The sequence below is a fragment of the Sceloporus occidentalis genome, unplaced genomic scaffold (genome assembly GCF_023333645.1).
Source record: "Sceloporus occidentalis isolate IW3139 unplaced genomic scaffold, rSceOcc1.0.p SCAF_10, whole genome shotgun sequence".
NCBI classification, from domain to species: domain Eukaryota; kingdom Metazoa; phylum Chordata; class Lepidosauria; order Squamata; family Phrynosomatidae; genus Sceloporus; species Sceloporus occidentalis.
Genome location: NW_028316990.1, coordinates 27,434,544 through 27,722,901, shown reverse-complemented (window position 1 = coordinate 27,722,901; position 288,358 = coordinate 27,434,544). Strand labels below are relative to the sequence as shown.

The window sequence follows — 288,358 nt, the reverse complement described above, 5'->3', positions numbered from 1 at the left end:
TCACTTACAAGGAGAAGACAAATTATCGCCTCCTATCCTCGTCCTCATATTCAAGGATATTTGAAGTCCTGAAAAATGGTGAAGGGTCTGGAAACCATAAAGCCCTATGAGGAATGACTTAGGGAACTGGGGATGTTTAGCCTGGAGAAGAGAAAGTTAAGAGGTGATATGATAGCCCTTTTTAATACTTGAGAGAATAGGACCTGGAGCAGTGGATGCAAACTGTAGGAAAAGAGATTCCACCTTAACATTAGGAGGAACTTCCTGACAGTAAGGGCTGTTTGACAGTGGAACACATTCCCTTAGAGAGTGGCAGAGTCTCCTTCTGTGAAGGTCTTTAAGCAGAGGCAGGATGGCCATCTGTTAGGGATGCTTTCATTGGGAGTTCCTGCATGGCAGAATGGGGTTGGACTGGATGGCTCTTGTGGTCTCTTCCAACTCTACGATTCTATGATTCCAAAACCTGGAGTCCTCCTCAGCTATTACTGGCATATACAATCCTAAAGGTTACCCAGCCTCTTGCAAAGCTAATTTCCCCAACATTTAAGGTAACACTGACATACTTTGTGGGGACCACCCCAACCCCCAACCTTTCTTTGAGTGGACAAGTGATACTCTCTCAGCCTCAGCCTGCATGGCAAGGGGTTGGACTGGATGGCCCTGGTGGTCTCTTCCAATTCTACGATTCTCTGATTCTCTGATTATCAACAGCCCTGCTCAGGCCTTGCAGTTTCAGAGTCAGGGCTTTCTTGATAGAGTCTATCCATCTGGAATGTGATCTTTTCCTACTACCTTCTATTTTACCAAGCATTATTGTCTTATGTAGAGCATCATGTCTTCTCATGACATGTCCAAGTAAAACAGTCTCAGTTTAGTTTTTTGCCTGAAGAAGAAAAGCCCTCCCTTCAGCCACCATCTTGGGGGGAGAGAGGCAGGCACGCTCCAACTGCCTGCCTGAAAGACTAAGAGCCCTCTTCCGACCACCATCTTGAGGGGGAGAGAGGCCTGTTATGTTTGTTTGTTTGTTTGTTTTACTTTGTATTGTACTTCCTGTTGTACACCACTTTGATCTAATTTGGAAAAGCGGTATATAAATAAACATTATTATTATTATTATTATTATTATTATTATTATTATTATTAGTCATCTTGGCTTCTAGGGAGAGTTCAGGCTTGATTTGCTCCAGGATCCATTTGCCTTTTTAGCAATCCATGGTATCCATAGAATTCTTCTTAAGCACCACATTTTAAATGTGTTTATTTTCTTCTTATCAGCTTTCTTGACTGCCCAGCTTTCACAACCACACATAGAAACTGGAAACTTCTGGATTCAAAGATATATCTTTACCCTTGCAGATCTTGTCTAGCTCCTTTATAGGACCTACTAGGACCTTCCATGTCCCAGTCTTTTTCTGCATCCCTTCCCTTTGAGCATTTCTGATCTCACCTAAGTTTGCTGCAAGTTCAAAGTCTGACTATAAGAGTCTTCCCATTTTCCTTTGGAATACCCTTTTTCATGATATCAACTGATCTCTTTTCTGCTTTTCATTTTACCACACCAGCCACAATTTAGACTATTCCTAAATCCGTAAGTAATGCAATGCAGGTAAGCAAGAGCCTTTCTGACTGTCTGCTTCCAGAGCTTTCAATTCTGCTGTTCTGAAATAGCTCATTCCAGACCTTCTCTTAATCTTGGACATTTAATATACCTGGATCAGACACATCAGTCTAACAATGACTTAAAGGGGAATCTCAATACATACTTGTATGCCATTTCCACTTTCTTAATTTCTTATTACTTACTTTATTACGGCCAATTGGCCATTAATTTCTTTAAGATATTGTTTGCAATGGCCTGGAATACGTCAACTTTATGTCCTTCATTCTGCAGAGCTCCTACATGATACAGTGCTCAGTTAGTTGTTGATTTCTTTGTGTAATGAGCATCACGATAATAATCTCTTTGATGGCCTTTAAGTAGGTTCCTAGGGCCCATGATTCAACAATCCAGAGAGAGATTTGGGGTCCTTTTTACCATTTGGTCTATTAGATCTCCTTTCCCCTTGGACTCGTTAACACCTTAAATTAATATTAAAATAGCTGTCATGGCTTTGCTGCTCCTCTGTTTTATCTCTAAACTCCTTTATTTCTTTCTGCATTTCATAATATTTATCCCCCGCTAATGTTGAACCACATCAAAGCTTCACTTGAATTTTTTTCCCCTGCTTCTTTAATGCGTGAGATATTCTGCCAGTGTTTCTTTCACTGGTGTCAAAACTATATTCAGATCTGCCTTTAAGTCCTTTCTTAATTGTTTTACAAGCTTTTTCTTGTCCTCATTAAGTTCGCTCCTCTCTATTCTTTCATTTTATCCAATGCCACACTCCTCTTATCAGAGGAACTTTGATCTTCTTTTTCTAAGGGGGGTGTCTGAGCCTCTTTCTTCCCCCATTCTAATTTATTTTCCCATATTCAAATTTTAAGTGTCTTAAACCTTTCAAATGTTATTTCATTTACTGACTTGACTTCTGTTTAAATACGATTTCATGCCACTTGGGTATGAAGCATGTCCGTTCTGCTACCATCTCCCAGCAGAAGGCCACAAACATACACTCTGCATTACCATTTTCTTGGTGGGTGTTAAAATGTTCACAAAAGAGGTTAAACAAAATATTAAATTGGAAAAAAAGAATTAAATTTAAATCATGACACAGTGGACCCTTGTTATCCGCTGGGGTTTGGTTCCAAGATCCCCCATGGATAGCAAAATCCGTGGATGCTCAAGTCTCATTAAATATAATGACAGAGCAAAATGGTGTCCCTTATAAAAATGGAAAATCTAGGTTTGATATTTGAAATTTATATGTTTTTTGAACATTTTCAAACCCTGAATGCTTGAATCCATGTATAAGAAGGACTGAATGTACTAGAGAAAATGTTTACAAAAACCTACACAGATAGTATCTGACCCCATATAGATAAAAATAAGAATAAAAATACCAATTGCTGGAAATGTGACAAAGAAGTAAGATTCTATTATCGTTGCTGATGGGAGTATATTGAAGTACTATTCATGGTGTGATAAAAATAATGTTAAAAATTGAAGTTGGGGCAGACCCCAAATTAATAATAATAATAATAATAATAATAATAATAATAATAATAATAATATAGTTTATTTATATTTTCCCACCTCGTCCAATGGATTGAGGCAGGATTACAGCTCTTTTAGCATGTATTAATAAATTTTAATTTAAAAAAATAAAGCCCTCTGAGCTATAAATATATAGAAAATGAAGAGTTGGGAAGCTTATGTTTTATTTTATTGTAGCAACAAGAACACTGTTTGCAAAAAAGTGGAAAAGTGTGGAGGTACCGGACCTAGAAGAATGGAAATTGAAGATATATGATTATTAGGCGATAGATAAATGAACGTGTTTGTTAAACCAAAAATCCCTGGTGAAATTTAATTTGGATTGGGAACCATGGATAGAATATATAAAGGAGGAAGATGATAATAGAAACAAGGTATTAGATTATTAATATAGGCATAGACTCCAGAAAGTATGACTAAAATGTTAATTTAGCTATTTAGTTATCTATTGACCTATGGGAGAATTGTATTGGATAGATTAATTTTGAATACAAGAGGATTGGAAAATGAACAGAAATACAATGGGTTGAGTATTAACAGTTGGAACAAGCTGTAACTTCAGAAAATATAATAATAGCTTATTTATAAAGATTATAAAGATATTAGATATGGGATAAAGTTATAAAGTGTGTGTGTGTGTGTGTGTGTATGTATATATGTATATATATATATATGTATAGTACTAAGAAACAAACAAAAGGATCTCAAGAAATCAGGTTGTATGTTATGTCTTAGTAGTTGGTGCTTTCGTTATGATGTTGTTAGTGATGTTTGTGTTTGTGTTGATTTATATGTATTTTTAATAGAATACAATTTAATTTTAAAGAATGTCCCACTTTCTAGCTTGCTTTGGTTGCTGTTGTTTGCCATAAAGCTGGGTTTGATTAGAGGCTGCAAACTGACTTGAAAGTGCAAAGCTTTGAAGTGAATTAACTCAGCAGGAAGGATAGGAAGACGCAGAGCCTTGCCCTTCCCTGTAGCTTCAGTACAAGTGCAAGTACAAAAAGCAAAACCGGAAGCCTCAACTTGTCTAAATCTGAAACAAAACAGTGTATAATGTGCATTGGACAGACGGGGGGATGTAAAAAAAATGAACTAAGATTTAAAAGGATGCATGTACTAGGAATGGAAAAAGGGAGCAATCACCAAAGAGGAATTCAAACAAATAGCACATATAGAGAGAAAGTCAGAAAAGCTAAAGCATTAAATGAGCTCAGGGTTGCGAGAGGTTAAAAACAAGAGAAAGGGCCCTTTTACTGCTATGTGTGTAGCAAAAAGAAGACGGAGGAGGAAATTACAGGGCCGCTGTGTGGAGAAGATGACGAAATGCTAACAGGGTGCAGAGAAAAGGGAAAATTATTCAACACCATCTCTGCGTTGGTCTTCTCCCATAAGAAGAGCAGTGCTTAACGTGGGAAATATGGAGCAGATCATGCAGTAGGGAAAATGCATTACAGAATAAGTGAAGAGATAGTACAGGAATACCTGGTGAATCTAAATGAATTTAGGTAGCCAGGGCCAGATGAACTTCATCCAAAGGTATTAAAAGAACTGGCTAGAGTACTCTCAGAATCACTGGAAATAACATTTGTGAATTCCTGGAGAACAGAAGTCCCAGAAAATGGAAGAGGGCAAGTGCGGTCCCCAACTTGTAAAAGGCAGGAGGGGGAAGAGGACCCAAACAATTACCTTCAGTTAGCCTGACATCGGCCCGGTACAGACTGGCATTTTGCAGTGTCTTCCCAGCAAACTAGGGCTAGATGAGGCTGGGCATTTACATGCCCAGCAGCCCTAGTTTGCAAGGACACCACCATTGTGGCTCGCCGTCATCTACACAGGCAGCGCCATGATTGCGCAAGCATCAAACAATGCCCAAACGGCGCTGGCACAAAGTGGCATCATGGCGGCGTCATTTAGTGCTTACGGCACTGCAAAAAAGAAGCCATTCTAGGCAGCTTCTTTCTGGTAGCGCATCATTGCCACGCCCTTTGGTGGCTACGGCAACTACGCGGGGCAAAGACGGGCAGCATGGAGCTGCCCGCCGGTCGAGCCCCATCAACACCAAAAAAGATTTTAGAGCAGACCATGAAACAGAATGAAATGCCCAGATAGATGATTCTATCTGTTCTGCTTAACGGCAGAACATGCAAAAGGGACCTTACTGGACCCCAGCTTGAACATGAGTCAGCAATGTGATGCGGCAGCTAAAAAAGCCAATGCAATTTTATTCTGGATCAATAAGAGTATAGTGTCTAAATCAAGGGATGTAATAGTGGTGCTTTATTCTGCCTTGGTCAAACCTCACCTGGAATATTCTGTACAGTTCTGTTCACCACAATTCAAAAAGGATGTGGACAAAAAGGAGGACAACCTATGATTACCTTATTTATAGTGAAGCTTGCTACATGTACTTTCTATTGTATTTTTGATACCAGCAGATTAACGATTGTCTTCTCTGTTTCACCAATCCCTACGCCTTACTCTCCTCTTATCTACTCTATCCGTCCATCTATTCTTTACATTCTACTATTATTTTCAGAATTTATTCAAATTATACCTGCTGACTTGGGGGGGAGGAGAGATATAGCTTCGGACCTTTTTGGGAATTTATGAAAGTATAAATAGACAGTGGAAGTGGACTTAGAGTTTTTCTTCTGATCCTATAAGAACATTCAATTCTTTTTTTAATCCAGTATGGTCTATTAAAATAACATTGTGGTAAAAAGGGGGGGGGGGGTGAATAGAGGGAGATTAAACCTTGAATAGCAATTCTTTAGCAAACAAAATAAGCTCTAAAATATGTTGGCACAAACGGAATTATCCCAAGCAACTACTCAAGAGGAACAAGCAAAAGAGACACTTGAAATTAAAAACATTAGTACCGTTTTTTTGGAAGAAATTCAAAAGTTACGAGCAGATATAAGGGTGGAAATACGAGCTGAAATCAAATCTGAACTAAAGAAATGGAGGGAAGAAATTAAGAAGGAAATGCAAAAAGAGCTTCAGGAATTTAAGGAAAGTATAAGTAATATAACAGGTGAAATTCAAGAGATGAAAGGGAAAATGCGAGAACTGTCTGGAGACACAGATTTGAAAGGAAAAACAGAAGATTTAGAAAAATCATTACAACTTGAAGAAAACCACCGAATTTCTCTAGAACTACGTTTAAAAGGAAAAGCTTTAAGAATTAGAGGCTTAAAGGAAAACCATGGCGAAGATCTTACTGAAAGAATTATCCCCCCTTTAGCTCAGTTTATTAATTGGTTACCAGAACAACTTGATTTAGAAATTGATCAGATTTACAGAGTTAACTCCTGGGTTGCCACAAATAAGAAACTTCCGAGGTATATATTAATTCATTTTGTGAGAGAAAGAGTTTGAGACCTCCTCATTGAAACAAATTACAAAAAAAACTTCTATATAGAAGATCAAGAATTACAGATTTTTAAGGACCTTCCAATTCAATTATTGAGGAAAAGGAAAGTGTACTCAGATTTAACCTTCTTTTTAAGACATAGTAATATAAAATATAAATGGCCAAAAACGGAAGGTGTTATCTTTTCTATAGGCTCAAGAAATTATGTTATTAACTCTCCCCAAAAAGCAAAGGATTTTTTGGAAATTTTTTTGAAAAAGAACGAAAAAAAAAGATCTGATGATAAAAATTCGAACTTGGAGGGGAGCAGCAAAGGAGATATTGGAAAAAATCAAAGGAGACATACAAGATCAGCTGGAGACCATACTGGTAAAAGGACAAAGAAGAAAAACATTAATCAACAAAGCGGATCTGACGAATCCGAAGAAGGAGAGCTAGAGGAGAATACTGAAGAAACAGGATCAGAATCAGAAGAACATTCCTTACGAAATACAAAAGAACGTGATAAAAATGAAAGAAACAGAATAACGGGAAAAAAGCAAGAAGAAAGAAGGGAAAGAGATAAAATCCATCTATAATTCAAAAAGAAAAGGGGAAAAATTTGCAAAGTGAAATTAATTAATTCTGTATAGTGTAAAATGTCTTGTAAACAAATATCATGGAATGTGAATGGACTAAATTCAAAATTCAAAAGAAGTAAAATCTTTCATTTTTTTGTATAAACTCAAAGAAGATTTTGTCTGCTTACAAGAAACCCATATTAAGAAAAAAGATATAAGGCTCTTAGAAAATCCAAAACTGGGAAAATTATTCATAGCTGCTAGTGAAAAATACAAGAAAAAGGGGGTAGCGACTTTTGTTAAAAATCCTAATAACTCTAAAGAGATTTTTGTAGACAAAGATGGTCATTACCTAGCTGTAGAAGTCAAAATCCAAAAGGAAAAAGTAATGTTGTTAAATGTATATGCACCCCAAGATCATAAGTCCAAATTTTATAAAAAATTACATCAAAAAATTCTCGAATATGGATATGAGAAGTTAATTATAGCAGGTGATTGGAATGGGGTTATTAATTCAGCTATAGATAGATCCTCCCAGAAGAAGAAAAAATATCAAGGGAAACTCCCACAAAGTGCATTTGAATTGATACAGGACTTAAATATGGAGGATATTTGGCAAACAACTCACTGGAATGATATTGACTTTACCTTTTTCTCGGATAGATACAAATCTTGGTCAAGGATTGACCTGATATTAATATCCAAATAAATGTGTAAAGAAGTTCAAAAAATAGAAATTATGCCTAGGCTGTTATCTGACCACTGCCCAATGGAATTAACATTTACACAAATTAGAAGAGAATATTCATGGAAATTAAAAGAGTATTTATTATCAGACGAAGAGGTAGTGCTTAAAGTAAAACAACAATTAAAATTTTATTTCCAGGAAAACATGTCAGACAATCTGGAAATGCGTACCATTTGGGATGCAAGGAAAGCAGTGGCAATGGGATTGGTCATTCAACAGGAAATTTGGAAAAAAAGGAAAGGGGAAAAATAGAGATAGATCTGACAGAAAAGCTCAGACAAAAAGAAAAAGAGATGAAGAGATTCCCTCAAAATGAAAAATTAAATCAGGAGTGGCAAAAGTTAAGATATAAATTAAACCAAAACTCCTTAAAAGAACTGCTAAATAAAATTAAATACATAAAACATTATCACTTTGAAAATGCGAATAAAACCGGGAAATGGCTAGCTAGGAAACTTAATGAAGATAAAGAAAGAAATCTGATAGTCAAATTAAAAGTTAATGGGAAAGAATTTGTACAGCAAAAAGAACTAAAGGACATTGTTGCAGATTATTTCGAGAACCAATTTCAGGCGGAAATAGAAAATGAAAAACGTCAATACACAATTTGGGAATACCTGAAAAAAGACAGGATCCCCTCAATCTTGGCCAAATCTTTAGAAAAATTAAATGCTAAAATTACTATAGAAGAAACTGATAAAGCAATAAATAACTTAAAGGATAATAAAGCTCCAGGACCAGACGGCCTGTCAGCAAAATATTACAAAACATTTAAAGAAATCTTATTAATCCCACTATACAAAACATTTCAAGAAATAGAATTAGGCAGATACCCTGCATCCTGGGAAAATTCATTAGCTACATTAATATTAAAAGAAGGTAAGGATCCCTCGTTATTGAATAATTACCGTCCCATTGCTCTGCTCAACCAGGACTATAAAATCTTTGCTTCAATCCTGGCTGACCATCTGAAAAAAATATTAACTACATGGATAGATGAAGACCAAGCAGGATTTCTACCAGGCAGATATCTGAAAAATAATATTAGAACAGTTTTGGGGATATTGGATTTTTGTGACAAAAAAACTGATAGAAAAGTAGGTATGGTTTTTCTCGACCTCGAAAAGGCCTTTGATAAGGTAAAATGGGACTTCATGAAAGAGGTATTAAAAGAAAGTGGGATCCAGGGGACTTATATGAACTGGATCAATATGATTTATAATAACCAAAACTCCCAAATAATTGTAAATGGGGAGAGAACAAGGCCATGTAACATTAACAGAGGATGCCCGCTCTCCCCGTTATTATTTCTAATGGTCATGGAAATGTTGAATAGGAGAATTAGGAGTGATATAACAACTCAGGGAATTAAGATTAATAACCAAGTATATAAACTTCGTGCCTTTGCAGATGATTTGGTAGTTTTCTTAGCAAAGCCAAATCTTTCCATAAACAAGTTACAAGAAACATTGGATGAATTTGGACAAATAGCAGGTTGTAAGATAAACAAAAATAAGAGTGGAATTTTGATTAAAAATCTGTCATCTCAAGAGATAAAATAACTAAATAGTAAAACGGAAATCCAAATTATAAAAAAAATCAAATACCTGGGCATAATGATAACAGAGAATAATTCGGAGCTATATGAAAATAATTATAACAGTACATGGAAAAAAATTAAAGATGATTTGAAGAAATGGAATACCCAACAACTTTCATTATTGGGTAGAATTGCATGTATTCAGATGTGTGTACTTCCCAAAATGCTTCTTTTATTCCAATCACTGCCCATATTGTGTAATAAGAAGCCATTCAATACCTGGAACAAAGATATTTCGAATTTTCTATGGCAAGGGAAAAGAGCTAGAATTAATTTTAAAGTAATGTGTGACTGCAAAGAAAAAGGGGGTTTAGGTTTACCCAATTTAGAACTTTATTTTAAAGCATGTGCATTAACATGGATCAAAGATTGGATTCTTTTAGAGATTGAAAAAATAATTGATTTGGAAAGTTATAATTTAACACTGGGATGGCATGCATATCTGAATTGTGAAGAATGCAAAGAAAGGAAAGAATTTAACGAACACTTTATCAGAAAACCACTCTTCAAAGTATGGAATACTTATAAAAAATATTTTTATGCAAAACTCCCTAGGTGGCATTCAACACAAGAAGCCTTTCATAAACAACAAAATTTAAAAAGACAGCAATGGCTGTGTTATGAAGATATAGTGTCTAAAACTTCTGAGGGTGTAAAAATTAAATCAAGAGAGGATTTGCAGAAGGAGGGGTTTGAAATTAATTGGTTTAGCTATAAGCAAATTTCAGAAGAGTTTTAAAAAAGATTTAGAGAAATATGGACTAGAACGTGAATCGACTACTATAGATAAAATAAAAGGAGGGGAAAAACATATGATTTCTAAATTTTACAAGACCCTACTGGGAATTGAGATGGAAAATGAAGTGGTGAAAAATAATATGCTTAAGTGGATGCAAAACATTGGGAGTAATATTTCTATGGATTGCTGGGAAAGATCATGGTTAACCACCCATAAGTTTTCAAAATGTAACAATTTAAAGGAAAATTACCTTAAAATGTTCTTTAGATGCTATATAACACCCATTCAATTAGCAAAAATTAAGAAATCTAATAAAACTAAGTGTTGGAAATGCAAGAAAGCCCCCGGTTCGCTGTTTCATATGTGGTGGCAATGTAAAGCTGTAAAAAAAATTGGAAAAGTGTATACAAGAATATTGTAAAATTTATGCAAAAGTGTGTACCATTTTCTCCCGAACTGTTTCTTTTGAATATAATCGATACTGATAAACTGAAGTTAAATCAGGATGATTCTAGCAAACTAATTTATATGATAATGGCTGCCCGCTTAGTTTCTGTGAAGTACTGGAAGAAACCCCAAGGTCCTTCAGTAAAAGAATGGGAAACAAAAGTACATGAACTTGCATTAATGGATAATTTATCTATGATAGCAAATGATAGAACATCGCAGCAATGTAAACAAAAATGGAAATCTTTTTTGGAAGCATGAAGAGCAGAGACTCTAATTGACTTAATAAATGTACTTCTCAAGGTACATTTTTACATAGGTTATTGGGGGGGAAATTTATTCTGTTTAGTTTATTTGACGAACTGTAATATTGTATTGTATTACTATGTTGCTAGATGGATTTGTTTTCTTTATAGAAAAAAATGTATATAAACTTTAATAAAGATTATATTTTAAAAAATGGTGAAAGATCTGGAAACCATGCCCTTTGAGGAGCGGCTTGGGAAACTGGCTATGTTTAGCCTGAAGAAGAGAAGGTAAAGGGGTGACATGATAGCCATGTTTAAATATTTGAAGGAATGTCATACTGAGGATGGAGCAAGCTTCTTTTCTGCAACTCCAGAGACTAGGATATGGTGCAATGGATTCAAGCTACAAGAAAAGAGAGTCCACCTAAACGTTAGGAAGAACTTCCTGATGGTATAAGCTGTTGGACAGTCGAACACACTGCCTCAGACTGTGGTGGCATCTCCTTTTTAGGAATTTTTTAAATGGAGGGTGGATAGCTATCTGTCAGGAGTGCTTTAACTGTGTAGTCCTGCATGGAGGGGATCGCTCTAAGTGGCACTTGTGGTCTCTTCCAGTTTCATAAATCTTCCTAGCCAGGACTGAGGTGAGGTGCTCAGTGACGTTCTTCACAGTGCCATTGGTATCCACGTGAACAAGAAAAGGGTAGTGATCTGCATTCTTGCTCAGCTTTGATATGTTTTCAGTGACATCCCGGTTATGTGCACCATGGAAACAACACATTCGCTGATTCGTCTTGTCAGGTTTTCCTTCCTTCGGGCGCCGAACGGAACGGAAGAGCAGCGAGTCCGTGAGATCAAAAAGGTTCTCCGCGTGTCTCCTCTGTACCCCTTGAGCTACCACTAGCACCTTTCTTTTCTTCTTGGTAAGTTGGTGGTTTTGTTGGCTTCTTCCTTGGCATGCAACATTTCTTTTTGCTGGTCTCCTGTTTGCACATTTTTACTGCCATTATCCTGCTTAGTTTAGTTGAAGCAGATTCTGAATCTTTCCTTGCATATGGGTATGGTCTGTTCCTGATAGTGTCTGTCCTGTAGGCCTTTGTTATCAAGAAGAAATAATATAGTGAGATCTCCTCAGATTTCCTCTTCAACTGAAAAGAAGGAAATTGGGAGTACACTGGGGGAAGAGACATGAGGAGGTGTTGAAGTACTGCAATGGCTGTTGGGCATTTCCGCAAATACTCTCTTGTATTTATTTTTATTCATGGAAGATTTCAAAGTATTACTGAATTGTGGGTGGGTGGGCATTTCAGGCTATGTGGCCATGTTCTAGAAGAGTTTATTCCTGACGTTTCACCAGCATCTGTGGCTGACATCTTCAGGAATGGCTGGCATATCTTCACATCACCGGGAACTAACGCTTCTAGAACCATATAGCCCAAAAAACCCACAAAAAACTATGGATGCCAGCCATGAAAGTCTTCAACTTCACATATTACTGAATTTATCTGATATGAACTTAGGATAACTCACCTGTTTCTGTGATTCTGGCACCATTTGTTGTAGGAAAAGGTGTAATGGGCATGCATAAAGCAACAAATAAAGCATCATTCATAAAGCAATCAAATTGTGGGGGGGGGGAGATAAGTGACAATATACAAATGTGTGTAGTGACTGTGAATGTTCTTACACTTATGCATTATCATCATCATGGCCAAGATCCATTACCCCTCACTTCTACCTACTGTAAATGCTGGCAAACTATAGATTCCACAGCCAGCTTGTGCCATCTTATGCCAAGAAAGAAATCAATGTGTGACATGTTTGCTGTTGTTTGAAGGATAAATATAGTCAGAGTCAGATTAATATTTCCAAGATTACTCATGTCTCCTTCACAGAGAGGCAAAGATCATGTGCAAGATGACAGAAATCCATCTGGAATTGTAAAAGTCACCATATGGATGTCTTTAGCTAATTACAGTTAAAATCTTAAATGGAGGGATTGAAAAAAGCGTCCGTCACACGTTTATTTTTTAAAAAAAACAATAACATACAAACCTATCCCTTCGCCCAATCTTTTTTGCCCAGTTTCTCTTGATACTAACAGATGGATTGAATAAAACATCCTGTTGTATACATATGCTTATTTCCCCTACGTAGTTTTTAACTTCACAGAAAGCAGGATTTACTCATGTCATCCTTTTAGAGGAGTCCTGACAATCTTGTTTGTGAAGACGGGAATGTTGATCACTTTATTCCAAACATGGGGAGCAGGAAGAGAAATCAGTTGGAGGAGATTGCGATTTGGTGCATGTAATGTTAAAAAAAAAAAAAAAAAACAAGGAAATTCAGATTCAAATGTGGAAGCTGTCATGTGTTCTGACCTCAAGCAGAAGCACATCGAGAAAAATGGGATAAGACAACCTGGAGCTGCAAAACCTTCGAGAGTTCCTATGGTGTCAGGACCCAAGAGTTCCAAATAAGACACTTTGCCAACAGAAAGGAGCCCACAGGAAACTTTCATGCTTCTCATATCAGTCAACCTCTCTCACTTCCCATCTCTTTCCTAGAAAATAAAGTTAAAGCATTAGTTCCCACTGGTTTCACTGGGCTCGCCTAAGACCATCGGAAAACATGTTTCTGATGGTCTTAGAAACCAAGACACTGCAATTTTATGGTTGAGGGTCACCACAACATGAGGAACTGTATTAAAGGGTCGTGGCATTAGGAAGGTTAGGAAACACCGGCTTAAAGTATTGCTTTGTGTCTCTGAAGCCTTTCCAAACTTGGAATTTTATATTTTCTATATTACTATTTTCTTTGCTCGTTGGTGATGTTCTGTCTTGCAATTATTGATTTGTCAGTGATGATCGACCATGATCAATGGTTATCTATCAATGGGTGTGGAATACTTGGAGAAATGCAGTACTCCAAAACCTTCCCATGCCTCTCCCCACAAATGCACTCCCAATTATCCTCCTTTCAGTTAGAGAGAATGGCATACAAGGGCCAAGGATATGAAGAAATCTCCCTATCTTACTTGTTCTTCATAACACAGGCCTTTTGATTATAACACCCTACAGGACAGACACTATCAGGAACAAACCATACCCATACACAAGGGATTCAGAGCCTGCATACGTGCAGAGATTGTTGCTTTTTGTTTCAGAGTTGAAGCTCTGCTTTCGAACTCTGTGTGTCCTTTTTGCTGTCCTTTATTGCTGGTTCCTCTGATCTAAGTGGGTTTGTGGACTGAGGCTGGAATTGAGGCTTTTGTCCAGGTTAGAGCCCACATTACTTAGCTGTGATGATAGCCAGTAAAAAGAATCCATCAAATTGTCAGTAGAACAGGTATGCAAGATTCAGGCCTGGAATAAAGACACTGTACTATATACTCTTCTAAGCTGGGCTGACATATTTGAGCAACAACTGCAAGAACCTCCATGACCTCCTGCATTAGATGCTTTTGCCTGCTCCTCTTCACAATGAATCCTCTTAATGAGAACTAATGAAGACACCTGCTAATGAGGTCTTAGGAAGTCTTAAGAGCACATTATTAGCACTTGAGAGGTTCTTTTAATGCGGAGATACAACATCTGAAGATTTCTTTATTCATCAGGAATTATTTTTCCCCTGCAGCATGAAACTTCATCTAAATATAATCATGCTGGCCTTGCAGTGTGGACATACTTGAAGGTTCATTCTGCTTCTGTCTCTGACATAGAAATACAGTGCACCCATGCCATATGCAGGCGCACTATATGCAGCTTTCAGCTTATGTTGAAGCCGTGCAGCAATACAGTGAATGGTGTGTGCAACCTGTGGTGCACCCATGGTGCCACGGTGCCACATCTGAGCCCCATTATATTGAATAGGGCTCGAGCAAACGCGCTTTCCGGCTTACATGGAGGGGGGGTCCGGAACGGATCACCCACATAAGATAAGGCTCAACTGTACCTCCTTCCTGAATAGAAGGTGCTCCTCTTGAATTATTGACTATACAGCCCTACCTTACAAATCACTAACAGGGCAGCCTTGTACTACTCTCAGACAGGCCATACAGCCAAGAAGCTCATTCTAATATATAGTCAAAATCACTTTTTTTGTTCATTTGGAAGTGACAACACTTCCAGGTCTGAAGAGCAGGCCTTCAGATATGTAACAGCGCTCCAAATATTTGAAGGATGCTATGGAATCACCATGCACCAGTGTGGTGGTTTGAGTGTTGGACTATGTTTCTGGAGACCAGGGTTTGAATCCCAGGTTGGCCAAGAAACCCCCATGATAGGGTCACCTTAGAGTCATCATAAGTTGCAGTCCAACACTCAAACCATTATACCATACTAGCTCTCTATAGATTGCCTTACTGTAATACAAATGGGCTGCAATCATATTTCACTGTAGCCAGATCTGACTTCTCAAGGAATGGGTAATGCTGGAATGCTAGTTTTAACTATGTAAGCACATTCTTGCCCACTAGACATCTTGCTGTCCAGACTCAGATCAGGAATTCACTAAAACTGTGAACTTGACATTTCAGGTGGATTTGTAACCCCTTGAAAACTGGATGTTGTAGTCCACACACACACAAATCTAACCTTCATCTCTGGTAACATGATAACCTTCTATTAAAAGCCTCTTCTATACAAATTGATCTGAGATTCCTTCTGGGAAAATCAAGTGGAAGAAACAAAGGAAATGGCATTAACAACTTATGTGACAAATTATGAAGTGAACAGTGAGGAGCAAATCATGATACGTTCAGAAGTGAGTAACAGCATATGTTTATGCTTCCTCAAAAATGAGCCTGAAGCCACTTAAAAATAATCATGAGCATAGAACTAATACACAAACACACACACACACACTCCTTTTGTGTACCTTCTTTTGTTAACTGCATGGCCAGCTATAAATTTACTGCTTTGAACAAGGGGTCTGTCATTTAAAATGACATTTTATACTCACTCTTTTCTCAACACAACAACAATGGGAAGATCCATTGGAGTCTGGAATTTATTTCATTTCATTTTTGGTGAACTAACAAGCTGCAAAATTTCCTAGCCACTGGGCTAGGAGTTATCATCTGAAAGATAATATCACCTTTTCCTTTGCTGTATTTTGGAAAGAGTATCTGTCAGCTCTATTGTGTTACTATTGTGTTATTCAATACTTCTCTGTATTTGATACCCCTTCAAGATTAACTTGAAGCCTTTTAAATTTTAGGCCAGAACTGACGCATGCAACAGAACTCAGTTTTCAACATATTACCTTCTTAACAATAACAAGATGTACATACATGCTGACAAAAACAAAAGGAGTATTTTCTTGCTGTCTTGACATGCCTCAAGATCCTCTCTGTTTAGTCTTTAACTGACATGCACAACCATGGAGTTGGAAGAGACCCCAAGGGCCATCCAGTCCAACCACCTGCCATGCAGGAACTCTCAATCAAAGCATCCCCAACAGATGGCCATCCAGCCTCTGTTTAAAGACCTCCAAAGAAGGAGACTCCACCACTCTCTGAGGGAGTGCATTCCACTGTCAAACAGCCCTTAATGTCAGGACGTTCTTCCTAATGTTGCTGGAATCTCTTTTCTTGTAGCTTGCATCCATTGTTCCGTGTCCTGTTCTCTGGAGCAGCAGAAAATAAGCTTGCTCCATCCTCAATATGACACCCCTTCAAATACTATCATATCACCTCTAAACCTTCTCTTCTCCAGGCTAAACACAGCCAACTCCCTAAGTTGTTCCTCATAGGGCATGGTTTCCAGACCGTTCACCATTTTAGTCGCCCTATTGTGATGCACTTATATGGAAAATCAGTTTAAATTTCATTCCTGTGAAGTCTCTTGTTTTCATATAGAATCAGACATCCAAATACAAGTCTCTCTATGTTTAATATTCTGAAAATGAAACACCACTAAGACTGAATGTGGGAAAACATTATGTGCATGGCTACAAAGTCAGGATAATGGTGAAAAGCAAGCAAATGCAACACCGTGTATAGAACAACTATCTCTCTGTGGGCAAAGAGGAAAGGTTGTTGAAACTTTTAGTTCACCCTTGTTGTTGTTTTGTTTTTATTCCGTAACAGTATATGAAATGTTAGAGAAATGTGGGGATTTCAGAAAACTACACAAATACTGTCGAAGAGCCAGTGTGAGGTAGTGGTTACAGCATTGAACCATGACTCTGAAGACCAGGGTTTGAAACCCTGGTTGGCTATGGAAACCCACTGGGTGATCTTGCTCAAGTCATACTCTCTCAGCCTCAGAGGAAGGTAATGGCAAAAATTTCCTCTGTACGAATCTTGCCAAGAAAACCGTGTGACAGAATCACCTTTGGGTCACCGTAATTTGGAAATGTCTTGAAGGAACACAACAAGAACAACAACAAGCACAAATACCTGACTCGGTTGCATAATTTACAACCATTATGATGCAATAATGAGTGTCGTTTTAAAATTTCCCACAATTCTGTGACATGGCACAAATGGAAGATTTACTTGGTGCCTCCCATTAGGGGCTGCCACGTTGTATAGATAATGCTACAGCAGAGGTAATTTGGGGAAATTTTCAAATGGTAGCTCACAAATACAGCAACCAAGTCTGCGATGGGTTGGCATAGTAGGCTAGTTGTTGCTGCTAGTGCTGCCTGAGGATGTTGGGTGCAAATGCAATGGATCAGCGAGTGCTAATGTTTTGCACTTCTGCAGGTTGTAAATTCCTGTCCATTTGGTGTTACATGTAGACAGATTTCTCAAGAGTACAAAAAAAGCTTCTTGAAAAACTTCCTAATGACAAATAAACATTAGAAAGTTTTTCAAAAAGCTTTTTTTATACGAAGATGAAACAAAATTGCTATCCCTGTCCATCCCGCCTGTTTGAAGCAGACCAATAAGGAGAAGATTTTAAGAGCGGAGATGTGCATGTTCTATTTGTTGGGCAAAGTGGAAGTGTAATTACATTATCACTGTGCAGAATAACAAGAAGGTATGCCAGATGTGGATGGTGCACCACACATTTGGGCCTTGGGCTAAAACTGTATAATGCCAGATGGCAACCCATGCTGAATTACATTTCAGAGGGCGGAGAAGGAAGGAAGGACAGTGTGTGGTCCATGTGTAATTGTGCATAAACCAGACCAACATCTCATTAACAGCGATCCAACCTTCTAAGTTATCTGCCTTGCTTGACAATTAACTGAACACTTTTAACAAGAAACATTTTCCACAAATGGGATGAGACGAAGTGACAAGCGGTCTAATATCTGACTCCAGAGGCAAGACCATCCAACCACCATCCCTGTTAGTCCAGCTTGCTGTGAAAGTGGGGCTACATAGCCAACTTAGAGCTTGGAAGGACTACTGTTTGGCACACAACTTCACAGTAGTATGGCCACTAGTCAACACAACAGCACTGTTTGAATGGGTATAGGGAGTTGCAATGTCCCCCCCCCCCCAAAAAAAAACCTTCTGCAATTTAAGGTACTAGGATAGTCCTATAGGGCCCATACAGACAGGCCAAAATAAAGCTGCTTTGGGTCACTTTGGAGGTATGCTGTTCAAATGACACATGCGTCTTAAGCGGCCAGAAGCTATGCCAAAGCTGCACTCCAATCCTTAGGACTGGAGCGTGGCATTGGCACAGCTTCCGGCCTCTTAGGACGCAGGCATCATTTAAACAGCATACCTCCAAAGTGACCCAAAGCAGCTTTATTTTGGTCTGTCTGTACGGGCTCATCATCTTCAAATATTTGAGGGGCTATCATATTTAAATTACATGGTTTCTCCCTAAATATTAGAAGAAGAATCTTTATAATGTAGCCAAAGAATATGCAAAGTCAGGAATCTTTCTGGTATTTAGGACTTCTAGTTCTGGCTTTGGAACAAGCTGCAACATCTCTTTCAAGCTCCTGAGTTTGTTACAACCCCTTCCAAAGGATATAATTTATTAGGGAAAGACTAGACAGACATATGAAGTGGAAAACTACCAGGAACTTACAGTGCCTCCTTGTCTCTGGCCACTGAGAAATTGCTGGGGAGAGTTTCCCAGCAGATAAAGTGACATGCTTGCAATATTAGAAGAACCCCTTTACGAATTAACAGTTGAGACTGTGAATGATCTATTGACTCTTATAGTGTTTCCGAAGTGTGCTTTATCTTCTGAACTTTTTAATAATAATAATAATACTAATAATAATAATAAAAATTTATTTCTATACCGCTATTCCTCAATGATCACAGCGGTGTACAAGATATATAAAAACAATATAAAATGACAAAAACCCCTCCAACCCCCCACATATACAATATAAAAACAGTTAAAACATCATAAAAACCCCAATACACATAGCTGACAAGAGAAAATGCATATGTACATTGCTAGAAGGGGAGAAGGATCACAAAAGAGCTCATGGGGGAAAAGCCTGGCGAAAAAGGAAGGTCTTCAGAGTCCTTTTAAAAGCATCAAGGGAGGGGGCTGTACGGAGCTCGTCGGGCAAGGTGTTCCAGAGTTGAGGGGCTGAAATGGAGAATGCCCTCCAAGTTACACTATAGCGTATGTCTGGAATTCTTAGAAGATGTTTCCCGCCCGACCTTTTAATTTAAGAAGTAACATTTAAACTGATGTAGTGACACTCCCATTTCTTGGAGAGCATTCCATAGCTTTCCGTGGTCCATGAAGTCAAATGTTTTGCTGTAGTCAATAAAGCACATGTCAATTTTCTCCTGGAATCCTCTGGTGCTCTCCATTATCCATCATATGTTTGCTATATGACCCCTAGTGCTTCTACCTAGAGAGGCTGACAAGACTGGTCAGAGAGGCTGACAAGACTGGTCAAGCCTACTGACCAATACCCCTTCCTTTTGGTCCACGTGGGAACTAATGATACTGCAAGACACAGCATTCAGAACATCAAAAGGGATTACGAGGCGCTTGGTAGGAAGCTGAAAGGAATGGATGTACAGGTTGTCATCTCGTTTCTTCTGCCAGTTGAAGGGCATGGTCCAGGAAGGGAGAGGAAAATAGCAGATGTGAACAACTGGCTTTGCAGATGGTGCCGCCGAGAAGGATTTGGATTCTTCAATCATGGGCTGCGGTTCCATGAGGAGGGACTTCTTGCAACAGACGGGTTGCATCTCACGCCAGTTGGAAGAAATGTTTTTGCCAACAGTCTCAAGAACTTGATCAGGAGAGCTTTAAACTGAGTTCCGAGGGGAAGGGAGACAATATTAAGGAAGGCGAAAGGGATGGCGAAAATAGTCAAACTGACATAGAGGAAACAAGGCAAACAGTGCAAGGACCCAGCAGTGGGAGGCAAAAAAACTTGCACAGGCAGCAAGTAAAAGGGAACCATGGTCTGCGATGTCTCTACACTAATGCACAGAGCATGGGAAATAAGCAAGATGAACTCGAACTCCTAGTACAACAAAGCAAATATGATATAATAGGCATCACTGAAACCTGGTGGGATGAGTCTCATGATTGGAATGTGGAAATAGAGGGGTATAACCTTATTAAGAGAAATAGGCCAAACAGGAAAGGAGGAGGAATAGCACTATATGTCAGAGATATTTACACCAGTGAAGAGATCCTGGACATCAATCATGGAAGCCAGGTGGAGAGCATCTGGATAAGAATCAAAGGGGAGGGAAACAACAAGGGTGTTACGGTGGGAGTCTACTACAGACCCCCAAGTCAGACTGAGCAATTGGATGATATCTTTCTAGAACAGATGACCACACAGTCAGAAAAGAGAGATGTAGTAGTGATGGGCGACTTCAACTATCCTGATATTTGCTGGAAGTCAAACTCAGCAAAATCCTCAAGGTCTAGCAAATTCCTCACTTGCCTGGAAGACAATTTCATGGTCCAAAAGGTGGAAGAGGCAACAAGGGGGTCAGCTATTTTAGATCTGATCCTAACCAACAAGGATGACTTGGTTAATGGGGTGCAAGTGGTGGGATCATTAGGTGGAAGTGACCATGTTCTCCTGGAGTTTGTAATACAGTGGAAAGGAGAAGCCAGGCATAGTCAAACACACATTCTAGACTTTAGGAGAGCGGATTTCAGTAAACTTAGAGAAGTATTGAGGGCGATTCCATGGTCAGAAATACTAAAAGATAAAGGAGTTCAGGACGGATGGGACTTTCTCAAAAGGGAGATACTGAAGGCACAATTTCAAACAGTTCCAGTGAGAAAGAAAAACGGGAGGTGTCTCAAGAAACCAGGATGGATGACTAAGGAACTTTCAACCGAGCTAAGTTTGAAACGGAACATGTATAAGAAATGGAAAAAGGGGGAAATCACGAAAAAGGAATTCAAAGAAATAGCAGGCATGTGTAGGGGTAAGGTCAGAAAAGCTAAAGCACAGAATGAACTCAGGCTTGCTAGAGAGGTTAAGAACAATAAAAAGGGCTTTTTTGGATATGTCCGCAGCAAAAGGAAGAAGAAGGAAACGGCAGGGCCACTGCGTGGAGAAGAAGACAGAGAAAAGGCAGAATTACTCAACATCTTCTTTGGCTCAGTCTTCTCGGAAAAGGCAAAGGGTGTTCAACCTGAGGATAATGGAGCAGAGGACAGAATAGGGGAATTTCAGCACAGAATAAGTAAAGAGATAGTAGAAGAATACCTTGTTAATCTAAATGAATATAAGTCTCCAGGACCAGATGAACTCCATTCAAGGGTATTAAAAGAACTGGCAAAAGTAATATCGGAGCCATTGGCAATCATATTTGAAAACTCCTGGAGAACAGGAGAGATCCCAGCCGACTGGAGGAGGGCAAACGTTGTCCCCATCTTCAAAAAGGGGAAAAAAGAGGATCCCAACAATTATCGTCCAGTTAGTCTGACATCAGTTCTAGGAAAGATTCTGGAGCAGATCATTAAACAGAGAGTTTGTGAACATCTAGAAGGCAATGCCATAATCACAAAAAGTCAACATGGGTTTCAGAGAAACAAGTCGAGAGGGCGGTTGCACTCCAGCTTCAGGCGGTCTTGGATGAAACGGATTATCTGGACCCATTTCAAACTGGCTTTCGGGCGGGTTACGGGGTTGAGACGGCCATGGTCGCCTTGGTCGATGATCTCCGTCTGGGCATCGACAGGGGAAGCGTGTCCCTGCTGGTGCTCTTGGACATCTCAGCGGCTTTCGATACCATAGACCATGGTATCCTTCTGGGGCGCCTGGCAGAGGTGGGTATTGGGGGCACTGCGCTCCAGTGGTTCCGGTCCTACCTCTCCGGGAGGCCCCAGATGGTGCAGCTGGGAGACGTGTGCTCCAACGAGAGGGCCCTTAAAACTGGGGTCCCTCAAGGAGCCATTCTGTCTCCCATGCTATTTAACATTTACATGAAACCACTGGGAGAGATCATCCGGAGACATGGGGCGCTGGGTTATCAGTACGCTGATGACACCCAAATAATCTTCTCTATGTCTCCGTCTGATGCAGTGACTGAGGATGGCGTCTCTCCTCTCGTGGCCTGTCTGGAGTCAGTAATGGGCTGGATGAGGGAAAACCAACTCAAGCTGAATCCAGAGAAAATGGAGGTACTCGTGATAGGTTCCCCTGGTCCAGGAATGGCGGTGGTTCCACCTGTCCTGAACGGGGTCACGCTCCCTGTGAAGGACTCCGTGCGCAGTCTGGGCGTGCTTCTTGACTCGTCCCTTCACCTGACTGCTCAGGTGAATGCGACGGTCAAGAGCACCTGTCATCAGCTTCGGCTTATTCGCCAGCTGCGCCCATACCTGGCCCAGAGGGACCTTGAAACTGTGGTACATGCTCTGGTAACGTCGAGACTGGATTTCTGCAATGCACTCTACATGGGGCAACCCTTATACCAAACCCGGAAGCTACAAATGGTACAAAATATGGCAGCCAGGCTGGTCACTGGTACTTCCAGGGCCAGCCACATTACACCGGTGCTAAAAGAACTGCATTGGCTGCCGATCCGCTTCCGGGCGCAATATAAGGTGTTGGTGATGACCTATAAAGCCCTAAATGGCTTGGGCCCAGGATACCTGAAGGACCGCCTCTCCCCATATATTCCGTCCCGCACCCTCAGAACATCTGGGCAGCAACTACTTAGGGTTCCCGGGGCCAGGCTTGTCTCCACGACCAGGAAGACATTTTCCATCGCCGCCCCGGCCCTTTGGAACACGCTGCCCATAGAGCTCCGCTCGGCCACCTCCCTGTCCCAATTCAAAAAGGACCTGAAGACCTTCCTTTTTGGCAATGCATTCCCCGACTAAGTTGTCCTACGGACCTCCTTCCTCCTCACTGGCAAGAGGACCGGCTAACTCGGGGCTTTTCTGTTTTTATTGTAATGTTAATGTTTTTAACGGTGTATAATGTTTTTAGAATGTTGTAAACCGCCCTGATCTGAGGAAGGGCGGTATATAAATAAATTTTTTATTATTATTATTAAGTCATGCCAGACAAATCTAATCTCTTTCTTTGACAAAATTACCAGCTTGGTAGATGAAGGGAATGCTGTGGATATAGTATATCTTGATTTCAGTAAGGCCTTTGACAAGGTTTCCCATGACAAGCTTGTAAAATGTGGGCTAGACAAAGGAACTGTTAAATGGATCTGTAATTGGTTGACCGGCCGAACCCAAAGGGTGCTCAACAATGGCTCCTTTTCATCCTGGAGAGAAGTGACCAGTGGGGTCCCACAGGGCTCTGTCCTGGGCCCAGTGCTATTCAACATCTTTATCAATGACCTGGATGACAGAATTGGGAGCATACTTATCAAATTTGCAGATGACACCAAATTAGGGGGAATAGCTAATACCCCAAAGGACAGGATCAAGATTCAAAATGACCTGAATAGACTAGAAAGCTGGGCCAAAGCTAACAAAATGAAATTCAACACAGAGAAATGTAAGGTATTGCACTTAGGGCGGAAAAATAAAATGCACAGATATAGGATGGGTGACACCTGGCTGCATGAAACTACGTGTGAAAGGGATCTAGGAGTCCAAGTAGACCACAAGTTGAACATGAGTGAACAGTGTGATGCGGCAGCTAAAAAGGCCAATGCTATTTTAGGCTGCATCAATAGAAGTATAGTGTCTAGCTCAAGAGAAGTAATAGTGCCACTGTATTCTGCTTTGGTCAGGCCCCACCTAGAATATTGTGTCCAGTTCTGGGCGCCACAATTCAAAAAGGACATTGAGAAACTGGAGCGTGTCCAAAGGAGGGCAACTAAAATGGTGAAGGGTCTGGAAACCATGCCCTATGAGGAACGACTTAGGGAGCTGGGGATGTTTAGCCTGGAGAAAAGAAGGTTAAGAGGTGATATGATAGCCCTGTTTAAATATTTGAAAGGATGTCATATTGAGGAGGGAGCAAGCTTGTTTTCTGCTGCTCCAGAGAACAGGACCCGGAACAATGGATGCAAGCTACAGGAAAAGAGATTCCACATGAACATTAGGAGGAACTTCCTGACAGTAAGGGCTGTTCGGCAGTGGAATGCACTTCCTCGGAAGGTGATAGAGTCTCCTTCCTTGGAGGTCTTTAAAAAGAGGCTGGATGCTTTGATTTGGATCCCCGTCAGGGATGCTTTGATTTGGATTTCCTGCATGGCAGGGGGTTGGACTGGATGGCCCTAGTGGTCTCTTCCAACTCTACAATTCTATGATTCTATGATTCCTTTCCTGAACCCCAATTTACACTTCTGGGATTTCTCATTCCATGTATGGTAGGAGGCTTTGCTGCAGAATTTTGTGCATGACTTTGCTTGTGTGGGAAATTAGTGCAATGATCCTGTGGTTACTGCAATCTTTTGTGTCTCCTTTTTTGTGTATAGGAATGTTTATTTATCACTTCCAATCTGTGGCCCACTGTTTTGTTTTCCATATTTGTTGGCAGATTTAGTTAGAACTGGACTTGATTCTACCTATGGATTGTATTAATTTCTATTGGTATGTCAGCTGTTCCTGGTGATATATTATTCCCAAGTGCTTTGAGTGCATCTTTAACCTCACTTTTAAAAATCTGGAATTTGTCTTCATAGGATTTTTCTATCCATCTGCTGTTCATCCTTTTGCATTTTTCCATCTTTTTTTTTATTCCATCATGGTCACGTATTAAATTCTTCTTATGTCATAGAGCATCTCCACCCTTGGTTTAAATTTCTCTTTGGATTGTTTCTTTGAATTTGTGAATCACAGACAAAAGAGCAAAGACCTCTATGACCGTCATGTTTCAGTTCATGTTTTAATAATAACGTATTTGCCCCATTTATGAATGAATGAATGAATGAATCTTTATTTGTATACCACTATTCCAATGATCACAGCGGTTTACAATTAGATTAGACGTGGACTCTTAATCCATTAACAGCTTCCATAGTACTGTCTTGAAATCTACATAAATGCATACAGCAATGTCCAGGTCAGGGGGCCTTGACTTTCATCTGACCTTGTTTCCAGTCATGATACAAGTATAAGTTGTTCAAATGCTGTGTTATAAATTAATGGAAAAGAAGTGCTGACATTTCCATCATTAAAAGGAAACACCAAGATGTCTAAAGGCAAAACCACTTGCATAGCAAAACCCCATTACAAATGCAGAAATGTGTTTCCTCCATGTCTGTATGCAGAACTTTGTATTTCTTATTTTAATTTTTGTTTTGGATGCTTCAAAGAAGGCACCTGACATAACTAGGATGCACACTGTGACTTGCATTCATTTTGACATGCCTGGGAGTTCCCTTTGCTTCTGGCTACATGTACACTTCTTTCCTTTCAAGAACACACAGGGAGGAAAGTTCTCCTTGATGTTTCAGCCTCGGGAGATGGATGAGAAGGCCAAAATCTACATTGCTATACTTTCCAACATACACATAGATGACAACAGAATAAAAAATTTTAACTGCTCTGCAGAATGAAATCAGCCTTTCTGGGTCCAGCCAACAACAGTATATTCCTACCAGCAGATCAGTGCCTGGATTACAGTGTTTGATAGTCAAGCTATCCCTTACAATTTTGGAAAGACCGCATTAGCTTTAGGCCAGGAGTGGGCAACTTCAGAGCGTCTAGGGTCAATTTTCCCTTCCTCCAGGACCATTGTGGGCTACACTACCCCATCAAAACTAGAAGTATCCTGATGTGCATTTCTGTTTTCCTTACATCTTTTTTACACTTAACAAAGATGTGGAAACTTGCAATGTGATGTTAAGATAAACATTGCTTCCTGGAAGGGTCAGAGAGTGTCACTCTTTCTTCTCCAAGTAAGTAAGTGATCATAATGCAGCATAGAAGTTATGTAAGCACTTTATAGCACTGCAATACATTATTGTGGCAAAAAGGCAAAAAAAAATTTGCATAAACAAAACTATAAGCAGATATTCAACACTTGGGACAGAACTGCCTATAACAATAGAAGTCAAGAGTTGGAAGGACATTTCTTCATTAATGATGATGATAATAATAATAATAATAATAAAATTTATTTATATCCCACCTCTCTACAAAATGCAGTCGGGACGGCTTACATTTCTGTTAAATGTTGACAAAGTCTGTTCATTTAGTTATTCTCGTTGTGTTGAAGATCTGCAATGAAATCAATCAGGTAATATTTCCATGACTTTTTCTTATATCTTGCTCAGTCCATCATTCAAGTGCAATATAACAGTCATCCAAAAGGAATAGGCTGAAATGCTAAGAGTAATTAATATCTTCTTGTCCATTAGTCTTCTGACTATGAAAGTGTGCTGGAGAAGAGTTCTGCGGTTGCTGTGGACTACTAAAAAGACAAATCAATGAGTCCTAGAGTAAATCAAGTCTGAACTCTCCCTAGAAGCCAAAAACTACAGTAAACTGAGATTGTACTTTAGCCATATCATGGGGAGTAAAGACAATAACGGTAAGTGGAGGGCAGTAGGAAGAGAGGAAGACCACATTTTGGGTGGATCAACTCCATCGGAGAAAACACAAGGGTTATTCACACTGTAAAAATAATCCAGGTTGAATTTCCATTGTTCACATGCATCTCAAATGCATTCAATGAAGTTTGGGGAGGGGGTCTGCCCAAAAAAACCCCAGTTAATCCAGGATAATCGATATCAGGGTTCCCCCGATTTTATTTTTTAACAAGTCCACATTGTCAATAGTGTGAATAACCAATGTGAATAGACCCAGGTAAACCTGGGATAAAATGCTGCATGCTTTGAACATGTTCTGAATGCATTCGCAATGTGGACTCCGTATTTATTTGAATACTTGAATCCAGAGATGGGCATTGATGCAGCTGCATAATGTAAATAACAAACCCAAAAGGCGTGAGCGAGATGATTCACAACTTCACACTAAAAAAACAACGTCTGAAAACCCTATAGGCCAGGGCTGCTGATGATAAGGTACCTTTAAAGCCTATCATTCATGAAGTTGCCATAGTTCAAAGAGAATTAACAACAACAAACCTCTGATATAAAATTATTAATATTATATATATATATATATATATTATATTATATTATATTATATTAAAGTTATATATAACTTTATATAATTTAATATATACACACACACACACACACACACACACACACACACAGTAGGCCCTCGCCTTCCGGATCCCTCCGCGTAAGGTGAATTCCACCTATGCTCAAGCCCCATTGTAAACAATGGGGCTCGTGCACGGCGGCGGGCGGTGCGGTGGCGCGCGGGGCACAACGGGCGCACGTGCCCATGCAATTGAATGGGACGCGCCGCCCCTTCCGCCCCACGCACACCCCGCGGCTTGAGTGCGTATGCTCAAGCCACGTAAAGCGCGCCCACGTACGGCTCGGGCGCACTGTATATATAATGATATAAAATTGTATCCTTAAAAATATAAAAAGTAGAGGAGGAGCACTATCTGGTGGTGCAGGGGTTAAAAATGCCTGTACTGCAGCCATTCACTCAAAACCACAAGGTTGCGAGTTCAAGACCAGCAAAAGGGCCCAAGCTCGACTCAGGCTTGCATCCTTCCGAGGTCGCTAAAATGAGTACCCAGACTGTTGGGGGCAAATTAGCTTACTTGCTAATTAGCTTACTTGCTGTTCACCGCTATGATCTTTGGAATAGCGGTATATAAATAAAACAAATTATTATTATTATTATTATTATTATTATTATCAAATCAGACCTAATAATGATTTTAGCTTTAATGCAATAATCATCTAACTCCCTAATTGCTAATTAGCAAGCTTTGGGCCCAAGCAGCTAATACTTAACTGTTATGCCATATTATGATCTTTAAAGGAAATCACCATTTGCATTTAAAGCCTGCTTCCCTTAACTAATCTGTGTAAAGATTCCACCTGCTCCTCTCTTTTCGACCGTTTCAGCTGAGTGATGTTGAATGATTTCTACTGGTTTGCCTTTCTATTTTAGATAATCTCTGGAACTCAGTGTGTGGGAAACGTCTAACTTTCTTGTGAATCTTGCAAAATTTTAAACTGTTTCACTGGTGTTTTTTAGCCAGTGGTTTACAATGTAGCCAACTATGAATACATGTTGTCTCATCTGGCTTGAGAATAAATTTGGGCACATTTCATTAATCCACTGGGCATTGAGTAAATCAACTGGGCATTCAGTTTCATCAAATCTGAATAAATGTAAGTTTTTCCTCCTACCATGGCTCACCACTTCTTCAGTTTTGTCTTTTAGATCATGTATTTCTTTCTGAAGAGACTCTTTGGATAGGTTCAGTTTAATGCTTAATTCTAAAGCTTCATTAATTGTTTCTTCTATTTCTCTTCTCTTAGATGTTAGCACAGTGAGCTTTTCATTAATTGGTTTCAATGCTTTTCCTTCATCTCTGCTTAAAAAGAAAATCTTTCTTTAGTTGTATCATAAATTCTTTCATAACTTCCTATTTTTCCCTGATCTGAAGTTTTAACATGTTACCTTTTTGAGTCTTTGAAGTTCAGGGTACCGTTTTCCTCTCTGTCTGAGTTCTTGCTTTGATTGGAAGTCACTCCAGCTTCATCTGATTCATCAGAGGGAGAGTCTGATGTTCCTTTCAATCCTTAGTTTGGCAGCTAATTTCAATGCCATTAGGAATTTGCAATAATTGGGCTCAAAGGAGGATTTGGGACAGGAGATACTCCATTATGCTGCTATTGCTATGACAACTAACCATCTCCCTCCATATGAAATACTGTATATTGCATAATTAGAACATTATGAGAACGAGCATGAAATGTTAAGATGTCATTTAGGCAATGACTGGTGACAAACAATAGCAGCGATGGAACATTTAGCTGCTTTGGAATTCTGATCAAACTAAAGCCGCTTCGGGTCACTTTGTGTGAGATTTGCGTACTCTAACCAAACACCGACAACAACTATTGTAAACCAAAAATTTATTGTGGGGAAAGTAGAAATACACGGGATCACGTTTTTGCTGAATCTGAGGAACTCCCAAGAGAAGCCGCACTTTAAAGAACCCCGACCCCCACCCTTTTTTCCTGTTCAGCCCAAATAGTTACTCCCAGTCCCCCTCCTTCACCGCAGAGGAGGGAATTCTACATCAAAGCTGTCCTAGCGAAAGCGCCATTTGGTTCCTAGTCTCTGCTGCCTTGAGAGATCTATAGATACCGGAATAGAGGGTATCTGTTAAACATCACTCCGTCATAAAACTGTCTTCCTGGCGCGAATTGTTTGCTGCTCTCAGCTGACAGTTCCGGATACATGATCATCCTGAGCATAGCCCATGGTGGCAGCCACTCCTTCCCAGAATGCCTTTCCCTGAGAGATTCAAATACAGGTGTTGTTGACCTAAACTCCATCATGCCTGCCTATCTATCTATCTATCTATCTATCTATCTATCTATCTATCTATCTATCTATGTGTGAGAGCTTACCCACTGGCTTTCCCTTCTGCAACCTCCCTCGTGTCTAGAAACTATCCCTAATTATCTCACTAACTTATACAATCCCCATGGCAGAATACACACTGAATCACTGCATGACTGTGGATTCTGACACTTTGGAGGTATGCTGTTTAAATGCTGCATGCGTCCTAAGAGGCCAGAAGCCGTGCCAAAGCCATGTTCCAGACCTAAGGACTGGATCGCAGCTTTGGCACAGCTTCTGGCCTCTTAAAATGCACGTGTCATTTAAACAGCATACCTCCAAAGTGACCAGAAGGAGCTTTATTTTGGCCTGTCTGTATAGCCCTAAGGTTGCCAGGTATTCAATATTTCAAGGGATGTCCCTTATTGGAAGGTCAGAAAGCTTATCCTGTAAGAGCATTTAGAACACATCATAGTTTGTTTATTTATTTATTTTGGTGAAAAGCAAAGCCACAGATTACATATAAAGTGGTGTAGAGTGTATGTTGTGACTGCGGCTGGTGTTTGCTCTCATCAGACTACTAGTAGTAAAATTCCTCCCTTGCAATACTTGGTGGCCTGCCATTGTAACATTTCCAGGGATTTTGGAGATCCTGGTTGGGACGTCTTGCCAAAAGCCCTATACAGATGGGACAAAATAAAGCTGCTTCAGGTCACTTTGGAGGGATGGTGTTTCAATGATGCATGCGTCCTAAGAGTCTGGAAGCTGCACCAAAGCTGCACTCCAGTCCTTGGGACTGGAGCATGGCTTTGGTGCGGCTTCTGGACTCTTAGGACGCATGTATCATTTAAACAGCATACCTCCAAAGTGACCTGAAGCAGCTTTATTTTGGCCTGTCTGTATCAGACAAAGGTTAGAAACTTTTTGCAAGAGGCCCTAACCTCACAAGACGTGAAGCAAGCCTGACTCAGGTGTCTTGTCCAGCCATGATGGTTACTTTTTGATGTTTTGAAAAATCTGGCAACCTTAGATCAGACTAGAAATCCTGAGATTTCCCAGGAATTTTTTGTATGATTGATATAATAAAAATTAATTGAACTTTGCGATAAAAGGGTCGGTGCAGTAAAACATCTGGCTGTTTCGATCTCTCCTGCTTTACAAGGAAATAAACACTCATCCTACAAGGTCCTCCTGAATTTCCCTGCCAGGAAACCAACAGTAAAACATTAAATCTAGTGAATGTAAAAGCGATTCTGAATTTTGGAACAGTTAGTGCTGCTAAGTAATTGGCAGGTAAAAATGCCCTCCATTGTTCCCAAAACTAAGGTATAAACTGGCCAAATGTAAATGGTTTTGTAATTCTGTATCTAATATTTGCTGTTGAATGGAAGAACTAATTGAGTACTGGGACTAAATGAGGGGTTTTGTATTTTCTTATGTACCCTTTCCCATTGGTTTGTGTGTGCCTTTTAAGGTCAGTGGGTCCAGTGCGATAGGGAAAAACATAATCTTCAGCCAACTATTTATTGTATAAATCCATGCATGAAATTTGTATTCACTCTATGAGTAGGATTATATTGGGCATGCAGACCTCAAAGAGGCATAAATGTCATGGGCACATACTGGGGAGCTATAACATCTGAGCTATAACCTATGCTGCAAAATAGCTGCAGTGCTGAAGGAATATGCAGCCCCATTGCAATGTTCTTGCACATCTTTGTGCATTCCCTGTGACATTATATTTTATTTGAGCTTTCCAGTATTGTGATTTCCTGCATGGCTGTGGGTTACATTAGATGGCCCTTGTGATCTCTTCCAACTCTATGCTTCTATGATGGTAGATTTTGACAGAACATTAGAAGGAACCTCTTGACAGTAAGAACTTAGTAATTGCTTAGAAAGATGGGGCCTTCTTATATGAACTTATTCAAAAAGAGGTTGGAGAGCTACCTGCTGGGGAAGCTCTAGCTGGGGACCCTGCACTGACCAGGGTTTGGTGGCCTATGGGCCCCTTCCAAATCTATGATTTTAGTCGTCCTCCTTTGGACATGCTCCAGTTTCTCCAAATCCTTTTTAAATTGTGGTGCCCAGAACTGGACACAGTATTCCAGGTGGGGCCTAACCAAAGCAGAATAGAGTGGCACTATTACTTCTCTTGATCTAGACACTATACTTTTATTGATGCAACTGTTGTAGAAAACTGCTTTTGTGACTTAAAACACTGCAAGTTCTCTCGCTAAACTCACAGCAGACCTCGGTCTGCGCACCGGCCCAGGGAGACCGCCCATGGACTGTTTGGAGGACTCCTGCCTGTTTGCTGCAGCCGTTTGGAGGACTCCTGCTTGTTTGCTGCAGCTCTAAGGCGGTCTTGGCGGCCGAATTCGGGACATCTGGGGGGAAGGCGGAGCGAGGGGCATGTCGGGGCAGCGGCACGCTATAAGCCCAGCTTGCTGGCCTTCTCCTTCGCCACGCCTCCTTGCCACCGGACCCTTTGCTGAGCTGCGTTTGCTGCCGGGCGGTTCTCTCTGGGTTGTCGGAGGTGCGCATCTGTGCACCGGCCCAGGGAGACCGCCCACGGACTGTTTGAAGGACTCCTGCCTGTTTGCTGCAGCCGTTTGGAGGACTCCTGCTTGTTTGCTGCAGCTCTAAGGCGGTCTTGGCGGCCGAATTCGGGACATCTGGGGGGAAGGCGGAGCGAGGGGCGTGTCGGGGCAGCGGCACGCTATAAGCCCAGCTTGCTGGCCTCCTCCTTCGCCACGCCTCCTTGCCACCGGACCCTTTGCTGAGCTGCGTTTGCTGCCGGGCGGTTCTCTCTGGGTTGTCGGAGGTGCGCATGTGCGCACCGGCCCAGGGAGACCGCCCACGGACTGTTTGGAGGACTCCTGCCTGTTTGCTGCAGCCGTTTGGAGGACTCCTGCTTGTTTGCTGCAGCTCTAAGGCGGTCTTGGCGGCCGAATTCGGGACATCTGGGGGGAAGGCGGAGCGAGGGGCGTGTCGGGGCAGCGGCACGCTATAAGCCCAGCTTGCTGGCCTCCTCCTTCGCCACGCCTCCTTGCCACCGGACCCTTTGCTGAGCTGCGTTTGCTGCCGGGCGGTTCTCTCTGGGTTGTCGGAGGTGCGCATCTGCGCACCGGCCCAGGGAGACCGCCCACGGACTGTTTGGAGGACTCCTGCCTGTTTGCTGCAGCCGTTTGGAGGACTCCTGCTTGTTTGCTGCAGCTCTAAGGTGGTCTTGGCGGCCGAATTTGGGACATCTGGGGGAAGGCGGAGCGAGGGGCGTGTCGGGGCAGCGGTACGCTATAAGCCCAGCTTGCTGGCCTCCTCCTTCACCACGCCTCCTTGCCACCGGACCCTTTGCTGAGCTGCGTTTGCTGCCGGGCGGTTCTCTCTGGGTTGTCGGAGGTGCGCATCTGCGCACCGGCCCAGGGAAACCGCCCACGGACTGTTTAGAGGACTCCGCAGCTCCGCAACTGCACAGCTGCGCACTTTTTGGCTGCGCAAGGGCTAAGAGAGGAGGTGTCCATGCCAGCTTAGAGCAGAGGATGTCTGTAGTGACTGACCTCTGCTCTTTTAGTTGTTGGGGAAGGGGAGGGGGAGGATATGGACGCGGGGAATGCTTTGGCTGGGGAGGAGGAGGGTAACATCTATACGAGCGGAGCTCCTATTGAGGTAGTGTGGGGCAAGGGGAAATATGGCGGTGGGAGAAGGGACTTGCGTTACAGAGGAAGGCGAGATCGATGCGTCATATCTATCTCTCCTTCCTGGCCCCCTCCCAACCAAAGGGACCTGAGGGGCATTCCAACCGTGCCACAAACCCTGTCGCTGCTCCTATGCAATGCCAGGTCGATCAACAACAAGTCCCACATCCTCCATGATCTGTTGGAGGATAGTAATTGCGACCTGGCTTGCATTACCGAGACTTGGCTTGGGCCTGAGGGAGATGCTGTGTGGGCACAGGCCCTTCCTGCCGGGTTCTCGGTGAAGGACCAGCCCAGGTTAGGTGGGCGGGGGGTGTGTGGCCTTGGTACATAAGAACACCTTGTCTCTCACCAGGAACCACATCCGTCAAACTTCCTTTATCGAGTGTATTTACCTGACCCTAAAGGCTAGGGACAGTCTGGGGATTCTGTTGGTGTACCGGCCACCCCGTGCGCTAACAGACTCCCTTAACGAGCTGACACAGCTGGTTGCGGAGCTGATGCTGGAGACACCCAGGCTATTAGTCCTGGGTGACTTCAACATCCCCTTCGCGGCCAACTATGTTCCATCCGGTGCGGCTCGGGAATTCATGGATACCATGGTGGCCATGGGCCTGTCCCAGCTGATTTCGGGTCCAACGCATTTTGCGGGTAATACACTGGATTTGGTTTTTTGTACGGATGCGGAAAATCCGTGGGCGGAAATAACCAATATTTCCCCCCTGTCATGGACAGATCATTTCCTCGTGGAGGCAAAAATCAAGTCCTCTACCCAGATCCCCCCCGGGGGTGGTGGACCTATTAGGATGGTCCACCCTCAAAGGCTGATGAAACCCAAAAGGTTCCAGGAAGCCTTAGAGGGACACATGGTTGGAAGTGACGGCGACTCTGTTGATGCCCTGACTGGTATTTGGAATACCGGTCTCTCTAGGGCTATACACAGCATCGCTCCCAAGCGCCCTCTCAGGCCTGCTTCCAAACGTAAGCCTTGGTATACGGAAGATCTCCGGGCAAGGAAGCAGGACCTGCGACGGCTAGAGCACCGCTGGCGAAAACACCAACGCTTAGCCGACAAGGCTCTCCTAGACCGCCTTTTGGAGGACTACGGAGAGGCGATACAAGCAGCTAAGAACTCGTTCTATGGTGCTCGTGTCGCGTCCGCGGAGTCGCGTCCAGCAGAGTTATTCAGGGTGGTTAGGGAGCTAACTCAGCTCCCTCCCACCTTGAACCAGATCCTTGAACCTTCTAAGGCCTGCTGTGACCAATTTAACAACTTCTTCGCGGATAAAACCTCTCGGATAAGCGAGGATCTTAACGCCGGCATTAGGGCAGAACCTAAGGTAGAGGTATCCAGAGCCTCCGAGGACTCCATTAAACTGGATCAGTTTGAGTTGGTTAGTACCGATGATGTGGACAAGATCCTTGGAAGCGTTCAGAAGACAACCTGCTCCCTCGATCCCTGTCCCTCATGGCTAGCGGCTCAGGGGGGACCGGTAGTAACTTCACTGTTACACCGGATCATAAATACATCCTTGAGGGATGGGCAATTTTCATCCAGCTTGAAATTGGCCACTGTAAAACCGCTGCTAAAAAAGCCCTCCCTCGACCCCCTGATGCATAATAATTATCGGCCAGTATCGCTATTGCCATTTTTGGGGAAGGTGATCGAGAAGGCGGTTGCAATCCAGCTTCAATCGATCTTGGATGAAACGGATTATCTGGACCCATTTCAAACCGGCTTTCGGGCGGGTTACGGGGTTGAGACGGCCATGGTCGCCTTGGTCGATGATCTCCGTCTGGGCATCGACAGGGGAAGCGTGTCCCTGTTGGTGCTCTTGGACATCTCAGCGGCTTTCGATACCATAGACCATGGTATCCTTCTGGAGCGCCTAGCAGAGGTGGGAATTGGGGACACTGCGCTCCAGTGGTTCCGGTCCTACCTCTCTGGGAGGTTCCAGATGGTGCAGCTGGGAGATGTGTGCTCCGATAAGAGGGCCCTTGTATCTGGGGTCCCTCAAGGAGCCATTCTGTCTCCCATGCTTTTTAACATTTATATGAAACCGCTGGAAGAGATCATCCAGAGACATGGGGCGCGGGGTTATCAGTACGCTGATGACACCCAAATAGTCTTCTCTATGTCTCCGACTGATGCAGTGACTGAGGATGGCGTCTCTCCTCTCGTGGCCTGTCTGGAGTCGGTAATGGGCTGGATGAGGGAAAACCGACTCAGTCTGAATCCAGAGAAAACGGAGGTACTTGTGATAGGTTCCCCTGGTCCAGGAATGGCGGTGGTTCCACCTGTCCTGAACGGGATCACGCTTCCTGTGAAGGACTCCGTGCGCAGCCTGGGGGTGCTTCTTGATTCGTCGCTTCACCTTACAGCTCAGGTGGATGCGACGGTCGAGAGCACCTGTTATCAGCTTCAGCTTATTCGCCAGCTGCACCCATATCTGGCCCAGAGAGACCTTGAAACAATAGTACACGCTCTGGTAACCTCTCGATTGGATTTCTGCAACGCGCTCTACATGGGGCAACCCTTGTACCACACCTGGAAGCTACAGATGGTACAGAACATGGCAGCCAGACTGGTCACTGGTACCCCCAGGACCAGTCATATTATACCTGTACTTAAAGATCTACATTGGCTGCCCATTCGCTTCCGGGCACAATACAAGGTGTTGGTGATAACCTATAAAGCCCTACATGGCTTGGACCCAGGATACCTGGAGGACCGCCTCTCCCCATACATTCCGCCCCGCACCCTCAGAACATCTGGGCAGCAACTACTGAGGGTTCCAGGGGCTAGACTTGCCTCCACAGCAAGGAGGTCATATACTATCGTTGCCCCGGCCCTCTGGAATACGCTGCCCATAGAGCTCCGCTCAGCCACCTCCCTGGCTCAGTTCAGGAAGGAGTTAAAAACCTTCCTGTTCCGGCAAGCGTTCCCTGAATCAAGCTCCAGTTAGTCTTCCCCCCAACCTTCGACAGCGATGGTAGCTGGTTGATGGGGGTTTTAATATTGGTTTTAATATTGTTGTTGTTATATGTATATGTATTATATTGTAATGTGATATTGTAATTTGTTGTTCACCGCCCTGATCATTGGAAGGGCGGTATATAAATAAATTTTTTATTTATTTTATTTATTTAGAACCAGAAAGGAGGGGACCAAAGATGAATTTAAAAACACAGATAGTTTATTTTTAGCAGCTGCCACTCCAGGAGGAATTCACATTCCAAAATGAATCCCAGAGCTAAGGAATAAAGAAAAAATGGCTGCTTTTTATAGGGTTTAGACAAAGAACCCCAACTTGCATATTTCATTGGACATAGCAAAAGTTAAACATATAGGATTTTCGTACAATCAGAGTACAGATTCATGAATACATTAAAGGTACATTTTAGCCACATTCCTTTAGCCCTTTCTGTTTCACCCCCCTTACAGGCCTTGCAGAGATATCTCTTTTCCAGGATTTATGTCTCCCTTCTAATGTCAACTAACAACAAAATCCAGATCCTCGAGGTCAAACGCCTGGGTCATCTTGAGCTCTTATGCCTCAGGTTTTAATCTTTTGCCCTTATTTCTACAGACTACATTTATATATGCATACTAAATATTAAACTTTAAAAATCTTCTACCTCACAACCTAAAATTGCATTGGCCTTATTAGCTGCCGCATCACATTGTTTACTCATGTTCAACTTGCGGTTACTTCGACTCCTAGATCCCTTTCACATGTATACTCGTTCAGCCATCCTATATCTGTGCATTTCATTTTTCCGCCCTAAGTGCAGTACCTTACATTTCTCCGCATTGAATTTCATTTTGTTAGCTTTGCCCCAGCTTTCTAGTCTGTTCAGATCATTTTGAATTTTGATCCTGTCCTCTGGAGTATTAGCTATTCCTCCTAATTTGGTGTCATCTGCAAATTTGATAAGTATGCTCCCAATTCTGTCATCCAGGTCATTGATAAAGATGTTGAATAACACTGGGCCCAGGACAGAGCCCTGTGGGACCCCACTGGTCACTTCTCTCCAGGATGAAAAGGAGCCATTGTTGAGCACCCTTTGGGTTCAGCCAGTCAACCAATTACAAATCCATGTAACAGAGAAACTGGGTAACCAGGAGAAGATTTTTTGTGAGAGAGCTATTAATTTCTGGTACTGAAGAAAGACATTTCTGGTCTCAGGGTTATTCATAAATAGAATACGTATGTCTGGACCAGGATCAAGTTGCAGATTCTTGTAGTCCAAAAACAAAGATCCCCTAAACCAGAACTCTGCCAAGCCACACTATAAAGCAAGAAGTTTTTAGGAGCCTGGCCTTCTTCATTATAAAAACATGGAGGTGGAAGTCCCACAAGCAATGAAAAATGAAAAATGGAAGACAAGCCAGTGTTGTCATTACAATGACAACCGGTTCAGAATCAAAAGCTAAAATCCACACACTGAAATTAGTAGGATCTTCTGGGTATTCAGCGCTTAAAATGAAAATGACTAATCTGGTTTAGAAACCAATAGTGTGCGGCAAGGAGAACAAATCTTTGTAATTTTCCTCTGTGTTATAACTCAGCTATACAAATGTTATTTTCTGCAATTGCTCTGCAATTACCATTTAAAATTAGGATGGTTTTGTGAAAGCACTTGCCAAAGTATTGCTCATTACTAAATGTTTTAGAATCTGCATGAAAACCTGCATGTCTATTTTATTTTATTTTATGTTATTGAGAAGAAGAAAATTCTTAGAAACACTTTCACTAGTGACAGTAAATTCCTTGGGTTTTACGGACAAACTGTCCGCTGACAACAGGAAAAAGAGCATCTGGCCTACAAAATTGGTACATTTCTTTCAATACATTTTAGGTACATCTCTTTCAGCACATCCCTGGTTATCAGCTGAGTATTGGTTCCAGGATCCCCTGTGGATAACAAAATCTTTGGATGCTCAAGTCCTATTAAATACAATTGGGTAGTAAAATTGTGTCCCTTATATATTGGGAAAATCAAGATTTGTTATTTGGAATTTATACTTTTTTTGAATATTTTCAAGTTGTGGGTGTTTGAATTCATGGATAATAAATCTGTGGCTAAGGAGGGGGGCCGGCCACATCTGAAAAATATGAACAAACATGATTTAGTCAATAGGGTAAATGCATTAAATGTGTACCATAAGAAAAATGCATATAAAATACAGGAATTTCCACGTGTGAGAAGAAAAATGGTTTCACAGTTCCATGCGATTATGCAACTTGATCCTAAGTGAAGAGTTCAGAACTCAGAGTTCCGGTTTATGGGATCCTAATCCATATAAATTTGAATTATGTATCGGTATATTCTTCTTTATTCCTCAAACCAGAACTTTGCCCTCCAAGTACTAGAAATGAATGGCTGTTCCAGAAATGGAAGAGCATGAGAATTCTAGGGAAATTTCGAGAAATGCAATGAAAATGGAATGGATTTTTAGAATTCTTATTGTCAGGAGCATTGTCCAGATATGGTCTTGCCATGCTTAATTGCTGGGCTTGAACATATGTGTGTAAATGTGGGGTGATGGGTTATGCTATCCTATCGGTGAGGCTGGGAGAATTAAAGATTGTGTCTCAGGTGCAACCTGGGATAATGATCAGACGCGTGGGGATGAAGAATGAACTGTCAGTTACCAAGGTGTCTCTCTGTAGCTTGGTATGGAGGGGAAAGGAGGAGGGAGAAGACCTAGGAAAAGGATATGTTTTGAATTGCTGACACATGGGGTGAAGGCTTTTGTAATGGGTGCATTTTTGAACTCTGAGACGTGGCATTTACCTGTGTCCCGTTAAAATGTTGAAGAGATGGGGTGAATGGGGTGAGGTTCAGTGGGAGGAGAAAGGAGAGGTCCCAGGGTTTGTTCATTTTTTTAAAAAACAAAAATGTGGATACTGTAGTCCCTGGTTATCAGCTGGTTATCAGAGAACAAGACCTGGAAGAATGGATGCAAGCTCCAGGAAAAGAGACACCACCTCAGCATTAGGAGGAACTTCCTGACAGTAAGGGCTGTTCGACAGTGGAACATGTTTCCTCGGAGTGCAGTGGAGTCTCCCTCCTTGGAGGTCTTTAAACAGAGGCTGGATGGCCATCTGTTAGGGATACTTCGATTGGGAGTTCCTGCATGGCAGAATGGGGCTGGACTGGATGGCCCTTGCGGTCTCTTCCAACTCTAGGATTCTATGATATAGTCAGAAATAATTCCCTACAGGTTCCTGAAGAGTCACCAGTAGTTTCCAACGTCCTCTTTGGAATAAAGGCAGTAGCAGAAAATCAGCTTCCTGAAGAAAAGGATGCTCCATCCATCCTAGTGACTCTGTAAACTGAGCCAACAGGCAAAGTTGTGTTCCACATTCATTTATTCCAGATATGCTCTTCTGTCAGTGCCTTCAAGAGCCTTCAGGAGCATCATTCTGTGAATGTTGAGCAAGCAGCTCTTCTTGATCAAGTACAACATTTCTATCTAATAATTTCCTTTTTGGGCTCCCATGTCTGGTGTTTTTATATGAAGGGGGAAATGGTATGCAAAACAAGCCCAGACTATATTGAAATGAGGGCTTGAAATGTTCAGTAGCATGACAGGCTGGGTGGTGTTTGTTCCTTTGCCATGAAAACATTCCCCTCATCTTTGCTTATTGGGCGCAAACATGGAGAGCCTGAAATGAAGTATAGCAGATTGCCAAGAAACCCTTCATGCTTTCTCTGTCAAAATAGAGTTCATGTTCAAGTACTTGCAGAGGACTTGGATTTGGAATGAAATTAAGGCCTGCTGGTTGGTTTGATTATCCATGAAAAGCCAAGTATGCCACTTTAATTCTTCTATTGATGTTCTTAATGTTGGGGAAGGATTGAAGCTTTGCCCCCATTTACCCAAGGCATCTCACATCGAGCAAATTTCCTCTTGGAAGAAATTTGGTAATATAATAATCTGTGGAATAACCCCAATATCTTTTCAACAGCACATTTGGGCAGATTTAAGAACATTTGTTCTAAGTTTAGTTTTGTTTTAGAGCTAGGTACAATCTGAAAAAATAAAGAAAAATGTACATTGTGTGAGACAACACATCTCACACAAAACAACACCCCTGACCTGTTCCAAATGAATTCAGTAAAATATTTTAATGTTTTAATTTATAGCTGAATATTGCTATACTGCATACCAACAGTATTTAGGTAAATAAAAGAAGGATTTTTCCCCTCTTGCTTTGGAAACCAGGCTGCAGAACAGGAATAAGGAACAAAGAAAATGGAGAGTGCTGCTCTACGTAAATGAGAACAGCTAATTTTGACGCACTGGTTCCAATGATCCATTATATTTATTTTGTCAGTGGAAAGATTCCCAACAAATGCTAAAAGCAGTTTTGCATCATTCAGCAGGGCATTTTGGAACATGGAGCGCACCACTTGAATGCTGTCTTAAAACATGTGTCAGTGTGTCTTATCAACTAAAGGAACCATGCACTGGTGAAAGGCAAAGTATAATCTCTCCTAGAAGCACTGACCCTCCTCTATTCTCTCATCTATCCAGCTTTTAGGATGAGTACAAACAGTTATGCCTTCTGGAATTTTGTAAGTTCTTTGGCATTTGCTTTCTTTTGCTTCACCCTTTCCTTTCTTATGTGGCCCTAAGTTTTACCCTTGACTTCTCCGTGGGGCATATCAAAATCCATAATTCTGCCCCCAAAACCTGCCCTCGACTTATACATGAGGTCGACTTATAGTCGAGTAAATCAAAAATGAATGATAAAACACCACACTACGAAATGCTATAATATTAAAACAATATACTAACATGCCAAAAACAAAAACAGAATCCTCATCAGTTGCTATCCATCTTGGCCAACTTAGACTTAACCTAGCAAATTGAAGAGGAAGGTCTTCAACCCTTTACGAAAGCGGATCAGACCCTCCTCCAGACGGTCATTTTTGATGGCCTAAAAAAAATCTTACATGCTAAATTTTAAATATATCTCTGACAACTGACAGTGCTATAATCCAAAACATTCAGGGTGTTCCAGGTTGAGAAGGCATATTTTATATACTGTATATACTCATGTATAAGTCTAGAAATTTTGGTCAAAAAATTGACCCAGAAAACATGGGTCAACTTATCCATGGGTCAATGTAAGTCCTGTACTTTAACTCAGATAGATAGATAGATAGATAGATAGATAGATAGATAGATAGATAGATAGATAGTCACCTCCTTTGTCTGAGTAGAGAACCAAAAGGCAAGCACTTTGTCCATCCTGGGAGCACCTAAAAGAAGCACCTACCATCTCTACTTTCTCATCCATCCAGCCTTTAGTGTGAGCGCAACCTGTTATGCCTGCCACAATTTTGTAAATTCTTTGCCATCATTTTCCTTTGCTTCATCTTTTACATTTCCCTAAGTTTTACCCTCAACTTATCCACGGGTCATATCAAAATCCATAACTTTTGACCCAAAACCTGCCCTTGGCTTATACATGAGTTCCTGCTACAGAGAGGAGGAGGAGAGAGGTAGCTGGGAAGCCATTGAAGAATGTGCTTGTAGTCACATCTTCAGTGAGTCACATCTGTGAGTCACTAGGGGTGGAGCTAGCAGACTAGCTCTTTATTACTCCTCCCAGAGCCGCACGCCGAAATTTTATTTCCATTTTTATTTCATCTTTTTTCATCTGAGGAATTCTACAGCAGAGGCAGAATTGATTGAGCTCACTGCCACAAATTGTTGAAACATCAGGGGCTTAACGCTGGTGTTTTCTGGAGGACTTTTTTTTCAGGAGGAAGCCCACAGTCCTGTTCCAGTAATTTCCTAAGACTTTTCAGTATGGACACTGACGGAACCACGGCAGTCACCTGCAACACTTGTGGGATGTTTGTCTTCTTGCCTACAGAAGTGGAGAACTTCACATGCCCCAAGTGCAAGTTGGTACCCCTCTTGGAGGAGAAAGTGCAGCAGTTGGAGTCCAGAGTAGCTACACTTCAGCATATTAGGGAGCAGGAGGATTTCCTGGACACAACAGAACTAACAATCCTGAACGAATACCACGCAGAGGAAGATGCTGGAGCCGAGGAGGTCACTTCACGTACACAGGAGGCAGACAGCTGGAGGAATGTCACACAGAGAAGTAGGCCAAGAAGGGATTGTTCGGGGAGCTTGCAGCTAGAGAATCGATTCGAAGCTCTTTCCCTTATCAAGGAGGATGAAGAAGAGCAGCATAGACAGACTTCAGGGACAGAGCAGGCAAGCCTGAGAGTCCCACCCAAGGGAACAGCCGCTGCTAAACCTCGTAGGAGGCGTGTGGTCGTAGTGGGGGACTCCTTGCTGAGGGGTACAGAAGCAGTGATTTGTAGGCCTGACAAGATGTCTCGAGAGGCGTGTTGTCTTCCAGGGGCAAAGATCCGTGATGTGACAGAGAGGCTGACAAGACTGGTCAAGCCTACTGACCAATACCCCTTCCTTTTGGTCCATGTGGGAACCAACGATGCTGCAAGACACAGCCTGCAGAACATCAAAAGGGATTACGAGGCGCTTGGTAGGAAGCTGAAAGGAATGGATGTACAGGTTGTCATCTCGTCTCTTCTGCCAGTCGAAGGGCACGGTACAGGAAGGGAGAGGAAAATAGCGGATGTGAACAACCGGGTTCGCAGATGGTGCCGCCGAGAACGATTTGGATTCTTTGATCATGGGCTGCGGTTCCATGAGGAGGGACTTCTTGCAATGGACGGGTTGCATCTCACGCCAGTTGGAAGAAATGTTTTTGCCAACAGTCTCAAGAACTTGATCAGGAGGGCTTTAAACTGAGTTCCGTGGGGAAGGGAGACAATATTAAGGAAGGTGAAAGGGCTGGAGAAAATAGTTAAACAGACATAGAGGAAACAAGAAAAAAAGTGCAAGGACACAACAGTGGGAGGCAAATAAACTTGCACAAGCAACAAGTAAATGGGACCCATGGTCTGCGATGCCTCTACACTAATGCACAGAGCATGGGAAATAAGATGAACTTGAACTCCTAGTACAGCAAAGCAAATATGATATAATAGGCATCACTGAAACCTGGTGGGATGAGTCTCATGATTGGAATGTGGAAATAGAGGGGTATAACCTTTTTAAGAGAAATAGGCCAAACAGGAAAGGAGGAGGAATAGCACTATATGTCAGAAATATTTACACTAGTGAAGAGATCCAGGACATCAATCATGGAAGCGAGGTGGAGAGCATCTGGATAAGAATCAAAGGGGAGGGAAACAACAAGGATGTTACAGTGGGAGTCTACTACAGACCCCCAAGTCAGACTGAGGAATTGGATGATATCTTTCTAGAACAGATGACCACACAGTCAGAAAAGAGAGATGTAGTAGTGATGGGCGACTTCAACTACCCTGATATTTGTTGGAAGTCAAACTCAGCCAAATCCACAAGGTCTAGCAAATTCCTCACTTGCCTAGAAGACTATTTCATGGTCCAAAAGGTGGAAGAGGCAACAAGGGGGTCAGCTATTTTGGATCTGATCCTAACCAACAAGGATAACTTGGTTAATGGGGTGCAAGTGGTGGGATCATTAGGTGGAAGTGACCATGTTCTCCTGGAGTTTGTTATACAATGGAAAGGAGAAGCCAGGCATAGGAGAGCGGATTTCAGTAAACTTAGAGAAGTATTGAGGGTGATCCCGTGGTCAGAAATACTAAAAGGGAAGGGAGTTCAGGCCGGATGGGAGTTTCTCAAAAAATAGATACTGAAGGCACAATTTCAAACAGTTCCAGTGAGAAAGAAAAATGGGAGGTGTCTCAAGAAACCAGGATGGATGACTAAGGAACTTTCAACGGAACTAAGTTTGAAACGGAAAATGTATAAGAAATAGAAAAAGGGGGAAATCACAAAAAAGGAATTCAAAGAAATAGCAGGCATGTGTAGGGGTAAAGTCAGAAAAGCTAAAGCGCAGAATGAACTCAGGCTTGCTAGAGAGGTTAAGAACAACAAAAAGGGCTTTTTTGGATATGTCCGCAGCAAAAGGAAGAAGAAGGAAACGGTAGGGCCACTGCGTGGAGAAGATGGCAAAATGCTAACAGAAGACAGAGAAAAGGCAGAATTACTCAACATCTTCTTTGCCTCAGTCTTCTCAGAAAAGGCAAAGGGTGTTCAACCTGAGGATAATGGAGCAGAGGACAGAATAGGGGAATTTCAGCACAGAATAAGTAAAGAGATAGTAGAAGAATACCTTGTTAATCTAAATGAATATAAGTCTCCAGGACCAGATGAACTACATCCAAGGGTATTAAAAGAACTGGCAAATGTAATATCGGAGCCATTGGCAATCATATTTGAAAACTCCTGGAAAACAGGAGAAATCCCAGCAGACTGGAGGAGGGCAAACGTTGTTCCCATCTTCAAAAAGGGGAAAAAAGAGGATCTCAACAATTATCGTTCAGTTAGTTTGACATCAATACCAGGAAAGATTCTGGAGCAGATCATTAAACAAGGAGTCTGTGAACATCTAGAAGGCAATGCCATAATCACAAAAAGTCAACACGGGTTTCAGAGAAACAAGTCATGCCAGACAAATCTGATCTCTTTCTTTGATAAAATTACCAGCTTGGTAGATGAAGGGAATGCTGTGGATATAGTATATCTTGATTTCAGTAAGGCCTTTGACAAGGTTTCCCATGACATTCTTGCAAACAAGCTTGTAAAATGTGGGCTAGACAAAGTAACTGTTACATGGATCTGTAATTGGTTGACTGGCCGAACCCAAAGGGTGCTCAACAATGGCTCTTTTTCAGCCTGGAGAGAAGTGACCAGTGGGGTCCCACAGGGCTCTGTCCTGGGCCCAGTGTTATTCAACATCTTTATCAATGACCTGGATGACAGAATTGGGAGCATACTTATCAAATTTGCAGATGACACCAAATTAGGAGGAATAGCTAATACTCCAGAGGACAGGATCAACATTCAAAATGATCTGAATAGACTAGAAAGCTGGGCCAAAGCTAACAAAATGAAATTCAACACAGAGAAATGTAAAGTACTGCACTGGGCAGAAAAATGAAATGCACAGATATAGGATGGGAGACACATGGCTGAATGAAAGTACATGTGAAAGGGATCTAGGAGTCCAAGTAGACGATAAGTTGAACATGAGTCAACAGTGCGATGTGGCAGCTAAAAAGGCCAATGCAATTTTAGGCTGCATCAATAAAAGTATATTGTCTAGATCAAGAGCAGTAATAGTGCCACTGTATTCTGCTCTGGTCAGGCCCCACCTGGAATATTGTGTCCAGTTCTGGGCACCACAATTCAAAAAGGACATTGAGAAACTGGAGCATGTCCAGAGGAGGGCGACTAAAATGGTGAAAGGTCTGGAAACCGTGCCCTATGAGGAACGACTCAGGGAGCTGGGGATGTTTAGCCTGGAGAAGAGAAGGTTAAGGGTTGATATGATAACCCTGTTTAAATATTTGAAAGGATGTCATATTGAGGAGGAGCAAGCTCTGCTGCTCCAGAGAACAGGACCTGGAACAATGGATGCAAGCTATAGGAAAAGAGATTCCACCTCAACATTAGGAAGAACTTCCTGACAGTAAGGGCTGTTTGACAGTGGAACACACTCCCTCAGAGTCTGGTGGAGTCTCCTTCCTTGGAGGTCTTTAAGCAGAGCCTGGATGGCCATCTGTTGGGGATGCTTTGATTTGGATTTCCTGCATGGCAGGGGGTTGGACTGGATGGCCCGCGCGGTCTCTTCCAACTCTATGATTCTATGAGGTCGAGTATATACAGTATTTCTCCTGCTGCTTTCAATGCGATGAAGAGAAATGAATGCCTTCTTTAAGTATTAAACAAGTTAGAGAGCTAGATGAAGAATATTAAAAGATGCCTGGAATTGCTTAATGATGAACTCGGCAAGGGCCATGTTCCACATGGTAATCAATGTTTGAAGTTGTTTTGCCAAAAGACTCCATCCATCACATTCGCTTTCCACAAGAATGATAAAGCAGCCTGATCTGCAACAATTTCTGTTCACATTTATCACTCACAAGCTAGGTATTTGTATCAAGAAGCAAACGTCTCAAAGTCTGTGCTGACCAGTCCATGTTGACCTCTCCTCCTACAGGCATCTTACATGGTATGGATGTGTCAAGAAGTGGATGCTAGTGCCAGCCATTGCAAAGCCAGGCTGGGTTTAATGAAGATCTCTCCCATCATGGCATTTTCAGTGCAGGCATAAGTAGAAAACACCATTGCCTACAGCAAGAAAGCATAATAACCTGCTTCCCCTTCAGATGTTTTGGACTAAATTGTCTGTACTTCTGCCAGTGTGGTATAGTGGTTTGAGTGTTGGGCTAAAATTCTGGAGACCAGCATTTAATAATAACAGTAATAATAATAATACCAGTAATAGTATGTGGTTAATAATAAACCCTTTGAAAATTTTATTGAATGAAGATGAGGGAAGGGTCTGGAAACCATGAAGCTCTGTGAGGAACAACTTAGGGAGCTGGGGATGTTTAGCCTGGAGAAGAGAAAGTTGACTCAGAAAGTGGTGAAGTTTCCTTCTTTAAACAGACGCTGGATGGCCATCTGCCAATGGGGATGCTTTGACAGAGAGTTCCTACATGGCAGAGTGGGGTTGCACTGGATCAGGGCTCTTGGGGTCTCTTCCAACTCTATGATCCTAACTTGATAAACACTTTTTATAATGTTTAAAAAAAACTGTTCAGTTTAAATGAGGTTCTAATATGGTCAATCAACTCAGAGGAGGAGATCTGCTGTTTAATGTTCTCCCAGAAGGAAGCCTTTAATCACTTCCAAGAAGGATTAACTAAAGTCCAAAGCTAATAAAAAGTAGTAGCTCCACAATGTAAGGAGGGAATTTTTTAAATTAATAGCTTACAATGTTTATTAAAAACATTAAGTCGTGTCAAAGAGCAGTTAACAGATTTAAAACAGCTGTTTCAATTATTAATTAAACACGAAGCCATTTAAAATAGCTTCCTTTAATGTTAATTGTATAGATTTTCCCATTTAAAACATTTGTAAAAATACAAATAATAATAAAAGAAGACCATGACATTTTAATGATGCGGGAAAACCCTACAAAGAACAATCTCAGGTCTTAATCAGAAACACAAACTTGGGTATGTGTGAGTAGCACCAGTTAACTTTAAATAATTCAAAAACAGTGGTGACGTAATCTCAATCCCCTAACCCTCCCTCCTTCTGTTAAAATACAAATAAAACATCACATTATAATAACAATAACAGTATCACATATTACACCTGGTTGTGTAGGAAATTCAACTAAAATTAGGAACACAGGAAAAAGTCAGATGACCTTTAAATAACTATTCACAGAACTGAGGGCATGTGACAAGCACCACTGTAACTTTATGGCTGTGAATATTGCTGCTTCCGACCCCCAGCCATGTGCATTTCCTCTTGAAGGTCACGTTATGATAAAGTTCATAGAATCATAGAGTTGGAAGAGACCACAAGGGACATCCAGTCCACCCCCATTCTGCCATGTAGCAACTCACAATCAAAGCATCCTCACAATCAAAGCATCATTAGCCAATCAATGTTAGATTACTTTATAGAGTTTGTAAAAGAAAAAGGATTATTATGTGTGCTAAGCCACTATGACAGTCAACCGAGGGCAGGGTGAAACCCTGGGAAAGGGGGATGATTTGCGAGACAGCCAGGCGAGGTGATATCGCAGTGAGAAGAGAGACATAATTATAGTTCTGGCCATCTTGGATGCTATCCTGTCTTGAAAGGTTGAAAAAAGGGAAACCAGTCTATGATGTTTGGGAATTAGAGTAGAATCATAGAATCATAGAGTTGGAAGAGATCGCAAGGACCATCCAGTCCAACCCCATTCTGCCATGCAGGCACTCATAATCAAAGCATCCCCGACAGATGGCCATCCAGCCTCTGTTTAAAGACCTCCAAAGAAGGAGACTCCACTACACTCTGAGGAAGGAGTGTGTTCCACTGTCGAACAGCCCTTACTGTAGATGTTCCTCTTAATGTTGAGGTGGAATGTCTTTTTCTGGAGCTTGCATCCATTGCTCTGAGTCCTATTCTAGTACAAAAACATGGTGGTGGGAATGTGGCGGAAAAGTTGTCTGAGTGGGACCTTCTGAATTAAACTGACCAATGACAGCTGTTGTGTGACTGCGGGGGTGGGACCCCCAAAAGAACTGTATAAAGATGTGTGCCATTCAGTGTACTTCAGAGCTGACAATATTCCCAAGTCATTCGTGTCTGTTATTCTATGCCTCCTTTTCTTCAATAAATCCAGAGAAATACTCCAGAGCTTGTTTATTGGTGAGGGGAGAACTTGCTTAGCAGAGGCATGATACTGAGAATACTGTGGATGGACAAAAAAAAGGAAACAAATGGGTCCTTGATCAGATTATGCCTGAACTCTCTCTGAAGCCAAGATTATGAAGCTGAGCCTGTCGTACTTTGGCCATGACTCACTAGAAAAGACCATAATGCTGGGAAAAGGAGAAGGTAGTAGAAAGAGAAGATGATGACATGCAAGACAGATAGACTTAATCAGGGAGGCCATGGGCCTGAAACTACAGGTTCTAAGCAGAGTAGTGGAAGATGGCAGGTCCTGGAGATGTCTTATCCATGGGGTCACCATGAGTCCTGGTCGACTTGAGGGCAGTAAACAACAACAACAGATGTTTATGTCACAACTACTGCCATGACATTCAGTGATATAGAGAAATTACAATTTGTGGGTAACATTAGTACAAAAAGCATTATTAGGGATTCTGTATGGTGTGCTATGGTAAGGATTCTGTGTGGTGAAGGGGTCAGTGGAGGGGAGGTTGAAACCAACTCTAGTGATGCCACTGGAAGCAAATTATACCTCTAACATCACCTGCAGTCTGTTTTATGAGGAGTTGTAGCAGCCATGTTTGCCAGAGCTGAACCTCTTGTAGTTCTGCCATTTTGATGTATTACTGTGAGCATAGAGGGGAAAGGTAATGTTGGATCTGTGGCTTTAATAATGATGCAGTCATTGCAAATTCATAAAAAAGAGAGTGGGGGAGTTCTGTTTTTTAAATATAATTTTAGAGCATATGAAATCATTCTTGCTTCCTTATTATACACCAGCTGAATTGTGAGTCTCACAGCGAAGAAGATGGCCTCTGAGCCATAAGCTGGTTATGGGAGGTTGAGGGAAGATGATAACGTCTGTACCTGCTGCAAAGTTATGCTTGTTCAATTTACATATTTTGTTGGGTTATGTCAGAAACGATATATGATCAGGCTTAACTCTGACAAAGAAAGGATGTATAATGTCTGCCACCTTGTGGCTCTCAAACACATTGCTTCTAGTTTTATAAGCAAACATCTTTAATGTAGGGATGCGGTGGCTTAGTGGTTAAGAGCCAATTCTGATGATCGGATTATCAGAAGGTTGGCAGTTTGAGGCCCAAGAGTAAAACTTAGAGACATATAACAGGATATAAAGCACTAAGCAAAAGAAAACAATGTTAAGGAACTTACATAATTCTGCCAGGCATAACTGTTATTGCTCACCCTAAAGGCTGGCTGGACAAACAGGGAAGCATGATAAACTGTGTGGCTGTGCAATGCATGGGGAGGCAACCAGGTACAGGAAGAGCTAAGACAATGTGCACAGGTCAAATAAGATGAAAAGACAAAGCAAAGAAAACGGTAACTCCGTTAGCAATTATTGTAGCCTTTAATCCAGAAAAACTGGCAAACCTTAAGAAATGTCTTATTCAAATCCTTCTAAACCCGATTCCTTTTGGAGCTTCTTTGAAGGGAAGCGCCAAAGAGCTGCCACTAACCTCATTTCACTGCACAGGTATTCAAGTACGTAGGTAAGAAACTGCATCACAGCAGAGAGAGGGTTGGTGTTTCTTTCAGGTGCTCCTAGGACCAACTAAGTTCTCTCCTTTCGGGATGATTCCTTTTCGATAAGAGTTCAAGTACAGTACTTACGCTAACTGGTGGATAAGTTGACCCAAGTTTTTTGGTCCATTTTTAATTAAACTTTTTAGACTTATACATATACTTATACAGATCCTCTTCACCTTCATTCCTGTGCAACATAAAAGTTCTTGTTCCTACAGATGTTTGTTAACTTCCAAAAACCTTGGGGTTCCCCAGTGTACTATACAGTGGACCCTTGTTATACGCAGGGGTTTGGTTCCAAGATCCTTCGTGGATAACAAAATCCGTGGATGCTCAAGTCCCATTAAATATAATGAAAGAGCAAAATGGTATCCCTTATAAAAATGGAAAATCAAGGGTGGATATTTGAAATTTATACTTTTTTAAACATTTTTAAACCGTGGATGCTTGAATCTGTCTATTAAAAATCCATGTATAAGAAGGGCCAACTGTAGTTCCTTCCTGAGAAGACAATATCAGTTTGGATATATAAGCAACACACTGCATAGGCTGAACAATGAAAACAGTAGTTTCCAAAGTTCCACAGTTTAAGAAACTAGGATTGGTTTATCCAAACTAGTTGAAAGTGCTAGAAAAACAGAGACAGTCAATAAAATCTCTCTGAAGACCAGATGCTTTTGCTCAACATTCTCAAAAATAGAATAAAATAAATACAAGAAACAGTTGCCAATAATGGGCACAAAAGTAATTCTCTTGGCAGATATATTTGAAGATGAAACTTTAAAAAACACATTAAATGCAGACCAAACTGATTTGCAACCAACTGCTGATCATTACACTAAACAAACCTAAGGACCTTGAAATGTCATTATTGCTGATGTCTAGTGGCAAGCCCTGGTCATAGATTGAAGCAAAAATGCTTAGGTGCCACAGGTACAGATCTAGACAAGTGAGGATCTTTAAAATATTTATTAACATCTTTCTGAACTCACGTTTATCATAATATATTCTCTGTGAAACATACTGAACTACCTTCCAAGGGTCGCTTTTTTGAACAAAGAAAACAAGCACACAGTCTTAAGATCTTCAAACTGGTGTCCCTTCAGTTTGCTGCTTAGTATTTTTGAAGTGATCCTTTAGGAAGGAACGCCGTCGCATTAGATCAATCATGGGCTCTTCTGTACTCAATTTACCTTCTTTCTGCTTCTGTGCCAGTATCATGGCCCGTAGCAATGGTGGATAAAGGACATAACGAATGGTTTCCACCACCACTGGTGTAAATTTCTTAAAGGCCTCCTCCTCGTGTTTTGGTACCATGCGCCAATCGTGATACATAACCTTGCTGATTTCTTTTACTTCTTTTTCTGTCTTGCCTAAAGAAGAAATTGACAAGAGTAAAGGGGCTATATATGAATTACACATTCTACAGTGCGCCTGCATCATATGCTTACGCTAAAAGCCGCGCAACAGAAAGAAAATGGTGCATGCGCCTCGTGCACAAGCCCCATTATCATCAATGGGGCTCGAGCGTACGCACTATTTGCTTTACGCGGGGGGGGGGGAGTCCGGAACGGATCCCCGCATAAAGCAAGGGCGCACTGTGACTGCATTTGCACAATACAAGCTATGGCACAGTTTGCTGAAATCTGTCCTGTTGTGATCTATGACTCTACCTCTCCAAACAAGCTACAACCCACAATCTGAATCCATGAATCCACTCATAGATGACCATGTTGCTTCAACCCACAATCATGGTTGGCCCACTCTAAAATGCGAGCTCACAAAAAGGGCACAACAGAAAAGCTGCTGCTTGCTTTCTTGTATATGTTCAATTTGTGGCTTAAGTAACAAAGACCGATGAACATAAACCATGGGTTATTATGATGTGTGGAAATAGCTTATGTGTGTCTTGCATGGTATGAAGAGGAGCAGGAGAGTTAAGACTGAACTGCTTACCAAATATCTATCTCTACAGCTGTCAGGTAGCACAAGAATACCTAAACACAACCCTAGGCTCAACCCTTCCCTTTCTTCTTCTTGAGTGCCTTCAAGTTGTTTCTGACTTCTGGCAACTCTAAGGGGTTTTCTTGGCACTTTTCTTCACAGAGGGTATGCCACTGCCATCCTCTGAGGCTGAGAGAAGGGGACTTGCCCAAGGCTACTCAGTGGATTTCATGGGGAGTTTATCAGACAAGGTAAATTGGAAGTATAATCCGATGGCAATCTGAATGCAATCATGGGGTTTAACGTTATTGCGTGATAACCCACTACACACAAATTTGGGCAATGGGAAGTCAACCCGAACGCAATCATGTGGTTTCACGTTATTGCGTGATAGACTGCCACACGCAAATTCAGGCAATGGCATGCTATTCTTGGGCAATGGGAAGCCAGTTCGAACGCAATGCGCATTCACATAATTGCGCTAAACTAGCAACTTTAAGTTAATGTGTTCTGGCCCCACTTTCTTTTCATTTGAATTTAAGAGAAATTCCTCCCGTTTGATAAACTCTATGGACTCAAACCATGGTCTCCAGATTTGTATACCAACACTCAAACTACACCATGTTGGCTCTCCAGATATATCTACACATTAATAAATTCTATCATGTTCTACCATGTCCCTTATGGTTCATTTCCAACTTGATCTGCATAGGCTTCTGCCCCTTCTGTTTAATGTCGTTCCACAGGAGCACAAGATTAATGCAGTATGAACTATTGGCAACAAAATCTTAGGTTTCTTATTTCTGAAGCAAATTTCTAGCTCTCACAGGTGAAAAAATACAGACAACACCATTTAAATCTCAGAAACTAGAGGGATTGCTGAATAAGATTCCAATAACCATTCATATCTTGTGATCAGTGAAATGGATGAAAAATAAGCTATATATGGAGCACAAATGGGATGCATTAACCAGTAATAATAACTGAGAAGTGGATGTCATTTATTATACACTAGCAGCAATATTTTTTTCTTTAAAAAGAGAATATGATTATTCTTTTTTTGTAATTTCATTTCTTCTTCACTTCAACTCTAGAGTGAAATAATACATATTTTTTAAAAAGAACAAGAAAAAGAGTTGAGTCAAACCATAGAATCATAGAGTTGGAAGAGACCACAAGGGCCATCCAGTCCAACCCCCTGCCATGCAGGAAATCACAACCAAAGCATCCCCAAAAGATGGCCACCCAGCCTCTGTTTGAAGACCTCTAAGGAAGGAGACTCCACTACACTCCAAGGGAGTTTGTTCCACTGTCGAACAACCCTCACTGCCAGAAAGTTCCTCCTAATGTTGAGGTGGAATCTCTTTTCCTGGAGCTTGCATCCATTGCTCCGGGTCCTAGTCTCTGGAGCAGCAGAAAACAAGCTTGCTCCCTCATCAATGTGATATCCCTTCAAATATTAAAATAGGGCTATCATATCACCTCTTAACCTTCTCTTCTCCAGGCTAAACACCCCCAACTCCCTAAGTTGTTCCTCATAGGACATGGTTTCCAGACCTTTCATCATTTTAGTCGCCCTCCTTTGGACACACTCCAAATTTAGATAGCCAGATTTTGCTTAAAGGATATTTTGAGCATAATGATAGGTAAGTATACTGAGGTTTATGGCACAGTTTATGGCTACGGATAGGCAAACTAGAAACTTTTAGATGGGATTACAGATCCCATAATACACAGTCCAGCCATGTGGGCTGGGACTGGTGGGGACTATAGTCCTAAAAATCTGAAAGGCACCATAATTCTAACCCAATAGCAAGCCCATATTGAGCTGAAAATACAGTAAGCAACCTCTAGCCCACACTAAATCTTTGCATTAACTCTTCTCTTACTGCAAGCCTTTCCTTACCTCTGAATGTCAAGTATCCCCAGGCTTTTCCATGATCCATATTCTGTAACAGAATACATAAGAACTCAGTTCAAGAGGGAAGGGGGAGAAAACAAACATTTCCCTGATTCCTAGCAAGGTCAAAGTCATTGTGGACAACCTTGTGTCACAGTCCAGCAACATCTGAAGTGACAAATCTGGTGCAGCAGCCTCTTGACACATTTTTGGAGGGAAGGCAGTAACGTGTGAGAATGAGCAGGGAACATGCAATCTTGTGTAACTATGTTGTAGATTCGCAGGCTGTGACCTTTTGCATGCTTATGTGGGAACATGAAAACTGTGAGACAACTTCTAGGTAAGCATACAAAGGAATGCACTGTAAGATGGCAAAATCATCAATTTTATTATAATTTCAGACTGCAGTTAAGGAAAGTATGAGAAATACTTCTGTTCTCTCACACACTATAAAAGTAGTTATTTTCTTGAGCATCTGTAATTTCCACATGACAGTTTCATCCCTCTCAAAAAATGAACTGCATGAATTCAAAAATGAATTGAATTTTACATAGCTGAAATTATTTATTCTTAATTTAGTATAGGCTGCAGTTTGCCAGAACAGGCAGATCTTAATGCTTGACCATCAGTTATTAAATCCTCCACAAAGAAGGAATTCAGTTTGCATATGACTACTATATATTACTGCCACTATCAGTCAAATCCTGTCAAATTGTTTCTCCTTGATTCATTAATATAGATAGATATTAACACCTATCATCAAAGGAGCATCCTAGAAAGGGGTATAGGTAGTTTGAATTCCTCAAGAAATGCCACTACTTTCCATTACTGTGATTCTACATCTACTGTTTTGTACTCTGCTTAACTATAAGTGGAAGTAAAATGTGTCCATAAACCACAAAGAGCACGATTACAACAAGCCACATTTATCATCGCTTCTAATTCATACTCCACTAGGCCAACAAAAAGGTTCCTCATGTGGCAGGGGAATTCACATCCAAACAAATCAGAAGACGAAGATGGAAGCAGTGGAAAACCCAATCCCCATTTCTTCCCATTACCTGCCAAAGAAACCACTCACCTCGGCTGTATAATCTACCTTCACTTTGGTAATGGTCCAGTAACAAGGCTCATCATACTTCCACAGCCAGGATTTACGTGTGACCATGCGCCCGACGCCAAAGTGGTGCAATTGGCTCAAGAGGCTAAAGAGCCGTTCCTCATTTCTCACATCCTCCCAGGCCAAAACAGGCAACCGTTTGCCTGTGAAGGGACGGGTCATCGTCTCGTAGTCCAGGGCATAGCGCTGGGAGTCCCGAGGACGATTCTTCAAGGCCCGATACTCACGGATCTTCTTAGCCATAGCAGCAATTGGCCGGTAAACTTTATAGCGGCGACCCATGGCTGTCTGAGGAATGACAACAGAGCAGTGTAGTGGTCAGTGTTGGCAACAGGATCAGGGAGACCCAGATTCAAACATCCACTTGACTACAAACCCAGCCTCATCCACCTCCGAGGGTAATCTAATTCAGAGTTGTTGCAACAACAACATCTACCTGAGCTTCACGGAGAAAGGTTGAATATAAAAATGTCATTAACCAACAAACTCCCTTGGAGCGCAGTGGAGTCTCTTTCCTCGGAGGTCTTTAAGCAGAGGCTGGATGGCCCTCTGTCAATGGGGATGCTTCGATTGAGAGTTCCTGCATGGCAGAATGGGCTTGGACTGGATCAGGGCCCTTCTTGGGATCTCTTCCAACTCTAGGATTCTATGATATAGTCAGAAATAACTCCCAGGGCAGTCAAAGCAGTCCCAAACTGGATTATTTCTGCAGTGTGTTTGGATCTAGATTAAATTAAAATGGGAGGGAGTCAGTCATGGATAATAATAATAATGTTCCCAGAATTCCCTAGCATTGAGCCAGGGTCCCAAGTGGTCCCAAACTGGACAATTCCTATTGTTCTGGACCCATGAAGGAACCACAGAAGACCCTCAAGTGCAGAGACAGCTCCAAGGCAGCATCACTCAGCCTTCTTTCTCAGAGAGCGCTGCTGCTGCTGCTGCTGCCACAATAGACTACAACTCCCAGGATCCCTAGCGTTGAGTGGACTCTCTGCCCGCAGTGGGCTTTGGAGCTCTAAATCGCCTCACCTCTTTTAGGAAGCAGCAGCAGGGGCTCCTTCCAGAACGCTGAGCGCGGTCATTCCCATTTAAAAACGTCCGACCAGCACCACTTCCTGTCCGGAGGGGGACTTCCGCTCCACTCATAAATCGCCCGGGAGGAAACACTTCCGCTCTAGATTGTTGTTGTTGTTGTTGTTGTTGTTATTATAAATTATTATTAATATAATTTATATTAAATTAAATTATTAATATAAATTAATAATATAATAATCATTATATTATTAATTATTATATTATTATTAATCCCGCCTTCCTTCAAATACACAGCGGCTAACAAATTTAAAACAGTCTAAGCTGAAACAGTATAAAACATTAAAAATACAACATTTAAAACTGTAAAATATATTATTTATTATTGTTATTATTATTATTTATTGTCCCATCTTCCTTCCAATACAGGGACTCAAGGCAGCTAACAAATTTAAAGCGGTTCGAGCTGAAACAGTATAAAACATTAAAAATACAAAGTTTAAAAGCTTAAAATATTATTATTATTATTATTATTATTATTATTATTATTATTATATCCCGCCTTCCTTCCGGACTCCCACTGACCAAAAGAAGCCAACCAGACTTTGCTATTATTATTATTGTTGTTATTATTATTTTCATATATCCCACCTTTCTCCCAAACGTAAGGCGGCTCTTTCCCCTTGGTTCATAGTGAGTTAGAAGAGACCCCAAGAAGGGCCCTGATCCAGTCCAACCCCATTCTGCCATGCAGGAACTCTCAATCAAAGCCTCCCAACAGATGGCCATCCAGCTCCATAAGTGTCTCCTCATTATAAGGCATGGTTTCCAGACCCTGTTTTTATCTGTGGCTGTTTGATAGTTATGAACCACGTATCGAACCCAGCTTGATTTTTATCTAGTCCTCTTTGTCTTCCTTATACATCTGGTTGGATGTTCAAGATGCTACTTTCTGCTTGGCTGACAATATGCCTCCAATAAAGCTATACTGTGACCTTCTTAGTAACATGCTGTTTTGATCAGCACCCTTCCCATTTAGAAATGGTTAACCAGAAACCAAACAGCTTAACCTTGAAGTTTATCAAATGGGAGGAATTTCTCTTAAATTCGAATGAAAAGAAAGTGAGGCCAGAACACATTCTCTTAAAGTCGCTAGTTTAGCGCAATTACATGAATGCGCATTGCGTTCGAACTGGCTCCCCATTGCCCAAAAATAGCTTGCCATTGCCCGAATTTGTGTGTGGTAGTCTATCACACAATAACGTGAAACCACACAATTGCGTTCGGACTGACTTCCCATTGCCCGAATTTGCGTGTGGCAGTCTATCACGCAATAACATTAAACCCATGATTGCGTTCAGATTGCCATTGGATTATACTTCCAATTTCCCTTGTCTAATAAAGTCCCTCAATAGAAAATCTTTCCTTTCCCAATAGAGATGCCACAACATCCTTAAGAATCAGGGCTTTGGATGCTGCTTTTGGCCTGGTAGTTGCTTCACTCTCCTTTAAACTGAGAAGAGAGACGTTCCCTGCAAACAGTAAAGGGGGCTGTGTTACATGGCTGTTCACACTGAATATATAGAACTAACTGGGTTTTTTTGCTCTTGTTTTGTGTTCTTGGAGGAGTGGGTCTGTTATCCCTGGCAGTGTCTGGAGTGCTGAGTGTTTGCTACTTGTCTCTTACAACTCTGCTGAACTATTGGCCCTCTCCAAAGTTAATTGATATTGTGACAATAAAGAAGAAGAAATGTTTATTGATTAGCCCTTAGGCCATTTCAAAATAACACAAAATAACACTAAAACAAGTAAAACACACTATAAAATCCTATAGAAGTTCTAAAGCAAATAGAAAAGAACTAAAATGTAATAACATGGACTCTGAAAGTGACAATAAATGCAGTTTCTGATCTGCTTCTGTAGTAGCTGCAATTTTATTAGGACTGGGCTGCATGTTTTAAGAACATTATCCAGATAGAGGCTGTTGCCTGGGGCATTTAGAAACAGAGATTATGTGCACATGTCCAGATGGATAGACTCTCACTGAAGGAAACGGTGGCCCTGAGTTTGCAAGCTCTTTAAAGCAGTGTCAAACTGGATTATTTCTGTAGTGTGGATGCAACCATTATGCTCTAATATCAGAAAGGACACTGGAAGAAAAGCAGGTCCGTTTAATTATATGGTGTGCCAGCATTATACCCGGGCATGCCTTATGCGGCTTCCAGCATACACTGGATGCCGCGCTGGGAAAAGCCATCATCAACACGCTTGTAGAAAGCGTGGGGTGATTCCTTTCTGAATCTCTGTTGGCAAAGAAAAGCCTTTGCTGTTCCTCCATGATTCCTGGTTTCTTCAGCCTTCTTCTTCTTCTTGCCTCTTGTTTTCTCTTCAGGCTTCCTTTCCCCTTTTCTCTTTCTCCCTGTTTCACTCTTGAATCCTATGTTGGGAAAAAAGAGCAAAATGTCAATTAAAAATGGAGGGAAGCCCCTCTCCTGAGGTAAAAAGTCTGCTTTATTGCCTCAGAAAGAGACACTTCCCCACCTTCCTTGTGCTTTTTTCTCCCCTCAGCTTCTGTTTTACTTGCCTCCTCTCTCTTTTCCAACCTATTATTCTTTTTCTCAGGCACCCCCTCCTCAACTATCATCATTATTCATATCTTATTATTTTTAGGCTTCCCTGCCTTGGGGGAAAAAGTCTTTTCTTTTACCTCACAGAGGTCCAAACCACAGAAATATAACCCAGTTTAAGACCGCATTAACTGCCCTGGCTCAATGCTAGGGAATCCTGGGACCTGTAGTCTTTGTGAGAAGACATTGAGCCATAATAAACTACAAATCCCAGGCAGGGTAGTTAAAGTCGTCTCAAACTGGGTTATTTCTGCAGCTACCCTTGAATGTTTTCAGAATAATAATAATAATAAAGCATACACCTTTTAAATAATAGAGAGAGAGAATTGGGAGGGGGGGTCTTAAACTTTGGAAATGCCAAACATTGCTGGTCTCGAGCGTTTGGTCTGGAGAAAGGAGGCTGGGAAAAGAATAGAGGAAGAACGCATCCAGGTGCATTTAGTGCAATCATCATCATCACCACCACCAACACACGAGTCTCTGGTTTGATCAAGTTCTGGCTCATAAAGACCATTCCTAATAGAAGGGCGCCATCTCGTGGCGACTCTAGAGCACTGCAGCCTCTTTGAGTTTCCTTCCAACTTCTGTGGATCGACCCAAAGATCGACCTAAAGAGAGAGAGAGACGAAGAGATCGAGCAACAGAGAGAGAGAGAGAGACCCAGAGATCGACCCAGAGAGGGAGAGAGAGACCCAGAGATCGACCCAGAGAGGGAGAGAGAGACCCAGAGATCAACTCAGAGAGAGAGAGAGACCCAGAGATCGACCCAGAGAGAGAGAGAGAGAGACGCAGAGGTCGATCCCTGCCTCCCTCCCTCCCCTGCTAGGGCTTACCTGAAAGACCCATTCTGCAGCAAAACCTATTAAAATTACAATTAATATTAATATATGTGTATATATTAATTAAAGGCGCCCCCCAAGTCCCTTCCCTCTGGCTTTTCATGGCGGTGCTTCTTAATTGCAACTTTGCAAATGGAGGGAGCGGAAAGGCTCAGAGGCTCCTTCCCTTCCTCCTCCTCCTCCGTCCAGCTGTAAGGCTTTCCAGCAGCATTGGCACCAATGCTTAATTCTTCATTGCAACTTTGCACATGGAGGGAGGTGAAAGGCTCCAAGGCTCCTTCCCTTCCTCCTCGTCCTCCTCCTCCATCCACCTGTAAGGCTTTCCAGCAGCATTGGCATCAGGAGGATGGAGGAACATAGGGCTTGGTGCCAAGTGGGAGGAGAACCTGGTAAAGAGTCCATGGGTTGTGGGAATCCATGAAGAACTTATTATAAATGTTTGGACTGCAATTCCCAGCAGCCTGAGCCTGCAAACCCTGATCTCGAGAGTCATCATCCAACTTCCAAACCACTGCTCCATGCTGTCTCTCTAAGGTGAATTGTTATCAATTGGAAACAAGGTACTCAAGCTGGTCCAGTTTCCTGGACCGTAGACCGGGGCTGTCACCAAACTATACATCCCAGCTGTCCGCAGAAGGGAGCCATGGCAGTCAAAGTGGGAACGATGGGGTGAGATATAATAATAATAATAATAATAATAATAATAATAATAATTTATTTCCCTCCTCTCCCAACGGATCAATTATTTCTTCAGTGCACTTTGGACCTAAGCTGTGGAACCTTTGGCCAAACCTTCTTTGAGGTCCCATTGAGTTCTCTATTTTGGAGCAGTGTTGCCAAATTGAATGGAGGACCTGGGTTGGGAAAGGAGGGTCTCTGGTCACCCTGAGCTTTGCCATCCTTTTGAGGCTGAGACAGAGTGACCAGATGTCAGAATGGAGGACATTTTGGAATCCCTGCTCCATGGAATAAGGTTTAAATGGAAGACTGCCATGGCTCCCTTCTGTGGACAGCTGGGATGTGTAGTTTGGTGACAGCCCCAGTCTATGGTCCAGGGAACTGGACCAGCTTGAGTACCTTTTTTCCAATGGATAGCAATGACAAATGCACTTTCTACCTGGGAATGGGCAAAAGGCACAGTCCCACTAGGTTGCCATAAGCCAGGACCTCCAAACCGGGACAAATGTACGACAAATGTAAGGCAACATTTCCAAATGTAGGACACATTTTTGATAAATGGAGGACACGCGAAAAAAATTGATGATTTTTTTAAAATGTTAATATAAATGCATGTTTCTTAGGCATGATCAAAATGGAGGACATTTTGAAATTTGACAGAAGAGGACATATCCTGGAAAAGGAGGAGGATGTCTGGTCACTTTGTCTCTGGTCCAAAATACACTGCAGAAATAAAACATAGCTGGACTGAAATGCCCAGAGTTCCTCACCAAAGCTGCATCCACACTGAGGAAATAATCCATTTCAAGAGTGACTTAACTGTCCTGGGTTAGTGCTGGGGAATGCTGGGAATTGTAGTACACTGTGGCCCCAGAGCTATCTCTGACAGGGAGTCACAACGTAGTGTGAACTGCAGTGCCCAGAATGCCTCACCAGGTGCATCCACACTGAGGAAATGGTCCAGTTTGAGACTGCTCAGTGCTGGGGAATCCTGGGAATTGTAGTCTATTGTGGCCTCAGAGCCTCTGAAAGAGAAGTCTCAATGTCTCCAAAACACTAGCATTCCCAGGATTCCCTACCACTGAGTTAAATATAGAGATAGAAAGGCTAGGGACTGGATTCAGTCATTAACTCACAAAAGGAGGATATCTGTGTCCAAAACACACTGCTTTGACTGCCAGGGCTCAGTGCTATGGAATCCTGGGAATTGTAGTTTATTGTTGCACCAGAGCTCTCTGAGAGAGAAGGCCAAATGCCTCACAGACACCAGAATTCCAGAGCATTGAGCCCTGGCAGTCAAAGTTAGAAAAAATACACAGGGGCAAAATAAATATTGAAAATGGCCAGGCACCTCCTCCTCCTCTTCCTCATCATCCTCGCCTCGGTGCCAAAGGAAATGGCTCTCTCCCCCCCTACTGCCTTGGGGACCAAACAGAGGAGGAGCTGCTCTTCCTGAATCTGGCAACCTCCTGTTGCCAACAAGCCTCGAGATAATTCCCCAAACGTTTGGCCAAAACTCACCAAATCCCCCCCATATCTCACCAAATATTCAGTCAAAATCCCTGAAAAGTCTCTGTAATGTTAGGGTTGCCATAGTGCCGGACCTCGAAACCGGGAAAAATGTAGGACAAAATTTTCAAATGTAGGACACACAAAAAGTGTGTCCTACATTTGAAAATTCTGTCCTACATTTTACCGTGATCGCAGCGGGGAGCGGAGGCCAAGCGGCAAGGGAAAGCCTCCACTTAAGGAGGCTTTCCCTCCCCGCCTGGGCCCCGCCACGATCGGAGGCCAGGATCGGGGCCTCGCCTCGTTCCTGGGACCCTCAGGGACCAGGAAGGAGGGGAGGAGGCCGGCGGCGATCGCCCCGGCCTCGCCTCCTTCTTGGCCCCCGCAGGGACCAGGAAGGAGGGGAGGAGGCCGGCGGCGATCGCCCCGGCCTCGCCTCCTTCTTGGCCCCCGCAGGGACCAGGAAGGAGGGGAGGAGGCCGGCGGCGATCGCCCCGGCCTCGCCTCCTTCTTGGCCCCTCAGGGACCAGGAAGGAGGGGAGGAGGCCGGCGGCGATCGCCCCGGCCTCGCCTCCTTCTTGGCCCCTCAGGGACCAGGAAGGAGGGGAGGAGGCCGGCGGCGATCGCCCCGGCGCCCCGGCCTCGCCTCCTTCTTGGCCCCCGCAGAGACCAGGAAGGAGGGGAGGAGGCCGGCGGCGATCGCCCCGGCGGCCCGGCCTCGCCTCCTTCTTGGCCCCCGCAGGGACCAGGAAGGAGGGGGGAGGCCGGCGGCAATGGCCGGGGCTTCGCCTCCTTCTTGGCCCCCGCGGAGGCCAGGAAGGAGTGAGGAGGCTGCAGGGAGGCGGGGAGGTTGGCGCGGCTGCGCCCAAGAGGCGCCACCTCCCTGCAGCCTCCTCCGCCTCAGGCCTCGCTGCCCTCCTTTTCCGTCCCAGGCCTCAGAAAGGCCTTGGAGCCGCCGCCGCGGCGGAGGTGGCCGCAGTGGGCGGGGCCGTCCTGGTTTGGGCGCCAAACCGGACCGGGACCGGGATGGCACCGCCCAAACCGGGATTGTCCCGCCGGGGGGCGGGATATGGCAACCCTATGTAATGTTCATATGGCAATAAAATGTAGCCCTAATTGAATAAAAATAATTGGAACTTATTTCAACTCTCAAAATTACCATTAAAACCAACCACCAAAATCACACCAAAGGCTCTGAAAAGTACCCATTTTGGTGTGAAAGTCACCAGATTGGCAAAACCCAGGACAAACCTGAGTCAAGGAGGAAACCATGCAGGGACACCCCCTAGTGCTGAAAAACCGGGAATGTCCCACCGGCAGGAGGGTTATGGCAACCCTAAGTGTGTCCTCTGTAACCTCCATCCACAACCCAGGTACCATTCAGTGCCAAAGGCCTCACTTGGCTGTGGATCCTTTTGGGTGATCTTGGGCAAGTCACATTTTCTTAACCTCAGAGGATGGCAAAGGCAAACCCCCTCTGAAGAAACTTGCCAAGAAAACCCCATAATAGGTCTCCATAAGTTGGAAATAACTTGAAAGCACACAACAACAACAACAACAACAACAACAACAACTAAAGAAGGGAGCATGGACTCTTTACAAAACGTCAAGATTATTCTGTGGGGACCTAAATTGATTCTTCTGAATTTGCTTCTGATAATCCTATCATTTTATTGAAGAGAGGGGTAGAAAATGTGGCCCTTTCCTGCCACCAGTTTTGCATTTGTACCTCACAGAATTGGTACAGGATGACATTGCTTGCTTTAGGATACATTGCTTATTTAATCTTTGTGGCAGAGTGCTTTGGGATCCAGCAGAGAGTTAGCTGAACTTTGCAAAATCCCTGCTTGGTCTGTGTGTGTGTGTGTGGCTTTCATCCTTTTATATTCTGTAGTGAAGTAATTTAAACGGGGCATTATTTATCGTACAGTTTGAAACTACTACATTACAGTCTGATCTCATGCTTTTTCTCCCCCCCTGCTACCATATGACTGCAGAAATCTGAATCCTTCAGCATGGGACTTCTATAGTGGTTACAGAAAACGTAACATAACATTCCGAATCTGTTGTTAATCTTAATCTTTGTTAATCTTAATCTTTGTTGATTGTTAATCTTAATACACTCGTCCTTCCACATTTGCTGGGGTTCGGGGCACAGGACCCCCATGAATGTGGAAAAACCCCAAATAACAAAAACACTATGTTTTTACCATCTCTAGGTCCTCCAGGGCAACTCTGTGGTCAACATCTGTCAGACACTGACCATAGAACTGCACTTTAAGAGCTACAAATGCTAGTGGAGTGTCCTCTCTAGGAATCTCTCAGTCCTTCAGTGTGACCTTTGGTTAAAGCTGACCATAGAGTTTTGCTGGAGGTCCTAGATATTCCTAGAGAGAACATCTTAACAAAATCCGTGAATAATCAAATCCGTAAAAGTATATATATATCAGTGTGCTTTACATGTATTGTGATTAATTTGTATTTATTTGGGGGCAAAATAAAGTGAGGGTAGCTGATAATGACAATGAAAAAACCCATTCTTTCTTAAAGTCACTTGTAAATTTTTGGACAGAAAGCATTAACAAAATTAGCAGTATCAATGAATAGCAGGAAAGGATCTGTATGACAAAGGAGACCATGGATTTCAGAGCTTTTGTACATCTGAAAATGGATAGAGATGGCTGGCCCTATCACCAAACAGCATTTACTGGGAGGTGGCAGGCAAGGAATTGGAGGGGAATACACACACACACACACACACACACACAAGTAACTAGATGTAATTTTATTGGTGACTTGAATGTCAGTGTTAGGAGTCTTGGAGGACAGTTCCCATCATCCTCATAAGGCACATGTGGGGGGGGGGTTCCAAGCCCTTCAACAGTAGGGATGGAGCACACTTCCCATCATCCTCAGGCAATGCAGAGGTTGGGGAGGTCTCCCTCCAGTTCCCATCATCTTCATCAGGCATAGCATGGGGGGGGGGTTCAAGCCCTTGAAGAGTACGGTTGGGGAACACTTCCCATCATCCCCAGGCAATTCAGAGGTTGGGGGAGGTCTCCCTCCATTATGTCTGCGCCCTTGGACCCTCCCTCCTCAAGCTCCTTTCTGGAAACCCCCAGCATCCTTGAGCCCTCCAGGGGTGATGGGAATTGTAGTCCAAAGATGGGAATTGTAGTCCAAAGGGCGCCAGCAGCAGCGAACCCATCATTCTTCTTCCCTCTGGTCCTGGAGACAGCCCTGATTCTGCAGCAGAAACAGAGGGAATATATATACATACATATATATATATATACAGTATATATATATATACATACATACATACACACAGACATATATGTGTATTTGTGTTTGCAATAGGTTTTGCTCTCTCAGGTGAGCCCTGGGAAGGGAGCGATGTATGGAGCTGGATAATATATAATATTATACACACAGTTTATATATATATATATATATACAGTTTTGTATATTTACATATATAAACAAACTACATGCATATATATAATATACTCACAGTCATATATATATATATATATATATATATATACACACACATATATACACACATATATATACACACACACACATATTATATCCACAGTTATATATAATGTACATAATTGTATTGACGTGAATGTCAGTGTTAGGGGCCTTGGAGGACAGTTTCCATCATCCCCAGACGATGCAGAAGGCGGGGAGACGCCTCAAAGCCAGCCTTTCTGCGCCCTGGAGCCCCTCCAAACGCTTTGGAATGAAATTCCCATCATCCTCTGGCCCTCAGGGGCGGTGCCGGCCATGTTTTCCCAGGGGATGATGGGAATTGTAGTGCAAAAGGGGGCTCTGCTGCTGCTGCCTTGCTCTCCGCCGTCCTCTGGTGGCGCCCTTTGCGCACTGCAGGCTTCCTAACTCAGGGCTGCTAGGCTTCTCTCGGGCGCCCTCCTGTGGAAACCATCGGCCTGCGAGGATCGCATCCTCGCAAAGGTCTTCTAGCAATTCTGCGTTTGCACTCCAGCGTGTCTCTGGCGCTTTTGCGCTCTCCTTCCTGGCGCGCTCTCTCTCTCTAAGGCGCCCTCCTGTGACTCAAGTGGTGCACTTCGGCCCATTGACGCTTATGATCATGATGACGATTCTTCCCTGTCCTGGGGCGCCCTCTGGTGGCGGAAAGGGAGCGTTGCAGCCATTCTAAGGCTCCAAGGGGTTCAGGATTCCTGGCTCCTGGGTTTGGGAGACTCAGGGCTGCTGGCATCTTTGGGTCCACATTTACAACAACAATAACAATAATAATGAGGCAGGGGAGCCAAAGGCTTTGGTCCTGGGCATCCTGAAGGGTTCCCTGCTGCCCTGGAAAACAGACTGCAAAGCATGGCCCTTGGGGACTACAGCTCCCAAAAGAACCTCAGGATGGGAAGCGGGTTCCAGTCCTTGTGGCCCCAAGCTCTGCTTTTGTTTCCCTGAGGCCAAGTCACAGAGGGACCCCTGGATCCCCAAATGCATGGATGCTATGGGATATTATTAGGATTAGGATCGGGATTATTAGGGGCCTTGGTATCCACTGTGGTTTGGTTCCAGGACCTTCCATGGATCCCCAAATCCATGGATGCCCAAGTCCCATTATAGGCAATGGGATGTTGTTGTTGTTGTTGTTGTTGTTGTTGTTGTTGTTATTATTATTATTATTATTATTATTATTATGGGCCCGTGGTGACAGAAGCGGGTTTGGGTCCAGGACCTTCCTTAGATCCAAAACCTATAGAAGTTCCAGTCCCATTCCATGCAATGGGGAATTCCTATTGCAATCATTGTCATTCTTCTTAGGACAGTGGGCCTTTGGGATCTTCTGAAACTTGAGCCCAGGACCCTCCTGGATCCCAAAATCAGGGGAGGCTCAAGTCCCATTATATGCAATGGGTAATCACCATCACCACCACCACCACCATCATCATCATCCTGGGCCCTTCCAGGGCTTTCTTTGGAGGCTCTTTTGACAGAGAGGCTGGATGGCCATCTGTTTTTGGGGTACTTTGATGGCAATCCAATGGCAATCCAAATGCAATCATGGGGTTTCACATTATTGCGTGATAGACTACCACACGCAATTTCAGGCACTGGCATGCTATTTTCGGGCAATGGGAAACCAGTTCCAATGCAATTTGTATTCAGGTAAATTCGCTGAACTAGCAAATTCGTGTAAATGCGTTCTGGCCCCACTTTCTTTTCATTCGAAATTAAGAGGAATCCCTCACATGTGATAAAGTCCATTTTGGTTTTCTTTTTGTTCAGCAGTAGACCTGCCTTAGCTGTCATTCCTCTATCCCTTTCTCTTCTCTCTCCATGAGGCTCTTTCCCATTGTTTGCCTGCCTGCCTCTCCCTCCCTTTCCTTTCCTTCCCTTCCCTTTCCTTTATTCCCCATCCCTCCAGGCGCTCTGCTGACTGAGCATGCGCTCTGCATCCTCCTTTACCTTCCTCCTCTTTGGGTACCAGAACGGCAGAGGGATGCTCTGAGCTCAGCTGCTCTGGCCAAAGGAAAGCCTGGCCTTGAAACCCTCTCTGCCTTTCCCTTTCCAGCTGAGATGGACTAAAAAAAAACCCAGAGGGGGCAGGAGAAGAGCCCCATAGAAAGCACCCCTCACTCACTCACTCACTCACACCTTACTGGGCCCAAGGATCTGCAAAAGCATGGAGTTAAAGAGATCCATCTCTGCCAGCGTGGGAGCAGAGAAGCCCCCAAGACGGTATGGGGCAGTGGAAGAAACGGAGTGGAAGGCCGAAGGGCTGGGGAAAAGTAAGGACTGCCTTTCCTTCTCTTCAGGGGTTCCTCTGGGGTTCTGGTGGGGAAAAGGCTGCCCTGCTCTCCAGACTCCAACAAGATCCCAAATCCACCCAACAAGGATCCCTTTCCAAAGTGGAGCTTCTTGCGACATGTATCATGTGCAGTTTGGCTGACCCAGCGAAAGGATCACTCATGGGTGGATTTGGGATCTTGTTGGACTTTGCTGTAGAGCCAAGCCTGCTACCCCTGGATATGTGTTCTGCTCCCCAGATGTTTGCCTCAGCACTTGAAAAGGAGATGGAGCTTGACAACTCTTGCCCATCCCTTCACATCCCCTCCTGCTTCTCCTCCATCCCTTCTTCCAATATTGACATGGAAGGAGGTGCATCTTGGCAACCTAGGGCAGCTGGGTCCCAGTTCCAGTGTTGCTAATTTGTGCTTTTTTGTTTTGTTTTGGAAAATGTAACGTTACCCTCCAGGTTGAACAAAGCCTGGACCATGCTGGCAAAGTATCTGGGCAAAGAGGCAGTCGAGAGGGTTCAGGAGAGGAGCTGCCTCAAAATTGGTCCTTTGTTATCTCTAGGGTGGCACTGCAAAAACATGGCCCTGTTTGCAGGAAATAATGTCATGTCATATTTGGGAAACGAGAAGGAGACGGGAAAGGTTTATAGTAGACTTTCTCATTGTGACGAATCAGGCGTCGTTGGGGAAAACAATTTCAAAAATAGCATTTTGGATAACCTGATGCAACTGGCTTAACAAAGGCTCCCAAGTGTCAAATCTGTTGTCAGCTGAACACTTCTTGCTCCTCCCAAGAATGTAACCCTTGATGCTGAGGAGGTCTCCAAGACCATTGGATGAAAGACACTCACCCCCACCCCCAGGAACAATTGCTATAAAGAAAACAAGTCTTGGATTTTCACTGGCTGGAAGAATTGTTTTCAGCTGATGTTTATATGCAAAGAGCTCAGATGTGGCGGAGAGTGTGGTGGAGTCACTTTCTTCAGGAGTGATTTGGTTCTGTGGTTCCTGCATGGCAGAATAGGGCAGGATTGGATGGCCCTTGAGTTCTCTTCCAGCTCTACAATTCTGATTCAGGGTTAGGCAAAATATGGCCCTGGGGCTACATGCAGCTTCCGAAAACTATTTTTGTAGCTTTGAACCCCTCCAGACTCCTATTGGCTCTCCAAATTCTCTGCAAGTGGCAAGTCACTTTTTAAATAGTCTGCAGGGCAATCTTCACTGTTTGAGAAAAATATGCTTTAAAAAAAGAAGTGGGTTTTTAATTTGGGTTCTCCCCCATTTTTGGCCTGTACTCAGGTCTCAAGGCCCCTGGACCCAGGGTAACTTGCCCAGCTCCGAAGAGGATTCTCTGCTCCTTTCCCAGACACCTTGATAGAAGAGGTCTTACTGAAAATGCTTGGAAGGCAGGACAAAGCATTTATGCTTCCCTTGTTACAGATCCTAGTCCAAATATAACTGAGAGGATGCCTTGCATGGTACACCTTCCAGCTTTCACAAGTGTTGTTTGGGTCTTGAGTTGAGGTTTCGCGGTTGGACTTTGCCTTCATTTGTAGGCTCTTGCATCCCATGAGCATGCTTTGCTATGGTACCATTGGCCAATGACACTTGGTTCTAACTCTTCCCACACCTGATTGCAGCATTGGTTTGTTGCAGTGCTTGGCATGGGTTCAAAGCTTGGTTAGCTCATTTCTTCCCCCAAACAGAGCTGAACACGATGAACAGTACAGCTTTATACAGCTCTTCTCAGAAGTAAGTCCCATTTAGTTAAGTAGGGCTTACATTTTGGTAAAGTGATACAGGATTCTAGTTTGAGACTGTAAACCTATACAGATAGATCTGCAAGTGAGTTCCACTGAATTCAGTGGAATGTGCTTCTGAATAGACATGTAAAACATTGTATGATGAAAGAATAGGTTGGTGTATGCCACGCTAGTCAACTGATTAGCTGTTAATACTTGGAGTATGATTTAAAAACAAATTTGTTTCCTTGACATTTTTCTAAACTTTTTATTTTTGTTGGTAACTTTCTGTGTCCAAAATGTGCCACTGAGCCAGATTTTTGCTGGATGAAGTTAGCATGGACACCACTTAATTACAGTTTAAGAATATCAATGCGTGAGCATGAATGGAGAGAGTGTTTTCTTGTTCTACTACAGGTGTTAACCAGGGTGATCGTGTCATTACCAGTGCATACTTTGGTGAACCACTTCTGTTGCGATCCAAACAGTAACTTAACCTTGAATGGGCAATTTAATGTCCATAAGCTTTCCAAAGGAGACCGAGTGTGATGTAGTGGTTTGAGTGGTGGACTAGGACAACACTTGAAGGCACACAACGCTGCAGATTTTACAAAAGGCCTGCTTCTACTAAAGATGAAAACTGCTCCTACTGATTTGTTGCTATGGATCAACACAGTCCTCTCCATATTGTTGAAAAATATATGACTCATGAGAAAAGACAATAATGTTTGGCAGGGAAACAATTTGGAAAAGATAATAAAGGCCCCATACAGACAGGGAAAAATGTAGGACCTTTTTTTAAAAAAAATTCCTGGCCAGGAAATTAAAAAAAAAAGGTCCTACATTTTTAAACCTTGTCCAAGGCCTCGCTGGGGCCTGGGTGACAGCATCCTCCAAGCCCATGCCAGGCCTTGGAGGACTCCGCGATCACGGAGCCCCATCCAGGGCCTGGCTAGGGCTTGGGAGGCAGTGTCCCCCAAGCCCATGCCAGGCCTCGGAGGACTCCGCGATCGCGGAGCCCCATCCAGGGCCTTGCTGGGGGGGAATCCCCTGCCTCCCCGCGTGCCTGCGCCACCTTCCCCCACCTCCTCTCCCCCTCCCCGCGCGGAGGTGCTGCCTCTGTCCACCTCCAGCTTCGCCTCCTGTGCCCCAGGCAGGTCTCGCTGCCCTCCTCTTCCTTCCTGCCCGCCTCACCGAGGAAGAGGAGGAGGGCAGCGAGGCCTGCCTGGGGCGCAGCAACCTAGGCTGCAACCGGGGGGCTCCCGGTTTTGGGGCTGCACCCGTGCCGGGAGGGGCTCGGGGCCCCCAAAATCGGGAAATTCCCGGTTGCAGCCAGGTTATGGCAAGCCTACTTAAGACGCATGTGTCATTTAAACAGCATACCTCCAAAGTGACCCAAAGCAACTTTATTTTGGCCTGTCTGTATGGGTCCATAGTTTGGTAAGGGAGACAACATGTGGAGAGGTTGCAAAGGGAGAGGAGGGGGCGGCAGAAGGAGAAGTAGCAGCAGGCAGGGAAGGGATGTTCACTGTATGCCCTCCCACTCCTGACTGCCTTGCTGCCCTCCCCATCCCAGCCAAGCTGCCTGGCACACCAACCCCAGCCACCCCTCTCTGCCACCCAGTGCACCTCTGCCATCTGCCCACTGCAGCCAGTGGTGGGGTAGGTTGCTGTTGCTGTTGCTGCTGCCTAACAGCCTCTTCTGGGTCTGGGGAGGGGGGTTGCTGGTGGGCCAGGAATGGGAGGAAGAAGGAAGGGAGTCCATGGCTGCCCCTGCCACCACTGCCATTGCCTCCTTTTTCTGCCTGGCCAACAGTTCTGCAAGACCTGGAAAGGTTTGCCAGGCAGCAGCAGCACCTTTCCCAGATGCCTGGCACACTGCTGCCCATCTTGACCTCCTTTTCCTCCTGCTGCCTTACCTTGCTTTGCACATCATTCTAGAAAGGAGTCTATGGTCATCTCTGCACCAGTGGACTTAGAAAGGGCTGTTGAGTAGCAGTAGTACCCCACTCACCACCAACAGCCGTAGTGGACTGCCTTGTCCTCCATTTGGAGAACAGGACCCAGAACAATGGGTGCAAGCTACAGGAACAGATATTCCACCTCAACATTAGGAGGAACTTACTGACAGTAAAGGATGTAAAGGACAGTGGAACACACTCCCTTGTAGGTGTTTAAACAGAGGCTAGATGGCCATCTGTTGAGTATGCTTTGATTGAGAGTTCCTGCATGGCAGGGGGGTTGGACTGGATGGCCCTTGTGGTCTCTTCCAACTCTATGATTCTATAATTCATTCCCTTCTCCTCCCTTTCCTGCCTGAATAACCCCTTTTGGGTAGAAAAAGTAGGAAAAGAGGAAGACTGCATTATATGTGGATAGATTCAATCAAGAAATCTACAGCTGCCCTGAGTTTGGAAGATCTGAGCACAGCTGTTGATTACAGGGTGATCTGAAGTTCTTTCATTGATAGGATTGTCTTAGGTTGATGTTGACCTGATGGCACACTGTCATTATGACCACCTGTTGGTTGAAGAGCCAACATGGCATAATGGTTTGAGGATTGGACTATGACACCGGGTTACAATCCTTGCATGATCAAAGAAACCCACCGAGTGACTTGGGCAAGTGACATACTCTCAGCCCCAGAAATACCTGTGATAAGTTTGCCTTAGGTTCACCGTACATCAGAAGTGACTTAAATGCACACAAGAACAACCTATGGGTTAACTACTGTGCTCAGCTCAGAAATTGATACGTTGACTCCTGAAAGTAAAATACATTAAAGAATTTTATTTTATTTGTTCACATTACAACAGATGGATGGTACCAAAACTGTTTGAACAAATTGAATTTGGGGTTGCTAATCAAGAACTGAGTACACTGTGTTGCCATTCAATATGGTTTCCCACAGACCAGTCTCAACTTTTATTTAGTGGATGTACAAGAGAGAACAAATGGATGTACAGGGGAGAACCTAGCACACACCACAGGTCTCCCTCCCACATAGCACAGGGAACAGTCTGTACATACCTTATTCTTTAGAAGCACATGCAGTGATGACTCCATGGAGGACAGAGGGATGAAATAGACATCTGAAAAAGAGGGGAGCAGGAACCAGCAGTACTTTTCAAATAGATTTTAAGAATGGAAGGAGAACATAATGGTCGATCACACCAAAAGTGTTTCGTTCTCATCATAGCTGACATGCAGGACATGGACACATTACACTCACCATCACTTATGTCATCTAACAACTTGGTGGCATACTGCCACCAATACTAGAGTAGGGGCAGGAATCATGTGCCCCCTGGACACTGTTGGGCTGCAACTCGTGGTATTTCTCATTGGTGATACTAGCCTGGGCTTTTCGGACTTGTAAGTAGTATTAAGGGACCAGCTTTCATTAAACTCAAAAGTGACAGGTGCCTCACCCTCTTTTGGGTCTTAGTCCCACCCCCTTGGACTCTTAGTCCCGCCTCCTGGATATGAGGGTTCTAGGTCTTGGGCTTCTCCCTTTGGGGGTTCTAGGTTTTGGGTGTAAACTTTCAGATGGGTTCTAGATTTAGGGGTGCTAACATTTTGTGTTCCGGAAGCACCCTAAAAGGTCGGCCTTTTTGTTTTTTGCCAAAGATGTTTTTGGGGTGCATGTGTGATCCCTCTATGAACTCGTCTCAGGACCGCCGACCACGAGGAGTGGGTCCCATCCTTGTCAGACCAACGTCCCACCACGAGTAGGCAGTCCCGCCGTCAGTCTTGGGTGCACATCGAACTCATCTATTTCTGCATCTGTTGTATCTGCATCCCATAGTCTTCCCCCTCTGGGGGAGGGGGGGAGTTCAAGTCCAAAGGTCCCGCTATGGCAATGTCCCAAGCTAACATTCTCACGGCCCAGCCTGCTCCCTGGCTCTGGCAGGGGCCGTGGTACAAAACCACACATCTTCTTCTTCGCGGGTTAGCATCTCCTCCCAGGCCTTCCTCCTCAGCCCTTCGCTAAGCCCCGCGCATTCCTTGGTGCCTTGGTCTCCCCTAGGTCACTCTCCCAGGCCATGAACCATCTATAAAGATGAACATCCTCCCAAAGATTCCCTTTCTCTTTCAAACAACCCTTACAATTATAAATGAAATTCCATTTTAAAAAAAAGCCACAACGACATGCCTTCTTTTATCTGGGCAAGGGAAAAAAAAATCTAGGATTGAAAATATTACAGGATGCAAGGGAGAGAGGAGGATTAGCCTTATCAAATTTAAAAATATCTTATGATGCCAGCTGTTTAATGTGAATCAAAGAATGGATCAATTTGGAGGACAAGAGACTTCTTCAGTTAGAAGGCTCAAATATAATATTCAGCTGGCATGCATATCTTTATTATTAAAAAGAGAAAGTTTTATGCGATGTACAATGGCGGTTCAATGTTAATGTGTAATCGCTGGTATGTTATGTATGTATAATGTGTAATGGTCTATGTGTTATTCATTTGATGCATAATTGTTGAATAAAAAAAACTATCTAATGAAGAACCAGACAGAGCAGAATAACAAACACTGATCTATACTAAGGCCCCATACAGACTGCCAAAATAAAGCTGCTTCGGATCACTTTGGAGGTATGCTGGTTAAATGATGCATGTGTCCTAAGAGTCCGGAAGCTGCGCTCCAGTTTTTAGGACTGGATCAAGGCTTTGGCGCAGCTTCCGGACACTTAGAATGCATGCATCATTTAAACAGCATACCTCCAAAGTGACCCGAAACAGCTTTATTTTGGCCTGTCTGTATGGGGCCAAAGATTCTGCCATATAGCTCTCAAAAGCTAGTGGACTTTGTAGCAAAAAGCATTATTTAAAACAATTCAATGAGACTTACCAATAAATTATTACCATATTGAGTGCACCAGTGGGGGAGAGGGATATGTATGTCACCACAGATGCTGGCGAAACGTCAGAAACAAACTCTTCTAGAACATGGCCACATAGCACACACACACACACACACACACACACACACACAAAACCCAACCCCCCAAAAATATATGGATGCTGTCCATGAAAGCCTTCAACTTCATATATGACTTGTATTATGGGTAGGAAACTGTAACCCTCTAGAAGTTGCTGAACTACATTTCCAGTCACTACTATCATCGGCTAGAATGCCTAAAAAGATAATGAGACTTGGAGTGCAACAACATCTGAAGGGTCACAAGTTTCCCAGACTTTCATGGAGTAAGTCAGTTTTCCACATTTAACAACATTTTGTATGATGATAATTGAAAGTGTGAAACTGATGGAAGTTTCTATTTGGTAAATCTCCAACAAAGAAAATGTTTTATCCGAAATGAGTACCACCTTCTTCTTCTTCTTCTTCTTCTTCTTCTTCTTCTTCTTCTTCTTCTTCTTCTTCTTCTTCACTAGTGTAGCCCTACATTTTGTTACTCTTGCTACTACAGTATTCATTTAAGTGGTCAGTGGAACACTCAGTGGTCTATGGATGTTACAACTCCAATAATCCTAGACAGTGGGTCCTGCTGGGGTGATGTGAGTTATATTTCACCTGATTCCCAGATCAAAGGAAACAACAGTAGCACCCTTTTCTACTTGGACCTAACTTCACTTGGATGGAATATTGTGTCCAGTTCTGGGCACCACAATTTAAAAAGGACATGGGCAAGCTACAACATATGTAGACAGTAACCCAGATAGTAAAGGATTAGAAAACCCAAACCTATGAGAAATGGTTGAGGAATCAGCATGCTTAGCCCAGAGAAGAGAGATGTCTGACAGTTGACAGATGTCTTTAAATATCGGAAGGATTGTTATATGGAAAATGAGAGTGAGCACAAGGATCACCAGGGGGTTGCGGTGGGTGCTGACCACACTGCGTGACACCCAAAAGTGGAATTACACACAGCTGAGTGCACTTCCACCTCCCTGCCATGCACTGTTCTACTCAGGAGTAGAGTGATATGTGGCAGCAAGGTGGGGTGGGGTGTGTGCCCTATTGCCCTGCTCCACAGGCTCCACTCCCTGCACCGGGTAACATCCCAGGCAGCAACACACTGGGAATGAACTTTTTTGCTCCTCATTAGAATAGGACCTGAAACAATGGATTCAAATTTCAAGAAAGGAAATTCTTCCTAAACAGAAGACTGTTGTGAGGGTCAGAGCTGTCTGACAGTGGAATGAGACTTGGGTATTCTGAAGAATTTAACATCTATATGAAGCCGCTGGGTGAGATAATACGGAGTCATGGTGCTGGGTGTTATCAGTACGCTGATGACACCCAAATCTATTTCTCCGTGTCTCGTTCGTCGGCCTCGAATTTTGATGGCATCTCTTCTCTCAATTAATGTCTTCAGGCGGTAATGGGCTGGATGAGGAAAAACAGATTGAAACTGAATCCAGACAAGACGGAGGTGCTCATGGTAGCGGCCCCGAAACCAAGAATTGGGTTGCAACCTCCAGCCCTGGATGGGGTCACACTCTCCTCCAGTGATTGTGTTCGCAGTCTGGGGGTGCTCCTTGACTCATTGCTTCTGATGACAAATCAGGTAAATGCAACAGTCAGGAGTGCCTGTTATCAGCTTCGGCTGATACGCCAGCTGCGCCCTTTTCTGGAAGTAAGGGATCTCGAGACGGTTGTGCACGCTCTGGTAACCTCACGCCTTGACTTCTGTAATGCGCTCTACATGGGGCTACCCCTGTGCTTGACTCGGAAATTACAGCTGGTTCAAAACATGGCAGCCAGGCTTGTCTCAGGAACATCTAGGAGGGACCACATTACTCCGGTTTTGAGGTCCCTCCACTGGCTGCCTATCAGCTTCCGGGCCCAGTACAAGGTGTTGGTTATCACCTTTAAAGCCCTAAATGGCTTGGGTCCAAGCTATCTCAGGGACCGCCTCCTCCCGTACAATCCTCCCCGCGCTCTCCGGTCCTCTGGGAAGAACTTACTGCAGCCTCTAAAATCTAGGCTTGCGGCGACCTCCCAGAGGGCATTCTCTGCTGTCGCCCCCAAACTCTGGAACGACCTGCCAGATGAGATCCGTCAGTTGACATCATTAGACAGCTTTAAAAAAGCTGTCAAGACGGATCTCTTCCGGCAGGCCTTTCCAGATTAACCATCCCGGCCCAGGTTCCCTGATTCCCTCATTCCTCCCGTGGCCCCATCTTAGTGATGGTTGAGGATCAACAGAGGGATATCAGGGGTTTTAGTTTTTAATTGTTGTTTTTATGCTTGATATTGTGTTTTTAATATATTATACTGTTTAATACTGTCTTAAGGGGGGGAGGGATAAAGTGTTTTTAATTGTTGTATTTTATATTTTACTGTTGTCAACCGCCCGGATTGGTTTCCCATAGGGCGGTATACAAATAAATATTATTATTATTATATTATTATTAACCAATCATCCACAACAGCTATTGTAAAACAAAAATTTATTGTAGAGAAGGTACTCCAAAGAGAAACCCCACTTTAAAACCCCAGCCCCCACTCTTTTTTCCTGTTCAACCCAGATCGTTCCCCCCAACTCACCCCCCTTCGCCACAGAGGAGGGAATTTTATATCAAAGCAGTCCTAACGAAAGCACCATTTGGTTCCTAGTCTCTTCTGCCTTGAGAGATCTATAGATACCGGAATAGAGGGTATCTGTTAAACATCACTCTGTCATAAAACTGCCTGACTAGCACGAATTGATTGCTGCTCTCAGCTGAAAGTTCCGGATATGTGATCATCCTGAGCATAGCCCATGGTGGCAGCAACTCTTTCCCAGAATGCCTTTCCCTGAGAGTTTTAGATACAGGTGTTGTTGACATAAGATCCATCATGTCTATCTATCTATATATCTATCTATTTATCTGTCTTCCCATGTATCTATATAACTATATATATGTGAGAGCTTAACCCACTGGACTTCCCTTCTGCAACCTCCCTCCAATCCTTGTCCACCCCAGCATATCACCCATTCATGACAGTCCATTAAAGCATATGAATAGTCAACTAATATCCCATTGCATAATCCCCAAAGCAGACGATTATATGTCTAGAAGCTATCCCTACTTATCTCACTAACTTATACAATCCTCATGGCAGAATCCTCACTGAATCACTGAATGAAAGAGGATTCTGACACCTCAGAGGGTGGTGGGCTCTTTGGAGGTCTTTAGAGAGTGGATGCCCATCTCACAGGTGTGAATTTTTGTAGTGGCAGCAGGCTGGACTAGATGGCCCTTAGTGTGCCTTTCATATAGTTGGGATGTGTGTTTTAACATTAGAGCAGTTCTGGGCACCCTAATTTAAAAGGTTGTGGAGAAACTGGAGCGTGTCTAAAGGAGGGTGACTAAAATGGTGAAGGATCTGGAAACCATGTCCTAAGAGGAACAACTAAGGGAGCTGGGGATGTTTAGCCTGGAGAAGAGAAGGTTGATATGATAGCCCTGTTTAAGTATTTGAAGGGGTGTCACACTGAGGAGGGAGCAAGCTTGTTTTCTGCTGCTCCAGAGACTAGGACTTGGAGCAATTAATGCAAGCTACAGGAAAAGAGATTCCAGCTCAACATTAGGAGGAACTTCCTGACAATAAGGGCTGTTCGACAGTGGAACAAACTCCTTCCTCGGAGTGTAGTGGACTCTCCTTCCTTGGAGATCTTTAAACAAAGGCTGGATGGCCATCTGTCAATGGAGTGCTTTGACAGAGTTCCTGCATGGCAGAATGGGGTTGGACTGGATGGCACTTGTGGCCTCTTCCAACTCTATGATTCTATGAATATCCGCACACAGCTGGAGAGAGTTTTTTCTTCTGTTTCCCATTCTTTAATGCTGGCTATTCTGCCTACCCTTTATAAATGTAAACATTGTTTTATTGTTTCAGCGAGTTGATCTGAAAGGACATTTTTTAAATACATGTATCTGGATCTCAGAATTGGTATGTTCTTCTTTTCATTGCTGGCACATTCTGTGATGGAAATGCAGTCACTTTACTGTAGTATGCAAGTTTGGTTTTAGATTACCCCAAGACTTGATATAAATTGCCTTGGCCTTCCTTACCTTGCAGTCCCTCTTATGGGGAATAATAACTTTAACTAATTGTTGGGAGGGGTTTGGGGGTGTAGTAATTATTTCTACATTAGTGCTGATTGCTTCAAATGAAATTAACTTTCCCCCGTTGTCCTGCACTCCTCGTCTTTAGATAGCTTCCCTACTTGCAGGCTAAGCAAAACCACCTGAGACATGTTTGCCTAGAGTAATTATATTTTTCCATGGAGAAGCTGGAGCAAGGTGGCTGGGAGCACATGCTTTGCATGCAAAAGGCCTTGAATTCTCAGACTCTAGCATCTTCAGTTCAAAGGGATCACAAAGAACAGCTTAGACATGGTTGGTGTCCAGCACTTACTTTGGCCCTTGAGGGTTTTTTTAAACTTTGTTCAACAAATATACAAAGCATATATTGCATTAAAAACACCACATAAACATCTACATCATATCATTTACAATAACCTGAAACATCCTTCTGTGGCAAGGCAGTATCCTTCTTCTTCTCTCTTCTCCACTTGTCAATTTGCCATTTGGATGCTTCAGAGTCCATTTTGCTCCAAGAGGAAGGAAGGTCCTCTTTTTGTATTTCGTCTTCTATTTTTCTTGGGAGAAGGATGTATAGAGAATAGGGGATATCTAGTAGATGCATTTGTGTGATTGTTGTCATGGTCTTTCATTTTGATAAACTTGAAGGGGAAGCTCCAGAGATATCCGACCCCTTCCATTTGCAGTAAGGCAGTTAGCAGTTTAAAAGAACTCTTTATTAGTATTTCTGCTCACAGGTCTTGAAATATTTGGATATTTCAGAGTTGGAATGGTTCTAAGTGTAGATAAGACTGACTTTTTTTTAGAGTAATGAGCAAAACAGAGCAGGATGTTCAGAAGTGGTTCGATTGCTGAGCGGTGGTGGTAGCATAGCTTAGTGAGCAGGTTCAATTGCAAAAGCTTTTAATTCCAGTTTGGGGCATTGGTTGTGGATCCATGTAATCATAAATGTTATGTCCCCTTGTGCAGCCTATTCTGGGACCCCTCTGAAGCAAATTTTTAAATTTCTCCCTCTGTTTTTGAGATCCTCCATCAGTTTACGAAGAAGTTCATTTTCTTCCTCTAGCCGTTGAATATAATAGTCATTTGAATTGTTTTTCTGTAGTGCTTCATTAGCAGTGTCTTCAGTTTCACATATGCATCTGGTGAGAACTGGCAGTTTGGCATCCATTGGTTTTAAGGCTGTTAACCAGTCTTTGTAGAGGTCTTTAACTAGAATTATCCTAGGTTTCCCCAGCAAATCAGGGAATGACATGTCTGCCATCAACTGGGAGCCCTTTCAACGGCTTGAGCATGAGTTTTTGTGCTCACCTGTTAACTGTGATTTAAGTTCCTTTGTTGCTGGATAGTAGTCCACTATGGACTGTTCTGATCTCTTGGTCATATATACACTGGATGGCATATTTTACAAATGAGATCTTGAGGTTGATATCCTCCAGTTTATTAAATTATCATTGAGGCTTTAGCCAGCTCACTCACTCTGTGTAAGTCATGTTTGGTGTTTGATAACCCTTATGGGCTCCTTCTAGGAAACCAAACCTAATGCTAATACCATGGCAAATGTAATACAGTCGGCCCTTCTTATACACGGATTTCTTATACATGGATTCAAGCATCTACAGTTTGAAAATGTTAAAAAAGTATAAATTTCAAATATCAAACCTTGATTTTCTATTTCTTATAAGGGAGACCATTTTGCTATGTCATTATATTTAATGGGACTTGAGCATCCACGGATTTTGTTATCCACGGGGGATCTTGGAACCAAACCCCAGCGTATAACAAGGGTCCACTGTAATAGCTGGTCTGTAGTTCAGCTTGCAGGTACTAGTGAGATATTATCATTTAAATACTAGGGAGAGCCACTGCCAGCCAAGTGAGACAATATAGGACAATAAGCCATACTGTTCTAGATGGGTGCCTACTACACAAAACAAGAATTCTGTCTGCCTTTGAATTATTTTGCCTTCTTTAAAGGACCTTTGAGTTAGTCTCATTCTCTCCTTGTCTTTCCTTAGATCAACTTGACATCATTTCAATGGCTGAAACAACCATGATGCCTGAGGAGATAGAACTGGAGATGACCAAGATCCAGAGGCTTCGGGAAGTCTTAGTCAGAAGAGAATCAGAGCTGAGGTTTATGTAAGTACTAGAGGCCTTCTGGGTTACAAACTAGAGGTCTGTACCATAAAGCAGAGAGGGGTCTCTGCTTGGGTGACAGAACCTGGAGTATGAAAGAGTATGGTGGAAAAGGACTGGAAGAAAGAAACCTGTATGTCACAAAGCCTGCTCTGCACTCCCAAACAAACCAGTTTGCTTCTTTCTACTGCATTGCCTAGACTGAACCTGCCAGTCTGTTTGGCTCAATCAGGAAAAGGCCCATATACACAGTTGAAAAATGAAAGGTATAGATAGAAAAATGAAAGGTATAGATGGGGGACAACTGGCTTAACGAGACTATTAAGCTTACTGCACAGCCCCCAGGGATGGGATCAGGATGTGATGAAAGGGAGCAGGATGGGAACAAAATGGGTGATATCACCCATTTTATCACACGCTGGAACACCGCCAAAGTTCCCATTTGGTTCCTGATCCGTCACAGAGGAGGCATTTTTCAGGAACACTTCTGAACATAATAATAATAAATAATAATAACTTTATTACGGCCATTTGGCCAGCACAATTACAAAATTCCAGTTTAAAACACAACAGATTAGAGAATATAAACAAATTACAGTCTATAAAAAGTAAGGATAAAAAGCAATGATAGGACAGCATGATCAGGCAAACACACAACAATGAGTAGGCTGCCATCACCTCGCAAACAACTCTATCATATTATGTAAAAGAGGACCACATTCATGACATATTGGTTCAAAATTCACAAACATATCCCCTATCCAAGCAAGAGTTAAACTACAAAGTGCCATTAATCAGATGCAATTGTTTACTAATTTACAAATTTTACCGTTAAATCAAGCCCTCTGTACAGATTTTGAGATTATATTATAACATATTACATCTGTTTAACAAACTGTTTACGATTTGCAATGGCAGCTGCAAAGAATTGTGCAACTGCTTGCGTTATATCTTCCTTCTGATCTGCAAGTAGAAGAACACTTCTGAACAATTCCTGAAAATCATCTCCTCTGGGATGGATCAGGAACGGAATGGGAACTTTTGGCAGCATTCCAGCGTGCGATAAAATGGAAGTAAAACTCTTCCAGTTTTGAACGATGGTGAAGAATTACATCTGAAATCCAAAACCGTATGGAGAGCCACTATTGCCCACCACTGGGCCAAGATGGGAAGAATCAGGTCTAGTGCAAGATAGATTCCCAATGAGTCGCAAGGAACTGATACCACAAACAATTCTAATGAACACATATTATGCTCTTTTTTCTCCTTCCTGTTTCTATAGGATGGACGATATCCAGTTGTGTAAGGACATCATGAACCTTAAGCAAGAGTTGCAGAGTTTAGTTGCAATCCCAGGTAATGTTTGTATGTATGTATGTATGTGTGTGTGTGTGTGTGTTGTAGATATTACAACGAACAAATTGTACAGTACAGTGCGCCCTTTGTTTATGCGGGGGATCCATTTCGGACTCCCCCGCGTAAAACAAATAAAGAAGAAGATGCCAGCCACAGATGCTGGCGAAACGTGAGGAAGAAACTCTTCTAGAACATGGCCACATAGCCCGAAATAATAATAAATAATAATAAATAAAAAATAAAACTTTTATTTGTATCCTGCTTTTCTGTGACGAGACAATCAAACCGGCTCACAACACATTAAAATCCACATTTACAACATTGTGTCCCAAAAACCCACAAAAAACTATAGTACATCAATTACCTCTATACCCTACCTTCCAGTGAGCTCAAGGCAGGCTGAGAGCACAGTTGTGCTTGGCCCAATGTTTTTATTTGTACTTATTTTTAAATCATCTTATCAGTTCTATATTGGTTTTACTTCATGGAGAAAGGCAGGATATGGACAAGTTGCTTACCTGTAACGGTATTTCTACGAGTGGTCATCTGCGAATACATACAAATGGGTTTACTGCGCCTGCGCAGTGCTGTTCAGAAACTTCTAGAATCACTGGGCAAAGTACACTTTGCAACTTTTAGTAACTTTTTGGCGGTAACTCCGCCCACCCGTTATAAGGCCCCTGTGTTCCCGCTCTTTCCCCAGTTCCGCAATTTTTCCGCCAAGTAGGCGATAAGAAAGAGCCAATGAGAGCAGGACACTGAGGGGAGGACGGGTGGGATTTATATGTATTCACAGATGACCACTCGAAGAAATACTGTTACAGGTAAGCAACCTGTCCTTCTTCTTCGTGGTCTCTGCGAATCATACAAATGGGTTTAGACTGACAAGCTTAGGTAAGCGGCGGAGGGAGTGTCCTGAGACCAAAGCTAGGTTCAAATAAGGTGTATTTATTCTGCACAATAAACTTTGAACCCAAGACCGATGTGTCAGTCTTTTGTATCAGAAACATCACACAGAAGTGCAGCACAAGCCAACATGGCCAATGGAAATTCAAACATCACATCAGTAATGCAGACCTGAGGCACAAGTATCAAGTCGTGCAAATCTACAAAACACTGGGTTGCCACAGTAATTGATCAGGCAATTACCTAGGCATGTAAACAATACAGAGCAATAGCAGAAACTGATACAATTCAGAACATTGGAAAGCAGTGCAATCAATGTATCCCTGAAACCAACACTGCCCTCCCAAAGGCTGCATCCCGTTTAGCCCTGGTGTCCAGCCTATAATGTTTTATGAAAGTCAGGGGCTGGGACCAAACAGCAGCTTTACAGACCTCCTCCAAGGGAATCCCCGACAGAAATGCGGAGGATGCCGCTATGGCCTTTGTCGTGTGGGACCGAACCCTGGTTGGGAGGGGCCTGCCCAATAGTTCATAGAAGAGGTGGATGGTACCAGCCACCCATTTTGAAAACCTCTGCGCCAAGACAGGTAATCCTCTTTACGGTTCCGAGTAGCATTGGAACAGTCTCATGTAACAGCTGGAACCTGCAGTTCTGTCCAGTTAGAAGGCTAGTGCCCTCCTTACGTCAAGAGTGTGTAAGTTACGCTCAAAGTCCGAAGTCGGGTTAGCAGCCAAGGTAGGCCAAACAATGTCCTGGCACGTATGGAAGGCAGACACCACCTTCGGCACCTTGTCCCTATGGAACCTAAGGAAAGGCTGATCCCTCCGTAAGGCACAAAGTTCGCCCATACGGCGAGCCGATGTGATGGCCACAAGGAAAGCAGTTTTCCAAGTTAATAGTCTCAAGTCCGTTGTGGCCATCGGCTCAAAGGGCTTGGATTGCAATGCAGATAATACATCATCCAAGCTCCAAGCCAGCGCCAGTACCGACGCCAGAGGGTGGAGGTTGGCGCATCCCTTTAGGAAACTCCTAATAAATGGGTCCCTAAAAATGGAACGTTTTCCCTCAAACTGGAAGTAGAAGCAAATAGCTGAAAGACAGCACTTAATGGACGTGAGGCATAACCCCATGTCCAACAGTACCATGCGGAACTCCAGCACCACTGATGTAGACACCTGGGCTGGAGAGAGGTCTCTCTGTGCAAGAAATTGGCAAAACCTTCTTCATTTAGAGGCATAGGACCTTCGGGTAGAAGGTTTCTGGGCGGCCAAAATCACCATACTCACTGACTCCGGTAGCGAGGCTAGGGTTGGAGCCTCCATGCCACCAGCGGCAGGTTCTCGATGTCCGGGTGCAGGATCCAGCCACCCTGGATCGACAGTAGGTCCGGACAGAAGTCGAGCCGGAGAAAGCTCCTCCTGGAGAGGTGGAGGAGAAACAGGAACCAAGGCTGTCTCAGCCACCAAGGCGTGACAAGTATCGCGTCCGACTGGTCCGTTGTCATCTTGGACACCACTCTTGATGATCAAGGGGAAGGGAGGAAAGGCATAGAGCATCTCCCCCGACCAGACGAAAGTGAATGCGTCTCTGAGGGATCCCTCTAGGCGCATCCTGGAGCAGAACTGGGGACAGTGGCTGTTCACATCGGTCGTGAAGAGGTCGATCCGAGGGGTTTCCCACTGGTCGAAGAGGTCGCTGACCGTATCCGGATGAAGATTCCACTCGTGGCATACCAAGGAAGACCTGCTGAGGTGGTCTGCCAACTCGTTTTCCTCCCCGGGTAGATGGATCGCCTGGAGGATGACCTGTCTTGGGATGCACCACTCCCAAATCCGTAGGGTGATGTCAAGCAGGATCCTGGACTTGGTGCCTCCCTGCTTGTTGATGTAGTACATCACAGTTGTGTTGTCCATCCTGAGGAGAATCACCTTGCCACAAACACTTGGTTCGAACGCTCTCAATGCCTTTTCGACTGCAAGCATCTCGAGGGCATTGATGTGGAGGTCCCGCTCCTCCGGGGACCACTTTTCCTTTATGCAGAGATCAAGGAGATGCGCGCCCCAGCCTTCCAGGGAAGCGTCCGTTGTTAGAGTCATTTGGGGCTGCGGATGTCTGAAAGGCATGCCGACGCAAACGTTGTGGGAGTCTAGCCACCATCACAGGGAAGCAGCTACCAGCTTCGGGACCATGAGCCACCTGGAGGGAGGGTCCTCCATGAGGTTGAAGACTGAGAGGAACCACGATTGGAGGGGACGGAAATGGAGTCTCGACCACAGCGTCACAAACGTTGTCGAGGCCATGTGACCCAAAGCCACCTGGACGTCCCTGGCCCTCACTCTCCTGTGTGCTAGGCAGAGTCTTGTGGCTGCTGCCAAAGCCTGGAAGCGGTCCCGAGGGAGAAAGGCGATGCATTATTCGGAGTCGAGGATGGCTCCGATGAATTTCACCTGCTTGGTCGGAGCGAGGTGGGATTTTTCCTTGTTGACAACCAGCCCTAGGGATGCGAAAAGCTCCAATGAAAACGTGACTGCTTCTTGGAGCTCCTCGTCAGAGTCGGCGGTGAAGAGCCTGTCGTCTAGGTACGGGAAGACTCTGTAGCCCCCTTGATGGAGATAGGCCACGACCGGTGCCATGCATTTCGTGAAGACCCTTGGAGCTGTGGCCAGACCGAAGGGAAGGACGTTGTAATGATAGGCGGTGGAGCCGATGGTGAAGGTGAGGAATCTCCTGTGGGATTCTCGAATCCCTATGTGGAAGTAAGCATCCTTCAGGTCTACCGTCGCGAACCACAATCCCTGATGAAGCAGAGGTAGGATAGAAGCCAACGTTACCATCCGGAATCGACGGTACTCAAGGAAGTCGTTCAGTTCCCTTAAGTCTAGGATGGGTCTGATACCACCGTCTGGCTTTGGAACCATAAAGTATCTAGAGAAGAAGGCCTTAGAGAGCTGGTTGGGCTGAACAGGTGAGATCGCCCCCTTTTCCAGTAAAGCGCGCACTTCGTCGAGAAGGGTGTCCGAGGGTGGGGTGGACAGGAAAGTTCCGGTGGACGGCAGCTCTTCGAACTCGAGGGCGTAACCCCTACAGACAATGTTCAGAACCCACGAGTCGGTTGTAATAGAGGCCCAGGTGTTAGCGAACGGCCTCAACCTGTCCAAAAATGTGGGAGGAGATGGGACGGAGTGCGCAAGAACACCTCAGGACCGCTTCTTCCCCTAGTCGGGCTCTTGCTGGCGAGGCTTTCGGTATTGGGACGGAAAGTTGCGCCAGCCAGAGGAGGAGGATGACTGAGATGGATACCTCTGTCTAAGGGTCCCTTGCTGCTGGGGTTGACGGTCTTGGTGGAAACCCCTCTGTGACTGACCTTGGGAATGCCACGGACGTTGCCTCCTCCGGGGTGGAGAGCTGAAGGACGACGACATGCCGTGCTTCTTTGCTGCCGCCTTAATTCTGAACTTTCGGTTCAGTCTCTCGTCAGTCTCGGAGTGGAAAAGGCCCGAACCGTCTAGCGGCATGTCCTCGATGGTGGACCTCACGCTCATATTAAGGTCCAATCCCCGAAGCCAGGCGTGTTGACGGAGAGCCATCGAAGCAGCCATAGCCCTTCCAGCACAGTCAGCTACATTCTTAGAGGCAGTGATCACCCAACTGCCAATGGAATGGGCTTCATCCCTGACTTCGACCAGCCGCCGTTGAGCCTCATCCGGGATGTCTGGAATGATTGGCAAAATACACTCCATGAGGGTTTGGATGTAGCCCCCCATGCATTGTAGTTTATGGCCTTCATGGCCAGGGCTGCGGTGGAGTAGGCCTTCTTAGCGAGCCCGTCAATCTTCCTAGCCTCTCGGTCCATGGGAGAAGTTTCCTGCTTCGAGATGAAAGACTGCTGGGCCCCTTCCACAATGGCCAAATTTTGCTTGGGGTGGTCAACCAACCAGGAGCAACATGCGGGGGAGACCTTATACAGGGACTCAATCTTGCGAGAGGAGCCCGTCAGAGAAGCAGGGGCATCCCAGGATCTCTTGACGATGGTCTCAAGAGATGGCAGCAACGGAATGGAGGGCGGTGTCGGGACTCGACCGTGAACCCGACGCTCGACGAGATCCTTAGCCTCCTCTTTGGGGTATGCCAATTTAATGTCAAGTGCCCTTGACATCTTGATGATGTGCTCGTTGAACGAGTGCACATCATTGGTGGGGGAGGCAGGCTCAGGGTGATGCATCCGCTGGGGAGATCCCTGTGCAGACAACTCATCCTCTGAGGGCTCGTCCGAGGAGTGTATGATGACTTCGGGTTCAGAGTCGGAGTCTGGCTGTACGACCTGGTCAAGCTGTCGCAAAGGTGCAGCAGGTTGTGTCCCCGACGGCTCCAACGGCTCCAGGGGAGCTATGGTGGATAAAGGAGGCTTAGGGACCGAAACTGAAGTTGAAGGCCTGCCTCTGTCGGGAGTCGCCAGACGAAGGTTGAGTCTGGCCGCAAACTTCCGGAACGCAAGCTCCCTCGGTACCGACATGTAATAGCGGTCCGTCTCGGAATCATAGAACATGTCGGCATGGTCGTCCTCGGGAATTTCCTCCCTCTCATCATCGGAATGGATGAAGGGGAGAGTCGCGGGCTCCGTGGGGTCAAGAACGACTTGTTGGTGTCGAGAAGGGCACTCCTTGGTGTGTGATGTCCCTGGGGCCGGGATCCCTTTGGACAAGCTCTTGACCGGGGAGTGGGATTTTCCCGAAGCATGGTCCTTCTTAGAGGAATGCACCGCCTCGGTCGGGTCTCGGGTCGGCCTCGACTTCTTGGCACTGTGTTCCGTTGGGGGCTTGGTGGAATGCCTCTTCTTGGAGGAGCGCGGAGCCGCCCCATGGTCCTCCGGTGGGAAGAATGGATTCTCTGTCATATCGGAGAGGAACATGCCTCCAGCAGGTTGGGACTTGGACGCTCTGGACTTATCGGGAGAGTGTCTCGGTCCCAAGGCCTTCGCCTCCCTCGATCCCGAGGAGGTAGAACCGGCCGACTTAGGAGCGTCTCGGGATGGCTTAGAGGTCGTTCTAGCAGTTTCGGCCGTCTTGTCGGTGGGGGTCGATATCGAGCCCTCTCGCAGATCTGGAGTCGGAGCCCTCGGGGGGCAGTTTCTTCTTCAAAGCCAACTTGGGCTCAGAACCCTCGGTCCCCGACGTTTTGTGGGGGCACTTGGAGGGCTTGTTGGTGGCACTGGATCTGAGGGAATCACTGGCCACATCAGGGGCGGCGGTTGGTTCACCAGAATCCCGGGACGTGGAGGCTGCAGGGGCCGAAATGACACTGGAAGCACTGGCCCGGGAAGAAGATGCGGGGGCCAAGGCCGATGTCACGGTGGCTGATGTCAGGTAGAGACCCCCCTCCTGGATCTTGCCCTGAGCAATGGCAGAAGTAAGCTGGGACTCATGGGTCTTTCTAGCCTGCAACGACAACGACTTACACAGGGAGCAGGCCTTGGGGTCGTGATCCTTTCCCAGGCATAGAAGACATGAAGAATGGGGGTCCTGCACAGGAATCTTGCCTCCGCAGCTATCGCATCTCTTGAACGGAGCCGGAGACATTTTACCAAAGTCGACAAAACCGAATGGGAGTAGAGATATCGAGGTCAACGAGCCGAGAGTCCAGTGTACTGAAGGTCAGAAGAAAGTGAATGGTCAAAAAACGGTCCGAGGTCAAAAACACAGTGATTCCGAAAGAGCTAATGAAAGCAGCGAAGTTCCCTAAAGCAGCTAACGCGGCGGGAAAAGGGAACTGGGGAAAGAGCGGGAGTGCAGGGGCCTTATAACTGGTGGGCGGAATTACCACCAAAAAGTTACTAAAAGTTGCAAAGTGTACTTTGCCCAGTGATTCCAGAAGTTTCCGAACAGCACTGCGCAGGCGCAGTAAATCCATTTGTATGATTCACAGAGACCACGAAGAAGAAAAATAAAATACTAGCAAGTTACAAGTAAGTAGATTGCTCAGTTTTGTGGATCGGTGTGTCTCACAAATCCAAACTCTACATTCTAATCCAGAGTTTTAGGAAAGTACTTTTGGGAAGTAAATAGTTCTAGCCCCCCAGCAGTTACAGTTTATAACCTTAAACTAAGTTATGTCTTAAATTGGAATTTTGTAATTGTGCTGGCCAAATGGCTGTAATAAAGTTTGTTGTTTGTTGTTGTTGTTGTTTATAACCTTTATAGTTACATTTAAAAATAGTTCTTTGTTTTCTTAATCATTCGAAATGAATGAAAATAATTATTGTTGTTATTTTCAATGGAATCATGAGAAGACTAAGAATGGGGAGGGCAGCTATGAAAGAACTAGAAAATATGCTAAAATGTAAAGATATACAACTGAGCATGAAAATTAGAATCGTACAATTTGTATGTATGGATACGAAAGCTGGACAGTTAAGAAAGTGGGTAGGAAGAAAATCAATTGATTTGAAATGTGGTGCTGGAGAAGATTGCTGAGGATAACATGGACAGAGGAGAAATCAAACAAATGGGTACTAGTACAGATCAAACTAGAAATCTCTATGGAAGCCAAGATGACTAGACTAAGGCTGTTGTACTATGGCCACATCACGAGAAGGCACAAAAAACAGTAATGCTAGGAACATTGGAGGGAAACAGAAAGAGAGGAAGGACGAATGCTAGATGAATGGACTCTATAAAAGAGGTCGCAGGTATGAATTTTCAGGAACTGAGGAGAGAAGTAGAGGAGAGGTAATCTTGGAGATATCTCATCTACAGAGTCACTAAGGGTCGAGATCCAATCGAGAGTGGATAACAAAACCAATAAAGGCAATAGCAATAGAATTTACATTTCTATACCACTTTGCAGTGAACTCAGCACATTCTAAGCGGTTTATAATCTGTAAACCAATCGCCCCCAACAAGTTTGGTACTAATTTTACTGACCTACAAAAGGAGGGAAGGCTGAGTCAACCTGGAGGCCTCTGAGATCAAACTCACAACATTGTGGCTGCATTACTGGCATTTAACCACTGTACACCAGGGCTATTACAGTCAACTCACTTTGGGAGGTGCCATCCTGTCCATCTCAGACAGCAAAAGGTCTTGGGCCAGTCCTGAAAGATGCGTGACAAGATGCATTATCTGCCTTCCAGCAAAATTGGAAACATAAGCCTTGCTAGAGAGGCCATTCTATTCTGTTTTGGTCAGGCCCCACCTGTGTCCAGTTCTGAACCCCACAATTTAAAAAGGATGTGGAGAAACTGGAGCGTGTCCAAAGGAGAGTGACCAAAATGGTGACGGGTCTGGAAACCATGTCCTATGAGGAATGACTTAGGGATCTGGGGATGTTTAGCCTGGAGAAGAGAAGGTTAAGAGGTGATATGATAGCCCTGTTTAAATACTTGAAGGGATGTCATATTGAGGAGGGAGCAAGCTTGTTTTCTGCTGCTCCAGAGACTAGGACTTGGAGCAATGGATGCAAGCTACAGGAAAAGAGATTCCAACTCAACATTAGGAGGAACTTCCTGACAGTAAGGGCTGTTCGACAGTGGAACACATTCCTTCCTCGGAGTGTAGTGGACTCTCCTTCCTTGGAGCTCTTTAAACAGAGGCTGGATGGCCATCTGTCAGGGATGCTTTGATTGAGAGTTCCTGCATGGCAGAATGGAGTTGGAGGGGATGGCCCTTGTGGTCTCTTCAAACTCTATGATTCTACGATTCTAGGAAGTAAATTGTGTTATTTTCTTCTAATCAACTTTTCTGCTCCCAGAAAAAGACAAGACAAAGCTCCAGAAGCAAAGAGAAGACGAACTGATCCAGAAGATCCACAAACTAGTGCAGAAAAGAGACTTTCTTGTTGATGATGCAGAAGTGGAAAGATTAAGGTAAGCATATTGCCCATCGCAAAGACAGAGAATCATGGCCATGCTTGTTGTGTTTTGGTGGCCGTTGAGGTCTAACAACATCTGGGGTGTGGGGTGGGGACTACAGCTTCCCTAAGCTATGGGAGAAAGAGTATGTTTCTGTGACATGAAAGAAGGCAAAAGCAAACCCTGTGATAGGTTCACCTTAGGATCACCAGAAGTCATAAATGACTGAAGGCACACAACAGCATACATTAAAATAAAAGATATTGTGGTAAGTCTTAGTTTATTTCTGTGCTCCCCCTCCCAGCCACGTTCTCAGATTTCAGATTACAGTTAGAGTAAGGGACTATAATCTTAGTTTGTACTCAAAACATATTGTTAATATTACTTCTCTGTAATGTTTAGATATATTTCTTCTTTCTCATATAGTCAATTAATGTTGCCCGTCCTTTAGCTCTTTGCCTTTTATTCTGTGCATATTTCATAAGCCCTGTTGAAATCACCTTGTTCCTTCCCATACTTTGAGTGCACTTTGGATTCTACATGCTCACTGAATGTATTAAGTACTGTTTGCTTTTATTAGTCCTGTATTTTCTGCGTCCATTCAATATCTTGCAGTTGCACTATTTAAAACACTCTCTCACACGCCGTACTGATGTCCTTCCCTACTATTTAATTGTCATTTTACTCAAAATCAGGGAGAAGGAGGAAGACAAGGAGATGGCCGAGTTCCTTCGGATCAAATTGAAACCCCTAGATCTCCTTGTAAGATCTCCTATAGGTGAGTTTTCAGACATGCATGAAATCATTATAAAATTTTAACAGACTAAAGAATATTATGAACTTTTAAGAAACCATCTTACGCCAACAGGTCATTGCCGCTGCACAAAAGCTGGCCACCCTTGTTGTTATTGCTGGGCTCTGGTCTGCCAGCAAATAAGATACATAAAATTCATCAGTTCTTCCAGAAAAATGACTAAGAATTGGGTAGATAAAAATATGACAATAGTCACAATAAAAAGGACAATACAACAATACATGACCTATAGTCTCCACTGTACCAGTTCTACATGGGCATGTGCGTGCATGGTAGGGAATATTTTTGTATCTCCCTTCCAATAAGGCCGAAGGTAAAGCATTAAATTTTGCTAAAGTAAATGCTATCCTCTATTCTGGAAGGGTTAGAAGACTCAAATGGTTAGCTAACAAAAAAGCATAGGCCGCAAATAGTTCAAGCTAGTTGTTCACATGCTTTAAATGTTAAATGCAGTTTTAAGTTCTAAGCTGGATACAGTGGACCCTTGTTATCCGCTGGGGTTTGGTTCCAAGATCCCCCGTGGATAGGGTTGCCATAATTGCCCACTATTACCAGGGACAAAATGTAGGACAAATTCAAGACCAAACTGTAGGACAACTGCAGGACAAAACTCAGCCCAAAATGTAGGACATTTAAGGTCCTCCCTTTTTCTTTCTTTATAAAAAATGGAAAAATCAAGGTTTGATATTTGAAATTTATCCTTTTTTTGAACATTTTCAAACCATGGATGCTTGAATCCGTGTATAAAAAAATCCGTGTATAAGAAGGGCTGACTGTACTAATAATGTTCTTTGTTCTGGACATCACAGGTACGCCCACAGAGAAGAAGGCAAAACCTCCACCTCTTCCTCCAAACAAGCCCACCATTGCTAAAACAGGAATTGCTATTATTAAAGATTGCTGTGGGACCACCCAATGCACCATCATGTAGCTCTACCCATTCTCTTGGGCATGCCTTCTTTTTAACACATCTACCTGATGGATGAAAAACTGTAGCAGGGGAAAGGAAGTAAAGCATCTCAAAATTTTGATAGTTGCATTTCCTGTACTGTTTCCTACAGTAACTGTTGTAGTGCTGAATGTATCACTTGGTGACTCCTTCACTGTTGCATGGATCACTCAGAGAGCATGCCTAGGTAAGACAAGAAATATATCTCAATATAACTATATCCAGAGTACAGAAAGGACTTGTCAAATTATACATATCCAAGAGAAATGGATGTCAGGTAACACATAGGTGTGGATTTTTTATCCTCCTATAAAATATGTTTATGGAGAGGAGAAATCCTCTACCCCAAGTCAGCTGAGAACTAGAAAAATCATACCGAGTAACATGTAGAATAGTGGTTTAATTGTCTGTGTGTACAGGATGCATTTTACACTTTTCCCCTTGGCAGGCAGCATCCCATCCATAGGCAGAAAAATGTGGCATGGCAGCTATTTTTTCCAATGACAGATACATTGATAAATATTGTAAATAGAACAGTGCAGCTAAGAGTTTACTGGAAGCTGCCAATCAATCATCTGTATGATTTTTGTGATTTTCGGTGATTCGCTGCGATCCAGAGGATATCTCTGCACAGGGAACAAACAACAAGCTCCAGACAGTTTGCATCCCTTAAAATCATGTAAGTGACTTTTGGTGGTCAGTTAATTGTTTTCTGTTAATGACCCTCATTTTCAGAGAGGCTTTCCTTCTGTGTGAAAATGGTCTCTTCATACATTCTTAGTAAATGTTGATTACTGCAAGGGTTATAAACCTTGGTGGAAATCTGCTCAACCTCCGTTGCACCATGGAAACATCCTACAAAAGAATAGACTAGATGCACCCTGATTTAATCCATTAGAGCATTTATGCTCCCTGGTAGATTCAGCGTCACTGAACACAGATTCGTTGCATCTTGCACTCTGAGAGATTCAAAGCTTGGAAGTGAAAGTGTAGCTTGGATAAGTTACTTTTTTGGACTGCACCTCCTAGAAACCTCCAATGAGCATGGCTACTTTTTCAAGCTCTGCTATTGCTCAATAAGTCAATGGAAAATAATTGGTAGACCATTGAGCTTTTTGTTTTTGCCCACTGCTTGTATCCAGATGCAAATATTTACTGTTTAGCCAATGCCATCATTGATCATGCCATACTGCAATAAAAAAGACACAATTTTTTCAAAATACAGCCTCGCATAATATATTAGTATGTCCTATATATACTGGGTATCTTATGAAATGCTAAGCTTTATAATAGTTTATGGACTTGTTCAATGGGGAGTGGATAAAAAGCAACAGCTATCCCATAACTAAAGGAAACCAAATATTTCCAACAAGGCATATAAGTAAACAGTTCTATGGTAAGAAATGCTAGCAAAAATAGCTCTGCCGATTTATGATGGACAATCTCCTGCATCCATTAAACGCTGTTCAGCAAGGACTGTCTGCCAAGGAGAGATGGTGGAGATCAAATGTGGACTCACCTATGTATTTAGTACTGGGTAAATAGCAAAGCTTGGAATATTACTTCCCAGCATGACTAGTGTCCTAGGGGAGTCTGGGCAGAGATGTCCCAAAATATATCTTGCTCTGTTTAGCATGGTCTCTGGCATTTCCACAAATAAGGTAACAGAGAACAGGATCTATTTAGAGTAGCTAATATCCCCAGAGGACAGGATCAAAATTCAAAATGATCGTAATAGACTAGAAAGCTGGGCCAAAGCTAACAAAATGAATTTCAACACAGAGAAATGTAAGGTACTGCACTTAGGGTGGAAAAGACACTTGGCTGAATGAAACTACGTGTGAAAGGGATCTGGGAGTCCAAGTAGACCACAAGTTGAACATAAGTCAACAGTGCGATGCGGCAGCTAACAAGGCCAATGCGATTCTAGGCTGCATCAATAGAAGTATAGTGTCTAGATCAAGGGACGTAATAGTGCCACTCTATTCTGTTTTGGTCAGGCTCCACCTGGAATAATTCTAGGCAACACAATTCAAAAAGGATGTGGAGAAACTGAAATGTGTCCAAAGGAGGGCGACTAAAATGGTGAAGGGTCTGGAAACTATGTCCTATGAGGAAGGACTTAGGGAGCTGGGGATGTTTAACCTGGAGAAGAGGTTGAGAGGTGATACGATAGCCCTGTTTAAATATTTGAAAGGATGTCATATTGAGGAGGGAGCAAGCTTGTTTTCTGCTGCTCCAGAGACTAGGACCCAATGGAGCAATGGATGCAAAGTGCAGGAAAAGATTCCACTTCAACATTAGGAGGAACTTCCTGACAGTAAAGGCTGTTTGACTGTGGAGCACATTCCCTCGCAGTGTAGTGGAGTCTCCCTCCTTGGAGGTCTTTAAACAGGGGCTGGATGGCCATCTGTCGGGGATGCTTTGATTGAGATTTCCTGCATGGCATGGGGTTGGACTGGATGGTCCTTGTGGTCTCTTCCAACTCTATGATTCTAAGTTAGGCTCTTGAAACATTATCCTTACCGTTATGGAGCCCTGAAAATAATGGTCTCATGCATGAGGTGAGTTGAACGTCTCAGTAGTGACAGCCCCCCAAACTTACCTGAACTGGCAAAAATCACTTAACATTTTTCATAAAGGGTAAGTATAAAAGGAATGGGGTTCAAGTCATTTTGAGTTGCATCTGAGCAGTCTACTGAGGAGTGGAGTGCAGAAAAAGGGGAGGGTGTGAGCTTAACCCATGTTAACAGGTTTCCATTTCTGTCTTGTTTTAATATTGGTAGATTAAAGAGGGCTTCATATGCTGATCCACCCCCTCCCCAATAATTTGGCAATACTTTTCATATTGTACATGCAAAATGAGTGAAGGTTTACTTGCAGAAAACAACACCATGGAAAATACCATCACATTCCAAGATGGATTAAGGTGGGTGAGGCCTACGAAAAAGGATACTCCTTTTGTGCATATGTGAGAAATATCCCAGCACTTGTAGCAAATAAAGTAAATGAAACAATGCATTACAAATAGCCACAAATCATGCTCAAATGTTAACTGATTTCCAACCTCGCAATTTAGTGAAGCAGCCCAATTCATTCACTTATTTAACAGACAAAATATTGAGAACAAGAAGAAAAAAAACCAACAAAACATTGCAACCAATTACAAAAAGGGAGAGAATATTTTGGGGAGAATAAAAGCAACTGAGAATGAATGTGTGTTTGCATGTGGTGCAGCACCGAAGAAGATGCATTGCAATAAGGACTCCAGCTTGGTTAAACCAATAAGAATTGCTAAATCAAAAAACAGAATTAATTTCAACCCAGAAGGACAAGCTTTATCCTTACTGTGAGATGTAACCCTAAATGAATTTCAACATTTAAAGTAGGCAAGAAAAATGAAATGTGGGATACATGACACCTGTCTTCAAAGCAGTACATGTGAAAGGGATATAGGGAACAGACCACAAGCTAAATTTGAGTTGAAAGTGTGATGCAGCTGCCAAAAAAGCAAGGCTAGGCTGCATCAATGGGAGTAGAATGTCCAGACCAAAGGAGCAGTGTCATTCTCTTTTGTTGGTCAGACCTCACCTGGAATATTGTTTCCCGTTCTGGGCACCACAGTTTAAGCATACTGACAAGCTGGAACATATCCAGAGGAGGGTGACCAAGATTATCAAAGTTCTGGAAACCAAGCTTTGTTTGATTTAGGGAGATGGGCATGTTTAGCTTGAAGAGAAAGAAGTCTGCAATGTGACATGACAGCCATCTTTAAATATCTCAAGGAATGTCATGTAGAAGATGGAGCCAGTTTGTTTTCTACTGTTGCAGAAACTAGAACAAAAAAACCCAATGAATTTAAATTACCAGAAAAATTTCTTTAGGATATTAACTGTTTCACAGTTACTGCCTTAAGGTGGTGGCTGACTACCTTTCATTAGAGGTCTTGCTAAAATTATAATTAGACAACTTGTCATTTAAAACAACAGGTACAAGGAAGACTATAGGTTTTATGGAGGGTATGAAATTTGCCACTATTGATCCTAGGGATATATTTTCCTACTGACAACTTCAAAATTGCTCTTTTTGTCATTTTAGTGACCTTCTACCAACCTGGGACCCCCCGCCCACACACAACATACAATAGGCTACAAAGCCTGTAACACAATTGTGGCATGGTAACAGTGGGAGATCCACAGGTCTGTGAGCCAGCGTGACCAACCTCTGTGACTGAAGTTCTACCTAATGTTATACCTTGAAACATTAGAGACAGTGAAAAGGCCACCTCATTGGGAAAAAAATGTAACAGCCTACCTTCCATGTTTGTAAAAAACTCTATGTAAACCGATTAACTCAGACTGATATATTTCTTGAATCTTATTAAAAATGGAAAAAAGTGGTGTTTACATGCTTGCTTGAAAATTTTATTGACAACTGTTTGGTCCCAACACACAAAACAGCACTTGAGCCACAAAAGTGTCCAAAAGAAGAAGACAGTTGAGAAAGATACATGTTGTCTCCCATCCCATCTGGAGAGTGCACAAGTTGAGGGTTTCAGTGATACGGTCTTTTTGTTTTGTTTTGTTTTAAATAGTCACAAAATCAAAATTAAATATAACGTGTAAAGTAAAGAATTTCAATGTCTTAATTTACTCTTCAAAGTCAGTCAAGTCACATTATTTTGTCAAGCCTTTGTAAAAAGAAAACTGAATGAAGATGGTCTTACACTATGAAAAAAACAAATGGCATTCTACAACTTTTAAACAGCAATCTAGGTCAGAATTACACACAAATCCAGACAGATTTCTCTTCCTCTACAGATGGTTTAACAGCATCTGTATTTTAAGTACGTTAACGGTATGATACTTCTTTAGTTGTCACCAAAACATGGTCTAACAGGTTATTTTAGATGACTTGCAATTGCAGTTCAACATGATGACTGTTTCTGCACAAACACAAGGTTTGAATAGGTCTTCATTTTATGCAGTTGATACATAAGGCAATGGAAAGATGGTCTCACAAATAAGTTCAGGAAATGGTTAAAAATTCTAAAAACCCATTCCTATAAACCCCATGTCTGTAGAAGAAACGTAAAAATGTGAAACACTCTGTGCTTTATCATGATCTCAGAAAGACTTCCAGTGTTTCTCTGCATTCATAATGGCTATATAATTTAGTAATGTTTTAATGCCTGGTTTTGTTTAAAAGTATTTTTTAAACAAAATTCATTTTATTTTTTAAAAGTCGACATAGCCATCAAGTGGCATTTTTCAGTTGCTGGCTGTGAAATCCACGCCTGCTTTTCAATCCCTTATTCCAAAATATAATTGTTGCAAAAAACAACAACCCAACATATCTGTTCAGACTTGAAACCTTTGGTATAGGTTCTTTCCTTTTGACAAGCAATAAGAATCCTTGCCTGGCAAATACAACCCATTGTAAATGCCAAGTTTACCCATCAGGGGTAATAAAGCTTCAGAAGATGTTGTAGCTCTCCATAAGAAGTACAATGGACTCCACTGACTTGCCTCCTTCAACAAAGGCTGACCATTATAAAAGCCAACAAAAATACCACTATAGGAACTGGAAGAAAATCACACAAACACAGAAGAGCAGCAATGAACACTAGAAGTAAACATCAGAATAAAAACTAGACACAGTTAAAATGTAGCAACTCAAAAATAAGCTTCCCATTTATTATGTGTTTAAAAAGTTAGAAAACAAGGTTAAACATCATAACCTTGGTATTTCCATATCCTGCTCACAACTCTGTGCAAGTGGAAGTAGCATCATTACCTTCCATCTTAAAAAGATCCTCTGCTGTGATTCATAATTTATGCATTTAAATGCATATTTTTGCAATATCAAATACTCCCAGTAATCTAATCAGCAGATGCAAGAAGCATTTCAAAGTTCACCTCAAAATGCATGACAGGAAGGCATTTTCTTCATTCAGATCAACATCAGCTTGGAGCACTAAAAAAGGGAAGCTTAAAATGTCCTCAACTTCCTACAAGACTCCTTAGTGGAACTGAATTAGTACCAAAGGCATTTAAAAGGGGTTTTGTAACAAACCAACAATTTTCTACAGTCATCTTTTGACAAGTGTCAGTTACAAGTCATCCAAAACATCCTAAGTTTTGCCCATATCAATTTAACACTGAAGATTCCAAATACAGGTTTTATTCCAATCTAGTAACAGATTTTTAAAAATATTCCCAACACACTGTTTTGCAAGACAGATTGCACACTGGATTATTGTCTGAAAATGAATGTCAGAAATAGCCTATACACTTATATGCTAAATGGAGGATTACATGACTTATGAGGTTTTAGAAACAAAAATTCCATCATGCTCTAAACCAAAGTTTATCATTTGCTTTTTACTGACATTTGACAGAATGGAAAAAAAGGAAAAATGTTAACTCATCCTTAACACTTGAAGTTCAAATAAAAATACCTGCCCAGCTGAATTCAGTGTAAATTGAACCAAACCTTCACAGATGGTGACAAAGAGAACACAAGTGCCTCTCCCTTGTTCTGATCTATGATTAAGAATATAAAGGGTAGCCAACTGCTGTGCAATCTAACAGTGTGTTGCCTTTCACACCACAATCGGAGTTAAAGCTTGGTTACAGGTGCAAGTGAAAAATTTGCTGCCAACTTTACTCGGTTTTTATGTTGCCTTTTGGCTGGACTGTCCATAAGTTCTTTGCTTAGTTGGGATTCGGACGATGAGTGGGGAGATGCTGAAGTATTTTGCGCAGCATCAGATGCTATGAGGAAGTGGCTCAATTCTTCTTTAGAATGTGAAGCACCAGCAGTCTCCTCTTTTTCTTCAGTTAAAATCCTTGTTTCTACAATGAAAACAGAATGCTTTAGTTTAAAGAAGTAAATTAATTTTCATAATTCTCTTAGTGCCAATATAAGTAGTAGAAGAGTATCTGAGGAAACTAAAGCTGACTGGATTATAGAGCTGCATCTGACTAATATCTATGCCCCTGGGCATAGATTGTAAACGTTTCTTTTATGCCAATCTCTGAACATCCAAACCAGCATTGGCCAATCTCTGAATTCCCAAACCAGTATTGGCAATTGTGCAGGCTACTGGATTCCAGGGGCTGTAATCCAAAATCACCCCTTATCTGAGCAATGCTATTAAGGCTTTTGAAGTATAAACAAATATTCATGACTGTATTCAGCAGCATGTGTGCCTGGCTAGCTTAGAGGAACTACTGGAGTTGGCACACGTAGTTCATTAGGTTAGCTTTATCTCTGTAGGTAAAAAAAGAAGCTGGTACAGGGTTGTGAATTTTTTTTAAAAAAGGGTGACCTGGGCTAAAAAAGGACAGGTTGCTTACCTGTAACAGTATTTCTTCGAGTGGTCATCTGCGAATACATACAAATGGGTTTTACTGCGCCTGCGCAGTGCTGTTCAGAAACTTCTGGAATCACTGGGCAAAGTTTACTTTGCAACATATAGAAACTTTTTGGCGGTAACTCCGCCCACCCGTTATAAGGCCCCTGCCTTCCCGCTCTTTCCCCAGTTCCGCAATTTTTTCCGCCAAGCAGGCGATGGAAAGAGCCAATAAGAGCAGGACACTGAGGGGATGGACGGGTGGGATTTGTATGTATTCGCAGATGACCACTCGAAGAAATACTGTTACAGGTAAGCAACCTGTCCTTCTTCTTCGTGGTCTCTGCGAATCATACAAATGGGTTTAGACTGACAAGCTTAGGTATGCGGCAGAGGGAGTGTCCTGAAACCACAGCTATGGTAAACCAAAGGTGTATTTATTGGAACAATAAACACTTTGAACCATAAAAAGAGTCAGTCTTTTGTTGATGCACAGACCAAACATAGCAATAACATTGCTAGACCTGAGAAGGGAACAAAAGGTCGTGCAAGACCAGTCCCATAGAAATTGTGCAAACCAACATTTAACAAATTGGAAACAGTGGCATATGTACATAAGCGCTGAAACACAAACCATCAGTAGTGCAGTTAATGCAACCCTGAAACCAACACAGCCCTCCCGAAAGCTGCGTCTCGAATGGCTCTGGTGTCCAACCTATAATGCTTAATAAAAGTCAGAGGTTGGGACCAGACAGCAGCCTTGCAGACATCCTCCAAGGAAATCCCCGACAGGAATGCAGAGGATGCTGACATTGCCCTTGTGGAATGAGACCGAACCCTGCCCGGGAGAGGTTTGCCCAAAAGTTCATAGCAGAGGTGGATGGTACCGGCCACCCATTTGGAAAACCTCTGCGCAGACACAGGCAACCCTTTCTTCGGCTCCGAGTAGCACTGGAAGAGTCTTTCGGAGCGACTGGAGGCAGCAGTTCTGTCCAAGTAAAAAGCCAGTGCTCTCCTGACATCAAGAAAGTGCAGGCTTCGCTCCGCATCCGAAGTCGGGTTGGATGCGAGAGTAGGCAACACAATGTCCCGGCACATGTGGAAAGCAGACACAACCTTAGGCAAGAAAGTAATGTCTGTCCGAAGGACCACCTTGTCCCTGTGAAACCTCAGGAAGGGTTGGTCCCTCCACAAGGCACAGAGTTCGCCCGCACGGCGGGCAGAGGTGATGGCCACAAGAAAGGCGGTTTTCCAAGTCAGTAGTCTCAAGTCCGCTGTGGCCATCGGCTCGAAGGGCTTGGACTGGAGCGCGGACAGTACCGCCTCCAAGCTCCAAGCCGGCGCCGGTACCGACACAGGAGGATGCAAGTTGGCACATCCCTTAAGGAACCCTTTCACCAAGGGATCCCTGAAAAAGGAAGCCCTCCCCCCGAATTGGTACTTGGCACAAATGGCAGATAGATAGCACTTGATGGATGCGAGGCACAGCCCCTCATCCAAAAGCGCCATCAAAAACTCCAGCACCACTGGAGTGGACACTTGAGCAGGAGACAAGCCCTTTCGGTCAAGGAAGAGGCTAAACCTCTTCCATTTCAGGGCATAGGACCGCTGGGTGGAAGGTTTCCTTGCAGCCAGGATCACCGTCCTCACCGCCTCCGGCAGGTCGGTTAGGGCTGTATCCTCCAGGCCACCAGCGGCAGGCTCTCGATGTCCGGGTGCAGGATCTGGCCGTCCTGGATCGACAACAGGTCGGGACGGAAGTCGAGGCGGAGGAAGCATCTCCTGGAGAGGTGGAGAAGGGATGCGAACCAAGGCTGTCTCAGCCACCACGGGGTGATCAGGATCGCATGCGAACGGTCCGTTGTCATCTTGGACACCACCCTGATGATGAGAGGGAAGGGAGGAAAGGCGTAAAGCAGCTCTCCCGTCCAAAGGAAGGCAAACACGTCTCTGAGGGATCCGTCCATTTGCCTTCTGGAGCAGAACTGGGGACAGTGGCTGTTCCACTCGGTCGCGAAGAGGTCGATCCGGGGGGTTCCCCACCGCTCGAACAGGTCGCTGACCGTCTCCAGATGGAGCCTCCACTCGTGGCACACCGAAGAGGACCTGCTTAGGCGATCTGCCAACTCGTTGTCCTCTCCTGGGAGGTGCATCGCCTGGAGGAGCACCTGTCTCTGGATGCACCAGTCCCAGATACGAAGAGTGATCTCGTGCAGAGTCCTGGACTTGGTGCCTCCTTGCTTGTTGATGTAATACATCACGGTAGTGTTGTCCGTCCTGAGGAGGACCACCTTGCCTGTGACAGTGAGCTCGAATGCCCTCAGGGCCTTCTCGACTGCAAGCATCTCCAAAGCATTGATATGGAGAAGCTTGTCCTGGGCCGACCACTTGTCCTTGACAACCAGGTCGAGCAGGTGGGCGCCCCAACCCTCCAGGGAAGCATCGGTCGTCAAAGTCAATTGCGGCTGAGGTTGATGGAAGGGCATCCCGATGCAGACATTGTGGCCGTCCAGCCACCATCTCAGCGAGGCGGCCACCGGTCTCGGTACCGTGAGCCACTTGGAAGGAGGTTCCTCCATCGGAGAGAAGACTGAGAGGAACCAGGACTGCAGTGGTCGGAGGCGAAGCCTTGCCCACGGCGTCACGAACGTCATCGACGCCATGTGGCCCAGCGCCACCTGGACGTCTCTGGCCCTCACTCTTCTGTGAGAGGTGCAAGGCCTCAACGATGCCACCAACGCCTGGAAACGGTCCGGAGGGAGAAAGGCGGAGCATCTGTCGGAGTCGAGGATGGCTCCGATGAACTTGGCCTGTCTGGTCGGAGTGAAGTGGGACTTCTCTTCGTTGACGACCAGTCCGAGAGAGTCCAAAAGGTGCAAGGCGAATGAGACTGCCTCTCGGAGCTCGTGCTGTGAATCGGCGGCAAACAACCAGTCGTCCAGGTACGGGAAGACTCTGTAGCCCCTCTGATGAAGGTATGCCACCACCAGGGCCATACACTTCGTGAAGACCCTCGGGGCCGTGGCAAGACCAAAGGGGAGCACGTTGTAGTGGTACGCGGTGGAGCCGACAGCGAAGGCGAGGAATCTCCGGTGGGACTCCTGAATTCCGATGTGGAAGTAGGCATCCTTCAAGTCGACCGTCGCGAACCACAGGCCCTGGTGGAGAAGCGGCAGAATAGAAGCCAAGGTGACCATCCGGAACCGATGGTATTCAAGAAAAAGGTTGAGTTCCCTCAGATCCAAGATTGGTCTGATGCCCCCATCCGCCTTCGGTACCGTGAAGTACCTGGAGAAAAAGGCCCTGGAGGACTGGTCAGGTGATAAAGGGGAGATTGCTCCCTTGTCCAGCAAAGTGCGCACTTCGTCGAAAAGGGTGTCCGAGGGGGGAGTGGACATGAAGGCTCCAGTTGGGGGGAGCTCTTGGAACTCGAGGGCATAACCCCTACGGACGATGTTGAGGACCCACAAGTCCGATGTTATAGAGGCCCAGGTGTTAACAAAGGGCCTCAAAATGTCCAAAAAGAAAAAGGAAGGAGAGACGAAGCGCGCTGCAACCCTTCAGGCTCTCTTCTTCCCCTGGTCGGTATCCTGCCGGCGGGACTTTCGGTACCGGGAAGGAAAGTTGCGACAGCCAGAGGAGGAGGAGGACTGAGGGGGGTACCGGCGTCTCTGGGAGCCCTGCTGCTGAGGTTGACGGTCTTGTTGAAAGGTCCCCTGTGACTGACCTTGCGGCTGCCACGGGCGCTGCCTCTTTCTGAAAGGCGAGATGGGAGCCGATGACATCCCGTGCTTCTTCGCCGCCGCCTTCATTCTGAACTTGCGGTTCAGGCGCTCGTCGGTCTCGGCGTGGAAGAGGCCGCTACCATCCAGGGGCATGTCCTCTATGGCTGACTTGACGTTGGCATTGAGGTCCGAACCCCTCAGCCACGCATGCCGGCGCAGAGCCAACGAAGCCGACATCGCCCGTCCTGCACAGTCAGCTACATTCCTGGAGGCAGTGATGAGCCAGCTGCCGATCGAATGGGCCTCATCACGGATCTCTACCAGGCGTCGCTGGGTCTCGTCTGGGACGTCCGGGACGAGTGGCGATCCCTTCCATGAGTGTCTGGATGTACGCCCCCATGCAGGCGTTATAGTTGATGGCCTTGACTGCGAGGGCTGCCGCCGAGTAGGCCTTCTTGGCCAGACCATCTACCTTCTTCGCTTCCCGGTCGACTGGGGAAGTTGCCTGCTTGGGGACGAAGCCCTGCTGCGCCCCTTCTACAATTGCCGAGTTCTGCTTGGGGTGATCGGCCAACCAAGAGCAGCTCGAAGGGGAGATCCGGTAGAGGGACTCGATCTTCCTTGAGGATCCGACGAGTGAAGCTGGCGCATCCCACGACCTCCGGACAATGGACTCAATGGAGGGCAGCAACGGGATGGAGGGGGGTGTGGGCACCCGGCCATGTACCCGACGTTCCACAGGATCCCGAGCCTCCTCCTCGGGGTAGGAGAGCTCAATGTCCAGGGCCCTTGCCATCTTAATGATGTGCTCATTAAAAGAGCGCACATCATCCGTGGGGGAGGAAGGCTCCGGGTGGTGCATCCGCTATGGAGACGCCTGGATGGAGGTGTCATCGTCGTCGGAAGGCTCTCCCGACGGCAGCAAGGGTTCCCCCTCAGAGTCGGTGTCAGAGGTGAGCGGGATGTCCGGGACCCTGACTCGAGTCGCCGAGCGCGCCAGGATCTGCAAGGGCGGTAGCTCTGTGGGGGAGCGACGCGGTGCAGAGGCTGAGGCCGTCGCATGGGAAGGGGCAGGCTCGTCATCTTGGGGGGCCACCGGGCGTAGGTTGAGCCGGGTGAACTCCCTGAAGGCAGTCTCCCTCGGCACTGACATGTAGTATCTCCCGGAATCGGGGTCAAAAAACATGTCAGTGTCCCTCTCCGTCGGTTAGTCGACCTCCGAGTGGATGGAAGGCAAAGGTGACAATCTCCGAGGGAGCTCAGTTGACAACTCATCGGCGCGGGCAAAGTCGACCGTCGACGGTAGCGGGGTGTCCAGGACAGTGGTTGCATGCGAGGTGGACGAACCATCAGGGCGCAAAGAGGTTGGTGTTGGAGCCGTCTTCGCAGGAGAGCGCTGCTTGTGGGAAGCGCGCTCCTTTCCCTTGGAGGAAACCTCCGACCCGGTGTGGTCCTTGGAAGACTTAGGCCTCTTTGGTGCAGAGCCCTCCGTTGTGTCCTTGTGGTGACTCTTCTTGGACGACCGTGGTGTCTCGACCCGATCCTCGGGGGGGAAGAACGGGTTGTTCGGCAGGTCCAGCAGGACGGCAGCTCTTGTGGATTGAGGCTTAGATGTCTTAGCCTTTTCCACCGGTGCAGTCTTTCCTGACGAGGATGCACCCGTCTCGGGCCGCTCGGAGGCGTGTCAAGATGGCTTCGAAGAGGCCTTGGAGGACGGAGTCGGGACCGACGAGGCCTCCGCACACTCCTTCACGCGCGAGCCCTCCGGGGACAGCTTTCTCCCGGGCTTTTCCTTGGGCTCGGTACCCTCAGACCCCGACTGTTTGTGGGGGTGTTTGGAGGGCTTGTCGGTGGCACTGGGTTTTCGTGAACCACGGGCCACATCGGTGGTGGTGGACGAACCTGCCATCGGTGGGGCAGACACCACGCTGGAGACACTCGCCCGGGAAGATGAGGCAGCCGACGGAGCTGAAGGAGCCGATGATGGATGGGGGCCTCCCTCCTGAACCTTGCCCAGAGCAATGGCCGAAGTCAGCCGGGACTCACGGTTCTTGCGAGCCTGGGATGAGAGGGACTTGCAGAGTGGGCAAGCCTTTGTGTCATGTTCTTTGCCCAAGCAGAGAAGGCAGGAGGAGTGAGGATCCTGGATGGGCACCTTGCCCCCGCAAACATCACACTTCTTAAATGGAGCAGGCATTTTCCGAAGTCGACAAGTTGAAAGGGAAAGTCCAGAAACGAGGTCAGCAGTCCGAGAGTTCGAAGTTACCAGGGGCGGGAGACAAAGAATGGTCAAGAGACGGTCCGAGGTCAAAAGCGAAAGTGATTCCAAATGCAAGCTAAAGCAAGCGAAGTTCCCTGAAGCAGCTAGCGCGGCAGAAAAAAGGAACTGGGGAAAGAGCAGGAAGGCAGGGGCCTTATAACGGGTGGGCGGAGTTACCGCCAAAAAGTTTCTATATGTTGCAAAGTAAACTTTGCCCAGTGATTCCAGAAGTTTCCGAACAGCACTGCGCAGGCGCAGTAAAACCCATTTGTATGATTCGCAGAGACCACGAAGAAGAATTGTAAATATCTGAATATTCTAGTTTGGTTATTGTTTTCAAATGCTACAAATAAATTACGCTACATATGAAGTAACCAGACATGAACTGAAAGTCGTTCTACCTTTAGGTCTGTATTTTGGGGGATAAGGGGATGGATTTTCTGCTGAAACAAGGTGTGGAGGCATGGATCATTTCAGAGGAAAACCTTGACTCAGGGCAATGCAATTTCCCTCATCTGAGGGGCAGGGGGCAGCTCTCCATGGGGCTAGATGGAAACAGGCTAGAACCTGCATTTACAGGGAGACATTTACAAGAAAGCCAGCATTGTGTAGTGGTTTAAGTGTTGGACTACAACTCTGGAGACCAGGGTTCGCATCCCTGCCTGGCCCTGAAAACCTACTGGGTGACCTGAAGTAAGTCACATTCTGTCATCCTGAGAGGACGGCAAGGCAAAGATCTTGCCAAGAAAATCCTGTGATAGGTTCATCTTAGGGTCACCATAAGTCAAAACAACTTGAAGGCACACAACTACAACTGTTTACATAAGTGAGCATTTGGAAAGAGGCTATGCGTAGCTTCAAATGGCACAACTTATTTGATCTCATTTTGCCCTGTGCAGAGACTAAACTTCTGTTGTCTGTACTGTCCTCTCATATGAGGATAGTACAGAAAACTTAATTTACAGATGATCGCATAATGAAGAGTGGCTTCTGATGGAAGTAGTTATTGGTTGGAAACCCTGTTAATCTTCCTTGAAGCAAGCATATGCAGGACTGCACCTCTTTTTACCAGAAAGGGTTGGTGGATGTTCTTCAAACTGAATGAGGTCCACTGATTCAAGGATGACTGGGTCTGGTCTCAGCTGTGGGGAAGGTAAGCAGGAAGGGAGTGGCTCACACAGAAGATCAACAGGTGATGTATTTGTGAGGCAAAGCAGTTCTCGCTCAGTCTGATTAGAAACTGCAAAGAAAAGAAAAAAATGAAGGAAGAGGACAAATAAAGCAATTATTTCTAGAACGTTGGACAGGGACCCCAATAACCAGAAAAGGGGTCAGGCTGACTGTTTTTGGAACTATGAAGTATACAAGATCAGAGTCTTCAGGTGATCTGGAGAATGAAGATACAGGCATGCAAAGTGGCATGTTAGGCTTTAGGATCTACATCTTATCCCTAGGATTGCAAGAACAAAGAGAAAAACAAATACAATACGTGGTTGCCTGTTTTTTAAGATACAAAATTCAGCTTTTTATTCAGAAAGTTTTCAATTTTTGCTCAAACACACATGTTCCCAGTAGGATTCCTGTATGACCCCAGAACAAGTCTGGATTTTGAAATATAGAGATTGTGACAGAGAGATATGACATAGGTATTATTTGAAAGCACATAAGTCCAAAAGTCTTAGCAGCTTGTATTAAAATACTCCTGTTTTACAGCCATCATTTCAACAGTCAACAGTTGAAACAGGTCAGTAATAGTCTTATTACATGGCGAAAAGGACAAATCAGTCAAACGATACTAAATTTTCCTCTGGAAAGAAGCAGTGACATGATAGCTGTGTTTAAATATTTGAAGGGATGCAAACTTGTTTTCTGCTGCTCCAGAGACTAGGACATGGGACAATGGATTCAAACTACAAGAAAAGAGATCCACTTCAACATTAGGAAGAACGTCTTGATAGGAAGAGCTGTTCAACAGTGAAATACGCTGCCTCCATCCAGAGGCTGGATGGTCATCTTTTAGGAGTGCTTTGATCGTGTGTTCCTGCATGGCAGGGGCTGGTCCTTGTGGTCTCTTCTAAATCTATAATTCTCTGAACCATGATGGGTTGAATGACATTGCCATTGGTCCCCCAACTTTTCTCCTGGACTAGATAGACACCTTCAACTTGCATCATGAGTTTTGAAATAAACATTGATTTGCTGCTGCTGTGACAAGTAATGTTTTCCCTAAGTCAAACATGGATGGAAGTGGTTGGGGATGGAAAAGATGGCAACATGAAACACTGCTCTAATCAGGCACAGAACTAGGGGCAGTCCATTCTGTTTTGTTTTTAGCATATCTATTCATGGCAAAAGGATTAGACAATTACATGATGCACAACAAATCGACCAACTATTCATTACCAGGAGCATTTGGTGTTTCCACGTTCAGTTCCAAGGATTTGCTTGCTCTAGCTGGCTCTATAGCTTGTCCACTGCCATCAGCAAACTGATTTTCAGTATTCTCATCAGCAACAGGAAGACTAGGTGAGTTAAAACGAGCTGGGGGGAAAAGGCAGATGTATTGTCAATATTTCTACAACAAATAAGTGCAAAAAAACTAGGCCAGTTCTAAACTGAGATTACTTACTTTTCATATCATTCTTTAGGACAACAATTCTCTTATGACCATGGCCTTTTATCCATACTACCTAATGCAATGACGACAAAACATTTGCATAAGAAGAGTGAATCAATTAAAATATTCTCAGTTATAGGGACATGTTCTCACTTACCCTTACAATTCCTTCTTAAACCTGAACAATGGCAATAATAATAATAGGCTGAAATCCAATGGTATGTGCATATATTTCACAACGTTTCTCACAAAATATCACCATAGATCCCATTCCTCCTTTAAATATTTTTTCAATATGTTCCATTCTAACTTGAATTTTTCCCATGGTTGATCTTTCAGCAAATATGTTATTTTACCTATTTCCAAATATTCAAAAAAATTCAACAACCATTCCAACATTCACAGCTGTCATTACATAAAATAGGGAGCTTGCCATATTTCTTTTCTAAATTTTTGCTTGTAATCATGTCTAGCAAATACATTTTTGGGTCCATATTCTGTTTAGATTTTAATTTTTTTGCAATTTTATTATGACTCCATTTCCAATATTTCTTATCCCATTTGCAGGACCACCAAAGGAATATCACTCTAGATTTAAATGCACAAGCACTTTAAACATATTGGGAGTAGGGGAGAGGAAACAATGGTGGGTTACATACCGCCGAGAAGCAGCGCTCTCCCACCGCCGCCGCTTGCAGCATCCGGGAGCTGCAGCTGCCACACCGTGCGTCTCCCGAACGCTCCGAGTAAGGAGCGCGGAAATTGCGCTCCTTCCGGGGCCGGATAAAAGGTGCACTATGCGCCGTGGCATGGCCTCAATACGTCACAACTGCGCCTTGTGTGGAGGCGGTGCAGTCGTGACGTAATCATGGCAGTGGCCATGTGGAACGGCCATCGCCATTTTGTGTGCGTGGAGCGCATACTAGGGTTAGGGGGGGTGCGGAAGCACCGCCCCTTCCTAACCCTAGTACGCGCTCGTCACGTACTTTCTGGCGGTCTGTAACCCGCCAATGATTCACACACATTAACTGGAAGACGTTTTCATACATTCATCTAACCTACTTTCATATTAAAGTGAAGCAAAATTTTAAATGCATACATAACCCTATGCATTACCTTACAGTAACCCTAAATAAAATCTTAGGGGTTGTCCATACAGGCTAAAAGAAACGACCCTAGCCTGTTCAAATGATGCATGTGGCTGATACAGGAGGAAAATGGACCCAAGCCACATTCTGGGGCTTAACACTGGAGCTAAAAATATCCCTGTTTGTTCTGGTTCAAACCAAAAATAGTGAACTACTGCAGAGCTGTGTGGGCTGTGCATCAGTGAGAAAGCAATTGGGAGCAGGCACCCTAGGCTGGACATGATCATGCTGTGCCAATGTGTCATTGGGTTCATCAATGCACCAGACAGGCAGTCAATTGATTGTGCGATCAAATGGTTGGTCACACAGGGCATCCGATGAACTAGCAGCGGGACAGGGGTGATTGATAGTTGCTGGCAGAGTGTTAGTATGCATGCATGCATTTGTAACAGAGTGGAACAAAATAATGGTGTGGTGCAGCTTGTAGGCAGGAATCCTCTGTTATATTGAGTCCTTCCTTGCAGCAGGACAGGGTAGTTCCAGACACAGATTTTCCTTTTTGCAGGGGGAGGGAGTAATGTTAAAGAACCAATAAACCCAATGAAAATAGATGAAAGAAGAGTGATTGGTTGGAAAAAAGGAGCCTACATGAAGATGATCTAGTTGAAGCCAATGGAGGAATTAGACTGATTTACTAAGATTGCTTTCCTGAGCTGGGGGAACCTCAATCAAACTTTATTATCCATTGAATTGCCTGCTTGTTGGAGCAAGTAGAAAGAACTTGCCTTGTAAGATACCCTTCACCACTACAGAAGAATAATAAAACAGGACCTGCAAGAAAGTTAAGCACTTCAGTCTATTAAAGTTCAATGGCACTTAAATGAGTCAATCCAGACTGGTGCAGAAAAAAGATGAAATGTTATTTCCCCAGAAATAAGAAGACATTTGCTCCTTAAGGTTCATAAGCAACAGGGGAACTGTGCCGATGAGCTTTAGTCTCAAAGGAAAAACCTAATATAAAATAATTGAATCATACAGGTAACTGTTATATTCAGAGAGGTCCTAATAATATTTTTTTCTTACACATTAAGGGGAGTGTAAGCCTGCAATCCTTATCTCTATTTTATCTATCCAACACTACTACACATAGAATTATACAGCATATTTATATTAAATGCACCTCTGAAACTGCGTAGGGAAAATTGTAGGATTTAGCTTAATTATAATGGGAAAAAAAACCTTCTACAAACCGGTGGAATTGCTCCGAGGAGTTCTTCAAGATTACTGTAACCATAAGCTTTAGGATGCAACACTTCACCTGTGTATTTGGTATAGGCTGTAGAAAACTCATGAAGGAAGATCTGTTGGTAGTGATAGGTATGAAGCAAAGACCTCACTTTCTTGGCAAACACATACAGGGTTGTAAGCTTGACATATTCTACCTCTCCATCAATAAAAACCTGTAGGAAAAGACATACAACTGAACAGTCTTCCACCTTTTGTGTACTAATGAATATTTAGGAATCTTAAAGCACGTCTTGTACTAATACAGTGAACCCTTGTTATACGCTGGAGCAGCAGAAAACAAGTGTGTTCCCTCCTCAATGTGACATCCCTTCAAATATTTAAACAGGGCTCTCATATCACCTCTTAACCTTCTCTTTTCCAGGCTAAACATCCCCAGCTCCCTTAGTCGTTCCTCATAGGGCATGGTTTCCAGACCCTTCACACATTATTGTTCATTCATTGAAAAGTTGACCACCATGGAACCAGCCATACTACATCTGCTATTACTCCTTTACCCATGGTCACTACTGGATACTTCCCCCATTTCTCTCTTTAGTTGTGGTTTTGCTCTACTCTGAGTGTAGATTTATAACTTGTAAGATCTAACCTTTAAAAAAACACACACACAACAAAACCTAGCAACCAGAGCCTGCTGATATAGACAGACACTTAGAAAGAAGGAATTCTGAGCCCAGGAATTTGATTACAGTGGCAGATATAAAAGAGCCCTTTCACACAAAATCTACTTTCAGTGGTTATCCTAAGCTCTCTTGATTTCAGCAATAAAAGGATGCCTAAACTGCATAATCTATTCTAGTAGGTGTTTTACAACTTAATAGAACAGTAAATTGTTCATTAGGACAACAGAAACCATCATTAAGGAATAAACTAATATAATCGGACCAGTATTATATCAAACTGTATTTCCTTACCTCAATAAAATAAGGCACACTCATCAGGAGATCAGTAAATGTCATGAAGCCATATTCACATGGATTAAGGGGAGATCCCTGTGTGGTTTCATATTGCCTTCTAAGCTCCTCAACAGAAACACAGGTAGCATCATCCAAAGTCATCAGGAGCACCAGAAGTTGTGCAGTTAAGGTCCGAAGAGATTTTTTATTTATAAGCTGAAGCTGTTTACCAAATTCTGTATCAATAATCTGAGAAAGTTTGAGTAACAACAGAAAAGTCAGAGTAAATCAATATGTACAGGGAAAGCTACTGCAAACAGACACTAGTAGTACACTGAACACTACTGAGGATATTTCACAGAGAGTGGTTAAGAACCAGATAACTTGAAGGACCACCTCCTCCCACAATGGCTCAACTCTAGTTTTATAGCCTAAATTTGTTACAGACCACAGATGTGGGGTGTTAATTGTGTATATAGTACAATATTATAACTAAAATAAAGCAACTTAAAACATCAATTGCAAAGTTTTTTCTAAACCAAAATCACACAGTGTTTTGATGATAGGAAGACTTATAAGGAGCTCTAATTCTGCAGAAAAAAAGTCATATCCCTCTTCCTCAACCCACACAGCATCTGGTGCTCCTCAGCATCCCTATGATGCTGGTATTCTTCAGCATAGCTCCTTATGGAGGAGTATCCAATCCAAATGAGGATTGAAGAGGCTGGTACAACACACTACAATTAAATTGAGCAGCTTACAAATCCAGCAAAATTTTGGTCAACTTGCCCCAAACACTATTCCCCCAAAAAAGAGAGTGGAACTCAGTATCCAAATTTATGCCCTAGGTTGAGTAATCTTTAGCATTTTGGGCAGAGAAAAACAGTGAGAAGTTCAAATTAGCCAGTCATACAAGATGCTAGCACTGGTCATCCTAATTTTCTATACAGCTCTTTCCTCCATCCTTATCAGATCCAAAATATCACATTGTTATTTTTATACATTATACTTAAAACTTACCTTGATAACATGGCAAAGTTTTTGCATTAAAGCTGGAACAGAGCTAACATCATAGTCCTGGAGACGCAACGCGTAGCCAAATGTTTTAGCATATTCCATGAGTACATCTGTCATCATAAGGCATTTATCTTTCTGTGATCGGAGCAATTTAACAAATTGGGCAGCTAAAGCTTTGATTTGTTCTGTATCAGTTAGTGTAAGAATTTTCTCTTCTCCACATTCCAGTACCTGAGATTGAAGTCAGTGTGGTTAATGAAGTTACTTGACTGGGGAAGACAATAACGAATGTCATACTAGCAATATCTCAGATTTTCCTTGTAATGCAGCTCAAGGTTAAAGATTCAAGCTGAGAAACCGCACATTAACATCCCTTCTCTATAAAAAAAGAAAGAAAAGAGAATACTGAAATTTTAGAGTTGATATGTGTAGTGAAATAATACTTTACCTTTTATTTAAAAAAGCTTAGTTCTATAATATTGAGCACAACTCCAATTTATTCTGCTGTCTGGTATTTTTTGACATATTGTATAATAATAATAATGGTGATGATGATGATGATGATAATACAGTGGAGCCTTATCTTAAGCAGGGGATCCATTCTGGACCCCCCGCATAAGCTGAAAAATGTGTATGCTCGAGCCCCATTCAATATAATGGGGTTTAGGTGTGGCGGCGCATGTACCATTCTTTATATTGCCATGCGGCTTCAGCGTAAGCGTATGGCACGAGTGCATTGTAATAACACTGGTTTTCAGTACGAAGGTAACTCTTTTGTACAGAGATGCCCTCATCCATTATCTCAGGTTGTACAGCCCAGACAGAACTTATACCTCAGTGAAATAATGGCCAATAGTCAGGGATTATAATAATCATGGATCAAAACCATCCGGAGGTCGTCAGATTGCTTAATGCTCTATTAGCCCAACTAGATTTGAAATGCTGAAGATTTTAAATCTTGCACAGCGTCACTCACTGTGAAGGCTAGAAAGATCTCACAAAGTGAGGAATATTCAGAATTGTAACAAGTACCAGCGGGAAGCCATGAGGAGCTCTGGGACTACCAACTGTCCATTTGTACCCCAGAATACCTGCAGCCTACCTGCAAGACATCTGGTATGGCTTCAAAAAGTTCAAGTAGTTTGGTAAATCCATAATAGGCAAGCTTGCACTGGCGCCCAAAGTGATGGTGATAGGATGGGATAAATTTGTTGAAAGGCATCCGAAAATAGGCCTGATGACGAAGCAAATCAACTACTTCCTTGGAGAACTGCTTTGTTCTTTCAATTTCTTCTTTAGTACGTTCTAGGAAAAGTGAAGAAATGTGAGGCTGAGTACTTGCAGGGGGAAAGCAAAGAAGAAACAAGGTTATTTAAGCTAGTAAAAGCTACAAAAACTGCACATGGTATCAGTGTACCTGGTATCAGCATGACAATTATTACTATATGATCTGTAGGGGGGAAATGCTTGAAGTTCTTAAAAATGAGGACATACCTCTCTTTGGGATGCAAATTACCATTTCATTATCTTGCTGACACAAACAGATGGTTGTATCTGGAATTTCTGATATTAGATCCACCAACTCACACACTCCATATTCAGTTACATCCCAGTCTTTTGAGAAACACCTAGAAGTTTGAGGGAGAAATGCGTTGGGAAAGGCAGATTATCATGTTAAGAAATTTAAATTAACCTGATAATGTCATCAATAAACCAAATTAAAACATGTGTCTAAAGTAGCAATCAATGAAGAAACAGCACTTCACCTGAAAAATGTTAATAATAATAATAATAATAATAATAATAATAATAATATGCTTTATTTTTATACCGCTTTTCCGAGGTGATCAAAGCGGTTCACAGAATCAATTTAAAACTTATACATCATAAAAACAACCTCACAAAAACCAATAAAAATCGAACAACATGCAATAAAGACAAGCAAGATGGTGGTCGGGAGGAGGGCTTTACTTCTTAGCAGGCAGAGGCCTGCTGTTGCTGGCCTGCTTCTCTCCCCCTCAAGATGGCGGTCGGGAGGAGGGCTTGTCTTCTTAGCAGGCAGAGGCCTGCTGTTGCTGGCCTGCTTCTCTACCCCTCAAGATGGCGGTCGGGAGGAGGGCTTGTCTTCTTAGCAGGCAGAGGCCTGTTGTTGCTGGCCTGCTTCTCTCCCCCTCAAGATGGCGGTCGGGAGGAGGGCTTGTCTTCTTAGCAGGCAGAGGCCTGCTGTTGCTAGCCTGCTTCTCTCCCCCTCAAGATGGCGGTCGGGAGGAGGGCTTGTCTTCTTAGCAGGCAGAGGCCTGCTGTTGCTAGCCTGCTTCTCTCCCCCTCAAGATGGCGGTCGGGAGGAGGGCTTTACTTCTTAGCAGGCAGAGGCCTGCTGTTGCTGGCCTGCTTCTCTACCCCTCAAGATGGCGGTCGGGAGGAGGGCTTGTCTTCTTAGCAGGCAGAGGCCTGCTGTTGCTGGCCTGCTTCTCTCCCCCTCAAGATGGCGGTCGGGAGGAGGGCTTGTCTTCTTAGCAGGCAGAGGCCTGCTGTTGCTGGCCTGCTTCTCTCCCCCTCAAGATGGCGGTCGGGAGGAGGGCTTGTCTTCTTAGCAGGCAGAGGCCTGCTGTTGCTGGCCTGCTTCTCTCCCCCTCAAGATGGCGGTCGGGAGGAGGGCTTGTCTTCTTAGCAGGCAGAGGCCTGCTGTTGCTGGCCTGCTTCTCTACCCCTCAAGATGGCGGTCGGGAGGAGGGCTTGTCTTCTTAGCAGGCAGAGGCCTGTTGTTGCTGGCCTGCTTCTCTACCCCTCAAGATGGCGGTCGGGAGGAGGGCTTGTCTTCTTAGCAGGCAGAGGCCTGTTGTTGCTGGCCTGCTTCTCTCCCCCTCAAGATGGCGGTCGGGAGGAGGGCTTTACCTCTTAGCAGGCAGAGGCCTGTTGTTGCTGGCCTGCTTCTCTCCCCCTCAAGATGGCGGTCGGGAGGAGGGCTTTACCTCTTAGCAGGCAGAGGCCTGTTGTTGCTGGCCTGCTTCTCTACCCCTCAAGATGGCGGTCGGGAGGAGGGCTTGTCTTCTTAGCAGGCAGAGGCCTGTTGTTGCTGGCCTGCTTCTCTACCCCTCAAGATGGCGGTCGGGAGGAGGGCTTGGCTTCTTAGCAGGCAGAGGCCTGTTGTTGCTGGCCTGCTTCTCTCCCCCCTCAAGATGGCGGTCGGGAGGAGGGCTTGTCTTCTTAGCAGGCAGAGGCCTGTTGTTGCTGGCCTGCTTCTCTACCCCTCAAGATGGCGGTCGGGAGGAGGGCTTGTCTTCTTAGCAGGCAGAGGCCTGTTGTTGCTGGCCTGCTTCTCTCCCCCTCAAGATGGCGGTCGGGAGGAGGGCTTTACCTCTTAGCAGGCAGAGGCCTGTTGTTGCTGGCCTGCTTCTCTACCCCTCAAGATGGCGGTCGGGAGGAGGGCTTGTCTTCTTAGCAGGCAGAGGCCTGTTGTTGCTGGCCTGCTTCTCTACCCCTCAAGATGGCGGTCGGGAGGAGGGCTTGGCTTCTTAGCAGGCAGAGGCCTGTTGTTGCTGGCCTGCTTCTCTCCCCCCTCAAGATGGCGGTCGGGAGGAGGGCTTGTCTTCTTAGCAGGCAGAGGCCTGTTGTTGCTGGCCTGCTTCTCTACCCCTCAAGATGGCGGTCGGGAGGAGGGCTTGTCTTCTTAGCAGGCAGAGGCCTGTTGTTGCTGGCCTGCTTCTCTCCCCCTCAAGATGGCGGTCGGGAGGAGGGCTTTACCTCTTAGCAGGCAGAGGCCTGTTGTTGCTGGCCTGCTTCTCTACCCCTCAAGATGGCGGTCGGGAGGAGGGCTTGTCTTCTTAGCAGGCAGAGGCCTGTTGTTGCTGGCCTGCTTCTCTCCCCCTCAAGATGGCGGTCGGGAGGAGGGCTTTACCTCTTAGCAGGCAGAGGCCTGTTGTTGCTGGCCTGCTTCTCTACCCCTCAAGATGGCGGTCGGGAGGAGGGCTTGTCTTCTTAGCAGGCAGAGGCCTGTTGTTGCTGGCCTGCTTCTCTCCCCCTCAAGATTGCGGTCGGGAGGAGGGCTTTACCTCTTAGCAGGCAGAGGCCTGTTGTTGCTGGCCTGCTTCTCTCCCCCTCAAGATGGCGGTCGGGAGGAGGGCTTGTCTTCTTAGCAGGCAGAGGCCTGTTGTTGCTGGCCTGCTTCTCTCCCCCTCAAGATGGCGGTCGGGAGGAGGGCTTTACCTCTTAGCAGGCAGAGGCCTGTTGTTGCTGGCCTGCTTCTCTCCCCCTCAAGATGGCGGTCGGGAGGAGGGCTTGTCTTCTTAGCAGGCAGAGGCCTGTTGTTGCTGGCCTGCTTCTCTCCCCCTCAAGATGGCGGTCGGGAGGAGGGCTTGTCTTCTTAGCAGGCAGAGGCCTGTTGTTGCTGGCCTGCTTCTCTCCCCCTCAAGATGGCGGTCGGGAGGAGGGCTTTACCTCTTAGCAGGCAGAGGCCTGTTGTTGCTGGCCTGCTTCTCTACCCCTCAAGATGGCGGTCGGGAGGAGGGCTTGTCTTCTTAGCAGGCAGAGGCCTGTTGTTGCTGGCCTGCTTCTCTACCCCTCAAGATGTTCCCCCCAGGACCTCCCTTGCCAGGGAGGATTTTTAAAAACAAAATTATTGCCCTTCAGAGATTTTGTCTTTGGAGATCTCCCCTTTTGCAAGGAAACCATAGAATCCTCAAACCTCTAATTTAAATATTTGACATTTGATTTCTTACAAACCTCTAATTTAAATATTTGACATTTGATTACTATTCCAGGCAGACAAGAGAAATTTTATACAAATTTTCTACTTGCAGATCAGAAGGAAGATATAACGCAAGCAGTTGCACAATTCTTTGCAGCTGCCATTGCAAATCGTAAACAGTTTGTTAAACAGATGTAATATGTTATAATATAATCTCAAAATCTGTACAGAGGGCTTGATTTAACGGTAAAATTTGTAAATTAGTAATCAATTGCATCTGATTAATGGCACTTTGTAGTTTAACTCTTACTTGGATAGGGGATATGTTTGTGAATTTTGAACCAATATGTCATGAATGTGGACCTCTTTTACATAATATGATAGAGTTGTTTGCGAGGTGATGGCAGCCTACTCATTGTTGTGTGTTTGCCTGATCATGCTGTCCTATCATTGCTTTTTATCCTTACTTTTTATAGACTGTAATTTGTTTATATTCTCTAATCTGTTGTGTTTTAAACTGGAATTCTGTAATTGTGCTGGCCAAATGGCCGTAATAAAGTTATTATTATTACTATAACAAAGATGTGTATTTGTTACAGCTTTTTCTATACATACCAGTGATAAGCTTGCAAGAATTCTCTCACAATAACTTGTTTACTGGCCTGGGACTTGAGAAGCTTCAGTAAGTCTTGAGTAAATCGTTTCACCTGGGCTCTGTGCGTTAAAGTTAACAAACGCTTGGTACCTATTCCAAGAATCTAAAAAAGGAAAACAAATCTCAAATTAGGTATGTGGTTATTCTCACATGGTCACAACATTAAGTCACATCTGTGTGCATTTCTTTCTCACTCTTTTGTTCTAAGTGACCTCTGTATCAAATTATAGCATCAGCTGTCTAGGAAGCGTGCTCACTGTATCTGTGGATAATACAGAAGGCACACAGGTTTACAATACTTTTCACACAGGGTTAAATTTTGGGTCACTAGTGTTGTTAAGGTTTCCCATATTTAAAGGTAGTATTTTGTAAGAAACGAGCTTTAAATAAGCAGCTAGTCTTTTGTAAGAAAATGGCCCAAGGCACCAGATTCTGTCTGATTTGGGAAAATAAGCAGGGACAATTCTGGTTAGTACTTGGATGGGAGACTGCCAATGAATACCAGGTGCTGTAGGCCATATTTCAGGGGAAGGAACTGGCAAAACTACTTCTGAGTATTCCCTGCCTAAGAAAACCTGATGGAATTCTTGGGGCCATCATAAGTTGACAGATAACTTGAAGGCACACACAGGGGCATACTTTTGTAAGAATCAATACTGCTTCAGCAAAAACTGTGACAGTAGACTAAACTCACTTGCAACACATGAGGCACTGCTTCCAGCAACTCCAGCAACTTGGAATACCCATAATCAGACACACGGCATTGTTTGGCAAAATGATGATGGTATGTTGGGATGAATTTACTGACAGGCATGATACACGATGGTTGATTTTTAAGAAGATCAATCACTTCTCTGCTGAACTGAATAAGTTGTGGGTTACCCACAGGACTCTTAGAACGAAGAAGCCAAGGTTCTAGAAGGAAAGAAAAACACCACATACTTATTAAGAATAAGAAAAAGAACACTAGATTTCCAGACTAAAAATATTAAGATTGATAAGAAGTCCAGTAATTCAAAGAGAAGCTTGTATTGTAACAAAATAAATATATGAAAAGTTGTAAGAGACCGAGACCAGCAACTACTGCCATATCCAAGGGCATATTCAGTAGGAATGTTCCTCTCTTTCACACAATCCCATCTTTGAAGGACAGTTTGCATACCTATAACTATAGTTCTTCAAGTGGTCATCTGTGGACTCACACAAATGTGTTAGCCTGCACCTGTGCAGTGGCTCTTTTGGGATCTTCTAAATTCTCATGGAAGTATTTTGGTGGTAGCCCACCAATCTCTGGAAGTCTTATATAAGAGATTGCCTGCCAAAACTGCTAGTTCCATCAACACCGATGCAGCAATCTATAGGGCAGCCAGGTACGATGAGGGGAGGATTGAGGGGTTGTGTGAATTCACAGATGACCACTCAAGTAACTAGTTACAGGTATGCAGTCTGCCTTCTTCTTTGTGGCCTGTGTCTCAAACAAATGGGAGACTAGCAAGCTACGCCCAAGAAGGAGGCAGGAGTGTTGTTGCAAACAAGTAAAAAGTTTACTGAACATTGAGTGAAATGCAAAATATTACATATGAGACATGAAAATAGAATCATATAAGTCAATAATGGTACAGAAACAGTTTCAAGATCTGGAAGTACCTGAAACATCAAAACACAGTACAGAAGTAAAACTTCAAAGATATATTCAAGGCAAGGCTGAACATTGAGTGAAATGCAAAATATTACATAGAATCATAGAATCGTAGAGTTGGCAGCACCATCTGCGGAGCCAGTTATTCACCACTATTCACTGAGGCTGTCCAGCCTAGGTTCTTCTGAACAAGTGGCTCCTGAGACCTGAGGAATAATGTTGGTTATAACAGAAGTTGGCTGATTCATAATAGAGATGGGAGATCGAGACTGATGATGTTCCTTGTTTTTAGAATGTTTCTTTTTCTTTTTTTTTAAGTTTAATGAAATTATCCAAAAAGGAATACAATAAAAAGAAGGCTAAAACCTTATGAAAACATACAGTTATAAAATAATCTTTCCAACTTCCCTTATATAAAGTCTAATATAGTTTACATTGTTTGGAATAAGTCAGACCATAGTGACCCCTGACAAGTTGGAGGATGAACAGTTATAAGGTTTGTGTTGACAAAGTCAATGACGGGAAGCCATTTTTCATAAAAAGATTCTTGGTTTTGTTGTTTTGGATGCTTCTTTTTCTTATTCTTGTGCTTTGTCATTGATTGTAGTTCTGCTTCTAAGGATTTCCCCTATGTAGGGGGATATACACACAGCACTTGGGTGTCTGAACTTGCTTGTAGTGTATAACCTTAGGGATTGCAGAGACTGAGTCTGCCAGAGATTGGTTTGCTTTGTGTCAAATGGAGGAACTGGATAATGGGGATGAAGAGGATTTTGGATGTCTCTCTGCAACTTCCATACCATCAGAGGCAGACGTTGGTGGTCAAGAAGATTGCAGTGTCTGTCCGAGCAGAGATGGAGGTCAGTTTTGGAGGCCTGTTCACATAGCAGCGCAACTCCTTTTTTTCCTTTTCACTTGGAGCATGAAAGTGATACAATGGAGGCAAGCCACAATGACATGAACCTCGCCTAAACAATTGAGACACTTCAAGGGTCCATCCTGTACAGGAATTTTGGCACTACAAGAGGTGAACTTTTTGAACTACACCAGCAAGAGAAAAAGGCCCCAACGGCAAGTGTGACTTCAACACTAATGATGCGGAAAATCCAAGGAGCCCAACAAAGCTGGGTTAAAGTGGCCAGAGGCTGTAATTTAAAGTAACTCAAGAGCACAGTTCCTTGTGTTTTTGCTACAACAGTCTACAAAAAAGGTCCAGTAGTTTCAGTGGCAAGCCCCTTAAGATAGGGTTGCTATAAGAGGGTCAGGCACACAGTTCTATGAACACTTCTTTGAGATTCTGGAAGGTTCCAAATGGTGTACTACGCAGGTGCAGACTAACCAATTTGAGTGAGTCACAGAGACAATGAAGAACATATGATTCCCTAAGCAATACTGTAAATAACTTTTTAAACTCCTCTCAGTTTCAAGAAAAAATCCATACTGTAGGTTACTGTTTAAAAGACCATACTGGGCGAATGGACAAATTGCTGTTCTTTGGATCATGGAGACAAACTTATAGCTCAATATTAATGTATTTTTCTAGAAGACTCACTTTGAGCTGTTTTTCTACAGTATAACTTTAAAAATGTAATCATAATAGACAGTGCTGTGACAATGTGCAGCTAAAAAGATGCAATGTTCAATCACCAACTTTCCTTACCTTCCCCAAAACCCCATCCTTTATTCCTTAAACAACTGACATATTTGTGCTATTATAATTGATGATTGACTGGAAAATGTAATTTTTCTGGGAAAAAGAAATAGGAGGAGGGCGTAATTTAAACTTTTGAGTATAATAATAATAATAATAAATTTTATTTGTATACCGCTTTTCCACAGATCAAAGCGGTTTACAACCGTAGAAAACCATTACAACCATAAGGATCAAGAAGGACCATATTTTAAAACCAATAGTCTTTTACAGTTGCTATGTATGTCTGGTATTTGAACCAATCTTGAGGCTCCAGGATAAAAGTGAAAAGGAACTGCTTAACTCTTCAGTATTTCTCACATACTTAATATTTGAGCAACATTGTTAGCTATAAACATTTGACTTTATAGTTCAGAATTGCACTTCATCATTTCATAAATTATACTAACAATGAAATCCCAAATGAGTATGGTCTCCATTTTTTGTTACAGATCTACAAAATAAATGTTTTAAAACTATTGGCCACTATTTAACAATACATGAGTGGTCAACAAATGATTTTTTTCACAATTCATGAATAGCTAATGGAAAGGAATAGTTCCCTGTTCCAGTTTCCAGGAAGGTAAACATGGTCATAGTCAGTTCTGCATTTTAGTCACAAGGTGCTTCTCGTTCTCTGCGATGGAGCTTTCTTTTGCACACAATTGGATGTTTCTTGCACACAACTGTAAATGCCATACAGAGAATGCTGTGGAAATGGTATTGCTTTGGAATCTGCAGCTTTAAAGCAACTGTTTCAGGAAAATACCAGTGCTTGGATTTAAAAGCAGTGGGGCAGCCCAGCTGAGGAACCAGTGAATTCTGGAGGATCTGGTGGGTGATGTGAAACCCCCTCTGCATCACAGCTGGCAACCTTTCACATTCCAGCAGGCACAGGGAGCAGGGTCAGCTTCTCATCCAAAATGTTGGCACATGGTATTGGTATCAATCTAGTGCATTTCACTTCTGCCGTAGTCCCGTGTGCCTTCCTGCAAAGTACTGTGTTTAAAGCTGGGTGATCAAACGACACGTAGCTTACATGGGACTCGTCTGCTATTTAAAGTAACATGTTCTCTTTACTTTGTGCTTGAACAATAAACCTGCCTCAATCTTCATCTGCAACATTTTGGAGGCAATGCTAGGAAGAGAAACTGATTTACCAATGCATGATTAATAGGTTCAGTTGTCATTACCAGAGAATCAAGGCAGCTACCAGGACACCTGTAGAGTGTGGCATGTTATACTTTCTCTACACTGGAACTGCTGCCTGATCTAGAACAGGATTCCTTCCAAACTAAGATATCTAAACAAGGCCTCCTCACAAATGAGTAATACAGAAAAGGAAGGGTGATCTACTTGAGCTCTGGAGTGAATCTTGTACAGGATGAGGCAGAAAAAACCTTCACCTTCAATCCAGTCTTTTAAAAGCATCTCCCCTCTCATCCCTATGCACTAGGGACTTGGTTAAATTTCATTCGATAGCATCCCAAACCTCCCAGGTTCTAGTCATATGTGAAACTGTTCTAGGAAAAAAATCTTGTTTGGGGGCCTTGGTTTGCAGGAACAGCCCATGGCAATATTTATGTGGCAAATGCATTATCTGAAGTGGTAATCTATAGGCAGAAGGAAAGTCTTGAAGGCCCTCAAAAGAAACATTTTGGTTGCCTTGATCTAATCCTGCTATATCCTTGTCACTGGCCTTTTTTCCTTTCAACATAAACCTTTTAAAACTGCATTCCCTTACTGTAACTGTTTGGTAAATCTCCTAGTCTTGCATGACCCGAGAAAGGTGGTACATATGGCAGTGACTTCAGCAGGGTCTAATACAGGCCCAACTAAAGGATAGTCATACTTGAAACTCCACTCCTTGCTCAACCCCAAACACATTCTGTTCAGATGCATCTGTGCATCTGTCCTAGCATCTGAGCAACTCTGTGTGGAACTGGCACACAGGAGGCAATTGCTTGGCTTGGCTGTTGCCACATTCTCATCAGTCACAAGAGTCCACAACCAGGCCAGTTTGTATCTCAGGCTGCGAACAATGAATGAGGAACGCCAGTTCTTTTTCAGCTCACCACCAGCACATTCTCCTGTAATGGGGTTCGCTCACAGCAGCAGAAGAAGTATGCTGAGAACCTTACTGGTTAAACACAACATAAGAAGCGCAACTCTTAATCTTACTTACATACTGTGCTTTTACTATCTAAATAAGAGTTTCACCTACATTTGAATTGGATGAGAAAGCAAGGGATTCTATACCATGTTCTGTCTGTCCTTTTTCTAGTCCAACAGACTGGCTCCACATTTTCTAAATTCTAGGTTGTTGAGGAGAAAGGGAAACCTCCAGTCCTTCTTTGCAGCAGTTCCTCAAATCCTCTCTGAACCTCCCATAACCTCCCGGATGTTCATCCCAAATTTTCTTTCCCCTGCGACAAAATGATGCATGGAGCAGCATGATTAAGTAAAACACACACTCCACTCCAAAAGTTACATTATATGTAAAAAAAAAAAAAAAAATCAGCTGAAAATACTCAGAAGTTCAAACCAATTTGCAGGTTCCTGCTGCAGAAAAAAAAAATTGGCTCCTGACCTGACCACAGCTGCCCATCCTGTTTTAGATAGTATTCTGCAGAATACAAACCGTTTCTTCCATATAACAGTTTGTATATTACTGACATCAGAAACAAAAAGCAACTAACCTCTTTTCTGAAATTGGAAACCATACCTGTAGTTGGAGGTGGTGGCTTGTTATGTATCCACTTTACAACTTTAATGCCATTTTGTGCAGTAGCAATATTAACACCAGGAACACATGTGATGAGATGCTCGAAGGGAACGCCTCCTTGGCCCTCCTGAACCATGTCTAGATTGCCAAATTCTGAAGCATAGCAATCAGGAAAGCTGCAAAAGATAAAGAGAAAATAATTTTGTTTGGACTTACCCTGAACAGCCACTCTTGTTCATGGAAGAGACATCTATGGATGGAATAGGAACGTTGGGTACTTACCATGACACGTTCATTTCCTGCAGAGAAGGGTCCTGGCATCCTGTAATCTGGGTTTAGCTCCTCCTATTTGCTCCTGTAGGCAGGGACAATAAATAAAAGACCGGCCCCTATATAGGGAGGAGCTAGCCCCCCTGAGCCTCAGTCAATAACAAGCCAAGCGACTAGTAAGGTAATCAAGGAACTGAACTTTAGTAACATCAGCTAAGGGTTAACTAGAACACCTTAGAAAAAACTAGTCCAAGAACAAACAAGAACTCAGAAAAACCAATCCAGCAACAAGAAGAAGAACAAGGCAGGTCCACCAACAGGCAGGCAGGGTCGGAGGCCGCAGGCAGCACCCGGGTGGGCAGGATGCCAGGTTCCTTCTCTGCAGGAAATGAACGTGTCACGGTAAGTACCCAACGTTCCTTTTCCCAGCAGAGAGGGTCCTGTCCTCCTGTAATCTGGGATTTACAAAAGCCCTCTCGAACTGGGAGGGAGGTGCTGCTAGGAGACTGTGGCCCCCGACACAATCTGTTGGAGGAACCTCCTTTCAAATGACGCCTCTGCGGACTGAGACATGTCCAGTTTGTAATGTCTTATGAAAGTCGAAGGCGACTTCCATGTGGCCACCTTGCAAATATCTGACAGGGAGGCGCTAGTGGTCAAGGCCGCAGAGGTAGATGCACTCCTGGTTGAGTGCACCATCAACCCCTCGGGTGGAGTGAGATCAAGAGTTCAGTAGCTCTTTTGAATACAAGACCTGATTCACCTACTCAGAGTCGAGACTGGTACCTTGCACCCCAAAGAGCCCAGGCGAAAGGAAAAGAACATCTCAGATGACCTTAAGGTTGAAGTGCTCTTGATGTAGATTTTGAGGGCTCTGCACACATCCAATGTGTGCCAGGTCTTTTCCAAGTCCTTCTTAGGATCGGGGCAGAATGAAGGCAGGAGAATGTCCTGTGACACCTGAAAGGCTGAGTTGACCCTAGGCACGAAGGTAGGGTCTGGACGAAGGCACACTGAGACTGGCCTAAAAATATACAAGTCTTTACATACCGACAGGGCCCCAGCTCTGACACCCATCTGGCGGAGGGAATGGCCGTGAGGAAGATGACCTAGAGGGAGAGGTGTTTGAGGAAGGCCTCCCAAAGGGACTTGATCGGTCCAACCGTCAGAGCCTTTAAGACCGTGTTCACATCCCAAGATGGAAAACAATGTCTGGTGGGCAGGCCCTGATGGAAACTCCCCTCAACAGCCTCTTAATGTGAGGGTGGCTGCCATTCTAGCTGCTCTCGTATGGAGCAGAAACGACGTGATGGCAGACACCTGCCTTATAACCATGTTGGGTCAAGTCCCTTCTTAATGTCAACTTGGATGGACTATAGCAGGTCAGCCACTGAAAACCTGAAGCAGTTGATGAGAACTTGCCTAAGCAGTGGATTATGTGATCAATCAGAATAGAACCTGATCTAATCTGGACCTATGGCAGCTTCCAGCCTATCACTGATCACCTTGTCAACTGGTTATAGCAATGAAGGTGATATTAAGGTGATTTCATTTGTAGTAATTAAGACTTACCACTCTGAAAGAGGAATGTTAATGTCTGACCTCCAATTAAAATTTCAAAACAATGTGCAGTTCTTTACTGGAACATCTGTGAACCTGTGTAAAATAAGACTAATCCCATGGTTAGGCAAAGAAGACACTGGATTAACCTTTATCTCGCAGACTTTGGTGAGTCCATGCAGAAGCATAGATGCACTCTGTGTTAACAGGGCATGTGGTCAGAATTAAGTCTGATTTCTTTTGAGGATGAACTTGTCTAGAGACTTCAAAAATCACCCCAACTCCATGTAGCAGACTATCATCAACCTGTATGAAGGCTGAGGGGTCTCGCGGCTAAATGAACTGCTGATTAAGGAGTCATGAAATGGGAACAGGGGGCTTGGCAAGGATAGCCCTCTGGTATCTAATTTCGAGGAGAGAATTTTCTCCACAAAAGGGATCTGTCAAAGGAACACAAACCTAAATTTAAAATAGTATAGTGGGCCCTCGATATGGAGTTGGATTTAGGACTTTGCATGGATACCAAATCCATGGAAGCTCAAGGCACATAAAATATAATCGCATAGTAAAATGGAGTCTCCTATATAAAATAGTAAAATCATAGTTTGCTGTGTTGTATTTTTGTTTTTTGGAATATATATATATATATATATATATATATAAGCTGTGGGCATATAGGTGGCTGGTGTAAGTCTGTATATGGAGCTGTATGGTATATTAAATCTGAGCATTTTTGCTAGCAGAAAACAAGGCATAGGCACTAGGAAGTCCGTTTTTCTAGCCCCAAAAGGTAGTAAACAATGATGTTGTTTGGACCAGACCATGCCATGAAAACCCAATCAGGGATAAGACACTCACCCACACAGCAGCTAACCTTATAACCATAAAATCATAGAATCATGGAGTTGGATGAGACCACAAGGGCCATCAAGTCCAACCCCCTGCCATGCAGGAAATCACAATCAAAGCATGCCCAATAATATGCAAAGGAATCTTGTAGCACCCTGAGACCACTAAAGAAAAGAGATTAGCAGCATGAACCTTCATGGCCTTGAGCCCAATTCATCATATGTATGATAGATCCTGTTACAATAGGCTTTCCAAGCCAGGCAGCAGTTGAATGGCAAGCCCATCAGCAGGCATTCTTACTTAAAATTTAACAATCTAGACAAGGTAAGAGGTAATTGTGATTTTTGTGGCAGACCCCTCAGGGCTCTGTAGGATGTCTGAATGGGATTTGAAGCAACCCCTTAGTAGAGAAACCTGATTATATTGTTTTAAAACACTCATGGAGGAAGGGGAGTTTCTCCCCCCATGGAGAGGAGTCTGTCTGTTTGTTTTTGATAAGAATTTTTCTTAACCCCCTGTATTAGTGAGAACCATCTCATGGAAGAAACTGTGTTGTTGTTGTTGTTGTTGATTTTAGTTTCTTCCCTTTAACAGACATCTCTCCAAGAAAGAAGGGAAGGCAAGGGGAGCCACATCTTTTGAGGCTAGCTGACTGAGGTTCACTGTGTTTTATAACAGGAACATAATCCTTTTGCCACTAAAATGGAGTTTGGTTGGTCACTTTAATCCAATATATCTATTACCTCATATGAGATGTTTTTACCAAAGATCCTCAATGCATGTAAGCATTAGAGGTCTGCTGAGTGACCACAGACCTTCTCCTTGCTTGAGTCACCCTGTTTATTAGCATTTAAATGAATCTGTATTGTTAAAGCTTATGCTCTTAATGAGAAGTGCTATGGCTGATAACAGTTTGCACAAAGGAGGTAGAACCATGTGCTCATCCTATGTCTTTGGCTGTTCCACCTAAGGCAAAAAGGCTCTGGACCTAATGGGGACAGTGATGGAGGCCCATGAGGAGGCAAGAAAAGTTATCATGTGGCTTTTATGGCTAGTCCCTCCCTTGAAGAATTAGTTTCCAGGCATCTTCTCTGGCCTGGAAAAAGGAGGGGGGGGTGAACAGAAACAGCACAACTCAAACCTCATGTGCTAACATTAATAAAATGAACACCAGAAAGGTTAACCAGTATCTCTTGTAAATCTGAGCCCACAGCCCAGTTGATGTGGGGGCTCCCCCCTCCTTTATTTGCCCCATCAAGGGAGGCTGCCTGGGCAGTGGCTTATTCCAAGCACTGAGGAAACTGCTCTTAAGTTAGCAGTGACTGAAGACCATTGCTAATCATGGGTAGATAGCTGCATATGGCCTGTAGTGTAGCCCTGATACTCACAGGGCATTTTGTTTTATTTATGTTTAAAACAGCCCCAACTTCAAGCTGGGGTTTACAGCTTAGCCCTTATAATTTCAGGCAGGCTTTATAGTAACCTGGCTGCATGATAGAAGCTAGCTTGGTCCTCAACTCCCTCCCACTTGCATAGGTAGCTGGGAAGGGCAGAGGGACTGCTGTGGGACATGGCTCTACCTGAGGTAAGTCTGTGTCCTGAGAAAGGATAATCTCTGATGGAAAGGAGAGGCCAAGCGCTCAAGCTTTTCTCTCAAGAGTGCCACGGTTTGGGGCAGCCAAACACAATTGGGGGTGAAGGGAACTCTCCACCCATGATATCCACAAATGGTTTACCCCTTTTTGTTGTTGTAATTTTTGGGGAGGGAACACAGGAGGATTTGTATCCATGTGGTCTCTCAAAGAATCCTTGGGTTGGAAGAGATCCCAAGGGCCATCCAGTCCAACCCCATTCTGCCATGCAGGAACTCTCAATCAAAGCATTCCCGATAGATGGCCCTACAGCCTCTGTTTAGAAGTGGGTGGCAGAGGCCATGCTCTCTCTGGGGTGGACATGAAGCCATTTTATGCTTTTTTGTGGGATGCTCTGTGGCAGCCAAAAAAGACCATTTTAGAGTTGGAAGCTTCAGCTCCTGCTGGGCCAAGTCCAGCTTCCTTTACAGCCATGTGTCTGTGCAACACAGAGGAGGAATCCTCTGCCTCCTTACACACCATCTCATTATAAGAATTCAAAAGGAATGTGCAGGAGCCCTGGCAACACCACCATGTGTTTCCCAGTCTGCAAATGGATCCCCCACATCTGTTAGGGTCCTGGGTGTCATTGGGGCCAGAGATGGGAAGGAAGGGGGAGACCAAGGGTTAATGCCCCCATCTGCCCTCCTGGCAGAGTCCCAAACCTTATGCTAGGCATAGTGCCTGCAATGGCCATGGCAGAGGCCTCATGGCAATGCCTGCCCTGAGCGAGGGCATTAGATCTGGCAAAGGTTCTTTGGTGGCTAGAGAGAGAGGGCCCCTGGTACTCACCATTCTCCTGTGACTTCTGGCTGGCTTGCCTCTCTGACCTTGGCCATTTCAGGCTGGGCAGAGGTGATGCAGAGAAATCCTTTGCCATGGCTTTTGGCTGGCCTGTCCTCTGAACTCTGGCCCCAAATGGGCTGAGCAGGGAAGTTTCCATGACTTCTGGCCAGTTTCCTCACTGATCCCTGGCCTTAAACAGGCTGGGCAGAGGTGATGTGGAGAAACAGAGACATGGAGGGGATACCCCTCACCATCTCTTCCCACGGCTCCCATGTGCTGCAATGCTGTTTGCAGAAATCTCCTGTGCTCCCACCATGAAAGGGGGCAGCTTTGGAGGAGAGGGAGAGTCATTGGCAAAGCCAAGACCTTTCTCCAATCCTGGGAGCCCTTGCCATTTTAAGTCTTCTTCATGCTTCCAAGGCTGTAGTAAAGAAGCTGCAGAGCAACAGCAAACACATCCCAATGGGTCTCCCTCTGAAGCCAGCTCCCTCTGTTGAGCTGGCAGACCCTGAGCTAGGGAAGCCTGGGTTAAGGATGGCCCTTCACCCATGCTCTCAGGGTCCTCAGCCATAGCCACCACCAAGGAAGGGGGGAAAGGCAGGAGAGAGGAGAAGAAGGGAAGGCCAAGAAAACTCTCAAACCGCTTTCGTAGAAAGGAAAAACTTTGCTGGCTCGAAGAGAACATCCTGCTAGGAGCTTAGGCAGGAACAAGACTGAGGCTCAGGGGGGCTAGCTCCTCCCTATAATAGGGGCCGGTCTTTTGTTTATTGTCCCTGCCTACAGGAGCAAATAGGAGGAGCTAAACCCAGATTACAGGAGGACAGGACCCTCTCTGCTGGGAAAAGTTCTTGCTGTTACCAGGCTAGGCAAAGATCACATGACCTCAGCTGACTTTTAAGACTAAATCCCAAGCTCCACCAATTCACTTCAAGAAAAAGTGATAGAGCATCCTTCCGGATGAGATTCCTTGTTTAGATGAAGCTCAGAGGGGGATGGTAGCTTAGAAAATTAGGCTAGTACAACCTACAGCAGAATCTTTTAGCCAAATCTATCCAAACTGAAGCATATTTGTCCAATTTAGAATGCAAGAGAAACAGGAAGGAACAGAGTAAGACAAAAGTAGTGAAGGAACATAAACTATAACCTGCCCTGGAAAGAACTTGCAGGAGAAGCCAGGAATCTAGTCCTAGTTTTTTAAAACTAAAGTCACATAATCAGTTGCTAGCCTGGACAACAGCAAGAGCAAGCCCACCCACATACAGCTCCTCTACTGCTGACTAAAGAGAAGCATATGTAAGACCCGTAATTTATAACAGCCCCATACAGACAGGCCAAAATAAAGTTGCTTCGGGTCACTGTGGAAATATGCTGTTTCAATGATGCATGCGTACTAAGAGTCCAGAAGCTGCACCAAAGCTGCGTTCTAGTCCTTAGGACTGGATTGTGGCTTTGGCACGGCTTCCAGACTCTTAGTATGCATTCATCATTGAAACAGCATACCTCCAAAGTGACCTGAAGCTTGGAATCTGGAATCAAAGTTGTCTGATTTAAACCAGGTTGGCTTAAACCATGGTTCAAACCAAATGCCTTAAAAACAAAACACTCCTCTCTTTAATAAGTTGATTATTCATTTTTCCCCAAAAGTCTGGCTATGGTTATTATTTTCCACTCCTCTTACTGGAACAACAAATGACTGAATTTTAAACATTTTATTTTAGCTGCTTCTTTTTAATCACTTTATTCTATAGGGCAAGAAATACCATTCAGAAATAAATCCTTCAATTAACCTAAGTTCAACTACAACAACTTGCTTTAAAAGAGCACTTTTTAAATACAATAATTATTTTTAAGCTAGCATCTGAACTGCATTTTGCTACTTAATTTTCTGATTTAGTCCTATACTGGTGTAGTTCAATACTCTGATATACTAATATATTAATATAAATCTCAGTTTTATTGAAAGATGTAAATCATATCAAAGCCTAATAACTTTGAATTGCTAACGTTAGAAAGAATTAAATATGGCTGATCAAGTTTTCTAATGAAGAAAATAATATCTTACAGTATGAATACATAAAGCAGGATTCAATTTTTCCCGTTAAAATGTGAATGCACAAAATTTAAATTAAAAAAATCCAACCCAATTTTAAACAAAAAAAGTTTTATTTCTTTTTTTAATCCCCCCCCCCCCCGCATCAAACCCTTGTCTGAAATATAGATGCATTTTAGCCCTAAGAGCTAGTGTAGCGTAATGTAATTGTTTGAGCGCTGGATCAGGACTTTGGGAGACCAATTCCTTGCTTGTCCATAGAAATTCACTTGGGCATGTCACACTCTCTGACTTCAGACAAAAGCAAATTGAAAATCCCATCTGAACGAATCGTGCCAAGAAAACCCCAGAATAGGAATGCCTTGGCGTCACCATAAATCGGATATGACTTGAAGGCACATAACAACAACCTGAACTCGACGAATTATGCTCCCAAGGTTAACGTGGGAAGTGATATCACCTAGTCCTGTATTGTACACTGATGCCGTAGTTAAAGAAATATTTTACCTCAGTAATGGAACAGTCCCTTCATGGGTTTGTAACAAGCTATGAACTTGGGGTGCAAAAATCTTCAGGGATAAAATCACAAAGGGAACTTTGTAGGAATCAGGATCAAAGTCATGTTCACTAGAGTAGTAACAAAAACAATAGTTAAAAAAGATTTAAACTGGTCTAAGAACAATATATATATACATACATACATACATACACACACACACACACCTAAAAGAGCATTGTTTTTAAAAGACCACTGTCATTCAGCTGTTACCCTTGAAGGTTTGTCCTATCAATTTTAAAAGCAAATGATACTACGATAGTTTAAATTCATATAGTACAAAAAGTAAGAGGATTACAAAGTTTTCTCTTAAAGTATCATAAAGCCAGGAGACTGCTTTTAATTTATATGGGTGTAAATTTACCATGTTTTGCACTTATGAAAAACGGGGGAGGTTCTATTGGTCATGGAGAATGGTGGCCAATCAGGTTAGACCAGTGATGTCCAAACTCTGGCCCTCCAGGTGTTTTGGACTTCATCTCCCAGAAGCCCCAGCCACCTTGGCCTTAGTCTGGGATTCTGGGAGCTGAAGTCCAAAACACCTGGAGGGCCAAAGTTTGGACATCACTGGGTTAGACAAAACTGAGCTACGTAGACCAATGGTATAAGGCAATCAGGCAGGTCCAGCTCCATCAGGGCTAGCCTGAAGAAGAAGAGCCCTCCCTCCAGTCCATCTGCCTTGGTCAGAGGGAGAGAAGAATGCTGGACCTGAACCCTCCCCTCACCATTCCCTTCTCCTTTTGTGTTGTGTCTTTTTAGATTGTAAGCCTGAGGGCAGGGAACTGTCTATTATCCCCTCTGTTGTAAGCTGCCCGGATTCCCAGTGATTGGGCGGCATATAAATAAATCCTATTATTATTATTATTATTATTATTATTATTATTATTAATTATATTTCTAAAGTTATTCAAATCATAAAGCTAACAGAAACAAAGCAGAGCAATCAGATGAGAATAAGGAGTGTCAGAAAGTTCTGACCTCCTTAAAACAGAAGTGGGCAACTGCACAGAGTCTGTGGGTTAATGGTCATTTCCAGTCCCCAACAGGTCATCCTCCACCTGACAGCACTTGAAAATGGAACATTGATCAGAGTGGAGACTGCAGTCAAGAAATCAGAAGAAGACTAGGAGTTGGAAAGGCAGCTATGAAGGAACTAAACAAGATCCTGAAGTGTACAGATACATCACATCACATTTTCAATTCTGTATTTGGCTACGGAAGCTGGACAGTGAAAAAAAATCAACTCATTTGAGATGTAGTGCTGGAGACACCCTATAGATACAGTGGACTGCTAAAAAAACAAAAACAAATGAATGGTTCCTAGAGTAAATCAGAGCTGAACTCTCCATAGAGGCCAAGATGACTAAACTGAAGCTGTCATACTTTGGCAACACCATGAGAAAACATGACACCAGAAAGGAAGGTACCCAATAAGAGTAGCTTGATCCACTGGCTGGATGCACCCTGCAGCACATACGCCCCTGTCACTGTCCAAACACACCCTGACTCCTTGTCCATGGACATTTTAGGACAGCAGGTTAATTTCATTCTCCTGTAGCCGGTCTCTGTTAAAGCAGAAAAGCACCAGGAGAAAAAAAAAACCTTTAAAAAAATCTGATGCTTAAATCCATCTTGTTTTGTAAGAGACAGGGCAAAACTGGAGGATGGGACTAGCTCTCCCACTTTGAGTAGAGAAATTGATTGATAGTTTTTAAACCCTGACTCGAAAGTGCATGGGAGCTTGCAAGGGGTCTCTACTCACACTGCAGGAAAATAACTTTTTGCATCTGTATACCGATCAAAATAGTGATTGATAGTGATATCACATTAATTTCTCTGGTTATTTTGGCCAGGATAGGGACAAAAAGGGAGGTTGGGTAATGTGTGAAAACTGCCGCAAAATCAGTAATTTAAAATGGGGTTTGGAGGACTTCAGGGTCTAAAAAAAGTGGAGCTCAAGAGTCACAAATTCCCCATCCCATCTGAATACATATTTAAAGCCACTCATCATAAACAAATATTCATACTTAGTAGTATACTTCCACAAACCCCTGCTACTTCTGTCAAAACTGGTGACCACCCTTTCTTTCTGGCCTCGGTGGTATATGCCTTGGTTACATCCTGTTTGTACTACTGTAACACGCTCTACTTGGGGGCTGCCTTTGAAGAGTATTTTGAAACTGCAGCAGGTCCAAAGATCTGCAGCTAGGCTGTTAACTGGGGCAGGTTACAGAGGCCACACAATGCCTTGTTGAAACAACTCCACCAGCTGCCAGTTTGTTTCTGGGTACAATTAAAAGTGCCGGTTATGACCTATAAAGCTCTATATGGCTCAGGTCCAGGCTATTTGGCAGACTGCATGGTCCAGGCCCTGAGATCCTCCGGAGAGACCCTTCTCTCAGTCCCACCCACATCACAAGCATGGTTGGTGGGGACATAAGAGGAGGTCTTTTCCCTTGGGCTGTGGAACTCCATTCCCAGGGAGATCAGAATGGTCCCTTACTTGTTGTCCTTCTGCTGGCAGGTTAAACCCTTCTTATGCAGGCTGGCTTTTAAAACAGAATGTTTTTAAAGAATCAGTTTGGTGTGTTGTATCATTTGAAGTGGTTTAAACCATTTAAACTTTTTAACTGTATTTTTATTTCTATAAGGGATGATTTGAGTGAGAGTTCCTGCATGGCAAGGGGGGTGGACTGGATGGCCCTTGTGGTCTCTTCCAACTCTATGATTCTATTCATTTAATAAGCAATCTATTTTAATATTGTAATTATTTAATTCTGTTTTAATGTATCACTTTTCTATGTTTTTAATTGTATTTTTTTTAATGTTGTGAGCCGCTCTGGGTCCCAGTTTTGGGAAAAGAGCAGGATACAGTCAACAACAACAACAACAACAATTTCTGAACACACACACACACACACACACACCCTATAAACATACTTTAGAAGGCAAATAAACCATCTGGAGCAGGCATTTGGCACCACAGACTGCTGTAGCAAGCGTGGGTGGGAAAGAAAGTTCTAATTCTATTATGACTATATTCTATTTTTCTACACGTTCTATTATTCTTTTAATGTTGGATACCAAAGCATACTGTTGATTCTTGGCCACAAAACAAGAAAAATACTCAACATATTTAATAAACATTCTGGTATGTTAAATTCCAGAGTAAAATGGAATGATCAAATACAGCTTACCTAAAGTCCTTATTCATGCAGTGCTGCTTACAAATAGGTTCATGATATTCCAGTTCTTCAAATATAATAGGACTACAGTTAGCTGAAGAACCATCATGTGACTGTGAAGACCCCAAAGGGCTTTGTCTAGCCTGACTGCTAGGTAAGAGGCATACAAGTCGCCCATTGCCTTGATCGCGGACTGCTACAATGTCAGTTAATTTATACAAGTCTGACACGTTTAATTTGTGTCCAAACCTAGAAAAATGAGATTTTAAACATTTAAGCAAAATGCAAGGAATGAAGGAGGCACCCCATAAAAACAAGTAGTTGCAAAACTGCTACTAATCAACAGAAAAACCTTTTTAGGTTTCTTAAAATTAAGTTCTGTGTGAAAATTTCAAACCTACTTTTTTTCGTAGATCTCAGTGAACTTGAAAAGAGGCAGACAACAAGCTGGAGCATCTTGAAGAATGGATATGGCTTCTGCACTGCAAATTGAAATGTTGCCGTGTTAGCACAAGCAGAATGAGTTATGATATCCCATTCTAATACACTTTGATGTAGGATATAAGGTGTGGAGGAGAATCAGGTGGGGGAAGTAGGGAGTCATATTGTCCCTGGGACATTATTTTCCTATTTCTAGGACTGGTAAATCTCCTTTACAGAAAACATAGACCTCTTCCATGCTTTATTTTCCTTCCAAACTCACATAAAAGCACTTCCACTTATATTTGGGGGGGATTGTATAACATGTGGTAGGCCCCAAAGGTAGAAAATGTGTACCTAAACCCACAACTACAGCCTGTCTTGACTCTAGGGAATCTAAGAAACTCAGTCAGTCATTCTTAGATCAAGGGTTGGTCTCCTCTTCTATTAACCAATTTTCAAAATAGCTGTTCTTTATTTATGCTGAGCCTAAACCTTTTTCGCTGTAATTTGAACCCACTATTTAAAATTCTTCCTAGCAAAGAAGATAAATTGATGCCACCATGTTTCTTTTAGTAACTATGTCTGAAGACAGATGAAGCCTCTCTATCCCTACTTTCCCCAAGCTGCTAGTCTCAGCTATTTTAGAAACATACAGTGGGACCTCGGTAACCCTGAGATCTTCCTATATAATAATATAGAGAACTGTTTAATTAAGTTCCATCAGACCCAACCAGCCCAGCCAATAAGTAGAGAGGATGAAGGCTGTAGTCCTCCAAAAATATCTGCAGTACTCCAGGTTAGGGAAGGCTGGTCCATGCCAAAACAAAAACACCTTAAAAATGCCCTGTCTGAAAACTGTTTTCCAATCACAGACTATCTTAGGTTTTCAGTAATGTTAGGAAAGAACATGTTAATGTGTTGTTGTTTTTACCTAACTAATGCCCGAGATTTATTGGTAGCTCCAGTAGCTAGAGAGACCTGGATCCTCTTGCTGCCAATTTTACATCTGTGTAGGCTGTTGACAGCGCTAATTGCTTCTTGTAGATTCTCCATTTGAATTAAAGCCTTCAGCTGATAATCAGTATGAGGGCTGAGTTCTACAGTCTTTACCTGAAGTAAAAGATGAAAACTTTATTAGCACCCTTGAGCTAAGCACAACCATCAAGATGCTTAAGATGGATTTGAGGCATTTCAAACTCACCCATGTATTTACGAAAAAAAGATCATTTGAAAACCCAGCCACCACAAGGCATTTATTGGAACACTGTGGGCCACGTATGGTCCTGCCCCCAAGTCTCCAAAACTCCTAAACAGTCCCAGACATCTCCAAAATAGCTGAAAACCTATGAGGGTTTTTGTTTTAACACCCTATCACCATTCCTCAACTACAAAACCAGCTGGGGGGAAATGAAGTGCAAATTGTAAGCAGACTGTGGCGGGTTACAAACCGCCATTTTGTACGTATTCACTACGTATTAGGGTTAGGAAGGGGTGGTGCTTCCGCACCCCCCCAACCCTAGTACGTAGTGAATACGTACAATATGGTGGCGGCCGTTCCAAACGGCCGCCGCCATACTGATGTAGCGGAAGCTGTGCGTCCGCACGTCGCATGGCGCTTATGACATCGCGAGTGCACCATTGGCGCCTTGCGGCGTCATAACTGTGCCGCAGGAAGAAGCTCCATTTTGGAGCTTCTTTTTTGCTCCGCACGGGAGTCGCGCGGTTTGGCTTCTGCGGCTCCCTTGCGGAGCAAACAGCAGCGGTGGTCTGTAACGCACCTTTAATTTCCAGATTGCATTTTTGGATGAAAAAGCAACAGTGTGGCCCACAGCAGGGGTGAAAGGTGGTTGCCATCCCCACTGCCCAGCTCTGTTTTCAGAGTAACAGTCTGAAAATTTTAAGGCACATATACTACTCTGCAAAAAGCACTGGAAGAAAACACTTTGACCTTGCATTTTAGTTTGTTGTTATGTGCCTTCAACTCTGACTTATGGTGATTTTATTATACACTTTCCTTGGCAAGATTTATTCAGAGGAGGCCGGTTTCTGCTTTCCTCTACAGCTGAAAGTGTTCAGCTTGCCCAAGATCACACTATGGATTTTCATGGATGAGCAGGGATTCAAACCTGGCATCCCATATTCCTAATCCAACATTAAAATCATTATACCATATTGGACTCTTTGTTTATTATTATACTATAATATTATACATACATCATCTACTAAATAATGCTAGTTGTCACTGTGTACCCATTCCACATAAACATATGAACATTCATTTAAGTGACTATAACAACCGAAACAGTTCTAACGGTCTATTGACTGTAAATAAAGACTGATTAATTGATTAGACAGAAACAAAGTAATTATTGCTGTTGCTTACCTTCCCATGTTTAGAGAATGATTCTTGCAAGGTTTGCTGCAGTTCTTTTCTGGACAATCTGTAGTCTACATTGCTGACTTGAATGTCCACTCCATTTGCATATGGATCTAAACAGTCTGCATTACCCGTATGATTTATGATATTGAAAGTGAGAGGAGAAGATCTGTTTGAGATGTTTGGAGACACACTCCTGATGAAGTAAAGGGAAGTTTAGAATTTTTATTCTATTGCCCAGTACACTGCCAACACAGAGAGAAACCACTTTAGACACTGTAAGATTTATAAGCACAAATATTTTCTCAAGCAATCATAGAATCATTAAGTTGGAAGAGACCACAAGGGCCATCTAGTCCAACCCCTGCCATGCAAGAATTCACAATCAAAGCATCTCCAAAAGATGGCCATCCAGCCCCTGTTTAAAAACCTCTAAAGGAAGACTCCACCACTCTCTGAGAGAGTATGTTCCACTGTATTCTATGTATTCTCCAACCTGTAGAAGATGCCATGTTGCCTCAGTAACTTTATGAAAAACTTGTATTCCTTTCTTTTCTTCAATACTGTATCCTCCCAGAAATCTCTCTAAAGAATTGAAGTTCTAACTCATGTTTTTAAAGATTTGAAGTTCCATCAGTTTTGTATCAAATTGATGCCAAATAATCAAATCTCTGATCTGTGTTCTAACAAAATATATTGCTATATTTTTAGGGATTTTTTTTTGGTCTAGCCGTCCATGAATTAACACAAAACATATCATCTATTTCAAAAAAAAATTTTTCTCTATCCCTTCCTAAGAAGTCAGCTATAGCTGGTGTCAGGTATTCATATAATGTCCCCCCTTGTTTCTCTGAAAGTCCTCTCACTTATAGGCATCTTTCCCTCATCCTCTGTTCTCAAATTGCTCTTTCTCCAATATTATCATATTTGTATCTTGTATTTTTGGTTGTTCCATTGAAGGTTTGCTTTGGGTTTGCTCTTGACTATTAGATACCTGTATTCTAGTACCTGACACCTTTTTTCATACAGTATTTTAAATATCAATTACCAAATTGCCAATTAACAAATAAATTGTGGGGTGCTACAACAACACTATAAAACAATATAGAATCAAATTTCACCAATCTTACTAAGATCAGAAGGAGATGAAATAAGTATTTTACTTTATATGATAAGTGCCACCCATATGATATATAAACACTTGAAATCAAATACAATACCATCAATAAATGAGTGGATAATAAAACTGAATGAATTAGCCATACTAGATAATTTGTCAATGTATGAAAATAAAAGAACAATCCAACAATATGAAGGTAAATGGGGAAAAGTATCAAAATTGTGGAAATAAGATAAGAAGACAAAATACAAAAATATGAAAAGATAGATATTACATAATATAATTCTAGAAATTTAGATAAAATGGAACGTTGGACTTACCTGAAAGACGTCCCTTTACAGCAGAGAAGGTACGAGCATCCTGACTTCGGGTGGCTCCGCCCACTTGGCTCCTGGTAGGCAGGTAGGAAACAAAGAACAAAGAAAGTGACCGGGGCCCTGGCCCCCTCGCCCTTGAGGGCGGAGCTACCCAGGAACCCCAGTCAATTTTAAGCCGAGAAGCATAATATTAATGTGGTATTGAAGAACTCAAATCCGCCCACCCGCGCCAGTAGGCAAGTAGGGTGGGGAGGATGCTCGTACCTTCTCTGCTGTAAAGAGACGTCTTTCAGGTAAGTCCAACGTTCCATTTAGCAGCAGAGAAGGGGCCGAGCATCCTGACTTCGGGATTTAGAAAAGCAGACCAGATACTAGGGAGGGCTGGCTGGCGCGGAGGGCGGATCCGAAACCACCTGTTGCAAAACCCTCCGGCCAAAGGCCGCCTCTGCCGATTGGAAGAGGTCAAGCTTATAGTGTCTGGTGAATGTCGACGGGGACTTCCAAGTGGCCGCCCTGCAGATTTCAGCCAACGGAGCGTTGGTGGACAAGGCCGCAGAGGTAGCCGCACTTCTCGTGGAATGAGCGGTGATGTCAGCTGGTGGTTGAAGCTTAAGTGACTTGTAGCACTGGACGATACACTGTTTGATCCACCTCGCTAAGGTAGAGCTTGAGACCTTTTTGCCCTTGGAATTAGGCCGAAAGGATACGAATAGTGCCTCCGATCTCCTGAAGGTGGCCGTTCTCTTGAGGTAGACTTTTATGGCTCTGCGAACATCGAGAGTATGCCAGCACTTTTCTAGGTCTTCAGTGGGTCGTGGGCAGAAGGACGGGAGGACGATGTCCTGGGAGGTGTGGAACACGGAGTTAACCTTAGGGGCAAAGGTTGGATCAGGCCTCAGGAGAACAGAGTCCGGTCTGATGATGCACAATTCTTTGCGGACGGATAGGGCCCCGATTTCGGAGATGCGCCTCGCTGATGTGAGCGCCGTCAGTATCAGTGTCTTGAGGGTCAGGAACTTGAGGGGTACTTCCCTCAGTGGCTCGAAAGGCGGGATGGTCAAGGCCTTGAGCACTTTATGCAGGTCCCAGGACGGGAATCGATGCCTTGTTGGGGGCGCCTTGTTGGCGACCCCTTTGAGCAGCCTGCGGATATGGGGGTGTTGGGAAATCCTGGCTGCGACCTTATGGGGCAGTATGGAGGTGATGGCCGCCACTTGTCTTTTGATGGTGTTGGGCCGCAGGCCCTGGAGGAAGCCATCCTGTAAGAACTGGAGCACTGTCGTAACAGAGATCTTGATGAAGTCCTTGTTCTTGACCTTGCACCACCTTTTGAATGCCCTAAAGGTGTATTCGTAAATTCTATTTGTAGATTGGCGTCTCGAAGCGAGAATGGAGTCAACCACTTCTGGAGAGTAGCCATACCCGCTCAGCATGTGGCGTTCAATTTCCAGGCGTGAAGCCGTAGCCAGGCTGGGTCCGGGTGATGGATCTGCCCTTGTGCGAGGAGGTCCGGCCTGAGCGGAAGGGCGAACCCTTGGGTTGCCATGGCGAGGATATCTGAGAACCAGGGTCGCCTCGGCCACGCTGGAGCCACGAGGATAACCTGTGTGTTGGTCCTGCGTATCCTGGCTAGGAGCTTCGTGAGCAACGGAGTCGGCGGGAAGGCATAGAGGAGGCCTGGTGGCCAGGGGCAGTTGAGGGCGTCCATTCCTTCGGCCCCTTCCGTTTGGAACCTTGAGAGAAACCTGGGAGTTTTGGCATTGACGGGGGAGGCGAACAGGTCCAGTACGGGTTGGCCGAGTCTGTCTGTGATGATCTGGAAGGTCTGAGGGTGGAGGCTCCACTCCCCTTGGTCGATATCTATTCTGCTCAGCCAGTCGGCTTTTGAGTTTAGGGATCCTTGAAGGTGTTCGGCCTCCAGGGTTATGAGATTGGCCTCTGCCCATGTTAGAAGGGATCGAGCTTCGCTCATCAGGGACCTGGATCTGGTTCCCCCTTGACGATTGACATGGGCCTTGGCTGTGGTGTTGTCCGTCCTGACCAGCACCGACCTCTGGTGTATCGTCTGACTGAAGGCGAGGAGAGAAAGGCGGATTGCCCGGAGCTCCAACCAATTGATGCTGTGTGTTCGCTCCTCTGGGCTCCATTTGCCCTGGGCCAGCTGTGTTCCGCATATCGCTCCCCAGCCCCGGAGGCTGGCGTCCGTGGTGATCTGGACACTCGAGGGCCTCCAAATTTGGCAACCTCGGTGGACTGCCTTGGACATCCACCAACGAAACGACTGTCTTACTTCGCTGGAAAGCTGTATTTTCTTGTGTCTCCTGAGGATAATGGCCTGTTGGTGAGGGAGAAGGAGCCATTGCAGGGGCCTGGCGTGGAATCTCGCCCAGGGAAGGCACTGGATGGCTGCGATCATGAGGCCCTGGAGGTGGGCCAAGAGCTGGAGGCTGGGGCGCGTGGTCTGCAGGACCTTCGAGATGGCGTCCTGTATGGACTGGACGCGGTCTGGCGGTAGGCGTACCGTCCCCGCTTGGGTGTCTATTATGGCTCCCAGATGGTGGATCTGTTGACCTGGAGTCAGCGAGCTCTTCTCGAGATTCAGGAGGAATCCGTGATCCTGGAGGGACCTGAGGATGTGATTGATGTCGTGAACCCCCTGGAGTCTGGAGGGTGACCGGATCAGCAGGTCGTCGAGGTAGGGGTAGACGTGCAATCGCTGGGTTCTCCACCGGGCGACAAGTGCCACCATGATCTTGGTGAACACTCTGGGGGAAGAGGCTAGCCCAAAGGGAAGGGCTCTGTATTGGTAGTGGCGCTTGCCATATCTGAATCTGAGGAATCTTCTTGAGGAAGGGTGAATCAAAATATGAAGGTAAGCATCTTGCAGGTCCAGCGAGGAGAGGTAGTCTTCCGGCTGGAGACTGTCTAGGATGGACTTGAGTGTCTCCATTCTGAATCTCTTCTTTAGGACGAACCGGTTGACCCCTCTGAGGTGGCTCTCCAGGAACCGTTTTTCTTGGGAACAAGGAAGAAGGTGGAATAGCAGCCTAGTCCCCTCTCTTGTCTCGGAACGGGCTCGATGGCCTTGATGTGTAGTAGACGCTCGATGGCCTCCAGTAGGAGGCGGTGTTTGTTGGGATCGGCTGATCTGGGAGACGGTATAAACTTGTCGGGGGGCGTACGATGGAATATCATCTTGTAGCCCTGACGGATGGTATCTAGGACCCATTTGTCTGAGGTGGATGTCTCCCAAATGTGGCCGAATCCCTGCAGCCTGCCTCCTACTGGGGAAACGCCGTCATTGTGAACTGTTTTTGCGGGGTTGTTTGGACCCCGCTCCTTCTTTGGAGGGGAAGGAAGATTTAGCCTGTTTGCCAAATCTTGAATCTCTCCAATGTGATCTGTTGGGCCTGGACTCCCTGGCTCGAAAGGAATTGGAGGAAGAGGGGTAGGAGGGTTGGTTGGGGCGAAAGGAGGAGCGGTTCCTATACTGTCTCTTATCGTCCCTTTTCTTAGAAGTGGGAAGAGCCTTTCTCTTGTCCTTTCCCTCTACTAGCACTGGCTCTAGGGATTCTCCAAACAGCTTGGAACCAAGGAATGGGGAAAAGGCCAGGTTCTGCTTGGACTTGGAATCCACGTTCCAGTTCTTAAGCCAGAACTGCCTGCGGACTGCCACAGCTGCTGCCTGGGCTCGAGCACACTGCTGGACGGTGTCGAGAGTGCCATCGGCAGCAAAGGCTGCTGCTCTGGCAATCTTGTTAATGGTTTGCTTAACCTTGGTGTCTGGGCTGGGCAGGAGGTCCAGGAGCTGGCGGGACCACTGCAGACTGGCCCGCATCACCATGGATACAGTGGACGCGGCCCTGATGGCGATGGACAGGGCCTCATGGGCCTTCTTAAGTGCCCCCTCGGCCCTACGGTCCTCTGGGTTTCTGAGGGTGTCCTCCCCATCCCTAGAGAAGACAGCTGATGAGACGAGCGCCGAGACAGGGGCATCCACTGATGGAACCCTGAGTTTGTCCATGACGGCCGGCTGCAGTACGTAGTACTTGCGGGTAATGCCGTGATTGGATCTGGCGGAGGCTGGCTTCGCCCACTCGTCTCTAATAATCTACATGATGTTAAGCGGGCAGGGAATCTGCTGGACTGGAGAGACCGACACTGGGAACAAATCCTCGCTCATCTTGGGGAGGTCTGAATCGGTGGGGGGGGGTGGTCTGTCCTGTGGGTGGGGTAATGCCTAGGGTCTTGGTTGTCTTTTTAATGGGTGGCACATAGTCCTCCGGTTTAAATAGGCGCGAGGACAGTTGTGCGTCTGTTTTGGGCTCTCCTTCATCTTGTGACAGTTCGCCCTCCTCTGCCTCTGAGACTGAAGGACTGTGGGAGTCGTCCGAGATTTCGTCCTCAGAGGAAGGCGTGGTGCGAGAGCGCTTGCGGCTAGAGGTCCTATCGTGTCGGGGGCGTTTGGTTGGCGGGAAGTAGGAGCGCTCTGAGTCAGAGGAAGAGTATGAAGCCCCTTCCTCTTCCTCTTCTGAACCGTGGGCCCCTGTCTGGCTTAGTGGGGTCTGACTGGGGGAGAGCTCCCTGGTGCCTAACCTCCGTGGCGGGGAAGTCCGCTTCCTGGACGCTTTGCGTCCTTGTCGCTCCCTGGGCTGGTCCGTGAGCTGAGGCTCGCTGGCGGCGGCGGGGACCTCCCCGGCCCCCCCGGTGACGCCACCCTCCCGCGCTGCTGCAACCGGCCCCGCCGCCGCGTGCCCGCGGTGGCGGCAGCCGTTGGCCTCCGACCGGTCAAGATGGAGGCGCCCATGGGCGACCGCATGGCCAAGATGGCGGCGCCCATGAGCGGCCGCGTGGTGCCGCCGGGGTACTTCCGGGTCCTCCGGAAGTGGGTGGGGCGCGGGCTGGCGAGCATGGCGGCCGCCATGAGCCGCTGGAGTGAGGTCCGCATCGGCCTGGGGGAAGCCTGGCGCCATCCCCCACCCCCCTGGGAAGGAGTCGCTGGGGAGAAAGGCCTGTGGGAGCATGGCCCCTGGCCACATCAGGAGTGGTCCCCCCCCTGGGAAGGCAGCAGTCCCCCAAGCTGGCGTGCTGGCCTCGCGAGAGCGCGAGCCTGCGCCTTCGTTCCCTCCCTGGAGTGCCCTGGTGGAGGAGGGAGCTTCCTGTTCCAGGAAGGCCCTGAACCACCTCAAGATCTGTGGCGGCGGGGAAGGGTTACTCACGTCCTCGCCGGTGTTGGAAGGTGAGGGCTCTCCCTCTTCCGACCACCCTTGGGTCGCCTGGGAGTCCCTTGATCCGACAGCGGAAGGGAGGGCTTCCTCCGGTCGCTGCGGTCGCGCTTCCACTTCCAGGGGCGCTGCTGGAGATGCCGCTCGGCGAGCAGCCGGCAAAGCCGGGGCTGGCCCGGGCAAGGTGGAAGCGAGCTCCCCTGTGGCTCTGGCATCCCTGTCGGTAGCCATGTCTCCCGCGGGGGGGGGGGGAGAAGAAGGGCGGGAAGAAACAAAGTCGGGAGGTAGAAAGGGAGATGGGCTGTTTTTTTTTTTTTTTTTTTTTTTTTAAGAGGAGTTTGAGGGAAGAAAGAGAGAGAGTTGAGGAAGAGAGAGAAAGGAGCCAGGCGGGTCCGGGGAGCGATGAGCTGAGAACTCTGGAGCTGGATGAGAAACGTCCTACCAGGTGCGAGGCAGGAAGAAGACTGGGGTTCCTGGGTAGCTCCGCCCTCAAGGGCGAGGGGGCCAGGGCCCCGGTCACTCTCTTTGTTCTTTGTTTCCTACCTGCCTACCAGGAGCCAAGTGGGCGGAGCCACCCGAAGTCAGGATGCTCGGCCCCTTCTCAGCTGCTAAAGGAAGAACTTGTATGAAGATAAAAGGTAACAAATAACAAAACAAGAAATGTATAGTCTATTATGAACTATATACTGAAGAAACGTACTTGCCAGTTTAGGATTTCTGTATTTATGTTTTTATGATGAAATAAAATGAAAAAAAAGTTCACCAGCATATACTCAATTCGTGAAAGTATTTTCTTATATTTCTTATATCTCTTATATTTTCCTTAAACTATACCATTACCCATAGATTAAAAATCTGTAAATTTTATATTTCCTGTATTTTTAGTTTTCCCAACCTTTGTTAGTCATTATTTTTTATTTGCTTATTTTGATTTTACATTTTTAGTTATTTGTTTTCTTTTTCTCACTTTTTCTTACTTCTCTCTTCTAGTTGTTTTACCTTTTCAGATAATGTAACTTTCTATATACAGTCCATCTGCCCCAACTGCAGGCTTGCCATCTGCAGGTCTGAGCATTCTCAGATGGCTTTGTCCTATTCTTCCTAATGGTGGTGCATGTGCATGGGATCTCTCACTCAGTTTCGAAAGTGCTACTAATTACATACTAATACAGACTAACACGGCTATGCCTTTGAATACTACTTCTACTGATTGAGGTTTTTGGTTCTGATTTTAAAGCAGACCAACCTGTTTTGGATCAGTATGTACATCAGAATTCAAGAAGTCCCAGCAGAAACACAGAAAACATGAACCCTGCCAACATTCTCTTTGTTCACAAACAGGAAAACACTCCACCTTGGGGTCTGCTCATGACTATTGCCAATATAATGTTATTACCATCCTTCCCCAACCTGGTAACCTGTAGACAGGCTGGACTACAACTTCAGTCATTCCTAAAGTGTAATGGCCATGCTGGAGTTGTAAGCAGCACATTGGGTACCAGGTAGAGAAAATCTGCAATATGCCATCCTCAAATAAATGTGAAAAGTGACTAGAAATGAAATATTAAGGGCAGTATCTAAAGGTTTATTTGCACAGAATCCCATCAGAACTGGCAATACCACTGTCCCTTGGTTGATGCTCCCATGAACCCAAAAAACTTGCTTTGGATTACACGAGAATCATCTGGAGCAGCTTTTGGCCTTACAGAGGGCTGTAACAGGAGAATGATAGAAGTCCCAGTTCTGTGCTGGATACTAAAGTACACTATTGGATCTTGACTTAATTCAGTATTCACAAACACACATTAATACTAGTCACCCCTCCAAGTCTGCAGACTTGAGATCTGCGGACTTGGAAATCCGTGGAGGGGTGATCGCTATTAACAGCAATGGGACAAGCGCTGCATGCACGTGCCCCATTCAATCTATGGGGCTTGAATATGCACGATATTTGGATTTTGCGGGGGTGGGTGGGTCTGGAATGGATCCCCCGCGAGTTCCAAGGGCCAACTGTACTTATATAGAGAGAAAGATTATCATATCTGATCTAAATTTCCAAAGAACCTTCAGCCTGATTCAGGGCATCTTATGGGCAAGAGTTCCCCTACACAAGCAACCACATAGCACATTCAAAAATATGCCTGATAATGGAGCCCAGGAATCCTAGGCTCTTCACAGGGAACATACAATGCTTTGAGCTGCAGAAGATGTTTATTTACCTTGATGACCAGCAGCTTTGAGATACCAAAATAGGACTGAGCTGTCTTGATGCCGTGAGCATGCTGAAAGCAGATGGGTAGCTAACTTGGAACACATCATTCTTCTCTTTTCTCTCCACTGGGGAGTTGCTGATGCTTCTGGGTGCAGGTAAATCTTTCCTGTGTTAAAGAGGAATGCATTACTAATTTGTTCTTTGGACTTAATGCTTAAATTTGAGTCTACCTTTTGACATACTTTTGACTGCTTTTAAGAATGGATTCGCCTGTTCCTGTCTTTCTGTTTACTGGGGATACAGAATTTGCCACGGAGTTATTTAGTGAGGAAGCAACATCCACTCTTAGCTGGTCTTGGCAGTTCTCAGAGCCTTTCATAGTTTTTGACTTCACACGGCACAGTTCCTTGAAGAAAACAAGTAATTCAAGTCAGCAAAAAAGGATTATCATCAATTCTAGCTGGGTTGCAATCAGTAATTATTTTTTTTAAAAAAGTAATCAAGAATGAAAAATCAAAAAAAGTTTATCCAGAGAACTAACAGTATACAGTAAAAAAAGACGCCTCTTATAAAACAGACTTTCCTGACAATAATCAAAACAGGCAAATTTATACAGTGTTCCAGTTCAGTGGGAAGCTGAGCCTTGTGGCTAAAGGGAGAGGAGAAAAGTAGCACAGTCCACCTGGGCAGAACTTTATGCTTCGTCTTTATTTGTCTATGCCATCCAGTTCTGGACACTATAATTCAAGAAGGATATTGATAAACTGGAACACATCCAGAGAAGGGTGACCAGGATCCAAAATACACTGCAGAAACAATTCAGTTTGAGACCACTTTAACTGCCCTGGCTCAATGCTAGGAACTTCTGGGAATTATAGCACCAGACCTCTCTGACAGAGAAGGCTAAATGTTTCACAAAACTACACTTCCCAGAATTCCCTAACAGTGAGCAAAAGCAGTTAAAGCGGTCTCAAACCAGATTATTTTTGCAACGTGTTTTGGACCCAAGATAATCAAAAGTCTGGAAACCAAGCCTTATCAGGTATGTCTTAGGGAGTTGGGTGTGTCTAGCTTCATACAATGCTGACGGTTAACATGATAGCCATCTTTAAATGTCTGTGGGTATATAATGTACAGAATGGAGTGAACATGTCTCCTGCTGCTCCAGAAACTAGAACACAAACAAATGGATTTGAATGAGAAAAAACACCCACTTAGACATTAGGGAAAACCTCTTTTTCAACACAGGAATAAGTTCAACACAGGAATAGGTTACATCAGAGAGAAGCAGCACACTGGAGAACATTCTAGTCAAATAAAAGGAGCCATCAATGAACAGGTTAACTTCTGTCACTGGACAGGCTACTCAAGGATCATGCGTTTTAAGAAAGTATTTCCTGTTGGATCCATTGCTCCCCCTCAATCTATTCCCAAGACAAGAAAATGGTAAAGGACAAAAGGAAGATCCCCAAAGAAAGGAAAATGGTCTTGCAACCTCAGGGTGGGTCTCAATGGCTCCTTCTCTTTGGCTTCACATTAAGTTTTCCGATGTGTCATTCTCATCCAACACAGAAGGAGCCATCCATGAATGGGAATTATCCAATCATTAATAGAATATGGAAGGGAAGGTGGCAAAAAAATCAATTGAAATCAAGTGATCTGACAGGACCTGATGAAACACTCTTCTGCCAAAGGATGTCCTAGCTGCAGAGAATTTGTCTAGCCTATAACGTTTTGTGAAAGTGGAAGGTGTGACCCAAGTTGCTGCTCTGCAAATTTCCTGATGTAGTTGCTGACCTGGTAGGATGTGCTGTCATAATTGTGTAATTTGGGAAGACTAAGGGATTCACAGGCCGCACAAATGCATGCTTTGATCTACCGAGTTAAAGTAGAGGGAGAAACCTTCTTCCCTAGGGATGGAGGTAAAAGAAAGACAAAGAGTGCTTCTGATCTCCTAAGCGGCCAGGTGCACTCAATGTAGTTTCTGAGCCTAACTGATATGCCAGTGCTTTTCCAGACATTGGACTGGATGAGGACAGGAGGACAGTACTCCAAAGTCCAAAAACATATGGAGGACCAAAGACTGGGAACCACTGTTCCAAAGAGTTAGATTCTAATATGGTAAGTTAAATCAATTGCCTAATAATTGGCTTTGTAGGAGGAAGTCATTGCAATGGTGGCTGCTGAGAAGTACAGTTGGCCCTCCTTATCAATTGATTTTTTTTATCTACGGATTCAAGCATCCACAGCATGAAAATAGTAAAAAAAAAAGTATAGTATAAATTCCAAATAGCAAACCTTGATTTTCCATTTTATATAAGGGACACCATTTTACTTTGCCACTGCATTTAATGCGACTCAAGCATCCACGGATTTTATTAACCATGGGAGTCCTGGAACCAAACCCCAGCGGATAACAAGGGCCCACTGTACATGTCTTTACAGCTACAACAAGAGGAGGATAACTTTGTCTGTCACTATTTCAACATTTCTGGGGGCCAAGGATTTCAGTCATGGAACTGCCTTTAGATTTGATTTTAACTTTCCCCATTCCCCATCGCAACTAAACATATGGCGTGAAAGAAGGAAGGATGTGAGAGAGATCTAAGAAATAGGAAAAACAATCGGAGAGAGCTAACTCAGCAAAGGCTTTTTAAAAAGAGAAGCGAAGGAAAAATTAGAACGGAAAGTAGCTGAGAGAGACAGAGGAGTGGGGTAAACAACCTTTCCTGTGCAAACCAAGGCAAAAGAACTGAGAAAGAGCCAGGGATCCAACAGGAAATATTTTCTTAAAACACATGATCTCTTGCCATGCTGGGAAGGTAACAGGAGTTAACTCTTTCACGGATGGCTCTTTCTCTGCTGGCAGAGAATGGACTCTCCTACTCTGGAGGTCTTTAAACAGAGGCTGAATGAGCATCTTTCAGGAATGCTTCTGTTGTGCATACCAGCATGGCTGGGGGTTGGATTAGATTACCCTTGTGATCCATTCTAACTCTAAAATTTAACCATTTAAAGTAAATCAGACCACTAACAATTCCCTGTAAACAACAACGTAATAATGTTAGAATCTAGGTCTTGATATAGATCTTAGATCATGTTCAGCCACCCTATAAGCTGTAACAAATAACAGTTCCAGAGAAGTGAAGGCACAATTCTTCTTGCACATCTACTTCCTGGCACAAACCCTCTCCCTCTGAAAAGTAGATGGTGGTATAGGGGGACTGATGGGTCATAGGTGACATGGGAAACTGATGGTGTGCCTGTCCTCAGCACAAAAAGGCATGCTCTTCTATTACAGCTGCTCTGGATTTGACCAATTATTTTTAAAGCTTTCTATGGGGGGAAAAAGGAAAGGGCAGGGAGAAAGGAATTTAACAACGTATTTGATACTGATTTGTTTCAGTATGAGCTTTCATGGATTTTAATCCATGTCTTCAAAAGCAGTGATGGAGACAATATTAATGCCCTGAATACACTCACTTCACCATGGAATCTGAAGAAGCAGAATGAAATTTACAAAATCTCATAGGTGTTTTTAAACAGAGGCTGGATGGCCATCTGTCAGGGATGCTTTGAGTTAGATTTCTTGCATGGCAGAGGGTTGGACTGGATGGCCCTTGTGGTCTCTTCCAACTCTATCATAATTAGAGAGTGTGTGACAGGAAAGGTCAGACTATCAGATTAAAAACATTTTAAAAAATATATTTGTCTCATCTTCCTCATTTTCTTCTGGAGAAGGTCAAGAAAGTGATTAATGTTTTAATACATCTTTCAAATTAGGGTGTTAATCAGGAGTGGGAAGCCACAGCCCTCCAGTTGTTGCCAGACCTGTGTCAATCCTAGCCTAGGTAGCCAATGGCCAGGTGTGATGGAAGTGGAAACCACCAAAGTCTGGAGGACCGCAAGTTCCCCACTGTAGCATAAACTGTGAAGTCATTACCTGTAAGCTTTTAACATTTGTGTTCTTTGGAGCTGTGCCATGTGCTTGAGAGTTTTTCCCCACAACAGCTTTAGTGGCAGAAGATTGATCATTTGACTCTCTGTTCATGAGGCATAGCTTTGTGTTCTTGTTCACTTTTTTTGGAGACTTCACTTTTTCTGCTCCTGTAGAACTCAAATTCTTGGTTTCAACAAGTTCTTTGTTTTGAGGTGTAAAAGACACAAGAATTCTGTTGCCAAAGACATCTTCATTCTCCATTCGCTTCTGAGCACGCTCAGCACTATCTTGATTTAAGAAGCGGAGGATTGCACGGCTGCCAGAAATGGTAAGGACTTTCCCCCCACAGTTGTCTGACAAACGCCGAAGTCTGTAGCAAACACTTTTGCTGTCTCGGTTAGTTGGCAGGTTGTAAACATATAAAAGTGTGTGGCATGCCTGATTTAGAAAATAATGGATTTTAGTAGGCTTCCAGAGGGGCTACAGAACCATACCTAAATTTTAATAAGGGTATTGTATTATGCATTAAAAAAAGAAAACCCATAGCTTTAGAGACTAGTTATGTATAAGACAATCTAGAAACGTATCTATAAGGATTCTTTACTTGAAATTTTAACAAACACCAGCATCCTGGAAAAGTCATCACCACTGCTGTCTCAGCACCACTTCCACCACTATAAATTGTTTCAAAATGAAGAGCCCACCTGATGTGTCTATGCACATTGACTACAATGACAGTTGCTTTGGATTCAGTACTACATGTATCTCCTTCCTTTCTCTTCCAGTCTACTTCCATACATCACTACAACAATTGAAGTCCAAAACACTGAGAAAACCTATGATTTTTTTATTCGTGCTATACTGTTATACCCATTCAGAAAGCCTCCTTTTACCAAGCTTTTTTTCCCCAGATGCATCCAGCCCCCCTGGTTTTCTTCCTTGTCCTGCGTCTCGCTAGACTTTCAAAAAACAACATCAGCACTGGGGGGGATGGTGAAGGAGAACTAGAGAAACACAGATTTTCAGTGCCAAGTTGTAGCACAGTGTCTGCAGTGAACAATGCAATAAAGCTTCCGCTGGCCAATTCTCTAGCCAATCCTGCTAAAGCTGTGTGTACCTGCCTACAACAGGCAAGAATACAGCAACTGACTCCAAAATCCTTTATTAAGGGATAACAGAGGGAAAAGAGGAAAGCAGATAAGCCTGCCTCATCAACTATCCCCAGCATGTTTTGGCCATCCATCAAAATGGGAATCATAAGAAAAATGGAGGACAGTGAAAAAAACACCACCACCAGATCCCTGGATGCATTTTGAAAGAACCTCTGAAATGGTCCAAAAGCATTCCATTTGTTTTTGCTTACATATGCAAGGCTTATCCAACCTGGTTTCTGCCTTTCACATGTACATATTACTACGTTTAAAGAAAATGTTTGCTGAAACAGAATGAACTGTTCTTTAAAGTTCTTGGGACTATAGTACTTTTTTTCAAATTGTCAGAAATCTTTTTCTAGAATAGAAAAACATCTATTCTAATTTCTAAGAATATGACTAACACAGTCATTAGTATTCTAATTTCTAAGAATATGGCTAACCTAGTAAAGAGGACTGACATTTTACCAAAACCATAATCCACCACAATGTCCCTGAAAATGGAGCAAATGCAATTTAGATGGAGATTTAATGATTATTTACTTTTGAAGGCTGAAAATTTACAACATAAATAAGAGTTGAGAAAAAATTTTGAGCTAAGTTTACTAGATGGCAGTACAGGAATGTGCAGCACTGCTGATGCTTTCTATATCAACAGGTTCAAATGCCCAAATCCTTCATAAGAAACTGATAAATGTATCAGCTAGACTGGAAATCTCCAAACAATGGAAAGACGCAGAAGAACCTTGAAAACTGGTTAAACAGGATTTCTTTGGGCACTGACAATGTAGGATAAATTGATATATCAACTGAGATCAAAAGTACTGCTATGGAAAATTAATAGATATGTGGTACCCCTTTATCAAGTTTATTGGAACAAAAAAAATTTCTATATTGCCCTGCATCAGAGCTTTTGAAGTTCTGAAAAAAATCATGTTAAATTATATTTATTGATGCACTTAATAATTTATTTTTAGGCACAGAAGGAAAATCAGAATATGACATTTAAAATACTTATTTAGTAGTTTGATATTAAATATTTTATTTGTAATGTTATGTTGTTTTCAGATTTTAAAAAAATTTAAATACATGTTGAAAAAACCCAGTATAGATGAGTGGTTAAAGACTTTTTCATCAAGCCCAGTTACAATCTGCAGAAGGTTATCTGCAGAAGGTTAGCATGCTTCGAATCATATTAACCTGGCTGAAAGGAAACCACCAATCCTCCCATGTGACAACTTAAAAAGCATGCAAGAAATCACTTACTGGTTTCTTCACTGGTAATCTTGGAGGCAAATCAGAAATGAATTCTTCAAATCTGACAAGTTCATGAGCATGATGTAAAAGTGCTTCAGAAGCCTGATTTTTATGCACCAGGATTATGTGGAAACCATGGCGGTGCCTTAAATCACTGATTTCAAGGGCAAAGTTCACATCAGCTGAAAACACAAGTCCAGGAACACAAAGTATTAGTTTAACAATGTTTTTGACAGTTTCACATTGTTTTCTTTGCAGGTATGAAGAGCAAATATTTAAGAACTTCGATTTATAATTCAGAACAGCAACAAAGCTGAGAATCCTTTTCCTTCACCTACCACTAGACATTGAATTGTCTGTTAAATTCCCTGCAAGAAGGTTCCTTTCAGAAACAACGCCATGCATATGCACACACACACACACACACAAAACACCTTGGAGACGCTCCTGTGGTTAAAATCCCCCTTTCCTTCTGCAGGCCAGTCTACAATCGAGGGCATGTGGCCTCTGTAAACTCCCTACATACACACTGGCTGCACCCCTCTCCACCCAATGAAGAAAGATTGAGAATCCTTCCTTCCCAGGGAGGAGCTTCTCCCATTGCATCTGGCTGCCTTCGGAGCAACAACCGAGCAGCTCGAAGAGCAGTGACCAGGAAGCCTCTTGCCCGCACTGGTCTTTGCTGGAAGGGTGACGTGGGTAAAAGGTTACTTGGTTGATGGTCAGCCAGCTGCTCAGCTGCTGCTCCCAGGATGACCAGGTGCAAAGTGACAGAGACTGGTTATTTTGAATTTGCAGTAGAACAGTACACCTAAAATCAGAAAATATGCATTGTGGGGGGTGCGCGATAGGGTCATCACCCAAGACAAAAAGGAGCAGTAGTCTGAAAAAGTTTGGGGACCACTACTTTAATGGATTACCATCTACAGCATAAGATGGCTATTTCCAATGTTCAATACTATCTTTTCATTACCATCTTCCGGTGTTATGGCGAGATAGGAGACATCAGGCCGCAGGAGCTTGGGATCTGAAGCTGCTTTAGTGGGTCAAGTAAGGCAGAAATAATAGCTCTCCAGTACAAGAAGGAAGAATAAGGGTTTGTCGGGGACCTGGTCCAGAATTCCTTTTGTTGGGTGAAGGAGCCCAAACCTTGTGTGCAGAAGGCTGTAGAGGTTGTAGAACCATCACGACTCACTAAAGCAGCTGCCCTACGAGACGGCAGGTTGTATGCCAGCACTTTAAAAAATGTTGTGGGGTTTTTTTGCTACAGTTTGAGAGCAACTAAAGAAGGATGCAAAGTTCTTCACTCTTATTTTTTCAATTAAAAACTACACTTTCACTGGAAATGAGAAGTTATAAGGCAAAGTAGCATGGCAAGGCTCTGGAAAAGGGGGCGGCTATGGGGGTGAAACAAGTCTAAACTCCGGAATCAGCTGTGTTCACTCAAGTCAATTGAAAGGGAAGAGTGAAACAGAGCAGAGCAGAGTAGAAAAGAGTGTGGACAATAAAAGCTAAGCTAACCAGAATAAAGAGGTAAGAGGAGACTCAATCAGAATAATAAGAACTCTAAAACAACAAGAATTTTAAAAGAACAACAGTGATAAATAAAAGCAAAAAGAAATAAGAGTGGCTTAAGGTGAAGAAGTGGAAAAGCAATGGAATCGAGGTGGCAGAGACAGAATGGATAGGGAGGAAAAGGAAGGAGAAAGGAAAGAAGCTTGGTGTTTGGAGTTTCAAGGAGAAAGCTCGGTGGGATTCACTGGAAGAAAAAAGAAGAGTCTTTGAGCCACTGGAAAACAGACTGGAAAACTAACATTCATGAGTTACTTAGTTATATACTAATTAAACAGGGCTGAGGGGGAAAGGGGGGGAGATGAAGAAAGAAAAAAGAAAGAAAAGAGAGAGAAAATTAGTAGAATTAAAACACTTAAAGGATTTCCAATGTTTTGAAAGAAGAAAGAAAGAAGAAAGAGGAGGAGGAGGAAGGGGAAAAGCAGCTGTAAGATATTAATTATTGCTGCTATTTTAAAAAATTTTTTTAACTATCTTGCATTTCTTTACTCTCCCTTTGTATTATCATCATCTTTTTTTCTCCCAACTCGAACTGAACATAATGTAACGAAATAAAATAACATTAATCTAATAATAATAATTAAAATATAGTGAAGAGCCAGTTATTACAGCAATGAAGATTGCTAATTTTGCTTAAAAGACTGTTTTTGCTCTCTTTTGGCTTTTCCTCTCTCCAGACACTAAAAAGAGAATATTTATTTGACTCTAAGATTTCAATATTTGATTGGTTTGATTCTAAGAATTGATTCTAAGAACTGCTGGTCCTCCAGGCCATGTCTGAACACTAATCAACTAACAACAGCTGAAAAAGGAAAGATGGGTAATAGAGAAGAGGTGTAGAGAAGAAGAAGAAAAAATGAAGAAGAGGAGAGGAAAGGAAGGAAGGAAGGAAGGAAGGAAAAAGCAGAAGGAAGAACACAATATAAATATATTTATAAATAGATATATACATGTGTGCTAGGTCTATATGCATGTGTATACAGTGCGCCGGCATCATACACTGGCGCAATATATGCGGCTTTCAGCATATGCTGAAGAAGCGGCACTGTGCGTCTGAAATAGTAATGGTGTGCGCGCCTATGGCATGTGCTCGCCACTGAAGGCACACACCCCATTGCTTTAAATGGGACTGGGGCATACATGGAATTTCCCTTATGCGGCAAGATCTGGAACGGATCCCCCGCGTAAGGGAAGGGCCAACTGTATAGACATAGATATATATAGACTGGGAAATTATATAGAATAGTATAGCATAGTATAGACTAGACTACAATAGCACTGAACAGTGTAGAAAAGGAATATAATCTAGAATACTTTATTTAGGATGATTAATAGGAAGAAATCAGAAAGAAGTAGTGTGAGATTAATCTGAGGTTGGCTTGGTCAATAACCAGAATAAATGAAATTAGGTTGGGATTTTATAGTTCCTTTTGCAAGTTAAAGAAGGGGGGAGGGAGAGAGAGAAGTTTCAGGCACAGATACAGCTGTTATAGTTTTATGTCTATATGTTTATGTTGGCATTTTTTTGTAATTTTAACAAAAATTTAATTTAAGAAAATCCATTTTTTGATTATGCCTTCTTATTTAGAACCTGTCCTCAAATCCTGGACATATTAAAGACTGTAGTAGGAAACATCTTTTCTGCATGCTCCGAAGATAGCTAGGTGCTTTACATGTAGGGATGTAAAGAGACACATGAGACAGACTGAACAGGGATGTCTCAGAAAGAAAAGCAAGCAAAGAGGTTATTAGCCTAGATGGTAGCGAATGTTAAACAGGTAATTTCAACAAGCTCAACAGAAAGTGAACCTGAGCTCCTGTGTATCCAAATGTTCATCTCTGTCCGTTAGCTGAGGGCATACATTAGCTTTTCCACAGGTAAGACTAAAAACAGACTCTTAATGACACTTTATTCCAGATATCTTTACAGGAGAATGCCCTAGGGCACAAAAATAGTTTTAGAGAAATCTATGGCCCGTTACAGACGGGCCTTAAAGTACGCGACGAGCGCGTACTAGGGTTAGGAAGGGGCGGTGCTTCCGCACCCCCCTAACCCTAGTGTGCGCTCGTCGCGCACAAAATGGTGGCGGCCGTTCCACACGGCCACCGCCATCGATACATCACGACCGCGCCGCCTCTATAAGGGGTGGCGCGGACGTGACGTCCTCGCTCCGTGCCAGGGCACTTAGTGCGCCCTTAGCACGGAGCAGGAAGGAGCTTTGTTTCGGAGCTCCTTCCTGGTTTTTCCGCTGGGCGCAGCCTTCACACGGCTGCACCCAGCAGACCAAAGGAGAAAGGGGACAAACCACCCCGTTCTCCTCCTCCCCGCCGCCGCAGGGTGTCCTTGGGGCTTGAAGCCCCAAGGACACCCCTTTCCAGGCTGCAGGGAAGCGGCCTTTTGCCGCTTCCCCGCAGCCCGGAAAGCAGCGGATCGGGGCCTCAGCCGCTGCCGGTCTGGCAGCTGAGACCCCGATACACCGGGGAAAGGGGCAGGTGCAGCCCGCCCCAAACGGGCGATCTGTAACCCGCCTATATGACCAGGCATAGGATGCACTGTGAGATTACCAGGCCAAAAAACCCCAAAACAAAACAAAAACAAACAAACAAACAAAAAACCTGGAACAGTGTCTGTCATCAGTAAACTATAAACAAGGCAGCCAAACTTATAGTTGTCTGTTAGCCAATCTACCTTTTCTGAATTTAGAACATTTTGGCAGAAACACTCTCATTAAAAGAAATGAACAACCTTAACTGGCATTGTGTTCAGTATTTATGCTTTGTAAGCTTGACTTAAAACTTCATAAATTTTGGAATTTATGTTTGGGGCCGGCACACCATTGCAACAACTGACCAAAAACCTACTTTAGAAGTCAGACAGACCATGAACACAGGAATTTTTAATGCACCAAGAGGTGGGTGATGAGTGAAGAAGTGTCCAGCATCTCCTGGCACTGTGGTACTTTGTGACACTCAGCTGCTGGAACCCATGGGATCCTGCCACAGCTAACTGTTGCAAAGCACTAGGCTGCTGGGAGAGGGCTAGGCACTGATTACTACTTACAATCCTAGACCTCAACATCAATCAATCAATCAATCAAACAATCAATCAATATTGTTTACATGTACTTGATACGAGGACCACAGTGGCTGGAGCGGCATGTGTATCAGCAAATCTCCTAAGACTCTGTCTGAGTTTGTCATCAGCTGCATTCTTTGCTGTGGCATTGATGTGTGCAACTGTTACCTAAAGGAATAAAAAGAACGTATCAGGTATGAGGTAATTAGAAGGACTAGAGAAGTTTGACCATTTTCCTGTAAATGTAGCACAACAGACAACCATGTAATGCAACTGCAAGTAATGCTGCTTTAGAGACATAAATTCAAAGTCATAATAATGTTTTATATCATACTAGCTTGCGCTACCGTGTCCAATACTACACACAGCGCTTTAAAAGAGATGTGAGAGGTTGGAACACATTCAGAGACATCCAACAAAGATACTCAAACGCATGGAAAAAACTGAAGGATTTTTGTATGTTTTAACATGAAGCAGTGACAGGAAACATATTCTTAAAACATTGGAGATCTGTCATACAAAAGAGGTCAAAAATTTATTCATGTTGTCTGAAACAGTAAAACTAAATGTAATGTGTTTAACCTGTAAGAGGGTCAACCTACCGTAGTTGAACATAACATAAGCAGCTTGTTATGGAACTAGTCCATCAGAGGTCTTTTAAGGAGCAGTTGCACAGCCATTTCTTGGCAACTCACAAGTTCAGAATTTCTTGCACACCGGGTTGAACAACATGGTTTACGGGGCTCCCTCCAATGCTAGGAACTTTGAATTCCTTTCTGGCCAGAGAGACATGCTAATGCAGCATCTAACCTGAAGATCTTACCTGGCAGTTGTTCAATTCTTCAATAACTTCTTTGTTTTCTTTACTGATGTCACAAACACAAATGAACTCTGCCTCTCTGTGCCCTTTAAAAAACTTTTCACGAATTCGCTGTACAACAGCAACAGCTGAACGGCCAGAAGGAACAGAACAATTCTCAATATCCCAAAAGACTCCAATGGGAGGTAGGTTTTCTAGCAGCTGACCTGTTATAGCAACATCTGGAGATCCTATATTTGGAAAAAGTAAATGCCAGTTAAACTTTATCTCCGGTCTCTCCTGCACACTCTTATTGTGAGCCTTTACATTGCTTCCAACTTATGCAGACCTTAAGGTGAACCTATCAGAGGGATTTCTTGGTAGTTTTTGTTCGGGGGGTGGGGGGTGTCTGCCATTGCTTTCCTCTGAGGCTGAGAGAGTATCCAAACGTCACCCAGTGGATTTTCATGAACTATCAGAGATTCAAACTCTGTTCTCTCAGAGTCCTCGTCCAATATTCAAACCACTATACCATGCTGGCTCTCGAAATGGTCAATTCAGCTTTTGTCTGAAGTCTGTCTCACACACTGTACAATGGTAAATACAGGTTTGCCAGTGAGTATATGTTAACATGAAGATCAAAATAGCTTTTCACCAAAGTGATATTTTGCTACTGTCTTTAGAACTTAAGAAATTCCCCATTGAATAAAAGACTTGTGTCGTTCGGTATTTCAAAGGTCATATGGCCCCTGGATGTCTACAAATAGGACACAGACGCCAGAGATACTTTTTGGACTGCAACTCCCAGACTCTCACAGCCAACGTGGCCAAATAAAGCTCCAATGGGCAACTGTCTTCTGTTGCTGCTCATCGGCAGGTAGAAAGGCAGCAGAAAGCCATCTGCTTTCTAGTAACCACTGACTGCCTTTAGCATCCATGAACGCATCTAATCACAAACATTGTTCCTGAACAAGCATTTGAAGCCAGATCCCCCTGGTGAAAGTCCAGCAGCACCACCCACTCCACAATACTATCTGTCTTCTAAGAAAAGACATTATCACATATTCCAATGAATGCAGCACTGAAAATTTTTCAAAGAATGTAACAACTGCTGTAATTTTATCCACTAGGCCAATATGCTTTACCGTATTTCTGTGGCAACTGGCCAAAGCTGCTTGCCAAGAGTAAACTCTTCTCTTTTCTTGCTCCTTTGGTTCCACAGCCATTACATATTGGGAGGGAGACAGGTGCAGTAGCTTGCGCATTTGGAGGAGGAATATTTGGCCATATTTTAACAGGCTCAACCAAACTCTCTCTGGATGGCTGTTGGGAAAAATATTTGGTTATCACTCAGAGCACTATATCAGCCATTCTAATGCAAAAAACAAAATGTAGCTGCTGCTGAAGGAATTACTTTTTTTTGGACTATGAGAGCTGCTGTGGTTTTGAATGGGCTACTTGGATTGACTTCTTACATTTCCTATGTTTGAGTTAGCTACTTTTTAGGGGGGGGGGAATTAAACAAACTACAAATTTGAAAAGGGAAGGGTAACTCCCAGTTTTGGGGGAAATCATATAATTGGAAGAGACCACAAGGGCCATCCAGTCCAATCCCATTCTGCCATGCAGGAAATCTCAATCAAAGCATCCCTGACATATGGCCATCAAGCCTCTGTTTAAAGACCTCCAGGGATGATAAAATGACTGTGATAAAATAAAAGTCATTCTTTTTGTGTAGTCTCTCTTTTTCTGTAGTAGTCTGGAGGAAGGCCCTGTTTTCATCCACCATCCTACTTCTTGAGTACAAAGTGAGAAGAGTACACTACAGGGGTATGCACAATATAGCAATGCTTTGTTGGGAGTCAGACCTCTGACTGGAGAGAGAAAAACCGAACTGCAAGACATAGTTACTACATAAACCAAAAAGGACAATCCCAATGTTGTTATGAATCTGTTTTAAAAACAGATTCTCATTTTACTACAAATTTTAACACTACTGTAGGTTGCTAGTAGCTAAAGGCAAACTCTCTTGTACAGTAGCAGGATTAACTTATGAAAAGAACTGTTTTTTAAGTGTCTGCTTGCCCAAGTGCCAAAAATGCTGAAGAATTTATATTTGTTTCCATCCATGCAATAGGATGAGAATTCAAAGTGTTTAATCCAAGCACTTGAAAAGTTATTTGCAAGCTTTAAAATCTGATGATTTTCTACTGCTGTAGCATTAGTTTCAGGTAACTAACATTGAATGAATGTGCATTTATAAGAGCCCTGACTGGTAGTGACAGACCGATATGAAATTTCTCTGAAAAAGAAAGAGAGCTGGATTCCTATATTTCCAAGAAGCTGGCCATCAGCAAAAATGTCCACCTATAACCAAGTTAAGCTCTTAGATTCACAAATTACAGCTATAAATTCCCCAAAGTACTTGTTTCTAATTAATAAAAGATTGGAAGCTTCACAATACATGGTACATTATCAATATAGCAGTGAGGGTGTTACAGACCTTACTTAAACACTCAGTGCAGTAGTGAGAGCCCTTTAAACAAACTGAAGGTGCCACTTTCAGGTGCAGAGAGTTGGTACAAACACAAGACGTTCGCTCCGATTGTGTGACATGTTCCTCCAAAAGCCCTGCAGCCCCACTTGAGAATTCAGAACAGGAAAAATAACCTGAGGTCGCACAGCTCTGATGAGTAGGAAACTGATGTAGTTTGTGCACATTACTGTGACAGGACTGGAAGTGGAGTTTTCCACAGCATGGGAAATGTGAGCAGCTAGAGACACTGTTTTCCAGGCACACTCTGGACAAGTCGCTGGCAATGCCTGTCACGCCGCTTCTAGCCGAAACAGTCTTGAGTGAGGATGCAGACTGATAAGCAAACCCTGTCCCTATTTGACAAGTGATTGTCCCAGAGCCTTTTGAGTCTAACATTGTGCCAGAGTGAACTGAACTACCACCACCGCTGCTGCCGCCACCACCAAGGTGCAGCCGAGGAGCATGAGAGGAAGAGTCAGAACCATGAGTACAACAGCTTACTTTAGAACCAGGTGAAAGTTGTATTTGCGTTTGTTGAAGAGAGTGCAAATCAGGAAGGGGGACAGCTGTAAACTGTTTTGAAGAAGCAGAATGAGTGGATGGAGTGTCCTTCAACTCCACAGTAGCTGTTTTATTCTCCATGTACTCGTTCTGGAAGGGCAAAGAATTATTACAGAAAAAAGTCAGTGTCAGATAAATGTAAATGCACACCAGGCTACAGCTTTGACAGGTGAAAGATAAACCTGAAGGAATACAAAGTGATATCCTCTTATATGTACAAATAACTGGATTTCAGTATCAAGTATCCAAGAAGCCACATTAGGCAATCCTACAAGTTGACTTCCTTTCATATACTTACTTCGCATAATTTCTCCACTTCATTTTTCAACCCATTGGAGCAAGAAGAGAAACAGAATGGAGACTAGTTTACAAAGGCCACCAGGATTAGTGCACAGATGGTAGACAACAGATGCTGTGGAAGCAAAGAATTGCGCAGGGTAATATTCTTTACTATTCTGCTGCTTCAGGATGTCATTTAATCTGACTTTTCATCATACTCCATATGAATTCCAAGACTCTATAACACATTGAGAACAAGAAGCCCAATATTGGGAAGACTCAACATAACTGGATTGATGTGTATTCAGTGCAATTAGTTTTACACGATACCAAGTAAGAAAAGGTAAGCTTCTTGTAACACACTGTCACATTTATTGTGGCATAAGCTTTTGTGGGCACCACTCTACTTTCTCATTCAGACACTGCAATACAAAACACACATTAAAATGAGGTCCAGCCAAAGAGTAAAGTTCTAACTACCAATCAGAAAAGCAAGAATAACTGTTAATCTGCACACTAAAAACAAGACCAATTATTTTCCATAGCAAGGCAGCTATTTCCAATCCTTATTCACCTTAAATCCAATAGCATTCTATCTTCAAGCAGCTTTATACCGGGGTCTCATTTCAAACCTTTGTTGAAGTATATCCACTATCAAATCAGTTACAGTATATTCACAGAAAAGCTCATGTTACAATAAAATCCTTTCTTTCTCAGTTACTCATTGCTTTTGCTGCAACATATGTAATCTATCTACCATTCTGGAATTTGTCTCCAGATAACATTTTATTTGCCAAACAAGATACCATCAGAAACTGGTTTAAAGTAGCAGGTGACATGTAAAGATAAGCAAGAGTAGCGTAATCTGCTCTTCCACAGCATATAAGGAAATTTGAGGAGTCGAACGTGTTTTTGTTTAGTTGTGATCAGTATGTGGTTATCAATATGAAGACAACAATGTTTCTCATCTCATTTACTGTGCTTCTGCTTTCGATCATATTTATTATGTCCCTTCCACTGTCAGCTTTATGGATTATTAGGAAAGCAGTAGAATTAGTAGCTATTTAGTCTTTTTAAAGATGATGGAACAAAAGCACCACAATAAGATGTAGTTTTAAAAACCCTAAGCAGTCTTTAGTAACCCTAATTAGACTTTGGTTACAACCCTTAAATTCTTTGCAAGAACAGATGAAACTAAATTAACTGTGAGCACAACCACAGAGACAGAGAAAGGGGCAACTACTGATTACAGCTGTCAAAAAAAAATCAGACATGAGAAGCCAGAACCCCAGCTAGGCTAATAATAAAGAGCAAACATGGAAATTTCCATGTAGCAGGAAACAGTAATAGTCAGTTCCTGAGGTAGAAGCAAGCTTCTTCCTCTGGAGAGCAACAGACATCTTCAGGTATTATACCTTCCCTGTTAAAAGACACAAATTGGTCCACATAAAATCATTAATAGGTCATTCTGGAATTCAACTCAGCAAATCTGTATCCAAATCCTACCGTTTGGGGGTTGAGAGGAAGACTCTGATCAGTAGCTGAAAAACAACTAGACAATTTCCAGAGCCATGGTTTAGCATCATTATCTTGTCGCTGAAGCCATCCAAGCGATCTAGTACAGACATCTTCTGTTATGTTTTCTTCCATTATACAACCATAGAAAGGTCAACATTCTTATATCTTTCCTTTCTATCATTCTCTTTACCTGAAAAAAATGTGTATGTTTTAAGCACAAGTCTAGGTATAAGGATTAAAATTACTGTTAATCAGACAGGGATAATAATCTTTAACTTCAAATATTAAGGGTATGAACGTGGAACCAAGTCCCTGTACTTTTGCAATTTCTGTTTGCTGAAAGTAACTTCTAGAGAAGGTCTACCTTCTTTTTAACTAAGTGAAGTATGCAAGAAGACTATACCTTATGAACATTTACTTAAGTTTTAAATGGTTTCATCTAATCAATAATACAGACAATATATAACCACATCTGCTCATAAAACAGGAGATAAGCTGGTATGAATGTGGAACCAAGTCCCTGTACTTCTGCAAGCCATCAGTATTGATTAAATATGCATGCAACTGGGGAAATGTGTTTTTTTTTCCTTAAAGCTGGAATCATTATGTTAAACAAAATGTCCTCAAGCACTAAAATTATATATATATATATATATATTGGCTTCCAGCCATTTGCAGTACAGCCTTATACCTTAATAAAAAGCATTTGGTAAAAGTTTCTGCAATTCAGCTCTACATTCACGTTTTGCTACAGACTACCTACCCCAAAATTTAAGCTTTATTTTTAGAAATGTAACTCTTGCACAAAGCAAAGGGGTTGGATTAAATTTTGCAGCATTCAGATGACACTGAGACTTAAAATAAAATAAAATAAACAGCCTAACATATTATTCAAAACACTGGACTTTATCCTTTATCACAGCCCCGCATATCACTAACACAATACAGCCACTTATTTTTAACATTCTGCCTCTGCTTTGCAGAACTTTCCATTCACCCATTTTTACCCCTACCTTAGGTTGCCCCATAGGAAAACTATGGGAGGGGAAGAAGAATACATACTAATTTCCTTAAGCCGTTTAAGGACTGCAAACTGCCATGACAGTATTGGCAGAGAAGTCATTTGCAACTGTAACTGGGGGCAGGGAGAGCTTTTTAAAGTAATCACTATATTAGGCCTTCCTTCCAAAATGGTTCTAGGAATAAAGAAGAGCGGACCACAACTATCACGTGGCAATGAGGAGCCTAATGTAGGAGCAGGAGAGAGAGCATGCCCCAAGACGGTTACTAGAGAACTGCATCACACTGGTGGGATGGGAGTTCCTCTCCCTTTGTTCTTTGCTGTGCCCCTCACATATAGAAGCTGAGTCTTCCTTATCTGAAATGCTTGGAGCCAGAAGTGTTTTGGATTTCGGATTCTGGAATATCTGCATATACCTAATGAGACATCTTGGGAGAGAAATTACATTAATTTACATGTCCTGAACACCTTACACACATCACCTAAAGGTAGTTTTATACATAATTTTACAGTGCTGCCTTGCCTTATGTGGGGGGATCTGTAATGGACGGACACACACACACACACACACACACACACACAAGTTAGGCAAATATTGTTTATGCTTGAGCCCCATTGAAATAACCGGGCTTGTGCATGTGGCATGGTGTGTAACCATAGTGTAAACTGAAAGCTGTGTATGGCATGGGCGTACTGTAATAATAATACCTGTATTTTCCGGCGTATAAGACGACTGGGCATATAAGGTGACCCCCAACTTTTCCAGTTAAAATAAAGAGTTTGGGATATACTCACTGTATAAGACTACCCCTCTTCCAACGCACACCAAATAAAATTTTTAAAAAACATCAGATTTGATTTCAATATGGTAATTTTAATTCAGATGCTTATGACATGCAGGTACTTAGCAGGAAACCTTGTTGTATACAAAGCCTGCTTGGATTGGTCAGCTCTCCCTGCCTGCCCAGCCCTCCCTGTCTCCAAGACGATCAGAGCGGCAGCTGCTTTCATACGATCGTCGCATATGGTGGGGATGCGGCCGTTTTTGAGCTCCCCCCACCAAATGCAGTGACTGCAGATTCTCCAGTCCGGCTCGGAAGTTTCAGCACCTGCCCTATAAGACAACACCCAGCGTATAAGACGACCCCCGACTTTTGAGAAGATTTCCCTGGGTTAAAAAGTAGTCTTATACACCAGAAAATACAGTAATTTTGTGCATGAAACAAAGTTTGTGTACAATAAAGCCATCAGAAAGCAGAAGTGTCACCATCTCAGCCACTTGTATGGACAATTTTGGAATAGCTTGGATTTTGTAATTCCAGATAAGGGATTTGTTGTTGTTGTTAACCGCTTTCGAGTCGATCCCGACTCACAGTGACTCTCTGTCCTCCATTGCTCTGGAAATCCATCTAGCATTCTCTTTCTACTTCCCCCCATCTTTCCTAGCATTACTGCTTTTTCCAATGAGCCATGCCTTCTCATGACATGGACAAAGTATGACAGCCTCAATTTAATCATAGTCAGCCCTCCACATCCATGGATTATATATATATAAAATAAACTTTGATTTTGCCACTTCCTACAAGGGACATAATTTTACTGTGCCATTGAATTTAATGGCACTTCAGACTCCATGGATTTTAGTATCCGCAGGAACCTGGAACCAACCCCCAGTGGGTTCCAAGGGCCCATTGTGCTTTGTAAGTACAACAAGATAAGACAAGATAAGGATAAGGGAAATTCAACCTGTACATATCCACATCTATATTCATACATAAAGTGTGCATGCACAAGCGCCATTATTTTCAATGGGGCTCGAGCATACGCACTGTTTGCTTTACGTGGGGGAGGGGTCCAGAACAAATCCCTGTGTAAAGCAAGGGCGCACTGTATAAACTTGTTGTTGCTGTTGTTGAACAGGACTCCAAACAATGGATGCAAACTACAGGAAGAGCTTCCGCCTCAACATTAGGAGGAACTTCCTGACAGTAAGGGCTGTTTGACATTGCCACGTTTTAATTGCAATGTGCTTTTAGACCTTGGAGGTCTTTAAGCAGAGGCTGGATGGCTATATGTCAGCGATGCTTTGAGTGAGAGTTCCTGCATGGCAGAAGAAGGGGGCTGGACTGGATCAGGGCCCTTCTTGGGAGTCCATTCCAACTGTAGGATTCTATGGAAATCTAAAACCTGATTGGCAAGTGAGCACAACAGGGAGGAATGGTGCAAGGTGGAATGTGCATCCACCCTGCAGAAATAAAGACATTTGACCCCCCCCCCCCATTTTAACTGCTAAGACTCAATCTTGGGATTTATAGTTTGGGGAGGCACCCACGCTTCTTTGGAGTGTGCTGGAGTCTCCTTCTTTGGAGGTCTTTAAGCAGAGGCTGGATGGCCCTCTGGCAATGGGGATGCTTTGGTTGAGAGTTCCTGCATGGCAGAAGAAGGGGGCTGGACTGGTTCAGGGCCCTTCTTGGGGTCTCTTCCAACTCTATGGTTCTATATTGCCTTTTCTATATATATTTTACATCCTGTTATACTTTGCTGCAGATGGGGATGCTTCGAGTGAGAGTTCCTGCATGGCAGAAGGAGGGAGGGTTGGACCAGAAGGCCTTTGGGGGTCTCTTCCAACTCTATGATTCTACCTAGAGCCAGCCCTGTGGAGCCTCCTTCTCTGGAGGTCTTTAAGCAGAGGCTGGGTGGCCCTCTGTCAATGGGGATGCTTTGACTGGGAGTTCCTGCATGGCAGAAGAAGAAAAAGAAGGGGCTTGGACTGGGTCAGGGCCCTTAATCTTGGGGTTTCTTATAACTCTAGGATTCTATGAAAGCTGCTTTGAGTCCCAATTCTGGGGGGGGGGGGGGAGGAAGCGGAATACAAATAAACGGCCACACTGGGGAAATAACCCGCTTTGGCAGCGCTTTAAGTGTCTTGGCTCAAAGGCGATGGGACTCTGGGAGGTGGAGTAGTTGTGGGGGCCCGGAGCGGAGCACAACAAACTCCAACTCCCAGAATTCCATAGCCTTTGAGCCAAGACATTTAAAGCGCTGCCAAAGCGGGTCATTTCTCCAGTGTGGCCGCAGCAGGCGAGGCTTCCTCTTCCGAAGTCCCTCGGGGGAGAGGGTCTCTGGGCGCCTTCCTGCCTCGGCCGAGAGGGAACTCACCTCAGCGCCCCGCCATCGCCGCCTCTCCCTCCTCCGCCGCCCCTTTGTTTTGCTGCCTCCTCTTCCTTTTCCTCCTCCTCCTTCTCCTCTTCTTCTCCTTCCGCCGTAAAGCGACGCCGCCCCCCGCTCTGTCGTAAAAGCGCTGCCGTCGCGCCCGTTTTTAATTGTACTGTTTTTAATGCTGTGAGGCCGCCCTGAGGGAGCCCCAGCCCTGGGAAAAGAGCGGGATACAAATATAACAATGACAACAATAATAACAATAACTAATTCGGTTTCTGGTCCCCCCCTGGGCCTCCATGCCTCGTTTTTTTTCTTGGTTTATATTTACATTCGTCCCCCGTGAATGTGGGAAAACCCCAAGTAACAAAAACACTGTTTTTAACTGAGGGAACGCCTCTCTAGGAATCTCTAGGTCCTTCAGTGCGACTCTATGGTCAACATTTGCTGGGCATTGGCCATAGAGTTGCACTGGAGGAGCTACAAAGGTGTCCTCTAGGAATCTCTAGGTCCTTCAGGGAGACTTTTGGTTGAAGTTGACTATAGAGTTGCGCTGGAGGACCTGCATATTCCTAGAGAGAACATATTAATAAAAACTGAAAGCTGCAAAAGTCAAAGCTGCAAATGTGGAGGGACGACAGAGGGCCATCCAGCCTCTGTTTAAAGACATCTAAGGAAGGAGACTCCACTACACTCCAAGGAAGGAGTGTGTTCCACTGTTTAACAGCCCTTACTCTCAGGAAGTTCCTCCTAATGTTGAGCTGGAATCTCTTTTCCTGGAGCTTGCATCCAATATTCTGAGTCCTGTTCTCTGGAGCAGCAGAAAACAAGCTTGCTCCCTCCTCAATATGACATCCCTTCAAATATTTAAACAGGGCTCTCATATCACCTCTTAACCTTCTCTTCTCCAGGCTAAACATCCCCAGCTCCCTAAGGTGTTCCTCATAGGGCATGGTTTCCAGACCCTTCACCATTTTAGTTGCCCTCCTTTGGACCCGCTCCAGTTTCTCAATGTCCATTTTAAATTGTGGCGCCCAGAACTGGACCCAGTATTCCAGGTGGAGCCTGACCAAAGCAGAATATAGTGGCACTATTACTTCCCTTGATCTAAACACTATACTTTTATTGATGCAGCCTAAAATTGCATTGGCCTTTTTAGCTGCTGCATTGCACTGTTGACTCATGTTCAACTTGTGGTCTACTTGGACTCCCAGATCCCTTTCTCACGTAGTTTCATTCATCCAGGTGTCCCCCATGATCCTATATCTGTGCATTTCATTTTTAGTAGGATTGTTTTTGTTAGGATTGTTTTTTTATTATGGTATTAGCATTCATGCACTATATTTGCCTTTCTCAAACTGGTGTTCTCTGAGTGTGGTGAACTACAGCTAATCCTAGCTGAGGATGGTGAGAGTTGCAGTCTCACACATCTGGAGGAGCCAGATTGGGGAGCACTGGGCTAAGCAGGAAGCAGTCTGGCTTCTGTCACATTTCAGAGGTGAAGGTTGGCATAACCGTACCCAGCATTTCTATATAGACAGCTAAACTTGATTACCTTTATATATTATTACTGTACTTTTACTTCCAAGTATTTCTACAGGTGTTATCTGGATTCCAATTGCCATGTGCAGGTGGGGAAGCTTAAGCCACTCTCTTCCTCCTCTGCGGTAGGTGTTTATCTTTGGAGGAGGTAATCCTGAAATTCCTGTCAGCCTAATGGAAAACTACCTTTTTTTGTATGGGCATTTTAGAGAATTTGGAGTCGAGATTGCTTTTAGCTTATGATATTGTACAGCAGATGGGAATCATATAGCCAGCCCTATCCTTTGCATTATGCATGGCCAGGACAGCTGTGAGAGATAACTAACAGTAGCACCTTATTTAGCGATGTGTAAAAGAAAGTGTATCCTTCATGAAAAGGTGAGTAAATGACTTTCTCCATGTCAGAAGAGAAGCCTGCTCAACTGATATCTCTTTTTTGTTTCATTTGAAGGGGATTTTCCATTGAAAAAGCAAGGGAAGCAATAGAATGAAAATACTTCTTGAAGATTATGAGTAAGATGTTGCAGGCTTCCCAGCCCTCCAGAGTAGGCTCTTAGTTGAGAGTAAGTATGGGCTCTCAGTTTTGACAAAAGCAGTAGAATCCAACAGAGGTATGCCATTAGATCCATTGCTTTTGTTCTAATTTCTTATTTACTCAAACACATCCTCTTTGCAGAGCGACTTTTTACCCTTTATGAACAACGCATATGGATTTCTTCCGTATGCTTGCTTTCCATACCTCACAATGCAATACTGTATGTTACTAAAACGTAGATAAAGAGGTTATTATTATTATTATTATTATTATTATTATTAACCTTTATTTATAAAGCGCTGTAAATTTACACAGCGCTGTACATACAATCTTTTTAATTGGACGGTTCCCTGCCCTCAGGCTTACAATCTAAAAATACACAACACAAAAGGAGAAGGGAGTGGTGGAGGGGAAGGGGCCTTTCTAGTAGGATAATACATATAAAATACATAGCAATACAGGAAATGATTCAATAAAACAGACAACAAAGAAACATCAAATAGCAAGTGACAGTTATGCAATGCCTGGGAAGGCTTCTCTGAACAGGATGGTCTTCAACTCCTTTTTGAAGCTGGTTAAAGAAGTGATGGCTCTTGCTCGTGGGGGAAGAAGGTTCCAGGAGTGAGGGGCAGCAAGTGAAAAGGGGCGAATCCAAGATGGGGCAGAGGAAATCCTGGGCTGGGACAGCAGACCTTGACTACCAGAACAGAGGGCCCTTGTGGGAAGGTGAGGAGAAAGAAGGTCTGATAAGTAAGGAGGGGCCAGCCCATGGAGGTCTTTAAACGTTGACAGCAGAAGCTTATACTGAATGTGGAAAGGGAGGGGGAGCCAGTGAAGGGATGCCAGCAAAGGAGAGATATGGTCAGAGCGGTGGGTGGATGTGATAATGCGTGCAGCTGAATGCTGGACAGAAATTAAAGGACGGAGGTGAGAAAGAGGAAGCCCTGCCAGAAGGATGTTACAGTAATCAAGTCGTGAGATCACTAAGGCATGGACCAGGATCTTGGCAGTAGAGGCAGAGAGAAATAGTTGGATTTTAGCAATATTGTACAAAAGGAATCTACAAGCCTTGGCTGTGGTCTGGATCTGAGGGATACACGACAGAGAAGAGTCAAAGATAAAACCAAGACTGCGGGCTTGCTGGACTGGATGAATAGAAGTGTTGTTCACAGAGACAGAAAAGGAGTGTTGAAGGGTGGACTTAGGAGGAAAGACAAGAAGCTCCGTCTTGGACATGTTGAGCTTCAAACGTGTGTGAATAAACAGCACAAAAAGAGCTGTTATTGTAATTTCTTACAATCCCTTTCACAGTCTGAATAAACATGATCCACCTTCACTGGAAATCTATTGAATGCAAACCATTTTTCTTGGTCAACGAAACGTGACCTCACAAGATCCCATTCTTTCCCTAGAATTGGTGCGGTGCTAATTTGACCTTTTCAGTACCATTATTAGTACTTTTCCTTCTTTTTGTTGTCTGTGGGCTAAAACAGATGGATGTGAAACAGCAGGCTGTGGCATGCACCTGGCACGGTGATTTTAAACACAGCCAGCAAAAGATGCGGTGTTTTACCATTCCTTTTTGGCCCAGTTCTTTGTAAAATACACAGCTTTGGCACAGATTCCAGCCATGTTTGTGGCATGTGTCATCTGAACGCTACACCCTGAACACAGCCGGAAACTGGTTTATTTGGCCCATCTGTTTCGTGCCTGTGCTGACCTTTTCCCCTATGTTTTATTCCTCAAGACATTTTTAGAGTCAGCTCTCCTTCCTGGTTCTACAGCTTCCCTATTAGAAAGCAGGTGTGTAAGCTTGTGCCATATTTTGAAAATGGGACTTACAACTCTGGAGCAATTCCTAAATGGGGAGTTGTAGTCTGGGGAAAATGTTTTGCAGATTCTGGAGCTAGATGTGTTGAGACATAGTTTGTTCTCTTTGCTTGGCTTCATTCACCTTTGGGGAAAAGCAAATATGCAATAGCAGTGTACACAAACAGAACTTTTTTCTTTTCTTTTACAAGCTTACCTTTTCATGGAATTTGTACCTATAAAGATAACATGTTATGTACACACAGGAAATTTTTCAGAGGGCTAGCTGAATATATAGGTGAGTGTATATCACATTCCCAGTGCCCACAGCATGTATGCCCCCAGGGTCTTTCACACCACTTTGCCACACACTCAATGTTCGTGTGTCTGTTAAACACACATCCCAGGTTGGCATTATCTTTCCATGGCAGTGGGAATGTATGCTCCTGCAAGAGGCTTTGCTGATGACAGCATCTTTAAGCCCTTTGAAGATCTTGTATGTGGAATAAGCCAAGTCTTTTCCATTTCTACATTTCTGTTGTGGGAAGGATAGGTGATGGGCTGTCAGAGGAACAGGAAAGAAGCTGGAAATGTTTCACAGGAATTCCATAGTTGAGAAGTAGCTTTCAACTTTAGCTTCCATTGAAACAAGGGTGTAGTAAAGCAATACATACAAATATCACCATGCTCCATATTTACCCAAAGGGACGGAGCCATCACTGTGGATAATCTGTGCTACCTGATTAAGATGGAAGGCTTGAGTAATTAAGGATAGATTGGGAATGTCTGCAGCCCCTTTATTTGAATCGACACAGCTCTTGCAGAAAGGAGTGGCTTTTTGAGACAAACAATGGCATGTTCTCATTTTAGCTGCTGTCTGACAGCCCATTTGTTCTTTTATTGAACAGGAAAAGGATATTTGGGAAGGAGAAATCTTTTTGTAAGGGAATTTTTTGCTTAAAGGGGAACAGTTGTGCCAGATTTTCAGCATATTTGTTACCCATATTTCAAAGGGTTTGAAATTTCTATGTTTAAATTGTTTCAAATCTTTAGTAACAATAGCCCCTAGGTATCTCAAGGCTAAAAATCACAACTTTGCTTCTTCTTCATGGTCTGTGGGAATCACACAAGTGGGTTATCCTGCGCCGGCACAATGCATCTTTGGAAACTTCTAGAGAGCTGCTACATAAGTGTTTTGGCAGTAGCTGTGCCCACTCTCCAAGCGCCCTATTAGCTTGCTTCTCACCTAAGCCCAGAGTTTTTTGTCCACCACAGCAGCAGCATCTTAAAAACACTTCAGAGTTTAATTTTCCTGTCAGACTTTAATTTCTGTGTTTTACACAATTTTTCTTGTGTTTTGGTGATTATATCTTCATTTTTCACTCATCTCAGATACTTTAGAATCATCGAATGGAATTATAAATCATATAGAGTTGGAAGAGACCACAAGGGCCATCCAGTCCACCCCATTCTGCCATGCAGGAACTCTCACTCAAAGCATCCCCAACAGATGGCCACCCAGCCTCTGTTTAAAGACCTCCAAGGAAGGAAACTCCACTACACTCCGAAGAAGGAATTTGTTCCACTGTCGAACAGCCCTTACTGTCAGGAAGTTCCTCCTAATGTTGAGGTGGAATCCCTTTTCCTGGAGCTTGCATCCAATATTCTGAGTCCTGTTCTCTGGAGCAGCAGAAAACAAGCTTGCTCCCTCCTCAATATGACATCCCTTCAAGTATTTAAACAGGGCTCTCATATCACCTCTTAACCTTCTCTTCTCCAGGCTAAACATCCCCAGCTCCCTAAGTTGTTCCTCATAGGGCATGGTTTCCAGACCCTTCACCATTTTAGTCGCCCTCCTTTGGACCCGCTCCAGTTTCTCAATGTCCATTTTAAATTGTGGTGCCCAGAACTGGACACAATATTCCAGGTGAGGCCTGACCAAAACAGAATAGAGTGGCACTATTACTTCCCTTGATCTAGACACTATACTTCTATTGATGCACTCCTAATGACTTTGATACTCCTAATGACTTTGCTAACTATTTCATCTCTAAGATTACCACTATTCGCTCTGAGATAGTCCCTCCTGATTCTTCTTCTGCTCTTAATCTTCTATCACCTTCGCCTAACAAATTTTCTGTCTTTCCTCCCGCCTCTTTGGATGAACTCTCTACACTTCTGGACTCTTCCAAACCTGCAACCTGTCCTCTTGACCCAATTCCTACTCGTCTTCTAATTTCTGTAGCTCCCTCTTTTCTGCCCTCGCTTCTCCATATCTTCAATCTCTCTCTCTCTACAGGCTCCTTCCCGTCGGACTTCAAACATGCTCTCATTTCCCCAATTCTGAAAAAACCTTCTCTTGACCCCTCCTCTCTGTCTAGCTATCGTCCGATTTCACTTCTTCCCTTTCTTTCTAAGGTTTTGGAACGGGTTGTTTATTTTCACTGTCTTGAGTTTCTTGAAGCCAACTCTATCCTCGATCCCTTTCAGTCTGGTTTCCGCCCAAGGCATTCCACAGAGACAGCTCTCACTAAGATCTCAAATGACCTTTTACAGGCCAAGGCTAATGGCCTTTACTCTGTTCTCATCCTTCTCGATTTGTCTGCAGCCTTCGACACCGTTGATCACTGTCTCCTAGTTGACATACTCTCTGACCTTGGGTTCTCAGACTCTGTTCTCAACTGGTTTAGATCTTACTTGTCTGGCAGATCTTTTGCAGTAGTTGCAGGGGGTCAGACTTCTTCTCCTGTTCCCTTATCTGTTGGAGTTCCCCAGGGCTCTGTTCTGGGTCCCCTTCTGTTTTCTCTCTACACAGTGTCCTTAGGAAAACTCATCAGCTCTTTTGGTTTTTCCTACCATCTGTATGCTGATGACACCCAGCTGTATCTTTCTGCCCCTGACCTTTCTCCAAGGCTTGAACAGCAAGTCTTGTCTTGCCTCACAGCTGTCTCGCAGTGGATGCGCCATCGGCGTTTGAAGCTCAACATGTCCAAGACGGAGCTTCTTGTCTTTCCTCCTAAGACCACCCTTCAACACTCCTTTTCTGTCTCTGTGGACAACATTTCTATTCAACCAGTCCAGCAAGCCCGCAGTCTTGGTTTTATCTTTGATTCTTCTCTGTCGTGTATCCCTCAGATCCAGACCACAGCCAAGACTTGTAGATTCTTTTTGTACAATATTGCCAAAATCTGACCATATCTCTCTGCCTCTACTGCCAAGATCCTGGTCCATGCCCTAGTGATCTCACGACTTGATTACTGTAATGTCCTCCTGGCTGGGCTTCCTCTTTCTCACCTCCGTACTTTAATCTCTGTCCAGCATTCAGCTGCACGCATTATCACTTCCACCCACCGCTCTGACCACATCTCTCCTGTGTTGGCATCCCTTCACTGGCTCCCCCTCCCTTTCCGTATTCAGTACAAGCTCCTGCTGTCAACGTTCAAAGCCCTCCATGGACTGGCCCTTCCTTACTTATCAGACCTTCTTTCTCCTCACCTTCCCACCAGGGCCCTCCGTTCTGGTAGTCAAGGGTTCCTGTCTCAGCCCAGGATTTCCTCTGCCCCCTCCCGGATTCGCCCCTTTTCACTTGCTGCCCCTCACTCCTGGAACCTTCTTCCCCCACGAGCAAGAGCCATCACTTCTTTAACTAGCTTCAAAACGGAGTTGAAAACCATCCTGTTCAGAGAAGCCTTCCCAGGCATTGCATAATTGTCGCTTACTATCTGATGTTCTTTTGTTGCCTGTTTATCGAACCATTTCCTGTATTGCTATGTATTGTATATGTATTATCTTACTTGAGAGTATGTATTTTCCCTGGATGAAGATTAACCTTCCATTTTGAAGCCAAGTCCTCCCTCCAGTCCATCTGCCTTGGTCCAGGCCTCGGAGGTAGAGAGGAACTGCTGGACCTCTTACCCTTTCCCGCCACCACTCCCTTCTCCTTCTGTGTCATGTCTTTTTAGATTGTAAGCCCGAGGGCAGGGAACCGTCTAACTAAAAAGACTGCATGTACAGCGCTGTGTAAATTTACAGCGCTTCATAAATAAAGGTTAATAATAATAATAATAATAATAATAATAATAATAATAATGCAGCCAAGAATCACACTGGCCTTTTTAGGTGCCGCATCACAATGTTGACTCATGTTGAACTTGTGGTCTACTTGGACTCCCAGATCTCTTTAAAAGTAGTACTGTAAGTTCTGGTGAAATACGAGAGCCAAATGGCTGCTTGCCTTGCCTTTTGGGCTTGGCATAGGTCCATTGTAATATAGAGGTGAAGTTAACAACTCTACTGTATGAGCAAAGCATATCAGAGGCTTCTTGGGCAGTTAGGAAACAGTCTGACAGATCATCAGCTTCTTGTTCCACACCACATCTCAATACTCTTCAGTTCCAACCCACGGACTCACTGGATCAATTGGCACTCAGGCAGCCTACGCTTACACCAAAGAGAAGCATCTGATAGAAACCATGTCAGCATACCCAATGGCTACAGACTGTCCTGACACTCCTTTTGGAGAAGACATATTAAGGGCCCACAGAGGCTACCATATCTTCATTCCATACAGAGGAATCAGATGAAGTTGGTCCCTCTATATGACTGGTCCCCAAACTGTGCTCTTTAAGGGATTTTGGACTTCAGATCCCAGAATCTCAGACTATTGGCCAACAAAGCTGAAGTAAAAAAGTTCTTAAAGGACACAGTTTGGGGACTACTGCTCTATATCAAGGGTTGATCATTGATACCATCTTTTTGCTCCATAAGGACAAACAGACGATGTGATTTTTCCATCAATACCATCTTTGTATTTCATACAGAGCAAACAGAAGAAGTGTCTGATGCCTCCATACTGATGGCCTGTTGGTGGTACCATCATCTTGCGCCATACAGAGCAAACAAATCAGGTTGTCGCCTCCATACCAATTATTGGTACTGTCTTCCCACAAGAGATGGGGTTTATCCCTCGATACTCAGTCCTATAGGGCAGTGCCTCTCAGCTATCTAATGTACAAATTATTTTTTTCAGCATTCCAGGGACTGGCATTATATAGTTGGCTATAATTGTCAGATCTGGCCATGGTGGTACATCCCGTTTGGATTACTGTAGTGCACTCAACATGGGGTAGAAACTTCAGTTGGCCTAAAGAGCTGAAGCCAGGTTAACTGGAGCTGGCTATAGGGAGCATACAACTCCCTTGTTGCAAGAGCTCCAATGGCTGCTGGCCTGTTTCCTGGCACATTTCAAAGTGCTGGTTTTGACCTATAAAACCCTTTACAGCTTGGGTCCAGGTTATTTGAAGGATTGTATCTCCCACTAGACACAACACTCCCACTAGAGTGTTGAGATCATCCAGAGACGGCCTTCTCTTTGTCCCACCACTGTCTCAGGCTTGTTTGGTGGGAACAAGAGAGAGGGCCTTCTCAGTGGCTCTTCCCAAGCTTTGGAACTCCTCCCTAGACAGGCCAGGATGGCTCCATCTATAAGCTATCTTTTCAGAAGCAGATAAAGACATTATTGTGCTGTCAAGGCCTTTTCAAGCTGATAAGGGCTGGTTTTTAAATGATGTCCAATTTAAATTTTAAGGTTTGTATTTTAATACAATACATTTTAGTTCATAATTGTTTTAACTCTTAAAATTCCTTAATTTTTTTTACTTTTTATATTTATATCTAATGTTGTACTGTTTTTAAATTGTATTGTTCTAAGTTTTGTTCACCGCCTTGAGTCCCTACATGGGGAGAAAGGTAGGATATAAGAAAATGTAGTTATAATAATAACAATAACAATAATTTCTTTCTTTTCTGGAAACTCCTCCAGGGACCACCACTTTGATAAGCACTGCTATAGAGGAGAAGGGAGGGCAATTTTGCTATCTTATTGACATCAAACAGGGCTGTTTCAGACCCAGCAGAGACCTTTTTTTCAAGTGAGTTCTGGTTCATTTCTTGCTTTGATCTTTCTGAACAACAATTTATTCCTTGAGTTCAGACATCACACCAGCCCTGATTCTTCAGCCATTCTGTAGAATAGTCCCTTCCGGGATATTAAGTTCAGTGGAGTGTCAAATTCTGCCACCTGACCACTTTCCATAACTATAATCCTGAAAACATTAAAAGAAATGTCAACATTAGGATATGTTCCTGGTCACAGCAAAGCCAGTTCAGCATAACATTTCCTTAAGCTATCAAGGAACAAATTAGTTAAAATAACATTTTCATGGGGAGGAGGGAATTAGCTGTGTTAGTCTGTTGCAGCTGAAAAAGCAAATAATCGAATGAGTTTATCAAACGGGAGGAATTTCTCTTAAATTCGAATGAAAAGAAAGTGGGGCCAGAATGCATTCACTTAAAGTTGCCAGTTTCGCGCAATTATGTGAATACGCATTGCATTCGAACTGGCTCCCCATTGCCCAAAAATAGCATGCCATTGCCTGAATTTGCATGTGGCAGTCTATCACGCAATAATGTGAAACTCATGATTGCGTTTGGACTGACTTCCCATTGCCCGAATTTGTGTGTAGTGGGTTATCATGCAATAATGTTAAGCCCCATGATTGCGTTCAGATTGCCATCGGATTATACTTCCAGTTCCCCTTGGCTGATAAACTCCAAAGTTGCCATGGTGACCAATTATAGGACACAAATATAAACTTGAATATTTGAACTGGGTTTAAGTGCATTTTGTTTTACATCTCAGTTCACAAAAAGGAGACACAAAAGACTGTAGCAACTATAGGATCATAGCATTAATTTCCCATGCAAGCGAAATTATGCACTGCAAACATACAATGGCTGCTGGAGTACACCAAATAATTCCAAAAGAAGATCAGCATGTGTTTTACAGACTATAGCAAAACTTTCAACTGCATAGATCAGTGATGGTGAATCTTTTACAGACTGAGGCGTTTATCAGACGAGGTTTCTGCAGCTCAGATCTGGGGCTTCTGTAGATTGGGCCATTCGCATTGACATGATAAGGAGAATGTATTTTCATACCTGGTTGCTCTTCTGTTGCCCTTCCGAATTGAGGAGGAATCGAATTGAAGGAAGTCACATGATGCAGATTCAGGGAAAGCGGAGTGAGTGCAAATTGTAGTTCCACACCGGTGCATACCACGGGGGATTCAATTATTTGAATTGGGACCCTTGCACATGCTCAGTGGGGCCCTGAAGGCATCCTGAACCTTTGCACTTCCGGGGCTAAGAAGGGAGCCAGGCTCCACTTTCATGCGAATGCTAGCCTCACCTGAATGACAGCTGCCCCTTTTTTCTTCCTCCCTTCTAGTTTCCCTTCCCTGGCAGCCAAATTCAAAGGGTCTTCCGTGTCACAGCCCTGAGCCAATTTATCCACATCTATATCTATCCCAGTGATCCCCAAACTGTGCCCTTTAAAGGATCCTGGACTTCAGCTCCCAGAAGCCTCAGCCATGTTGGCCAATAGCCTGGGATTCTGGGAGCTGAAGTCCAAAAGCCCTTAAAGAGCTATATCTATATCTATATATTATCTACAACCATCCTCCTGTCATTCAGTTGCCTTCCCTTAGGTTGCATCCACACTGGGGAGATAATCCAGTTTAACTCCAGTTTAACTATCCTGGCTCAGTGCTATGGAATTCTGGGAACTGTAGTGTCCAGAGACATTGAGCCTTCTCTGCCAGAGAGCTCTGGTGTACATGTGTGTGTGTGTGTGTGTATGAGTGTATGTGTGTGTATGTGTGTATGTGTGTGAGATAGATGTTGAGATTGACAGGAGGATGGATGTAGATGTGCATGAAATTGACATTGAGCCTTCTCTGCCAGAGAGTTCTGGTGCCTTGGCCAACTAGTAACCTAAATTATTATTATTATTATTATTATTATTATTATGGGAGTTGGAGTTTGTTGTGGGGTCCTTGACTCGAGGCTATGGAATTCTGGGAGTTCCATCTCTCCCTCCATCCTCATGTTTCATTTCCTTCACATCTATTTTGCAAACATTAGTATACATCCTTTGGATAGATGTACATGAGGATGAAATGAATGGGGCTCTGACACAGGATCCCTTTGAATTTGGCTGCCAGGGATATGTGTGTGTGAGAGAGAGAGAGGCAGAGAGGGAGAAAGCGCTGCTAGCCTGGCTGCTCTGCCGAAGTTGCATCGGGGAAGAGGGGGGAAGCAGAGAGAGAGCTCCAATGGAGCCCCGGTTGCCCTGAAAGCAAAAAGAGCCACCGGAAGTAAATGGGGCACATTTCAGCAGGGCATCATGGGAGATTTGCAACCTGGGGGTCTTGCGATCGTGTTCAGGATTGGGATTCCACACCAGACCAATTCGCAATGAGTTCGAACTGAACCCCAATGTGAATTGTGTCAATCCACTTATTTAGCGAACTCACCAAATCGCCACAAAATGAGGAGTCAGTAAGGATTCAGTTCGCAAGTCCCGCTGAAGGGGCTCACATTTAAAGCTACCAGGTATGAAAATACATTCTCCTTATCATGTCAATGTGAATGGCCCAATCTGCAGAAGCCCCAGATCTGAGCTGCAGAAACCTCGTCTGATAAACGCCTGAGTGCCCAAACTGCAGTTGGGTTTACTGGCCAGTGGGGATAAAGGGGAGAGATGACTCAGGTGAGCAAGAAGCAGCCCACCTCACCTGCAGCTGCAGCCAAAGCAAAGAGAAATATGGTTGCTCTTCTAGACTTGGGCTGCCTTTTCCCCTTGCCCTTAAAACACAATTGACAAGCATGTTGAAAATATGTAAATGAAGAGGTATAGCATCTGTCTGGTAAAAAGGCCTTCCTCAGCACTCAGACAGCTGCTTAAAGCCTTCCTGAACAAAAAGATCTTTGCCTACCAATGGAAGGACAATTTGAGGAGGACACAGTGTAGTCTCCCTTTGAAGCAGAATTCCACAACCTGAGAGCAGCCATTGTGAACACCTCGTACTGGGTTACAACTCTCATCATCCTCTGCCATGGCTCCCATGGTGAATTGGGATGATGGGAACTGTGGTCCAAAACATCTGGACAGCATCAGGTTGGAGGAGACTGACATAATGCACCAGCAGTAATTATAAGCTAAGAAAGTCTTACCTGTCACAGTCCATAAGAGTGCTGATGCGGTGGGCTATTGTAAGAACTGTGCAGTTCCTAAACTGAGTCCTTATGGTAGATTGAATCTGGAGATCTGTTTCAAGATCCAAAGCTGCCGTGGCCTCATCCAGAAAGATAATTTTGCGTTTCTGAAGCAGTGCTCGTGTCAGGCAGATGAGCTGCCGCTGGCCAACACTGGAGGATGGATTAGAGGACAGTAAGAGGTGGATCTTTGTCTCCTAGGAAAACAACTTGACCGAATATTTCTCTGCCTTTCTTTATTTTATACATTTCTATACTGCCACTTTGGGCTGTTGACAACAGTCCATAAAACACAACATATATCAACATCACAGCTAACAGAAGTAAAAGGCAGGACTCAAAAAAAAAATCACAGTAGAATTAAAAATGAAAAAAAAACCACCTAGGAAAAATAATGCTTAGAAGCTTTGCATTAACATAGATTTTGGGATGCAGTGCTACCAATATGTGGATGACGCTCAGCTCTGCTACTCCTTTCTACCTCAATCCAAGGAGGCTGTCCTGGTCCTAAACCAGTGACTGTCATCACTCATGGACTGGATGAGGACAAACAAATTGGAACTTAATTTAGAAAAGACAGAGGTGCTCCTGGCCAGTTGGAAGGCAGATCAGGGAATAGGAATTCAGCCTGTGTTAGATGGGGTTACACTCCCCCTGAAGATGCAGGTTCACAGTTTTGGAGTACTCCTGGACTCAGCTTTGAACCTGGAGGCTCAGGCCTCTACAGTGACCAGGAGTGCTTTTGAACATTTAAAGTGTGTACGCCAACTGACCCTGTTCCTTGAGATGTTGGATATGGCTATGGTGATACATGCCTTGGTTACATCCTGTTTGGACTACTGTAACATAGTCTACATGGGTTGCCTTTGAAGAGTGTTCAGAAACTCCAGCTGGTCCAACAAGCTACAGCCAGACTGTTAACAGGGGCAGGTTATAGGGACCACACCATGCCCCCATTGAAACAGCTCCACTGGCTGTTTATGAACTATAAAGCCTTCTATGGCTCAGGGCCAGGCTAAAATGCAGATCATATCTCCCTGTATGAGCCGGTGCAGGCTCTGAGATCCTCAGGCCCTGCTCTCTTTCTCACCACCATCACAAGCATGGTTGGTGGGGACACAAGAGAGGGCCTTCTTGGTTGCTGCTCCTAGACTGTGGAACTCCCTTCCCAGGGAGGCCAGAATGATCCTTTCCTTGCTGGCCTTCTACCGGCAGGCGAAGGCCTTCCTGTTCAGATAGGCATTCAAAACAGAAATTTGTTAAAGAACAGGTTGGGGTGTTATATTGTTCTAAAGATAAACATTTTTATCTTCTTTAAACTTATTTTATTGTTATAATATTGTAGTAATGCAATGCTGTTTTAATGTACTATTTTGTATGCTTTTAACTGTACTGGTTTTTTTAAATTGTAACCCTTCCTGAGTCCCAGTTTTGGGAAAGGGAGGGATGTAAATAAATATAACAACAACAACAACAACAATGATAATTTGCTCTTCCATGTATTTTGGAGTTCCCTTTCCCCAAAAGCCCCAGACAGCATGGCAGAGAGTAAGGGAAACAGGAGCTGCAGATGAAAATATCAGGTTGACCTTATCATTGACATAGATGATGACATGACCTCAAATGAGGGTGAGATTCAGGCCACTTTCCCTAAATAACAAGGACATTAATTTCTCCCAGTCTCTCATGTCTGGAGGACGTTAATCTTATCATTATCCTGAGACACTGAGCACGAGTCTCTGTCAGTTGCTCAGTCTCCTAGGCTTAGCCTTTGATCCTTCCCAGAAGACCTGGCAATTAGTTACACTGACTGGAACTTCTAGGAGCTGAAGACCAAAATAGCTAAAAGAACAAAAGTTGGGAACCATGGTCCTAGACAACACAGAACAACCTTTGCTTGCCATTATAAGGTCTCGGATGGTTTCAGCTCAACCAACAGTCAGGAACAGTTAGGAACATTAGGAATTTTATAGTATATAATAATAAGTTATGTTTTGTTTTTGTACCACACCACCTCCCTTAAACAGAATGACCCTTGCACGATCAAAATCTAGCAAGACAAGATAGTTGTCAGGAGAGCATCTCAGCAGTGAGAGTTCAGAAATCAGGGTACCACAAACCAAAATGCCTTCTTCTAATTTCAAATGATGGAAACACCCAAAGGAGGGCCTTGGATAAAGACCTTGCATTTATGGACAGGCTGTTGCCAGGGGAAACTTTCCCAGAAGTATGTACTGTGTTTTATTGCTTTTTAAATTGACATACTGGATTATATGATTGTTTGGCGGAAAATCTGTTTAATGCAATACTGTATCTTTAGATGATGGTCAACAACAGCAACAATAATAATGCTATAAAGGTAGATTCATTCTGGGAAGGGTGGGGAGACCAATGAGAAACTGACACATAAATGAGCCTCTTGATCAGCCTATAATCTCAAATATGAAGAAGAGCATTTCTTTTCCTACTCTCTGTTTTGGATACCTCAGATTTCCACCTCTTTCAGAACACTCATAGGACAACTGATCAGGGAGATCCAGAATAAAGCCCTTCAGCAGCATCAGTTCCAAAGCGGTCCAGATGTCTTCATCAGAGTGTTCATTCAAGGGATCAACATTCATTCTCAGAGACCCGGAAAACAAAACAGGATCCTAAGCAAAGTGGGGAAAATGTAAGAGACAAGCCCAAATGGGCTGTTTTATATGAGACTCAAGTAAAGACATGGATAGGAAGCTCACTAATTCTGTCCCCTTCCATTGTCACTTTGCTTATATGAAAAGTAATAAGAATAAAGTGGAAGAGGCAATTTATGCATAATGACTCTCTATGGGGTGAAGCAGACGGCTGTTAAAGAGAGTCTTCTGGCCGTTCCGGCTGCGATCGGACCAGGACCATGGGGACCGTATGGCCTATTCCCAAAGTGGGCCGCCACCTGCAGTCCCAAACCATTCCAGTCAGGAGTCGTTTCAAATAGACTCCTTTTGCATCTGGTTCTTTGAGCCAGCATGGCTTCTGGCTGTTTTGGGAGCATCCATCATTGAAACGCCATGCACCCAAAGCAGCCAGAAGTCACTTTATTTGGCCCATGCATTTTGGGTCTATGTGATTCTAGGCCCTGGTTTCCAAGGTTGTGGCTTATGTGGAGAGCTTCCACAGGTTCTCTTCTTTCGTTCAAGCAAAAGGATAATGGCAGGGGCAGGTCCCATGCATTCCTCTCCTTGAATATTTACTTAACCCTTATATTAAAAACACCCGATTAGGGCTTCTGTAGGCTCCTTCTCACTGAGGTCAGCCTGAGTCTGGGCTGTGTCATGTATGATAAGACAAAGCTGCTGGTGTTAAAGAAGATTTTTTGATGACTAATGCATACAGCAATTGTTTCTTAGCAAAAAAGCCCAGCATTTTTCCTATTTTTGAAGGGCCCTAATTCATGAGAAATATGGTCTTAACACCACACCTGAAAGCAGGGTCTTATACAGGGTTTGCAAATAGCTAGTCAAAGGAAACTCTCATACTTGGAAGCAGCTATACAAAGATCCTGACCCTACCAATAGCAACTCTCACAGCTATGCAGTGAGTAAGAAGAAAAGCCCATTCTTTCCTGAAGTACTTAGATGTGGAAGAATTAATTGCAGCTTCTTTGGCTAATAACTATATCTTCCAAGCACAGTAACCAATTTTAGTCTGTGCTGTAATGTTCTATGAATTTTGCAAATATCTGTAGCAATCCTCTCTGTTGACAACTGTCACATCCACTGTATTCCACTTCATGCACACAGGCTAAATGAACACTAACCATTTCCCATTTGGGACCCGCCTTCTCAAAAATTTCTCTGAGGACAGAATTGTTTTTTGAAAGAAGGAAAGAACGAACGAAAGAAAGGGTGGTAAGGCCTCCTTGCAGTCTGAAGCAGTACTCTCTCTCTCACTCACACACACACACACAGTTGGGTGACCTCAAATTAGAACTAAGCTTTTGGGGAAACTCACAGATGGCATCTTAGAAACCAGTTCTAATAATTATCAGACCAGAGTTGGGAAAAGTTACTTTTTTAGACAACAGCTCTGAAAATCTACCAGTCAGCATGACTAGTGGTCATGCTGGCAGAGCAATTTCTAAGAGTTTTAGTATCAGCAGCAGTAGTAGTGATGGTTGGGGAGATTTATCCTTTTTTCTCTCTCTCTCTCCTTGTGACATGTCCTATCTGAAAGATGGTCTCTGCTGTATACTGGTAGCAGGGGACATTCCTTCAGGAAAGCTTGCAGCTACTGCTCCCCTAGTGCTAAACAAGGCAGAAAGAGCAAGTATTGTAGAAGTTGGGGGAAGCAGAAAGGCAGTTCAGACAGGCAGGGGGTGCGGTATGGCAGCAAGTTTTCCATGCCACTCAGATCAACTTCAAAGATTTCCTGATTCGGGGAAGAAAAACCTTGAGGTGAAATCTCAAGCCCATTCAAGGAGAGACTTGGAGAGATTGTCCATCTCTCGAAATCTGCATTATTCCCTCTGTTTCTGATGTTAAGGCTGTTCGTACTGTTGCCTCTACAGCCAAAGCAACAACACTCAAGAAGACCTATCATAGGCTTGGGTAAACATTCCAAAAAACAAACTTTCAAAAACAATTGCAAACATTCCAAAAAACAAAACAGAAACTTTTAGAAATAATCTGAAAGCAGCGAGGAAGAGACCTCACAACAGCCAAATGAAAACTGAGTGTGTTGTAGGGCACAGTGGCCACAAATGTTGACAAATAAATAAATAAATAATGGGGAGTGGGTACCAGGTAGCAGAGGGATTGGAATGGAGTATCATGGATGTAAAGTCAAAGGCTTTCATGGCCGGCATCCATAGTTTTTTGTGGGTTTTTCAGGCTATGTGGCCATGTTCTAGCAGAGTTTCTTCCTGATGTATCATGGATGCAGGCATGTCTGACTGGCTGGCATTGTGAAATGGCACTGCTCTGCCCTGCGGAATTTTTAGTACATCCTATTCACCTATTGATCATTGCCTTTAGAAGCTGATCTCCTACCTGAGGGATAATTGTAACCTTGCTTCTCAGTTCATGCAGACCAATTTGGGCAATGTTGATTCCATCAATCAAGATCTCTCCTTCAGCAGCTTCCACTAGTCTCAGAAGGCCCATTGCAAGAGAAGATTTCCCAGCACCTGTCCTTCCAGCTATGCCAACCTAGGGGGAAAGGGGGCTTCTTCAGTACTGCTGGTGGGATAGCAACAGACCAGTTTAAGGAGCAGGGTTGTGCTTGATAGCAGATGCTCTGTCATCCGATAGAGAAGCTCCAGAAGAATGCCAAGGTGTCTGCTGCTGCTGCCTACCCCCCACATCAGCTGCCTAGTATTGCCAACACTGCTGTAAAATTACAGCTCCTTCTGTTACCATGAGACAACCATAAGGCTTTTTTATATCACAGCACCAAAAATCCATAAAATCATTAATCTATGAAAACTATAATTAATTGTTTTTCTTATTTTTAAGGTTCTGCATGACTCTTTTGTTATAACAGACTGAAACTCAGGCTATGAGCCTTGAAAAAATTCTCCTTTTCTTCAGATAAAAAAGACCCCAAGAAATGTGGGACACCTCTGTTATTTGTAGGCTAGGCTTTACTGGAGATCTCAGAGTTCAGCAATAGTTAGAGCACTCCAGTTCTGAGCACTGAGATCTCCAGTGTAAAAGTACTGAAGATGAAAAAGACAACTCTACTCTGTCATGTTGTGGATATTACTGCAATAAAAGTGTATTCCAGAAAAAAAAATGCAGCTTCTTTTTATATTGTGTGTGCCTGACATACACAAGGCCCTTTCAGACTTGAAAATTTGCTGCCACAAGGTGTGTGGATGACCCTAAGCTTAGAGGGCTTCAAAAGGGAAACAGACAAATTCACAGAGCATATCTATGGCTCCTAATCCAGAGCAGTGTTTCTGAACATTGTGAGTAGGAGAGTGTTGCCTTTGTGTCCAGCTTATAGGCTTCGTATAGCCACTGTGATTGAGGAATAGAATTGCTGGTTTAGATAGGATTTTGGTTTGACTCAGCAGGGCTCAAGGACAGTCCCAGCATGAGGTAGACTGAGGCATCAGATTCTGGTGGTATGAAGGGGATAGCGGAATTGGCTTCTTGGCAATTCCTTTCTGGTTCCATGAATTCAGTCCTGCACCTTCTCAACTAACTGCTGGTTTCAGATCCATTGGAGAATACAGTTTCACCAACTGTCAGTCCACATGGTTTTTGTACAGAAACGGGAGGGAGAACCATCTTGTTCTTCAGCTTGTGCAGTGAAATTATCTTCGACTAGCTAAGCTGAAGTAGACTTAACAACAAGAACAGCTTCAGCTCTTATTTTCTTATTTTATGCATTACCTTTTTTGGTCCATTGATCTGTATGCTGACATTCTTCAGTGCAAACTCTAAGTCTGACCTATAGCGTAAGCTATATCCTCGAAATTCAATATTTCCTTCTGTAGGCCAGTTCTCATATTGAAGCTTATTGTCTGAAGTCCAAGGAGCCTAGAAAGACACAACAGCACCTCAAATTCAAAATGGCAGATTCCAGCTCAACTTAAAAGAAGCAAGTGGAAAAGAGCCAATGCATTACTGTGATGATTACAGAATTTAAACCTGTTAGCTTCAGCACTTTAGCTCATGGATCAGTTGAAGAATTTCTTCTGGCCCTACTACGATATCACACAGTGCTAGATATATATTTTTTCTTAATTTTGAATGAAAAGAAAGTGGGGCCAGAACGCATTCACATGAATTTGCTAGTTCAGCAAATTTACATGAATTCGAATTGCATTTCGAACTGACTTCCCACTGAACTCTCAATCAAAGTAAATTCAAATGTGAAAGAAATTGATACAGGTAGATCATTCTTCCCTTATCCAGCACTTACTTCTTTGAGTGTCTGTGAATAATCTTTCACTCTCTCTACAGACACAATGTTGTTGTCCATCTCTGCCAAAGCACGCACCATCCAGTTCAAAATGCCTGTTATCTAGCCGAAAGAAAAGAGAAGCACAGGAACTAATCTGTCAGCTGACAAGGCCAGGTGTTTCTAAACCCACAAGAATACATTTCAAAAAGGACCAGGCAGTGCATGATTGGAAAGACATCTAGCAAAGAGCTGTCAGAACAGGGGATACTGGGCTAGATGACCTAATAGATTAACACAGTTTAAGGCAGCTTTAGATCTTCATGACAGAAATCACAATACAATATAAAGTATGGAAATATGGAAAAGGGCAATGGAATAAATGGTATGTCATGATCTAGAAATTGATTCTATCAGTGTGGAAACTGCAGTGGGTCTGAGGGACACAGAATAGCTATAAATGAAAAAAAAAGAAAACCCCAAAACAACCCCTACCCCCCAAAACAGCCCCTTTACCTGACCCAGTAGATGCCAGGGACTACAATTTTTCAGTATGCGAAGTGGGTACTCCACCCACTGAATTAGAATCCGTGGGTCCCCCCCCCCCCTGTTTTGTCCAGGACAAACCCAGCACAAAGCAAGCTCACCAGGGAGTCCTGGTGGTGCAGTGATTAAATGCTAGTAACTGCAGTTATTCACAGCCATAAGGTTGTGAGTTCGATCCTAGGGACTCCAAGGTCCCTGCAACCTTGCAGCCTTCAGTAGATCACTAAAATGAGTACCCAGCTTGTTGGAAGCAATTGGCTTACACAATGTAAACTGCTTATGGAGTGCTTAAGTGTATTGATAAGTGGTATAGAAAGGTATTTGCTTGCTGTTGCTATTCTGCAGGTTTGGTCCCACACAGTTGAGGCTGCTGTGGGAGTTGGTGGGGAAAGAGTTTTAATTTCACTAGTCCTGAATACTGACTAGTACACCATTGGATCTGGGCCTTAGTAAGAATGTTGCTACTATTTGGGGGGATTACCTGCAGAGCACAGGAAATGGAAAACCCCACAAGCCCTGGACTGAGGCTTTGCTTGCTTATCACAGCAAGCAAAGTTGCAAACAGGACGATGCTATTCCCTAAGAATTCTATGTTTGTGGCAAGCCATCTGGAATAACAAAATAGAAAGTAAGACCTTACTTGCGAATCTTATTCTCATTTAATTACATTTTTTAAAAAACACATTTCCTTTATTTTATGTAAGCAAGCATTTACACTCCACCCTTTAAGGATAAAATCAGATCCAAAGCAACTCACAAATAAAATATATCAAGCGCCCTGTTGTATCAGAATAAAGGATGGCTTAATTCACTATTCTCTCTCCCCCCACAGACAACTTCATTTTATTTTACTAGCTACCCTTCTGCCCCACCTTAACTACAATGGGCTTAAGGAGCTTACATGGCTCTCCTCTTCCCCATTCTATCCTAACAACTATTCTGTGAAGCAGGGCAGGTGAGGAATAGAGGCACCCTATTCACTGAAGTTGTCATATTATACCTGTCAGCCACCACAGCAGGGAAAGATGCTCGTTGGTTTTCATTCACATTGAAATCATTTTGCAAAATAAAACGCTGCTGGGCTTTGTATGCACGGATGATGCTGAGCCCTTGAAAAGTCTCAGAAATGTTAGAATAAATGGGTGAACGGCTTGCAGTTTCCAGGCGTTTCAGTTGGCATGAAGTGGCAATGAAGAAGCTCTTTGGGGAGGAGGGGGGATTGAGAGACCACCAAAAAAAAAGGAGAGACAGTTTAAATTGAGAATCCATTCTTATCTCAGGGATTTAAGAAGGTGGCACTAATGGGTACATGTGACAGAATGAGATCTTTAACGACTGGTGCATCCACACTGCAGAAAAAATCCAGTTTGTCACTTTAACTACTTTAACCGTAGCACCACTTTAACCATAGCTCAGTGCTATGAAATGCTGGGAATTACAGTCGGCCCTCCACATTCTCAGAGGTTAGAGGAACAAGACCCCTGCAAATGTGCAAAAACCATAAATAATTCCCCCTGCAGCAGCTATTTCTGGGGATCGGAGCACTCCCTTCCTCTGACTCCTCCTGCCCTGCAAAGGCTTTGAATGTTGGAACAGTAACAAGCTCTACACTTGAGCCATTATAGGGCTAATAACCATTACAGAGTTAATGGAGAGCTACTTTGAGAACACAGATGACCTATAGCTGTATATGCATAGCTCTAATCAACTTTTGAGCCTTAAGGCTAGCTTTGTAGTGAACCTTCCTCTCTCCCTCTTTTGCTCACTCTATTCTTAGCCTTCTTTTCTGTTGCATTATACTTGTGCTATTTGATTGTATTATATAATTGGTATTATTATTTGCTATTTGTTATTATGTTTGCCATTACTTCTATGGTTTATTTTGTATCTTTTGTATATATGGGTTTTGTATGATTCTGTTGCATATAGAATCATAGAATCGTAGAGTTGGAAGAAACCACTAGGGCCATCCAGTCCAACCCCCTGCCATGCAGGAAATCCAAATCAAAGCATCCCTGACAGATGGCCATCCAGCCTCTGTTTAAAGACCTCCAAGGAAGGAGACTCCACTACACTCCGAGGGAGTGCATTCCACTGTCGAACAGCCCTTACTGTCAGGAAGTTCCTCCTAATGTTCAGGTGGAATCTCTTTTCCTGTAGCTTGCATCCATTGTTCCGGGTCCTGTTCTCTGGAGCAGCAGAAAACAAGCTTGCTCCCTCTTCAACATGACATCCTTTCAAATATTTAAACAGGGCCATCACATCACCTCTTAACCTTCTTTTCTCCAGGCTAAACATCCCCAGCTCCCTAAGTCGTTCCTCATAGGGCATGGTTTCCAGACCCTTCACCATTTTTGTCGCCCTCCTTTGGACACGCTCCAGTTTCTCAATGTCCTTTCTGAATTGTGGCGCCCAGAACTGGACACAATATTCTAGGTGGGGCCTGACCAAAGCAGAATACAGTGGCACTATTACTTCTCTTGATCTAGACACTATACTTTTATTGATGCAGCCTAAAATTGCATTGGCCTTTTTAGCTGCCACATCACACTGTTCACTCATGTTCAACTTGTGGTCTACTTGGACTCCTAGATCCCTTTCACACGTAGTTTCATTCAGCCAGGTGTCACCCATCCTATATCTGTGCATTTTATTTTTCCGCCCTAAGTGCAATACCTTACATTTCTCCGTGTTGAAGAAATATCGTTTACCATTTTAAACATTTATAGATAAAGCCTTTTTATATTACCTTGTCTCAATTAGTCTCTTTTCAAATCCATTGTTCCAACTTTGAAGACACTTCTCCCAAGCCTTTCCACCTTGTGTGGGGAGGTTCAGGGCAGAGGAGCACTTTGGCCCCTCCCACCCTGGAAAGAGAAGATGCTTCTCTCAAGCCTTTCCAGGGTGGGAGGGGTTTGGGGTTTAACATTCGCGAATAACCAAAACTGCAAATGTCAAGCCCCTGGATGTGGAGGGCCAACTATATAGTTTTGTGGGCTATTTAGCCTTCTCTGCAAGAGAGCTCTGATCCCAAAACAAACTACAGTTCCCAGGTTTATGTAACACTGAGCCATGGCGGTCAAAATGGTGTCAAACTGAATAATTTCTACAGTGTGGATGCCACCGAAGTGATGCGGGATCTGAAGGGCCACCTGCCACTGTAAGACCTTGCCAACTGTCATGTTACAGAAATGGGAACTCTCACATTCAGCAAGAAAATGGTGATGTCAGTTCCTGGTCTTGATCTTATCCACTGACTCCCCTGGATTCTTCCACTGAACAGGGAAAGCCAGAGACTCCCATCTTCACTCTCCTAAAAAAATCAATGACTACACAAGAGTGCCACTTATCCTTCAACAATTTGAGAAAGCACCTGAGGAGAAGGACTGTTTTGGTCTGACTATCAATCCTTTCTAGTTGCTCATCTTTTTGGTACTCTGGCTGCAGGACTGCTTTCCATGTTCCTGAAGTCAAATCTTGGGCTGGTATCCTTGGTGCACCACTTGTCACTAATATTCTTCCCCATGCCTTTGCTTCCTCACTTGAGTTGCTGAAAGCAGCTGGAATCTCAGCCGATGAAATCTCTGCTGAAGAGATCCTCAACCTTAAGCATTAGAGATCCTTCTTTGGCTTGCCAGAAAAACCAATGGTGTGTACAAAGGACAGGGCCTTCTAGTGGTAGCACCCATCTTTGAAATGCCCTCTCTCCAAAAACATGCATATCCCCTTCTTTTGATCTTTAGGAAGATTTTAAAGATTTGCTTATTTCAGTTTGCCTTTGTTTAATAGGGTTTAATTCTAATTTTTTTAAAATAGTAGGATACTGAAGTGGTAGAATGGGCTGTATTCCTACCTGGAACACAACATACAAGATTGTCAGAGGAACTATCGCCACCACAGCTATTGGTGTAGCCACAATGATCACAATGTATATCTCCAACAGATTAAAAAGGAAACCAAGCAGAGACTTCAGTTTCTCTGGGATGATGGAATCAATGGCATCCATTTCTTTGGAGAAGCGGTTGAGGAGGTTACCACTGGGTGTCTGTTCAAAGAATGCCATTGGAGACCAGACAACGTCCCATAGCAGCTGCTGGAAGAATTTGTGGGATGCCACTGTCCCAGCCAAGAACACTGTGGCTATTGACCCAAACTTTCCAAGGGCTGTAACACAAAATGAGGCATTACTTTTTGGCCCAGAATAATGGTCTTCCTTTTATCATGAACTCTAAGATGGCTAGAAGAGATTATAAATATTAAAAATTATGAAAAGAAAAAAAACACATAAACAGCCTTTTACCCACAAGACGTTCCAGGATCATGTAAATAATAGTATAAAAAAACCAATATAATAACTGTAGCATGACAAAATAAAAATATACAGTCTAGTCAACCAGCAAACAAAACAAACTGCATTTCCAAAAAGGTTCAAAAAACCATAAGAAAGGAGCCAACCTGATAAATAAACTAATGACAAAGTGTGGAGCAATCTTTATTTCACATGCTTGAGAGCTTTATACTGGTATCCTCATGTGGTGTCCCACTTCCTCCCCATATAAGACATACCAAGTAGTATCTGGCTAGCAGTACAGACAGTTGCCTGCTGGGAGAAAAATGTTCTCCACAAGAAAACCAGCCTAGAAAAGGACAGAGGGAAAAGGAGAAAGAGACAATTTGAGGTGAGTGAAGTGGTGGTACAAACCTTGAGCAAATCCCAAGAAAAAGAAGACACTGACACGGAGCTCAGTATGTTGCTGGGTTCCATTGACAATAGGGTCATTAGCCCACAGGCTGAGCCAGTAGCCACGGCAAAATGAGGCAACTTGCTGGAAAGTGAACAAAAGGATGATGTAGGCCCAGATGAGAGACCCAGTCACTCCCAAGTAGCTCAGATATATGGAAGTCTTAGCCTAGTCCAAAAAAAAAAAGACCAAGAGGAAAAGATGGATTAGATGGGCAAAGATAGGGGAACAAGCTGTGTCAGCCTATTTGGTCCTTTAGCCCTGTGCTGTCTGCTTTGATTTACAAAATGTACTCAAGCATCTCTGGCAAAGAGTGATTTCCCCGTTACTTGATAAAAAATGGAAAATACTAGGAACTGAACCTGAGACATTCTGCATGCTAAGGATGTGCTACTGGGCCATTTGGAAAAATTACTTTTTTGGACTACAACTCCCAAAGGCTATGCTGGCTGAAGGACTCTGAATTCTAGTTCAAAGAATAACTCTGCACTGATGTATGACCCTCTATCTTTTTCATCCCTCCCAGCATAGTCTTGGCCAAATAACATACAGTGGAAGTTACTTTATATCACATCATGTTCTTTCCCATTTAACCAATATTATTTACACTGTGGGTGGAAAAACTCTGGACTTCCCAATGTTCCGGCCTACAGCTCCCGTCTGCATTATCTAGCATAGCTGGGATAGTCTGTTGTTGCTATATGCTTTCAAGTTGTTTCCTGTTTATGGATACCATAAGGTGACTTTACCACAAGGTTTTCTTGGCAAGATTTGTTCAGGCAGGGTTGCCTTTGCCTTCCTCTGAGGCTGAGAGAATGTGATTTGCCCAAAGAAGCCCAATTAGCTTGTTTCAATCCACCTGTTCTTTTCTCCAGATGTCACTGGAGTTCAAATCACATGACCCTTCACAATTGGTCAGCTGGGATCAATGAGAGCTGATGTCCAAAATATTTGAAACGCCAAAGGCGTCTCACGTATGATCTATATTTCCCTTCAGGTGCTTTTTAGATAAGATTCCAGCTCCTGTACTCTCCGGCCAATTATTACACTAGCTACTGCTTAAGGAATTTGCAATCTAAAATGTCATGAACACATTGTTATAGATTTGTGATGGGAAAGAGAGAGAATGTCTCATAACTTCTTATCATTTTATTCAGAGCCTTAAAGTTACCCTTCCAGTTATTTGTCCTTTGCCTTCTTCCACCAGTTCTGCTGTTCCCACATCTGAGGGTCTGTAACCATCTCTCTTAGTAGATCTTTATAGAATAAAAAGAAAGATTGGTTTTATGGATTATACATTACAGCATTACAAAAAACATCAATTATATTCTATACTCAGGTTCTGCTGCCTTATATGCCATATATGATTCTGTGGAGGATTCACTGCACATGGGGGAACATAATATTCATATGGTATGGTGAAGCATTACAGGGATGTTAGTGGGGCAATACAGAATACATCAGTGGAACATGGCATGATTAACTAGTGTTCCACCAGTAAAGATATCCAGGAGAGTCGAAGGCAGGATAACGAAAGCATACTTGGCTTGGAGAGGGTTACAACCCACAAAATCTCCCAATCAGTGTGACTGATCAACTCCTTTTCCAAGCTATGTTCAGGGACTCATCACAACACAAGGATAAGTTCTCTGTTGGCAAAGCCTAGGCAATCCAAATGGCATAGCTACTGAACAAAACATTCAAACTGGACTGACCTGAGACAATTTTCTCCTTGAAGCAGAAGAAAATAGCAGTTACCTCCCTTCTCCACACAGAAGTCAAATGGAACGACTGTTGAAGCTTACTTCAACATTGGTAAATGGTAAGCACCCTGCTCTGCACACACACACACACCATGCCTGACTGTACCACACAGTTGGCTCTCCATATTCACAGATTCTGTATATATGGATTCAGCCATGCATGGCTTGAAAATATGTATTTTTAAAAATTACAAAAAGCAAAGCTTGATTTTTCCATTATATATAAATGGGGACCATTATACTATCCCATTGTATATAGTGGGACTTGAGCATCCACAGATTTTGATATCCATGGAGCTCCTGTACAGTTATGGGTACCACAATTCAAGAGAGATATTGATATGCTGGAGGAGGGAGATCAAAATGGTGAAAGGTCCAGAAATCATGACCTATGAGGAGTGATTTAGGGAGCTGTTATGTTTAGCCTGGAAAAAAGAAGATTAAAGGGTGACATAATGGCCATTTTTAAATATTTGAAGAGATGTCATATGGGCAAGCTTGTTTTCTGCAGCTCCAGAGAATAGGACTCGGAGCAATGGATTCACACTACAGAAAAATAGATTCCACCTCAACTTTAAGAACTTCCTGACAGTAAGAGCTGTTTGACAGTGGAATATGCTGTCTGGGAGAGTGGTGGAGTCTCCTTCTTTGGAAGTTTTTAAGCAAAGACTGGATAGTCATCTGTTGGGAGTGCTTTGATTGTGTATTCTTGCATGGCAGGAAATTAGACTAGATAATCCTGTGGTCTCTTCCAACTCTATGATTCTATGATACCAAGGGACCACTCTACTTGTTTATAGGCTGTGTGGCACATGCATTTCTGTTTTTAATTAAGATAAATACTTGGCAAGCAGAGAGAGAATGACTTCTGCCCTCCCTCCATGCATTTACAACCTGAATTAGGTGGGTCACTCTGCCTAATGCTATGGCTCCTCTGGAACCAATAAATACAGCCCAAGTACACAGTGAAGAAAAATAATTTATATTTTTTCATGCTACCAAAGTAAAAATGTCATTAAACAATCAGGAATGCCTCTAAAGTGGAGTTTTAAAGAGTTTTGGGGTGAAATCTTACTTTGCTGAATAAACTGAGCTAGTAGTACTTGACTATAAGTTGACCTCATGTACAAGTTGAGGGCAGATTCTGGGGTCAAAATTATGGATTTTGATATGACCCGTGGATAAGTCGAGGGTAAAACTTATGGGCATGTAATGAAACATGTAAAGGTCGAAGCAAAAGAAAACAATGCCAAAGAAGTTACAAAATTACAACAGGCATAACTATTTCTACTAATACTAAAGGTTGAATGGATGAGAGAGTAAAAGAGTCATGCCCAGCATGGAGGAGGACTCAGAGGATGAGCCACAGCCTCTGGGACCTGAGCCTGCAGCTGTGGAGCCTGTGTCTAGCTCTAGCTCTGCTCCAGCAGAGTCTGTGGCTTCTCAGGAGGTTCAGCAGCCAAGTCTGCATGTGGCAGAGTCTTTGGACATGGAGGAGGATCAAAGAAGTGTGCCTACCTTTAGTCAGCGTATAGCTGAAAGGAAGTGCCTTTGAAGGACACAGAGGCTGTATCAGAAACATGCTGGCAATCAGATGCATATAAGCAGCTGTAGAATGTTGGTCTAGTTGCCAGTGATTATCTGACTTTCATGGGGAAAGTACTCTGTTTCTGGCTCCATTGCTCTTTGGACTGAAACCTTGCTTCTTGGACTGCTGACCCGTCTTGACTCTCTAGAACCCTTGACCTTGGACTGCCTTATCAACCTGGCTATCTGATACTCTGGACCTCGGACATCTGGACAAATCATCTTGGTAATACCTCTTGTGCTTCTGGACTTGCTTTGCACTGTTTGTTTGGGAACTGAGTTGGTCTTATCAGCTGTTTGCCTGCTTTCCTGGACAGGTCAATGTTTCCTGGGCAGATTAAACTCTTGCTTTTTAACAGGAGATGGAAATACACAAGTACAGTACTTACATTGACCCGTGGATAAATCGACTCAGGTTTTTGGGTCAATTTTTTAACATAAATACATGAGTATATACAGTACTTACTCTTCATGTATTCTTGAGTAAGCTATATTTCTTTTGGGGAAATTCTCAGCACTTCTTGAAGCAGTGGAATCAGCTGTTTTCAATCTCTCTGAGGAAAGATTTGAAATTTGAAGAAGAATGAAGAAGCAAGAAATTTGAAGCTATTGTCCTATTTATTTATTTAAACATTTATAACCTTCTCTTTATCCAAGGTCTCAGAGCAGTGTAAAATAAACCAGTAAAATAACATTAACATTATTGCAGCAATTAACACCTTCAACTGCCTCTAAACCGTCCTCCCTGCCTGCAGTGGAATCTTCCTCAGGACGAGAGAGCCAGTCACACCTTCAACTGCCTCTAGACCGTCCTCCCTGCCTGCAGTGGAATCTTCCTCAGGACGAGAGAGCCAGTCACACCTTCAACTGCCTCTAGACCGTCCTCCCTGCCTGCAGTGGAATCTTCCTCAGGACGAGAGAGCCAGTCACACCTTCAACTGCCTCTAGACCGTCCTCCCTGCCTGCAGTGGAACCTTCCACAGGACGAGAGAGCCAGTCACACCTTCAACTGCCTCTAGACCGTCCTCCCTGCCTGCAGTGGAACCTTCCACAGGACGAGAGAGCCAGTCACACCTTCAACTGCCTCTAGACCGTCCTCCCTGCCTGCAGTGGAACCTTCCTCAGGACGAGAGAGCCAGTCACACCTTCAACTGCCTCTAGACCGTCCTCCCTGCCTGCAGTGGAACCTTCCTCAGGACGAGAGAGCCAGTCACACCTTCAACTGCCTCTAGACCGTCCTCCCTGCCTGCAGTGGAACCTTCCACAGGACGAGAGAGCCAGTCACACCTTCAACTGCCTCTAGACCGTCCTCCCTGACTGCAGTGGAACCTTCCTCAGGACGAGAGAGCCAGTCACACCTTCAACTGCCTCTAGACCGTCCTCCCTGCCTGCAGTGGAACCTTCCACAGGACGAGACAGCCAGTCACACCTTCAACTGCCTCTAGACCGTCCTCCCTGCCTGCAGTGGAACCTTCCTCAGGACGAGACAGCCAGTCACACCTTCAACTGCCTCTAGACCGTCCTCCCTGCCTGCAGTGGAACCTTCCTCAGGACGAGAGAGCCAGTCACACCTTCAACTGCCTCTAGACCGTCCTCCCTGCCTGCAGTGGAACCTTCCTCAGGACGAGAGAGCCAGTCACACCTTCAACTGCCTCTAGACCGTCCTCCCTGCCTGCAGTGGAACCTTCCTCAGGACGAGAGAGCCAGTCACACCTTCAACTGCCTCTAGACCGTCCTCCCTGCCTGCAGTGGAACCTTCCTCAGGACGAGAGAGCCAGTCACACCTTCAACTGCCTCTAGACCGTCCTCCCTGCCTGCAGTGGAACCTTCCTCAGGACGAGAGAGCCAGTCACACCTTCAACTGCCTCTAGACCGTCCTCCCTGCCTGCAGTGGAACCTTCCTCAGGACGAGAGAGCCAGTCACACCTTCAACTGCCTCTAGACCGTCCTCCCTGCCTGCAGTGGAACCTTCCACAGGACGAGAGAGCCAGTCACACCTTCAACTGCCTCTAGACCGTCCTCCCTGCCTGCAGTGGAACCTTCCTCAGGACGAGAGAGCCAGTCACACCTTCAACTGCCTCTAGACCGTCCTCCCTGCCTGCAGTGGAACCTTCCTCAGGACGAGAGAGCCAGTCACACCTTCAACTGCCTCTAGACCGTCCTCCCTGCCTGCAGTGGAACCTTCCACAGGACGAGACAGCCAGTCACACCTTCAACTGCCTCTAGACCGTCCTCCCTGCCTGCAGTGGAACCTTCCACAGGACGAGAGAGCCAGTCACACCTTCAACTGCCTCTAGACCGTCCTCCCTGCCTGCAGTGGAACCTTCCACAGGACGAGAGAGCCAGTCACACCTTCAACTGCCTCTAGACCGTCCTCCCTGCCTGCAGTGGAACCTTCCACAGGACGAGACAGCCAGTCACACCTTCAACTGCCTCTAGACCGTCCTCCCTGCCTGCAGTGGAACCTTCCACAGGACGAGACAGCCAGTCACACCTTCAACTGCCTCTAGACCGTCCTCCCTGCCTGCAGTGGAACCTTCCACAGGACGAGAGAGCCAGTCACACCTTCAACTGCCTCTAGACCGTCCTCCCTGCCTGCAGTGGAACCTTCCACAGGACGAGAGAGCCAGTCACACCTTCAACTGCCTCTAGACCGTCCTCCCTGCCTGCAGTGGAACCTTCCACAGGACGAGAGAGCCAGTCACACCTTCAACTGCCTCTAGACCGTCCTCCCTGCCTGCAGTGGAACCTTCCACAGGACGAGAGAGCCAGCCACACCTTCAACTGCCTCTAGACCGTCCTCCCTGCCTGCAGTGGAACCTTCCACAGGACGAGACAGCCAGCCACACCTTCAACTGCCTCTAGACCGTCCTCCCTGCCTGCAGTGGAACCTTCCACAGGACGAGACAGCCAGCCACACCTTCAACTGCCTCTAGACCGTCCTCCCTGCCTGCAGTGGAACCTTCCACAGGACGAGACAGCCAGTCACACCTTCAACTGCCTCTAGACCGTCCTCCCTGCCTGCAGTGGAACCTTCCACAGGACGAGACAGCCAGTCACACCTTCAACTGCCTCTAGACCGTCCTCCCTGCCTGCAGTGGAACCTTCCTCAGGACGAGACAGCCAGTCACACCTTCAACTGCCTCTAGACCGTCCTCCCTGCCTGCAGTGGAACCTTCCTCAGGACGAGAGAGCCAGTCACACCTTCAACTGCCTCTAGACCGTCCTCCCTGCCTGCAGTGGAACCTTCCTCAGGACGAGAGAGCCAGTCACACCTTCAACTGCCTCTAGACCGTCCTCCCTGCCTGCAGTGGAACCTTCCTCAGGACGAGAGAGCCAGTCACACCTTCAACTGCCTCTAGACCGTCCTCCCTGCCTGCAGTGGAACCTTCCTCAGGACGAGAGAGCCAGTCACACCTTCAACTGCCTCTAGACCGTCCTCCCTGCCTGCACTGGAACCTTCCTCAGGACGAGAGAGCCAGTCACACCTTCAACTGCCTCTAGATTGTCCTCCCTGCCTGCAGTGGAACCTTCCTCAGGACGAGAGAGCCAGTCACACCTTCAACTGCCTCTAGACCGTCCTCCCTGCAGCCATCTGAGGAGTGACTTTCATCCACCAGGCCTCCCTCAGCGTAAAGGACCTCCCATTCCTACATCCATCTGAAGATTGAGTCGGATCTATCGGGCCTGCTTCAAAGGATAGAGCTTTCCTTCCCCGCATCCATCAGCCACCTCTCCTTCCATCACTCTCAGCAGCTGGGATCTTGAGCAAAGGCTTCCAATCCCACCCCTTCCTTCTCTATTAAATCCCTTGTGCCTTGTGATATTTAGGCAATATTACCAAGTACAGTTGGCTATTATATTGCTACTTTTCTCATTGTTATATTTTCTTCTTTTGATTATTGCTTACTAAATCCTTTCCTCCCATGGCTCCACGCATCTCTCCTAACCTGATCCCTATTCGACCTCTTCCTATCTCCCAGCTTCCATTCCTCTGTTCACTCTGGAACTGTCGCTCTGTTGCTCCGAAAGCGACTGCTGTCCATGATCTTTTTCTCTCTAGATCATTTAACCTTCTCGCTCTTACTGAAACCTGGCTCCCGGCCCATGATACTGCTACCTCCGCTGCCCTTTCTTTTGGCGGTCTCTCATTCACTCACACAAGCCGCCCTGAGGGTCGAGGAGGAGGGGTCGGTATACTATTGTCCAATTCCTGCCCGTTTCAAGTTTTTTCTTCCCCCCCCCCCCTCCCCCAGCTATTGTTTCTCTTCATTCGAGTCTCACTGTATTCGACTCTTTTTTCCTTTACAGCTTCGGGTTGCTGTCATCTATCACCCTCCTGGTTCTGCTACCCAATTCCTATCTGACTTTGAATCTTGGCTGACGTTTTTTCTATCTGATACAGTCCCTTCTCTAATCCTAGGTGACTTTAATATTCACCTTGACAGTCCCAACAATCCTTCATCTCGCCTTAGATCCCTGTTTGCTTCTTTTGGCCTTCAGCCTCATTCTAACTCCTCAACCCATTCCTCTGGTCACTGTCTCGACCTAATTCTTGCTGCTAAGTGCATCATTTCCGACTACCTGGCATCTGATTTTCCATTGTCTGACCATCATTTAATTTCTTTTACTCTTACTTATATCCCACCTCCTTGTCGTACTGTCCAGCGCCATTTCCGCGACCTTCAGTCTGTTAACTCTGACCATCTCAGTCAGACTTTGAATTAATCTCTCTCTTCTTTTGATCTTGGGGACTCTGCTGATTCAGCAACGTCTTTATTTAATTCCACCCTTTCTTCAACTCTTGACAGCTTTGCTCCTGTATCTGTACGTGTGTCTTCCCCCATGACTAGGCCTCAGCCCTGGCTCACTCCCACTATCAGGTACCTCTGGTCCTGCTCTCGAGTGGCCGAACATCTTTGGAAAAAGTCTAGGGAACCGGCCGATTTCATTCATTATAAATTCATCCTTTTATCTTTTTCACGCGCTCTGTCTATGGCAAAACAGAACTATTTTAAATCGCTGATCTGCGCTAATGAGAGGCGTCCACAGCGTTTGTTCTCCTGCTTCAATACACTACTCAAACCTTCCTCTCCCCCTGTCTTCTCATCTTTTTCCCCCACTGACTTCGCCAACTACTTCATCACAAAAGTCACTACTATTCGATCTGAAATAGTTCCTCCTGACTTGCCCCCTACCACTAACCTCCTGGTACCGTCTACTAATAAACTCTCTGTGTTTCCCCCTGTTTCTCTGGATGAACTCTCTACGCTGCTAAATTCTTCCAAACCTACTACCTGTTCTCTTGATCCTATTCCCTCCCGTCTCCTAATCTCTATAGCCCCTTCTCTTCTGCCCTCGCTCCTCTATATCTTTAATCTCTCTATCTCTATGGGTTCCTTCCCTTCTGACTTCAAACATGCTCTTGTTTCCCCAATTCTGAAGAAACCCTCTCTCGACCCCTCTTCTTTGTCTAGCTATCGTCCAATTTCTGTTCTTCCTTTTCTTTCTAAGGTCCTAGAACGGGTCGTTTATTCTTGCTGTATTAAGTTTCTTGAAGCCAACTCCATCCTGGACCCTTTCCAATCTGGCTTCCGCCCACAGCACTCTACAGAGACAGCCCTCACCAAGATCTCAAATGATCTCTTGCGGGCCAAGGCAAACGGCCTCTATTCTCATTCTTCTCCATTTGTCTGCAGCCTTTGACACTGTTGATCACTGTCTCCTGGTTGATTTACTTTCTGACCTTGGGTTCGCCGACTCTGCTCTCGACTGGTTTAAATCTTACTTGTCAGATAGATCTTTTGCAGTGGTCACGGGTGGTCAGACTTCGTCCTCTGTTCCCCTATCTGTTGGAGTTCCCCAGGGCTCTGTCTTGGGTCCCCTTCTGTTCTCTCTATACACACTGTCTCTAGGTAAACTCATCAGTTCTTTTGGTTTCTCCTATCATCTGTACGCCGACGACACTCAGCTGTATCTCTCCACCCCTGACCTTTCACCAAGGCTTGAACAGCAAGTTTCTTCTTGTCTGACTGCCATCTCTCAGTGGATGCGGCTTCGGCGCTTGAAGCTCAACATGTCTAAGACTGAGCTTCTCGTCTTTCCACCTAAACCCACCCTTCATTATTCCTTTTCTATTTCTGTCGACGACACTTCTATTCAACCAGTTCATCAAGCCCGCAGTCTTGGCTTCATTTTTTACTCTTCTCTGTCATTTATTCCCCAGATCCAGGCCACCGCCAAGGCCTGTAGATTCTTTCTCCACAACATTGCCAAGATCCGTCCATTCCTCTCAGCCTCTACTGCCAAGACTCTGGTCCATGCCCTAGTGGTTTCGCAACTAGATTATTGTAACCTCCTTCTAACAGGGCTTCCTCTTTCACACCTCCATCCTTTAATCTCTGTCCAGTATTCAGCTGCCCGTATTGTCACATCCGCTCGCCGCTTTGACCATGTTTCTCCTCTTTTATCCTCCCTTCATTGGCTCCCCTTCCCCTTCCGCATCCGGTACAAGCTTTTGTTACTGACTTTCAAAGCCCTCCATGGGTTGGCCCCTCCTTACTTATCTGACCTTCTTTCTCCTTACATTCCTACTCGCACCCTCCGCTCTGGTAGTCAGGGTCTCCTGTCACAGTGTAGGAGTACCACTGCCCCCTCCTGAATTCATCCCTTCTCGCTTGCTGCCCCTTACTCCTGGAACCTTCTTCCCCCACATGCACACCGCATCACTTCTCTACCCAGTTTCAAAACTGAATTAAAGACTATATTGTTTAGAGAAGCATTCCCAGAGGTGAGCCCCCTCTGACCGAGGAAGCCTCCTTCTAACCATCCATCAAGAAGCCAAGCCCTTCCTCCAGTCCATCTGCCTTGGTCCAGGCCTCAGAGGTGGAGAAGATCTGCTGGACCTGATCCTATTCCCCACCACCATTCCCTTCTCCTTTTGTGTCGTGTCTTTTAGATTGTAAGCCTGAGGGCAGGGAACCGTCTGACTAAAAAATTTATGTACAGCGCTGTGTAAATTTACAGCGCTTTATAAATAAAGGTTAATAATAATAATAATAATAATAATAATAATAATAATAATATAAACCAGGATGGGCCCCCAGCCCAAATTCAAGTGGCCCTCAGTATCATCCCATTCTCAGGAGGCTTCAGCCCACTCCTGCTCTCCAGACTGTTCCTCCAGGAACTCCTTCACCTTTCACTTTAGGTTGGGATAGGCCCAAAGGTTGGAGAGCCATTTTCAACATGAACAAAACCCCATGGGAGCCACATTGTGCAACTGCAACTGCCATTTTTCTCTACTGGAAGTGATGTTGCTTTCACTTCCAATCATTTCTGGAGTGGTTTTTTCTGTGCTTTTTTTCTTAAATAGGAATTATTTATTTATTATTTAATTAACTATTATTTTAATTATTTTTAAAGGCATAGATGGTGGTGGCACTCTGGGTGCCCCATTGCCTGCATGCAACGTCAAGGTCACATGTCTCCATTGACATTTCCCATAGGACAATAGCCTTTTTGGGGGGGAGGGGGGTCTGATTCCTGCTGTATACCTTTACCATTTGAGCAAGTATTGCTAAACTCATTGGGAGTTATTCTGAGTAGACACACCTATGGGGTGATTAACTATAAAAAAAACAAACTGACAAGGAATACAAGCCAAAAAAAAACAAAACAAAACAGCTTTTTGGCTTTGGATAATGCACATCAGTGGACTTCAGTAAAATGGACACATAAAATGGCTATGCAAGCTAGGGCATTCTGGGGGGTTATGTTCAAAATTTTAACTTTTCCAGGTTCTGATCTGAACACAGAAAACCAAAAGGGTTATCCACCTTACCTTGCAAATTCTGGTCCTCTTTCTTTTCTGCACTATGTGATTTCAAGAAATCTACAAGTGTTCCTTGTCTTTCCACAAGTTCTTGCCAAGAGCCTGTTTCTGAGATCTCTCCATTCATAATCACTATAATATTATCCACTTTGGACAAAAGATGGACTGCATTAGTCACCAGAATACGTGTCTGGAAAGAGAAACAAATCCTATTATTGACTAAGCCACATCGTGATATCTTTCTGAACATCCTCCTAAAATCTGCAGGGTTTTAACAGAACTAGGAAACCTGTAGGAAACCCATATGCTGTTGGATTTTTCTTCCCATCAGCCTCTGCCAACATGGTGAAGAGCAAAATAAAGCTGTACAGCATTAACATGCCCACCTGCACATACATTTCACTACTTTATTCATCTCTGGAAAGATCTGCAGAATTCTGTGCAGAAACCAGAGGTAACTGGTACTGTGTCTTGAACAGCAAAATTGTCAGACCATTGAAACACATAAATTCCAGTTCCACCACCTGGAACTATAAAGCTAATGGGAATGGATTATTCAGGGAAGACACTCAAGACACATTGCATTAAAACAGTGACAGTTCACAACTGTCCTTTCCACCTGTCAAAGGCAGGGTTTCACCTAACCTCAGCAGGAACATGAAAGCCCAAGAGGGGTGGGGAAATAATATCATCATCCCTATTAATCAAAAGGTCCTGGCATTCTGTCTGACCCTGTAAACCCTGATTCTACTCCAACACTGTTAAGATACTTTCAGAACCTGTGGGAAGGTTTCAGGGAAATGAGACAATATTATTGCCATTCCCACTGCTTGAGAAGGGGAGCACCCAGCCTGTGAAAAAAAGAAAGAAAACAAGAGGCTCTTGTGAGAACTGAAATGGTTTTAAGTAGAGACCAGGATCATTCAACTAGTGCCTTCGCACTAGTTGTCTGCAAATTTCATAATCCTTAATAAATGGCCTTGTGGTGGAGCGTATGACAGCTAGAATCCAGCTACACCTGGATTAGGTTACAATTTGTTGTTATTATTATTATATTTTATTTATTATTATTGCAGCCAATGGTAATCAATTCAATATTAAATGATAGGGTTTTTGTGGGTTTTTCAGGCTCTCAGACTGTGTTCTAGAAGAGTTTATTCCTGATGTTTCATCAGCAGCTGTTGCTGGCCTCTTCAGAGAACGCTGGCATGGAAGAGAGTGGGGTATATATACTGTTGGTTGAGAGAAAGCCATTTGCACGTTAATCTGTGTATTGTTCTGTTGTTGAATGACAAGGCCTCAGTGGGTCTACTTAATTAATGTGGGTCTGCTGGAAAGAACACCTCACCCTGGGTGATTTTCATTTGCATTTGCGGGGTCTTGATTGTGGTGTTTTTCAGGACTAGTAGCCAAACTTTAAGGGTTTCTTCTTTCCTATTGAAGTTTTCCAGGTGTTTATGGATTTCAATGACTTCCCTGTGTATTCTGACCCGATAGTTGTTGGCATGGTCCACAGCCTCATAGCCTGAAAAACCCACATAAAACTATGGATGCTGGCCATGCAAGCCTTCAACTTCAGATTAAATGATATCTTAAAAAGAGAGAAAAAACAATCTGAGCCTTTAATACCTTGTTTTTCAATAAACCGTTTGGTCCAATAACTTGCTCAAAGATGTGCTGGCCAACCTGAGCATCCACTGCAGAAAAGGGGTCATCCAGAAGGTAAACCGCTGCCTTCTTGTAAACCGCACGAGCCAAGCTAAACCTCTGCTTCTGTCCCCCAGAAAGATTTATTCCCTGTTTTCGAACAAGAAATAGTTTATTGCTGTTATAATCATCTTATCATCTGCAGCTCTCTTTAACAGACAGAGTTTTAAAACAAGTCTAAGTTCATTAAAACTGCTTTCAGTGGTATGTTGAAAAATATGCTAAGACCAAGATATCCAGCCCATGTGTGACAGAACTCCCCTACCACCATCTCTATATAGAGGCTGCTTTACCAAAAGTTAGGCACTGATTTGTCTTGGACTACAGCTTTGATTATCCTTAGCCAGAATAGCCAATATAGAAACTTACATATATGGCTGATCAAATGTGAAGGAAAAAAGCAAGGAAGAATCAGCTCCTCTTCAGTGTGGAAGTATTTAACTACTGTGTATCAATGGCCCCATACAGACGGGCCAAAACCAAGCTACTTCGGGTCACTTGGGAGGTATGCTGTTTAAATGATGCATGCATCCTAAGAATCTGGAAGCTAAGGACTGGAGCTTGGCTTTGGTGCGGCCTCCAGACTGTTAGGATGCATGCATCACTTAAACAGCATACCTCCCAAGTGACCCAAAGCAGCTTTATTTTGGCCTGTCTGTATGGGCCCTATACTTACTTTAATACATTGTTTTGTCCACCTCACTTTCTTTGTATCAAAGATAAGTTGAAAGATGGCTCACAGAGAAAAAACAACAATATAACATCATATAATGCAACAAACAAAAAACAGAAATGGATCTTAGTTGGGAACATTTCAGGTGGGCACACCCCAAAATCTGCAGACTCTTTCCCCAGAAACCATGAGCTCTTTGAAAAAAGAAACAAAAACTGTAACTGGTAAAACAATATTGAGATAAGCACCTTCTCTCCTATTTCTGTCTGACTTCCAGCCAGGAAGCTATCCAGGTCCAGCTGCAGTGCACAAGCTTCAACCACCCTGTTGTACCACTTTCTGTCCACTTTTTCTCCAAATATGATATTGTCTTCCACTGAAGCATTTTGGATCCAAGATTCCTGAGGAACAAATGCTACTGTGCCCTATGAAAATAAAGTTAGAAATACTTACCGGAAAGCAGCACAGACAATATCCATATGCAGAATGCTAGTCTTCGTTTCTCATTACATTAAACACAGAAATTAAATAGTCAAAAGCTGATAAACATTTGGCATTCATCAAAATAATTTTATATGCACCGTGATTTATTTAAGACATTTCCAATTTTGTTCTCAAAAACAATAAAGCAAGTAAAATGTGATCCTAACCCTCATATAAATAAGCTAGAATCACCTAGAACCTTGCTTAACCATAACAAGAGATTTTACCTTCATTGCTAAAGAGCCTTCTGTTTTTTGTAGTTCACCAAGTAATGCTAAGAGCAGTGAAGATTTCCCAGCACCAACTGGGCCAATCACAACACACAGACTGCCTTGGGCTACGGTTAGATTGATCCTGCAAAAATAGCAAACAACACCCTAGTGAGCCTCTGGCCCATTAAGGAAAGAAAAACTACAAAATGGAAAGTCCAACCAAAAATCCACCATACAGTGAAACCTTTATTGACTAACCAAAATGCACAATATACATGTTGCAAGCTTTTGAAGCTTCACTGGCTTCTTCATCAGGCAAGGTGTTACAAACCAAGCAGGAGGAAAAAAAACCTGAAGATGTTTGTCATAGGCTCTATAAAGACAGGCCAAAATAAAGCTGCTTCAGGTCACTTTGGAGGTATAGTGTTTCAATGATGCATGAGTCCTAAGAGTCTGGAAGCTGCACCAAAGCTGCACTCCAGTCCTTAGGACTGGATCTGGGTGCCCTGTCATTGCCTCCCACCCAAGTTTAAAGAAGCCCTGGAGACCAAGTGCCCACCCCTGGGCTCTCAAAGGAAAGCCCCACCCAGGAGAGGAAGAAGTGGCAGCGGGCTGCTCTGGGCAACTGTTGGAGCAATTGGGGCAAGGCTCACACATGGAGCCTGCAAGGAGGGCTTTGAGGGGAGGACTCTACCTAAGCAACTTGCCTCTGGTGAGTCTCTTTTACTAATCCCCTTATGCCCTACATTTTGCCCTTGACTTATCCACAGATCACATCAAAATCCCTGATTTTGGCCTCAAAACCTGCCCTTGACTTATACATGAGCTCAGCATATAGTCAAATATATATAGTAAATTTACTATCCTTCTCCACAGTGCTGTTTAATGTGCTGGAAAGACAAGAGAACACTCTCACAATTCAATTAAATCTCAGTGCTTTTAATTAAAAAAAATCCAGAAGAGAGTTAACAAACCCATCAAAGTGTTCATGAGAATTTACCTTTTAAGGCATGGAGGGCTTTCTCTGCCCCAGGTGAAAGTTCCATTCCTTATAGCAATACAATCCTTAGCTAAAAAAAACAAAAGGCATACAAAGAGACATACATAATCCATAGTTTGGTAGCATCACTATCTTCTGTATTGTGATTGAAGTACTGGATTAAGACTAGCAAGACCTAGGTTCAAGACATTAGAAAAGCCACTCATGCATATTATTAATTTTCCCTTTTAGTAGTCTCATATATTATTGATTACCTCTTATAAATTGTAATATTATAGATGACAAGAAGACACACTACACCACAGGAAACTCCTAAAACAAAGAAAAAAATTTGGGTCCTGGAATGAATTCCTCAACCACACCATACTGGGATATGCCATAGGCTATGCATCTCCAATTTAAACTTTTTGAACCACTCCCCCCCCCCCCATTGTGGTGTGTGGGTCCAGAAGTCACAAAAATAGATCAGAGTTCAATGCAGCCCAACCCTGACCTCATGGTACCATGTAGTGAGGGTTGTGTCTGTAAAATATTAGACTCACAAACAACTGTCCATCCTACATACAAGAATGACACAATGGACACTGATGTGAATTCTGGATTGATAGACAATCCACACAATATGGTTTTTCTCGCTCACCACCCAAAGACAAACAAGAACCATATGCTATCAGACAGATTGAACTGGACTGGTGCTTAGGATGTCTCTGTCTTGTCAATTCGCATCCCAGCCAAGTTAAACAAAGATCCAAAGAAAAGGAAGGAAAGCAAAAGTATTCACATACACAAGAGTTCTAGGCCATAGAGAAACAGTGTGGTGTAGGGGTCTGAGCATTTGACTTTGGAGTCTATGGCAAAGCCACAGAAACCCACTGGGTGTTCTTGGGCAAGTTACACACAGAAAGATCCATGATAGACTTAGGATCAGCAAAAGTAGGAAATGACTTGAACTAGACTATACCTGCCACCATCTTAAGACAGCCATAAGGAGAGGGGATTGATTCCTCCTCTCTACCAACTCAGAACAAATCTTCACAGTTAAGGACAGGGGTAGGCAACCTGTGGCCGGATGCCACCGATTGCTGCCGGGACCTTTGGCCTCTCGCGCGCAGGGGCAATTGTCTATAGACGCCTCAGAAACATGCATTTATATTAACATTTTTTTTAAAATCAGCAATTTTTTTTGCGTGTGCTCCACTTTTTTTAAAAAAAGTGTCCACCATTTGAAAATGTTGTCCTACATTTGTCCTGGTTTATTTATTTATTTAATTTTTTTTAAAAAAATATTTAATTAATTTTTTTTTTGCTTCGGCCCCCCAGTTGTCTGAGGGACAGCAACCCGGCCCCTGGCTCAAAACGGTTGCCTACCCCTGGTCTAGGACAAAGGGAGGGTAGAATAAACTCCCCAGAAAGGTGAAAAGTAGAAATGGCTTTGAGCCTGAAAGAGGAATGAAGGTGTGAACCAAGACAGGAAAGAAATGTACATAGAGTCAAGTGATATAAAGTAATAAAATTTGTAACTACTGTACTGAAGTAATTCATATACTGTAATGCAAGTTTAAGTATCATCTTCTAAGAAAGATACAGTTATAAGCTTTGAATGTAAATAAAGTTCTTTTCTTTGTATTCAACAAAGGTGGCCTGAACTGTTTTTATAAGTAACATCATACATGCTACCAAAAATATTAATAGTGAATTGATAGTGAAAACATCTAATAGCAGAAACAGTTAGGTTAGTGGAGAGACTCAGGATGAGAGTCTGAGGGAGATCTGGGTTCCGGTCTCATTGTAACAGCAGCTAACTGAAGCCAGGATGGATTTGGGTTTTTCATGACGGGACAATAAGAGGAGTAGAAACTGGAATGAATACAACAGATAGTAGAGGAAGTACAAAGAAATAAAGAGCTGAAGAATGCTAAACAGAAGTAAAAATCTGAAGCAAATGAAAGGAGCTCTGTTCTTGACACACACAGGAACAGAACTGACAAAACTGAGCAAAGACATCTTAAACACCAATTAGGCTCAGTCTAGTATCATGTGGTTCTTGCCTATCTCTGGGCAGTGAGAGAGAAATCCTATTGAATGGGTTCCTCCCCTCTCACCAAGACTAATCTGTTGTATTTAAGGGAAGAAGGGAAGAATCCTACATACAGAAAGAAATCACCTCATAGATAATACTTACTGCCATCTAAAGAACCAGACTCTGCTTTAGTTTGATCCAGATCTTCAAGAGAAAGAAAAGCAGCTAAACGGTTTATGGAAACTTTTGCCTGGAAAAAAGCGCACACATCTAGTATTCCTGGTTATAGTTGTGCAACATATCCTTGTGGAAAGTTAGTTTGTAACTCACCTGTACCACAGAGTTAATGGAAAATGGAAGAAAAGAATGGGCTGTGTTGAGTATGTTGATTAGAGCCAGAGAGACAAAGGCTTTCTGGGCATTTAAAATGTTTCCCTTATCTGCCAACGTATAGACTGTGAACATGATGAATGAAATCTGTACAGGGAGAATGGGAAGACAGATGAAAAGAGACAAATAATATATTAAGGGCACAATTTGTTTGGTTGGATAAAAGTGCTCACCAGAAATGTTGATGATTGGAAAGAAGTGAGAGATGCTGAGAAGAGAAACTGAGACATCTTGAGAGCTTGCAGTTCTTGAGTTCGTATACTCAACACTCTGCTCACAAACGTCTTCTCCCAACCATGTAGCTTGAGGATTTTAATATCACCGAGAATAGCACTGGTAAGTTTTGCACGATTGTCCTTATGTTTCATCTGAACTTCCTGAGAAAAGCAACCCAACTTGTAACACCACCACCATCATAATTGGAAAACATGCTGCTCCAAAAGAAATTTTATGGCAGTACGTCACAACAATAAAATGTCCTTCCATGCAGTCTGCAGGGGTCCATGTAGTCCACACTTTGACAGAAGGGTCACTTTGTTTGAATACAATGATGAAGTCTATGTACTGCATCCAGAGGGTCCCAGGCTGAATCTCAGGTATCTCTGGATAAAGGGCTCTCAGTACCAAGTGAGTTGTGCTGAGTATGCTGACCAAGGACAGAGACAGGAAAACTTTCTGGGCATTTAAAATGATTCTCCCATATGCCAGCATGTAAGACCTCTGCCTGACATCCATGGCAATGGAAGGATGAAAGCTTATTGGTAATGGTACTTTGCCTACAAAAGGTCCCAGCATTTCTGTTTAGGACTGGGAAAAGAAGCAAGTGCTGCCACAGAAAGTCAAATCTCTGAAAAATTATTTTTTGGACTACAGCTCTCAGAATCTAATGGTCAGTATAGACAGCACTCCTGCTACTACTGTTACCTGTTACTACTACTACTATTTTCTCCCAATATAGGGACTTCAAGGCGGCTAACAACCAATTTAAAACATTACCACAATCAACTATAATATGATACATCTGGAAGACACCAAGCTCATGAAACCTGTGGTTTGGTGAAGTGTAAATTATCTGAGTCATCTGAGCTAAATGGTCTGCCTTGGCATAAGGCAGTTTCCTATATTCCTAGGTAGACCAATAATCGAACAGGCTGTTTTAAAACGTTGCATGCTGCTTAAATACTAGATGATAATTTGTAGGCAGTAAGGCATACCTGGAATTGGGTTCTCTTCTTGGAGATAACAAAGTTCAGTGGCAAGAGAAATAAAAAAACAATCACTGCCATCAAAGCAGATGGTCCCAGGAGCTAAAGGAATGCAAAAACAAACAAACAGTACACCGGAGTGGGCAAGGTCTCCTGCCAATCTGCTCAGCTTTTCAGCTTCCGAATGGGAGCAGGCACAAACCCTATTGTGTGAGGCACAGAGACCATGAAGAAGTAGGAATCACTGCAAACAAACTATGAGAGGAAGGGAGCACAGTCCCTGCCACATGAAGAGATTACCATGCCAGCAGTAAAATGCAATAAAATGAGGCCCATGACTAGGTGCAGCTTTGAGTGGCTGCTTAAATAGCTGTGCATCCTCAAGGAAAACAGGGGGTGGGGACAACACAACCAATGGCAAACAAGCTGGGAAAACAACAACAAATGGGGAATGGGATAAGCGAAGGCCCTGCCTCAGGAAATCCACCACCCATAGATGTCGAAAATAATTGGAAGACGTGGCCAACCAGGAGAAGGATCACCTTTTATTTAAAGAATTAGGTGGAGTTTTAAGCCCATTACAGACAGGCCTTAAAGTACGTGCTGAGCACGTACTAGGGTTAGGAAGTGGCGGCGCTTCTGCACTCCCCCAACCCTAGTACGTGCTCAGCACGTACAAAATGGCAGCGGCCGTTCCACATGGCCACCGCCATGACTACATCACAACCACGCCACCTCCAAACGAGGCGGCGCGGTTGTTACGTAGTGGGGCTGCACGAGGGCGCTTAGTGCGCCCTTTCCACGGCCCCAGAAGGAGCTCCGTTTCGGAGCTCCTTCCAGATTTGCGTCGGTGGGCGCAGCCTTTAGATGGCTGCGCCCAGCGACGCAGAGGAGAAAGGGGCCAAGTGGCCCCTTTCTCCTCCTCCCTGCCACCGCCGGGTGTCCTTGGGGCTTGAAGCCCCAAGGACACCCCTTTCCAGGCCACAGGGAAGCGGCCTTTTGCCCCTTCCTCGCGGCCCGGAAAGCAGCGGATCGGGGCCTTGGAGGCTGCCATTGTGGCAGCTGAGGCCCCAATACACCGGGGAAAGCAGCGCCTATAGGCCGCCTCAAAGGGGTGGTCTGTAACGCGCCAAAGTTTGTTTTTAACTTGTGTATATTGTATGTGATTTTATATTGAATGTAGCCATTTTAATTGTTTTGAATTTGCTTTATCTGCCTTGGGTCCCTCCGGGGAGAAAGGCAGGATATAAATGAAATAAATAAGTAAGTAAATAAATAAATAGATTCCACACGCCACTCTGAAGTAAGGCCCTGCTCTGGTCAGGCCCCACCTGGAATATTGTGTCCAGTTCTGGGCGCCACAATTCAAAAAAGACATTGAGAAACTGGAGCGTGTCCAAAGGAGGGCGACTAAAATGGTGAAAGGTCTGGAAACCATGCCCTATGAGGAACGACTTAGGGAGCTGGGGATGTTTAGCCTGGAGAAAAGAAGGTTAAGAGGTGATATGATAGCCCTGTTTAAATATTTGAAGGGATGTCATATTGAGGAGGGAGCAAGCTTGTTTTCTGCTGCTCCAGAGACTAGGACCCAGAGCAATGGATGCAAGCTGCAGGAAAAGAGATTCCACCTGAACATTAGGAGGAATTTCCTGACAGTAAGGGCTGTTCGACAGTGGAACACACTTCCTCGGAGTGTAGTGGAGTCTCCCTCCTTGGAGGTCTTCAAACAGAGGCTGGATGGCCATCTGTCGGGGATGCTTTGATCTGGATTTCCTGCATGGCAGGGGGTTGGACTGGATGGCCCTTGCGGTCTCTTCCAACTCTATGATTCTATGATAAACCAACCAGTCCTAGAAAGTGGGGAAGGAAGAGGAAGTGTCCTGACTGTGAATCTGGCCACTGCTGACCCGCAGCCCCAAAACACATGGGGGATACCTGCCTGTGACAGAGCAAAATTTCAGCACCACCTGGCCCTCCCAAATCCGAAAGCTATGCAATACAAAATAATTTAATCAATCTGAAATCAGGTTGGCCCCCCCTCCATAAGAAAGCAGGGAGGAAGTCCCTATGGAGGAATGGCCATTAAAAATGTAGCCAGCAAAGACCAGTGAAGTCCAGCACTGTCCAGTTGTTCTGGAACAATGGGATGGAGGCACACAAAGAGGCAAGCAGACCTTATATGGTCTCTGGCTCCGCCTGCCCTCCACCTGCCGATGCACAGTGTCTTGTTGCTTTGTGCCAGCCACAAGGGCTTCTGATTTCTCCCCCACAGCACTATGGTCTGGGACCATATTCTCCAATTTCCCCTTTAACTACTGTCTCTGTTTAAGAAAAATGTGGGTTGTCTTTTTTACCTGCCAAAGAAAGACAAAGCAGATGATAATTCGGATGGGGGCAAGCCAAATCCCATTAAAATAGATAATGAGGTCCATTAGTTTTTGCATGTCGACAGACACTAAGTTCACAATTTCACCCACTGTTGTTGCTTTCTTGGCTGCATTCGACATAATTAAGACCTATAAGAGAGAAAATCAGACCAAACAGCTTTTACATTTACAGTTACCTGGAAAAGGGAAAAGGCAGTGACCACCATCCTCACAGAATTAATCATGGAATCTGAATTAACAAACACTCCCAATTTTATTCTGGAAAAAGTATCAAAATGCTGTGGGGAGCCTTATATTTTGAACTACAGTTTATCATTCAGCACTGTGTCTTCCAAAGGCAAAACAGACAGGCTCCAGAATCTCATCAAGGACTAGACAGTACTATCTATAGTTGATATTCCCTTTTAAGAATACAGCTACGTGAGAAGGACAGGTTGCTTACCTGTAACTATTTCCTCAAGTGGTTATCTGCAGTTACACACAAATAGGTTATCTGTGCCTGCACAGTAAATTTCAGAAACTACTGAAATCACTAGGCAACACTTTAGTTGCAACTTTTGGCAGTAGCTTCGCCCACCCTTATAAAGCCGCTAGTGTTCCCGCTCTTTCTCCAGTTCCATAAGTACGCTGCATAGCAGCGACAGAACATCTTAGCAATGAGCAGGACACAACTGAGGGGAGGATAGGTGGGATTTGCATGTATTCACAGATGACTATTCGAAGAAATACAGTTACAGGTAAGCAACCCGTCCTCCTCCTTCGTGGTCTCTGCGAATCACACAAATGGGTTAGACTGACAAGCATCTTCTGCAATATGCTGTCCAAGATCCTGACTATCAGTTCTTTGTACTGCTGTGATTCTGCTTGACTTGACCTTATTCTTCTCCATCTGATGTGATACAGAATCCACCAAGGTCTCTGCCCTAGCCAGGTTATTTGAGAAGAAAAGGAGAGCCATGCTGGCTCAGACCAAAGGCCTACCTGGTGTATCATTCTGTTCACACATCAGCCAACCTGTTGCTAATTGGAAGTCTACCAACAGAGCATGAGTGAAAATATACTCTCTGTTTTGTGTTCCCGAGCAAGTGATATATACTGTATAAAGTCATACAGTACTATCCCTGAAATGAGAATGGATATATACCCACTACCCATCCTGACCAATAATTTTTTTGAAGGGTGGGTCAACCTCCAGAAAATTCTCATTCTTCTTTTAAAGCCATTGAAACTAGCACATATATCTGTCAGGGATGATGGGAGTTGCAGCTCTTCACCTCTGGCTCGAACTCACCACCTTGTTACGCACCGGCGCTGACCAGTTTTGGCCAGTGGTTAAAGCTTTGCTCTAAAGCAGCAGAGTTACAGACCCCGACAAACTCTCCAAGCCTTCTCACTCTTGCTTCCACAGAAGTCTTCACACTTCTTCAGGATCCAGCTGGCTCTTGTATCTTCACCAAAGACACCAGACAACTCAGTAGTCTTATATAAAAGATCTACTTTATTCTACTATATACAGCTCCAAAACTATCCAACACAACTCCAATAATACTCCTCACTACTATCCACTACTACCCACAAAATACATTGGGATTCATAGCAATTATTATAGCCCTTGGAAAACACCACCCACTCTTGTCAGTTTCCACCCAGTGGGCGTGTACAACCACTTTCATTGGTTCTCTTGGTTCATCCCATAATTAATGATTTCAGCATCTCAGCCTTGTCCACTTAACAATTCTCAGGTGTGTTCAATTATCCACTTTGCATTTCTGTCCTTGGCATTTAGGACTTGCTAATTACATTACCTTTTACACCTGTGTGGCTTCTAATTGCTTTTGCTGAGTCATCCTGACTCTCACATACATGTTTTATTTCTTTCACTGTATGTCCCATGTTGCTTTTTCCTTAACAATATCTCCACTTATGGCAGTTAATTCAACAGTTCAACTATGTACTGTGTGAAGGAGTACTTTGTTTCATCTGTCCTTATCTATTTTTTCCACACCAAGCATAATTTCACGCTCCCCTAACATTTCTCCCCTTACTTGTTTTTTGTTTGTTCCTACTAAATAGTCTAATAGTCCTTTTCTTGCTATATTTCAGAGAAAGAAACTGGAAAGCCACCTCTGAGTGTTCCTTGCCTAAGAAAACTCTGTGAAGAATTTATGGCATCACCATACATCAACAGGCAACTTGAAGGCACATACACATGGACACACACTCCCCAATTTGGCAAAAGTCCCCATGATAAATCATGGGGATTTTTAGTGTACTTGGCCTTCAATAGCCCATATCCTTCAACCACATTTCACCCTTTGATATCTCTCTTTTTTCTTCCTTTCCAATTGCTCCTTTGAGATCTTTTTTCTAGAAATGATCTGGATCTAATTCATAATAGCAGTGAGATAAAAGGAGAAAAATAAAACCAAGAAAGGTATATGAAGTGCAAGGTTTACCTTTCGATAAATAAGGCCTGTAATTGCCGTTTTTAATCTCACTCCCAAGACAAGACACATGTACATGTACTGCTGTTCAAACAATGTCCGGAGACAAGCTAAGAGGAACATCACTGCAGCACAGAGATAGCCTTTCCAAGAAGGAGATTCTGGAACAGTGATGAAATCTAGGAAAATACTGTAAGGAGAGGAAAAGATAGTCAATTGAACAACTACAACTACAGCCATATCTGAATATCCATATAATGCAGATCTCTTGAATTTGGATTTATCATAGAACATGCATCATTCTAATATATGCTGCCCACATCTTCCAGCTTGCCTCTGGAGAGTGGCTAAAGTAATGGTGGGCAAGGTCAAGAAATCCAAGATCCCTATGACCAGTATCCCAAAATGAAAGAGTCAGATTTTGGCTAAATAAATTCTGGGGCCTCACATCTTGTTTTACTGGGAATGGGAAACATGCATTGTTGCAACATGATTCCCCATTTTCAGGATGAGAAGAGGCTCCTTTGGAATAACTGAGCCACAAATCTCCATCTGTGATGTGTTTATTGTGACACTTGATCTGGGAATTCTGTTGTGACAAGTCACTAGGCAAAGTTGATTTCCCCAACAGTCAATCTTGGCTCAAATTGGCTGTAAAGAAGGGGCTGCTGTGGGAGGAGTGACTATAAAAAGGGGGTAGTGAGTCAGTCAGAGTCAGGACAGAATGTGTCAGTTCACAGCACCTCAGATCTGTTCTGTTCTGAGAGCTGTCAATTGGAATTCAGGCCAGTGTACCTTAACGGAATTCATAGTTCTGTTAAACGGGAAGAAGTGGTCCCTTCCCTTACACGGGGGATCCGTTCCGGACCCCCACACACACACAAATTAGGGAAATCCTGCATATGGTGGAGTCCCATTAAAAATAATGGGCATCATGCCTGAGGTCTGCACGGGCGCCACAGGCACACACCCCATTACTTCTTCCAGGGCACGCCATGGCTTCTTCCGGGGTGGATTTTAGCATATGCTGAAAGCTGTGTATATCACGCCCGCATACGATGTGGGCGCACTGTATAAGATAAGATGTTTAAAAGAGGCAAGAAACAATTTAGGCTTGAAAGAGTTAAATAAAGGAACTGGAAAAAATAATTTGTATCTATTAAAGTACTCTGATTACTGTAACCATACAATCTGTGAAACATTCTTGAAAAGATTATCTTAACACCCGCTTATAAATAAAGTTAATGTTTATTGTTTCCAGAAGAGTATTGTCCTGAGTGAATTTATAACAATAACTTCACACACTACCAAAGATAAAACACATCTAGGAGGAGGACACTGGGGACCCCAACTCTAATTCATTTAAAGGAAAGTGTATTAAGGGTAGATGTAGGGCAAGTGACTAAGACCAAGGGGTCTTCAAATATTTATGAGGTGAAGATCATCTCTAAGCACTGATGGGAAGACTGCTTTGGGAAGACATAATTGGTGCCAAGCAGCAGGATCAACACTGTGAAGGTGCTTTGCTGTGTTAAGACAAAATATCTTGACTAAAACTGGGGCAATGGTGAATTTTTTTCCAGAACTCTAAATACAAATTGGTGCATGATAACTCAGAGGCGAAGCAGACTGGTGGCTTGGACTAGCCTCTGGCCACTCCAGCCCCAATTGACCAGGAACTATGGTGACCAGACAGCACACTCTGAGCTTTTGGGTGCTCTTTTTTCCAGTGACTTTGGGCCGCCTTGGGTGGCCTCAGAGCAGCTTCCAGCCACATCAGGGGCATGTGTCGTCTGCACACCATGCCCCTAAAGCCCCTGCACCTTTTGGCCTGTTTCGGGCCTCAGACATAAATGCCGATATATTTAACTCCAATGGGGCTAAATAAGTGTAAATAGGGATAGCAGGCACATCTGTAACACTGTGACAAATTCTGGCTCCACAGGTTAGGAAGAACATTGAGAAACTAGTGTGTGTCCAGAGACAGGTAACTAAGATGATTGTTCATCTTAGGAGAGAATGTTTAGTCTGGAGAAAAAAGGTTAAGGGGAGAAAGCATAGCATCCTTCAAATATCTGAACGGCTGTCATGAAGAATATGGAGTGCTCACTGGTGCTGAGAAGGGGGATTGATTAGATGTCCTCTAACATCTCTTCCAACTTTTAAAATTGTATGGTGTACCATTGAGTATCTGCTGTATCAGCTTAGAAACATATTTTCGGGTGCCCACATACCTTAATGTCTTTGGAACCAAAAACAAGAAGACATCACCAATAACTAAGCAGAGAGTCCCAAGAAGAAAATATGTCCCAAATACACTCCAGAAAGCTTTCAGCAATGGTTTGCTTTTGCTATTTTCTTGTTGAAGCAGGATGGGAGTTTCATCAACCTCTTGTCTATTTCCTTGCTCTTGTTTATGTTTCATAAATTCCAAAATTCTGATCAATAAAGTAAAAAACAATGAACTTTATTTGATTTTACTATATTTATATGGTTGCACAGCCACAGATCAGAGCTATTACCAAAATAAAGCCATAGAATCATAAAGGCAACATAAAATAGCCCACAGAATTAAATTGTATTTTAAAAAACCCTGAGGAAAAGACATACATCAGTTCCCTTTATTCTTCTCATACTGATGAAGTCTCTTTGGTAAACTAGGAAATCAATACACTGACACTGAATATGGTTATAGTTTGTGCTAAAATGATAATAAACATGACACAGGCCCTGAAAAATTACTCTTTTTTGGATTACAGCTTTGATGGTTAGAGGATTCCAGACGGTGATGTAAAAAAAAAAAAGTTACGTTCCCAATTCCAGGTTGGTGCCAGGTAAACCTCTCCAGAGATGCTAGCACTGGGATCCTATCAAGTGGCTTTTCATTCCTTTTGCAAAGGTGAGCTTTGCTGGATCTAATGAAAAGCTCACCTTGTACAACATCCTATTCACAACCAAGGCCAGCCATATGTTTCCAGAGAGGCCCGCAACAGTCATTTGCTTTTCCAGATCCCAAATGGGACTAGCAGCTGAATCGCTTCCTTACAATGTAAAGGATGCAGCAGCTGTGGACAAGTCTACATAGGGACCACCAAACGCAGTGTGAAAACAAGAATCATGGAACATGAGAGACACTGCAGACTGGGTCAGCCAGAAAAATCAGCAGTAGCAGAACGTGCCACAAATAGGTCTATTGACTGTAATAAAGGTTTGATGATGAGAACATGCCACAAACCATCCTGGGCATAAAATACTGTTTGAAAACACTTAAGTTCTGGACCATGCCAACCACTACCATGTCAGGATGCACAGGGAAGCCATTGAAATCCACAAACATCTGGATAATATCAACAGGAAAGAAGAAACCCTCAAAGTAAATAAAGTTTGGCTACCAGTCCTGAAGAATAGCAAAATAAGGACTCAGCAAATGTGAAACCATTCAGAGTCAGGGGCTTTCCCAGCAGATAATTGATCACCAGTTAGCAGACATTAATCCTTGTTTGCATTAGCCTCCCAGGCTGAGGCCAGTCATCAACAAAGAACAATACACATGCAAATCACTCCTGCATTCCCAGGCTCACACAGCATATATACACCCAATTTTTCCAGGCAAAGCATTCTCTGAAGATGCCAGCCACAGATGCTGGCGAAATGTCAGAAAGAAACTCTGCTAGAACATGGCCACATAGCCTGAAAAACCCACAAAAATCTATGCTTCCTTACAGTTTGCTTTAATGCATAAAGGCACTTACTGCTCAGCTCTTGCATGATTCTTTTCCCAGGCGTCTTCAAACTTGGTAACAATCTCTTCAGAGGAGTTTTCTTTCGCTAATGACCACAAGTCTTCTGTTTGTAGTGGTTTCCAATATCCTTTCCAGATCATCCTGTAAAACAAGCAGCATCAGTTGAGATGATGCTTAAGAACTTGTAGACCCAGTACTGACAGTGAAACAGGCCTCTCAAGCACTGAATTTGGGTTGCTGTGAATGGGAAGCAAATAGCTAAGCCTATATTCAATTGCTAGTGCCAGCCAGAATAGACACACTGAATCAATTCCTAAATGGTGAGTTAAGAAGTCCATTGTTTTGTTTCAGTGGGTCTGTTCTAATTAGGTACTAGCAACTGGGTCTAAACCTGAATGTATGAGTATTGTACATTTCACTGTTGTGGGGTATGTGGGACATACATTTATGAAACTATATGTCTGGAGTGTCAATGTAGTTTGTATCTGTCTGACTTTGGGGAACGGGGTCGGCAATCCCTGGGCCGCGGGCCGGAGGCGGCTCACGGAGGCGGCAGGACCAGCCCCAGCCTGGACCTGCTGCCGCCACCGCCGCCACTGCCACCTCCTCCTCCACCTTCTCCGCCACCTCCTCCTGGGCCGCACGACTGCTTGACCGTGCTGCTCTCCTCCTCCACCACTGCGTGGAGGAGGAAGAGGAGGGCCGCACGGCCTGGGGCAGAGGAGGCAAAAGGGGAAGCCCCGCACCACCCTCCCCACCTCCCCGCGCTGCTCCACGCTGCCCACCTCATTCTCCTCTGCCTCCTCCGCCCCGCCCCCAGGCCACACGGCACATGGAGGAGGGGGGAGGAGAAGAAGGAAGAGGAGGAGGGGGGAGCAGAAGGAGGAGGAAGAGGAAGAGGAGGAGGGGGAGCTGAAGGAATCATAGAATCATAGAGTTGCAAGAGACTGCACGGGCCATCCAGTCCAACCCCCTGCCATGCGGGAAATCCAAATCAAAGCATCCCCAACAGATGGCCATCCAGCCTCTGCTTAAAGATCTCCAAGGAAGGAGACTCCACTACACTGCGAGGGAGTGTGTTACACTGTCGAACAGCCCTTACTGTCAGGAAGTTCTTCCTAATGTTGAGGTGGAATCTCTTTTCCTGTAGCTTGCATCCATTGCTCCGGGTCTTAGTCTCTGGAGCAGCAGAAAATAAGCTTGCTCCCTCCTCAATATGACATCCTTTCAAATATTTAAACAGGGCTATCATATCACCTCTTAACCTTCTCTTCTCCAGGCTAAACATCCCCAGCTCCCTGAGTCGTTCTTCATAGGGCAAGGTTTCCAGACCTTTCATCATTTTAGTCGCCCTTCTTTGGACACGCTCCAGTTTCTCAATGTCCTTTTTGAATTGTGGTGCCGAGAACTGGACACAATATTCTAGGTGGGGCCTGACCAGAGCAGAATACAGTGGCACTATTACTTCTCTTGATCTAGACGCTATACTTTTATTGATGCAGCCTAAAATTGCATTCGCCTTTTTAGCTGCCGCATCGCACTGTTGACTCATGTTCAACTTGTGGTCTACTTGGACTCCTAGATCCCTTTCACACTTAGTTTCACTCAGCCAGGTGTCCCCCATCCTATATCTGTGCATTTCATTTTTCCGCCCTAAGTGCAGTACCTTACATTTCTCCATGTTGAATTTCATTTTGTTAGCTTTGGCCCAGTTTTCTAGTCTGTTCAGGTCATTTTGAATGTTGATCCTGTCCTCTGGAGTATTAGCTACTCCTCCTAATTTGGTGTCATCTGCAAATTTGATAAGTATTCTCCCAATTCTGTCATCCAGGTCATTGATAAAGATGTTGAACAGGGATCGGCAACCTGCAGCCCGCCGAGCCGTTGGGACCAGCCCGCTCGGTTCTGCCACCGACTGCCACCGCCAAAGGCCCCGCGGGGCCTTTGGCAATGGGCAAGGGGGGCTATTGGCCTCTCGCACAGGCGCACAGGGCCTTTGGCCTCTCGCACAGGCACACGGGGGGGAGGAGGAGGAGGGAGGGAGGGAGGGAGGGAGGAAGAGCAGAAGGAAGGAGAAAGGAGGAGGAAGATGGAGCAGAAGGAGGAGGAGGAGGAGGAAGAAGAAGAAGAAGAAGAGGAGCAGGAGGAGGAGGAGGATGGTGATGGTGATATTGATATGAGCCAGCTTCAGAGGCACAGCCAATGTAAGTTGCTGTGATTTTTACAAACTCATGCGCAGTAGAGAAAAACCACAGTCCCTTGACCAAGTACACACTTCTGAGAAGAACAGTTGAACCCGAGGGCAAATCACTTCTTGTGAGACCACCTTGACATGTTCAATATGCATAGCCATGTGAACCTTTCTGTCATCTGTCTAGGAATAATGCCCAAATGTCCTCCATTTTGATCATGCCTAAGAAACATGCATTTATATTAACATTTTTTAAAAATCATCAAATTTTTCGCATGTCCTCCATTTTAAAAAATGTGTCCTACATTTGAAAATGTTGTCCTATATTATTTAATTATTTATTTTTTTGGCTTCGGCCCCCACCGTTGTCTGGGGGACACCAACCCGGCCTCCGGCTCAAAAAGGTTGCCTACCCCTGATGTTGAATAACACTGGGCCCAGGACAGAGCCCTGTGGGACCCCACTGGTCACTTTTCTCCAGGATGAAAAGGAGCCATTGTTGAGCACCCTTTGGGTTCGGCCGGTCAACCAATTACAAATCCATGTAACACTTACTTTGTCTAGCCCACATTTTACAAGCTTGTTTTCAAGAATGTCATGGGAAACCTTGTCAAAGGTTTTACTGAAATCAAGATATACTATATCCACAGCATTCCCTTCATCTACCAAGCTGGTAATTTTATCAAAGAAAGAGATCAGATTTGTCTGGCCTGACTAGTTTTTCTGAAACCCATGTTGACTTTTTGTGATTATGGCATGGCCTTCTAGATGTTCACAGACTCTCTGTTTAATCATAGAATCGTAGAGTTGGAAGAGACCACTAGGGCCATTCAGTCCAACCCCCTGCCATGCAGGAAATCCAAATCAAAGCATCCCTGACAGATGGCCATCCAGCCTCTGCTTAAAGACCTCCAAAGAAGGAGACTCCACCAGACTCTGAGGGAGTGTGTTCCACTGTCAAACAGACCTTATTGTCAGGAAGTTCCTCCTAATGTTGAGGTGGAATCTCTTTTCCTGTAGCTTGCATCCATTGTTCCAGGTTCTGTTCTCTGGAGCAGAAGAAAACAAGCTTGTTCCCTCCTCAATATGACATCCCTTCAAATATTTAAACATGGCTATCATATCAACTCTTAACCTTCTTTTCTCCAGGCTAAACATCCCCAGCTCCCTAAGTCGTTCCTCATAGGGCATGGTTTCCAGACCCTTCACCATTTTTGTCGCCCTCCTTTGGACACGCTCCAGTTTCTCAATGTCCTTTCTGAATTGTGGCGCCCAGAACTGGACACAATATTCTAGGTGGGGCCTGACCAAAGCAGAATACAGTGGCACTATTCTCTTGATCTAGACACTATACTTTTATTGATGCAGCCTAAAATTGCATTGGCCTTTTTAGCTGCCGCATCACACTGTTCACTCATGTTCAACTTGTGGTCTACTTGGACTCCTAGATCCCTTTCACACGTAGTTTCATTCAGCCAGGTGTCACCCATCCTATATCTGTGCATTTTATTTTTCCGCCCTAAGTGCAATACCTTACATTTCTCCGTGTTGAATTTCATTTTTTTAGCTTTGGCCCAGCTTTCTAGTCTATTCAGGTCATTTTGAATCTTGATCCTGTCCTCTGGGGTATTAGCTATTCCCCCTAATTTGGTGTCATCTGCAAATTTGATAAGTATGCTCCCAATTCTGTCATCCAGATCATTGATAAAGATGTTGAATAACACTGGGCCCAGGACAGAGCCCTGTGGGACCCCACTGGTTGTCAGAATCCACCTTTAGTCAGTCATTCAAGGTGCATTCTGCCATGAGGTTTGTAGAGATAGATAGATAGATAGATAGATAGATAGATAGATAGATAGCAGAGTGGGGGGTCAGGGAATAGGTTCTCACACACAAATAGGGAAGAGATAGATATGCATATAGAGAGAGGAAGTGGAGATATAGATAGACAGTCATTTTGGGAATAGGGGCTGCCACCATGAGGAATGGTCCGGATGGTCACGTATTGCAGATAGGCAGTTTTATGAGGGGTTTTTGGGCAACTGATACCAAAGATACATACAGTCTTAGATCTCTCCTTGGTAGAGGATCTAGGAACCAAATGGTCAACAACCCCCCTCCTTTCCCCCTTAAGAACAAAGGGAGAACTTCTACATCAAAGGCTGACCCGAAGGGAAACCAACGCAAAGGGAGGGGTCTGGGGAATTGTAAAGTGTGGTCTCTATGTGGAGTTCCTCAGATTCAGCAAAGACGTGGCCAGGAATGCTTCAACTTTATCTTTATAATAAACTTTCTGATTTACCTGAAGTTTGTTGTGGATTTTTGGTCAGAGCAATCTCTCTGTGCAAAGTCTCACACTGGTCACTTCTCTCCAGGATGAAAAGGAGCCATTGTTGAGCACCCTTTGGGTTCGGCCGGTCAACCAGTTACAAATCCATGTAACAGTTACCTTGTCTAGTCCACATTTTACAAGCTTGTTTGCAAGAATGTCATGGGAAACCTTGTCAAAGGCCTTACTGAAATCAAGATATACTATATCCACAGCATTCCCTTCATCTACCAAGCTGGTAATTTTATCAAAGAAAGAGATCAGATTTGTCTGGCATGACTAGTTTCTCTGAAACCCATGTTGAGTTTTTGTGATTATGGAATTGCCATCTAGATGTTCACAGAGTCTTTGTTTAATTATCTGCTCTAGAATCTTTCCTGGTATTGATGTCAGACTAACTGGACAATAATTGTTGGGATCCTCTTTTTTCCCCTTTTTGAAGATGGGGACAACGTTTGCCCTCCTCCAGTCTGCTGGGATCTCTCCTGTTTTCCAGGAGTTTTCAAAGATTATTGCCAATGGCTCCAATATTACATTTGCCAGTTCTTTTAATACCCTTGGATGGAGTTCATCTGGTCCCGGAGACTTAAATTCATTTAGATTAACAAGGTGTTCCTCTACTATCTCTTTACTTATTCTGTGCTGAAATTCCCGTATTCTGTCCTCTGCTCCATTATCCTCAGGTTGAGCACCCTTTTCCTTTTCTGAGAAGACTGAGGCAAAGAAGGTGTTGAGTAATTCTGCCTTTTCTCTGTCCCCTGTTAACATTTTGCCATCCTCTCGACGCAGTGGCCCTACCATTTCCTTCTTCTTGCTTTTGCTGTGGACATATCCAAAAAAGCCCTTTTTGTTGTCTTTAACCTCTCTAGCAAGCCTGAGCTCATTCTGCGCTTTAGCTTTTCTGACTTTACCCCTACACATGCCTGCTATTTCTTTGAATTCCTTTTTTGTGATTTCCCCCTTTTTCCATTTCTTATACATTTTCCATTTCAAACTTAGCTCCATTGAAATTCCTTAGTCATCCATCCTGGTTTCTTGAGACACCTCCCATTTTTCTTTCTCAGTGGAACTGTTTGAAATTGTGCCTTCAGTATCTCTCTTTTGAGAAACTCCCATCTGTCCTGAACTCACTTCCCTTTTAGTATTTGTGACCACGGGATCACCCTCAATACTTCTCTAAGTTTACTGAAATCTGCTCTCCTAAAGTCTAGAATGCATGTTTGACTATGCCTGGCTTCTCCTTTCCATTGTATAACAAACTCCAGGAGAACATGGTCACTTCCACCTAATGATCCCACCACTTGCACCCCATTAACCAAGTTATCCTTGTTGGTTAGGATCAGATCCAAAATAGCTGACCCCCTTGTTGCCTCTTCCACCTTTTGGACCATGAAATAGTCTTCTAGGCAAGTGAGGAATTTGCTATACCTTGTGGATTTGGCTGAGTTTGACTTCCAGCAAATATCAGGGTAGTTGAAGTCGCCCATCACTACTACATCTCTCTTTTCTGACTGCGTGGACATCTGTTCTAGAAAGATATCATCCAATTCCTCAGTCTGACTTGGGGGTCTGTAGTAGACTCCCACTGTAACATCCTTGTTGTTTCCCTCCCCTTTGATTCTTATCCAGATGCTCTCCACCTGGCTTCCATGATTGATGTCCTGGATCTCTTCACTGGTGTAAATATCTCTGACATATAGTGCTATTCCTCCTCCTTTCCTGTTTGGCCTATTTCTCTTAAAAAGGTTATACCCCTCTATTTCCACATTCCAATCATGAGACTCATCCCACCAGGTTTCAGTGATGCCTATTATATCATATTTGCTTTGCTGTACTAGGAGTTCAAGTTCATCTTGCTTATTTACCATGCTCTGTGCATTAGTGTAGAGGCATCGCAGACCATGGGTCCCATTTACTTGTTGCTTGTGCAAGTTTATTTGCCTCCCACTGTTGTGTCCTTGCACTTTTTTTCTTGTTTCCTCTATGTCTGTTTGACTATTTTCTCCAGCCCTTTCACCTTCCTTAATATTGTCTCCCTTCCCCACGGAACTCAGTTTAAAGCCCTCCTGATCAAGTTCTTGAGACTGTTGGCAAAAACATTTCTTCCAACTGGCGTGAGATGCAACCCGTCCATTGCAAGAAGTCCCTCCTCATGGAACCGCAGCCCATGATCAAAGAATCCAAATCGTTCTCGGCGGCACCATCTGCAAAGCCAGTTGTTCACATCCGCTATTTTCCTCTCCCTTCCTGTACCGTGCCCTTCAACTGGCAGAAGAGACGAGATGACAACCTGTACATCCATTCCTTTCAGCTTCCTACCAAGCGCCTCGTAATCCCTTTTGATGTTCTGCAGGCTGTGTCTTGCAGTATCATTGGTTCCCACGTGGACCAAAAGGAAGGGGTCAGTAGGCTTGACCAGTCTTGTCAGCCTCTCTGTCACATCACAGATCTTTGCCCCTGGGAGACAACACACCTCTCGAGACATCTTGTCAGGCCTACAAATCACTGCTTCTGTACCTCTCAGCAAGGAGTCCCCCACTATGACCACACGCCTCCTATGAGGGTTAGCAGCGGCTGTTCCCTTGGGTGGGTCTCTCAGGCTTGCCTGCTCTGTCCCTGAAATCTGTCCATGCTGCTGTTCTTCATCCTCCTTGATAAGGGAAAGAGCTTCGAATTGATTCTCTAGCTGCAAGCTCCCCGAACAATCCCTTCTTGGCCTACTTCTCTGTGTGACATTCCTCCAGCTGTCTGCCTCCTGTGTATGTGAAGTGACCTCCTCGGCTCCAGCATCTTCCTCTGTGTGGTATTCGTCCAGGATTGTTAGTTCTGTTGTGTCCAGGAAATCCTCCTGCTCCCTAATATGCTGAAGTGTAGCTACTCTGGACTCCAACTGCTGCATTTTCTCCTCCAAGAGAGCTACCAACTTGCACTTGGGGCATATGAAGTTCTCCAGTTCTGTAGGCAAGAAGACAAACATCCCAGAAGTGTTGCAGGTGACTGCCGTGGTTCCGTCACTGTCCATACTGAAAAGTCTTAGGAAATTACTGGAACAGGACCTGTGGGCTTCCTCCTGGAAAAAAAAATCCTCCAGAAAACACCAACGTTAAGCCCCTGATGTTTCAACAATTTGTGGCAGTGAGCTCAATCAATTCTGCCTCTGCTGTAGATTTCCTCAGATGAAAAAAGATGAAATAAAAATGGAAATAAAATTTCGGCCCGCAGCTCTGGGAGGAGTAATAAAGAGCTAGTCTGCTAGCTCCGCCCCTAGTGACTCACAGATGTGACTCACTGAAGATGTGACTACAAGCACACTCTTCCTAGAGTTTAAAAAACAATTAAACAGTCACCACTTACAATGGCTTCCCAGCTACCTCTCTCCTCTTCCTCTCTGTAGCAGGAACTGCTCTGCAGAGGCTCTGGGAGGAGTAATAAAGTAATAAATAACCCACATTCTCCATGTTGGCCTCAGTTGCAGTCCAACAAAAGCTGGAGGGCCAGATGATCCCACCGAATTCCAAGATGGATCAGATGATAGTCCTCTATTTGAAGGTGTCCTCTATTCAAAGCCTTTAAATTAAAGATTGGGAACATAAGGGACCAAAGGCAGTTTCAAGAAAGTTCTTGAGGATGTGTACATTTGAGTGGCAGGCAGGGACAAAATACCACATCCATGTCATTTTTCCAGAGCAGGGTGCAACATGGTCTTGACAATGTTTTGTTCCACCCTTTTGTCCCTGATTGCCACTCAAATGTACACATCCTCAAGAACTTGTGTGAAACTGCCTTTGGCCCCCTATGCGAGCGAACAATGTTTCCTATCTTTGATTTAAAGGCTTCCCAGTCCAAATTCGGATCAGAGCTCTCAATATAGGGAGATTAATAGTGTGGACTTTGAGCTGGTTATCCGCACTAAGCACCTAGACAACATAAAAAGCAGCAGGCCCACAGGGGGTTAACTGGTCACACTCTTTTTATGGGGAGATGGATTGTATTTCTATTTAAAAAGTAATTTTTTTCAGCTTGCGTTAATACCTTTAAAGAAGCATGTGACATATTTTCTTACCTTGCAAACCACCAAAATGTGATTTTGGAAAGAAAAGAGGCTCTGGATTCAGGACATGGGTTCTGTAAAAGTTTGAAGTATAAGATAAATCTGAGATGTGCATATAATACAATATCTTACAATAAAAAATAGAAAAATATCAGAAAATGAAAATGCTGCATCCCAAAACAAATCCATTCTCTATATTCCAGTTGGTCTTTGTCATCTGGGTGTCCTCCCTCTGGGTCACTTTCTTCTTATTCCTCTGAGTCTTCAGCCTCTACTTCTTGTTCATGTTGTGAATCTCTCTTACATTCATGTTGCTGTTTTCCAGCTTCTTCTTCATACAATCTTTCTAAATCCTTTATATGTTTTTTCAAAAATTCTTTAGCTTTCGCTGCTGTATTTATTTTGTAACTTTTTTAGTTGTGCATAAAAGATATTCCATCTATATCATATGCCCTTCTCATAAGGTGTCTCATTAAGAAATTGCATTCCCTTCTTCTCTCAATCATGATATCCTTTTCGTAATTTAATGGTATAAATCAGTCTCCCATTCTCTCTCTTGTAAAATATATTACTATAACGCTTGGTAAATTCTTCTTTTTTTGTTGTTGAGAAGTTAATTCTGAAGATTTAATCCACCTTGGTATAAATCTTTCTTTGGTTTGTCCTACAAATTCTGCTAGTGCTGGAATTAGTTTCCAAAATTAGCTCTTCATTTTGTTGTTCATATAGGCTCTTTATTTTCAGATATCTTCTTCTGTCTCATTTCTATCAATATAGTTGTTTCTTGCTGATAGTTGATACCACCGTATTCTGTTGCTAAACTCTTCAAATATAACAATCCCATATTTTACCAACCACTTTGTCTTTGCCCCAGTCCTTCCTTCACTGTCATCTGTTTCATATGTCTGGCTTCGTCTGTTCTCCTCAGCTTCCCCTTCTGGTTCTTCTTTCGGAGCCTTCTTTTGATGATCACTTTTCTCCTTCACCTCCTCTAGCGAATCAACATCTCACCATCTCCATCTCTCTCACACATCTTTTATTCCCTTTCAGTTTAAAAGTTCAAAGTCACTTCGCTAATTTCAGCTTCACTTTTTCACATCATTTTTTTCCCTGGTTAATTGTTTAGGTGTATTAATTTATTTCTCAACTTCTTTCTCAAATTAGTCACAATCTCTTTAACTTAAATCCTCAGTTAATAATCACAGTCCCTCTTTAGTGTCAGTAGAATAATACTGTAGAAGATCTTCCTCTCTCAAATCTTATTAAATTTATAATGCAGTCTGTCTTCTGTTTAAAAGGATGGGCAGCAATGCTTCTGCTAGCTCAGCCAACTACAAGAATGCCATGATGGCTTGATGGATCTTCTCAGCCCTTCCATGTCAGATCAGTCTTATTTGATTTTCTATGGTGCTAGATGCTGGAATTGATCTCCATGAGCCCTTTTGAATTTCCTTTACCAGGGGTACACTTTTTTTTTTTTTTGGAGGTTTTTTCTTTGACTAGCTATTATGTCCTGCTGCTGACTAATATCAGTCTCCAGTCTCTCCAAGTTTGGCTGAGGAAACTCCTCTCTTGGTACTCTGGAATGCTGCTGCAGTACTAGGCTAGATGGCCAACAGCAACTTCATATGTTCATAAGTTATACTAGTCATCAATACAAATTCACTGAACTTCTGGGATTTTATATAAAATTGTAGAACATTTGCATATTTTACTACAAACAGCAAAATCTATATGCAATTCCCCTACATCTGGGTTGAGGACATATTAGGCTTATCACAAAACTCCATTTACAAATTTTTACAATTCATTGTGAAAAGCCAAAACTCAGTCCTAAAATAGTTCATATGTGTGTCAGTGATTATTAACAAATAATAATAATAATAATAATAATAATAATAATAATATCATCATCCTACCTTTTGCCCAGTTTGGGACTCAAGGATAAAAACACATACTTAATATTCACAAAATACAAAAGTTAAAAGATGATTAAATGATTAAAAATTAAAACTAGTTTTTAAAAAGTAAACCATTAGAAAAGCAGCACAACAAACTAGCAAATAGAAAGTCCAGGGGGAATCTGTGGTCCTCTAGAGAATTGCTGAAATTCCCAGCATACCTCACCACTGGCTATGTTGGCTTGGCCTGATGGGAGTTGAAGTCCAGCAATATCCACAGCATTATAATTGCGTTGTTATATGTAATTTAAGATCATTAGGAATTTGAGAAATAACACATTTATACTTTATTATCCATTATTTTAGCTTGGCTGAGAGGATGAGGACATCAACTCTTTTACCAGGAGCAGTAAGGACTGGAAATGTATAAGAAGAAGAAGAAGAAAGGGGGGGAGGGGAAGGGGGAGCTGGAATTCTAAAGAAAACATTAAAGAATCTCTAAATGAATATCAAACAAGTCAAATTCTTACAGTGTCAATGGCAACTTTAAAGAAGAACGGAGGCTGATCTACGATGCAGCAGAGCACAAGTTCCAACAAGACCAAGGTGAAATAAACATATGAGGTAACATTATGGAAGGGATCTCTTCCAAAACCCTGCAAAAGTAAATAATTCATGATATTATGCACATACCGTATATACTTGACTATGAGTCGAGACATTTATGCCCCAAAATTGACCCTTGTAGAAGGGTCAATACATCAGTAATGCTTAGAAAGGTCCTAAAGCAAGCAAGCCTAATGCCCCAATCTCCACTGAACACCAATTCCTTCCCCCTCCAGACCGTTTTCCAAGCCTTTGCTTTCAATCAGAAAAACTCCCCATTTAATTCCACTTGCTTCTCTCTTTGGTCCTTTTTGCAAGATCTGGCTTCCTATAAAAAAATCTCAACTGCCACTGCTGTGGGCTCTTAGGCGGGTTATAGACCGCCGCTTTGAGGCGGTCTGCCGCTGCCGCCGCCGTTTGCTCCGTAAGGGAGTCGTCGCAGCCACACCGCGCGGCTCCCTTGCGGAGCAAAAAAGAAGCTCCAAAATGGAGCTTCTTTCTGCGGCGCCCTAATGACGTCACGAGGCGCCGCTGGCGCACTCGCAACGTCATTAGCACCGCAACACGTTCGGACGCACAGCATCCAATACGTAAAGATGGCGCCGGCCGTGTGGAACGGCCGGCGCCATATTGTATGGACAGAGTCCGTATTAGAGCCAGGGGCGTCTATAAGAGATGCCCCTTTTTTAAAATGGGACGTCCTGCGGACGTCCCAAGTGCCGGTCTGTAACCGGCCTTAGTGAGAGAAGTGTGTAAAACACCCCAGCAGAGAGAGAAGGAGGATCACAGTGACTATCAGGAGTTCAGGGGGCGGAAGAAGCTGCTGGTTCTACTGGTACTTGGACCTCTGTCTTCCAAATGGATTCCTCTCTCTTCAGGACTGAGGCCCTAACTCAGTAGGCACCGCGTTTGTCATCACTCGCAGCTATTTTGCCTGCTAGGACTATAAAACCAGGATCTGACAGGGCTTTGCTGCAAAACACCCCAGCAGAGAGAATGAGAGGACCACAGTGACTATCTGGGGCCAGAGGGAAGAAGAAGCTGCTGTTTGGACCTCTGCCTTCCAAGTGCCTTCTAAGACGTAGAGCCCTACTCCAGTCCATCCGGTGCCATCTGGCCATGGAGGGAGAGATGCAGACCCAGCTCCATCAGGCCTGGCCTAGATTAAGAAGCCGAGCCCTCCCTCCAGTCCATCTGCCTTGATCCAGGCCTCAGAAGGAGAGAAGAACTGCTGGACCTGATCCCCTTCCCCACTACCATTCCCTTCTCCTTTTGTGTCGTGTCTTTTTAGATTTTAATCCTGAGGGCAGGGAACCATCTTATAAAAAATAATAATAATTGCAAGCTGCTCTGATAGCCTTTAGGGCTGAAGGGCGGGCTATAAATACCATAATAAATAAATAAATAAATGTATACTTGCTCTCTCTCTCTTCATGGAGAACATACTGAAACACAGCTGCCTATTACCTTTGCTCTTCTAGAATAGTTCAGTGAGGATCAAGCTGTTCTATATTAAGAGTGGAATTCTTTAATAATTATTTCTCCTTTTCTGTTTCTACTTGGTTCTTAGAATCCTCCTCCTAAGGTGGGCACTTCCACTGTTGCTGGAGAAAAGGCTCTGACCTGACCCATTGATCAAGGTTAACATCTGTAACAGAGAGGTCGCCAAAATTATGTGACACAATCAACAATCTAGACTTACATCTTCCAGAACATGTTGTATTTTGGAGCTAAGTGAAACTGTAGTGGAGAGAAAAGAGAGTAACCAATACATCAACAGAATGCCTGAAGATTGGACACCTTTCTGTCGTTCCATCTGGGTTAGAAATATAACCAGGACCTAACAGGAAAGTAAGACAAAAATATATAATACAAAATGTGGTCAGACTAAGTAGCAGCTTTACAACTGAAAAAAAGAAAGAAAATTCAAGTAATAAAAGTGAGCAACATTAAGGCACTGCTGCTGTGGCAGTGTCCTGGACTGCGGCCAGCACTCACACACACACGCTGATAGAATGGCTCAGCCAAGCAAGTGGATGCAAAACACAGACCTTGCAAGGATTCAGCGTGAAAGCAGTCTGAGAAGTCAAGCCAAGGTCAGGATACCAGAAGACAAAGCAAACCGAAAACCAAGCCAAAGTCAGGATACTGGGAGTCAGAGGGGTCAAAGCAGTCCGAGGTCAAAGCAGCCAGAAGATAACAAGGGTCCGGTCCAAGGTCAAAGCAACAAGGAATCAAGATACAAGAAGCCAGTGCTAGAAGCAATCACGCCAAGGGATCATGCAATAAACTCTGGCAAACAGTGAAGGTCTCTCAACAGTTTAAGTAAGGGAAACTCTCCCCTGTGCCACCTGAGGCTGGTTGGCTAATTGCCTCTCTGCAATCCTCTTGGATCTGTGCCTGCAAGCACTCTCAGCCCTTCTCTCTTTGAACATAGGCACCTCCAGGCAAGCTTCCTCCCCAGAGTCACCACTAGGCTGTTGTACCATAGGAGGCCCCTCTCTAGCACTAGGACCTGGTTGGGCCTCCTCCTCTGGGGCTGGGAGAGCACAGCTGGGACCTGGCAGAGCAGGATTGCCACCTGGTGTAGCCTCAATCAGCTCTTGCTCTGGAGGAGGCTCATCCTCTGAGAGCTGATCTTGGCTGGCCATGACAGGCAGCCAAATGGGGCTGTTGCAAGCAAAACAGTGGAGAAGATACCACAAATCACTTGCATCACCACTTAGAATCACAGAGTTGGAGCATGTCTTGTAAGCCATCCAGGCAAACTTGGATGCCAGAAACAGAAGAAAAACCCTCCTTCCATTCCATCTGTCATAGTCGTGGCCTCAGAGGGGCAGAAGAACTGGTAGTGTCTGCAGGATTTGATCCTCTTCTCCACTGCCATTCCTTTATGGTTTTGTGTCACGTCTTTTTAGACTGTAAGCCTGAGGGCAGGGAACTGTAACAAGTTGTTCTAAAGAGTGAGGTATAAATACAAACAAACAGACAAACAAATAATAAACCTCCAGCTTCATATAGGAAAATCAGAGCAAGAGAATTCTTAATAAATGACTGCCCAGCCTCTGTTTGAAAACCACCAACAAAGGATAGCCCAGTACCTGTCTAGGCTATCGCTTTCATTATTGAACTAACTCAGCCCCAAGAAATTGCTCCTAACATTCAGTTGAAATCTACCCTCTTAACCATTAGATCGGGGCAGCAGAGAACAAGAGCTTCTCAGCCTTCAGTCTTCCCGAATTGCTTGCCTCTGGTTATCCTGGATGGGGCTTTTTGGTGGCTAAACACCAAAACATTTGGAGGGCCAAAAGGTGATAACCTCAAGTCTTCTATTAAACACTAGAATCCATACTCAATCCAAATGTGCTCCAGTCCCTCCTTCAACCACTGGTGAAAAGTGGCTCTCCCAGTGTCACCACCACCCTACTCTGGAGAATCCTCCAAACTGCTTTCCAGCTGTAACATTTGCTGCTGTTGGAGAGAGGCAAAGTTCCAGTGTGGTGGTGGCGGCGGCGGCAGCCCTCCTGGAATGGATATAACTAACTGTGTGTGATTTTACTGGTAATCACTTTGGATTGTTAAGACTCTGTTACTGGGATTTCCCTGCCTAGAAATAGGACTGGCTGATTCTAAGTGCCCAGGAAAGGCGGGGGGGGGGGGGGAGGAGATGCAATAGAAAACTAAGCAAATGTTGGAATTACCATAGTGAACAGCTGTAAAGCAGGGCTGATGATGACTCCTGCACCCTGCTGAATTCCTTGGTTTGCTTCCCAGAGAATGTGGACTGTACTTGAGAAATACATCACTAAGAAAACAAAGCCAAGAACCTAGAAACAAGATGAACATATTGTTCAGAAGAACATGGTAACATGAATATTTGTGGTACATATTCTTCCCTCCCATGGAAACTATAAATCATTTCTTAATTCACTGAATGAAGATATCATCAAGTTATCGAATCTTTGTTTCAAGTAGTACTGAAATTTATCCAAATCTTTAGCAAATTTACTATTGGTTTTATCTTCAAGTATGTATGTCATTATGTCCATTTTTGCTACGTCCACAAGTTTTTCAATCCACTCCTCCTCCATAAGAATGTTTGGTGTTTTCTAACACTTAACCAAGAGAAGTTTTAATATCTTTCTTAATTTTGGTTTCAAAGTTAAATAATCCAAGTAAGAAAAAACCAGGGCTCAAGGGTGTTTTTGTTGTTGTTGTTGTTGTTAAATTATCTTCATTTTGACTCAAATCATGAGCCAGTATTTTTTTACTTTGCTACAATCCCACCACATATGAAAAAAATATTCCAACATATTTACCACATTTCCAACACAAATTGTTAGCAGTTTTTAGGAGCCCTGTGGTGGCACAGCGGTTAAATGCCTGTACTGCAACCACTCACTCACAAACCACAAGGTTGTGAGTTCAATCCCATCCAGGGGATCAAGGTCAACTCAGCCTGTCATCCTTCCGAGATTGCTAAAATGAATACCCAGCTTGTTGGGGGCAATTAACTTACATTTTGTAAACTGCTTAGGGACTGCTTAAGTGCACTGATAATTGGTATAGAAATGTACTTGCTATTGCTATTTATGGCCCGGTACACACGGTACTAAAACAACCGCACAGTCCCTAACCCTAGTACGCCGCAGCGCTGTAACAATGGTGTATACAGGCAGATGCATAGTACCTGCATGTCGCGCGCACTTGTTACGTCACGAATGCACCATTGGCGCACTCAGACATCACAATGGCGGCGCAAAAAGAACACTCTTTTTGCGGGTTCTTTTTCCTCCACAGGGAAGCCGCGGTTTGGTGGCTGCAGCTTCCCTGCAGGGGAAAAAAGGCACCAACAGGCCTCCTTTTTTGGGAGGTCTGTACTGTGCCTATATATGTTAGAGATATGCATCATTTTACTGCAGTTCTCTTTGAGGGGTTTTGGTGTAGAATCTTTGTTTGTATTTAATCCAAATTTTGTAAAATGCTTTCCTGTTTGTATGTTTAGTAAATGTTCTTTGCATTTGTATTTTGCTAAACTACAGGAAACCATGCCAAACAAAGTTTAAGCCATGTTCTTCAACAATCCTTCTGAGATCGCTAAAATGAGTACCCAGATTGTTGGGGGCAATTAGCTTACAGTTGTACATCACTAAGTACATTTCTGGGATGGCCATCTGTCGGGGATGCTTTGATTGGGATTTCCTGCATGGCAGGGGTTGGACTGGATGGCCCTTGTGGTCTCTTCCAACTCTACGATTCTATGATTTATATCTTACGCTTGGTTTTTTTCTTTGCCACACAAATTTTTGCAGTCCTTTCTAAACTGATCAAACCATTTACTAGAAATATTTAGTGGAATTGTTTGGGAAAGGTACATTAACTTGAAAGAACATTCATTTTAATAGCTGAAAGTCTTCCCAAAAGTGAAAGATTCAAAGCTTTCCACTGTTCTAAATGATTTTTGCACCTTTCCATTTTTTAGCATTGTTATTTTGGAACAGATATCCTAAGTATCTAACTTTGGGCCCGTACAGACAGGCCAAAATAAAGCTGCTTTGGGTCACCTTGGAGGTATGCTGTTTAAATGATGCATGCGTCCTAAGAGGCCAGAAGCCGCAACGGAGCCATGCTTCAGTCCTAAGGGCTGGAGCGCAATTTTAGCGCTGCTTCTGGCCTCTTAAGATATGTGTGTCAATTAAACAGCGGATCTCTAAAGTGACCCAAAGCAACTTTATTTTGGCCTGTCTGTACAGGCCCTTTCTTAACAATTTCCATTCCAAGTTTCTTTTCCAGTTGTTTATAGAAAGACTGAAATGTAAAAAAAAAAGTGGGGAAAATGAATCATAATTTTTCTGTTTTCTTAAGAAAGGTTTACAAAAAAATCAAACATCAAACCTTGATTTTCCATTTTTTATAAGGGACACCATTTTGCTCTGTCATTATATTTAATGGGACTTGAGCCTCCACGGATTTTGTTATCCACGGGGGATCTTGGAACCAAACAAGGGTCCACTGTATTTCTTTATAGCTATTATTTCAGCAATCAAGAGGTTTTTAAATTATTAACTACTGTTGATGTGTTTCCATAAATGTTTGAATATCCATTTATATGTTCGCTTTTGTTTGTGTCGAATGTGTATTATATGGATATGTGACATGACCTAGAAATAATTAATAAAAATATAACTTTAAAAAAAGAAGACAAACATGGTAACATAAAGGTCTGGACAAAGGAAGGCACAGACCCCCTCCATTCTGTCTCATCCCAACGTTTTATTCTTGTTGCTAGTCATTAAGGAAACGTACAATTCTTCATATACCTGAAATCACTCCCTTCCTCCAATTTTAGCCTTGCTTGATTTAAATTCCTCCTTTCTCTCATTGAAAAAGCAGCTTATAGAACTGGCACAATTAAAATGTTATGTGAAATAAATATAACGAACCCCAGTTAAACCCAAACCAATTAAAAATATTGGAGAACTGGCTGTTACCCAATTGATAATGAGAGGAACACAATAATAATAATGCTTTCTTGCTTCTGTACTTTGCTTTGCAAAAGAATCAATAGTTACAGAAGGCCCATAGATTAAGCCTACAGAGTAAAGTGCAAATGGGCTATGCTGGCCCCCACTCTTTCTTTCTGTGTGTGGCAGTAGCAAACACACTCACATAATCACCCCCTCCTTCCTCTGGAGGGCTCTGAATACAATGGCCTGTGTTTAACCAGCGGCCTTGAAGAGCCTAGCTTAGCCGAGTATGTATGTTACAGTTATCTCTCTGTACATTCCAAGCAAGCAAGCAAAGGTAATGCCAAGCAAATGTAATGCCAAAAAGAAAATGTAGGACATAATGCTGTTTCGCTTTTGTGATTGGCTTACGCTAGGAAAAGTAGAGTTAGAAGGGCATAAAAGATGGCAAGAGGTCCTCGGCGCTGCAGTTTTTGATAACACCCACCTTGCTGTGTGTGTGCATGCTGCTGCCCTTGGCCAAGAGAATAAAGCATTTTTTTATCCTAGCCAGTTCGGTCTCTTTGACTCTGCTTGTCCACCGGCAGGTCACGGGCCTTCGGGTTCATGGATTTGGGGTTCACCCGCTACAATAATATTGAGGGTGACATGGTCTGACTCTGAAGAAGGGTAGTGTCTTACATTGCTATTTAAACCTGTTTAAAAGCCCCCACTGCAGAAAACGACTTGCCATTTTTGCTTTGAAGACAGCAGACATCCTGATATAACCTCTGGTATTCTTCTGAAGATAAAGGTAATAGAAGGGGAAAGAGATCCAAAGGCAGATGCAAGGGATCCAAATCAGGACAGTAGATTGAAAGCAGGTAGTCAGACTTGGAGTATCTGTATACCATGTCTGGTTCCAATCCTGCAAACAAGACAGGGACAGATGTTAAAGCTGAAGAGCAGGGGCCGGCAACCCCCGGCCTGCGGGCCGGATGCGGCCCACGGAGGCGGCAGGACCGGCCCCAGCCCGGTCCTGCCGCCGCCACCTCCTCCTCCACTGCGAGGAGGAGGAAGAGGAGGGCCGTGCAGCCTGGGGCAGAGGAGGCAAAGGGGGAAGCCCCGTGCCACCCTCCCCACCTCCCTGTGCGGCCCCGCGCCGCCCTCCCCGCGTGGCCGCGCACCGCCCACCTCCTGCTTCTCTGCCTCCTCCGCCCCACCCCCAGGCCGCGCAGCGCATGGAGGAGGGGGGAGGAGGAAGAGGAGGAGGGGGAGGAGGAGAAGAAAGAAGAGGAGGAAGAGGAGGAGGGGGAGCAGAAGGAGGAGGAGGAAGAAGAGGGGGGAGCTGGAGGAGGAGGAAGAGGAGGAAGGAAGAGGTGGTGAGTGGCCACTGGCCAGAGGCCTCAAGGTGCTTTTAATGCTAACAAGTCTCCCTTGGTTTGACAATGATAGTGTGGTGATGATGATGATGATGAGAGTTTGAGCTTGAGAGGCATGCAGACACTGTTTCAGAAGCCAAGAGACTGTCACTTTCCAAAGTGTGTTTTGGGTGCTTTTAATGCTAACAAGTCTCCCTTGCTTTGACAGCGATAGTGTGATGATGATGATGATGATGATAATATAAGTTAGCTTGAGAGGCATGCAGGCACTGTTTCTTAAGCCGAGAGAGTGTGTTTTGGGTGCTTTTAATGCTAACAAGTCTCCCTTGTTTTGACAGTGATAGTGTGGTGGTGGTGATGATGATGATATGAGTCAGCTTGAGAGGCATGCACGCACTGTTTCTGAAGCCAAGAGAGTGTGACTTTTCAAAGTGCCTTTTCTGTGTGTTTTTGGTTCTTTAATGGTGATATTGATATCAGCAAGCCTCTGAGGCAAGGCCAATGTAAATTGCTGTGATTTTTACAAACTCATGCGCAGTGAAGAAAAACCAAAGTCCCTTGACCAAGTAGACCCTTTTGAGAAGTACACTTGGTGCAAGAACGGTGAAACCACCTTGACACGTTCAATATGCATAGCCATGTGAACCCATGTTCAGTGTGAAACCCAAAGAGTTTGGTTATGTAATAAGCCTCTGAAATATGCAAGAGGCCATCTTAAGTAAAGCCATGTTCAATGCCCAAATGTGCTGTTTGGAATGGAGGGAGGGAGGTTGGCCAGAAAGGAAAGTACATTGCTACCATCTGTCTAGGAATAATGCCCAAATGTCCTCCATTTTGATCATGCCTAAGAAACATGCATTTCTATTAACATTTTTTAAAAATCATCAAATGTTTTTGCATGTCCTCCATTTAAAAAAAGTTGTCCTACATTTGAAAATGTTGTCCTACATTATTTAATTATTTATTTTTTGGCTCCCCCCCCCCCCCGGTTGTCTGGGGGACACCAACCCGGCACCTGGCTCAAAAAGGTTGCCTACCCCTGCTGAAGAGGGACAGAAAAAGAGGACAGAAAAAGGCTTCCACCAGGAAAGTCTCTTTGTCCATCCAGCCCAGGATTGTCTATTCTGACTGGCAGCACTTCTCCCAGCCTTTCGAATTTCTGCTATTGCCCCAGGAGTACATTGCAACTCTCACAATCCCCTAGTATTGCTGAGGATCCTTAGGACTGATGTCCAAAATATATGCAGGGCCAAAGTTTATGGCTAGAGTGAGAGAGATCAGTTGTTGTGTGCCTTATGGACGTATGGCAACCCTAAGGCAAACCTATCACTGGGTTTTCCTGGCAAGTTGGCTCAGAGGAAGTTTGCCACTGCCATTCTCTGAGGCTGAGAGAGTGTAACTGGCCCAAGGGTACCCAGTGGGTTTCATGGTCAAGGTGGGAAGCAAACTCTAGTCCCCAGAGTCGTAATCCAACACTCAAACCACTCAAATCAGCAGGGAAGTTTAAATCCCTTGGCGGTCTTTGCCTTCTTGTGCCCGTTTTCCATTTCAGAATGGATTTAATGGCAGCAACAAGCACATTGCAGAAGTAAATACGTTTGGTACCACTTTAACTGTCAGGACTCCTTCCTGTGGAATCCTGGGATTTGCAGTTTGGTGAGAGTTCCTGCATGGCAGAAGAAGGGGGTTGGACTGGATCAGGGCCCTTCTTGTGGTCTTTTCCAGCTCTACAATTCGATGAGTCTACTCTAAGAAGGACAGCGTCTCCTTCCTTAGAGGTCTTTAAACAGAGGCTGGATGGCCATATCATGTCAATAGGGATGCTTTGACTGAGAGTTCCTGCATGGCAGAATGGGGATGGACTGGATCAGGGCCCTTCTTGGGGTACCTTCCAATATGATTCTATGAGTCTACTCTAAGAAGGACAGCGTCTCCTTCCTTAGAGGGCTTTAAACAGAGGCTGGATGGCCATATCATGTCAATAGGGATGCTATGACTGAGAGTTCCTGCATGGCAGAAGAAGAATGGGGTTGGACAGGAAGGCCCTTTTTTGGGGTCTCTCTTTCAACTCTAGGTTTCTATGAAGCCCCAGTCCCCTCAGCCAACATCTAGGAATCCTGGGCCCACAACAAACTCCAACTCCCAGAATTCCATAGCCTTGAGCCAAGGGGGGCATTTAAAGTGGGCTCAACTGGGGCTATATGACAGTGTGGATGCCGCCTCTGAGGCACTCACCCACAAAGCAGCGGACTCCTTTCCCCTGTTAGCAGCACACAGCCAGCTTCCTCCTCCTCCTTCCTTCATGGCGCCTTTCCCCGCCAGGACACCCGTTGTTGTTGTTGTTGCTGCTGCTGCTGCCCCCTTTACGCCAGATTCTGCGACGCTCCTGTAGTAGCAAAGTCCAGTTGGATCCTGGCACAAGACTGTTATGAAACAGCTAAGCAAACTAAAGTGGTGAATAATTGTCCTAAACAACTGCAAAGGAGGCAAAGGGTTAAGCAACGGGTTGTGTACCTGCTCACTTTTGTGTGTTATGTTTAGGAAGCAGAAGGTGCACATTGTTTTTCCCAGTGTGAGGAAAACATTGATATGTTATCAGGACTGATGGAGAAAACCATAGAATCCCATGCAGTCCAGCCTCTTGCCATGCAGGAACTCACAACCAAAACATCCCTGACCCTCCAGCCTCTGCTGAAAGACTCCCAAAGGAGGAGACTTCCACTGTCTTTCTAATGCTGAGGTGGAACCTCTTTTCCTGTACTTTGAAGCCATTGCTCTGTGTTTGTGCCCCTTTCTCTGGGGCAGCAGAAAAAAGCTTCCTCCAAGAACATCCTTTCAAGTGATGTAAACAAGGCTATCATCAATCATATCACTTCTTAACTAGGACGCCTCGCCTCCCAGCCGCCAGGGGGCAGCCAAGGGCTTGCGCGCGTGGGGCCAGCCTCTGCTTCCGGGTGGCCTCTCTCTCTCTCTCTCTCTCTCTCTCTCTCTCTCTCTCTCTCTCCCTGCGCATGCGCCCTGTCTTCCTGACTCAGGGCCGGGATGACGGGGCGCGGGAGGGCGCTTTCGCCTTCGCCGCTGCTGGGCCTGTTCTTCTGGTGGGGGCTGTGGGGCGCCCCCTGGGCCTCCGTGCGGGGCTCCGAGGACATCGTGGTCGGCTGCGGGGGCTTCGTCAAGTCCGACGTGGAGATCAACTACTCCCTGATCGAGGTGGGCGGGCCTCTGGGGGAGCAGGGTTCGAATCCTGCCTCAAGCCATGGGAACCCATCTTGGGCCAGCCACACTCTCTCAGCCTCTGAAGGAACCTGGCAAGGGTCTGCTGCCTCTGCGCTGCAGGGATAATAGCCCAGCTTGGCACCGCTTTAACTGCCATGGCTCAGCCCTGTGGAATTCTGGGAAGTTGGACAACCACCCAGTCAGGGCTGTTCGACAGTGGGAGTGGAGTGGAGTGGAGTCTCCTTCCTTGGAGGTCTTTAAGCAGAGGCTGGATGGCCATATCATGTCAGTGGGGATGCTTTGAGTGAGAGTTCCTGCGTGGCAGAAGAAGGGGGCTGGACTGGATCAGGGCCCTTCTTGGGAGTCCATTCCAACTGTAGGATTCTATGGAAATCTAAAACCTGATTGGCAAGTGAGCACAACAGGGAGGAATGGTGCAAGGTGGAATGTGCATCCACCCTGCAGAAATAAAGACATTTGACCCCCCCCCCATTTTAACTGCTAAGACTCAATCTTGGGATTTATAGTTTGGGGAGGCACCCACGCTTCTTTGGAGTGTGCTGGAGTCTCCTTCTTTGGAGGTCTTTAAGCAGAGGCTGGATGGCCCTCTGGCAATGGGGATGCTTTGGTTGAGAGTTCCTGCATGGCAGAAGAAGGGGGCTGGACTGGTTCAGGGCCCTTCTTGGGGTCTCTTCCAACTCTATGATTCTACCTAGAGCCAGCCCTGTGGAGTCTTCTTCTTTGGAGCTCTTTGAACAGAGGCCCTCTGTCAATGGGGATGCTTTGAGTGAGAGTTCCTGCATGGCAGAAGAAGGGGGCTGGACTGGATTGGGGCCCTTCTGATTCTATGATTGTTCTTGAAGGTCCTGTGTTTCATGGTTCTTGTCGCTCCTTTGCGGCCACCCTGTTTAAAGCAAGGGGCTTTATCAAGGTCTGGACTAGTGGAAGTGAGGCAGAGCAGGTGGAAGCACTAGATGCCATGGCCCAAACCCAGTGGCTTGTCCCAGGTAGAAGAGAGCCCCTTTAAAGGTCAGTGGATACGACATGAGTTTTGACTTAACAAATCCCCATTGATTTGATGGGTCTAGCCCACCCTGGACTTTAGATTTCATCTAATGCGTTCTTCCATTTCCAGAGGAAGAAATTAAAATTTGGAGGAGGCTTTGGACCGCAACTCCCACAATCTCTACCCAGTGCCCCTTCTGGCTGGGCCTTATGGGAATTGTAGTCCAAACATCTGGCAGACGCAAGGTTTCTTACTTACTAAGTAATGCCAAGCAACATCACAATTTCTGCAGAATTACCCTATTCCCCCCCCTTCCTTTCATTGATAGATTAAATTATACACGAAGCATGGGACCTTGAAATACCAAACGGACTGTGCTCCGAATAATGGTTACTTCATGATTCCTCTGTATGATAAGGTGAGTGGCAATGCAATATCTGAACTAAGCGGTGCAATGCATCTTCGTGTTCTGAATTTCCCCCAGTGTTGTTTATTGTTATTGGTAGGTTCATGGATGGAGGGAGAGAACAAAATACCTCGATGTATTGCATGAGTTATTAAGTAAAATAATAACTTTCAAAGAGATTTTATTTTAACAATTGTAACTATAACAATTGTTTATGGTTTCTTTTTTAGGGGGATTTTGTTCTTAAAATTGAGCCTCCCCTAGGGTGGAGTTTTGGTAAGTATCTATTTTTATACTGTGACTCCATCTGTTTTATGGTGAGGTTCTTAGTCTGCAGATCGATTTGAACATAATGCTAATGTAGAGATTGATAAAATTGACTTTTTCAGAACATGACTGCCAGAAACCTGACACCATTATGACTATTAAACCCAATGGGGCTTACCTCTGAGTAGACAGGATAGGATTGCACTATAACAACTGGGCCTGAACAGACAGGCCAAAATAAAGCTGCTTCGAGTCACTTTGGAGGTATGCTGTTTAAATGACACGCACATCTTAAGAGGCCAGAAGCTGCGCCAAAGCTGCGCACCAGTCCTTAGAACAGGGGTCGGCAACCTCCAGCCCGCAGGCGGGATGCTGCCCGCGGAGGCCTTTCAGCCGGCCCCTGCACACTCCTGCTGCTGCCGCCGCCGCCGCCGCCGCCAATTGCAGCTTTTCACCGCTCCGGGCACCGCCATTTTATTTCTCAAAATAGAGGCGAAGTCTCGCGCGACCTTTCCTGTGGTGCCAGCGAAGAGGAGGAGGCCAGCAAAGAGGAGGAGGCTTCCAGCGCTGGTGGCCCCCACCGGCTTTTTTGCCGGAGGAGGCCTCCAGCACTGGCGGCCCCCGCTGGCTTTTTTGCCAGCCTCTGACGGGGCCTGGGGCCCCGTCAGGGGCTGGCAAAGAGGGGGAGGCCTCCAGCGCTGGCAGTCCCCACCAGCTCTTTCCTGGCCTCTGACAGGGCCTAGGGCCCTGTCAGGGGCCGGCAAAGAGGAGGAGGCCTGGCCCCCGGAGGGTGGAAGCTCTGCCCCTGGCATGCGGCTCCTCCCCTGTGTCAGAATCCACCTTCAGTCAGTCATTCAGGGTATATTCTGCCATGAGGTTTGTAGAGATAGATATAGATAGATAGATAGATAGATAGGGAGATAGATAGATAAACTGCAGAGTGAGGGTCAGGGAATAGGTTCTCACCCACAAATAGGGAAGATATAGATACACATATAGAGAGAGGAAGTGGAGATATAGATAGACAGTCACTTTGAGAATAGGGGGGCTGCCACCATGAGGAATGGGCCGGATGGTCACGTATTGCATGGCAGTTAGGCAGTTTTATGAGGGGTTGTTGGGAAACTAATACCAAAGGTGCATACAGTCTTAGATCTCTACTTGGTAGAGGAACTAGGAACCAAATGGCCAAAAAAAACCCCTTCTTTCCCCCCTTCAGAACAAAAGGAGAAATTCTACATCAAAGGCTGAACCGAAGGGAACCAACTCAAAGGGAGGGGTCTGGGGAATTCTAAGGTTCTGTCTCTATTTAGAGTTCTTCAGATTCAACAAAGACGTGGCCAGGAATACTTCTACTTAGTCCTTACAATAAACTTTCTGATCTACCTGAAGTTTGTCGTGGATTTTTGGTCAGAGTAATCCCAAGTCTCACACCCTGGAGGGTGGAAGCTCCACCCCAGCACACGGCCCCGCCCCCGGAGGGTGGAAGCTCCACCCCCCTCTTCGGTCCCCCAGTTGTCTGAGGGACAGCAACCTGGCCCCCGGCTCAAAAAGGTTGCCTACCCCTGCCTTAGAACATGGCTTTGGCGCCGCTTCCACCCTCTTTGGACGCATGCAACATTTAAACAGCATACCTCCAAAGTGACCCGAAGCAGCTTTATTTTGGCCAGTCTGTTTGGGCCCAATTGTAAGAAAAACGAGATTACTTTTTTAACCGGTCTCCTCATGTTTATATGCTATTACCGCAAAAGCTGTTATGACTGCAATCCTCTATTGTACCTGGCGATAAACTCCAACAAGCATGGCATACCATGCAACTGCAGACAAGTCTACATAGGGACCACCAAATGCAGTGTGCAAACAAGAATCAAGGAACACGAGAGACATTGCAGACTGGGTCAGCCAGAAAAATCAGCAGTAGCAGAACATGCCACAAACCATCTTGGGCATAAAATACTGTTTGAAAACACTGAAATTCTGGACCGTGCCAACCACTACCATGTCAGGATACCCAGGGAAGCCATTGAAATCCACAAACATCTGGATAATTTCAACAGGAAAGAAGAAACCCTTAAAGTAAACAAGGTTTGGTTACCAGTCCTGAAAGACAGTAAGATAAAGACTCAACAAATGCAAATAAGAAATCTCCCAGCAGACAATGAGCACTATCAAGCAGACATTAATCCTCTTGTGCAGACCCTCACACCCTGAGACCTGCCATTAGCAACGAACAATATACTTGCAAATCACTCCTGACTTTCCAGGTCACACAGTATATATACTCAAGTCCTTTCCAGGCAAACATTCTCTGAAGATGATAGCCACAGATGCTGGCGAAACGTCAGGAAGAAACTCTTCTAGAACATGGCCACATAGCCCGAAAAACCCACAAAAAACGATGGATGCTGGCCATGAAAGTCTTCAACCTCACATGGCAGACTTTATTTATAAGTGCACATGTATCCAGTGAAACTACAAGTGTCCACAGAGGTTCTGTTTCGTATACACAGGCTTGCTTGCAGTAGTACGGTTTTTGGACATTTCGAAGCTATGAAGAAACATTTTTCCCATTTTTTTTCAGGAAAAAAACAAATTGGGTGGAAAAAAATTAAAAATATGGCTTTACAAATTAAAAATCATTGTTACTTTCAGAATTTAAATTTTATATGCATAATGAAATAAATAGACAGTTTTGTTTGACAAAAGTATCATGTCTACTATATTAAAAGTATAGATCAGTTATATAGTGGTTACAAATTTAATTTTTAATTTTTTAATTATTTTGGAACAAATGGAGCTACAAGAGCCCAAAGTGTATGGAACCTATTTGGTTTCGCTACTTTATTAGGAGCAGACAACCCTGCCCTCCACAAAGAGACCATCAGCATCAGTAAATAGAGAATGTTATCTTGCCAACATTGGTCTTCCATAGTCTCTAAGAGGCATAAAGTATTAATTCCTGTAAGAAGAACTGAGAAAAGGATAGTAAGACCAGGAATTGCAATGATTATATGCTGTAAATTGTCTTAGATAAAAACTGTTCTGTTACATAGCTTAAAAAAATACATTTGGGGATTACAGAAGAACACCTTATCTTAAACATTTTATTCATATCATACAAGGAAATTGGGGGTTATTTCCATTTTTTCAGGACAAAATGATTTTGGGGGAGCTTCCCACTAATTTCCTGTTTTTCCCTCCAGACCAAGTTCTCAAAATCTTGTTAAGAAAAATGATAATGCTACTTTTTTCCTCTCTTTTATTACTTTATTCCCCACCCACCCCCACTCCTAGATCCAACAAGTGTAGACATCCATGTGGATGGCATCAATGACATTTGCACTAAAGGGGGTGACATCAACTTCATGTTTACAGGCTTTTCAGTAAATGGAAAGGTAAGGCTTGATGGTGTGACTGAATGGATTGGGCCTTAAGATTGGTCAGCTTCAGGGGAACACAATGTCAAACTTCCTCTGAACAAATCTTGCCAGGAAAACCCCTTAGGGCAGTGCTTCTCAATTATTTTCTGTCATGCCCCCCCTAGGAAGAAGAAAACATTTTGCGCCCCCCACGCAACTGTAAATAGTATGATTTGTTTATAAAATTGTTATAAGTATACCTCTGCATAACAGAGCCTCGCGCCCCCCTTTACGGAGCCTCGCGCCCCCCCTGGGGGCCCCGCCCCACTATTTGAGAAAGGCTGCCTTAGGGTCACCATAAATGAGAAACAACTTGAAGGCACTGAACAACAAATCCAGTAATACTACATCTGTTGAAATGGATGATGTATATAGCAAACTCTTTAAGAAGTCTAGTTTAGTGAGTGTCTTTTGGCTGGGACTTTATTTATTTATTTATTTATTTACGGTATTTATATCCAGCCTTCAGCCCTAAAGGCTCTCAGAGCGGCTTACAGTTATTATTATTTTTAATAAGATGGTTCCCAGCCCACAGGCTTACAATCTAAAAAGACATGACACAAAAGGAGAGGGGGATGGTGGAGGGGAAGGGGATCAGGTCCAACAGTTCTTCTCTCCCTCTGAGGCCTGGACCAAGGCAGATGGACTGGAGGGAGGGCTCTTCTTCTATGATACTGATTCTAAAAGCCAGTGGGGTTTATGGTTGAGCTGGGACTTGAATCCTGTTCTCAGAGTTGTAGTCCAACACTCAAACCACTATGCCACAGCTGTATAATGTACTGTGTAATTTAGACCATTATAATCATCAAAACAATAAGAGTTTTGTTTTTGTTTTTTAAATTAGACTAAGCCCATGGTTATTATCTTAAATTCAAACTTTGTCAGACTGTTTTTATTACAGTGTCAGTGGACTTCATTTTTCTGTTTATTTAGTGTATCTGAATCACTTCAGGATGGCTTTAGCCCAGAGAGATGATGCAGAAATACTAGTAATTAAAACAAATACAAAGGGAAGTAGTGATGAATTGAACTACCTTTTTTGGTTTCTTGCAAGCTGAACCCTAATGATAACTTTTTTCAGGTTCTCAGCAAAGGTCAGACACTGGGTCCTGCTGGAATTTTAGTTGCACTGAGGAATCCTGGTTCAGAGGTAAACATCCAAGCCACAATCACTCAACCTGGAGGAAAGTAAGTTTAACTTGTGTTCAGACAACTTGTGTGTGGAGAGAATACACCTGATGGCACTGCATATCCTGCGCAAAATTTTGTCCGTTACCTGTTTAAATTTATTGTTACAGTTGCCCATTCAAATGATGGTTTCAAGGTTCATGAACCATAGATTGTCAAACTGGCAATGAATATCAGAACAAAGCGCTCCTCACTCACATCCTCCTGTTGCATGTCAGCTTCAGCATGAAGCTTTTGTCCTGTATTAAGACAGAATTCTTATTAACATTTGAGCCTAGGTTGATGTCAGTTTCATAAACCAAGAAAGTAAGCCAGAAACGATGGAAGAAGAAGAGAAAACATGATTTGGCCCATTTGATCATTTGGTTCGTTCATAGCTTTATAAGCCAGAAGCCATCAGTTACCTTCTGCATCATGACCATGCATATCAAAACAGCTACCTAAATAAATCCTCATATTTCAAGGTATGACCATGGACTGCTAAAAAGACAAATAAATGAATCCTAGGACCAATCAGACCTAAAGTCTCCCTAAAAACCAAGATGACTAAACCGAAATCCAAAACACAGCAGAAATAATCCAGTTTGAGACTACTTTAACAGCCCTGGCTCAATGCTAGGGAATTTTGGGAACTGTAGCTATGTGAGACATTTATGCATCATCTGTCAGAGAGCTCTGGTACTACAATGAACCACAGTTGCCAAAATTCCCTAGCACTGATCCAGAGCAGTTAATGTGGTTTCAGGCTGGATTATTTCTGCAATGTGTTTTGGACCCAAGACTGTCACTCTTTGGGACACACTGCTAGATGACGTGACTCACATGAAAAGGCAATAATATTTGATAAGATAGACAGTGGTAGGAAAAGGAAAAGACCATATTACAAGTGCATAGACCAGGGGTCGGCAACCTCCGGCCCGCGGGCCGGATGCGGCCCGCAGAGGCCTTTCAGCCACCCCCTGGCTGCTCCTGCCGCCGCCAACGGTTGCGGCTTTTCGCCGCTCTGGGTGCCGCCATTTTGGGCAAAAATGGCGGCAAAGTCTCGCGAGACCTCAGGGAAGGTCGCGTGAGATTTCACCACCATTTTTTTGCCCAAAATGGCGGCGCCCAGGGCTCCGACGGCGGCAGCGGGCCTCTGGGAGGCACGTTGCCATCGCAGGGGCCCTCCAGGAGGGCTCAGACGGCGGCAGCGGGCCCCTGGGAGGCCAGTTGCCGTCGTAGGGGCCCTCCAGGAGGGCTCCGGTGGCGGCAGCGGGCCCCTGGGAGGCCTGTTGCCATCGCTGGGGCCCTTCAGGAGGGCTCTGGCGGCGGCAGCGGGCCCCTGGGAGGCCAGTTGCTGTCGCTGGGGCCCTCCAGGAGGGCTCCGGCGGCGGCAGTGGGCCTCCCAGAGGTCCGTTGCCTTCGCTGGGGTCCTCCAGGAGGGCTTCAGCGGCGGCAGCAGGCTACTGGGAGGCCCGTTGCCTCCGCTGGGGCCCTCCAGGAGGGCCCCTGCGACAGCAGCGGGCCTCCCAGAGGCCCATTGCCTTCGCTGGAGTCCTCCAGGAGTGCTCTGGCGGCAGCAGTGGGCCTCTGGCATCAGGGGCCGGCAAAGAGGGGGAGGCCTCCAGCGCTAGCAGTCCCCGCCGGCTCTTTCCTGGCCTCTGACAGGGCCTGGGGCCCCGTCAAGGGCCAGCAAAGAGGAGGTTGCCTGGCCCCAGGGGGTGGAAGCTCCGCCCCTGGGGTGGAAGCTCCGCCCTTGAGGGTGGGAGCTCCGCCCCTGGAGGGTGGAGGCTCCACCCCCGGCACACGGCCCCGCCCCCAGGGGTGGAAGCTCCACCCCCCAGCTTCGCCCCCCCCCCCCCCCAGTTGTCTGAGGGACAACAACCCAGCCCCCGGCTCAAAAAGGTTGCCTACCCCTGGCATAGACACAAGGAATCCACAGCCCTGAGTCTGCAAGACCTTAGCAGCCCTGTTGATGACAGCATGTTTTAGTCTTGGTCACAAACCAAAATCCATTTAAGACAATAAAGTTTAGGAAAATGAGCAAAAAAGCAAGGGAAAGAGGAATGGACAAAAGTGGCGAAAATATCCCCAGATTTGTCTGAAAGTTATATTTCCTTCATATCTTTATGCATGATAGAGAGGGAAGGGCCAGATGCTTCAGCATTGTTCTTTCTGGAGATATGATGGCATTGGGTTGCATCCAGAGTAGCAACTACCGTAGATACACAGCTATAAACCCTCTCAGTCTCAGCAGCTGTTTTGAAGTTCACTAGCTATGAAGGAAGGGTGGGCACTTATTTCAGAAGCTTTCAGAGCAGTATTCCATATCGCCCTGTATATAAATCAACCCAGGAGTCAATTTTGGGGCATAAATTTCTCTACTTATAGTCGAGTATATTCGACATGCATATTGGGAACGACGAACCGAGAATGCTTCTCCAAACACAATTTGGACCTCCCTTTTTTGTAAATATAAAATCCAGTTTTAAAATCAGGGTGATCTCTCTGTATTCCATTCCAGTACTACATTTGTCCCTCTACATTTGCGGCTTTGGCTTTGTGGGTTTGATTATTCACTGATTTTATTAATATGTTCTCTAGGAATATCTAGATCCTCCAGAGAAACTAAATGGCCAACTTCAACCAAAGGTCACACTGAAGGACCTAGAGATTCCTAGAGAGAACACTCCACTAGGCATTAGTAGCTACTCCAGCACAATTCTGTGGTCAATGTCTGGCATATGTTGACCACAGAGTGGCACTGGAGGACCTAGAGATTCCCAGAGAGGTGTTCCCTCAGGTAAAAACATAGTGTTTTTGTTATTTGCATTTTTTTCAAGTTCACAGGGTCCTATGCCCCTAATCCCAGCAAATGTGGAGGGACAAGTGTAATTAAAACAGTATTTTACGAATCCTGACTCAATGTGATTTGATGACTGGTGAACTGCTGATTTTTATTTTATTTTACTACTATTATTATGTTACTATCCCTCTGTTTTGACTACAGTTGCTCTATTGGTTGGGTACTGTGAGAGTTGTAGTCCTGAAAAGGTGCCAAGTTGAGAAATGTTGGTTGAAGGAAATTGTAGAAATAAATAACAAGGGTTCTTCTGTTTCTGACATGATGCCTCTTTTCTTTAGGTATGCCTTTTTTAAAGTACTTCCTGGGGAATATGAAATCTTTGCTTCTCATCCTACATGGATGCTGAAAAAGGTGGGTGGTGCTTAAAAAGGTACTCATTAACATTGACAAAATACTTTAAAAGCAATAGTGCTAATAAAACATTAAAAGAGATGCTTTTGATTTGTAACAAAGATGCTTAATTAACTGGAATTACAGGAACAGGAAAGAAATTGAGTAACTGCTATTGTGAAATAATAATTTAAGTAGTTTTTAAAAATTGCAATATACTGTACTATAATTTTAAGCTATGTTAGCTAAATTTCTGTAAATGAAGGGCCTGAACAGACAGGCCAAAATAAAACTACTTTGGGTCACTTTGGAGATACGCTGTTTAAATGATGCATGTGTCCTAAGAGGCTGGAAGCTGCGCCAAAGCCAAGCTCCAGTCCTAAGGACTGCAGCGCAGCTTCTGGCCTCTTAAGATGTGTGTGTCATTTAAACAGCATACCTCCAAAGTGACCGAAAGCAGCTTTATTTTGGCCTGTCTGTTTGGGCCCTTACTGAACAATACTTTGGCCAATACTTCCCTTTGGCCAAGATCCAGTGGAGTACTCCCAGTATCCCACACTAGTGGAATTGAACCTTTCTTACCTGTCTCCTAACTGCAGTATTTTATGGCAGCACAGACCTGGTTGAGCAGATTTCTTAGCCTTCCAGAGAGGGTCTGTAGAAAGAGTGGAACTTGTCCCTTTTTGCAGAAGCAGCAGGTTCTGGTGGAAGTGCATCACTGGATCCTGACCTTTGGCTTTTAATATGTTCACACACGTAAAGTTGGATCTGAAACAGGTTCATAATTAAGAGGGTCTTAAATCAGTGCACAAGGACTGGGAGTAGCACATGCGGACCAGCAGTGCCTTTCATGCATTTGCTGTAAGTGTGTGAAAAAGCTACCTGAGTCCTACACATCTTTAGTTTTTTGGAGTCCTGTACCACTGGAATATTGTGCTTATATTTTGTCTATATTCTGTCTATATTTTAGACTAGCACAACTGTACGAGTGACCAGTTCCAATGCTTATGCTTCTGGCCCTTTGGTTGTAGCGGGTTACAATGTTTCAGGATCTGTCCGGAGTGATGGAGAGTCCATGAAAGGTGTAATGTTCCTCCTTTTTTCTGCATCGGTGACTAAGGAGGTCAGTAGTCCATCATTACAAGGAATTATATTTTTCTGACATGTGTGAAATTCCTCCTGCTCTCCATTTTTATTGTGCGATTCTGGACATGTTCAAGTGACGTTTAGAGAGCATATAAAGACTTCTCTACAGAAATAGGTAATGGTAGTGTCCTGGGGTGGTGGTAGAACAGGTGGACTGTGCCACTTCAAAATGAAGGTGGGAAAATTGCATTCTTGAATGCTCTCTTAACACCCTCAAGAAGCAAGGCAGCAAACTATATAAAAATGCTGGGAGTTTCATTCCAACAATATACAGAGTACTTAGTGATTTCCGGACACAGTCACTCAAGTGGTTAAGACACTGACTGTTGATTGCAAGATTGGCAGGTTGGCAGTTCGAGGCCCAAGTTCTGCGTAATGGCTTGAGCTCCCATCACTAGTCCCAGCTTCTGTCAACCTAGCAGTTTGAAAGCATGCAAATGTAAGTAGAGAAATAGGTACCACTTTGGTGGGAATGCAAACAGTGTTCTGTGCAGTCATTCTGGCAATATGACCAGAGTATTCTCTGACACTGCTGGGCTCTTCAGATTAGTAATGGAGACAAGCATGCCCCCTACAGTCAGACATGACTTGACAACCTTATCAAAGGGGAATACCTTTACCTTTAAATGATTCCAACTCTCTTCTAAATTCTGGTTTTCAAATCAGCCCTAGAACTAACAGTCCCTGTCTTATAATGATTGTCCTACTTTAACCCACAATCTTGTGAGAGAGGTCAGGCCAAGAGAAAGTGGTTGTTTTGAGATAACCCAAAGAGTTGCAAGGTTCAGGGGTGTGGGAGAATTAGAACTTGGATCTCTCAAAGTCAGTACTCAACTGTACCACACTGGATCTGTGGTAAATGATAAATGGTGTTCCCATTCAGGTTTATCACTCATCCAAGCATTTTGATCAAACACAAATTGGGCCTGAGATCTTTTGTGAACCATGTATTCTTAATATTAACTTGGATCCACAACACACATGGATAGTTCCCATCAGCAGGCTTCCTCCTTTGTTTGGATCAGGCAAAGAATCAGAGACCTGTACCACAAGGACAATGTGTTGCTCTTGGTCCACTTTGCAGTTTCCATCCAATCTGAACTCTGGCTCTTCTGGCTGCTGTCTCCAGTCGCACTCACTGTTGGAGTGCAGATCCCCCTCAGTACTGTTGACTGGAGCTTGGAAGAGTTACTTTGTGGACTGGACCTCTCAAGAGCCCTCCAGCTAGTATGGCTAGTGACCATGTTGACTGGGTGATTCTGGGAGTTAACAAAAGCAACATTTCCATGTTCTGCTGTGGATCTTGAGAAAATTTCCCTCCCTATGATTAAAATGGACAGGGAAGTTCCTCTTGCACGTTCCTTTGCACAGGAGTTGGTGCTGCTCCTGCATAGTGCTCCATTTTTATATTGCTAATCTTTTTATCCAGGATGTTGTGGGCTGCAACACCTCTCCAGTGGAAGGCTTTCCTGAAAGGGATGATTCCCTTGTCTATCTCTGCAATGTCATATCCAAAGAGGATGGCTCCTTTACCTTCCTGTCTTTGCCTAGTGGGAAATACACTGTAGTAAGTAATGAAGAAACTCTTATACCATCATAAATGAGTACAGGTTAAGTCTCTCTCTCTTCTGAAAGCCAAAATGCTCCAAAATCTTCCGGGAGGGTGGTCAGAGGAACGAGTTGATCCTTGCCCCTTGGCAAAACATTACAAAGAATGTACAAGGCAGTTTAATGTCTTGTTGGTGTCAAGGTAGAGGTTTTGCACATGTGGTAGGAGTGTTGAGAGTGCTGAGAGATTAATTGATTTTGAAAAGACACCCTGGCACTTCCCAGTATTTCGAGGTCCTAATTTAGAGATCTCCAATAAAGATTCCAACCCTTAGAAATACTAATTGATTGCTACAAGACATTTCTTTCTTTCTTTCTTTCTTTCTTTCTTTCTTGCAATGCAGAGTCCCCTGTTACTGTTCCAAGCTGGAACGCGTGGTGATTCTGAACATTGTTGCCAGTGCCATTTCTAACAAATATAAATGCACTATGTTCAGCAGTTGGCTATTTTACACAAATCAATATTTTTTAATTTATATATAAGCTTGGGTAAAAACACTGCTTTATCCTGTCACAGATTTAGGAATTGCTTTTAAGCAAGAAGTTCTGGCAGGTAAAGGAATAAAAACACTTGGGATCAACAACAATGGCTTGTGCAAGTAAGGAATCTGTGATGAAAGGGACAAGATGGCTACATGCTTAGCTTTACTTCCCCAAACACAGTGTTCAGGATAATGTCTGCAACAGGAAATCACCTTGCATGATTTTCCAGAGCTTTGAAAATGATATTAGTCTAAAAAATAACTTATCCAAGCTTTGGTTTTTGAGAAGCCTGCTGTAAACCCAGGGGTTCTGGTGTGTACTTCCAGGTACCTTTTTACAGAGGAGAGAGAATTACTTTTGACGTTGCTCCATCTAGACTGGATTTTGCAGTAGAACATGACAGTTTGAAAATTGAGGTAAGTCTCATCTTGTATGTGGTTATATATATTTTATGTGCATTTGTAAGTTGTTTTATAATATGCATGTCTTGCCTTTCCTGAGCTAGTATACGTGGCTCTCCACTTCACCATATAATTCTCACAACAAACCTGGCAGACTGGTTCTCTTGAGAGAATTTATGGAAATATTTAGGAAGCCTGTCTTTGGAGATTGGAAAGGAGACTTTCACTGATGTAATTCAATACCTTTATCAAAAGAGAGAGAGAAAGAAAGAAAGAATATATAAAAATGTGTAAGTCTAGAAATTTTTGCAAAAATATTTACTCAAAAAACCTGTGTTGACCTATCCACGGGTCAATGTAAGTACTGTACTTTAACTCTTATAAAAACAAGACCATCCTTTGATTAAAAGCAAGAGTTTAATCTCTCCCAGAAGCACTGACCCCCTCTACACTCATCCATCCAGCCTTTAGTGTGAGCACAAACAGTTATGCCTGCTGGAATTTTGTAAGTTCTTCAACATTGTTTTCCTTTGCTTCAGCCTTTAGGTCCTTTGTTACATGCCCCTATGTTTTACTCTCTACTTCTCCATCGGTCATATCAAAATCCTGAATTTTGGCCCCAAAACCTGTCCTTTATTTAAAAGTGAGATCGACTTACTGTCGTGTATATGTGGTAATTTTGCTAATTCATCCCTTTTCCTTTCTTTTTTAGCCTGTCTTCCATGTTATGGGCTTCTCAGTTACAGGTAGGGTTCTGAATGGTCCTGAAGGTGAAGGTGTTGCAGATGCTACTGTTATGCTGAACAGCCAAATTAAAGGTAAGTGACTATCGCTTGAGTTCAGCTTCTGTTGAACAAAGAGTTGAAAAGGGGGGATTTGCTCTTTGTTTTCAGTTGAAACAGGTCTAATGGGGGTGGGGGGTGGGGTTTGGCTAGCAGTCGGACATGGTCGATGCATAAAACTTGAGCTGGACAAGATCTCAGTTTTTACCAATTTGGAGTGAATTTCGCCCAACTTTCAAGACATATCTAATGTAAGGAAACATCAGAATGCAAGGAACTAAAAGGTTAGTAGATTAAGCAATTTTGGGTTTCTACTCATCATTTAAAGAGCCAAAAACTCAAATGGAGGACACAGAGATGACACAAGGGAAGGGAGGCAGAGATGAGAGTCCCCTGATATCTGACCCATCATTTTCAGACGTCCTGGAAAGGCTTCATGTAAATTTAATGCAGGACTTACAAAAGGACTGGGTACTTGCCCTTGAGACGGTGAACTCAAAGCTCACTGCCTTGACAGCCCACATTGGAGATACAGAAAATACAGCTAATGCAACTCTTGAACAGGGTCGTTCTCATGAGGCCCGCATACAGGAGTTAGAACAAACAAATGACTATCTCACAAACAAAGTGAAAGATTTGGAGGACAGAAATAGGCGCTTGAATATCAGAATTCACCGGATTCCTGAATGGGAGGAGCATCAGGATATGATTTCATTCCTCCTTATCTTGTTGAATAACACCTGCCCAGGTCTTGAGCTTCTTTCTGGTGATATAGAAAAAGCACATTGGATATTGGCTCTTAAATGGAGACAAGGTACTCCCCCCAAAAAAGCACAAGTACTAAAGAAGCATTTTCTGTCCTCTGTGTGTGATATTTTTTAAAAAGTCAACATGGGGTGGGAGATGAGACATTTATACTTCCCTTTCTTACTCATAAAAGTGCATCCCCTTTGTACCAATTTTAATTTATAATGTCAGTGCAATTGGAGTCTAGTTTGAGTAGGTGTGGCTTCTAATGGTGCCTATTACTGCAGGGACCACAGAAATGCAAGATGAAGCTGAATGTTTTTTTGTCAGTGTAGACAAAATGACAGCATCTTGGAAATGCTTTGCTAACATTGTGGTAGGGCAAGGAGGAAGCTGCCAATTAGATCATCATCAAGACCAGACCAAAATCATCCCTTATATCATAAAATCTGATGTTCTCTCAAAAATTGCTTACTGAGACCCATAGTTGTTGGTAAGAGTTATGATGCTTCCACTGTTTGAATGTATATATGCCCATAATGTTAGCCTTATTGATAAGATGTGCTCTGAATCTCCTTGAAATACTGTTTCAATACAACTTGGAGTTGTTAGTCTTTCTTTGTGTGCTTTGATATGAGCTATGTTCCTGACTTTCACTCAGCTCTTAACTTTTCTTCTCCCTTTCTATTACAGTTACCACAAAGCCAGATGGTTCTTTCCGCCTTGAAAATATAACCACTGGCACATACACCATTCATGCCCAGAAAGAGCATCTCTTCTTTGATACCATTATGGTGAAAATTGCACCAAACACTCCCCAGCTGGCTGACATCATAGCAACAGAGTGAGTGTCCTTTCAGTACCTACAAAAATCCACTAATACCAAATTTAATGAACAGCAGAACAACAACAAAACAAAAAAAACCCATAAGAAACTGCCTTATTCAAAGTTAGAATGTCTGTCCATCTTATATTGACTACTCTGACTTGTAGCAGTCAGGCAGCAGAGCCTAGATCTTGAGCGTTTTTGTCCCCTTCATAACTATTCTAGGGATTATGTCTGAGATCCTAGGTATATGAATTATGTACTCATCTCTCTCTCATGGAATGCTGTCTTATACTAGGTCATACTTTGACTCATTGTGAAAACAGAATGCTGCCTTATTACAGAATGCCTCATTCCCTTCACAGTAGTCATTGCCAGTTTGTGCATGAACCTTTTTGTAGGATGAAAGGCCCTTTGCACTTCTTCCATTGTCCAGTTGGATGCCTGACCATTTAAATATATATGGTAACATCTACCTGTGCTCCCTCCCCAAAGGTTGTATTAAGTTAAGATCTCCTTTGTACTACTACAGGGTGCGCAATGCATGATCTGCTGGGCCTCTTTCCACCAACCTTTTCTTGATAGTTTTTTTTAAATGCCTCCCACACCATTTTGTTGACTTCAACCTTACATCAGGGTTTTTAAAAAAGGCCTCACCTGGGCCTAAAACAGCGATGGCAAGGGGAAGCTCATGATAAAATTGTCCCCACAACTCCTAGAAGGCATAGGAGGCATTTTTAGTTTAAAAATGGGGTGAGACAATGAAGGGGTAAATGATGGAACATATCCAGGGCCCTAGTGTAGTTTATCCAGTCAGTGCAACCTGGCCACCACTATTATGGAGTATGAAAAAACACGGACATATCTCTTAGTGAAATTCCAAATGTGTGTGACAGTTGGTATATAACTGTGGTATATAACTCTTACATAACTGCACCCCTATCCCCCAAGTTAAGAATTTTTGTACTGTAAATAGAATTTTACCATGTTCAGGAGAATACTAAGGGAAAATAGGGGAAAAAATCTGTAGGGATTTTAACATTTTATTTTAAAAAATAAATTTTAATTTAAAATGTTATATCTGTATGAGTCCCACTAACAGCCTGTATGTGTCTGTATGAGTCCCACTAACAGCCTCTTAGCCACAATTTTGACCACTTAATATGAGCTCTGGGATCTAAGGCAGAGATTTCTAAAAGCAGATGTGACTGTATAAATGTCCATATGAATGTTTTATGCCTTTCCTTTTTTTAAACTAGATTCAGCGTGTGTGGACAAATCTTGGTAACCCGTTTTCCTGACTCTATCAAGCAGATTAACAAATACAAGGTGACTATGTGGCCCCAAGAGAAGGACAAAGCAGTGTTGGTGACTACAGAAACTGACACTCGTGGGGTGTTTTGCTTCAAGGCAAAGTCAGGCTCATATGTTATCCAGGTAAGTCAGTAAACCTTTATACTGAATAAATACTGGCACTTATGTCAGGGATGGGCAACTGTGTGGAGGCAGTGGGCCAAATCATCCCCTTAGAGCTCCCTGTGGTCCACTCTTCATCCATGGCATAACCCAATATTCCTATTTGTTTCTGCAGTACCTCTCAAATTGGTGTCACTTCTTGTGTCACTTCTGAGTGCCATTTTGAAAGGAATTGTGGGGGGGGGGGGAACAGAGGTATTTAAAGAGTTCTAGGATGCTTGTGTGAGTAGGGTATAGTTACTTTTCCATGTTATTACACATTTGGGAAATTTTCTGCATGGTCTTGGAGATTTGCTTGTGGGGACTGGTGAGGGCTTCATGGATCACAGAAGTAGGGTCCACCATGTCCAACCCTGACTTATGTCATCTTGGTATTTGTTTACTAGGAAATGCAGTCTAATTTTTTTTTACTCAATGTAACTGAGCTATTCCCTATTTTTGGATGGAGAAAGAGGGGATATAAATCCAGTAAATAAATACATCTTGCTTGTTGGTCATTTTTACAATGTACAATTTTCTTAATGCTTTCATATTGGCCCTGTATTAGAGTTGTACAAGGGATCAGAAATCAATTTGAAGATTTGATGTGCTTGTCATGGTCTGTACTTTCTGTACAGTTTGCGGGGAGAAATTCATAATGTGTTGTAGATTCTTCATATGTACGGTCTATTGTTACTGTGCAGGTTTGAAAAGAGCAGACAAAACATTGTTTAAAGGTAGTTTAATAGCTGGGGGAATGGGTTCAAGTAATGTGTACCACTTCAAGATTCAAACATACGAATCTGCATATTTTGGTGGAGAGGGGAGCAAAGAGGAACAGAACTTATTTAGCTAAAGAAAGAGCAAGCTTTATTGCTGTATGTTTCTCTACTCCATAATTGTATTCATAATTAATTACTAACTGTCAGGAATAGGGGTTGGGGGGAAGGAAAACTAGAAAGAAAAGAGGTGGAAAGGGTATCTGGGGAAGGAAGCGTGGGGAAGGAGTCTCAGAGATTCAAGAGCAGAAGCAACCATTTCATCCTCTGGATAAATCATTTATTTATTTATTTTATATAAAAGTAATTCGTAGCATTGTTCTGCTTCCTCTAGGTTATTGTTCCTGAAGCAGAAGCCAGAGCAGGTCTTGCTTTGAAGCCCAAAACATTTCCTGTGACAGTTTCCTCCAATCCAGTGCTAGATGTGACCTTCTCCCAGTTCCTGGCCTCTGTCTCAGGGAAAGTCATCTGCTTAGGTAAGATGTATATTGATGAGTGAAGTGGTTGGATTATGTTATATGTACATAATCCAATGACTTGAAAATGGCTTCTTGGATCAAGACCTTTTTTCTGGTATGAGCCCATAGAATTGCATCATTCAGAACAACTAGGTGCCTATGGAGCTGCCTCACATAAATTCAGGCATTAGAGTCCACATAACTCAGTGTTGGCTCTGCTGGCCATCAGTTGGTTTCTTTTGTTTCAGATAGGAGTCATTCCTAGCCCTATCTGGAGATGCCTAGGACCTTCTGGATGCCAAGCTTTTCCTCTCCCAAGTTAGGATCCTACCTTTTAATCAGTGAATTGGTAAAATGTTTTGCTTGCTTAAAGTGTATTAATTTAATCTCATCTTCTCTTCCCCTCTGCCCCCCTTTATGTCTTTCTTAGATGCTTGTGGTGAATTGACAGTGACTCTTCAGTCTGTGACCCGTCAGGGTGAAAAGCGCAACCTCCGACTTGCTGCAAAGTCCAACTCAGTGACTTTCATATTTGAAAATGTACTTCTGGGCAAATATAAAAGTGAGAGTTATGCAAAGCTTCTTTCTTTTTTATTTGCTTGGCTACTGTTATGAAGGTTGTATTTATTTGTTTATTTCTCCTCTGTTTTCAGCTAGGATTAGCTATCTGAAGAGTTTGCCATTAAAATTTATTAAATAGTATATTCTGCTCTTTTCAGGGTAGTTTTTCTAAGAATTCAGCTTAGGAACCATTCTGGTGTAGTAGTTAGAGAGTTGTACTAAGATGGGAGAGGCAGGTTTTAGTTCCTACTTAACCCTAGAACTTGCTGGTGATTTTGAGACACTTCTTTTCATCCTAGCCAATTTCTTTTCATCCAAGCAGGAAGAGAGTGAGATATGCCACATTGATCTCATTAAAGGAAGATGGGATGTAAATGTGAGAAAAATTAATAAAATAAATAATAAAAATAAAATTGAAATCAGCCATAAAAGCAAGAGTAAAAGCAATCATCAAGAAATCAGCAACAATTATTGTTGTTATTAATTACTCATGAAATCCTAGACAAATGGAAAATGCCTGATGGCTATCATGTTAAGTTAGGTGCCACTGAAATAGCCCTGGAGAGGGGCTGTTCCAGAATCTACCATAAGTAGAATGTGGAACAAGTAAGTAGGTATGGACTGATATGCAAAGCTAAAGAGATTCTTTCTAAATAATTTTGGGTCATTTGCCATAAGCTCTGTTCAACACTGGTCTTAGTTATTTTGCTATCTGAAGCAAAGAGCAACATGGAGTCACCTTCACTTTTCCATGTACAGAAACTGATGGAGTGCTCAGTGAACATTTTACAATGTCTCAGTATTGCCCACTGTACTTGGCAGGCCAGTTTAAGGATGTAGTTCAGGCCAGATGGTTCACACAGGTTTGTCTGCAGAAGGGGGAAATGACCAGAGCATCCAAAGGAGTACTGTTGCTTCCTATCAGTGTCTTCTGCCTGAGGCTGGTAGGGCCAGCTCTAGCACTGTTGTTCCTTGAGCCGAGTCTTTCTGTGTGCAACATGTTGTAAAATTTCTCTTTTTAGTGAGTATTATCCATGAGGACTGGTGCTGGAAGAATAAATCCTTAGAACTTGAGATTTTGGAAGAAGATGTCTCAGGGGTAGAATTCCGTCAAACTGGATATATGCTGAGATGCTCTCTTTCTCATGCAATTACTTTGGTAGGTACTGGCAATTCAGGAATTTTGCAACAATCTATCATGTATCCTTGATAGATGGCTGTCCAGACTCTTGTCATTACATCTCATGAAGGAGAACTACCACATCCCAAATCAGGCTATTTAACTGTTATACAGCTCTTACTGTTATTAAATATCTCCTGGTGTTAGCTGAAATCTCTTTGGTCCCAAATACCATCAATTGGTCTTAGTCCTCCTGTTTGAAACAGCGAAAAGTTTTCTTCAGTTTCTGTGCAACAGTCATTCAGGTATTTGAAGATATCTATCTAGGCATTGTTATTTTAAGAATAGTCCTGCCATATTTACATAGAGCATGGAAAGCAGCCTTTGGCCTTCCAAGTCAAATCTTGACCACTCACTTTTAGGAAGAGTGGGTATAATATGCTGATTCTAGATTACTGTCCTACAACTGATCAGTTATGGGATTGTTTCAGTGTGTCATATCCATTTTTCTTTAAAGTAAAGCTCCAATTTTTGCATCTTGATTATAGACTTCCTCAACTGGCTGTCGACAGGATGACCAGTGTCCAAGGATAATGGAAATCAAGATATAATTTCCCCACTTCTAACACAGAATGATCTGGATTTCCATAGGGTTCAGCTGCTTTGAATAGCAGAGAGTTTGTGAAGGGCACTGCCTAGGCCAGTAAAATTGGAAACTTTGATAATATCTTTTACCTTGAATTTTCTGACACAAACCAATTCTCAAGTTCATTTGTTGATGCCTTCTAGACATCTTGCTTGGTTTTTTTTTTATCATTAGGAGTTCTATCAGGATGGGAATGGACCAGAGAATGTTGGCATTTACAATCTATCCAAAGGAGTGAATAGGTTCTGTCTCTCAAAACCTGGTAACTGTCTTCATATCTCTGACTGAAAGTCAACTTTGGGGCGGAGGGGGCGGTAGGCTTATACTGTGACTTGAGTAAAATAAGTGAGGCAGCACATAAAATGTGTAGAAATAGGAGAATAAAGCCTGATGGATTTGCATCAGAGCTTGGAAAAGTTAAATTTTGGACCACAGCCCCCACGTTTCCCCAGCTGACAAGGCCTACTTAGACATAAATCCTGTTACTTTGTGTCTGTGGCCCTCATCTGAAATAAGCTTAACTCATTTGATGCATCATATGAACTGATAAAGCATAGTTTGTCACTTGCTGGCAAATCAGCATAAACCATGGTTTGAAGTGAGTGCTGGCTATGCCTTGTTGTGATGTCTGGATTGACACACAGTAGTTGCATTGTAGTTGTACTCCATCTCTAGAAATCTCTGTCCTATGGTAAAGGAATTACTGATGGATAAAAAAAGCAGACAAGCAGCTCTTAACCTGTGTGTTTCAATGTTGTGCCCATGGTTCAATTCTAAATTATAGTTAATGCAAATCAAGATCTCAACTGAGCCAGAAAAATCAAGGTTCAGTCAGCTAGTGGTTTTTAAAATAGCTCAAGCTTTCACTTTGGGGGACAGCTCCTCATAAGGCAAAACAAGTGAAGCAAGATTGATTTGGGGGAAACTGGTATAATTGCTCATTTCCATATGCATCATTCTGAAGTGTCAAAAATCATAGCTGCAAGTGTGTATTGGTTTAATGTCTTCCAGGTGTGTATGAAGTAACACCGCGTTCCTGTCACAGATTTGAGCATGAATACTATACCTATGACACGTAAGCATGGACCATAGATGATATAAATTTCTTGTGAGATAATTTTGTTAATACGATATTTGTCTTCCAGTTTACACTCCTGAAAGGAGTGGGAGCTGCTTTTCCATGGGTTCAGTTCCATGGTGATTCTGTCATATTTAAACGCTCAGTATTGAGTCATTGGTGCCAGTTTAATAGTTCCTTTTACAGGAATCATGTGCTTATCTGATGGGTTAGGAACAGAAGACTATCAGAAAGTGGGAATCTTTGAAATGCAGAACTTATAGTCCTCTGGTCTCTAGCCTGTCGAATAAGGGGGAGATGTGTATTGAATTTGAGAGGGATGCTATTTGAAGCATATTAATCTTTTTTCTATGCAAGGGAGAGTTTTGGAAAGGCAGCGGCAGGGAAGATCTTGTAAGCAGGCAGGGAGGGGGCCAAGTGAGCCTCCTTTAGCAGAAAGTTCCACAGCCTGGGAGCATCCACTGAGAAGGCCTGCATCTTCACTAGCTGTACCTGTAAAGGTGGTGGGACTGAGTGAAAGCCCTCCCTAAAGGTCTTAAAACTCAGATAGACACATATAGAACAACATAGCCTTTCAGATGCATGTTCTGTTGCTGGTATGTATTCATCCCTTTACTCCATGCCCGCAGAGCTTTTTAAGATGTAAAAAGGAATTGAGAGCTTGTGGTTCCACATTGACTGATGTACTACCCCTATCATTCCTTATCTTTTTCAGTTTGCTACAGTTTATGGGAAATTGAGTTCAGCAGTATTCTCATTCCTTGTGTAAATTCTAAAAGAGGGGAGTCAGATATGCTGAACAGTGACAATTGGTTCTTCTTTTTGGCTGTGTGTTGCTCACTCCCTTCCCATAGAACTGCAGGTCTTGTTCTGGTCTACAAGTAGAGAAGGATCCTGAGAGTGTTGTATTACCTGTAGATTAACAATATTCTCTGTGTGTGTGCGTGCATATAGGGCAGTGGTTCCCAACCTGTGGGGTCAGGACCCCTTCGGGGGTCAAACGACCCTTTCAATTGGAAAATACATATTTGCATGTGGCAGTGAAAATAATTGTATGGTTGGGGGTCACCACAACATGAGGAACTGTATTAAAGGGTCACGGCATTAGGAAGGTTGAGAACTACTGATATAGGGGGACTCTCTATATTAGCCATGAAAGCACATGACACAGAATGCCCAAATTGACTTGAGAAATGGAAAACCTGACCTATTTTGTGGTGCCTACAACCATTAGTGGGATTTTTTGTTGTTGTCGTCATCGTTGTTTGGTGAATTGTCTTGTTTTCTTGCCATCATTTGGTTCTTTACCTAGTTGTTCCTTGTTTTAGAACCTTATTGTCTCCATTTAGTTCCAGTTACCATCTTTCCAATATATCCAGCTGCTGAAGAGGCAAGCTACTATTCTGCTTGTAACACCACAACCCCCTCCCCCCTAAAAAAAAACCTTGCCTCTTCAGCACATGGAGGAAACTTTTAAGATGTTTCTAATTCTTTTAGCATTTACAGCCACCCTTCCTTTTTCACGAAAACGGGTTTTCGCTTATATTCAAGTCCCATTGGCTTGAATATAGGCACGGGGCGCGCAGGTGTGCACCACAGATGCATGCCCTATTCATTCTCTGTGAGACCGGAGGGAGGACTGTACTTCTATTTTCATCTTGATTTTGGGTACCTCTAAAAGTGCTTCAGGAACTGCTGGTAATTCTTGAATGGCAGTTTGAGAACGCTTTTGAATGTTCCTTCTGGAGCTTAACAATGGAATGGAAAACAAGGTTAACTGGAACCATTTTAAGTGGCCCTTTTCTGTTGGCTGTCTTTCTCAGGTCTGCTCCAAGTATTCTGACACTGACTGCAATTCGGCATCATGTCCTTGGAACAATAACAACAGACAAACTGATGGATGTGATGGTTACCATTAAGTAAGAAAATATCTTAAGACCTTTTGGGGTAATATCTATATAAACAGGACTACCAAAGATCGAGTGTCTATCTATTGAAACAAGTAAAGATAAAAAAATACAAAAACATCAGACATAATTTGAAAACCACCATAAAGTTACATCAATTTTTCATTAAATAGCAGAACATTTTTTTAAATTAACAGAACAGCACACCTTTAATATCCATCACAGTGAATTAATAAAAGACTTGATGGAATGAGAAAGATTTCCCTAGCAAGCAGAAAAGCAAGAAGCCTCTCTGGGGAGGGAATTCCATAATCAAAATAATACATTATAAGGAAGGTAATGGTATCATCTTTGCATATTGGGCAGAAACCCTTCTTGAATTCTAGGGACTGACATGAATCAAGTAATGAGAACAAACAGACTCTAAGCTAGAACTGGGGTTCCTAAGACTCTAAGCTAGAACTGAGGCTCCTAAGACTCTCTGGAGTCCCATCTTAACTAGCCAACATAGCCAATAATTGAGAGAAGGTGGAAATTTTATCCAGCAATATTTAGAAACACACACATTCCCAATTCTCACCCTAAGACAAGCCCTCCATTCATCCTCCATCTTGAGGGAGAGAGAGGCAGGCTAGCTCCACCAGGCCTGCCTGGAAGAAGAAGAGCCCTCCCATCATCCTCCATCTTGAGGGAGAGAGAGGCAGGCTAGCTCCACCAGGCCTGCCTGGAAGAAGAAGAGCACTCCCTCCAGTCCATCTGCCTTGGTCCAGGCCTCAGAGGGAGAGAATAACTGCTGGACCTGATTCCCTCCCCCCCTCACCATTCCCTTCTCCTTTTGTGTCGTGTCTTTTAGATTGTAAGCCTGAGGGCAGGGAACCGTCTATTATCCCTTCTGTTGTAAACCGCTCGGATTCCCAGTGATTGGGTGGTATATAAATAAATCCTATTATTATTATTATTATTATTATTATTATTAATCATAATGTAGTCATGAGCAGAAGATAGGGAAAGAACTGCTGGTTATTCTCTAACTGATTTTCAAATATACCTGGATTTAACAAAGATTTCTGGCTGAATTGTTCAATGATAGTAGCAACAAAGCATATCTTAACATTAAATTATATTGCTGCAATTAAAAAAAACAGGGTGCAGGGTGGATCCGAATATTAGCTAAGAGTTGATTTTTCTGTAAAAAGACTGTAAGTTATGGTATCTGGAATATAGTCCATGGCACAGAATCCCACAGATTGCCTTATTCTGTCAAAAAAGAAGGTGGAACCTATAAACAAGTCTGCAGTCTACCCCTTCTTATCTGTGGGGTGTTTGTATAATATAGGGCTACAGAACCTGTGACTTTCCAGATGTTGAACTCCCACTGTCTTCAGTCTCTAGCAGCTTGAACATTGGTAAAGTAGGATAACAAAAGTAGTTCAACACCTGGAAGGCAATAGATTTCCCACTGCTGGTCTGACACCTCAAAAGATGATGGTGGAGCTTTAAAATGGGCTTTTAAAGGCTTCTCCAAAATTCTGAAGCTACTTAACTTCCAGTTTTGCATTGACAGATTTGCTGTTCTTTTCTCTTTCATTTTCTCAGATCCTCAATCGACAGTGAACCTGACTTAGTGCTTGGTCCATTGAAATCACAGCAGGAAGTGCGCCGTGAGCAGCAGCTCGCTGAAATTGAGGTCCGTAGACAAGAGAGAGAAAAGAAAGGGCTGGAGGAAGAAGGGTCTGAGCCACCGGTACAGGAAATGGTGGAGGAACTGCAAGGACCATTCCACTATGAGTTCTCCTACTGGGCAAGGTATATTGGCCTCCTGCTTTAACAAAGCCTGTTCCACTGCATTTGTAGCAGTTTTCAATGAAAGGTTGCAGCAGCTGCTGTGTAAATATTAGTATTATTCTCTCTTCAAAGAGCAGCTTAGTCTAAATTAGAGATGGATAATTGGCCCTTCAGATATTGTTGGAGTGCCACTTGTATCCCATAGCCAGTGGTGAAGGATTATGGGAGTTGCAGTCCAAAAACATCCTGGAGACCATAGTTACCAAGCCCAGGATTAAATCATACAGAACAGACTTCCATATTATTTATTTTTTAATTTCAGGTCTGGTGAGAAGATCATGGTGACACCATCCTCAAAAGAGCTGCTTTTCTATCCACCTTCAATAGAAACAGTTGTCAGTGGAGGTAAATCTTGTGGCATCTTCCTTAGAGGTTTTTAAACAGAGGCTGGATGGCTCTTGCGGTCTCTTCCGACTCTATGATTCTATGGGCGCGTTACAGACCGCCCGTTTGGGGCGGCCTGTAACCGGCCCTTTCCCCACTGGATTGGGGCCTCAGCTGCCACAACGGCAGCCTCCAAGGCCCCGATCTGCCGCTTTCCAGGACGCGGGGAAGCGGCAAAAGGCCGCTTCCCCGCAGCCTGGAAAGGGGTGTCCTTGGGACTTCAAGCCCCAAGGACACCCGATGGCGGCGGGGAGGAGGAGGCCCCTTTCTTCCTTGCGTCGCTGGCGCAGCCATCTAAAGGCTGCGCCAGCAACGCAAACTGCAGAAGGAGCTCCGTTTTGGAGCTCCTCGTGCCGCGTAAAGGGCGCTGTATGTGCCCTTGTGCGGCGCGACGATGTCACATCTGCGCCGCCCCATATGGAGGCGGTGCATTCGTGACATCGTAATGGCGGCGCCATGTACATAGGGCACCGCCATTTTGTACGTCCTGGGGACGTATTAGGGTTAGGTGCGTGCATAAGGCACGCACTTTGCCTAACCCTAGTACGTCCCCAGGATGTACTTTACGCCCATGCAGAACGGGCCAGTGATTCAATGAGAAATCAATGGCTTCCTTAGCTCAGTAGATTACCTGCCTTGAATCCAAACGGTCTTAGATCAAATTCCTGAAATCTTCAGCTAAACTAAGAAAACCAGATAGAAGAACTGACATTTTAATAATAAGCAAAGCTGGCATTCAGTTCCCTATAGATGTATTCCCCCACAACTTCCCCACATTTTTTGTGTTACAGTGTGGAATTGGAATATATTTCAGTGACATTTTTACCATTTGACATACCTATTGCTGTTAAGATACAAATATTTTTATTGTAGCACAAAAGTTAAGTAAACAGCAACAAGCTGGCACTTGTGACATGGGCTAAAAATGGCACCTTCACAGTGTTGTGATTTCGGTTCCAGGTTATAACACAACAAAACATGACAAAGCCAAAGGAGAAATGAGTACTTTGGTGTGACACTATAAATGGAGTCAGTATGAAACAGCTTTTTATGTCTGCAGATTATGGCAGGACTGGGGAACATGTTGCCAGATGTTGCTAAACTGTAACTTCTGTCCATTCAAACTGGCATGTTCAGTAGAGAGAGATGTGCTGAAGGGCCACATGTTCTCCATCCCTGCTTTAAGAGGAATGCCTTGGTTCAGCTGATATTGCTCATGCTCTGCAGCCCCAGTATTCTTTAAAAATACCATCAGGTGCTGGGGAGATGTCCTGGATCTTGGAACAATTACTGTATATACTCATGTATAAATCTAGAAAATTAGGTCAAAAATTGACCCCCCAAAAATGAATAGAGTTATCCATGAGTCAATGTAAGTATTGTACTTTAACTCTAATTTAAAAATGAACCATCCCCTGGTGAAAGGCAAGAGTGTAATCTGTCCTGGAAGCACCCCATTCTCCCATCCATCCAGTCTTTATGGTGAGCACAAGCAGTTATGCTTGCTGAAATTTTGTAAGTTCGTTGGCATTCTTTTCCTTTGCTTCATCCTTTAGATCCTTTGTTACATGCTGTTAAATTTTACCTTCAACCTATCCATTGGTCATATCAAAATGCATAACTTTGGCTCCTGAACTTGCCCTTGACTTATACATGAGGTCGACTTATAGTTGAATATATGCGGTACACACTCTCCGCCTGACATCTCTCACTGGGCTCTTATGAGGTTAAGGAAACTCATGAACATTGCCTTGAGTGCACTGCAAAAAAGACAGGAAAGATAATAAAATGAATCAATTAACAAAATGTTTCAATTTTGAAGGACTATTCTTACATTAATGTGAGCTAGGGCAGCCTTCCATAACCTGATGTTCTTGAGATATGCTGGATATTAACTCCTATCATTTACAGTTATTCTGTCTGGAGCTTATGTAATTAACAGTCAAATACATATGTTGGGGTGTGTTAGCTGTGGATTCCTGCATGAAGGTTGGGTTAGATGATCCTTGGGATCACTTCCAACTACAAATCTACCATTTTTTACACTGGCAATTTTTATACTGGCTTAAAGAAGAATGAGCTATCATTTTGTGGCTTAGCTGGGATTTTAACCTATGTCCCTCAATTCCCACTTTAACATTTTAACTCAGGGATGGGTAACTGGCAAGTCCAGGAACCAGGTTTTGCTTTCTCCAGGACTACGTGAACTGTTAAAAAACAAAGCCGTCAACTCCCTCATGTCTTGGGATCCTCACCCCATCCCTTCCAGCACTGTTGGACTGTATCTTTATTTTTCTGCTTTTCTCTTTTCTACATTTTCTCCTGCCATCTGTTTGTCACCCAAACCTCTCTTCTCCATGGCTCCTCGCACCTCTCCTTCTCCTTATCTCATCCCTATCCGCCCCCTCCCTATCTCCCAACTCCCTTTCTCTTGCACTCTCTGGAATTGCCGCTCCGCTGCCCCAAAAGCAGCGGTAATCCATGATCTTTTTCTATCTCAATCATTTAATCTTCTTGCCCTCACTGAAACCTGGCTTCCGGCCCACGATACTGCTACCTCTGCTGCCCTTTCTCTTGGCGGTCTCTCTTTTACCCACACTGGCCGCCCTGAGGGTCGCGGAGGAGGGGTCGGCATCTTATTATCAAAGTCCTGCCAGTTTCAGGTTCTCTCTTCTCCCCCCAGCTACTCCTTCTCCTCATTTGAATTACACTCTATTAGACTCTATTTTCCTCTGCAACTTCGGGTTGCCATCATCTATCGTCCTCCTGGTTCAGCGTCTCAGTTTTTCACAGATTTTGAATCTTGGTTGACATTTTTTCTTTCAGATACTGTCCCCTCCCTGATCTTAGGTGACTTTAACATCCACCTCGACGATCCCAAGAATTCCTCAACCTCTCGCTTCAGCTCTCTCTTAGCTTCCTTCGGTCTCCAACCCCATTCCAACTCTCCAACCCATTCCCTTGGTCACTGTCTCGACTTAGTTCTCCCCTCCAAGTGTGTCGTGTCTGACTACTTGGCTTCTGATTTCCCACTATCTGACCATCACCTACTTTCCTTTACTCTTACCTACATCCCACCTCCCCGTCATACCGTCCTTCGCCAGTTCCGTGATCTTCATTCTATTAACCTTAACCATCTCACTCAGTCCTTGGATTCATCCTTCGCTTCTCTCAATCTTGGGGACTCTGCTGACTCAGCTATGTCTTTACTGAATTCTACTCTCTCTTCAACTCTTGACAGCTTTGCCCCAGTATCTATGCGCGTGTCCTCCTCTTCCTCTATGACTAGGCCTCAGCCCTGGATCACTCCCACTGTTAGATTTCTCCGGTCCTGCTCCCGAGCAGCCGAACGTCTCTGGAGAAAGTCCAGGGAGTGGGCTGACTTTATCCATTTTAAGTTCGTTCTTTTATCTTTTTCACGCGCCCTGTCGATGGCAAAACAAGACTACTTCAAATCATTGATCTGCGCCAACGAGAGGCGCCCGCAGCGCTTGTTCTCCTGTTTCAACACACTGTTAAAACCCTCTCCTCCCTCTGTCTCTCCACTATTGTCTCCCTCCGACTTCGTCAACTACTTCATTACAAAGATCACTACCATTCGTTCTGAGTTAACTCTTCTTGATTTGGCTCCCACCACTAATCTCCTCGCCCCTCCTACTAATAAACTCTCTGTGTTTCCTCCTGTTTCTTTGGAAGAACTCTCTTCGCTGCTGAACTCATCAAAACCCACCACTTGCTCTCTTGACCCACTTCCTTCTCGTCTTCTAATCTCTATAGCCCCCTCTTTGTTACCCTCCCTCCTCTATATCTTTAACCTCTCTCTCTCTTCGGGTTCCTTCCCCTCAGTCTTCAAACATGCCTTAGTTTCCCCTATCCTGAAAAAACCCTCTCTCGACCCCTCTTCCTTGGCTAGCTATCGTCCAATCTCTCTTCTTCCTTTTCTCTCCAAGGTGTTGGAACGAGTCGTCTATTCACGCTGTCTTGAGTTTCTTGAAACCAACTCCATTCTGGATCCCTTCCAGTCTGGTTTTCGCCCACGGCACTCCACAGAGACGGCCCTTACTAAGATCTCAAATGATCTTTTGCGGGCCAAGGCGAATGGCCTTTATTCTATCCTTGTCCTACTCGATCTGTCTGCGGCCTTCGACACCGTGGACCACTGTCTCCTAATAGATGTACTCTCTGACCTTGGTTTCTCGGGCCTTGTTCTCGATTGGTTCACATCTTACTTGTCAGATCGATCTTTTTCAGTGGTCTCAGGTGGTCAGACCTCGTCTTCTGTCCCCTTATCTGTTGGAGTTCCTCAGGGCTCTGTTTTGGGTCCCCTTCTGTTCTCTTTATACACACTCTCCCTTGGCAAACTTATCAGTTCTTTTGGTTTCTCCTACCATCTTTACGCCGATGATACCCAGCTGTACCTTTCCACCCCTAATCTTTCACCAGAGCTAGGGCAGCAAGTGTCATCCTGTTTAACAGCTGTCTCCCACTGGATGCACCATCGGCGTCTGAAGCTCAATATGTCCAAGACTGAGCTTCTTGTTTTCCCTCCTAAGCCCACCCTTCACTATTCCTTCTCTATTTCCGTCAATAACATCTCGATCCAGCCGGTCCAGGAAGCCCGCAGTCTCGGTTTCATCTTTGACTCCTCTTTGTCATTTATCCCACAGATCCAGACTACAGCCAAAGTCTGTAGATTTTTTCTCTATAATATCGCCAAAATCCGTCCATATCTCTCAGCTTCTACCGCAAAGACACTGGTCCATGCCCTAGTGGTCTCACGACTAGACTACTGTAACCTCCTCTTGGCAGGGCTTCCCCTCTCTCATCTCCACCCATTAATTTCTGTTCAGCATTCAGCTGCACGCATTATTTCACTCGCTCGCCGTTATGATCATGTCTCCCCTCTGTTGTCTTCCCTTCACTGGCTCCCTCTTCCTTTCCGCATCAGGTACAAACTTTTGCTACTCACCTTTAAAGCCCTGCATGGGCTGGCCCCTCTTTATTTAACTGATCTTCTCTCTCCCTACATCCCTACTCGCACTCTCCGCTCTGGTAGCCAAAGTCTCCTCTCTCAACCCAGGATCTCCTCTGCCCCATCCCGGATCCGTCCCTTCTCTCTAGCTGCCCCTCATTCCTGGAACCTTCTTCCTCTGCATGCACGGCTCATCACTTCCCTAACCAGCTTTAAAGCTGAGCTGAAAACCATATTGTTTAGGGAAGCGTTCTCAGGGAATTTGTGATTGTTATCTGGCTGTCTGACAATATTTGATGTTATGTGATTTGTTTGATATTTGATGTTTTTACTCTGTTTTTTCCTTTCTATATGGTAATTTTATCTATTCCTCTTTTAATTGTTATTATCTTAGAATGTACGCCTTGGGCAGGCTTTTATTTACTTCTAATTTTACCGACTTTGTACAGCGCTGTGTATAATTACAGCGCTATAGAAATAAAGTTTAATAATAATAATAATAATAAAGCCAGTCAGATTGGCCAAAAAAATCCACCTCTGGTTTTGACATTAAACAGTACAGGGTGGTTGAACCTTGTGTAAAAGATGAATTGCTTCTCTTGGAGGCTTTATATATATGTGTGTGTGTGGACAGAAAAGGGTGTAAATTGGGAGGGATTGAGACCCACAAAACCAATCTAGGAGGCAGCCCAAGGACCACATTTTGCCCACTCCTGCTCTAAATATTACATTCCCCAGGCTCTCAAGTTGGTGGGCACTAATGTTTTAGTAAACAACAAGATTATCTTGTGAACCTCAAGTTCTCCCAGCCTGCTGGAAGCCAGTAGTAAATCTGCATGCTTTTTCAACTTCTTTCTTCTCTTCCCTCCCGTTTAAGACAGCTGTCCAGGGAAGCTGATAGAAATCCATGGAAAAGCAGGTTTGTTTCTGGAAGGAGCCATCCATCCAGAATTGGAAGGTGTTGAGATTGTCATTAGTGAAAAAGGAGCACCATCACCCCTCATCACTATTTTCACAGATAACAAAGGTTCCTATAGGTAAGTGGTTGTGGGAATGTTTTCCTTGGGCCAGGTCCTGTGGGAGCCTAGGGTAGGTTTAAAGGTACTTACTATATATACTCATCTATAAGATGAAAAATGTATGCCAAAAATGGATCCAAAAATCCTAGGTAGACTTATATATGGTTCTGTACAGTAATGTGGCTCAGAAAAATGGTTGGCCACGGCTCTTTCAGGGGAGCAAGGGTTTATTGGCACATCCTTTTGTCCAGGGAGACTGCCCTTAAAACAAAAGCTGCCTTCCCTCCCTCCGTCCCACACCGCTCTCCTTGCCTCGCCAATGAAAAAGTTGCTGCTGCAACTGTGGAGGCATCCCTGCTGCTCTCCTTCCCTCTGTTGTTCCATGAGAGCAAAAAAGAGACATCTTCCTTTGTACCACGAGGAACAAGGATTAGGTATGTCTTCCCCATTAAAAACATGAGCAGAGCTCCCTTCCCCCTTTTCCTGAGAGAGCCCTTCTTTCATGCTAGCCAAGCGAGTGGCTGGGAGGGTTCACCAGATCAGCTGCTTCAGGAAAGGAGAGGACTTTTAAAGGAGCAGAAACCCTAACACTCACTGGAGCCACTCAAGCATCAGGAAAAGAAAAAGGAGATGGAAAGAAGTTCTGTTTCTCTGGTGAAATCTCCCAGTCGCTACTTGAGCAGCTAGCATGAAAAAGAGGCTCTCACGGAGCACCAAAAAGCAAGCAGAGCAGCAGGCATGGCTCTGGGGGCAGCAGCCACTCAAAGGAGCACCAAGAGACAAGTGGAGCAGAGGGACAGTGACTGCATCCTCGACTTCTCCACAGGTCAAATTAAAATCCAAATGTCACCTTGATTTATACATGACGTCGACATGTATATATGGTATGCTTTTACAGCACTGCTGTTGTTGGCTTTGTCCTCCTGCAGTCCATCCTCTCATGCTATGTTATCACACAGTTCCCAAGCACCCTAATCCCACAGAGTGGAGAGCAGAATTTCTCTTTTTGGTTTAATATTTATTTGTAGCATTTTTTCACTATTCTATACCTTGAAAGGCACTTGAAGTGGCTTACATGTTAGTAAAATAGGATAGCCCTTGTCCTCAAACTTACAATACACAGCATAAAAGAAAAGATGGATATGGGGAAGAAAAACTAAACAACAAGCAAGTTCTCAGAGTAATGAAATTCTTCACCCTGAAAGAATGGGTGAAAGATGTCACTGGGACAGAAGTGAAGCGCAGTAGAGTTCTTGAGATGATTTTCCTTGAGATGGATGGATGGAATGTTGGGGTTGTCTTCTGTTGTTTATTTAGCTTTCTGAGCGCATTGCCATTGGACATGATATGGATTATGGTTAGTTTTCTCTTTATGGCAATGCTTCCCAATCTTAATTTTATTACACTGCAGTTCCCAGAAGGCCTGGCTGGAATAATGTGTGGTCAGGGCCTCGGGGTGTTGATTTCAGCAGTGACTGAGTTCCCATGGTGAAAAATCACTAGCCTATCACAAAGTTGTAGATAATGTTGGTGTGCCAATTATTCACTTCTGTTGTGTTCCTAAGATTAATTTAAATACCTTTCTCGATTTATTTTTCAAGCGTGGGTCCACTCCACAGTGACCGAGAATACACTGTTAGTGCCCAGAAAGAAGGATTTGTCTTGAGTGCTGTGGAAGGAACAGTTGGGGACTTCAAAGCTTTTGCTTTGGCTGGAGTCACTTTTGAGGTAATCTTCTCTAAAAGAGGATATTCGTGTTCCTTTTCTAGAGTGACTGCCATCAATGGGGAAGGAGGGAAAATAGAGGATGAAAAATCTTGGTTGAGTAGTTCAAAGTACACATAAGTCCCAATTTTATGGAAAGACAAGACTGTTTCTGTGACACTGAAAAAGAAATACATCATTGGCCTTGCTTGAATCTCCAGTTATCTGAAGGCAGCACAGCTGTGTCCTGTGTATGCTGTTGCCAGCTGCTAAATACCTTGCATAGGGAAGTCAAATGTATTTTCTATTTTGATTATAAAGCAGCCTTTTGGAATTCTGATTTTTATCAGAGCAGTGCATGTGTGAGCAAGCTTCCATCCCTGCTTTTTTGAGGTCCTGGTTTTATGATTCATTTAAATAATGTTTTAGTTTTTCTCTGTTAAAACCAAGAAGTCTGCTTCTTGTTGTTCAGTGTGGGCAAGCCATGTTATAGAATCGTAGGACAGGAGAAGGCCTTGTAGTTCAGTGGATGTTGGAAATCCAGAGCTAGAAAATCTCTAAACTCTGTATGGACAATAGGAGCATTGTAAGAATGATTTTGAAGCCTGATTGTCTCAAACAGTAGATGAAGACCCGGAAGGTGATGGTCTTTCAGGGTAGAATACTGTCCAGTTTTTTAGTGGATGGTGCTGGTACCTTCCAGGTCTTCATATACTGTTTGAGGCAATCAGGCTTCAAAATCATTCTTCCAAAGCTCTTGTTGTCTATACAGAGTTTGGAGATTTTCTAGCTCTGGATTTTCCGCATCCACTGGACTATGAGGTGGGACCTTGGATACTATACCCCACTTTCATTAACCAGTTTCATAGAACTATAGAATCTTAGAGTTGGAAGGGGTCCATAAGGGCCATCTAGTCCAACTCCCTGCCATGTAGGAATATACTACATGGATCCTTGCTATCTGCTGGGGTTGGTCCCCTTGTGGATACCAAAATCTGTGGATGCTCAAGTCCCATTAAATACAATGGCATGGCGAAATTGAGATTTGCCCTTTGGAATGTATATATTTTTTAAAATATTTTGAAGTTGTGGATGCTTGAATTGGTGGATAAAGAATCAATAGATACAGAGGGTCAACTGTACAGTGTTCCTGAATGATGCCCATACAGCCTTTGTTTAAAGTCCTTCTTTGGAGGTCCACATGCATTCATTCAATTTAGTTAAACATCTAATGAAATGTGTGGCATGTATTATGTTTTCATTTTAAACAGATTAAATCTGAAGATGACCACCCTCTTGCTGGGGTCCTCCTCTCCCTGAGTGGTGGAGTGTTCCGCTCAAACCTTCTAACTCAAGATAATGGCATGCTGACCTTTTCCAACCTGGTATGTATAGCCATAGTTGCTGTTTTAGTTAGGTCTCAAAAGAAGTGTGTGGGGCCCTGCTGCTGCTCAGAGTCAAATCAGTTGTTCTCCAGGCTTTGAGGCACTGAGTCTTTTCTGAAATTGTTTCACTGAGTTGTGTTCCTGCCCCAGGAGCTCTTTTGGGAATACAACATGCATTTAAAACAATCAGGCTGCTCTTTTGCAGAGCCCAGGACAGTACTACTTCAAGCCCATGATGAAAGAATTTCGATTTGAACCTTCATCTCAAATGATTGAAGTGCAGGAAGGACAGAACCTTAAAATCACCATTATTGGTTACAGGACAGCATACAGGTCAGTAATTGTTAAGTATTCCTTTTTAAGGCGTGAGAGGAAGTCCACAGTCAGGCAGGCAAGTTGTGATTTTTTTATAATTTTTTATTTGTTATTACTATTATTGTTACTATTATTGTTATTATGTGTTGTATTGACATCCTGCTTTCCCCCCAAGCAGTACATGTCTCTGTGCTCTTCACTGTAATCCGCACAAGGATACGGTGAGGTCAGTTGGGCTGAGAGATAATGACTGTTTCAAGGGCACCCAGTGAGCTCCATGCTCAATGGGGATTTTGATCTTGGGCCTTGGGGTCCTAGCTCAGCTGTAACCTCTACATCTTGCCTGTGAGTTCACTGATCGTATTTTATTCCTGATCCCCAGCTGTTATGGAACTGTTTCCTCTTTGAATGGGGAACCTGAACAAGGGATTTCTGTGGAAGCTGTCGGACAGGGACAGTGTAGCATATATGGAGAGGACACAGTGACCGATGAAGAGGGCAAGTTCAGACTGCGGGGCCTTCTGGTAAGAATCTAAATGGTGGTGGTGAGGTTTCTGTTGGATTTACTAAAATAAAGCCTGTTCAGAGAATTCACAGCTTGGTGAGAGAATACATACGTTGCATGCAAAATATCATTTGCAGCTTCTCTTACCCTTGTGCTTGTAACTTACCACTAGAAATGTGCAGAGAATGCTGCCGGAGAAATTTGTACTACCGTAGTTCTAAACAAGGAAATCATTTTTTCACCTCTGGAGCTTGCTATACTTACAGGCTGAGTGCTTGAGAAATTAAAGCAGAAGCTGAAGCCAAACCAGTCAGTTGCACACTGACGTTAGGCCTGATTTATGAAGTGAGCCAATAAATAATGATAAATATTTTCTAGCTAGTATATATCATGGTCTAAAATTTGGCTATTATTTAATATTATTGATGAAATGGACCTTGCTTAGCATTTGTCATCTGTTTTTTGTTTGTTTCCTTGTTTTTAAAGCCTGCTTGTATGTATTACATCCAACTGAAAGCAGAAGGCAATGATCATATTGAAAGAGCCCTTCCTCAGTACTCTGCAATTGAGGTAAAACCTTTTTTTAAAATAAAGAGAGCTAACTGGCCAGGTCATTATCACTACTGATAATGAGAGTTTTAACTGATGCAGATGATGTAAGAAAAGGCAATTTAACTCATTTAAAGAGAGGTAATCTTGATCTGGAGAGAATAAGGGGCAGAAAAGAGTATGGGTTGACTCTCCTATCCGAAATACACATGAGCAGAAGTGTTTTGAATTTTGGATACAGTCGGCCCTCCGTATCCACTGATTCCTTACCCACAGATTCAGCTATCCATGGCTTCATAATATGTTAGGGAAAGCTGTTTCTAGTCCAGTTTACAATAAACATTGCTTCTCAAACTATATCACATTTGTGGGGATGAGTAGAGAGAAGCAAAGCATTTTACAAGGCATTAATACATGCAGATAAACTAAAAAGCAACAAAGACAGGACAATCAAAGCTTAATACATAGAATACAAAATGAAATTTGACAAAGCAAATGAAAAAACATAGTATTAGTCTTACTGTATCCCAGGGAGTGGCAGAAGCTTGTCTGAAATACATCAGGCTAGATTCAACAAAGTGAGATCACTCATTTCTACTGGAGAGACTAACTGGAACAAAGGGAAGATTTGGGGGAGTAGTAATGGTGGTTTTCCTCATTCCTTGGCTCTCCATATTCTTAAACCACCTGTGAGTCTTATAATGCTTTAGAAATAGTTCCATTTCAATGAAATGAGGTGTGGAAATCATTGTAATGGTCACATAATTCTTTGTTTTAGTGGAGTTATTGGAATTTGAAGAATCCTTAGTGTAGTCTTTTCTTGAAGCTGTTTCATGTGACACTTTTTAAATATGAAGCATATTACACAGTATTTGAAACACAACATGAATGTTCCGTTTTATTGACAAGAAAGCAATCTGAGCAGAATATTTAATATGAATCTTCTCCATCTGGCTGTCATTAAGAGTCCATGTGCTTTTTCCATATTGCAGGTTGACAACAGTGACATTGACAATGTGAATATTATCGCTTTCCGCCAGATTAACCAGTTTGATCTAAGTGGAAACGTGATCACCTCTTCTGAGCATCTCCCTACCTTATGGGCAAGTAAATGTACTTGCAGGTCTCTTGAAACATTTCTCGATATAACTGTTTTGTTCCCTCTAGGCTGGAGTTTTGAGGCGAGTCCGTGTGCTTGTGAAAATGTTACAAGGGTTAACCAGAGATGTTTTAATGTAATTTTTATGTGATGCACCTGCAAGCTAGACATGAGATCTTGATAACAGACTCTTCTTGTAAAACAGGAATCAGCAACATATGGCATTCCAGCTTTTGGATTGCAATTTCCATCAGTCCCAGTGGCATGTTCTTCAGGGTATCTCTTTGTATCTTCTTCAGATTTATTTCCAGAAAATGAATAGTGTACTTAGGAAATTTATATGGGGATCTACACTGCCTCGTTTCTCAAGTAAGAGGATGTAACTGACATTTTCAGAAGGTACATTTAATTTTCCAGATTTGAATTAGTTACCATAAGGCTTAACTCCTTCCTCATACAAACAGACGGCAAGTATGGCCCAGTTCAGATACCTCTCCTTGGGCAAACTTGGAATGGACTTGCTTGGATCCTCTTTTTGACAGGCTGCCTTAGGTTCTGTTCATTTAAGAAAGAAGAGGACTTTTTCCTCCCATTTTGGCTAGGTGCACAATTTCTTGCCAACTGTAATTTGTCATGCTAAATGAATTTTGGGATAATCCTAAATTGAAGATTGCAAAATAGTCCTCCTTATGGAGGAAATGGGTTAACTGAGGGGTTTATACTTTGGATCAGGTGATGGGTTCAGATCAAGAATTCTTCCCATTTTCAATATTGCAGTTAATTAACAGATTCCCATCTGTTCCCACTAAGGCAATATTACTGTTGTAACAGTTTTTTGTATTTATGTATGGGCCATCAGCTTTAAGTAGTTCAGTCATTTTTGCTGTACTGGAAGGATTATTTATATCCTCATCAAAATTGAAACCAACAAGTCTTGTTTATAAATGTTTGTTGGAAAGCCCTAAACTCAATATTTTCGGTGCTTTAATATTTCAAGACTGTGGCCTGTTACAGACTGCCAAAATAAAGCTGCTTCGGGTCTCTTTAGAGTTATGCTATTTAAATGATGCATGCATCTTAAGAATCCGGAAGCTGCACCAAAAGCTGCACTCTGGTGCTTAGGAATGGAATGTGGCTTTGGTGTGACCTCCGGACTCTTAGGACCCATGCATCATTTAAATAGCATACCTCCAAAGAGACCCGAAGCAGCTTTATTTTGGCAGTCTGTAACAGGCCTGTGTTTACTTGGTGTTTTGGATATACTGGCTCCATTATGCCCACTTAGAAAGAGGTTTTCTGTTTCACCTAAACATTGGCAATGTAATACAGACAGCGCTTCCCTTTGTCATGTGATTTGGGCATATTCAGCATATCAATTTTTATGGAAAAAATACTTGTCATTTGTAGGTATATGTGTTCTTTTAAAATAAAATTAGGTAATCATTCACCATCTGTCTGTCTGTTTATCTATCTATCTGATTGAGCCAAAGCTGCTTTAGCTAACCATCAGTGTTTATTTTATAGACAACAACTTTACAAAAATGAGTTTTTGGAAATACGCTCCGCTTACATTAATGTATATGCCTAGTCCACATTCTTATCCTATGTACTTCTCCTCCTCTTTTTTCTTCCCCCTTTCGTTGCAATCATAGTTTTTTTTAAGGCAGAGGTGTGAAAAGGATTCTGGGGATTGCAATGCAACCCCCCCCCAGATCCTCCAGTGGACATTTCAGTGATGGATGATGGGAGCTGTAGTTCAAAAACAGTAACTTTTCTAAGCTCTCAGGTTCAAGAAATGCCTGGCTCTTTCTTACCTCATTACTTTTCCACCTAAAGCCACACATCAGAACAGCTTGCAGCTGCATGGGAAGGGGTAGAGATGGCAGCCATATGCCTTTAACTGTTTAAAGATTATATCATGTGTTTGTGTTATTTCTTCCTTGCAGGTAAAGCTTTACAAAAGTGAAAACCTTGACAACCCAGTTCATACTGTCTCTTTAGGCCAGTCCTTATTCTTCCATTTTCCACCACTACTTCGGGATGGAGAGGTATGGTTTACCCTATTCTGTGGACAGCTGGATTGTTGATTTTCTGGTCAGCCCCATGACACACAGTATAAATGTAATCAGTGCAAACCCTAGGGTTGGGGTGTGTGTGCTTATGGAGATCATGTGGATAGATACCTTTCTCTGTTTTCTCACTGCCACTACTGCCTATTTGCCTGCATTTTCCCTCTAGGCATAATCTCCATAACTTCCCCATGGGGAGCATGAAAGGCAGGTGGAGGATGTTCCCAGTCGCTAGGAGAGCATTTTATCCTGCACAAGGCCAAACTGGGCGCAGCGTGGAGTGTGTAGGCAACTGACTGATTTCTTGGCTGAAGCCTTTTAACCTTCCTTAAACAGCAGGAATGGGAATCATGCAAACTTCCAAAGTTGCTAGACTCCTGTCAGTTTTAGCCAGCATAACCAGGCACTATCCAGCTGGGAGATCCGAATCCCCACTGAGCCATGGAATGAGGCCGTGTTCTAGAAGAGTTTTTCCCTGATATTTCGCCAGCAACTGTCAGGAAAAAACTCTTCTAGAACACAGCCTCATTGCCCCAAAAACCCCACAAAAAACGATGGATGCCAGCCATGACTTCACACTGCAAGAAATTGTTTGCAGAGCAGTTTGAACTCTTGATAATCAGAAGCTAAGATGACAAGCTTATTTTAAAAATGCGGCCTTGTTTGCAACGTTTTCTTTGGTGTTTGCTGTTAAGCCTTTTTTATTTCCAGGCACTATCCAGCTTTCTTTCTTTTTTACAGAATTATGTGGTGCTTTTGGATTCAACACTTTCAAAATCCCAGTATGACTATACCTTACCTCAAATATCTTTTACCACGATTGGGTACCATAAACACATCACGCTGGTTTTCAACCCAACGGTAAGTACCTTTTGGTTATCTTAGTATGAGAAGATGTCAGGAAATTTGGTTCAGTTTTCCTTTTTGTTTCCAATTCTTTTCCGTTTTTGATCTTGACAATACCACACTCCATTGTGAAAGAGCCTCCCTCTCTTCATAAGCCAGAACCAGGGTTCCTGCTCATTTTGACTGTAGGTACACTAAGAGTTGTTTAAAAGTTATAGTGGATACAGCTAGAAAAGGTCTGGATAGAAACTGCTGGTTACAAAGTGGATGCTGTGAGAATTTCATCAGTAACAAAATGTAGGTGTACCTCCAGATCTTGCTCTGTGTGTGTTCTTACTTTCTTCCCTGACACATGGACACATATCAAGAGAGAGAAAGCATACATTTGTGTACACATCTGTGAACACACATACTGGGGGTGGATGGAGGGACTACAGAAACACAACCTTTCCCCACTATGGAAGTGAATAGAGTAATATTGCAGAAATGGCTGGGAGCGAAGCCCTCCTCTCGAGGACCTAGAATGTTGATTGAGAAACAGTAAATCTGAAGTGAGTAGAAGGATGAATGGAATGAAGTGGAGGGAAATTTGAACAGCACTCCATACTGCAACTTTTTGTTACAGATCTTGCTTTCTTGTAGCTTAGCACTAGAGGAAGATGATTAATGACTGGCAGTGTATCCTTCCTCTGCCTGTCATGAGTGTTTTCTTTGAGCAGTTTCTGAGGGACACAGCTTCTCAAAGCCACAGGACAGAAAAAGCAGTCCCGTCACACACAAGTGTCGACTGTTACCTCATCCAAAGGCCAAATAATATGAAGAGCATTCTAGGAATTCTGACACTGTTGATCATTTTGCAGAGGAAACTGCCTGAACAGGACATTGCACAAGGATCGTACATCGCTTTGCCACTGACACTGCTGCTTCTGTTGGCTGGTTACAACCATGATAAGGTAAACGTATTCAGAGGAAGAACAAGATTATTTAAAACTTCACAATTTTTGGATATCCCATAGCATTTTGATGTTCATATTGGAAGTAAAGTGGGGCTTCTGGTGCCCAGAGTGGGACACAGAGGGAGCTAAGCAAAGGAGTTGTGACTTCTTGGATGATTTTTTCTATTCCATTCTCCCTTCTAGAATGTAATATATACTAGTCTCCAGTTTTGCTTTTGTAAAGATGCCAGTCTTCCTTTTGCTTTTATAGAATGCTTTCTTTCTTATTATGGGGGATAGGGGAGGCAAACCCTTTGGTCCTGTGATCCAGAATGTCTTGCTGCAACATGAGATCTTTTTGCTCAAAGCAAAGTTTAACCTAATTAAGTCTGTGTGGCATTTTGTCTCCTCCATTTGAAGACTCTTGCTATCTGCAGACTGGGCTGTTTGTCATGCTGGCAATCTTTCGTCTTTCCTTGTGGAATTTATTGCCAGGGAATGTGACAGCTTCTAACTCTCTTGGATTTAAGAGAGCATGAGACAAATGGAGACATGGAGATTGAGGCTGCCAAATGTTACTGCTCCTGATGGCTATAGTTCAGCCTCCACTTATTGGGGAGTAACAGTGGGAGAGGACAGTTGCCTTCCTCCACCATTCTTGGGGACTCTCCTACCTGGTTACAGTGGAAAATTAGATGTACAAGATTAGACTAACCCAGCTGCAAAGCTGGGTTTCTGCTCTAATGTAATTTTGGTTTGGTTCTAAACGGTAGTTCTAGGTACTGTTACTGTTCTGTGGTTTGGTTTTGCAACGGACCAATATGGCTGCTTGTGCCTTCTGCTTCTCCAGTTAATTCCTTTGCTGCTCCAGCTAACAAGCCGTCTCCAAGGGGTGCGTACGCTTGGGCAGACAGGTTCCGACACAGGGGGACTTGAGGACGTGAAGAGGCAAGCCAAGAAACAGAAGATGAGGCGGACGTGAGACAGAAGAAGCACTCCTGTGAATTTACTTTTTTCACCTGGCATCGCTGCTGAAAAGAACTGAAAGTGAGACTGGTGAAGACTTCTCTTCACATCTGAGCCCTTGACTCATTGTACTTCCATCCATCTGACATGGGGATGACTGAACATCACAGTCGATTTTAAAAATGACTCAACTGGCTTTAGTCACAGAAAAATAATTGCCGTACTAAAGGTGGTACTGGGACAGTGTTTTGTTTGAGAACATAAATTGTTTTTGTTCATTTGAGATTCGCTAAAACAAGAATAAAACACTGATTTCACCTCCCACACTATGTTAAGATGTTTTTAATACTTGTTTTTTTAACTTTGCAGATCTTTCCATTATTTCATTTCGTTTCGTTTCTTCCATATTTAGATGCCATTTTTCTTTTCTGGTTCAGTTCACGGGCAATACTGCCACATTAAGAATTTATACCCTCCTTCCATTTGTTGGAGTCATATTTTGCCCTATAATTGTGGTCAGGTTAATCCACCATATCAATGGAAGCAATGGAAACTATAGTAAAAACCATCTAGAAAGCACCAAATTGCCTACCCATGGTCTAATCAAAGTGCTGCAGTGAATGTATCAGATTCCTTTGACATTCTAGAAAAGATGTGGGAAATATTTGAACTTCTATATGTTTCTGCACTATAACTCTTATCATCCCCGACCATTGCCTAAGTGATGAGAGTTGGATTCACACAATATCTAAAGGGTGCCCATGTGCAGGAAGCTCTAGAGAGTGTTGGGTGGCCCAATTTTGGTTGAAAATTGGCCAAAAATTACAACCAGAAGTCACTTTCAGTTGCATCTTCTAGGTTTGTTGAGGTTCTTTCAGGAGTGATTTAGATTGTGTTTTAAACAAAACCACCATAACTGGATAACTCCAGAAGCAAAGGTTGCCTTTGAAGGGCAGTTTCAATTCTCAAATTAGGAAAAAGAACTTTGAGGGCCACAAAAAGGAGCTAAGGCCACATCTGGCCTATAAGCTGCACTTTCCTCATCCTTGATCTAAAGGGTATAGAAGACGTAATGCAGATCCACTTTCCAGGCTCAGGAAGGAGAAGCTGATCGAAATATGACCAAGGGTCTTTCCTAAAAGATGATGCTAAGAAGTCCTTCTCTTTTCTCATAAAGTGAGGGTGTGGGTTGCAGGGAGTGTCCAGTGTGAAGTGAACTCTGGCACTCCCACTGCCAGTGGTGCACTGCGGTAATTCTTGGTTCATCTTTGGTATTACACAAATCCCTTTACCTGGTAATAGATGTTCTGTTTCCTTCAGCTACAGTATATGCCACATCTCTGCTGCATTTTACTGCATGGATCCCTGTACCTTGGCTCAAAAGTCTTGTCCTAAAGGCGGACTTTCTGACAGACTTTCTACATTTAATTTCCTACTGACTTCATTGGCTACAAAGCCGTCTTTGACGATGCATAAGCACACACAAAAGTCTAGGTAGCACTCTGTGCATCTGATGAAATGTGAGTTGTAGTCCACAAAAGCCCATGCTATAGCCATGAAAAGCCACTGGGCGACTGATGGGCAAGTGACACTCTCTCAGCCCCTGAGGCTGGCAGTGTCAAACAGCCTCTGAACAAATCTTGTCAAGAAAGCCCCATAAGTCGGAAATTACTTGAAGCCAGACAACAACAAATAACAATATTTAAAATGTGTCAGGACTCAAGTGTTTTTGCTGCAACAAAAACAAATGTGGCAGCCCTCTGGGTATTGAACTGCTAGTTTCTCCAGGCAATTAAAATGAGCAAATCAACCTGCAAGAACCTGACCACAGGGAATATGGGTTTGTGTTGGACACACTAGTTCAATTGGCTGAGCCTGCTAGGCATTTTTGAGCACCCCCCATCCATGCTCTGAGCTGCTATCAGTGGAGCACAGACATTTTTAGAGTGTGCTTATTTAAGAATGAAAAGGACCATTAATATTTGAATGTACACAAGCTGGTTATAGTAGGTGATGCATGTTTGATCCATAATACGTCCTTTTTATTAAATAGATAGGAGAACAAGTGCATTTTAAAAAAACAATCATGTCTAAAACGCAGCTCAGGTTGGTAAGCAACAACGATACCTATTGTCATTTGTATAATAAAGGTCTTAAAATGCAAGTGAATTAATAATTAGGGATATCAGGTTTTACATGGCCAATAAATAAATACACTTATAAAATATGATGAGACATACGTCAGTTAGTTAAAATGTAGAGCACAATAGTTTAAAAGGAATGTGTCTGTGTTTAAAAGGCTTAGTTCCATAACTGAAGTGGCAAACCTGTTTCTGGATAGGATTCACATATGATGGAATCCAAAAATAAGATATCACAAGGAAGAGATACCCTAAGAAGACATTGGATCAGGAAACATGTTTGTTTTTTGTGATCTCCGTGAATTCATACAAATGGGTTATTCTGTACTTGGGCAGATGGCCTCGGAACTAAAATCACTAAGGAAGACTTTTTAGCAGTAGATCCACCCATCGGTCTATAAGCCCCTAGTGTTCCCGCTCTTTTCCAGTTCCTTTTGTCTTCCACTCTAGCAGCTTCAAGGAACTTCTTGCTTTAATCGCTCTGTTGTTCTCCGTTTGATCTCGGATTGTTTCTTGACTACTCTTTGCCTTACAGACTAGACTGACTGACCTCTCAGTTTGACTCCTTTATGATATTCGACCTTGCTTTTTGCCTCTGGTGTTCTTCCATGAGCCATTAATTCAATATTAGGATGGCCTCCCACTCTTTCAAGTGGTGTACCCAATGCAACGGGAAGATCCTGTCCCAGAATAGTCACTCTACATGTCTTCTTTGCATGGGGGAGGGTCATAATGTTTCTGTATGCCCCCATTGCTGAGCTTTCAACTTCCCCTCCCCAACCTTCTGAATATCCTCACCAACGCTTTCCCTCACAATAATCTTCCTCTGTCCAAGGTAAGAAGTAGTTGTGAGATGCTGCCACAAACTTCGTCACCTCCACCATTTGGTGACAGGCTGGCCTCCTTTTTTATTTCTTGGGCCGCAATAACATCCGATTCTTGGGTCCTCACCATCATCTGCAGGGGATATGCCTTTGAATTTGAAGAGGTCCCTCCAACTAGAGTTTTATGCGCTACACCCCCCTGAGACACCCCACTCAACAAAGTGCTCGCTTTTGGGAAGTCGCCATCAAGCCCATGGTCCCCACACAGATCCGAGGTTGTTTTTTCTCTCAATACTTTATTGTCTCTGAAAAAGATGGAGGTCTCAGACCTATCTTGGATTTGTGCCATTTGAACTCTTTTATCACCTACTGGTGCTTTTGGAAGGTAACTCTCTTCTGCCATTGTTACAGAAAGGAGATTGGTTTGCCACCCCCAACATATCGGGATCAGGTGGGCTCCCCAAAACTTCCTGGCATTATCAGTACCAACATCTTTCAGTTCAAGGTCCTCCCCTTCAGCCTCTCCATGGCACCAAGGGTTTTCACCAAATGCACCACCTTACCTTCAACAGCAAAGCATCTCAGTTTTCCCGTACCTGGGCAATTGGCTCCTCACCTCACAGCACATTCACAGACAAAGCTGGATCGAGATGTAGACTTCACCTTGTCCTTCTTGGACTCTCTCAGCCTCATGGTCAACGAGGCCAAATCCAATCTATCTTCATCCAGAGAAGTCAGATTCATTGGTGCCATCTTAATTCCAAGAAGTCTATTGCTTACCTTCCCAGAGACAGGTTCCAGGCCCTTTCAACAGCGATTCTGGACTGCCTGACCCACCAGAGGATCACTGCCCACACTGCTCAGGTGGCTCTGGGAAACATGGTGTCCACGACTTAGGTTACCCCATGGTCTAGACTTCGGTTCCACCTGTTCCAAGCCTGGTTTCTCCGCGTCTTCGATTCAATGTCAGACCACCCAC

At 43.6% G+C, this 288,358-nt stretch overlaps 5 protein-coding genes across 15 annotated transcripts; 2 read left to right on the top strand and 3 right to left on the bottom strand.

Annotated features, from left to right (window-relative positions):
• Window positions 1-49,108: 49,108 nt before the first annotated feature.
• LOC149306261 (small ribosomal subunit protein mS34-like) lies at window positions 49,109-56,340 on the bottom strand. The gene is made up of 4 exons (XM_089540959.1): window positions 56,258-56,340; window positions 55,190-55,516; window positions 54,115-54,157; window positions 49,109-51,637 (listed from the first exon to the last, which is right to left on the bottom strand). Exons 2-4 carry the CDS (start codon window positions 55,508-55,510, stop codon window positions 51,351-51,353), a joined length of 651 nt encoding a protein of 216 aa, XP_089397085.1. The 5' UTR covers window positions 55,511-55,516; window positions 56,258-56,340; the 3' UTR covers window positions 49,109-51,350.
• An 11,041-nt stretch (window positions 56,341-67,381) lies between these two features.
• On the top strand, window positions 67,382-96,939 carry BMERB1 (bMERB domain containing 1). Of its 4 annotated transcripts, none has more exons than XR_016282480.1 (7): window positions 67,382-67,696; window positions 80,534-80,657; window positions 81,937-82,010; window positions 90,664-90,778; window positions 91,459-91,541; window positions 92,387-93,205; window positions 96,625-96,939. XR_016282480.1 is itself a non-coding variant. In XM_089540193.1 (6 exons), the coding sequence occupies exons 1-6, from the start codon at window positions 67,591-67,593 to the stop codon at window positions 92,506-92,508; spliced, it is 624 nt and encodes a 207-aa protein (XP_089396319.1). In that variant the 5' UTR covers window positions 67,382-67,590; the 3' UTR covers window positions 92,509-96,939. The 4 variants fall into 4 exon arrangements, 1 of the variants encoding a protein (XP_089396319.1); XR_016282478.1 differs by having other exon boundaries at window positions 95,313-96,939; XR_016282479.1 differs by having other exon boundaries at window positions 92,387-95,455.
• A 1,255-nt stretch (window positions 96,940-98,194) lies between these two features.
• MARF1 (meiosis regulator and mRNA stability factor 1) lies at window positions 98,195-167,838 on the bottom strand. Of its 4 annotated transcripts, none has more exons than XM_089540188.1 (27): window positions 167,618-167,838; window positions 163,426-163,627; window positions 161,047-161,730; window positions 159,689-159,866; window positions 158,568-158,794; window positions 157,789-157,912; window positions 153,106-153,278; window positions 150,692-151,126; window positions 146,991-147,154; window positions 146,756-146,914; window positions 137,881-138,070; window positions 136,429-136,607; window positions 135,476-135,556; window positions 135,087-135,323; window positions 131,841-131,960; window positions 124,188-124,363; window positions 118,828-119,048; window positions 118,094-118,236; window positions 114,286-114,419; window positions 113,894-114,096; window positions 112,795-113,022; window positions 111,793-112,023; window positions 110,824-111,033; window positions 108,498-108,558; window positions 108,272-108,409; window positions 106,938-107,108; window positions 98,195-99,383 (listed from the first exon to the last, which is right to left on the bottom strand). In XM_089540188.1, the coding sequence occupies exons 2-27, from the start codon at window positions 163,567-163,569 to the stop codon at window positions 99,148-99,150; spliced, it is 5,247 nt and encodes a 1,748-aa protein (XP_089396314.1). In that variant the 5' UTR covers window positions 163,570-163,627; window positions 167,618-167,838; the 3' UTR covers window positions 98,195-99,147. The 4 variants fall into 4 exon arrangements, with proteins under 4 accessions (XP_089396314.1, XP_089396315.1, XP_089396316.1 ...); XM_089540189.1 differs by having other exon boundaries at window positions 157,795-157,912; XM_089540190.1 differs by lacking the exon at window positions 167,618-167,838 and adding an exon at window positions 161,939-162,052 and having other exon boundaries at window positions 163,426-163,500.
• Window positions 167,839-175,565: 7,727 nt separating this feature from the next.
• ABCC6 (ATP binding cassette subfamily C member 6) lies at window positions 175,566-241,942 on the bottom strand. 5 transcript variants are annotated; one of them, XM_089476791.1, is made up of 31 exons: window positions 241,383-241,937; window positions 238,517-238,693; window positions 235,021-235,146; window positions 233,022-233,159; window positions 231,244-231,369; window positions 228,825-228,886; window positions 220,251-220,382; window positions 218,733-218,936; window positions 216,511-216,688; window positions 214,022-214,183; window positions 211,677-211,769; window positions 210,636-210,839; window positions 210,403-210,549; window positions 210,235-210,322; window positions 208,053-208,122; window positions 207,068-207,194; window positions 206,606-206,782; window positions 205,607-205,774; window positions 203,987-204,167; window positions 196,610-196,697; window positions 193,965-194,049; window positions 192,754-192,961; window positions 191,905-192,215; window positions 189,052-189,251; window positions 188,533-188,659; window positions 187,527-187,628; window positions 186,995-187,141; window positions 185,645-185,803; window positions 183,102-183,268; window positions 180,576-180,770; window positions 175,566-177,604 (listed from the first exon to the last, which is right to left on the bottom strand). In XM_089476791.1, exons 1-31 carry the CDS (start codon window positions 241,704-241,706, stop codon window positions 177,496-177,498), a joined length of 4,782 nt encoding a protein of 1,593 aa, XP_089332917.1. In that variant the 5' UTR covers window positions 241,707-241,937; the 3' UTR covers window positions 175,566-177,495. The 5 variants fall into 5 exon arrangements, with proteins under 5 accessions (XP_089332917.1, XP_089332918.1, XP_089332919.1 ...); XM_089476792.1 differs by lacking the exon at window positions 233,022-233,159 and having other exon boundaries at window positions 241,383-241,936; XM_089476793.1 differs by lacking the exons at window positions 188,533-188,659; window positions 189,052-189,251.
• Window positions 241,943-242,178: 236 nt separating this feature from the next.
• On the top strand, window positions 242,179-284,738 carry LOC149306257 (BOS complex subunit NOMO1-like). Its single transcript, XM_089476796.1, has 31 exons — window positions 242,179-242,357; window positions 243,698-243,787; window positions 244,006-244,051; window positions 247,337-247,437; window positions 248,543-248,649; window positions 251,773-251,845; window positions 252,795-252,947; window positions 254,400-254,537; window positions 255,388-255,477; window positions 256,175-256,280; window positions 257,685-257,835; window positions 259,077-259,254; window positions 260,386-260,527; window positions 260,940-261,071; window positions 262,093-262,229; window positions 263,011-263,098; window positions 263,848-263,911; window positions 265,738-265,833; window positions 267,418-267,627; window positions 267,929-268,011; window positions 273,900-274,059; window positions 275,643-275,769; window positions 277,017-277,130; window positions 277,336-277,463; window positions 277,828-277,969; window positions 278,437-278,520; window positions 279,492-279,602; window positions 281,545-281,646; window positions 282,409-282,528; window positions 283,374-283,466; window positions 284,299-284,738. The coding sequence occupies exons 1-31, from the start codon at window positions 242,190-242,192 to the stop codon at window positions 284,428-284,430; spliced, it is 3,666 nt and encodes a 1,221-aa protein (XP_089332922.1). The 5' UTR covers window positions 242,179-242,189; the 3' UTR covers window positions 284,431-284,738.
• The last annotated feature ends 3,620 nt before the right edge of the window (window positions 284,739-288,358 follow it).

Bases quoted from the DNA above. Each gene is read 5' to 3' on its own strand.
- LOC149306261 (XM_089540959.1), bottom strand. From the start codon at position 55,510: ATGGGTCGCCGCTATAAAGTTTACCGGCCAATTGCTGCTATGGCTAAG. The intron at 54,158-55,189 runs GTGAGTGGTTTC...ATTCTGTTACAG, and splicing joins AGGTAGATTATACAGCCGAG to AATATGGATCATGGAAAAGC. The intron at 51,638-54,114 runs GTAAGGAAAGGC...TTTCTTCTTTAG, and splicing joins GGGATACTTGACATTCAGAG to GCAAGACAGAAAAAGAAGTA.
- BMERB1 (XM_089540193.1), top strand. From the start codon at position 67,591: ATGGAGTTAAAGAGATCCATCTCTGCCAGCGTGGGAGCAGAGAAGCCC. The intron at 90,779-91,458 runs GTAAGCATATTG...ACTCAAAATCAG, and splicing joins GCAGAAGTGGAAAGATTAAG to GGAGAAGGAGGAAGACAAGG. The intron at 91,542-92,386 runs GTGAGTTTTCAG...TGGACATCACAG, and splicing joins CCTTGTAAGATCTCCTATAG to GTACGCCCACAGAGAAGAAG.
- MARF1 (XM_089540188.1), bottom strand. From the start codon at position 163,569: ATGGAAGAAAACATAACAGAAGATGTCTGTACTAGATCGCTTGGATGG. The intron at 159,867-161,046 runs GTCTGTAACACC...TTTTCCCAACAG, and splicing joins GCACTGAGTGTTTAAGTAAG to CCATCCAGAGAGAGTTTGGT. The intron at 124,364-131,840 runs GTAAAATATTTC...TATCTTTTGCAG, and splicing joins GGGACTGTTCCATTACTGAG to CTTTCCTGATTGCTATGCTT.
- ABCC6 (XM_089476791.1), bottom strand. From the start codon at position 241,706: ATGTGCACCTTCTGCTTCCTAAACATAACACACAAAAGTGAGCAGGTA. The intron at 208,123-210,234 runs GTAAGTATTATC...TGTTTTTTTTAG, and splicing joins GTCTGGTTCTTTAGATGGCA to CTAAGGATTGTATTGCTATA. The intron at 206,783-207,067 runs GTAAAATCTCTT...TTATTTTCATAG, and splicing joins AAGGCTCTTTAGCAATGAAG to GGCACAGTAGCATTTGTTCC.
- LOC149306257 (XM_089476796.1), top strand. From the start codon at position 242,190: ATGACGGGGCGCGGGAGGGCGCTTTCGCCTTCGCCGCTGCTGGGCCTG. The intron at 274,060-275,642 runs GTAAGTGGTTGT...TTATTTTTCAAG, and splicing joins GATAACAAAGGTTCCTATAG to CGTGGGTCCACTCCACAGTG. The intron at 281,647-282,408 runs GTATGGTTTACC...TCTTTTTTACAG, and splicing joins CACTACTTCGGGATGGAGAG to AATTATGTGGTGCTTTTGGA.